This window comes from Syngnathoides biaculeatus, chromosome 19 (genome assembly GCF_019802595.1).
Source record: "Syngnathoides biaculeatus isolate LvHL_M chromosome 19, ASM1980259v1, whole genome shotgun sequence".
Lineage (NCBI taxonomy): Eukaryota > Metazoa > Chordata > Actinopteri > Syngnathiformes > Syngnathidae > Syngnathoides > Syngnathoides biaculeatus.
The window spans coordinates 5,968,601-6,230,000 of record NC_084658.1 but is presented as its reverse complement, the minus strand read 5'-3'; the positions used below and the strand labels follow the sequence as shown (position 1 = coordinate 6,230,000).

The window sequence follows — 261,400 nt, the reverse complement described above, 5'->3', positions numbered from 1 at the left end:
TGTCAATCAATTTACCAGGATGACTGCTTGCAGTCAGCACTCCTATGGTTATGATGCAGTGTATCACTTGCTTAAAGATCAAGTGTCATCCCTATAAACATTCTAAAATAGACAGTGAAATGAAAAGACCGTTGCCAAGGCCGAGCCAGCCACCGGGGTCGGGGTGACTCATTTTCGCCAACGAGGTGGCTTATCACAGTGCTGAGGCGGGCCGCTTTAAGGCGTTGTTGTAGCATGCGGCTGAGTGCGCCATTGCCGGCAGCATTGTTCATAGCCACCACCGTCTGCGAGCCGTCACAGCAGCCTTCGCGGGCGAACCTGACGCGGAAGCCGTCCAATGCGCACATCGACACATTTAGCACGCTTGTCATATGTACGCGGACTTTTTGTTACATTATGAGAGACGGATTATATGGTCCGCCCCAAACTATTATTTTTTTTTAGTAGCTGTACACACACCTACCTGTCATTTGGAACCCACGAAGCTCTCGTCCTTTCCACCCGTGCAATCTATTTTTCACGATGAACCAGGACTCTTGCAAACTTATGAAGGGTAAATTCATCATCCCGAGTGTTCAAGCAATGTCCAGCAATGCAACGAGCTGGCATTTTGGCTAACACGAAGGAACAACAAGGTACCTTCCCAGAGGTTAAACGAATAGAAACAAATGAGTCCACTTGAGGGCGGTCCTGCCACGTACGTCACTTCCTGCTTCTTCTCGAAAACAAATCTTTCAAGAAGATTTTCATGGCGGGAGTTACAAAAAGCTGTATATGTCAAAATCATGTTTTGTGGTGGAAAAAAAATGCACGGCTCTATGTCGGCTGCCGTTTTTGCATTAATTACATTCTAAAAATCATGCATTTTGTGACAGAGGCCCTTTAAATAAATACTTTTTTCTCTCTCTCTCCCTATATATAAATTATATTCAAAGAAATTATACTGTTCGGTTAAAAATATTCTGGGAGAGAAATGAAAACGAAACAGTCGAGTTTGTGTGTACCAATAAAAATTTGCATTATTTGCTTTTTGGGTCTTGGCTGTGCTGCTCTGTACAGTTCACATCTGTGGAGAGTCATCGGACTGCATGGCCACAGATAGAATATCCAGTTTACGACTTGAATTTTAATTGACTCGGTCACAGAGAAGAGAAAAGCCAGCTCACATTAGCATGCAATAGCTACTTTAAACGGGAGCAGACTCTCTCACCTTTCTCCTCAATTTAACCTCCTTCCTAATGCTGACAATAAATGAATATATAGATATTCATACGTGCACTCAACAGCTGTAATGTTTCTTACACTTGTCCACCCTAATGAAAAGGCTGACAAAGAGCATTCCAAAACTGCAAATGAAAAATTAAACAATCAAAATTTTGTTAACTCAAACTTTCTGAGTTAAATATTAATTTCCTCACTGACATGCAACATTCATCATAGATAATAAATGTCCATATTGGATTAATATGACTGAAATCATTTCATTAAATGTGAGCTGTTGCCCAATTTAACGTGGATTCTTAAAATATTATAACTATGGTAAGATAAAAGGTTGATATGCCCAAAAAAAGGATCCAGGAAATTAGACAAAGCACCTAGAACAAATCACCCCAAGCAAATGTATAAATTCTGTTTTTTATCTATGAATTTAATGTGAGTTGGGTTTTTTTTTTCAATATTTTGTCAGTGTTACACTGCCAAATGAAAAGAAAACCCTAAAGTACAACCATAATAATAAAATCTTAGTTAAATAAATCCTTCACAAATCTGGGTATTATTACTTTTGCAAAGTTTGTAAAAAAAAAAATTGATAACGACTGTGTGTTAAGCCAAAGGGGGCGTAAGCAGCGGCCTCAAAAGACATGTTTAAACTCTGTGGCATTCTCCATGCCTCACCCAGCTAGTTCCGTCTGTCACAGGCAGCCAATCTCCGTTGTCCTGAAGCTAACTCTTATTTCGCAAAGGAGAGAACTTTATCAACAACAGTTGTCCAAGAGGTCACTTCAAAATTAAGTGGTAAAAATTTCAACAGGCTGGTGTTTTCGTAGCTTTTTAAACCCTCCCAGCCCTTATTCTGCTATTCTCGGTCTCATGTAAATGACCTCCTGCTACTTGTGTGTTTTGCATCGAAAGACTTTATTTTTTATAACACCCCTCCCCAGGAAATAAATCATATTGGCATTCTGTTGTGTGCCCGCGAGCGCTTCTTGAGGCATCTGCTTGTTGGCATGCACTTTAATTGGATTTTGTGTCTTTATTTAAGTTGTCCACATGCGGGGCTGCGGATGGTGAGGATGTAATGACAAATTCTTTCACTGCTAGCCTTTGCTTTTTCACGGCGAGATTGGCACTGTCGGCGGCGCATCAAACTCACATGTGTAGGTTTTCCCTTTTTTGTGTAAAAGTGAGTTGTAGCCTTCTTTATTCCCTTTTTTGTGTAACAGTGAGTTGTAGCCTTCTTTAGGCCTCATAATAATAAATATAGCTGGTGGATCTGTTTCATGTGTCGGGCAGTGTTTTGTTGGTGTTATCAGATGCTTTTCTGAGTGCTTCACGCTGACATCATTTTTTTCCCCACTCCTTGATGTCTGCTAACTGACAATAGTTTACTGGGAGTCTGATCATACCTTTCTTTCTCCCTGCAGGAGGCTGAATGGCACTGTGATGAGTTCACCAAGGGAGCCTGCTTCAGTCGTGGAAAGTCTGAGGTATGTTGTTTTATCTATTTATATATATATATATATATATATATATATATATGCATATATATATGGAGGGAAGTCCAAGCATTTGAAGTGTCACAAAGAAAATATCAAATTAGGAAATATACACTAAATGGTCATTTTTGATCAACTGGTCAGGAAACTGGTCCTGTTCTAAGCATTCATTCTAATGTGATGTGTCTTGCTAGCTGCAAGCTCGCTGCCTCTCTGCCTTATTAACAATATTACATGGTGGCAAGTAAATATTTAATGTTGATAAGAAAAATATCACAAATATCTGGGCCCTGTTTTACATGATCTGTTGTTTGTTTTCCTTTCTTGTTGTTCCCAGTATACATTCGTTGGTCACACGATTACTGTATATCTACAATGGGTGCGGCCTTAATTGTAGCGCCACTGAGTACAGACCTTGAAAAAGGCTTGAATATTTGTCAGCTCTTATTTACACAAAGTAACACAAACATTTGAGGGATTAAAAAAATTCAACTCAATAGAAAGATAGCCATAACAAAAGAAAACATTCATCCATGCTACATACAGTACAGTGCATAAACAAAAGTAGTGAATTATGACAAACCACAGTATCAGCTTTGTTTTGGATATGACTTGTCTCTTCGAAATTGCAATACATTTCCATTCATTGTAAAATATTTGCAATAATGCTGGTACAGTACATGTATACATACGAACACAAACAAAAACACAACCTCCTCCACTGGTAGAGGTAGTAGTAACAAGGTCACCCAAAGTAACGGGTCACCTCTTTGGATGTTGCAGTACAGTTTCACACTTCAACCACAATAACAGAAGTTGTTCAATTCATACCACCGACAGTTTCAAACAATATTACCTTCATAAAGAAAGAATTGTTGATACTCTTAAAACCGATCTTGTCAGGCTCTGTAAGTGTAACAAGTGCTGTGGTTTTGACTTCCTGTTCAATATTATTGTCAAAAGATGAATATGATTCCACACACATAACGATTCCCTCGTCTATACATTTCATTTTTCTTAGCAAAATCACACGATTCTGTGATCTAATCTAAGGAGGTTGCACATTCTTAATTGGCAATCGTCAAACTGCTTCTTGTCTTTGCTTTTTTTTTTCTACTTCCTTCACCAATCTGTGTCACTTCTCTTTGGTTATGGAGAAAGATGGTGGAAGAGTGTCAAGGCAAAGTGGGTGTCAGAGTGAGGTCTGTAAACAAATATTGGGGCAAAGGGACTCTCAGTTTGCCTCTCCTTCAGGTCCATCCTTTATGGAGATTGGTGGTAATGCTGGGAAAGGATTTAGTGAATCGTCCTGCTCCATGTGCTTTTTATGAGAGCGGTTTATCCATCTGGGTAATTGATCTAATGTATCATGTGCACGGTAGTGGTATTGATTGGGGTTAGCTTCGTCTTCTTTGGTCTTTCGCCGTACATACCTGCAGTATTTTTCTGGGATCCCGCAAGCCTTTAGTTCTTTAAGTCTCTCCTCTTTAAATTCCTCCAGCCAGCGACTCTTTTGCTCTATCTTCTCCCTCACATTGCTGACCTCACAGAGCCTCTCTTTGCGCCTGGAGAGGGCCACCTTCTCACGTTCCTTCACCTGCTCCTTGATGCTCTCTAAATGTGCATAAGCATCCCTCAAACGCTTCTTTTCCTTCTCCTCATCTTTGCGTATCGCCTCCTGCGTGCACTTCAGGACCCGGTCAAACTCAGCCTTTTCTCTAGAAATCTCAATAGCTTCACACCGCTTTTTCCACACGAGCTGCTTGTCACGCTCGGTCTGGATTTTACTATTCTTAATCCACCTGTCAAGCTTTTTGATTTGATTGTCCTTTTCTATCACAGCTTTTTCCCTCATTTGCTGATAGCGGTCATAGGCCAGCCTTCTGGACTGCAACTCACTCTCCTCCTCATTCTTGATAGCGAATAGGTCCTTCTCAATTATCTGACGCTTTCTTTCTTCAGCAGCTTTTATGTCCTCTTTCTTTTTTATTGCAGCTTTCCTCAAGACCTCCAACTCCTTGTCAAGAAAACTCGGGCCCTTGGCTTTTGCAAGGATCCGGTCATGTTCGGCATGTGAAAGACAGATTTTTTTTACATGGAGCTCATCACGTGGGACTCTCACATTGTATATGAAGCCTTGGTTGCAGATTACGATTGTCTTTTTTGGATGCATTCGAATCAAAGGAACCCTGTGGTTGGATTCCATCCCAAATAGACCTCGATCAACCTGAGAAAACGGGTCCATCATGCTGTACCGACTTTGTCTCCCTAGAGATGAGGAAGCAACACTCATGATTATTATTTTTTTGCTGTTCGAACTAGACAAAAATATTTTTTTCAGTTTTGCTTTAAAAATACAAATCAATTCCATTCCCATCTATTCATACAAATATGATGTCAATACAAAGACCAACATGTAAAAATTCACCACTTTAAATTAGAGGTGATTGGCGACATCACAATTTGAGGACACACGCAACATCACTGTGACGTCAGAGTAGGCTTTGTAACTGAGCGGCGATATCATGACGTGATTCCCACAAGATCTGTTGTTCTTGCAATTGATTTCTAATATACACTCACGTATTTAAATTTTTGTGATTTGATGCATGCTGTATTCAGGTGATGGCAACAATGCATCAAGAGCTCCACGTGTACAGATGGGAGCAATTTTTACTCAATACTTTGCCAGAAAAACATCATCTTTTCCACTATTTATATCAAGACACATGACAAGAGCTTTCTTTGAGTTGGGTGAATCAAACTACATGATATCAACTTACGGGAACCAAATATCACAGAAAATGGACTTCACATGGTAAGGAAAAAGCAATGATGTTCATGAATATTCTGCTTTACAATTATTCTTCCCTTAATGTGACATGCTCTGTACATTTTCTCATGAGCAATGAAATATTCAGCTGAAAACAAATAAGCAAATGATAACTTTGCTCCAACATTCTTCAAGACATTCTCTTTAGTATAAAATAGTATTTGTTTTTGGTCTTCAGATATTTGGGAGAAATAAGTATAGAGAGTAGAGAAAAAACACTGGCAGGATTATTTTAGTACCACAGATACTTGCATAAGGTTAGGCAGTGTGATGTAATTGTACAAATGCTCTGTTGGCTACATCAGTTGTGGGCCAATCAGATGCGTAGGTAAATGTAAATTATGTACGATCACTACACACCGAGCACCAGCATCAAAAGCAAGTAGGGAAAGGTGTTTTACAATCAATAATTATGTTTACTTTCCTTTAACGAGATGGGAAAATCTCTGGATCTTCTAATTCTGTTTTGATCCCAGTGTCGTATTGCCCGGAATAATGGTGTCCGGAATAGATGTCGTTGAGGTGTCGTGCATGGATTTGGCCTGTGAGTTTCATTTAAAGATTACTCTAGGCTCTATTCTACACACACACTTTAGAATGATCCATCAATTGATGATATTTTAGTAGCACATCCCCCCCAAGGGTCAGCAGAAGAGGAAAACATCAATTGAATGAAGATAATACTGTACTTTAATAGGTTCTTTGGTCTTCTTGTGGTGTCGGAATGCTGTCCAGGTTTGATGCAACTGCCATTTTGACAGCAATTGTTTATAGGCTTGCAGTCATTTGTCAGCATCAAAATCATACTTGTCCACAAACTGGTTCTTGGTGCTGTGTGCAGCCGGCAGTGCACCTCACCTTGATCCTTCAAATGTAAATTGTATCATTGCTCCATCTTGGTTATATATCATTGTGCATGGTACTGGAAATTCTTGGATTTTGCACCATCTTCTGTGGTCTTCCTCTTTGCATAACTGTAGTACTTGTCCGCAATCCCAGAAGCTCTTAGATCACTTAGCCTCTCCTCCTTGAGCTCATCGATGCATTTATTTTCTAACTGAACCTCGTCAGAAACGTGTTTAGCCATGTTTAGCCTCTCTCGAAGCCTGGCATCAGTAGCGTGTTCCTTTTCTCTTATCTGCTCTTTTAGTGCCTGTAAATGGAGGCGTCCCTCCTCCCTACGCTTCTTCTCCTTCTCCTCATGCTTGTTGAGCTTCTCTTGGTGATTCTTGAGCTCCCACTCAAATTCTGCCTTCTTTTTGGAAAACTCAACAGCCTCACAGTGCTTTTTCCACTCAAGTTGGGTGTCAAGCTCAGCCTGGATCTTACAACGCTCAATACATGTGTCCAGCTTTAGAATCTGACTGTCCTTTTCCATCTGGGCTTTGCACCGCATGTGCCGATAACGTTCGAAGCCCTGCTTCTTGGACTGTATGTCAGTTTCTGCCTCCTTTGTAACAAAACAATAGTCCTTCTCAATCATCTGCCGTTTCCTTTCCTCTGCAGCCATAATTTCATCCCTTTTCCTTTGAGAAGCCGCCTCCTCCTTCACCAAGAAACTTGGGTCCCTGGCTCTCGCGAGGATTCTCTCATACTCAGAAGCTGAAAGACTTATTGGATTTTCACGCACCTCTTCACGTTGAAGTCGGACATTATGAAGGAGGCCATGGTTACAGATCACAATTTGTTTTTTTGGCTCGTTTTGACGGGAAGAAACAATGGGTTTATCTGATTTGGAAGGCTTCTGTTTGCTGCTCATCCCAAGTAGACCTCCATCCAGTACCAGCTTTTTCTCCTTGACAATGAGGAGCTGAAAACCACACATAAAAACCTGATAGTGACATTGGTCACTGAGGGACCGCACAAAGACGAATGGATACGGTCAACCATGTTGAAGCAATATCATGAGAACACAAGTTGAAAACTCAGATGGAAAGCATGAAAGTAATTGCTTGACTTGTTTAAATGTGGTTGACATCATAGAGTTGTCATTGTGACATCATCCAGTGGCTCTGATCAACAAATGGACAAAGAAAATAAGGGATAGCAAAATCTTGTAAATGGTACACTCAACTTTAAAGGAAAAATCATTTTGCAGTCAGTTATAGAAAAATGTTCATTGTGAGTAGCATAAGTGATCAGGGCATAAGCGATTAGGGATTTGCTCGTTCCTTTTTGATAGTTATTTTGTAGAGTAGCGGAAAGAACTGTGGCAACCAAGGTAGAAAAGGTTCTTTTCAACTTAGGTGCAACAATCTCTGAAATTCAATTTTATTTTACTTCAGATAACTGAGCATGCCTGTGCAAGAGAGTTTTGCTCCAGCTTTGGTCACTGACGAATGAACACTTTTGTGTTATTTTTGGATCAAACAGCTGGTTTCAAAGTAAACTAAACATAAAGGTAAGGCAAACAGCTTTGATCCACACTTGAGTACGTCAACCTGTATTTAACTTGACACGAAGGCTGGTTAAGATCTTTCACAGCAGGCATAGGCTGTCCAACAAGGGATAGTTTTCCTGAAGTACTGTCCAATGTTATCCCAGTCCTTGAGAGTAAAATTGTTTTCCTCACTTCACCAGTGAGAATAAACTCATGTGGTTTACACTAAGAATAGCAATAAATGGCTTCCTTTTCCTGCTCCTGACAAGCCTTTAGTGGTTTATCTGGCAGACTATTCCTCCGTAAGCTATTGTAAAGATGCAGTGCCTGGGATTTAAGTCAATTTAAACTTACCTCTAATGCACTTATCCACTCTTATCTTGTATATTTGATTCATGTGTGCCATAAGAAAATGTTTTGTATTGAGTTGACAGAACCTGATTGCTTTGTATCCTACAACAAATCTATAATAGCCTCTGATTTACAATACAGTCATGGAACATTAGTCGGGAAGTTTTCATAAACAAGACTAGAAGCTTAATAAAATTAAAATATTAATTACGCCATTATTTATTGTCGGACCAAGCTGTTGGAAAGACTTGCAATTAAGCATAATGTATGTATTTGGCTGTTTTCAAATAGCCCAGCTATATGGTCATAAAAAAACAATAGTGCAACAGTAAAGACAAATACAGACCAAGCACACATATAAGAGCAGTCATTTTAAAAACATACGTTTCCTATTCTGAGCACCAGGAAGTGACAAATTTTATGCGTCAATGTCCATCTTTATTGGAAGGAATTAAAGTCCTGTACTGTGGTGGGCATCTCAAAGTGCCTCAAACAAGAGCAGCTTGACAAGGTTTTAAATGTCTACCAGGGCACTCTCACCAATCCTTCTCAGACGACATGACCCTGAGAGAATTAGTGTATCTGGGGGCAAAAAAGAACAATTGCCACACTCTTGACCTTGTATACCAATAACTGTTGTTCCGGTTTTTGTGGGCTTGTTGATGGAAAACTCCCGACAAAACTTCCTTGAAAGCCTGACGGCAAAGTTCCCACGAGCAATCATTCGTTCAATAAATCAATCACAATGTCACCCAGTTTTATTTCTCACGAGGCTCTTGCTAAGTTGTTTGCTGCAGGCCTGCACCAAAGTCCGAACGGAAGAGTAAGTCAAGAATAGAGTGGTAGTGTGTACTTAACCAGAGAGGGAAGTAGAGCAAAGTGAATTGATTCATGTAGGGGGAAACAAGTTGAGAAGAACCATGACTGAGTGAAGTATACAAGGCTCCACTTTTATTTCACTTTCTGACCAGTCCAGACAATTTTCTAAACTCATCCTGAGTAGTATTCTTCTGCATTTACTGAGTTTTGCCAGTTAGCTACTTGACTCAGATTTGCTTCCTGTTGAGTTGAGAGGCATTAGACTGATTGTACAATGTGAAACTTAACCACGTTTCAGAGTGGCCCTCCTCCTGCTCCAGGTGTTTCATCGCATTTGCAAACACACAGTGTCATTTCGTCCTTGTTCCCAATGCTGCTGCTCTTCAGTAGGTATGTATTGGATCGGCTTCCAGCTGCTAACTTCCACCGCTTTCGGGTGTGTTTTTGTAGGAGGAGTGCCAGAACTACATAAGGGTGCTGCTGGTCAATGGAAACAGGCTGTTTACCTGCGGAACCAACGCCTTCACTCCTATCTGCACCAATCGAACGGTATAAGCAACAACGTAACCTATGTATACATTTACCTTTATCAATGTAACAGCCATTAATGATATGCATGTACATATTTTACAGATTGTAAATATTCACACTCTGTAGAAAATACAAATTACAAGGGACACTGTAACCCAAATCCAAGATCATTTTAGTCTGTTTGGTCCCTGCTATGTTAAAATATTTTTTCATGAATGGTTAATAGCATGTAATATTTAGTGCATTCAGGGGTCTTAAGGTAATACAGACAGACATTAATCCTATTAAGTTCTTTTAGTGAAGAACCCACCTTACCTTTAGATAATTACTCCGAGGGATCATCAATCATTGGGAGTATTTATTAGTTGGTGAGTCTGCCTCATTGATTTTTTTTTTATTAAAATCAATGTTTCAGGTTTACAGTGATGTATTTATTAATTGTAATGTAATCCAGGCAGTCCAATCGTCTCATACATTACAAATCCTCCAAATGTCAAATAAGTTGTTCTTAAAGGGTAATTAGTGAAACATTTCACTTGTATTCCAGTACAGAACAAGGGCAGCACATGCTTATGCTGTGCATTAACCCTGCTTTGTGACTTTTTGTGACCCCTTCAATTGAACTTAAAAAAAAAAAGGTCTACAACACTCAGAACATGTTGCTTTAAAACTAAAGTGGCAGCACATCACAACATTTATTTCAAATCTCAGTGATGATGAGTACAGACCAGTATTTCAAATGCACTGCTATCTTATCAGAGCCGGTATCACAATGGGATACTTTCATAAGTTAATATTATGTTGACATTTCTTGCAGTGAAAAGATATTCAAATGTCAAGACATTATTTTTGCTATACATCATCAAACGTCATGTTTATCACACAGTGGACATTACAGTTTACACATCTGTTCAATGTGATTGGGCTTTAACCTTCCATTTTCTCTGCTATTGCTGGAGCATGGGGGAAAATGGATTTCATAATCCTTGGTTTTGCAGGTCCTTTGTGTACCCCTGCATGAGCTAAATAGTAACAAATGATGGCCTTTCAATGGTTGATTGACACTAAGAGAAGTATGCTATTAACTTGAAAATCGTGTTGTCGCAGTTTTACATTTCAAACCAAAAATCCCCCTGATACGGGCTGTTCGGTCCCAGTATGAACGGTGTCCAGAGTTTGATCCGCATAGCCGGCAATAAGTTGGACTCATTTCCAGTGAGAGTTAGACTCCACCAAGGATGCCCTTTGCAACCAAATTTTGTCCAGAACTTTTATGGACAGAATTTCTCAGAGCAGCTGAGGGGTGGAGGGAATCTGGTTTGGCGGCCTCATGATTGCATCTCTGCTCTTCGCAGATGATGTTGTTCTCTTGACTCCATCAGGCCGTAATCGCCAATGCTCACTGGAGTATGAAGTGGCTTGGATGAGACTTAGCACCTCTAAATCTGAGACCTTGGTCCTCAGTCGGAAAAGGGTGGCGTGGCCTCTTCAAGTGGAGGACTTCAAGTATAATGGGGTCTTGTCCACGAGTGTGCAAAGAATGGAGCAGGAGATCAACAGGTTGATCAGTGCAGCGTCTGCAGTGATGTATCGATCCCTTGTGATAAAGAGGGAGCTATATTGAAAGGCAAAGCTCTCCATTTACCAATTGATATACTTTTCTACCCTCACCTATGGTCACGAGCTTTGGATTATGACTGAAAGATACCAGATGCAAGCGGCCGAAATGAGATTCCTCCCCAGGGGGTCTGAACTCTCCATTAGAGATAGGGTGAGAAGCTTGGTCAAGCCTGGTCCTCCGCATTGAAAGGAGTCAGACGAGCTGGCTGGGGCATGTGATCCAGATGCTTCCCGGACGCCTCGCTGGTAAGGTGTTCCAGGCAAGCCCTACCGGAAAGAGACCCTGGTGAAGACCCAGGACATGCTGGAAAGACTATGTGTCTCGACTGGCCTCTGGATCCCTCCGGAAGAACTTGATGAAGTGGCAGGGGAAAGGGAAGTCTGGTTATCCCTGCTAAAGCAGCTGGCTTGCGACATGGAAAAGCAGTAAAGGATGGATGGATGGATGGATGGATGGATGGATGGATGGATGGATGGATGGATGGATGGATGGATGGATGGATGGGTGGATGGATGGATGGATGGATGGATGGATGGATGGATGGATGGATGGATGGATGGATGGATGGATGGATGGATGGATGGAGGATGGATGGATGGATGGATGATGGATGGATGGATGGATTTTTTTAAGGGACCAAGATCATGCTATGACCTATTGTCGGCATTTCCACCATGGCTTATGTTCCCAGGAACTTTATTCAAAACATATCAGTGTGTCAAGGGCAACCAAAGACAATAACTATGTTTTAAATATTATGGATATTTTGGACAATACTGGCTTCCAGTTCCTTCTAAATTTTGCTGTCTGGCCCATTAAAAGCTTACTTTTCGGGGTCCATGACAATAAATGTTTAAAATCAAAACATTAGAAACATACAGGAATCCGAGGAACTTCTAAACACGGTCATGCCAGCTTGAGCCCTAATGGAGCAAGAACCTTTTCCGTGATTTACCCAGTGATCAGGGTAGTTTTTTGGTAGGTAGATAAAATTGCTCAACAACCAAATCAAACCCCCAATTTCCTTGACAATCAAACGTGTGTCCTACTTGAAACTACATTTAACTTTTGGTCATGGAAACACTGGACAGTGTTGTATTACAAAAAGTGGCAATCAAAATTAGTACTAGTATCATACATCTTTGTCTTTAACAGGTTATTTCTGTTTTTGAACTAAGATTATTTCCAAAAGTGAATACTAGGACCAAATTATCAAAGGAAAATAAAATAATGAAAATCGTCTTCTAACTGATCTCAGTAAGGCTTGTGTTTTGGTTTTCCTGTCACATTGTGTCACTTAAATTCTCAGTAGCCCCAAACATACAGCCCAATCTCTTTAGCCTTTACTATGGGCTTTTAGAGACACTTCAGTCTCCTTGTTGCACAGCTGACGGCTGCACCATAGATGACTTTTATATGAACTTCCTCCTGGTTGCACAGCTGATCTATCATAGCTCTTCCTTTAAATGGCCCAAAACTGTCTCGTCTGTCCCACAGGAGGAGCTGAGTCAATAGCAGGCTTTCATCTCAAGGAACTACTATTTTGTTGTGGTTTGGGTGGAGCACACATGGACAGGGCAAAGGCAAACGCATTTCTACCCAAATCGGAATTTGGCTTGAGAGCTTGCCCTTTCTGCGTGTTGACTGAAGTGCAGGCAACATCTTTAATCAAAATGTGCCAGAGGAAATTCAGCTGTGAATGGGTCAAGGCAATGACTTGAGCTAAAACTGGAGGACTTGTGCCACCCGCACTAAGTCATAGACATGGAAGTCTTGACTGATAGGAAAGAAATTGTATCCAAAGTCACTCCTTTGCTCCGAGGCTAACTTCAATGAATTTCCCCCAAGCTGATGCCTTTGTATTGCATTAATTAATAAACAATGAAAAAATCTCAGAGCTATGTCAGGGAAAGTATAGGTTGTCAAAGTGAAGTCAGGGTTGAACTGTAAATTATTTTTTATTGGGCCTCGAAAAGATGTGGTTGAGTGATTTTTCAAGCAGATAAGGAGTTGCACTATATCGCAAACCAATGAGGGTACATTGACACAAAGAAAGCCTTTTTAGGAGTGTTGGAATTGTCACATTAAATTACGTTGCGTATGTTACTTTATTGTTACGTTATTACATCATTGGATTTGGCAGGTGCTATATTTGCGTAGTTTATGCTTCTAATCATTCCAAAGTTGCACTCTGATTTATCCTTTTCATGCTTTGTATTATTATCTTTTGTGTCTGCTTTGTAAACTAAACATAATCTTAATGATTCTTTTCTTGTTCTGCATCATTTGCATGCCGGAGGCAGACAACAAAAGAATTGCCAAAGCTTGCGAGTTTTAATGTTGCCCTTTGATATGCTGTCCTATATTTTCATGCCAGCTTTCTGAAATGATCCATTATTTACAAATATTGAAGAAATACATCTCATTTACGAGTATATTGCCTCTTTGTTTCTGCTCTCTCAGGACACTTGTCATAAAAATACAAATGGTTTTTTTTGCAATGTCTTGGGAATGTCTGTGTCCCGTCAATGTCAACTTGTTGATTATTTTCCATTCGCTCACCCTAATGTTTTCTTTCTGTGCAGCTGACCAATCTGACCGAAATCCACGATCAAATAAGTGGCATGGCTCGATGTCCTTATAATCCTCTCCACAACTCCACCGCACTCATCACATCGAGCGGCGAGCTTTACGCAGCTACGGCCATGGACTTCTCCGGCCGAGATCCAGCCATCTACCGCAGCCTGGGCGGCCTGCCACCTCTACGCACTGCCCAGTACAACTCCAAGTGGCTTAATGGTAGGCAGGTGTAGCTAATGGAATGAAAACATTTCATTGTTGCTTAAATAGACCTGAAATTATCGACATCATTAAAATTGTGCAAGTTTTTGGATTGTGATATTTATAAAAGTTTCAGTGTTTGATAGATTCAGCAGGTTTTACACAGTATCACACAAAAGAGCTTCATATTTCCATAAAGATGTTAATTTCTGGGTGGCACAGTGGCGCAGCTGGTAAAGTATTGGCCTCACAGGTCTGAGGACCCGAGTTTGATCCTGACCCCGACTGTGGGATTTGCATGTTCTCCCCGTGCCTGTGTGGGTTTTCTCGGGGCACTCCGGTTTCCTCCCACATCCCAAAACATGCAATATTAATTGGACACTCTAAATTACCCCATGGTGTGATTGTGAGTGCGACTGTCTCCATGTGCCCTGCGACTGGCTGGTAACCAGTTTAGGGTGTACCCCGCCTCCTGCCCATTGACACCTGGGATAAGCTCCAGCACTCCCTGCAACCTTTGTGAGGATAAGCGGCAAAAGAATGGATGTTAATTTCTCTTCATGGGAAAATACAGAAGACATGACATTTAACAGTAAATAACTTCAGCTTTTATGTGTAAATCTATTATCTACTCAAAGGAATTCAACAACAGCCATTCATGTCAAATACGTTGGCAACTAAAATGAGTGCAACCTTAAGTGGAAATGTCTGGTCGATGGATGTCCAATTTGGTACTGGCACAATTTGGACATTTTCACTTAAGGGTGTACTCACTTTTGTTTCCAGAAGTTTAGACATTAATTAATAAGGCGTTGAGTTCTTTTGAGGGGACAATCAATTTGCAATAAACAAGCTTTATAGTGGCTAGTTAAAATATAAAAAAATAAATAGTGGCTGGCAACTAGTTCAGGGTGTTGCTGGGATAGGCTCCAGCACTCTGCACGACCTTTGTGAGGATAAGCAGTGAAGAAAATGGATGGATGGATATTATAAAAAAATTACAATAAAACAAAAGCAGTTGCCGTTTGAACTGCTCTTTTGCATAGCAATACAGTTTCTAAACAAGATTACACAAACTAAATTTTAATAGTACATTTAGAATCGTGCTTGTACTTTTCAGTTGTGTAACTAGTGAATAGCATAACTTTAGACATGGTTTTTAACCAACCTAAAAATGTGAGAGGTTGTGATTTATGAAACACTAAAGTGGACAGGTATAATGAATCTTACTTGAAGGATTACTTTTCTCCCCGAATTCGTTGAGTTGGAAACAAGCTTTTTTTTTTTTTTTTACATGTCGGTCACATATCCGGGAGCATAAAGCTATAATTTCTTAGTTTTTCCTTAAAAATGAAAATGCTCATTAAAAGAATGTCACCTTGGTATATATTTTAGAGTTAAGTAGTTTCTAGATGTCTGGCTTCGAGGAATGGAGAGAAGTTTATTTGGTGAGTCAGGGTCTACATTAGACTTTATTTTTATTTTTCAACATCTAAGATAAATTAGAAAAAATCGAAGTTACTATGTGCTACTACAACCCCCGGGAACATGAGTCCTTAATAACTAATTTTACAGTGAGTGGATTCCTCCCCACTCCTGCTCCGCCCTCTAAGGTGCCGTGGATAAGAAGGTTGAAGTAAGGGGGGAGGGTTTGCTATGCTTCCATTTAAGGATGAATTAAATCACTGCCAAGGAGAATAAAGTGTGCGGTTAGAATCTAATAATGTCATACATAAAAGATGAACGCGGTTGCTGGGGCGGTGTTGCTGGGGTCACGTGTTTTTTGACAGGGTGTAAACTATTACGCTTCACCTCTTCTGGCCATTTCTCATCTCAACCTTTAAGAATGAAAAATGAGTTTTGCTATTGGAATGTAAAGCCATTAATAACACAGCCAGTAGTTATTCATCCTGATCACCTGCTGCTATGGTGTGTTGCATTGCAGTTTTCTAAGAGCATTTGTCGCCTCTTGTCCCACAGAACCAAACTTTGTGTCATCCTATGATATCGGCAACTTCACTTACTTCTTCTTTCGGGAGTATGCAGTGGAGCACGACTGCGGTCGCACCGTCTTCTCCCGCGCTGGCCGTGTCTGTAAGAATGACATCGGCGGCCGCTTCCTCCTGGAGGATACGTGGACGACCTTCATGAAGGCCCGGCTCAATTGTTCCCGGCCAGGAGAAATCCCTTTTAACTACAACGAGCTGCAGGGCACCTTCTACCTGCCCGAGCTGGAGCTGCTCTATGGCATCTTTACCACCAACGTGTGAGTTTAATCGTAATATATGTAGAGCATAGACCTCAGCGGAACGACATTTGGGCATGTTGAAAGTGACAGCTGGAAAAGTTGAGCTTGTTATTTCACAGTGGAGATGTGTGCAGTTAATCAGACAAGCCAGTTTAATTGTGCCCTGCCTTGAATTTATGAGCCAATATTGGCCATCATTTACAAAGGGGTCTGACCATCTGAGTGTGTTTTATGTCTATTACTGGCTCACATCCATGCTAAATACACGGTTAAGAAACAAACCCGTTTTTTAGCTTTGGCAGTCTTGTTTTCTTACATACTTATTTATATCTCTCATCCATCATCCCGCTGTCCTCTCACCCCGTCCCATCCTGTATTTTCCTCTTCCTGACTTTCAGAAACAGCATTGCTGCCTCGGCTGTGTGTGCCTTTAATCTCACCGCCATATCACAGGTCTTCAACGGACCCTTCAAGTACCAGGAGAACTCACGCTCAGCCTGGCTGCCCTATCCAAATCCCAGCCCTGACTTTCAGGTAAATGGAGAAAAAAAAAATCAAGTCACAATGATCACCTTGCTCCTCAGTAACCAGGAATATTAAATAATACGGTGGATGCACTTGTCTTATTCAAGTCCGACCAAAGTCTACGTGACATTTAATGAAGTACACCCCACTTATTTGTATTGTCACTTCTCAAATAAACTCACTGGTGCTGTTTACATTTTGCGCCATCATTGATAGAAATGCTTCCTTCTCAATTTATCCTTATGTTGTTCTGCACAAGCGGCACTGAGGCACTTTATCCTCACGACTTATTACACAGACTGGGTGGGGGGGCCGGTGTTGATGGTTTATTAGCAAAGTGCCTCTTACGGGTGGAGGTTTTAACAGATAATCCACACCACTCTCCATGAAGGATTGAAATCCCTCCAGGGCCCAACTGCCAATCAGCGAAAGGAACCCCCAACCCCCTCCTCCCTGCCACACACGATCCACCATGCACACGCGGTCTCCATATTTCCTGCATGCAGAAGCAGTCTCGTGCTGTAATACAAGAAAAAAACACTGAATACAAACTTGAGTCCCATGAAAAGCAAAACAATGCAGACACACTTTCAAATGTGTTTGCAAATACGCTGTTTGAGTGAAAGTCATTTTGCTTCTAGGAAAATGTCCTTCAATTGAAGACTCGCAACAATTCCCCTTTCGCAGCACACTGGATCCATCCCACAGAGGACCTTCGTTGCCATCTCCATCTCCCCTTAAAATTGTCCACAATAGCTGATGCTCACCACTGGGCCAACACAGCAGTTTATCTCCGTCTCGGTGACATCGCCATCAATTTGTCAATGCTGCAGGATTAGATTTATGAGTACTTCATCCCTTTATACACATGAGCAGACATACACATCCTTAAAACCAAGCTTTCTCTATCTTACATAAAAATAGCAGGTGCTTGCTTAGGGGGAACGGACCGACCATTTTGTTCAAATGTTCTACCTGCCGCCGAATCCTGTGCACAGTCGAGATTCTGAAAGTCAAAACCTGAAGGGGAAGCCCGGTCGGCGTCGCAACACTCCCGACGCTGCGCCTTTCTTTTGGCTTTAGGATCCGCCCTGCTGGTTTTGGGTTGGCTCTTTGTGAAGACTTCGTCATCCCAGATTGAAGAACATTCGACTTCGTGATCGTCCGCCGGACGCCGTTGATTCTCTTTCGTGTCCCGATCGAGTGCGGGCTCGTTCTTTTTGGGGTTTTTTTGCGGGCCATCTGTTCTTGGGCCGACTTCCTGCCGGGCAGATCAGTCTCCAGCCCGTTGTCCTCGGAGCCTCCGTCCCGCGAGCTGGGCCTTTTGCTCCTTTCTTGCTTCCTTTTAGTGGGGATGGAAAAGTAGAGAGGCACGTCGTCGTCAAGAATCAGGAAATCATCCTCCAACTCGGGAGGGGCCGGGGGCACCTTCGTCGGTGTCAGGGTCTTCGGTTTGGCCTTGGATTGTCCCGAGTCTCAAGCCTTCCTCAGGAACTTCCAGATGTCTTTGGTCACGCCGGACGACGAGCTCTTTGCTGTGGACTCCCTGCAAGCGGTCTCACAGTCCTTCTCGGGAGGGGGCACACGAGACTGCTGCTGCTGGGCGGACTTCTTGTCAGATGTCGATTTCATTGCCGACATGTTTTCTTCTTCGGTGTCAAAGATGAATGGCAACAGCATTTCACCGTAGTTGCTGCCGGCTGCCTGCGCAGAACTGCCAGCGCAGTTTTCCTTGACGGGGCTGGAGGTCTCCACCGGCCCAACGTGCAGTCCAGAACCTGGCATGCTTGTCGGGCGGCACAACGGATCCGCTTTGGAAGGCTGAGCAACATTTAGTCAAGTCATCAAACGTCCCGTCGCGCGTCACCTTTCTTTGTTAGGTGCACAAATAACAGCTCTCCATGTCATGTATTTCACCAAAGGAAACTGGTGACTAGCTGGCAGGCTAGCAGTAATTAGTAACATAGACTTGCTGCCAGAAAGAGATAGTTAGAAGTCTGTACTAATCACTCAGCGCACACACAACCTGATGGTTAAGTTAGAGCCTCAAAAAATGTCGGTCTGAAGACAAAATCCCCGTAGTGTTTAAATCATCCACATTGATCTTTGGATTTATTTGACTGAGTTATTGTCTGAATAGCATCTGATGGAATTGAATCTCTGGCTCTTTTGTAGTAAAACCACCGATAATAAATGAGTATAAAGTTAGTTGAGCCAAATACTCGTGAATATTAGTACATTGTGTCTTTTTAATGAAAACAACTGATTTTCTATTTGTGATTGAGTCAACATTAACTTTGTTCAAACGTGTGCGTACAGTGAAGAAAATAAATATTTGAACACCCTGCTTTATTGCAAGCTCTCCCACCTAGAAATCACAGAGGGGTCTGAAATTTTCATCGTAGGTGCATGCCCACTGAGAGAGATAATCTAAAAAAATAAATCCAGAAATCACAGTGTATGATTTTTTAACAATTTGTGTAATTTATACTGCAAATAAGTATTTGTTTCCTGTAGTTGTTCACCAGGTTTGCACACACTGCAGGAGGGATTTTGGCCAACTCCTCCACACAGATCCCTTGATGGGAGAGGTTTCTGGGCTGTCGCTGAGAAACACAAGAGTTTCAGCTCCCTCCAAAAATGTTCTATTGGGTTTAGGTCTGGAGACTGGCTGGGCCACACCAGAACCTTGATATGTTTCTTACGGAACCGCTCCTTGGTTTTCCTGGCTGTGTGCTTCGGGTCATTGTCATGTTGAAAGACCCAGCCACGACCCATCTTCAATGCCCTGGCTGAGGGAAAGAGGTCCCCAAAATCTCACAATATGGCCACGGTAATCCTCTCCTTAATGCAATGGAGTCGCCCTGTTCCATGTTCAGAAAAACACCCCCAAAGAAAGATGCTACCACCCCCATCATTCACAATAGGGATGGTGTTCTTGGGATCGAACTCATTCGTTTTCCTCCAAACACGATGAGTGGAATTACGACCAAAAAGTTCAATTTTGGTCTCATCTCACCACAAAACTTTCTCCCATGACTGCTTTGAATCATCCAAATGATCATTGGCAAACTTAAAACCGGCCTTGACGTGTGCTGGTTTAAGCAGGGGAACCTTCCGTGCCATGCATGATTTCAAACCATGACGTCTTAGTTTATTACCAACAATCACCTTGGAAACAGTGGTCCCAGCCCTTTTCAGGTCATTGACCAAGTCCTGTTGTGTAGTTCTCTGCTGATTCCTCATCTTTCCAAGGATCATTGACACCCCATAAGGTGATATCTTGCATGGGGCTCCACTCCGAAATGGAAGAAGCTCTCCTAATTCTAATGATTACTCCAACAGTGGACCCTTTTTCACCAAGCTGCTTGGTAATTTCTCCGTAGCCCTTTCCAGCTGTGTGGAGTTGTACAGTTTTGTCTCTGGTGTCTTTGGACAGCTCTTTGGTCTTGGCCATGTTACAAGTTTGAGTCTTACTGATTGTATGGGATGGACAGGTGTCTTTATGCAGCTAACAACCTCCCACAGGTGCATCTGATTCAGGATAATACATGGAGTGGAGATGGACTTTTAATGGCGGACTAACAGGTCTTTGAGGGTCAGAATTGATAGACAGGTGTTCAAATACTTATTCGCCTCTGTATCACACAAATAAATACATCATACATTGTGATTTCTGGATTTTTCTTTTTAGATTATCTCTCTCACAGTGGATATGCCCCTGCGATGAAAATTTCTGACCCCTCCATGATTTCTCAGCGGGAAAACTTGCAATATAGCACGGTATTCAAATGCTTGTTTTCTTCACTGTAGCTTGGGCATTTAAAATAAAGTATTTTTAATTCTTGAGTATAATGGGGGGTTACATTTATTTACCACATTTTGAATATATGCGATGGAGTATAAAGTTTTTTTTCCCAGTGCATCTGTCATCTTTTTCACTAACCATGTCGCTGTCTAAAAAAAAAAAAAAATAGAGCCTGACATTGCTCTCACTTTTGTTTAAAGAATTATCGTCATTGCAGTTCTGAGTCATGGTGGCTTGTTTACCCTACCCTAGAATTAAAAAAAAAAAGGTACAGTTGTGCCATCTTCAACCTCAATGAGTCCTTGGAGTAAGATAGGGATAGACATAATATTGAGCACTTTGAAAGGGCCTATTCAGTGGGTCTTTATAACAATCAGCCCCAATTTTGACTGTGATTCCAATATTTCATCCTCTGTTTTCAAAGCAAGCCTTTTGTGTAGCGAGCCATTTTTCAAAACATGCACTTCCAATGCCATTTCTCAATGGCACTTGCAATTTTAGCAGAGGACACGAGGTGGGATGGATGCACTCGCGCACACTCAGCCAAATGATGGTTCTGTCCCTCACCTCAACTGGACTGAACTTGCAAACTCACATCCATCTTTGTGTATCCGCTCAAAGGTATCGCGCATGTGCCTTGTCACGATGGCAGATATGTAATCATACAGATCCCGATGCGCACATGGCCAATCTCACCGAGCGATAACATCTATAGGGAGATGCTATAATATGATATGTGTTCATACATTGTCTCTCTATGCTTGGAAGAAAACACAATAAGAGCATGCAGTCATATAAAGGCTGGGTGCTGTCCCTCACGACGCTCATTTCCCGTCTGCTGAAGTGGTGAGGGCGATGATCCATGGCCCATCACTGGAAAACCCTCCACAATGCTCATCAGTCAGTGCATGGAAGGCCGGGAATTAATCCGTATGAAGTGCTGTTGTTACTGTAGCTAGTCACTTGGAACTAATCGCCGCACAGTGTCCAGGCCCAGTTCACTGTAACCTGTCTACGTATGGGTTAGACTGAAGCAAATCACGATTCATTATAGGACTGTCTTACAAGAAATAACAACTATAGCACTGGGTACACTCTATTTAAATGAAATGCATTATTAAAGAATATATTGCTGAAGCATAGTTGTAATAATTAAAATTATATAATAGAGGTGTTCAAATTACAAACAGCTGTCAATATGATGATGTGGAGGTCGACAGCACTGCAAATTGCAAAAATATATTTAACTTTTTACTGATCATGTCAACCACAACATGGAAAATCTTTTCAAATAAAGATTTGAAGTCATCAATTCATATTGAGTTAGGTGTACCTAATATTCCAGTCAGAAGTGTCTTTTGTCTGTACCTCCCTTAAAATGTTCAAACATGTGAATAACCCGCAACAATAGCAACAATGTTCGTTTCCCTGCTTATTAGCAATATCTGCAAAAAAAAAAAAAACACACTTGACTTGGCGTATAGTAGAGGCAAATTTACTTTTAATATTTGGTCTCTATCCACAGTGCGGCACCATCGACTCGGGCTCCTATGTAAACCTGACCGAGCGAAATTTGCAAGATGCCCAGAAGTTCTTGCTGATGCATGAGGTTGTCCAACCTGTGGTTCCCGTGCCCTACTTCATGGAGGATAATGTGCGCTTTAGCCATGTGGCCGTGGATGTGGTCCAGGGCAAAGACATGCTGTTTCATATCATCTATTTAGCCACTGGTAAGTTCACCACTCCACTATTGAGAAGGGTCTTGGGCTTTAAGTTAGGTAAAACCTTCTGTCATGTTTGAACTATTTCAGTACAAACACTTTTGTTCCACCCACGGGTTAACACCTACAGTTTTCCAAATAAAAGGCATCAACAGCCCCATTGTTATTATACAACCCCCTCATTTTCTAGCCCATTTTTATTTAAACAAAAGAGCCAGCTATTATATATATATATATACAGAAGATGAAGTGCTACACCACTGCACACAACAAACATAATGACAAGCGCTGTTAAATTAAAAAAAGAAACAGCTTCCATGTGGCACAATTTGTGTGTTGTATAGTATCACAATATCATGAAAGTGCAGTTAATGATGTCATTATCTGTACATAAGCGCATAATTGATGGAGTCATGCATACATAAAGCCTGTTCTATATCATCACTGCAATAGCACACCATGAAAGCAAGCATTAAAATCATTGTCAAAAAATAAAAATAAAAAGGGGGAGAGTCATAAGTGATAATGAAGACATCTCACAGATTTTTTCAGTCTCATTGTGTGTTGTCACCAGCAATAAGCAGATTGTTTGATCCCTCTACTATGACAATATGCTCTGACAGGCTGAGTATAAGTGTGGAAAAGTGTTATCAGTGGGACACCAAATACTCACAAGGCATCTGCTTTCTGTTCTGGAATAATTTGTTACACATTCTGCAGCATGGGAGAGTTTAAGATGAAGCAAACTCACCCGTGATTATGAAGTCGGGAGCGTTTAATGCTGGAGTGTTTTATTTTAACAAGGTACTGATATATATATATATATATTTTTTTTTTTTTTTTTTGCACATTGGAGGGTGCTGTGATCATTCCTCCTCCTGAGGTGTTTGGTAACTAATGAAAATGTTTGAAACAACACCAAGCCCATTCTCATGCACTCCCAGTCCCTTCCTACCGTCATATACACTTATATTATCTATCCTACTATAACATGGTGTTATTAATTAAGAAAGGCAGAGCCAGGATTTGAACCATTGTGAGGGCTGTGAGGCAGGGATACAAACCACCAGGTCCACCGTGTTGCCATTTCACACAGCACCTTGCACAACCAGAATATGTTAGTTGTATTGCATGGACCATCAACTTATTGTAGAGTAGTTTTGCCATTTTACATATACACACGTTTTTTTCTACCATCTTAACCAATTTATATCTCAGACCTCACACATAGCATGCAACATAATATACAATAGGCTACATGTATGGTAATATTGTTTGGATAGTGTATACTCAGAGAAGAACAACACTTCACACTACACATTTCATTTCTCTCTCCAACAATAGTCAAGACTTTTTTTCCCATTTCTAGCCACATTCAATTGTTCCCTTGTGCCTTGGAGGAGAGTATACAAACACTTCTGAAGTTTGGCAACAGAATGAGATTGCCTCTTGATTGGCTATGGTTCCAATCCTCATCACAGCATAAAGTCCAAGGCTGGGCCTTCCTTGGCGCTGACTGCATAAAATGAGATTTCTGATCAGAAATATTCAAGCACATTTAAAATTAGGGGTTGTCGGCTCCATCTGTTTTCCGAGCGTATCGGGGAATAATAATCACTGCGAACATCTCTCACACTACAGGATAATTACAAAGGATCATCTGTAGCCTCTTCAGATAATCAGGCCTCTGCTGGCTTTGGTCAAAAGGGGGAATCTGATTTAAAACCATTTTCAGATGATAAATAAAAGCTTAAAGCACCATTCTCACTCCAGTTTTATTTTATTATTATATTTTTTAAGTTCTTTCGCCCTTCAATTTCTGAACATACTTGCAATCACAGGTGCTGTAGTACATTAGTTAGGCACTGTACATTCATAATGTAGAATAATTATTATATTGTTTCTATTCAGGAACAAGTTATTTTTTCTGTGACCCAAACTCATGTACTCTGTGCTAGATTACGGCACCATCCGAAAAGTGCTCTCCCCCCTGAATCAGTCCACGGGAAGCTGCCTGTTGGAAGAAATCGAGCTGTTCCCAGCCAGGAAGCGGCAGCCCATCCGGAGCCTGCTGATCTTGCACAGCCGAAGCGAGCTCTACGTGGGCGTACGAGACCAGGTCATCAAGATCCCCCTGAAGAGGTGCAGCTACCACAAGGGCAGAGAGTGAGTACATGCGCAAGCAAAAGCATTTGTCTCAATGGAAAGCAAAGGCCTCACACAAGTTCATCTTCAGTAGGATACTCTCATCTTAGAGGCCCAGATCAATGTTGGTCAGGCCCTTAAACCAAAGCCAAAAAACACCTGCATCAGCTTTCTCCTGTCTTACTGTCTTCCTCTAAAAATCATCACACACATTGGGCTGCTGCGGTCGTGTGGTTATCAGTCATATTAAGTTCCTCTGTCAGACTGGCAGTCCGTCAACTAAAACCTGAGACAGAGGACTCGGTGTAAAGACTCCACACAAGGGTGGGAGCCATCCGTCATCCAATACTGGAGGAATCAGAGCATTCCTTGTTGAGCAGTTTTTCATGAGAATAAGACTTAAGGCCTTGTGTCACAGCTGTGGCTTTGTGATACGTGCTTATGTTGTTTTGTCGTCAGGGGGAAAAGCCATTGCATGCTGTTCAAAAGACTTCCCTGATGAGTGTTAACTCATTTTCTCTTTTTCAACCCCTTCATCCCGAATGATACATTTCATAAATGTCCCTCCTAATTGCTAAATCCACATTCACATATTTGGTTTTCTACTGCATTTTCATGACCCCATTGTTATGAAAACCTACAGACCAACTTGGACTACGTGATGTTTGGGGCTTTCCGTGACTCAGAGCGGTTATTATGTTGTCACACTATGATGCTTGAATCAAGTTCGGACTTTGTATTCTTTCATTCATAGATTCATTGTGGAGCTGATAAGCCTCACCTTATAAAGTTCTGGGGCACATTAAGTTTAATCGATTGACCATCATCAAAACTCATTAGTCTCCCTTGAATCTTGGATATATTGGATATTATTTTTTGCTCCAGCATTGCTGGAGAGGCCCTCTAGCTCAGTGGTTAGAGCACTGGTTTGGTAAACCAGGGGTTGTGGGTTCGTATCCCACTGGGGCCTCCACTCCCTGAGAAGGGTTGTGTCAGGAAGGGCATCCGGCATAAAAATTGTGCCAAACATGTACATGCGCTCATCTGAGATGACACGCTGTGGCGACCCTGAAAGGGACAAGCCGAAAGAAACACAAGCTCCAGCATTGCTGTACCCCAAGGTCAGTAAAGACATGATTGGATGTGAATGGTTTGGAGAACCACATGAAACACTTTCCGGGCGATCAAGAAAGGAGATTGTGAGCTTGGCCTTCCTCTCACATACACGGAAACCTAAAAAAAACTTGACAAGTGCATGCTGCTATAGCTGCAAAAGGTCAAACATTTTTTTCACTCTGGATTTTACTTTGTGTGGCCAAGTGTCCGATACGTTGGTCTGCATAATGCATCATGTCAAAATTTGTGGGTATTCTCGAGTGTTCTTTTTTTTCTCTTTTTAACTGTACCCAACCGTAAAAACCCCGGAATCAATATGTGATTCATCCCAGTGCTTTGTTTAAGGATTACTTGAAAAAGCCCCCACTGTGTTAGTTCAAAGTATTAGACACACTTTTCCTCCATCCATTATGTAACAGATGATTTGGGAAAAAAAGTTAACTTATATTTGATGTTTTCCATTGCAAGAGCATGTGTGGGGGCCAGAGACCCTTATTGTGGTTGGGACCTCCTCCTGAAGAAGTGCACCACCCTCGAGGAAAGCGCCAGAATGAGCCAATGGGAGCAGAGCATTACAAAGTGCCCTGTGAGTACCCATCTAATTATTGTATGCTGCTTTGCTGCGTTGCAAATGAAAATTTTATCTCCACACAAATCAAATCAAGCACATGATCATTTGTTGCTCTGGGTTTATTTGATTTATTCTGAAAATCTAACTTGGCACCATATCCTGCATCTGAAATGCGTCTTGGAAACAAACAAACCAAAGTTTGTTGGAGCGGCACATCTCCTACCGACACTTTCTCAATCATTCAACTCTGGCTGCTCCTTCCTTTCTTCAAACTCACTCTTTTGAGCACTATACTGTATCTGCTCAATATTTACAACGTGGTTCCTCTTCTTGAGAAACATTTGAAAGTACTGAAGGAGGCTGCTCCGTGCTGTGTCGCATGTTCAGAGGCAGGTTGTCAGTCTCAAGCGTATCTTGAGGCAAGAATACATAATCTTTAACGACTGTCATGGCAGACAGCCTTTATTGTATGTACTGACTTGAGCAGTTGTACAACAGCCCAGCCGGGCGGCCCCTTGATACGCTTCCTCATGGGTCCCCACGCATAGAAAATGAGTTCATTTTGCATAAAACCTGTGGCACTTTTTTATTCTGTAACATTGAAATAATTCAATTGAATGAGTGTCTATTCAGTGTATGATGTTTAAATGTATCAGTATTCAGGGGTAGATGGTGGTAATGATAAACGGACTTAATATACATACGTACAGGTTTGGACATGCATAAACAGACATATGTGCATAAACCAAGTAGGATTAATAGGGTGTCATCATGTACATACAAATTTTGTTTGGCATACTGCAGGGAAATTTGTCATAATAAGCAGAAAATGTTTTGCTTACATTTGCAGTCAGATTTAAAATGATGGCACTAATTAAGGACAAGAATAACCTGACACGCTTTGGCAAGCCATTGTTTATGTACCTGGTACTTAATCCGACTTAATCCACCTCTTAATATCATGTTGTAATGATAGAAACCACCAACATTTTATAAAAATGCAGTTTACAGTATGACAGCATACAACTGTGCCATATACCCCATCCAGAGATGGTCAATGTGTGTATTCATGTATCCAGATCGCTACAATTGAGCCTTGCTAGACAAATGTGACTTTCAGGTCACCAGCGATACCACAGAGACTTCAATTTTTCTGATTGAGAATGCACTGTAAAATTTTGTATGCACTATTGCTGCCTCTTACCAAATGTTGTTCACTGTCATATATGTGAAAATGTCTTTTGTGTTGGGTTTGTGTTTCATTGTCCCTTAACACAACATACTGTATGAAAGCTTGAGCTACTATCAACCAATGCGAACAGCACCTGAAGAAGCTTTCAGAACCACAAGTAAAAATCAATCTTTTAGATTGCAGAAGTGTTATGTGCATACTGTATTTGAGAGCCACACGTCAATAGGGCTCACGCCAGCTTTCCTATGAAGCACATAAGTAATTCATAGTTTCTGTAATAAACCAACGTTGGAGTTTATATCAATTTTGTTACTCTTTTCTATTATGCTGGGCACTTGTATTTTCTCACATTTGTGTACTTCCAAGTGTTTCCATGTCCTTGGATTTTGGAACAACAACAATATTTGAAGAACATTTTCATTTTTTGCACAAGCTTTTTGGTTGCTTATATTTGCATGCCAGCACCTGACTAATTCTAAATGTCTTATAGATGGTTTGTATTTATTTTTTGCATCGACGGTACTTTAGGAAAACGGAATTCAAGTTGTCGACTCTTACAGCTTCTGCCTGCATTTTCCTGCCAAGGAAGGCACTTCCAAGACCGGTTTCTATGACAACACGTTTTTTTTATGAAAGCTTTTCTTATTTTATCTGTTTCATTGCTAACAGGTCCGCAATGTGACAGTTGATGGAGGTTTTGGTGCTTGGTCTGGATGGTCTACGTGTAGCCACAATGACGGTGGCAGCGCAGGGTCCTGCCTGTGTCGGATTCGGGCATGTGACAGCCCAGCCCCTCAGTGTGGAGGGCAGAAGTGTCATGGGATCAGCGCTGAGGTCGCCAACTGCTCCAGGTAAGTTTTGTCTGTGATACATTTACTGAAATGTAAAAATACACTTACTGTCTGTAATAGTGTTAGTGCAATGTGACAGGAATTATTTACTAATTAAAGCGGGATTGCTGTCTGTTAAGTAGGATAGCAAATGCCTTTTTTTGTTAGGCAATTATTTGGTGTTGCACACGCAGACAATTTAAAGTTTTCTTCGAAAGCAGCTTGCTGTCTGTTAATATTACAATTTCCATATTTGTGAGCGTCATTGGAATTCCTTTATAAAATTTGAAAAAGAAAAGCATAGCTCATAACATTCCAGTACGTTATAAGCTCTCTAGCTTCCTGAAATTAATTTAAAAATATATTGATTAGAACTGTTCTTCATTCACATTCCACACCACTCACTCTAAGAAAGAAGATACTGATACTTAACAACCTCAGTTGTAGAGTATCTGACAAAAAGAATCCGAGTTTCAGCTGCTACCATCTTTCTTTGTGCGTCTCCATAGAAACGGAGCCTGGACCCCTTGGACTTCTTGGTCTCCTTGCAGTACCAGCTGCGGTATCGGCTTTCAGGTCCGTCAGCGCTCTTGCAGCAACCCTACCCCTCGCCATGGTGGGCGAGTGTGTGTGGGTCAGAACCGCGAGGAGAGGTATTGAAAACTTTGATTTGCATTTTTATAGACATAAAGCACATGTTATGATTTGTTATAAAATGATTGAATGCATCAGACAAATAAGACAAGTTCACATAATAGGGACAAAAGAGGATGGTAAATACATGACACACATGGACAGGTCTATTAATTCATTGCATTAGGGAAATTGAAGAAATGAAACTTAAAGATTCTTTTTATATTTTCGCTTTCCTCTAAACCCCCTGTCCTCTTGTCCCTCCTGGTGGAGCAGTCCTTGAGATTTGCTCTTGTGTTGCAACTGTAGCCTTGAGCAAAACACACACTGTTGCTGACCAAAGCTTGGTAATTCATAACCTGAGAAAGACTGCGGGAGGCCAAAGGCAGGTTCTGCCTTCACCTTAGTTTTTGTTGTCTTCAAGCCTCAATTGTATTTTGTCCCCATTTTTATTTTCCATTCTCAGTACAGTTACACAATTTACAACACATCCAGCCACATGCGTGTGTTTGTGCATGTATATTATGTAAAGCTATCTGTTATGTGTGTGTATGCATATGCCGATACTTTCAGCAAGGCGATGTACCGACGCGAAGAGAAAAAAGGTAGACATTTCATTAAGAGTCCAGACAGCACATCTAGTCCGTTGTAACCTGCACAGACTGCAGAGCACTTCACCCATCTTTCAGCACACAATATTTTTTTTTTTAAATGCTGTGAGAGGCTGCATGAGATGCCAGCAGGTTCGCCCTGAGTATTCGTAGTAGCCAAAGCTCTTTTAAAGATAAAGCAAATGTTTTAAATCCGGGCAACCATGCGTGACTTAACTCTGGCAGGTTAAGGCCCAAATTGATGGACCTTTTGTTAATTCTTACCTTGGCCTACATTGCCTGCTTTAGTAGCTCATTAGCTGCATTGCAGAGAAAACAGGTGGTCAGATGGAACTTGTTTTGGTACCAAAGTGCAATTTGAAGTTCTAAATCCGCTCAAGGTGTTTATACATTGATATAAAAGCGATGTTTTGGTATTAACTTATTTCTGCGTTTGTGTGCGTGCCTGCGTGCGATTTATTGTAAACCTGCTAATCTATGTAGCATGCACACGATTGTGATCCGGGCTCTCTTAATACTTCTTCTCTTCCCGCCCCCAAGTCCCACCATTCTGTCCCACTAAGCACGCAGATTAGTAAACATGAAAAAGGAGGATTATTTTCTTCAATCAGTTCAAGAGTATAGCTTTTGCTTTTCCACAAATAGCCGAGTATTCGGTATACAACAATGGAAAAGATTCCATCAAAATATGGAAAGCTATTCAAGCACTTATGCTTCCCTCAGAAGGCAGTTAAGCCAAAACACATCAAAACAGTCATTAAAACAGTTTTATAGCATCTCTGAAAGTTGTAAACTATATGACTGTAATAAGTCTTGACAATGTATTGTAAAATAGTATTATCTTCTTTGCAAATATTTCCAATGAGAGCAGTTTTTTAATTGTCTGTTGTTGTCTTTTGCAAATAATTGTTTATAGTTTTTGGTCACCATACCTGCAGAATAGGTCATCTTCGAGCCATATGAAAACCAATGCGCTGGCTTTGTTGACTTTGTTAAATTCGTATGCCTTTATGGACATTCCTGCATTCTGCAATGAAGCCTATGTAGCTATTTGAGTTTGGTGCCTTCACATTTCACTAAACACTTGTAACTCAAAGGACACGCATTTTTTTTTTAAGTTGAAGACTTTCATTTGTGCACAAAGTGTCCCTTTGCAGTCTCTGGAGTTATTGCATTAAAAAAAAAAACAAAGGCATCACTTTTCACTTTCACTTCATTCTCGGTATTTCTATTTGTTTTTGAAGCAGTTCAGGAAAACATTTGTTTTGCGCAAAACAGTTTATGTAATTTCTCACGCCATATCTGGAGAGCGGTCACCGAAAACTGGTTGACAATCACTGGTCAAGATTGTTATTGGTGAATGTATAAAAAAGGCTCCCAGGTTCTTGCATTATTTCAGGTGCATTCCAGTGCTTGGATTTCCTATTCTGGAGATACTGCTGCTGTATATAATGTTCACATTTTTTTTCTTTCAGGTGTTTTAAACTAAGAAATAGTATTCTACTTAAAGTGTATGGAATGTCTCATTTCTAACGCAAATTATGTTATCTAGACAAAAATATATGTTCAACTGTTCCATAAAATACATATCCTGTTTGATGTTTTTACTAAAAAATAAGAGTTTATGAATTCAAGTCCGCGAACTTTGACCTAGTTTCTCTTACCTGCAAAACGACTCATTTCGTGGGCGGACCTCTGACTTCACAAATTCTGGGATGGGCTATTTTGGAATGACGATAAACTGGGAGTCTTTTTTATTCACGCCGAAGAAAAATGTATTCATTTCGAGAATTCCTAAAACCAATCTGTAAAATGTATTTATTTATTTATTATTAAATCTGTGCCAAACAAATATGAGCGTTCATCTGAGATGACACGCTGTGGTGACCCCTAACAGGACAAGTTTAAAGAAAGCAGTATTATATTATTATATTACGTATTTGTGAAAATATACCAACTTAGACTACATTTCCGGCTTCTGTGTGTTTTGGTGCAATAATAAGCTTTTTACACGCAAAGTAGTTGTCGCGTACCGCATCACAAAATACACAGTGTTTGCATAATTTCAAAACAAGACCGAAAACGTCGTATGTACATTCACAATATCGAAGTCTTTACTATTTATCAGTTTATGACTAACTAAACCAAACAAGAACTTCACAAACGCTTACCAGTCGATATTTCCTCCACGACTGCTGTCAGCTTCTTCATCGCCTGCTACTTCGTCTGAATTAAAACATGTGTGCTGTCTAACTGGCTCAAATTGATTTTTAACACCTTCATAAAGCTTGTGTTCTTCACCGTCTTCGTGGGACCCTTCAGAATAATGTTCATCACTCGAACTATCGGAAAATTCATCGGCATTCTTACAGTGTATTCCTACGGGATCCATGGTGTTGTCACATCATCCTACGTCACGGCCCTGGTCGGCTTTCTCCACCACGTTGCCATTCTTTTCCGATGGATACAGCAATGTGCGATCATTTGTTGGAAATCATCGAAAAATAAAAATGTTTCCTTCATAACGGATTTAAGATTTGTATTCAGCTATTATTACACCAAAAAGGTGCATTGCGGTCCTTCCGTTCCTTTTAATAGCACTGTGAGACAGTTTGGAAGAAAAAAATCTGTTAAGTTCCATTTTATTCTAGCATAGTAGGAATCCAGAGAATTTGTGCTGGCTTTTCTCTTAACTTTGTAACTATGGGCATATACCGTTGTAAATTCTATGCTGTTTTAAACTTTTGAAGTGATTGAAGTGTTTTTTAAATGAAATGGAGGTGCCGGGTTCGAGTGTTCCTACTAGATCATGATGTCAGTCATACAGTGTATAGAAAATAACATAAGCAGTCACTCTGTTGTTTTTTCTTGGCCAGGTATTGTAATGAACACCTCCCCTGCCCTCCTCACGTTTACTGGTCGGCCTGGTCGGCATGGGAACGCTGCAACGTTCCTTGCGGCGGTGGCATTCAATCGCGGCGGAGGACCTGTGAGAATGGCAATGAGTGTCCTGGGTGTGGCCAGGTAAGTTCCGCCAAAACAAAAACAAAAAGACATTTCTTCAAATGCATTTGCCATCTCATTGTTGGGGTCTCAGTTTGCACAATTGAATGCAGTTAGCGGTCCACTGGCTATGAAAATAGAACATAGCCCCTTCTCCTGGTCATGTTTATATTGTGGAAGCATCGGCGTAGTATATTGCCGGGAGCTGTTTTATACTGCAAACACAATCAGCCCAATTTTAACACGTTGTGCTGGTCGAAAAACAAAGGCATGCCGCTTAGGTCAGGCTGAACGACAAATTCTAGCTATTCTTGCCAGTGTGATGTGATGATCACATCATCTCGGCTGCTGTTATCTATGAAATGAAATTGAGATTTGTCGATGTCCTTCCCTCCTTGTCCTTCAATGTTTATCTCAGTGTTTTGAAGATAGAAGAGGATGAAATGGTATCATATTCGCTTCCTCAGCAGGCTCTATTTGTGAATTTATTAATCACGGATGGGGTTCTACCCCCAATTTTTTTCTGGTATATTGTAATATAATATAATATAATGAAAAAATATAATAAAACAGACTATTGTGAGAAATGTAGGGAATAAGTAAGATCACCATTAATCCTGGGTATGGAACTTGTTTACAGCATGTGGCAAGACTGCATACTAACACATCTGAGTCCATGGTTAGTGCTGCAGTTTTGGGTCACAACAGTTTAGATGGACACCGTTCAAATGAGAGAAAAATAATCTTTATGCAACTGCCTTTTTTCTGATCTGAAAGAAGAAATGTAGTCACTCAATTAACTTCTTCCGGTGTCTGACAGCATTAATCGACAACGCACCCCAACCACAAGAGACACTGTGGTCGGCTAAATTAACATTTGTGGAAAAATTCCACCCTAAGCATTATCTAATGGCCCGTTTGATAAGATGAAGAAAGTTAGCGCTGTATTTTGAAGCCTCCCACGTGGCCTTGCAGCCTCAGCCTTGCATACTGATAATTGACCGTGACGTGTTAGTTAACACACTATTGCACAAATGGAAAAGCCACCTCCCCATTTAGTTGCCATTTAGCAGTCACATCTGATCACCCCCTCACGTTCTTCAAAACGTGACATCCGAAAACAGCCACATCAAGACATCAGCCATTATGTTCTGATGTATGCTGGGAAACGTAATCATACTTTACAGTATACAAATGGACTTTTAAAGAACTTTGAATCATGTATTCTCCACACTTGGGAGGGGCACTTTTCATGCGTTTCATTAAATGCACTAAAATTCCCCAAATTGCAGTGGAAAGATGGACTGAATGACAAAGAATCAAAATTTAGGGGTAACTGAGTGACCTCGTGAGCCAAAGGTGATGGAATTACAGTAAAATCTTAAAATGTCCATCTTACTGCTTTTCTTCATATTTTTAAAGTTCCATTGGTGGTGGGACTTTAAAAAAAATAGAGCTGAGCTTTTGAAGGTTTTGCAATAAATTTACCACAATGAATCACACCATTCTGTTGTATGTCAAGTGCTATGCTCTGGGGAGCCAAGCAGCGGTGCATCGCATGTACTCTTAACATGTATGAATAAGCCCATCACTGCTTAAATAATGAAATAATGACATAAATAGCTCCCATTGGATGAACAGGCCAGTAAATATTTGTCCAAACTAAATGAACGTTTATAATCATGGACAGTTGAAAGCTTCTAATAATAGGATGTGAATGCCAGTCAGTGCTTTCTGTAGTTCAGCCCTGTAATTAGGTTTGCCTTGTGTTGCAAATCATGCATGATTCGATCAAGGCTGATTGCGAAAAGGTTCCACTAATGAAGGTCATCCAAACAGCCAAACAAGCAGGGAGGGATGTCAATTTATGTTTTAATTATTCATGCTGCGGCGACGTCCATCTTGGCTCAACGACAGTTAAGATTGGTTTCTCACAGTTCTTAAATTCACAGCCTGGCTGCCCGACATGCTGTCAAGAGAAGCTGGAGGGGTAAAACTGACATCTTAACATAGTGCAATAACGGCAACAGTGTAGATAGGAGCTTGATAAGACAAGCTATCATTCTATTTCTGGGGTTCTGGATTGTAAGAAAAAAAAATTCCCATTTTAAGTTGTATAAATTTGGGGGGAAAACAAAGGCTTTTTCCATTGATAAGTAAATAACAAGGAACTCATTAAAGACACTGCCCTTTATGACGTGTTTTTCTAGTTTGGCATGGTGTTTGGTCGAATACAATGTTAAAAAAAAAAAAAAAAACACGACATACAAGTTGGGGCCAGCACCCTGGTGACAGATATGGACCAAATCAAAGATTGTCATCATGGAACACAAGAATGTCATATCTCATCTCCTGTTAACACTAGATTAATGAAGAACAGTTAATTACTGGTCATTTTCCATTGAAAGATCATTGTCATGGTCAGTTTAAATCATGTTATTTTCTCCTCCCAAATGTCTTCACTGGTATTTCTGTAGTATTTCCGAACCCATGGAGATGTACGGGACCGTTGATTGGTTATCTTCCAGACAAAAAAATCCAGTTCACCACATCACAAATGCCGCGACCTGAACATTGCCATGTGCTCCACCTCTTCCACACAATCAATGTTTGGAATTCACAATTCGGGTCACCTTTCATGAGATCACGAACACCCACTTCACCATCACCCAAAACTGGACCAGCTTCACACCGGACTCACTGCACGTCATCTCTTGGGCGCTGGAATGCACTCATGTACAGTAAAACTGCAGTGCACACCCTCTGAATGAAGCAACGAGGCTCATGACCTCAAGTCTTTGGGCTCAATCACCCTGTGCCACAGCCCTCTATTCCATCATGCTAAGCGTGTCATGCTTAGTGCAGCTTTTGTCCAGAAGCTATCCATCTCAAAATCCCCCCACCCATTCTGAGATTGCCGATGACCCCAGTGAATGGTGCTGGTAATAGAATGCCACAATCAAAGAGTGGCTGTCATATTGAACAGATCTCGCAAGTGTCAGCCGGACAGCCACTGTGGCTGTAAGCCTGTAAGGGTGCCTGCAAACACCATTAAGCCCCAACTCAGCTCTGGCCTATTGTGCAACTATGAAGGGGAAGCTCTGATAATAATGCATGAAAGTACAATGAAACCTAATTTAACACAAGAACCATTTGTGCGTTTAATGAAATTCATGGCAGCACGGTGGATGACTGGTTAGTGCATCTGCCTCCCAGATTTGAGGACATGCGTTTGAATGACACAAACAGAAATCGATTCCTCACACCAGAAACATGGACAAATTGGTATCGCACATGCTACCAGGAGCTGTGATATGACCATATGTTGTGTAATACTTAATACTTAAACTAAAAATATATGGTATTTACTTATTTGGTTGTATTTTGTACTGGTGAAGGAGGTGCTTTCAAGCTCATTCCACGTGTGTAGTGACAAAAGACATTAAGGCTTGGATTTACATTTTCAGCGTGGGTGGGTAAAATCATAAATACAGCAGCGAAGTGTTTATTTGTTCTTTGTTACATCCCATCCCAGGTGATAAGAAGCAATAAGTTTTGGTGACATCAAAATTGCGCTTTAGTGCCTAGTTGTGACAAGAAACCTGAGTGGCATGATATTTGAGCAGGCCAGCTAATGTGGGTGTTTACTTTTTACATCGTTAATCAAACATCATATCAAGTATTACGAAGCATGTGCAGTAGTGGACGACTGCAGCAGCTTCTATTATGGCATCTGCGGCCGATACTGCTAATTAAATTGATGTGTCATGGAGACATGAGGGAATGCTCTGTCGCCATGGACACGATGTTGGTAAATAAAGCCTCCGAAAAGGATTAGTCACACAAATATTACACATGTGGTTCTGTGTCGTAAAAGTCACAGACCCATTACGTGTATATTATGCACCAACTTCTACATCCAACAACAGAGTTGTACCAATAAAATGCATAATTAGTGTAATCATGCAGGTGGGAGGTTAGAAAAGGAAGATTATTCGTCTCCAACTAGCCCAGCACAATGGAATACTGTACCACAAACACACACTTAATAATAACTAATTCCACTCATCTGTCACAATGTTAGGGACAAAAATAAGCATAGATATAGATACACATATTCTGACTTTTTCTGACTTTTTCTATGCCACAAAGCTTTTTTATGTGGGTTCAGTCAGAGGAATGTCTTTCGTAGGTATACATTGACCATCTAGCTGTAAATAAACTAAATACAAGCACGAGTTAAGCCAGAGTCTCTTGAGTCAGTGAATGTGGTTTAGCTTTAAGCCCAGTAATGATCTCCTAAGGCCTTTGGATGCATTGGCGTCAATCCTTTGAGAGCATCTGGACATCCCTCCATTTTCTGAGCCGCTTATGCTCACGAGGGTCGTGGGAGTTCTAGAGCCAATCCCTGCTGTCATCGGGCAGGAGACAGGGTACACCCTGAACTGGTTGCCAGCCAGTCGCACGGCAGACAATAGAGACAGACAGAGAGAACATGCAAACTCCACACAGGTGGGGGTGGCATTTGGAGCCCGGTCCTCAGAACTGTGAGGGCAATGCTCTCCGGCCACACCACTGTGCCGCCGCATACCAGACAAGTTTAATTAAATATTTACTATGTCTGGCGACTCTTTTAACAACTCACAGATCACTTATTTCTCTCCTTTATGTCCAGATACTGTACTACATTTTTCTTGTTGCTGTGGATGCCAGGAATACATGAATGTTGTCTTTGCCCTGTCTGATGACCACAGCCCATCGGCTCCTTGAGCAGATTGATGTTAAATGTTAATGTGTTGAGGTGATTACAGCACGAGATGGAAAGAGGCAGGAATGTGACACGCTCATTTTTCATGGACACAAACAGAATCTCACTCCCACCAGTGGGTTTTTAACCTTGGCTTTCTACGAAAGTGATGATATGTTTCACATTTGGCAAAGGCAAAAAGATGACAGTTACAAGCGGGGAGACGAGGGACAAGAAGTCGGGAACAAGATAGAACAAATACAAAGATGGATGGAACGAGCTCAAGAGACGTAAAAGCGAAGATGATGAGTGGTGCGAAAACACTGGCCAAAACATTAATGGGCATTTACCACATGCTCCATGTGATAAAATAATGTCTTTAGAATTAACGGAGCAGCATGTGACGAGGTAATTTTGCACGCTTTGTTCCATGTAACTCAAAAACACAATGCAGCTCCTGTTTGGTATACTGTACCAGTGAATGGTACAATATGATCTGGAGCCTGATCAATACAGCCCTCCGACTTTTGCAAGAAGAAAAACAACAACCACTCTTGGTGTTTTGTGGTTGTCTTCAAGAGCGACCAAAGACGACAATATCCAATGTTGAGGCTTTGTCCGTTTTTTCACGCTGTCCATCATATTTGTATAAATACTTGATGTACATTTGCTTAACTTTTGTCCGAAGGCTCCAGGCATAAAGAAAACACAATTGTACCAAGTTTAGGTTCAAACCAATGTTCCATCACTCCATTTTGATAGTGCGGCATACACAGGAAGCCCGAGAACCTTCTGGCATTAACTAGGATTCATGGATGTGGGTCTTCATTCAGAAATTACAGAAAAAAATTGCTTTATAACAATAAAACTCATATATAATATAGGCGGCATGGTGGTGCAGCTGTAGAGCGTTGGCCTCACAGTTCTGAGGACCGGGGTTCAAATCCCGGCCTCCCCCTGTGTGGAGTTCTCATGTGCTTCTTGTGCCTGCGTGGGTTTTCTCTGGGCACTCCAGTTTCCACCCACATCCCCAAAACATACAGCATTGATTGGAGACTCTAAGGTGTCCCTGGTGCAACTGTTGTCTGTCTCCATGTGCCTTGCGATTGGCTAGCAACCAGCTCATGGTGTACCCTGCCTCCTGCCCATTGATAGCTAGGACAGGCTTCAACGTTCCCATGACCCTTGTGAGGATAAGCAGCTTGGAAAATGGATGGATGGATGGATGGATGGATGGATGGATGGATATATAATATAGTCTTGGCTCTTTAATAGTGTTGGAGTAAACCTGCTAATCAGTTTTAACTGACACTTGGCATAGATATATTTGAAAAAAATAACTATGGTTGCATTTTGCATCAGCATAGAAATTAACTGAATCATATTGAGGCTTTTTTGTTTGTTTATAAACTACATGGACTTTTCGAAATGTATTGTGTATATGAGACAGTTCATCGAGATTAACCATTGTTGACTTGACAGATTTTTTTTTTTTTTATGCAAATGTTGGATCTCATTTGATTGTTTAGGTGTATCTAATATTGTGACCGGTCACAGCGCTCTATCTGCCGGGCTCTTATCTTATTTTTCAAGGTCTGGCAGTCACTCAAGACACATTCAGCATAAATAAACAAGCCTGCAAAGGGAAAATGGCAGTCAGTCGTCCCCTTCCTCTGGCACGTAACTGCCTCGATTACCTCCTCACTATAGTTATCATCACATATACCTCCACAAATGTTATTTTCCGACCACTTGTCCTAATGGAAGCTGATGGAGGGAATTTCAGGCCATACATTGTGAGGACGCTCCTGAATGTGACTCACACATGATGAGCTTCAGCGATGTGTTTTTCATATTTATGGCCAGATGCAGACGGGAGAACGCGCCTCATTTCCACCTCTGGCCCCGAGCCAGCTAAGCGGATATTTTGGCGAGGCAGACCGCTACATCAGTGCCGTAAACCAACCAGAACCAGAATTCAGTGGCTTTAAAGGATGAGCAACAGTGAAATATTTGCCAGGGCTGTTTTGTTTCTACTGCAGCAAATAAGATGTTGCATATCACATTTGTCACTGTTGGGAGTTTTTAGGAGCATTTGTCTAGTGTTTTATGAATCTTGAGAAACACAGCAATAATTTCCGTCTGGGCTTTCATTCTTTATTGTCACCATAAGGCCTCGTCACTCTCTTGACCTGCTTACAAATGAATTCACAGCACAAAAATGTTTTGTCCTCTCATCTGCAGGAGTTCCAGTCATGCAATTCTCAGCCTTGTCCTGACCTGAAGAAAACCACTCCGTGGACGCCTTGGACACCGGTGAACATTTCCGACAGCGGCGGTCACTACGAGCAGCGTTTCCGCTACACGTGCAAGGCTCGCATCCCGGACCCCAACCTGCTGGAGGTGGGGAGGCAGAGGATTGAGATGCGCTTCTGCTCCAGCGACGGCTCTACCGGCTGCTCTACCGATGGTGAGATGATGTTGTCTTTCCCTCTGAATGTTTCTGGCTTGGTGCATCTCCACCATCTTTCTGTGGATGTCCACCAAAACGTTCCCTTTTTTTTCAAACTCTTTTACTTCCTCTGTTTGGTCTCATGTTTCAGCTCCTGCCATTTATCAAGAAACCAAAGCATCGGACATGTTAATTAACTTTCAATCCAAAAGCCAATTTTTAGACTATAACTACATCAATCTTTGCCAAGATACACAATATGGGCAAAGGTATTGCGAGCACTTCTTAATTATTCAATTAGAGGTTAGGCTAGGCCTAATAATATTTCCACATACTACTTCAATACTTCCAACTTTTGCGCCGTTGAAAATGATTCTTTTTCCTGCGTCATCATTCCAGATTATCTGTCTCCTCCAATGCTTGCACCTTGAGGGGTTGCAAGGAGCACCACCAGGCACCTAAAAAATAGGCAGTTTTGAACCTTTAAAAGGTGTGATAGTCAGATGCCCAAGATCTTTATTTGTCTGTCTTGTTCCTCATTACCAGGAGCATGTTTCATTTGAAATCGCCACCCGGAACCTGACGTCAGATGACATTTATAATCACACCAAGTGACAAAAGAAGATGACAGGATGTGTCTCACTTGTAGGATGAATGCAGCCTCAGGGCTATGACAGGAGAATTCCCCTGGTTTTTTTTTAAGCAGGAAAAATGTGAATGAATTTATTAGGCGAGGTATTTTAATAAAAACTGACTTAATTGAATCTCTGGATTCTTTGTCAGACATTATCCACTTAAGTGTCCTTTGGACTATAATTTGACTTGGTTATTCCTTATTACTGGCCTTCTCACCACACAATTAGTTAATAAATATCAACACTGTACATCTGCTTAATTTATACTGGAATCATAACTTATGTTAATTTTTAATGGTATAGCATAACCAGTCATTCAACTAATTAGTGCTTTTCTGGTTTTATCACCCTCCTTGAATAGGGTCTTAAAAGATATTATACATAGATGAGTAATTTAAATATATATTCTTTATTGTGTGGTTGTAAACATCTCAATAATAATGTCTGCTTAAATGAACCATAACGGCAACTGATGGCAAAAAAAGACAGCATAAGAGTTTTAAGAATATAAGTATATAATATGTGTCGACTAATAATGTGAGAAGTTACTCGGACAGAAGGCAAAGAAACAAGGTGTGGATCTCTCAGAATTTCAATATTCACGTCTGGTGATATAGTACTGAGTAGAGCCTAAAAAGAAATCATTTCTTTCAGTCCCATCGCGCAAAACCGGAAGGGGAGATAAAATATACGAGCTGGTATGCAAATGAAAATAGATGTTTATGAGCTAATTTCGTTCACGGTCAGTAGTGTTTCAAGTTTATGGCTTTCATTTTCATTCCTCATTCGGAGCCGATTCATTACGAGGTTCCTCCTTAACACACTGGCTGGCCGCTCCACTAATCCCCCATCATACTGTCTCGTTTGGAATCTCCTCATTGTGCTTTTACACGTGCATTTATCACACATGTGATTGTGCTCATCAAGACAAAAAGGGGAAAGTATATAAAGTAACCTTTATTGCGCTTGACTGATGTTTTCATTACTAAAAGCCTATCACGACTTAGAGGGCAATAATAATGGGTTGATGGGGGAGTCACCCCCACCACCCTCGTGAGTATAAGCGACACCGAAAATGGTTGGATTGAAGTTACATTCTCAAGCACAAAAAAGACCTGAAATTTTGAGGTACATTAAAAATTGTGATAATCATAAAATTTAATGAGTCAAGAAATCAGCAGTTTAAAAAAAATGTCAAGAATATGACATCACATGAAGCCAAGACTAAAAAAGTGTATTTTAAGGAGGGAATATTGTTTCTATGAGCCCTGCAATTGGCTGGGATCCTGTTTACCCTGCCTCCTCCCCAATGATGGCTGGGATGGCCTCTAGCACTCCAGTGACCCTTGTAAGGATGAGCAGCTGAGAAAATGGATGAATGGAAATATCAAGATTTCCCACACACTACTAAACACAACAAGTTCAGACCGGCAACCGTTTTTGTTTCCTGCTTCACAGCCTGGAAATAAAATGGCTTGTTTGTTTCCATCATTCAATTTCCAGAACATGCTGACAACTTGGAAGATGTGATTTTGTTTTATTGTAAAGGGAACAACAAAACGGACAGAAGAACAGACATGGCCAATCTCCATAATTCACCCCAGTAAAATGTATCCTTTGTAGAGCCACCTTTTTGTAGCAATCACAACTCCCAAGTCATTTTTCAGAATTTCCTTAGGATCTAGCCATGCCTTGCCAATGGGAAAAGTGCTCCAGCTCCTTCAAGTTTGAATGTATTTGTAAACAGCAAGCAATCTTTACATATGAACAGATTCTTAATTGTATTGCATTTGGGGCTTTGATGACACTATTCCAATATATTTACTGTATCCCCTTACACCACTTGAGCATTGATTTAGTATTGTGTCATCTGACCACAGCCTCTTAGGGTGCCGTGCCTCTTTCTCAGTTTTTGGCAGCATCTGAGGCCTTTCAAACAAAGTTTGTAAATATTGACAGATCGTGTGACACTTAAATTACACAAGTGGACTTCATTTCACTGACTATAACTTCTGGAATTAGTTGGTTGCATCGGAGCTTTTTCAGGGTTTCATCAAGTGGATGCATAGATATGCATGACAGCTTTCAGTTTATTCATCCATCCATTTTCTTCACCGCTTATCCTCACAAGAGTCGCAGTAAATGCCGTAGCCTATCCCAGCTGTCAACGGGCAGGAGGTGGGGTACACCCTGAACTGGTTGCCTGCCAATTCCAGGGCACATTGAGACAAACTGCCACACTCACAATCACACCGAGGGGCAATTTAGAGTTGTCCCATTATGTTGCCTGTTTTTGGGATGTGGGAGGAAACCGGAGTGCCCGGAGGAAACCCATGCAGGCACGGGGAGAACATGCAAACCCCACACAGGCGGGTCCGGGATTGAACCCGGGACCTCAGAACTGTGAGGCCAACTTTATTTAGTTTATTTTTTGAAATTACATTTATATATACACTGCATTTCTTATTTCACTTTAGAACTGAAGGTATTTTGTCCATATCCATCCACTGAAATTCAAATTACAACCCATTTAAATTAGAGCTAAATAAGTGTAAAGCTGATTAGCTAATTAAATTAACGCAATAGGGTTATTTTATGTAACATTCAACCATTTGGACAGTGACTTCATACTAATACTAATAAATTAGATTGGTACAATCCACAAGAGTCATCGTAACTCAGGGTTATTCTCGCAATGTCAGAACTTCATTCTGAACATTACAGCATAACCGTTTACTTTTTTTAATACGATTGATAATACATAGTTGTCATATTACAAGTCATGTGAATGACTGGCTGTGGCGCTCCATGACGTAACAATGATGGCGCACTTTGAATCCAACAACATGTCAGTCCATTTTGGACCTAAAACGAATAAAAGTTTCAGTCATAAGTCATTCTGCGTGACTACAGCCCAACCCACATTATAAAAGATGTCTGTAAAAATTAATGTGCTTGTCTTATTCAATCAATAAAAAGGTCATCAAAAACAGCAATAACGTTGGTCTTAATGTTTTGAGATTTGACCTCAGTATATTTTATGTTCTCAATTGCATTCGCAAAGGCCAACGTGGTCTGAGGAAAAAAGATCCGGCAATCTCCTCAGAAGCTTTGTGACTTTGTTCTGTGGTCGGCTCACTTTTGTGAGCGATGGCTTCATTGTTTTCCCTGAAGAAAGTGTGGGATGTCAGCAGCCTTGATGTGTTTCACTTGAGCTGATGTGCTATCAGGGCCAGGACCCTCTCGTGGGCAACAGATTACTTTTCTACACAGCACAGACTTAGTGGACGCATGCCAGTGCTGACGGATGATAACCACGGCGCCATCCTTATTATTCTTTCTCTCTTGCTCAGCCAGCGCACTTCATTTTATAAGCTTGATTCGCTTTTATCAAGACACAAAAAGGGTTAGCTTACAAGTGTGCATACTTTTAAGTTCTTTATCAAAGGTCTCCAGTGGGACATTTTTTTTTAAAATGAATCGAGTAAGTGTACATTGGGTTTACGGGAATGACCCATATACACGTATTTCAATTATGATGAATTGACTTAATTATATTATGATGGACTGACTTCATTAGGAAATTACAGTGGAGCGTAGAGGCAAGCATTATTCGTTCAGTAATCCTGGCTGACCCCCACTTTTTTTTCTAATTTGTAAATAATCTATTGATATTGAATACAAAATATATTTCCTCATTATGAGTTTCCACGTTCATTAATCATCACACCTTTATTAACAGTAGGGGAGTGTTGCAATTTCACATTGTTATAAGAAATTGAATACTGTATAATTATCTAAAGTAAAATAAAACAAGTCACCTGGAGAAGGAACACAAAGGTGCATTTGACATTTTTCTGCATATGTCAGGGGGCATCTTGAACATATTTGTAGATATGGCAATGCGTTTTTTGTTTGTTACATCCATACGCATGGCATTTGCTGATTTTGTGTAGCGAGTTTTTCCCCATACCTGAATTGTTTCTATCCATCCATCCATTTTCTGAGTCGCTTATCCTCATGAGGGTTCCAGAGTGCCGGAGAATATCCCAGCTGTCTTTGTCACACACACACACACAAACACATTTGACAGCATCCATCTTGGCAGTGTCTTGACTGGTGATGGGGAAAAAAGCAGTTGGGTGAAAAAGAAGGCAAACAACTTAAATATATGGCATGCCAAGGGTCTAAACTGGGGACAGTTTACTGTACCAGTAAGCCAAACGTACACATCGTCAGTTGTTATTACAGAAGAACCACAACTGAATTGACGTCTCCTTAAATGAGTTAAAAAATGCAATTAGTCATCCAATCCTCTCTGATCTGTTTGCAATGAAGTGATGCCTTGGACTTGCAAAAACAACTCTCAGCAGGTTTGGACTGTGCCTTCTAATCAAGTTTGAGTGGGGGGAAAAAAAAGATCTGGTCCTGTGCTTAAAATTTAGGAATAAAGCTGTTATGTTTTGTTCTCACACTTTGTCGCTCTTAAAGACTTGATACCTCCAGTATGAAAAAGTTTGGGAAAGGAAAATTTGGTTTCTCACAATAGTACAAATGTGACTTTTCTTTTTTTATCTTGAATCAAGATAACTTCACCTCTTTTTTTTTTGTTCGAGCACCAACAATGAGAATGGTGTTTGATAATTTTGGGAGAGGTTGTACATAGCCAGTGTGCAATCTTGGAAAATGTTCTGGAAGACACATGCAGTTGATAAAGGTTGAGGTCAAAAGGACCTCGTCATGCTTTGCCACTTTACAGGTATACATTGAAAACCATTAAACTGAGGGCCACATCGGCACAAATCTTTTAACCAGCACTTTTCAAAAGCATACCTTTGGTTTATATAGTTCAGATTTATTCCGTCGAGCATCTGTTTTCAAATGATTTCCATGTACCTTTAGATACCCCAATGTTGTCAACGTTGAGTTACTGTGCAAGTTCCACACACCCGAAGAACTTGATGATGTGTTTAAGGGCCAACCATCTGTCAGAAACTGAGTTCAAGTGATTCCCACTAGACGATCTAATGGGCAACATAAACAAAAATCCAACATATGAAAAGAGTTCTTGTGTTGGCATTGTGATTTAATGTCCTTGATTTCAGACATTGGCTTTGATGGAGCCCATATGTGATGTGAACCTGATGGTCTAAATACAAAAATAGTGAAGAGAGGACCAGGCCTCCAAAGCATCGTAACGTGACCACCACCAGCTTTCATGTTTGACATTTTTTTGTGTGATTTTTTTATATCCTTTGAAGAACAAACTGCTCAGATGTGTTTAGAATGATGCAACCTTTGCATTTTCTTTTTATATATTACACTCACAATTTCGACAAATTCAAGCAGAAACCAATAATTGGATGAAACGGTCAATTCTTATACCACAAAACTAAATGTATGATCCTCTGTGACTGCTTTGGGAGACATTCGTCAATTCAACCATCCAACCATTTTCTCGTTTTCTTTGACTTATCTGGGAAGCACAGCCCAAGATGACAAGCCCAGACTTCTTGGTGATCGTGCCCTAGGGCTACTAGATGGACGTACTCAGGAGGCAACTAGGGAGCAGCATTACTGCAAGTATACAGTATGTACAAGCAGAAGAGTAGTGGCTCTATTGTAGCATTCAACATTTGGGCCTAATGAAACTCAACCCACCTACGAAGGAAATACATTTTAGCTTGGATTTCCAATCTTGTCCTTTCAGTCACCAAAACTGGAGACCATGGGTAAAGATGGGAAGAAAAGTGGCTCAATAAATCTTCACCAAGATAGTCCAATACAGCGGCTGCATTATTTATGCCATTGCATCAGTCCATCTATCAAACTCACCATCAATTTCTCCATAAATTGTGAAAAAACAAGATCGATGAACAACTGAGGTAGGACTTTGCTCAACTGAACAATTCACCCCTTTTCTCATTGAGAACTGTGGTCTAAGACTGGGACGTGCTGTGTACCATTCCGGATGGGTCGTATTTGGCTGCAAATCACTCCAGTAAATATTGAAGGCCAGAGCTTAATTACCACATCTGCAAATAGAGCTGAAATCTTAAGGCTATAAAATTGGAAATCCTTAACACCTTGAACTTCTTCTTTTGCATTCAGCTTGTCCCTTTAGGGGTCACCACAGCGTGTCATCTTTGTCCATCTAAGCCTATCTCGTGCATCTTCCTCAACACCCACTGTCCTCATGTCCTCCCTCACAGAATCCATCAACCTTTTCTTTGGTCTTCCTCTCGCTCTCTTGTCTGGCAGCTCCATCCTCAGCACCCTTCTACCGATATACTTACTCTCGCCTCTGGACATGTCTAAACCATCGAAGTCTTTCTCGAACCTTGTCTCCAAAACATCCGACTTTGCCCGTACCTCTAATTAGCTCATTTATAATCCTATCCAACCTGCTCACTCGAGCGAGAACCTCAACATCTTCATTTCTGCTACCTCAAGATGTGCTTCCTGTTGTTTCTTCAGTTTAAGAGTTAAATGATCAAAATAATTTGTTACTATGGTTAAAAGTACCGGTAGTACTTTTTATAATACGGTCTTAGTATGCATATGCTTTATTTGCCCTTGTAAACAAATACATACAAGCCGTAGATCATGACCCAAAGAACAAGATCCCAGATTCTTCTTTTCCTTTCAGCTTGTCCCGTTATGGGTCACCACAGCGTGTTATTTTTATTTTCATCTAAACCTATCTCCTACATCTTTCTCTCTAACACCAACTGCCCTCATGTCTTCCCTCACAATATTCGTTTTTTTTTTTTTTTTTTTTGGTCTTCCTCTCACTCTTTTGCCTGGCAGCTTCATTGTTAGCATCTTTCTACCAATATACACTCTCTCGCCTCTGAACATGTCCAAACCATCAAAGTCTGCTCTCTCGAACCTTGTCCCAAAAACATCCAACTTTGGCTGTCCCTCTAATGAGCTCATTTCTATTCTTATTCAACTCACTCCGAGCGAGAACCTCAACATCTTCATTTCTGCCACCTCCAGTTCTGCTTCCTGTTGTTTCTTCAGTGCCACCGTCTTTAATCCGTACATCATTGCCGGCATCACCACTGTTTTATAAACTTTCCCCTTTATCCCAGCAGAGACTCTTCTGTCACATAACACACCAGACACCTTCCGCCAGCTGTTCCAACCTGCTCGGACCCGTTTCTTCACTTCTTTACCACACTCACCATTGCTCTGTATTGTTGACTCCCAAGTATTTGAAGTCATCCACCCTCGCTATCTCTTCTCCCTGTCGCCTCACACTTCCCCCACCATCCCTCTCATTCATCCACATATATTCTGTTTTACTTCAGCTAATCTTTCCAGTGTATGCCTCAATCTTTCTGAATGTTCCTCCACCTGCTCCCTGCTTTCACTGATTATCACAAGTTTCTTTCGGCTTGTCCCTTTCGGGGTCGCCACACCGTGTCATCTCAGATGAACGCAAATATTTGTCTGGCACAAGTTTTACGCCGGATGCCCTTCCTGACGCAACCCTTCAGGGAGTGGAGGCCCCGGTGGGATACGAACCAATGCTCTAACCACTGAGCTACAGGGCCTCCTCACTGATTATCACAATATCATCTGCAATCATGGTCCAAGGGGATTCCAGTCTAACCTTATCTGTCAGCCTATCTATGACTAAAGCAAACAGGAAGGGGCTCAGAGCTGATCCCTGATGCAGTCCCACCTCCACCTTAAATTCCTCTGTCACACCTAAGGCACACCTCACCACGGTTCTGCTGCCCTCATACATGTCCTGTACTATTCTAACATTTCTCCACCACACCAGACTTATACGCATGCTGTACTACAGTTCCTCTCTTGGTACTCTGTCATAGGCTTTCTCTAGATCCACAAAGACACAGTGGAGCTCCTTCTGACCTTCTCTACACTTTCCAATTAGCATTCTCAAGGCAAATAATGCACCTGTGGTACTCTTTCTAGGCATGAAACCATACTGTTGCTCGCAGATACTGACTTCTGACCTGAATCTACCCTCCACTACTCTTTCCCATAGCTTCATCAACTTCATTCCTCAAATGTTGCCACAGCTCTGCAAGTCCCCTTTGTTCTTAAAAATTGGAACTAGCACAATTTTCCTCCATTCTTCAGGTATCTTCTCGCCCGCTAGTATGCTGTTGAATAAGTTGGTCAAAACCTCCACGGCCACCTCTCCAAATTGCTTCCATACCTCCACCGATATGTCATTAGGACCAACTCCCTTTCCATTTTTCATCCTTTGTAGTGCCTTTCGAACTTCCCCCTTGCTAATCATTGTCACTTCCTGGTCCTTCACACTTGCCTCTTCTACTCTTCCTTCTCTCTCATTTTCTTCATTCATCAACTTCTCAAAGTATTCTTTCCATCTATTCAGCACACTTCTGGCACCAGTCAACACATTTCCATCTGTATCCTTAATCACCCTTCCCTCCTACACATCCTTCCCATCCCTATCCCTCTGTCTGGCTAACCAGTAGAGATCCTTTTCTCCTTTTGTGTCCAACCTGGTGTACATGTATGTCTCTTGTTTATCCTTCGCCTCCTCTACCTTCACCCTATGTCTCATTTCAATGTATTCCTTTTGCCTCTCCTCAGTCTTTTCACTGTCCCACTTCGCTAATCTCTTTCCTTGTATGACTTTCTGTATTTTGGGGTTCCACCACCAGGTCTCCTCCCCTTTCCTAACAGACAACACACCAAATACTCTCCTGCCTCTCTCTCTGATCACCTTGGCTGTAGCAGTTCAGTCTTCCGGGAGCTCCTCTTGTCCATCGAGAGCCTGTCTCACCTCTTTCCGGAAGGTAGCATGGCATTCTTCCTTTCTCACCTTAACACCTTCAACAAAACTAAAAAAAAATCTGTCAACTGTAATTATGAACAGCACTGGTGAGAAAGCCCACCCTTGATGGACTCTAGCTTCTACATGAAAAATTTTGGCTTATTTCTGGCAATGTGAACCATGCCCCTTCAATAATTATGCAAGGACCGAATGTCATGGGTAGTGGACCACTGACCAAGAACGCGATGAGGGGTAATGATTGGCTTTTCTAAGCATACATTCTCATGAGCGCATTATTGATCAATAGACAGTGGTGTGACATGCGTGGGTAACTGACCCTAGTAGAATTGTAGCTTCCTGGATTCTTCCCTAAGTCCATAAACCACATCCAGTTTGTTTGTAGGAGGACAAACTCCATATTTTCTCCCACTCCCTTTTTACAACAAGGTGTCCTATTGCTTTTGTCCACATTGTGTATTTCATAGCTATTTGTATTGTGTGTTTTGTTAATTAAGCCCCTGTGCCCTTTTAAGAGTTCAAATTGCTTTCTCTTTATTTGGCTCTTCCATAAAAAGCTTCCCTTGAGGAGGCTGCAGTCTAGCAGATCTCAGGTCAGCCCATAGATTACTGTTGCACGGTCCCAATGTGGGTAACCACAGCACATTATTTAATAGCATGACACACACATATGAAATGGCTGCGCTGCTCTGAATCTAGGACATTTCCTTCTCACTTGTGGGCAAATAAAATGTGATGTCAATAAAATCTGCTCATACATGAATTTGTTTAAAAACAGCACTATTCGAAAATGTTTGCATTTTGTCTGTGTGGTTCATTACTTCGAAAGCAACAGGAACGGAGGGGACTTAATCTATTCAAGCTTTAAAATATTTTTTTACTGTTTGTCCAGCTCATCAAGGGCACATGGATTCAATCTCTTGGAAATGTATGTTAAGATCAATAGTGGCTGCCAGTTTGAAAGTGAAAGTCACTTTGTTCATTTTGGCATTGGGAAGTAAGAAAAGGCCACATTATTATCGATGTTTTCAGCAGTACCATGGTTTTCTTTAGAAGTAAACATTTAAAACGAACTTCAAGAGCTAGAGTACATCTGCAAAAAACCCTCACGTACTGGGTACATTTTTTACACACTGGAAAATAGCAAATACCAATAGAAGCTGCGGTAAATATGAAATTGCCCTATACTATGTTATACATACAATGGACAAAAGACCTCATGTTTTCATCTTTATGGTTTCATTAGTTGGCAGGATTATAAAAAAACAACAAACCAGGGCTGACTTGAACTATGCACAAGGGTGGCACATACACTGGAATCAGAACCCAGAAACAAAAAAAGGATAGTGTAATTCTCACTTTTCTATTAGTTCACAATCATACGAGGTCAACAAGCAATTCCCTGTATAGGCAGAAGCTGCAAATATTTTACATTTAGATTTTTTTTTCCCCTTACCTTGATGTAGGCCAATGCCATAAGGAGTCCCATTTTGGTTTGTGTTTGTAGTAAAGTAGAACTGTACGACATCATAGTGAAAGCGAGCTAGTTGCTGGGATCTAATGCATTACGGAAGGGAGAAAATCAGTGTTCAATAAATATCAGTAATAAAAATATAAATACAGCTCTCATTATGATGCACACTATACAAAACTTTGATACCACTCTTATATTGGATCTGATTAATTTGTGGGGAAAAATTGTACCCTTTGGCCAGTGATCATCTTGTTATACCATAAGAAGGTTCAAATTTGTTTAAGTAACGACACTCTTTTTGTTACCGTTTGTAACTGTACATGTTTGCATTTTTCCATAGCAATAAGAGGAGAGGTTGCTGTTGTCTAAATGCTTGAAACACAATGAACCTCACCGACAAAATCAGCACAAGCGCCCACTCAATATCCCAACCTTAAAGAAGTCTGGATAAAGAGTATCAGGTCACAGCGGCCGGCGGGTCAGTCTACCATCGGCTGCTTAGAATCATTAAAGAGCACACGTCTCGACGGGCCCTGTCGGTGCTCACGCCAGCTTGTGAGGTGATGAGGCTGTGAGCTGCCAAGGTCAGGCATATGCAGAGGTTGAGGACGAGTGCAAGGTAAACTCTGTGTCTCCCTGAGAATACAAAGCAGTGGAAATGCTGGACAAACAGCCGGGCCAGTAATGGTAATAATGAGTGAAGGAGGCGGACGTAAATGGCAAAAAACAAAGAAGGAGCAAAAATACAAGTCCTCAGCAAATGGAGAGGATGGATTATAAGTAAAGAATCTTCTAAGAACTAGAACTGGATTTTTGTCTGTAAAACTTCAATGTGGCTAAGTGTTGAAGGAAAGACTCATCAGACAATGGCCAAGTCAGTCTCTAATTTCATTGCAGGTGATTATCATTCACTCAAACGGGTGGCTTCTCATTCGGTGAGGGTAGGTGATTCTAACCCGTAGCACTCAAAGCCTCTCACTAGCAGAAACCTTTCCATAGTACTGATTAATGTAGGAGGTAATTATAGTTGAATAAAAATTACACTTTCCACATGAGAGCGTCAATGATGAAAACTGCTGCTGTTTGATGAACATAAGATCCTGCAGTAATCTAACTGAAATCATCTTGGAAATAAAAGTTAGGTCCGTGAGGATAATTAAGACTCCATTGGTGCAGTCCTTAATCCATCATTATTACAAGTGGTTTTAAATTTGATTTAATTAAATTAATCGTCTGCCTTTTCCGTGCTTTAGGTGAGATTCTTCATCTGGGGAAGACTTCTGGACCCCCCATGACTGATGCCTGGTCCTCGAGTTATAAATGTGAACTAAATAAAACTCATCTTCCTTTTTTTCCAGGTGAGGTTCTTCATCTGGGGAAGATTTCTGGACGTACTGTCAATGGCGCCTGGTCCTCGTGGTCTTCCTGGACCCAGTGCAGCAGAGACTGCAGCCGTGGAATCCGCAGCAGAAAACGGGCTTGCAACAACCCAGAGCCCAAGTATGGAGGTCAGACCTGCCAGGGGACTGCACAGGAGTACCAAGAATGCAACACCACCCCTTGTCCTGGTAAGGGATGGACACCAGATATACAAGAAGATGTACCCTACTGGACATACACAAGTACACAATTTTAATGTAGTTAGCTACGGTGAGTATGAGTTGAAAATGTGACAACCGTACTCAAAAATCCTGAAGGATTAGCTTTTACGTCAAAACTGACCCAACTAAAATGTCGCTCAGTAGCATGCAATCATCTCAGACTGAGCTGTTTGTTATTCAGTTTGTTAGCACGCTAGCAACATCCCAGTGCATGTCCTAATTGTTGCTTGTATAGAACTGTAAATTTTGTCCCTCTGTGGGAAGCAATTACTTTCCCTCATTTGCTGTCCTGCACAGATGAATACACACTTCGGCAGATCCAAGCTAAGATATCTTCTTCCCCCTGAGTAAGGGATAAAGCATCACAGTGCCAAATGACTTTCAAATCTTCAGAAATCACAATAGAAATCAGAGACGGATAGAAGCTGTGATGAAAACTTCAATTTACGCCACAGAATCAAAAGAGGCCATCCCTGAGGCACTCCCCTTTGTAATTACATAGCAGATAAATTATGCCACCGGCTATGGTAGACCTTGTTGGGTTGCGAAAAGCCCTGAGACAATCCGCTCTCAACACATAGCAAAAGGATGTGTTCTAATGAACAGAATCCTTTGCTTGAAGAAGGTAATGCGCAGTCTAAATAGAAATGCTGTACGCTCAGCATCAGACGCACGCACAGGTCCTGGGGGTGAAGCAGACAGACACTGTGTTGTACTGGATGATTATTAATCTAAACCCCCCTCAGAAAAGGGTTTAGGTTTCTTGCTAATAGCCTGGCTGTGCGTGTAATCTGCAGCACCCTCAATCTGTCTTCCTAAATGCTGCAATGCTCGGAGTAAGCAAAGGAGACAAGGGCGTGAATAGCCATCAATGCTATTTTTATAGCCTGTTAATTCAGTCTATGGATGACTGCATTTGCAAGCGTATTTTAGGTGCCGGAATACTTTTCCGTCAGATGCTGATACAGAAAATGCAGCACATGTTGAGACAATGTAGATTAATAACACATCATTAGTGTGGCGCTCCCACGTTTAAACAGCAATGAATACTGATACATCTTCTAATAGTGAAGTCTGAAATTTAGACGCGATTTTAGGTACCCCAGCAGATGTTGCATTAGACCACCTGTTATTCTCCGTTGTCAAATCCTATTCTTTTTAATTTAACACTTTGAAAGAGGAAAACAGTTGTCATGCTGACCATCCATGTGGTTAAAAAAAAACACATGTATCTGTGTTTTTGCCTGAGATGAGATGATCTGTCATGGAGGGCCAGGAATTGATTTGTGGATCACTTTGTTGTTGTTTTCCTTTCGGCTTGTCCCTTTCGGGGTCGCCACAGCGTATCATCTCAGATGAACCTGTATATATGTTTGGCACAATTTTTATGCTGGATGCCCTTCCTGATGCAACTCTACTCAGGGAGTGGAGGCCCCAGTGGGATACAAACCCACAACCCCTGGTTTACCAAACCAGTGCTCTAACCACTGAGCTATGGGGCCTCTATTTGTGGATCCCTTTGAGATGGAGAAATTACATATAGATGGCAAAAAGCAATGGTGATTTTAATTACCTGCACACAAGTCCCAAAGCATCAGCAGGTCTTCAAACGTATTTATCTGGTGCTTCTGAAAAGAAGCAAAAGAATGAGGTCAGGATTTATCCGTATGTTTGGCAAACGATAGTGACTCACTTGTAATTCACCAGGCTGCCCTCCTCGTTTTTTTGTTTTTTTTTGCATTTAGCAGGGATCGCTTATTGTCTGCAACATTACACCAACACATTCTAAAGAGCTTTAGAACGATATTAAGGCTCAGTTTTAACATTGTCAAAATTATGTTAAAAATATGTTTGCAATTTTGTACCAAGAGTATGTTTGGGTTACCATGTTAAGCAACTTGAAATATTAAAAGCAGAACTCAATCTGAGGGACAACAACCACAATAAGAAATTATTTTAAATTGTTATTGTTTTCAAAAACTGAGCCTTTGTGCAGGCTGCTTTTGCAGTGGGATCCAGATGTAAATGTTTGTTGTTTTATTGAATGCCAAAAGTAATCTTAGTCATACTTATAAGTGATTTAACACAATAGTTATATCCATTAAGTACTAATAAAGCTGAGGTTGCAAGTAGAATACGCCTCATGGTGGCACAAAAGATCACCAACATGGATGCCAATGTTTCATTCATCTCTATTAAAATAGGGAAAACTGATGATTTCAGGGCTGTCTTGAATTATGTCTCAAAAGCTGGAGGAAGCCTCCTTGCTGTCATGTCAAAATATAAATAAATATACACACATGCACACACACTCAGGACAACTTTTAGTTTCAGCAGCTCCTTTTGAACAGCAAAATTAATCAGAAATGTGTTTGTGTTGCCTAACAATCTTGATTTGGCAGTTCATTCTGTCCTAATGTTCTGGTTTATTGAAATGAAAATTCACTGCCTGGTGCTGGACTATCAGGAAAACCCACGCAAGCAAGGAGAGTTAGCCCTTTTGCAAGCATACTTTGGGAGTGTATACTGTATGAGGAGCTTTTAGTCATTATAGGATTAAGATGAACAAAGTTTTACCACTGTGAAAGGAGTTTATACTGGAGTGAAAGGGTCTCCCCTTTGTCCCTTAGTGGATGGAAGCTGGTCCTGCTGGTCTTCATGGTCCAAGTGCTCTGTGACATGCGGGGGAGGACATTACGTGAGGACTCGAACTTGCAGTAACCCCCCGCCTGCATACGGAGGGGACATCTGCCTTGGGCTGCACACTGAAGAGGCACTATGCAACACTCTAGCCTGTCCAGGTGCACACAAACACCCCCTACAGAAACACACACATATCCATCGCAAATTCCATTGCTTATTCTTTTCACTCTAGGCCATGTGGAGGTTAGTCATGCATAACCAATGCATATCCAAGGACCCACAAAAACAAAAAGACACAGTTCTGGGATTGACTATCATTCTTGTTTGCAGAGAGTTGGTCCAGCTGGTCCCAGTGGTCCCCGTGCGACTCCAGGGGGGCCCAGTTGCGTGTCCGTCATTGTGATGTCCTCTTTCCAACTGGAAATCAGTGCTCCGGAAACAGCAGTGAGAGCAGGTCGTGCGCTCCTGACTCCAACCTTATACCAGGTACGCATTTCACACAGACACAAACAAAATATTAGTACGCTGAGGATCCATCCTTCAGTACCAACGTTTACATCACAATCCTTTAAGTTATGATGTCATACAATAATTGTCTTCCTCTGGGCACTTGAATGATTTCAAACAGGGGTGCCCAATGTGTGATCGCGAAAAGAAAAAAAAGATGTTATCTTATCATCCATCTTGTTGCTTGATTCAGGTGTGGGCAATATGTCGATTGCGCTCATCAATTGACTGATAGTCGCTTTGCCCCACAAACCCCCCCAACAAACCCCCTTCACAGCGACGATACACTCGGCACCCCCACTCCCATTGTTAGATCGTAAGAGGCTGGCTGCTTGAAAAGTAGATTTTGGGGCTAAAAAGTGTGGACACCCATGATGTAAAAGATAAGATTCCACTCGCGATGAGATTAGTCAAGGCATGCAGTGTCGTGTCAAAAAAGTTGAAGAAATGGCAACACAAGCCAAATATAGAATGTCTTTCCTTAGCCAATAATATTATTCGATATTTGTCAAAATAAAATTCCAATAACCGATTGTTTGGAAAACTTAGATAAAATTAAAATGTGAATAATAAAATAAATTATTTAGGTCCCCTAATGCCCACAATATTTTTTTAATTCAACAGAGAGAAAAATCTGCAAGGATTGTCCGTTTTTATTTTTATTTTTTTTCGCTTGTTTGAATCTCATGATATTTTTTTTATTGAAATGTGTTAAAGTTAAAATCCGATGATTTTTGCCAATTTGAAAAGGGCTAAAATTGGCTGATTAATTGGTTGGCCCATAATCGATATCTGCTTAGACAGCCATGTCGTTATTGGCAGAGAAGTAACATGAAATGCGCATCTCCAATGGTTTCTTCCACAGCGAGCTCATTAAAGCAAGATTAAACATATTAGTTACAAACAACAATTTTTTTTTTTTTTATGCAAAAGTCTAACCAAATGTATTACTTTGCACAATTCACGCTCCAGGCTAACAAGCACTTCCATTAATCACAAGAGTAAACAATTAGCTGAATCAAAGCTTTTGAAGCATTCTGTATTAATTAGCGAGGACATAATACTTAGCGCAAGTCTTACGGAATTACCCATTTTGGTTTAGCATCAATCCCCTTTAATGGCAGGCCTTGTCAATTAGGGTTCATTAGAAATGTCTTGTACTTCATTTCCTCTAATGAGGACGTTTACATTTCATCAACCACTCCAGGTGCCACCACAGCCATGATTGTAGCATGCAGATTTTTTTTTTTTTTCGGTAATCTTTATCATATTCAAAGCAGCTTTCATCTTAGCATTCGCCAACGGAGGTACAATTTGTCACACGAGTAGGGGTGTGTTTGTACTGGTTCTGGCCCAGATTCTGATACCTTTTTTTTCCTCTCATTTTTATCAGAAGTCTCCATTGCACGCTCCAGCCAAGAGGAAAGACGATGTGGAGGTAAAATCTACATAAGCAGCATTAATTTCCAATTCTACTCAAATGTATACAAAAAAATCCACTGTAAAATAAGAATTGAAGGAAAATGCTGATCTGATAATATCTCGCCATACTCTGAATTACAAACGCATTCTCCCGCAATGTATACTGCAGTAACACTTCAAATACCGCCTAAAATCTACCATAGCTACACAGTTACAGTTTGAGGGGATCAATAAAATCGCTTTTAACCAAGTTTATTCCGGCAACAGCTGTAGGAATGCTGATGAAAGTGCTTGGAGTTCATAAAAAGCGCACAAACACATGCGCAAGTGTGTTGGCGCGCAACTGGCAGCTGTAGTCAAGGAACGGGAGCTCAGAGCCAAGTACTCAAATTGCGGCTGTCACCTCTGCTGTGGTGATTTAAACAGGAAAGAGGGGGGAAAAAAAGCTCTTGACAATATGACAAGATTTGCTGTTTTTTTTTCCAAATGTACAGTATAAAATGTTTTATAGAATGTAGATGAAATATGAAAACCTTGGCAAGTTAGTATTTCCCATTTTTCCAGGACACCATCTGCAGGTTTAAGCAAATGCCGTAGTCGGAATTCGTCAAAGTAAGCCAAGGTTATACTGGAATAGTTTTAGATTGTGCATTAGATAGTTTTTATTTTGTTGTGGCTTGGCAGCTTTTTTAGTTTTTATTAGATTTTGTTATTTCTAGCAGATGAACAACCATGCACAAATCAAATACAACATAAATCCACAGACTTTGAAGTGTAATAAGTCCAGTGCATGTTTATTTCTGCCTTTAAGGTCACAGTGGAAAGATGAAGAATGCTTGTTTTTTATTTAGTGTGAAAATCAATCCTAAAAGCTCATATATGAAATTGATTGACACAGATGAAAATGAAGACCATTTTTACTGTAGTATGACAGTTATTTTTAATTATGTCATCCTTTTAATAATGTTTGGACGAGTTCTGAAACGTGGCCACTGTCATAGTTCACATGTGCACTGAATTTCATGTCGATCAGTAACACGTGTCCGGAAAATTTGTTTCCAAGTTTCCATGGGGGTGGGGGTGGGGAGGGGGATGGGGTCCCGGTCTATCTCGGGGGGGATCAAAATCTCTAAAATGCTTATATTCTCACCAGGATAAACACGCATGCACTGGTATGTTTTCTGTCACCATCATTCCGCCAAAAAGGCAATTTGTCAAAATAACGACTAATAAAAAGATGGTTATGAGAGGGCCGTCCCATCACCGAGTGCTGGGGCACTTCCAAGGCCATCATTAGCGTGATTTGCAGCTTCTGCCACCAACTCCCTCCCTCTCTTGTCCACCTCCGCTCAGACTTCAACCTCTTCCACATGATTGCTGTGGGGCTCAGCAGCTCCATCCTGGGCTGTCTCGTCACCCTGCTGGTCTACTCGTACTGCCAGCACTACCAGCAGCAGTCACATGACGCCACGGTCATCCACCCCATCTCTGCCGCCCCGCTCAACACCAGCATCACCAACCACATCAACAAACTCGACAGATACGACACCGTGGAGGCCATTAAGGTCCGTACTTGTTCTTTACTTAACATTTGCTGTGATGAAATACACTTCCTGCTGCATGACTCTGACTCTCACTACTCCACCCCCAAACCCTGCAGAGCTCCGACACCCTCTACCCTTGTAACAGATTGACAGATGTTGCGTGCATTTCTTTTCATGTGCCCCGCTGGCGTTTCACTGTGTCACTTTGTTCTATGTTGGCGTCAAACTTCTGCTTTCTCATAATATATTCGTACACCTTGGGACCATCAGGAAACAACTCACACTATATCTTGGAGATCTCCCCCTTATGACCTTTTTGAGTAATATCATTGTATATGTAGTACAAAGCATTCTTCAGTTATAGTTATTTTTAAGACATTCAACACATAGAGGACTTTATTGAGGTAGGACTTTGCTTCAGCCCCTCATGCTTGTATAAAGCACTTTTTCCGCTAAGTTGTTTGGATCATTTGAGCTTGTTGTCGTATTGCTTGAGATCATAAACCGCTATGATTACAGTACTATCTGTCAATGAAATCCAGAAAAGGAAGGAGTTAGTAACCCACGACTTGACTGTTTGGTTGAGCATTTTTGTCCTGGCCCTTAATTTTAACATACATGCTTAAGGTGGCTGACCCTGTTGTGCTCTAAAAACTCGACAGTCTCCACTTTAATGTAGCAGTCTGGTCCCTCGCTGTTCACAATTTCCCCTAGGATAACATTTGTCTCCTCAAGACGTTGTTGACATTCCTTTTCCCCCAATTTCACGCTTTGCTAGTTTGAAGTATAGCCGCGTACACCTAAGCGAAAGCATGTTAAAGAGTTACTTTTGAAGTCAAAGCATGTGCCATACTGCACTGTACTGCTTAGTGGAAACAGGGCAAATAAACATTCTTGTCAGTGGCATTGAGTCGATTACAGCTTATTCATTTTTATTTGGAGGATCTCTTACACGACCCCATTTAAACAAAAATGGTGCAAGCCGATTTGCAGTGATGGTTACATAAATGAATAAGAATCTCTTTTCCAAGGTGTTTCACAGCAAATGTACCCAACCATCTCAATCAGTCTGATTGAGAGACCCTTCCCAAGCGGTCCCCAAAGTTTAGAACGTTGGACATTTGACCATTCTTATTCTTCTATTTTGTGTTACCTTGCTGTCTTGTAATGATGCGGCGATGACCTGGGAAAAAAATGGAGATTATTACATAAGATACATTTAACAAACAAAAAAAAAAGTTAATACCCAGGGGCTCTGTTAGCCAGAACAGATCCTTTGGCTCAGCATAAACCTTTCCAAGTGTAATTTCATCAACGCATGAAGGTGTCAGGGGCGTTCATCTGTCATGCAATTAAGAGTCAGGAGCATAATTGCCTCTGTTCATTTGCAGACAGAGGCTTGTAATAATACAGACAGTCCGCATATTGCAAAAATACAGGGAAAACAATTAAAGAATGGAGACTATTTTTCCCCCAAGCTAATTGTATCTGTCTTCCTAAATAGGTTCATTTATTATATACACAAAGACACAATTGGGCTCATCTTGAGGTTTTGTACAGCCGGTGAGACCCTAATGCTGTATTTTCCAATAAGAGCTTGTATTCCGATGTTAGTTCACAAAGGATGATCATCCTGAGCAAAAGGAGAAACTTCGTGCCGCTGACTTGCTCAAGTGGTCTCCGTGAAATAATAACGAAGCAAAAGCTTTGGTGTTGTTTCCTTCCTCTCCCTGCAGCCAGACGTTTCGGTTCTCTTGCCCCTGGACGAGCCCGCCATGCACCAGCCCGTCTCTGCTAACATGGGGGTGTCAATGCGGGGCCTGGAGATATTCTACTAACCACTGACCTCTCTACAACATCCCGCCTCTCTTCCACCCTGCCCCTTCCCGAAAAATTCTCTGACCAAAACCACTACTTTGCCCTTCCACCTCCACCCCCACCGTGCCCCTTCTACTTCCTGTGGCACTTCCTGTGCGTGACAGGTTGGATTACAGACTCTTGTTCATGTTCCCCACCCTCCACCCGAGCATCATGAACGACTCTCCCGCCCTTGCGCTCCCCTCCACAGCTTGTGAGATTGTATTTCTCTGTTGCGACCGGCTCCATTCGCATGTTTCTTTCCATCTTTGTTGCTCCCGTTTTGTCATTTTGTTGCTCCTCTGTTCATCACTAATGCCAGTAAAGCTTGTAGCAATATTTTAAATAATATCTCATTTTGGGGGGGGGTAATTTTTGTGATTGCGAAATAATAATAATTACATCCCCAAAAAGTGTAACTCCTATTGTTAATAAAAAACAGAATTAAGAAGCTGTACATCTTAATGTATTTTTTTAGAGAGGGGTGTAAAAATGAGATACTAAGATCACCCTCTTGTACCTGTGAATGTGTCTGTGTTCAGAATTAACATTTAAGCGTAAATAGGAGCCAGGACACACCTGCCAAAAATTTTAAGTCCCTGTGATTAACCCCAAATAATCTTCTTGTAGACTTTTCCTGACATTTGTTTTAATTAGTTTAAGCGCAAGCCCAAAGCTTTTGTGCTAACACTGAGTATTATTTGGACCCGTTTATAATTCCCTCCACCTTGTCTAATGCCCCAGTTCCAGCAAAAGAAAAACAGCCCCAAAGCATAATGCTACCACCATCATGGTTCACACAGTCGGAGCAGCGTTGTGTTTACGCCCAAAAATGCCTTTCGGAATTAGAGCTGAACAGTTCACGCTTCTGCAAGAAAGTACAAAAACAAAAAGGCAGGAAATGGTGGGAAATGTTTTTAGATTCTATATCTTGTTCTCGTTTTTTCAGATCACAAAAATCTATTATTTGAATCAAGACAGTATTTACTGTAGTTGATAAATGATTGCATCATTTACACGGTACGTTTTCCATCGTATTACCGCAAATGCTTGATTCCTAGGAATCACGCAATTTTTCAATAGACACTTTCTAGCTGGGACAATTCTCATAATTGCACGAGCACAGCTGGGGAGGAGCCAAGAGCATGCCCCCCGCTCCTCAGTCCCCTCATTCCCTATCAGTGTCGAGAGTCTACCTGCGGTATATGCAATGTCATCAAGTGTTCAATTACACAAACTCCCAGCACATCCTCCACCACAGACTATATAAACACACTAAGTCATTAATATGCTAATGTAGTACTTAGCTTCAAAACTGGTTCCATGTTTACAAAGGTCACTGCCCCGTGACTCGACCTCCTTGTTAACATTTGTTTTATCCTTTGAAAGTGCTTGAAGGCCATAGAAACGGCTCATGCTGGTTGTTAGCGATGACACAGACCAATCCACAGTAAGCGATTCAACCACGTGGTGACTGTGCTTTTTTTTTTTTTTTACCCTGTTCACAATGCCCTGACATTGCTTTTTTTTTTTTTTAATGGATGTTTCACCTCATGATTTTCAATTGCTTGACTTTTTTAGGGCCACACTGAAAAGAAAAAGTTGGCAAATAATGAAAAAATAAGATGATTTTGAAGGAAAAAGTCATAATATTACAATAGTCATAATATTATAATAATGGAGTCATAATTTTAAACTTGTAATATGCTTAAAGTAAACTTTATATTTGACACTATGGGGGAAAATCATTAAAGGAAGAAGTCATAATTTTATAAGAAGTTGACATTACAACGAAAACGTGGTTTTGTGAGAAAAATATATTGTATTATAGGAATGAGAAAAGGAAAACATTTTTCACAAATTTGATCATGGAAACAATTGTAATTGTAAAATATTTAAGATGACATGGCTACAAAGACATTTTTATGAGAATTAATTCATGATCTAAGACTTGTAATTTAATGCAGCCCTATGGGGCCACAAACCAGTGAAATCTGTAGGCCAGTCCCAAGCCCGGATAAATAATGTCAATATAATAATAATAATAATATATAATAATAATAATGATGACAAATTGACAAAAATATTTTGCTGTAATCTCAATTTTACAATTGAAATTGTAATATTACATAATGAAGCTGTAAAATGTGACTTAAGTTGAAATATCATAAGACATATCCTACCTTTTACACCTTTAAAATATTTCATTTGAAAAAAGGGGGGGGAAGTCATATTAAAAGTTCTAGTTTTACCAGATTTTTAGATATTATAATAAGTAAGTAATATAAGACTTGGACCAGGTTAAAAGTAACACTACAATTCTATGAGGAAAAATAAAGTGGGATACATAATTATATATGTGAGAAAATTTGGAATTCCATCACAGTAAAGTTGTAATATTTTATATATAGATATATATTTTTGTAATACTGCTAGAATAAAGTCCTGATAATACACGGGGCGGAAACTATTTTTACAATCGGATTTTTGGGGTACATTTTTTGTTTTGTTTTTCCTATTTTTGTCTTTTCAGTGCACCCCGGTATACCTTCCCATTTTTGAGCTGAATTAATTTTATTTTCAAACAACGCAAAGGCAAACAAGATCACACTAACTTTTGTCTTTCTTGATTTCTTTATGCAGGCCTTCAACAAAAACAATCTGATTCTGGAGGAACGGCAAAAGTACTTCAACCCACAGCTCACCGGGAAGACCTACACTAACGCGTACTTCACCGACCTCAACACCTACGATGATTATTAAACAGGAAGATGCCAAATTCCTGCCCCACCCCCACCTCACCCTCATCCGAACTGAATTTTTCTGTGTTATATATTGAGATTCGCGAAACCAGACATTGGGCAGTTCCGTCCTCTGTGAGACACTGGCAGCAAAAACACATCGTCATGCCAACAGAGGGAGCGGCCCACTCTCTCAGGTGCCTTGCGGTACGCTCGGAAAGCTCAGTTCCCTTTGCGGGAAATGGACGACTGGGTCTCCCCCTGACCAACAACCCGAAGAACACAAAAGGGGAATGGATTTGAACTTTCCTGTGATTCCACGTGAAGAGTGCTGCATTTATAATGAGGCACACAAGTTCTGCTTTGCATGACACATCTGATGTCTTTCAATTTGCATGACAGCATTCCATTTGTTTTTTTCTTTCTTTCTAAGATGACTCGCTAGAATCAGGATGTAGATATTTGAATTTTTTTTTTTTGTCGCAGCCTCATGCCACGCAATGTTGAATTGATCGCCTACAATTTTGTTTTGTTTTCCCTATTGCCATTTGTCTCAAGTGTTAAGACTCATTTTCGTTTGTGTATTCTGAAGAGTAACTGGCAGTATTCAGCCTGCATAAAGTCATTTTGTATTTTTTTGTAAAAAAAAAAAAAAGTTAATGATGACAATGTTTGCTATTTCTTTGTCTTTGTATTTGTGGGCAAAGGATGTTAATGGTATTTACTATACTGATGCAGTGTAGCAAAGACTATCCTTGCCAACTGGAGTGCTACCCGTGTATACTGCAAGATGAAGTTCATTCATCAAGAGACATGTTCATAACCAAATATTAGCTTATTAAGTGGTTGGGTTACAACTAACTTTTTACGTCTGTGTTGCTGTGCATAAATTAAAAGCCGCTTCATACACAATATATACTTTTTCAAAACTCTTACTGTTGTACTTAGTTTTACAGTCACTATGAGTAGTATTACTTACCTTATGGCCCCGTCACACCATGATGATCTGATCAGCATTCTATAGCGTTTCAGGAAACATTGGTAGTCACCCATGGTTGCCGGGATAGCTCCAGAAGAGCGTTGTTTGAACGCTAGTGAACATCAATGATCGCTGGGAATCGCCGGACAACGGTGGTCCGGAAAAAAGTTTTGAACATGCACAAAAGTTCTCACCGAGATAAGCAGTCATCAACGTTTAATTTTAAACACTGCAGAACGTTCAAAACGTTGATGGAACGTTTTACTAAGGTTCGCCGAGCGTTGCACGCGTTTGGCTATCAGTCAGTCGTAACTCGAGCTTTACTTGATTGTTACTTAATTGTTTGCTTTGCAGTGAACGACTCACTGGCGACCTGTCAACGACCACTAAACAATCCCGTAGCGCACAACGTGTAACTAAAGTCAAACGAACGTCGTTTGGAGTACATTGAGCGTCATTCGTGCGTTTCCCGAACATCCATGCATATGGGTATATAAACCGATGCTTTGTAAGCAAGGTCCATTTAATATTAAGCTACAGGAGAGAGCACCTACTATGGATCCAGAAAGCAGCATTTCGTTTTTGCGGAAAAACTCCACCAGACTATCCTCAACAGCCCGGTCCAGGATCCTGCAGTCCTTTCTCTGCTTCTTTTGTCTCTTTGTCGGACCGTCCTCACTGGGGTTTGCAAGGTGTTTAGGGTCCCCAGGGGGTGTCACATGGTGTGTGACTTCGCAGACGTGCTCTTCCTCCTGCAGTTGTTTTCCCTCCAAACACATTGCTCGTGATGAAAGAGGCTTAGCTTTCTTACTAGCAGCGCTAGTTGCTGAAGTCCGCGCCCTAACTTTTTTTCTTCTCGGCGGCTTAATGCTCACTGTTCTAACTCACGACAACAACTGAAGTGAGTATGAACTTTCCAACGTTTTAGTGCCGGTTCCACTGTAAAAGTTACACGCCAGCAAAACGCTTTTCTGTCGTTATTCACCCATTGGTCACGCGCTCAACACGCTCGTCTTACGTTGACAAATCGCTCGTCGCGCCCCAATGAAGCCTTTGCACACGCTAATGGTTTTTAGGGGTATCTTATTTGGTCGCTGTTACACGCTTCTCGTGCGTTAGACACACGTTAATCACACACCAGATGTGTCATCCGCGTTTGAGAACGCTGAAAAATAGAACGATTGAAATGTTCAGAGGACGTTGACCAGAACGTCATGGTGTGACGGAGCCTTTAGCTTACAGTAATAAATCACTATGATATGTACAAATTGGGAAATTAGGAATAGCACCATTGCAAACCTCTGCCCCCTGTAAACTATGTAGAAAACTTTGAAGGAGGCATAATTTTTGGCCTACGCGAATATCTACAGTGCTTTCAACTTGGTTCTACTAATTGTCTCAATAAAAAATTTAGTTTTGATTAGAGATCGCAGACCTATCAAAAGAGTTCAATTCATACTTTAATTGAAACTGGCTGTGTGGAGTTTGTGTTCGTTGTGTGCTTCCCTGCTTGCAAGGTTATAAAATAGATTTACTTCACAAAGAATAAATATTTAATATTTTTTATTCTGGTTTATCACTAACGAAAACCTAAAATTCTAACTCTCAAGGTAATTAGAGTCGGTAATACCTGAAAAACAAAACTGGGTAGGAATTTGCCAACTGCAACATATTTTCCTTTGTCTTTAGGAATTTGAATTATTTTTTTAAATTAAAAAACTAAAAATAATGAAGGATTCTACAATATTCAAATTTAGTGATACGCTTGTATACTGTATTATCACTATTTTGTGTGGGTGTACAAAATTTCTGGTGCCTGAAAACTGAATGAAAGTAAAAGTACAAAATTCAATCAGTGTTATGACAGGAGTAACTCACTCAAAACTTGAGCAATAATATTTATCCCGAGAAGTCTTGTGCAGGCACTGCACCCACAAATCATAGCGGCGGAAGGATGCTTGAAGGATATAAATGGCATGAGGCAACAGGGGGAAAAGGGAGAGGGAGAAAAAGGGCAGCAGGGTACGGTACTTGGTGAGGTCGAAACCCTTAATGTGTATGATGGTGCGTGATACCATACACTGTGATGTTTTCCATCAACCTTCAACCTGACGTCCCATCTATGCGCAGAGGGTAATGGAAGGGGTGTCATTAATCACACTGCGGTGTGGCAGCCTGGTGGTGGGGGGCACAGGGGGGAAGGCGGGGGCGCTGATCCAGGCCGATGTACAACCCATCCCCAGCCGGCTCCACAGAATCAATCTCTTCTTTACCTTGACTTCATTGTGGTGGCCCGAGAAAACAACACAGGCGCCAGTCAGTGTGTGTTGGAGCTTTTTTCTATTAGCGTTACTTCACTAAATGACATTTTCCACTGTTACCTCTACACTGACACATTGATAAATCATTAATGGTAATATGTATCTCGACAGCATTCACTCACACTCCTGCCTGGAAAGAACAAGTGTGTCTTTTTGGCATCTTTCAAAATATTACCAATCAGGAGGCAAACGACTTTCTCCAAGGAGACACATTTGGGACTAGTAAAGATTACCATTAAAGGTCAGACGAGAACATATATCTTTGAAGTTTTCCAGGTAGCTGCCATTCCATGATGGTAAATCACAGCTTTAAAACTGTCTTTCATGCATGCATGCATGCATGCACAAAGTGAGTCCCCCCTACCCCACAGTTTAAACAAAATGTTAGAGAATTAACCATAACCATGCACTTTATTATTCTTGTCATATGGACTGGAGCTAGCGAGTGCTTTGACTTTGGGTTTTACCTGCCACGCCTTCAAAGATAGCCTGCTTGTCGTCAGCAGTGGGTTTGTGCCTAAAATGAGTAATACATAGTAAAAATACTGTGTTTTGGCAGAGGTCTGACTTATTTTCAAATATGTATCCCGTGGGACAAACCCAGCTCTCTAGGAAATTAGCGAGCGTGAAAGTGAAAAAAAATACTAACCCTGTAGGCATGTCTTTGTTCGGAGTTCTATCATTTCTGACTCTCTGTGAGGCTGATTCCTGACTTGCAATTGGATGGGAAAACCAAGGTGAAAGTTCAAGAAGGAAGCTTTGATCAAGGGTGGGTCTCGTTCTAGACCGGGGTCTCAAATTGGCGGCCCATGGGCCGAGACAATATTTAGTTGACCCCAAGTAAAAATGACGTCTGAGAAGATTTTTTTTTTCTAATGTAAATTATACACACATGCCTGTGCACCAAGGCAGCGTGCCTGCTTCGGCCAGACTCTGCCTCCAGTGGCCCAAAGGTAAATGGAGTATGAGACCCCAGCTCTAGACCCTCTGGAAGCCCCAGGAAAAAAGGACGATGGACTCCCAACACCAGCCCCCACCCACTCAAAAAAAGTTACATGGACAAAGATCAGCCAAGATCTCATGGGCCCCCTACTCGTCACCAGACAGCAATAACTCATTAGAGGCCCAAGGTGGGAGATTTCCAACATGTTCCTGCATTTTCTGAAGCAGTGCTGTTTGTCATTGAAATGTGCCAATGTCAGCCATCTCTCGGGGACCTCCTAAGGCAGTTGTTAAAGTTGCCTACCAGGTTGCAACATCTCTGGCCTGAGTGCTTTTCTTTGTTCTTTTAGCTATATTGTTTTAAATAGCTATGTCTTTATGTATGTTTTATGAGTGACTTATTTTAGTTATTAATTATAATAATTTCTGATAATACACATACTTCTGGTTTGCATGGTTTAGGAGTCAATTTAGGTTTCCAGATTTATGATGTACAAAATCTAGTCACTGAGGGTGTAGTGCTTTACTCGTCTGACTTTGGTGCAAACAAATGGTTCTCCATGTCTATATGTGCCCTGCGACTGACTGACGACCAGTTCAGGGTTTAACCCGCCTCCTGCCCGGAGTCAGCTGGGATTACGTTCCACCACTCTACGATCCCAATCATGATTAGGGGTGTTGAGAATGGATAGATGGATGGATAGATGGAGAAAATGTAGTGAAAATTATTCCAAGATCCTCATAAATTCAATTAATTTAAATGTCCAATAATTTACGTTCAAATATGTGTGATTTAAAATTTTGTGCCTTCATAGGGAGTCCTTGTAATGAGGTACAATGCACACATATAGATGACATCTGAAGCCAATTGCATGGTTTTCTTGAGAAATATGAGGTTATTCTTATCCACCCATCCATCCATTTTCTTAGCTGCTTTGTCCTCACAAGGGTCACGGGGGAGTGCTGGAGTCTATCCCAGCTGGCAACGGGCAGGAGGCGGGTTAAACCCTGAACTGGTTGCCAACCAATCGCAGGGCACATGGAGACAGACAACAGTCACACTCATAATTACACCAAGGGGCAATTTAGAGTGTCCAACAAATGCATATTTTTAGGATGTAGGAGGAAACCGAAAGGCCTGGATAAAACCCACGCACGCACGGGGAGAACATGCAAACTCCATATAGGTAGGGCCGGGATTGAACCCAGGTCCTCAGAACTGTGAGACCAATGCTTTCCAGCTGCCCCAACATCTCGTCCAGGTTGTTCTTAATGTTTTGTAAATGGATCGTTCATTCGATATAAAGATTTTCCCAAGTACTTGTATTGCTTTGTAGGCAAAAGGACTTACAGTACTTATGGTAAATTACATTAATCATTCTCAGATTGTATTGATCTGGACCACTTGACATCAAATAAGGCTGCACATGGCCTCTGAACTACAATAAGTTCGACACTCCTGTACGAGTTTGTTGTTTACCTTCACAAGGCTGATCCTAATCAAGTCCAATAAAATTCCAAATTTCAATGATGTTTACAGGGCCACTGACCGGGAATGGACCCATCCGTTTTTTCACCACACAACATGATTTTGACGTATAGGGCTTTTTGTAACTCCTGCCATGAAAATTCTCTCGATGGATTTGTTTTGGAGAAGAAGCAGGAAGTGACATTATTAGCAGACGCCCACTCTGGCAGGCTCGTGTGTTTATACCAGTTTTACCTGCGGGAAGGTAGCTCTTTGTTCCTTCGTGTTAGCCAAAATGTCAGCTTGTTGTATTGCTGGATATTGCTCGAACACTCTTCATACTTTTCCAAAAGACCCGGTTCGTCGTGAAAAATTGATTGCACAGGTGCGAAGGACAAGAGCTTTGAAATGACAAATGACAGGTAGGTGTGGATAGAGCTACTAAAAAAAATAATAGTTGGGTGGGGGGGACGTAATCCTTTCAGAACATAACAAAAGATCTGCGTACATAAATCAGGGGTGCTAAATGGGTCAATCTGCACGTCAGCGCACCACGTCTGCCGATCATGGCTTTGCGCGCCGCGTCCGCCGATCAAGGCTTCGGCCAGGGTGGCTCATTGCACCGCCGAGCCGGGCCGCTTTACAGTGTTGACGTCGCTCATGGCTGAGTACGCTACATACTGTCTGTTGTAATTTAGAAGTGATCTGCTTATCATCTAAATATGGCTCAAAACGATAGGGTAATATTGGCCAATTCTCTTCACTCAATTGTGAAATGTTACTTGGAAAAGAGCTTCCCTGTCAGAAGGGACGTCGGAAAAATACGAAAATCTCACTTTTTCCTCTCTCATAGCAGGCGCCATTACGTGTTTTTGATGGCGAATGTCCCAGTGTGACGAGTGATGGTGACGTTGCAGGCAATACGACTACCATTTGGATGTCGAGTGAGAGTTCTGCAACTTTGAATAAGGATGACACGCTCTCCGCTCATATTTATTTTTTCATCCAGACATTGAAGTGAATAATGTTATACGTATTTTTCATTCCAATATCTATTTTAGAATGTTCATAGGCATGACAGTGGCCCATTAAGAAGGAGAATTATAGATTTACACCTCTTTTCTAGACCATCACATACAATACTATGTACCACACTTGCAGATGCAGTGTTCAAACTAATGGTGGTGTGACTATGTCCATGTCCATTTTCCAAGCTACTTATCCTCACAAGGTTTGGCGTGCTGGAGCCTATCCAAGTTCATTTCCCGTGAAAGGTGGACAGCAGAGAATCGCATCTCAAAATGTCATCCCTTTCTGGTCCTTGAAAACCAGAGTATAGAAAATTTGTATTCACTGAAGCCTATCAATGGCGATTGACCTATTGACCCACCAATGGGTGAGAGCCCAAGTTCAATTTCAAAATCTCCTTTTAGCTGGTACCTAGCTCATGTGATTTGAAAAGTGAAATCGATTCAGTTAAAGGCCTCTCCAAACAGGAGAATGGATTCAATACAAAAACATTTTGTTCACGAGGCATTCAGGAGCTAGGTTAATTAACGGCGTGCATACAAAGGCACTCGGAGACAAACCAAATGAGTGCAACTGTTCCTGTCAGTATGGTAGCAGACCGTGAACGTCACATTAAACGCTGCTTTTTACACTTATTCTCACGGATGGATGCTTTTTAGGCAGTTATTTTTTGTGGCATGACTAATTATTAATTAACTGTACAAAATCTACCCACTGTGGTAATTCTGAGCCTTCTGTTGGTCCAGACAAATGTGGCGATGTGTCGGTCGGGAAACAGTTGAAGTGAAGACTTGGAAGAAACAATTTAAACGTACAATGTTTCATAATTAATCTGGTTGTATTGTCTTAATGTGGATGAGCTGGGATAAGTGAAAGTGGATTAGGGTTCTTTGCCCCGCTTGTGTCAGTTCCTGGAACTCTGGCCTCCCTACTTTCCAAAAAATAAGTGTGAGATCGATTAAAGACTCAAAATAATATCTTAGCGTACGTTGTGCTATTTTTATCTGCAGCTTTAAGCAACCAGCAAATCTAAATATGTAACTCGCAAATATAAAATACATTTGCCTGATTATGTAATATTTGAGTGCATATTAGAAGTGTCTGAAAATTATGTTAGCAACATGAAGAGAGATAGACACCAGCTCTTGCCAATTATAAGCTTTCTCAACCCAGTTTCGTGAGATATTGTGCAATCTGAGGTTTGACTTGCTGTCCAATGAAAAATAAGTGTTTTGCAATTACAATGTAATCTTTCTCTCCAAAAAGAGTCACCTTTGTTTTTGTTGTAACTTTGACAAAGTTCGTTTGTTGGCCTGCCCAAATGTCCCATCTGCCCTTGCTCAGTACCGGCATCCGGGAGAGGTCATTCAGACTGATATATGCAGGTCGATAGGAACCTGGCACGACACTGCTGGCTCTGCCATGCCAGGCTGAAAGAGGATGAATGTCACCGTGAGCCCTAATGTCGCTTGAGAGATGTCATCACTGAGTAGTCCACCCGAGACATCTGGAATCCCAGGTGCTGGTCTGGTCTTCCAGGTCTCAGCTGCAGGAAGCCAAAAGAAGCACTGGCCAAAGCTCGGGGAAGCTTATCAACACCTCCATAATAGTTCATGGGCCTATTCACCCATGTCAAAGCGGCTATTTAGGTGACAAGAAGCCAAAATGGCGGATATCGGCACGCTCCAATTAACCCCCGTGTCTCCGCCAGGTTCCTCACAAGCCTCTTTTCTTCTCATTGGGCCCAGCTGCTCTGGCTGGGCTCTCCCTCCTCGGTATTAGCCCACGGGGAGAACAGAAATGCTCTGTCAACTAGAGGATCGGCCACAAAGAACAGTGAAAACTCATCAAGGCTCGTTCAGGTGCGGTACCACTTTCAAAGTGTGGTTCTGTTCAACGAACGGAGCTGGAATTAGATTTTAACTACTTATTCATGAAAAGGTTGGCTGAAGGGAGTTCTTGGGAACTTGTGCTCCAGAACAGACGTCTAGATCGCCGCCAAGGTAAAGAATCTCCGACACACTAGAAATGGGAAAACTTTGTCATTATCTCAGGAAAGTTGTGTACACTGAAATACGAGGGAAATATTTTGAGATTGATCCACTCTTGGACTTGATTCCAAAAGTCATCCCCATGTGGACTAAACGCCAAAACAATAAGAAAACACTGAAACCCATTTTCGTGTGGATGAGGGCCTAAATCAATGTCAAACGGCAAACCCGCGCTGCATCCAATCCTCTTGCTGGCTGTTTGTGCCCACCGAACTGTTAAAGGCCTTTTCACACGACACCTCGCACAGTTTAGTGTGCTGCACACCAGCCATTCATTGTGTTACACACTGCTGCTGCACCGTACCTTGTGCTCGAGTCCGACTGCGCACAACGTAATTGCGGTCAAAACTGCGTGCTGTGTGTAAGTGAGCACCTTTATTCTTTTACTTAGTGTAAGCTTGGGTCAGCAGATCTATTGCATCACTTGTCTCCATGCCACCAATACACAGACAGCCGGTTACCGTGTCAACTGTTCTGTGTCAACTCTATCAAGTGTGCCAACTAGTTAGTACATCTGCCTCACAGTTCTGAAGACTGATTCTGATATCAATGCATCCTCGCGTGGGTTTTCTCCGGGTACTCTGGTTTCCTCCCACATTTCAAAAACATGCAAGGGACAGAAAATGGATGGGTATATGAATGGATGAAATGGTGTTATCATAAATTTTGAAGATATATTGAAAAAAAAAATTCAGAGGTGAGAACAAAGGGGGAAAAATGCACTCATATCTTCATACCGAGCTCGGAGCAGAATTTTTGTCACATCTGTGAGTGCTCACTTTGAGTGGTGGGAATTTGAGGTAAGTTCAGGAAGCCATTTTCTGATGCGGAAATAAAAGAATGCAGGACTCCAGTGATGGACAGGGTGAACGAAACAGGAAACTACAGCCAAGCAAATCCTCCTCTCAGTTTTATTCAAGGATTTAGTTTGTCAAAATTGATATGACATTTTAGTTATTATTTCATTTATTTTCTATTTTTATTGTTGTTTTGAAAAAAAGGGCATTTTATTTTCAAATGCAACTGTGTCATCCTATGTAACCTGACTGGCATTAATAAATGCAACTTGGACGAGATAAAAAAATATTAGTAATACTCCTATATCTTTGTTTCTTTTTTAAGATTTGTAATTGACTATACTTGATCGAATTTGCCCGTTGGTGTAAACATGAGTGTGAATTTTTTTTTGTGTGTATATAGTATATGCAGGGCGACACGGTGACTCAGCTGGGAAAGCGTTGGCCTCACAGTTCTGAGGTCCCGTGTTCAATCCCGGACCCGCCTCTGTGGAGTTTGCACGTTCTCCCCGTGCCTTACTCCGGTTTCCTCCCATATCCCAAAAACATGCAACAGTAATTGGACATTCTAAATTGCCCCTAGGCGTGATTGTGAGTGCGGCTGTTTGTCTCCATGTGTCCGATGGGCTGGCAACCAGTTCAGGGTGTACCCTGTAGCCTCCTGCCCGTTGACAGCGGGGATAAGCTCCAACACTCCCCGTGACCCTCATGAGGATAAGCGGCAAAGAAAATGGCTGGATGGATGGATAGTATATGCGATTGACTCACAAGAAAGCTACAAATATTAGCAAAGATGTACCCCGCCATGTACCCAAAAGTCAGCCTGTATAGGCTCAAACTCACTGGGGACCCTGATGAGGGCAAATAACTGGATAGATGGATAAATGTTTATATGGTCATACAAATGTGATAGCTTCTATCTACTCTGGATTGATATATCACCACTTGGCTCAATTAGGCAGTGAAATAAATTCCATCTTATTTGGTGGTTCTGCAGATTGGTGGTCTCAAGAGGATAGGCACATTGGAGACCCCCACTCGGCCCTGTCACTAGGAGACTGTCATTTAGTACTTTTAGCAGAAGTCTTACTGTGTGTTTGATGAAATATCACATCATTTGATAGAGAGGTTCATGTTCCCCCTGGATTAATTGTAATTACTCCAATGACCCCTTGATTTTTTTTCCTCCCCCTGTAGCACCACCAACAGGTCACATTTTCAATTTCACCTGTGAAATATCAACATCTACAAGAGTGATTGCTGCGGAATTATATTTTTGTCCCAAGATGATCCCGGATAATGAGTGAGGCGGATGAGCAGTCACCACTGATGTGCAAATTTAAAATAACATTTAGATCGCTGAGTGAAGAGAAATGCCTATAATGTATTATTTTCTTTACAAAATTGCCAATATGCTTTAGAGGAAGTTCTGTTATAGTGTCAACTCTAACCCTTGAAAATGGAATTTAGGTATGCAGGTTTTGTTGTGAATGGTTAACACACACCTCACAGTTCTGAGTTGACAAGCCTTGCCTGTGTGGAGTTTACATGTTCTCCCCGTGTTTGTTTGGGTTTTCCCCGGGTACTCATTGTTTCCCCATCACAAAAACATGCATGGTAAGTTGAATGAAGACTCTAAATTGCCCATAGGTGGAAATGGTTCTTTATGAAATATGTCCCCTGTGATTGGCTGGCGACCAGTCCAGGGTGTACCCTGGGTCTCACCAATAGTTAGCTGAACGAGGTTCCACCAACCCGTGACCCTTGTGAGGATAAGTAGTACAGAAAAAGGATTTGATGTTTGTCATCTTAAACTGTAGCAGTTATCTCCAGTGTGTAAAATACAACAAATCTGGCACTTCAGGATGTCATGTATCATTTTTTTTTAATGGTTTTGACAAATATTTCCTGACTTGGTGAATCCGCATTGGTTCTGTCTCATTAGCGCCAGACTGGAGGTCAGTGTTAATGGTTGTCCTCACCTGCTGGATGACAAAGGACCTTTTCACAATTCACCGCATGACAAAAATGGGAGAGGTTTGGTGCTGGAAAACAAAAGAAGGAACTTGTTTTGGGAATTTTGGTATCTTTCCCTATTTACTTATTTTTTTGTTGTTTTGTTTTTTTATCTCTCTTGCATTGTGAGATGTACAATTGAATATCCCTCTAGGGCGTAGTTTCTGATTAATGGACGCACTTTAGAATACTTTTTCGGTGAACACGGTGGGACTTGAGCTGGTAAGAAAATTGATTATCTTTAACTAGAAAACAATGCGAAATGAGGAAGTGTAATGACTGGATACACGTTTAACCCCACACTCGTTATAGAGGCATATGAAGCAATCAAATTATTGTCTAAAATTCTGCTCTTTTTTAATGAGGATTTTAAAAAAGTCACCAATGAAAATTTCTAAAATCAAAAAAGGGGTGATTATGCTTTTTAATTAGTTTCTGAGTTTTCATTGTGTATTTTGGAGGTGAAGTTGGACCCATTGCTGGAAAGCAGGAGAGGCAAGGCATGCAAGCAGGGACAAAAATATAACATAATAGATCAAAACAATGAAAAGCATATTCACAATGTCAACAAAAATGGAGATCACTGCAATGTTTACTTTATTGTTTAATTTCACACATGACAGGTGGGCCAGTGATCCACAGAATGATTTGGACACAGCCAGTGAGTAAATCCAGACATTATTCACCAGCTATTTTATTTACACCCAGAAATGCATTACTGTCATGATCCTGCCGCTTCAGCACGAGCTGTGCGGCTGCGCTGATTGGGAGGCACACACCTGTGCCTCATGCGGCCTGATCATCACCCGTGTATATATAGGACCCGGTGACGACTGGTCCTCCGCCAGTTCGTTGAGCTTCATGCCCCGTTCCAGCACTCTCGTATCCCTGATTGAACCTGTGTGTACCGACCTTCGTCCGTTCGCCGACCAACCCCGTAAGCCTGACTCCTTCGATAGTTCTGCCTGCGCTGATTGCTTCCCCGTGTACCGACTCCTGCCTGTCCGCTCATCCGTTCTCTTCGCCCGACGTCACAACTACCGCTGCTGCACCGGACTGCCTGTTCGATCCCCGACCTCTGCACACAATAAACGTGTCTCTTCTTGAACTACCTTGCGTTTTCCGAGTTCCTGCATTTGGGTCCTACCTCTCGTTCCGATGGGATGTGACAATTACATGAAATCACTTACTGATGTTTGTCGTTTCTTTTTTTGCCACGGAGGCAATAAACTACATCAATTTCAGCAGCTGATTATTTGCATGAATGTGGACACCAACCCACTCACACTTTGTTAGCTGCATTAAATCTGTTCTAAAAAATAACAATCCTGGTCTACTTTTTTTTTTACAGCTAACAACTTGACTGCCCTGTATTTAAGCAACTCCTCATTTCCTTACATCATTAAATTCATCTTGTCTACTAATGAGTCTTGTGATGAGTTATTGATCTAGGACAAGAAACAAGTAATTAAAAAAAATAAAATATTTACTTAAAAAAAGGTGATGGGAAGTAACCAAGTACTGATACTACATCACTGCACTTCAGTAGATTGTTCTGTCTTGCTCCTTTACTTTTTTCTGATATTTATTTTTACTCTGTACATTAGAAAACAGAAGTCTATACTTTCAACTCCTTAGTCTATAGACTTCTATTATTATTATATACAGTAACAGGCTTAATTTTCTCTGTAAATTAACTAATAATGTAAGATAGTAATAATGGACATCTACATGACAGGATACATTGAGCACGTTTTGTTCGTTCCATTTTGGATGTTAGAAGAGCTGCCATGCATGATCACATTTGATGAGCTATAATTGGGGAAAGGTTTAATAAATGGTCAATTGGTTCTAAAATGTGTTGCACTAAAAATTAGAGCACGTGTATTCACCAGTTGCTTGTCTACTTCGAGGTCACAGTGTGAACACGAGTCTTAATCAGGTATTAATCGAGCTTGGTAAATGCTGGCTAACAAAAATAATTAATTGAAAGACTTCAACCTCTCAAATGAGGAAAATATCAACAAACATCACCAAGAATCAGTCTTACTGAGCAAACCTCTCGTTGGTGCTTTGATTTGTTATTAATGATGACATTTTTCATTTCCAGAAGAGGATGAGATGAATTATGAGGAAGAGTGAGTGATGAAGGTAATTAGAATGGAGGTTGTCCTACGGTAACCTCTGCACTTCCGCTTTCTCTGGCCCTTTAAGGACTTTGTTCTTTGACTTAGGCGAGTGGACAGCAATGAATGAAAGATTAATAACGTCCATCCATAGTTTTGTGATGAAGCAATGATCATTAGCAAAGCTTCCCACTTGGCTGGACTGTCATCCTTTAGGAGACCACAGTTCCTTCTCATTTATTCATATGTCACAATGTGTCGAGAAAGCAAAATGATATAAAACGATGACATTCAACTTGAGCAAGGACAATCAGCTCAAAACTGCAACCATTGTAATGCTGCCATCTAAAATCGGCAGCGTACATTCCACTTTTTGTTTGACATCAATATAATGCAAGATAGAAATATATCCATTGTTTATACCTTCTTCACGGTTACTGGTGAGCTGAGGCCCATCTCAGCTTTATTTTTTCTTTCTTTCTTAACTTACTGTACTTGCACTCACTAATTAATTCATCTTACTTGCAATCTTCATAAACTTACCTAAAAAGAATGTATTCATGTGACTTCACTTGTTTAGTACCTTAATTTGGTTTGGAACTTAAAAAAAAAAAATTGCATTTTCTCATCCCACTTCTGACACAGCCACTGTGCATAAACCTGTAAATTTTTATACAACCACCAACGAGGCGTGACAAAATGTAGTCTGAGGTTGGCTGGAAATCATGGACCATGGTTTATCCTGTAATAATGTGGAACTTTAAATATGAAAACACCTAATGTTGTGGATGTGTAATTATGGAACGTCCGCATTGCGCACCACTCTGTCTATGTCTCTGTTTTTTATTCTTATTCCAGATTCCTGGATACCATCCAGATACCTGACATGTAGGTGCCTAAATGACAAATTTGCGTAGATGGGAGCATGCGTGTAGCCACAAAAATGCACATCTGCACACCTTTCCAGATTTACGCATACAGGAGAATAGAGCTGGAAATGCACGGCCCACGAGTTTACATTTCTTTTTCTAGTTTTAGTTTTCTAGTTATTCGCCCCATCTGTGTACAGTTTGCATGTCCTGCTCGAGCCTGCGTGGGTTTTCTCCGGGCTCTCCGGTTTCCCCCCCAACATCCCAAAAATATGCAACATAAGTTGGTCACTCTAAATTGCCCCTAGGTGGGATTGTGAGTGTGACTGTTGTCTGTCTCCGTGTGCTCTCCGACTGACTGGCAACTAGTTCAGGGTGTACCCTGCCTCCTGCCCAATGACAGCTGGGATTGGCTCCCACACTCCCGAGACCCTCGTGAGGATAAGCAGCTCAGAAAATGGGTGGATAGATGGTAATTCAGTCCGTCGTCTTCTTCCACTCTAAATGGAGAACCTAGAGAAAAGCCATGCAAGCATTGGGTGAACTCCACACAGAAATGGTTGAAAAAAAACTGACGTTGGCAGATGTGCCAACCACATGGTCCATCATTCCCTGCTTAGTTACTGTATCTTATCTTTATTTCACTAATAGTCAGTTCTAGTTGAATATAAGGCATGCTGGGTCCATTATGAACAAAACAATGTTACGCACGCACCATTAACTTAGTAAATGGAAAATTGCAGTTATTATCATTTTTTTCTCATTGGATTGTACAGGGGTGCCTCATTTTGTTTCCGGTGAGTGCATTGAGTGCGTGTCCGAACCTGTGCTGCTCCGTAAGATTTGCAAGGCAGTCCCATTTGATCCCTCCCGGAACAAATTGAGACGGACCACACCTGCCATGCTCAGCAGTCCAGCAGCTCAGTGAGGCCGCGTTGTGCTGACTGGAGTTCTTGCACACACCTACACAACGGACCTTTATTCTCAGGCGATGCAAGGGAGGAATGGCGTTTTAATGTGTTTTCTGCACACTGGGGTGCATCAAAAATAAGGGGCGAAGGTTTGTGCAAGCGTTTTTTTTATTTTTGGACATGCAAAACTTGGCTTTATGTTGGCAAAAAAAAAAGTGTCCAGCTTTGTGAGTGTGAACCGTGCATAGGATGATGCTATATGAGTTTAAGACCCATAAACACCTCTTGGAGCTAGCCAGGGGGCTTTGAATTCATCAGATGGATGGTGCAAATCCCCTTGACACACACACACACGAAAATCGAGTTTTCACCCTCCGTTGCTCTCTCCTTTCCTCCTGCCCTCGCTTCTCACCTTGTTTTATGATTAGCTTGACTTGGATTTGTTTTGGGCAGTGCAGCGCAATGCAAAAGAACCCTATTAAAACGAATTCCCTTAAAGCGGTGATGAACGTCATCTCGGCAGTCAGTGAACATCCGTAGGATATTCTGCTCCACTTTGAATTGACGCTTTATTTGTGCATTCTTTTTTATTTTTTTAATTTTTTGGATGCTTCCTAAAGTCACTTCTTAGCTCTCCTTTTGATACAGCTATGACATTGAGGTGCCATCTAAGGGTTAGGGTTCGGCATCAGCGTAAAGGGCCTCATAATGAGCAAGGGACACACTGACAAAGTCAACACAAGTACTACATCAGCACATTTACTGTATGCATGTAGGCACCTCTACCACTTATTGTCTACCCCTTGACTGTTTTCTGTAGGATTTCTCTCAATTTGTTCTCATTTTGCCTCTTCCTATTTTAGTGCTGTGAAAAAAGAGGGTGAAAAAATGTTTATGTGTGAGAAAGGAAAGGGTGAAAGGTTTCCTTCCAAGTGACAGGAACAAAAGATTGTGGCCAACAAAACGAAAATGCCAACCAAATGAGGACAAATTAGGGGCCTGAGCGTTAGCCACCCTGAGCCGCCATTACAAAGACAGATACGGCTGCTCATCTTGAGAACACGTTCATGAATACACACTCAAGGACATGGTCTCATACATACAATAACATACATGGAGCAGCATGTTAAGGTACTTGTTAGTGAATCTGCCACACAGCCAAGAGGTTCCATCCTCAAAACTTGACTCAGCCCCTCCTATGGGGATTCAAATCCCAAAATGTGAGGTAGATGTGCTGCCCTCCGTGTTAACCACTAGACTGTGTATTATAATATGCTCAAATTCAATGTGTCAATCAAAACTGAGCATCCATGCATGGTATTTTAAGAGTTGAATTTGTAGTGCAGATTGTACATGTGTACCTAATGTAGTGTCCCTTGCATGGACTTTTATTGTACTCTGCACCCAACATGGATCAAACGCGTTCAGTTTTTAGTTGTTCCCATGGCTCGTTGAATCACCACATGTAATTTACTGTGTGTGACTCGAATACATATTCCTATAATGCTTGTGAGTGTTGACTTCCATCCAAAAGAGGGTGAAAGGAGCAGACTCATGCAGCTGAATGATAGATGGAAAGTATAGAGTAACTGGGGCAGAAAGGAATATCACCTTCTATTCAGCAAGTTTACCGTAAATGTCATATTAGAGATGTTGAACGACAGTCATGGTATTACTGGTAAAACAAAGAAGATGTCAATATAGATCCATGCATGTGTGCTGCCCAGATTTCTTGGGACTGTACAAAGGTGTGACAGTCTCCACGGCCATTCTATTCCCAAGAGGTCTGCTCCACATTTCGGTTCATTTCAAATCAAGCTGGGAGCGGCAAATATGATGTGATTTGGCCACCTCACGTGGTGACGCGCTTACCATTTTCATGTCCAAACACCAACTGGAATAGGGCCAAAAAGGACACCAACCCCCTTTTGTTTTTAGAGGTCAGCCTTTTGAGGTGTAAACGCCCAGTGTGACACGCCCTACCAACTGTCATCTCACAAGGGAAAGTGACATTTAACTGTGCTGTAAGGTCATACAGAACACTTGAAATGATAGATTAAATGCCACAGACGATTCTACAAAGTTGCTGGATTTATATAATAGTGTATTCCCACACAACTCTCAGGGAAATAATTTTTTTTTTCAACCATGGAAATGGTGAATGGATTTGTCTTCTTTAATCTTTTGACACTTTCTTCTGTCCTTCCCAACCAGATGGTAATTCAATACATGAAAAAAAGTATATACTTAATTTCAATTTTTGGCTGGAATCAATTTTGGGGAATACATCTATACTGGGGAAACACGGTGGATGTGGTTAGTGCACGTCTGCCTCGCATTTTTTAGGCTGAGTTTTTGAATCTTGGCTTTGGCTTTCCTGTATGGCAGTTGCATGTTCTCCTCTTTTTGCTTGCAATCATGCCAAATGAAAGCATTCTTAGATGAATTGAAGAATGTAAATTTTTTTGGTGTGGATGTTAGTGCGAATGGTTGTTTATATGCCCTGCAATTGGCTAGTGACTAGTCGAGGGTCTATGCCACCCCTTGCCCAAAGTCATCCGGTTTATGTGCCAGTTCAACTGTAACCCTAATGAGGACAAGAAGTATAGAAAATGGATGGCTGAAATAGCCATACAGTTGTTGAGAGTGGAGCCTACTAAAAAAATGATCAATAATATTAATTTAAAAGATGACATTTCCCATTGCTTCAGCTATTGCCATTGCAACATCTCATAAGGGACATTAGTCATTCGCCCTCACAGTGGGACAAGAAAAAACGACATCCCAAGGCCACAACTTCTGCAGCAATAAAGGACAACAAGCAGCTGCAAAGCGCCGGGAGAACACTTTACATCAATCCATTAAGAAGCTGAGACGCAGCGCCGACCAAGAAATGTGCACAGTGTACACAGAAGGGTGGAGCACAAGAAGCAAATTAAGGCAAAATGAAAGAGTCACACGGGAGGGCTAAAGCAATGGAGAACACGAGCCCATGAGGCCAACAGTGGGAAACAGTGGGACTTCATCAGGGGAAGAAAGGAAGGAAAGATTGGGCCTGAAATGTCCTGTTTGAAACAAGTCACATCACATGACCTTCATGTCACATCTGTGCAGCTCACTTTATATCCATACAAGGACAAAGATGGGACGGTCATTGCTCATAAACCAGAAAATATCATTGATCGCGACAGTAACGAGATGGGGCATGAATTGACGAAAACATGGCTACAATGTACAACTGTGATACTGGATATGGGCCACTATATTTTCTATTCACAAAGCACATGTAACTAGACAAAAGGAAATACATGTAGGTGGATTGCCTTTATTTATTTTAAGGCTCTAAATCCCAGGTGTCAAAACACAAGGCTTGGGGGCCAAATCCGGCCCACCATGGGATTTTATGTGGCCCTCAAAGGCAAATCTTATGTCTCAACTTCCATGATTCTTGTGAAACTCTGGACCAAAATTTCAAATTGTCACATTTCACAAACAACATATTAAAACTGGAGGGATTTGCGAGTTTGGACCCTACACGTGTTCACGAGTCGAGGAAGATATGACCAATGATTAGAAAAAGTTAACAGCAAATGGATTTATTACAAAGGAATATGCAGTACAGACGTCCGGGTCTTATCTAGGTATCTGCCAGGATAGCAAAGAAGAAGACAAGAGCTGCCCAGTAACACAAGGTTTTTATATGTATGGGTCCAAGGTAGAAGTGGCTGCACCCCCCCCCCTCCCACCCCTCCGCAGTCAGATCCTGGGCCGGGATGGTAACTTTCCGCTCCTTATCTGGTGTCATTCGTCTCCACGGCAACGCCTGGGAGAGGAAGATGGCACAAGCCGGTTTTCTGCGTACAAAGATCAAGGACAACCACCGGCTCCACAACACATCCTTGTCTGATTAGCAAATGGGCAACACTTTATCCGTTGATTAAATGTATAAGGTCATATTTAAGCAAATAATGAAAGTGCAATAAAAGTAAAATATTCTTCAAAACAATTTTTGTATTACCAAAAAATGGTTGAAAACCCAATTTCCTTTAATTTCTGATTTCCTAAATAGTTCATGAATTTTGTGTGTAAATATGATGAGGTGATTAATTTTTTTTATGGTTTCACAATCATAACGGCCCTCTGACAGAGACTGTAACTACACTCTGGCCCGTGACAAAAATGAGTTTGACACCCCTGCTCTAAATCATTATTGATAATTACATTTGCAATATATATCCAGCCTAATTTTAGTATAATCAGAATAAGAATCAGCTTTATTGGCGAAGTGTGTAAAAACACACAAGGAATTTTTCTCCAGTACAATGGTACTATGCCAATCTGGTGTAGACGTTCCTTGCAATTTTCTTTCATCTTCTCGGAGAGGCTCTTAAAGCTTAATTGGAAGCCTTGTAATTTACTTTTAAAGTAAAGATACGAACAAAAAAAACTGCCATCAAGTTTACTATTTCATGTCAGTTTTTACTTGAAGTGCAACAATCACAGACACCCTGTTTTTTTTCAGCGATCATGTGCATCAAAGTGTGCTCAGGAAAACAAACTCCCATTTCAGCCCACCTGAGTAAAGTGAGCGCCTCATTTATCAAACCCCAGTGGGGGGATAGTGGGTGGGCGTCACAGTCAGAAAGGCCAATTAACAGGAAGCCCATTGTGAGGACAGAAGAAGCTAACCGCTAAAAGAAAAAAAGCGGACACAGCCGCATCAATACAGGAAAAACTCCATGTCTGGAGCTTTAAATTGGTGTTAAGTTTACTTGTGAGCCTGTGAATAAATTCGTTTTTGTTGAGCATTTCAGCAGGAAAACGAGATGTTCAGAGCCACAAATTACTGCAGAAAGGATAAATGTTGAGATGTCCTGTATTGAATGATCAATACAGCACAAAGGTTATTTGCTGGGATGAGGGTGGTCAGGGCTACGCTGGTAATTTAGTGGTAAGACACTTCATTTCTTCTCTTTTCACAAGATCATTTTTGTATGAGCTCAAATAGTGGTTGTGTGAAACTCCCTGCCGAAGAAAACTCTGAATCTCAACTTGATGATTTTTACTTTTTTTTTTAAAGAATGAGACAATCTGAAATTGCTGTTTGAATTTTATGATGCCATGTTTATAATGACCATCTTCATTCAATGACAGAACTGTCCTTCAAAACACGAGACAAAACATCACACCACCCACATTACTTGCACCAAAGATGAGTGTCATTTAGTTTTATGAATCAAATCCCAGCAACCTTGGATAATGAACAAAATGACTGATTGCCATAAAACCATGAATGATGCATTGATGACTTGAGTTTTTTAGAGGTGAGAGGAAAATAACTTTTCTCTTTTTGTAGGAGACCAGATAAAACTGATCCTGCATTCTGACTCCAGGAAAAGATTACTTTAATTCAAACCACAGTAGATAGAACATATTTATCTATGACATACCAAACCAAACTCACCATTTCACATGTGCGAAGTGTATGCCACTCTGTGATGTGTTTGGAATTTGCAACACAGTACTGGGTCCACGAGGTCCATAGATCAGCTTCTACATCTGTTTGCATGTGCAATCAAGTCTGTGCCAGTTCTTACACGTGCAAATTTGTAATAAATCTGTCCAATAGAGATTTACAAGACTTTGGTTAGGGTCCATTTAAAGACACTTTATCATACATTCAAGCACATACTTAAACTTCAAACGTATATTTCTTACAGAACTTTTACAGACTTTTGAAACCAATGTGTGACAAGATTGGTTCTAGGCCTAAATCTGCATTTTTAGGATTTTAACATATTTTTAATAGCTGCTGACTCGAAGGAATTTCTTCATTCTTACGTGAAGCATTGAGTTTTCTCTGGTGTCATAGCAGTCATTGATAAATATTGGAGAATTTTCAACTGCCATCAATAAGCCAGAATGGCAAATGGTTAGTTTGAATCAAAAACTGGTCACACAAATTGTCAAACCATTTCATGTTGTCAAAGGGCTTTTTTAACTTCTCTTTGTAGTTGTGGTTGTTGTTTTTAATCATTATCTGTATTTCTCTCGTAAGTCTACCATGCTGCTTGTCTGAACAATTCTGCTACTAATCTTCTAAGGCATCCTCTCAAAAAAACAAAAAGATACGTCCTTCCCAGCGAATGTCCTTCACTCAACACAAGTGCTTTTGTTCAAGATTTAAAATTTCAATGCATGCGTGTACAGCATGTGCATATGTTGCTATAATCGGGCTTAGGCAGCACTTCATGTTGAGTTTGCATGTAACTCCCAAGACAACGAGTGATTAAGGGACTTTGTAGAGCTTAGTGGTCGTTTTATACAGTGATCCTGCACCATGCTGCTAAGAACATCTTATTACAGTACACTATGTTGACTTGTTTACATTGAACCTCACAAATATAATGCTGCAGGTTGTTGGGAATAATAGGTGCTTTTTTTGTTCCCAATAACACATACCTGTAATTCTTTTTGAGAGAGCCAGAACTGTATCTCACCCTTTGCAGCTATTTGAAATGCTCTTACAATTGTATGAATCCTCTTGCCTATATGAGTACAAATGTGTGCTGTAGACCTTGTGTGTGGTGTGTGTTTAGGCGAGATCAGTGAATTAAAAGTGTGCCAGCAGAAATGACCTTGACACACAACAAGGAACCATCTGAACAGCTCAGAAGTCAAAAGAGGGATAACTGATATAAGACTGGGACAAAATTGCTATGTCACTGCGTATTTCAGCCAATTCAACAAATTGCAGTTTCAATCCATTTTTCAATATCATTACATAGAAAGAGGTTTGAGGTTAATCAACCCCCCCACCCAGCCCCCCACCAACACCACCACCTCTAAAACACATTACATTATTTCCCATGGAGCAGGGCAAGGAGAGATCCCTAAAAAAATAAATTCTAACAACATGGAGAACAACCAAAATCACACAACATATTATATCAAATTTTAGAGGTTCCAATATACGAGAGCAGCAAAGGTATGTGGAAATTAGGTGATTTGGGGTTTATTATCTGCTATGGCCATCCTAATAAAAATAGAAAAGAAAATCTTATTTCCGTTGGGTCAGATTTCTGACATTTGAGGGGAATCAGGATCTTCCTGAATGTGAAAGTAGTGTTCAACAACCTGGAACTGACTGTGATTACACCATTCATAATGAAAGGAAATGTAATGAGATTCATAAAAATAAAATTAAAAAAAACTTTGGAAATCAGAACTTTCTACCTCTACATCTTCACTCAACAAGGTAAATATGTATGATATGAATATCAGTGGAATAGCAGTTATATATGGAATGACCTTCTTGGTATAGGGACGCCGTATTACTCGCTTAAGATTCATTTTAAAGCTGCAGAGGATTGATTTTGCTCGGTTCATCTGTAAATGTTAACTTAACATAAACCTTGTCTCAAACTTATTTTAACTGGATGCCAAGTTATATTTTTACAACTCCCGTTAACCACTTTAAAATAAAATGAAATAAAACAAGTCATCCTTCGAAGGCACCAATTATTGAGGCCAATCATTTAAAAAAAGATTTAAAGAAAGGAAATGGTGTTACCAGTGCCGTTAACTACTTAAAAATAATACTGTAGTGGATAAAAAAAAAGATGATTATATAGGCATAGGCCTCCATTAGATGAACTTTCGATAGTAGTTCAGTAGTAGCAATCTAGATGGAAATTTTCCCGTTACCAAGTACTTCTAAAGCTTCACTACAGTCACTCTCACAGGGCCAAACCAAATGGAGTGGGCATTCCGTCACCAGGCTGATTAGATTCTGAACTTCATCACTACATGTGGTACATTATGCACCAAGAGACTACAGAGTGTCAAGCGGGTCTTGTGCTCTGCATTGAAATGAAGTGCACACCTCCACTTGTCTACTTCAACACTTTCATAATAAGAGTCATTAACGGCAGCACACATCTTTCAGCTTCATTTCGCTGTTCTTAACAAGGGGCATCTATCACTTGGGTCTTACTTACAGCACTCCGATCACACTGACCTCCAACAAGCTCTGATTTATTCTAAACTGTTGCCGTCCTTTTGCAGCGGGACAATATTGACATCGTGAACTTTTTTAAATATGAAGCCAGAGCTTGAAACATACCTGAGTCCTTGGGGGTTGCAGGACAGGGTGACGTGAGCAGCGAGAGGCGCTCTGGCCTCTCAATTTTGAGAGAACACTTGTTGGGATTTCATTTTGATGATTACGTCGATGATCACAATGATCACAGCTGTACAGTGTTTTCTTTTTGCCACATTTGACGATATATTAAACCAATTAGTCACAGTCAGGGGTGGTTTTATGCAACAGTGACAGTTTTGTTTACCCAGCGAGAGAACAAATTAAATGGCGTGTCATCAACTGTGCAGGCAGTGGAAGATTGTAAACATGTTTTCCCCCCACCCTCTGTCCTCCCTTGAAAACGAGAAATAAAACGACGGCTGTTATAAGATTTAATTCTGAGGATGCCTCTCTCTTGCCTCTCTCACCACAAAAAAAAAGACTTCAATTAGTAGACATTTTTATCCTCGGGTGCAAAGGCACCTTGAACTTTAAAGTTATCAAGTTTTTAATTTTCATAAACTACAAATTTCACATTTGCCTCTATTGCTTCTCAAATACAGCTTCATAAAGTTGCACACCAGTGTCATTCAATTTGATCAATCAAACGGGAGGAGAGAACGGAAGACTATTTTCAAATTATTTTATTTCCAGACTACACAATACGGCAGGCAGTGTGTGTGTTCAAGATTGCAGCTGGGTTTGGGCAACATTTGAAGCGGTCTAAAGTGGCATTGTGCATGTGGGTAGGCCCAAACAAACAAAGTCGAATGAATTATTTTCAGACCTCAGGGCTGAGCTTTATGATGGTTGTGTGTGCCCTCGGTATGCTCACTCTGAACTTCTACACTGTATCAGGATCAAAAGAAGAAGCAAGCCTTGGATTGTGTCTGCATTCATAAAAAGTTTTTGTTTTCCTCAAGTCTTATTTTGTTTTGAACTGATAAAGATCCAAAGATAAACCAATACAAAGGTAACAGTATCATGATAAAATATGTAATGCACAATCAAAGTCAGCATCAAACATAACTCAAGTGTTTTAATGTGGAGTTATGGCTGTGAGTCCTTTAGAGATTATTTCCAAATGTGCTGTATTAAGATGGCAGCGGGCTTTGCAAAATAAAAAAACAATATCACAATAGTAAAAACACCCCGCACAATCCTTTCATATTTGTGTGTGTACATTTTTTGTAAATTACTTTGTTTATCTAGGGAGGATCCTTATCCTACTTTCAGTCTCAATGAAATCCCTCCATCAAAAACTGACTTACATGCTTTTCCTGGCAGGACAATCATGGAGGGCTTTTCAACCCATAAAAGCATTTTCACACCACGAGACCCACATGAGCAGCATTATTGGCCTCGCTCAGGTCACTGCTGTTCAACGAGCAAAGCGTAAGATGATGTCAAGATGCCAAATCCTCAGGTCACCACGGTGGACACATTCTCCGAACCAATGCAGTGAACATTCCATTCAGGGCATAGTCAGCCTCCATCTTTTAGCTCAAAAGGATACAGCACGCTATTTGAATCATGTAAAAAAATAAATGTCATCCCCAAATATCCTGTAAGTAGCGTTTCTCCTCCCTCAGGCAAGCCAGCTGCTTCATGGCCTCCAGTTGATCTACCTGGAGCTCGGTCTTGATCATCTCCATCAGGGTGTCGTTCACGTCTTTAGCCATGTTCTTTGCATCTCTGGTGAGTGTTGAATTGATGGGAAGAGAGGAAGAATGACATCATGTAGATGCAGGTGCCAAAGCATGGTGTCAAACAACCAACAGGTGGCACACAGCACAAGAGAAATCCTGGCAGGAATTCATTTTTAGGTCCGAACGGACATACTGTATATACAATATCTGTTTGCCCTGCACAGACACTTTAGTAAGCCTTTGGTCACTATTTATTATTACACAACTAATAAATCTGCTATCTGCTTTTTTGCTCTATATTGCACAATGAATCCATGCACTTTTGCTTGTAGTGTGGTTAGAAAAAATAGATTCTACTTTGTCATCAACATTTCCCCTGAAATTTTTCATTCCCCGTATGTGGTCATATGCAGTGAATGACAAGCTCCGTAAATCTTAAATTCTAACACGGCATATCTTGCAATTGCAGCATTTTGGGAGAGATTCATCATTCTATTGATGTAGCACTGTATTTAATTAATTTAGTCCGGATGTTTCAAAGATCGTTTAGAAGAAGTAGGTAGCCCCGCAGTGATAAAAAGTGAGCCCCTCTCAATAAATTATGAGACTCTCAGCTATAAAACAGTTGGTGTGCCTCATTCTTATGTGTCATTCATTATATTCCAGAAATTACACTGACACAAATAAATAAGTGGGAAGTGTATAAAGGTGACTCAAAATTGCCCATAGATGTGATTGTGAGTGCTACTGCTGTTTGTCTCTTGCGATTGGCTGGCAACCAGTTCAGGGTGTACCCTGCCTCCTGCCCGATGACAGCTGGGATTGGCTCCAGTACTCCTGTGACCCTTGTGAGGATAAGCGGCTAAGAAATGGATGGGTGGATGTTAAGGAGGAGCCCAATCTGATATTATTTTTCTGAATGCTGACATTTAGCGTTGGTCATTCTATCATTATGAAGATTTAAGATACTGGTAGGGGATGTTATACTGACTTTAAAAGACATTTAACATAGACAGAATGTATTGATGGAAACCTCTTAATATAGTCATCAATATGGGTCTGGACTGGAGTTTATTATAGCTCCCTCTGAATCAAAATTTTATTTTATGCCAAGACATTTTGAAGAACACTATGCAGCCAAATTTGTGAAGAGTTTGACTGAATGATTGATTGAGTGAAGTTCATTTTGAGCAGTCTTCTAGGTTGAAGGTTCCACTGGAGTGTCATACAACGTACATCCATCCATCCATTTTCTGAGCCGCTTATCCTCACGAGGGTCACGGGAGTGCTGGAGCATACCCCAGCTGTCATCGGGTAGGAGGCGGAGTACACCCTGAACTGGTTCCCACCCAATTGCATGGCACATGGAGACAGACAACAGTCGCACTCACAATCACACCTAGGAGAAATTTAGAGTCTGTAATTAATACATGTTTTTTGGATGTGGGAGGAAACCAGAGTGCCCGTAGAAAACCCCCGCAGTCACGGGGAGAACATGGAAACTCTGCATAGTCGAGGCGAGGACTTGAAGCCCGGCCCTCAGAACTGTGAGGCTAACTCTCTACAGCTGCACCACCGTGCAGCCTCATACAAAGTCAGAAGGTAAAAAAAATAATGGTAATCGTCAGTCTTACCCACAAACATACAGGCAACCTTTGTGTTTGAGCCAGATGTTGATGATTTTGTGGCTGTGAAGCAGCAAGTTGTGTTGGACGTATCTAGGAGGTCTTCCTGAGACAACAGCGTCGTCCTCCTTTGGTTCATCTCTGGAGAAACACACCTTGAGGTGGTCCAAGGTACCACGAGACACAAAGCCCTCCAGCTCTTCTCTGGAGGTATGGGAAAGAGAGTTAAAAAGAATGAGATGAGGCAAAATCAAGTGCTTTGGTTGAATCAAATGGGTTTCAGGGACCTGCATAGTTACTCAACCTCACATCAAAAAAAGAAACTTTGGTGTTATTAATGGAAAGCCATAAAGGATTGGGAATTTTGTATGGTTGGCTTAATTTTACTGTCATCTCCCCCATTTAAGTGTAGCAAAAACTACAAATTTCATGTGTGGCACTCAAAACATGTCTGTAAGCGCATGTTGTGGACATAACCATTTCTTTGCCTGTGAATACAGTAAAAGGTATAAAATGAGCGTGCTAATTTACGGATAGCAGAGGCACACAAGTGCACTTTGGTCTGCAAGCAGGGTTATTGATGAATCTGGAGTATGTATTTGATGCCTGTAATGTCAGGACTTGTACGCCTTTTCCAAGAGCCTCCTGGCAAAGTATGGAGTATTTCCATCCTCACGAGAGGAGACTAAATCTGGATATGCAGAGTGATGGCCTTGTGATATCAAACACATCCAACAGCCCCTTAAGAGATTCAGTGCAGGCATTCTCACCAAGCAGTTGCAAAGAACAAAAACAACTGTCAGGCTCAATAGAAAAACAACAATGATGAGCAAAAGGTCCCAGAAAAGCTGTGCTCGACAGCTAATTTATTTTGCTTGACATGAAACCCAGAAAGGTCAAGACGCTGCTCAAAACATATTTTTCTAATCTTTCTTGCTGTTGGGTGTACCCTTTGCTTCCTGTTGGGTGAGGTGAGCTTGCCAAATTCTCTCCTCTCCCTCGCTATCTACACGGCCTGAGGAGGAAGAGGGTCTACGAGCAAAAACACTCCAAGGAAACTATGTCTCTCAGAGCCAAGGTTTGTGCCTCAGGTAAATCAATAACTTATTCAATACTCTACAAAACTATAAGGAAAAGATGAAACTCTTAGTTTTGTAATGTGTTTATCACTCTGAACAGGAAGACAGCTTCAACATGAGACAACAGAAATGTGAACAGAAATGCCAGGGAGGTGCGTGATTACTGGTAGACTTTGCTGATTAGACATTGCCATGGTGTTTCCATGGTGTGGCCAAAGTTATTTCCTTCTGAAAAGCTTTTTATTTTTTTTTTTTTATTTTATTTTATCATGATGGGAGGTTTCAACTGGTTTAACTACAATTGTTTGTGCACTTATGCGATCATACTATATAAAGATCTCTGGCCGAAATCTAAATCTTATTCGTTGCCTGTTAATGGGGAAAACTTTTTGGGTGGGGTGAATTCATTTATTCCAGGCTTAACCTTTCACCTCGTAGAAGTCATACAGTATTTTGAAAATAGTGGTCATAAAAGTGTACAGAGACATATTAAATAACACTAACGGACAATAGCAGATGCAGCTATTTATTTTATAAAGAAGGTGTTTGCAGAGCTGTCGCCTGTCGCATAGGTTTGAATTCCTGTGTTGTGTGTGTTTTTATTGGAGGACAGCGTAAGGACACTTGTTGTGCTTTATGGTTGCTTCGCCACTACTACATCCTGTACATGATTCATCCTCAACATTATCAGTGGTAAAACTGAAAAATTGACTTTTTCCAATTTGAGCTCGGTGGTTCAGTTTGGTTGTGCTTAGGTTTGTTGTACCGCCAGTCTACTTTATGACAACGCTCTATTTTTCAATAATGCGTTCAAATAGTGAAGATTTTCTAAAAAAGACTGAGAGGCCAGACAATAGAATGAATAGAAGGCTCAGGATTTTTTTTTTGTATCATTTTCAAGTATTTTTTTGTTTATAATTACAGTAATTTTTCACATCTTAAATACTTAAACAGCATTTGTATGTTCAAACAAAACACTTTTTTCTGGGAATTTCTTCTGCGAATGCATCCCCATCGTGGTTACAACTAAGTTTTTCATTTAAATTAAGTACAACTCATTCAGTGCATCAAACAACACAGAGTAAAACCTTTGGGCAACTTGTGGGTGTTCTTCACTGTGGGCAAATACCACATCAGTGCCAGGTGATATTTAACTAACAGGAAGGAGAACAAAGGGGATCGAACTGCACGCCTGTGATCGATTTTTGTGATAAAGGCCGCTAATCCATGCACATAAATCCTGTTGAACAACTTGATCAGTACATCAGTGCTGAGCAAGTGTTGATGACAGGAGGCCAATCAATTAGGATGCAAACATGAGAGTAAAACAATGACAATAAAGAGCAGAATAATTATGAAAAACTTGGTCTTTTTTTTTCTCCCAACACAACTCACATTCACACCTTTGGACAATTTAATGTCTACAATTACCCTACACTATGTGTTTTTGGAAAGTGTGGGGAAGCTGGAGTACCAGAAAAAAACCCACGCATGCAAGAATATGCTGATTCCACATACAGTTTGAGTTAATAGTCAAAGCCAGCATCTCTTGAATCTGGGGCAGAAATGCAAATAATTAACCCAGTGTTGTGCTGTGTATTTGTGAAATTACTTAAATCCTGTTTGTGGAAAAATAGTAGGATTTCTGAAGCATGATTTTCAATTCATCAATCGATTTCATATGTTTAAGGGCTCTAAATAGAGAACTTTCATGTACTGAATGAGGAATATGTGGTGTAGGCTGGATATAATGGCACAAGAGTCTTAAAGCTAATTTGTCAAAATTATTCATGCCCTATTTTTGATACATTGCTTCCATTCCGATCTATGTTGCAGAAAATGCAAAATATTATTTACAAATACAGAACAGAGACAAACTGCACTTAAACTTTTGTGGAAAGAGTTATTTTCACCAAACCAGTATTTGATGAGAGAAGGACACAATTGCTATCTTAAGAGCCTGTTAGAAAGATGTGTACAAATGTCAAAGTGAAGAATGACATAGATACGTTACCACATTATCTGACTAACAAAGGGTTAAGAAAAGTCTGCAAGGCTATGTGAAAATGACTTATACATGCAATAAAAAAATAGGAAAACAAACTAAATACCGACTCATACCAAGTTTACCTGAACAGGTAGTCTCTGTCTCTGTAGCGACAACCAAAAAACAACCAGGTCTCACCAAAAACTGCATCAGGATTCTGCTGCCTCTGCTTTTCTCTGAAAGTCGAGTAGGGACAGTTATCAGTCAATCTTTATTCACAGAGAGGGGAGCAGATGGATGAGATTGAGGCAATTCTTGCAACAAAGGTTAAAGAAGAGTAGTGACACTGTTAAGCAACATCTGCAGTGACAGCAATTGGCCTATGCACAGAAACGATTGCTGCAAGAACGGTGTGTGCATGACTTACAGAGGGATACATTCCACCACTCTAAACACGGAGATAACATTAGATATCATACTGTGTGTGTCCAACAGTGATGGAGGGCACAAAAAGTGCAACTTTCAAGGATTCTTACTGAGGCTGTGGAGACTGGAAAAGAATTTTGAGCAGGTGACTGGCAAGAGTCTATAGTGGAACACGTTACAAAGAAAGACATTCTGACTATGTCCTACATTTGACACAGAATTCTACAGGGCAGCGTTTTCACAAATTTTGCAATTAGGGCGTTGTCAAATGCACGACTGCGGGAGTACAAAGTGGCCTTAAGTGTAAAGCTGATAGGTCCAATTAACCTTTTTTCAGCAACAAGAAAATACATGCAGTTTCAAAGGTTAATCAAGTGCTGGATTGGAAACAAAACACAATGAAGAAATAGATTTATACCAGTCATTATTATATGTTCAATAATGACTGTATTATAATAAATAAAACTTGCTGACAAGATCATTGATCATTTAGGACAATACTGTGATTCACATCGCATTCAAAATGAATGGACATACACAATTTATTTTTTTTTTTAATATATATATTTGGTGCTTGTGCATCAATACAGTACAGTAGGTGACAACGTACCACTTCATTGGCAAAAGGAGGAAAAAAATATTACTTTCAGAAATATTTATTGGCACTGAAAAGAACCTTTAATATTTTAATAATCAGAATGGTGAGGAAACACAGTTTATCCATCAACTGAATACTGAAGCTCATCATCGTTTTGAATTTTTGATTATGCTGCTTTGTTGTTACTATTACTATACTATTGTTCGTATTCAGTCAACTTAATGACTTGTTTTTCTAAAAGACATTTGTTTTCTTTTAACTGACTCCATATTCAGTCACTGAAGCAACTTGACCATAAATAATGCTTAAAAACTCACATAACAGTATAATAAAAACAGTGTTGCAAAAACACTGAGTGAAATCGATAAGCAAGCCTCCAGTTCCATTTTAAATCAATATGAACACTTTTTTACAATCAAAAATACTGTATTAGTTCTGTTCAGCAGCACACTGATCAACTCATAAGAGTGTTGGTCTCACAGTTCTAAGGACTGGGGTTCAAATCCCGGCCCCGCCTGTGTAGTTTGCAAGTTCTACCCATGCCTGTGTGGGTTTTCTCCAGGCACTCTGGTTTCTTCCCACATCTCAAAAACATGCATTGATTGGAGACTCTAAATTTCCAGTAGTTGTAATTGTGAGTGCGACTGTCTCCTATGTGCCCTGCGATTGGGTGGCCACCAGTTCAGCGAGTACCCCTGCTTCCTGCCCATTGATGGCTGGGATAGGCTCCAGCACTCCCATTACCCTCGTGAGGATTAATGGCTCAGAAAATGGATGGAAGGCGAGTTCTTATCTATTTTATCAAATAAATACATTCCTCTGTCTATCGGGTAATTATTATAACCATTGTGGTTGTGTAATGTCAAATAATTTCACTGGACCAGCAAAGTCAAAAAAGTTTATAGGGGAATAAAGCTAAAAAGCAACGACACCTGCCCTGGGCACGAGGGCATGATGAGAAAAATCAAAATAAGGCCTTAAAAGTTAAACAATAAAATTGAGCTCTTTATATCATCTCTTTGGGGAAATGCTGGCTATCCTTGGGAATTTTTTTTTTAGAATTGAGCAAGACAAGTGAATCGCCCTCTGCATGTATTATACACAGAATTAAGCAGCTGACTCTTAATTGTGGTCTCTAGCATAGTGCATATAAATCAATGCTATAATTTACTTGCTGAAAAAACAATTAGGCGGCATGGAAATTTGAACGACTGAGAATCACATGGAGTAACATTTGGAAAAAAGTATTCAACTTGGATGGAGTGTTTTGCAAAGTAAATTTTAAACATCTGAAGAAGAAAAAAACGAGTATTTGAACTAGCTCTCGCTTGCATGCACATTCATAATCACATCTGACATGTGCTTGTGGGTGTATGAAGCAGTGAACAGCATTCTGATGTCAAACTGCACAATTGCTCAATCTTTAAGTCCACTGTCCACTCTCACTGGACTGTTCAGTGACAAAAAAATAAAAAAATAAAAACAAGTTTTTACTTTCATATTTAACGCATGATTCAGGTGAGTTAATTTGTCTCCAGACAGCATGATGACATGTCCAAAGAGGAGACGGGCAAGAAAAGCGGAGGAACGGTCTATCAACCATGCCAATTTCAGAACCAAAAAATGTCAGAGGCAGAATGCCTCTTCCCATCGGGTTCACTGTCATGTAGAGAGAAACCTCAAAGTATAACTTCCACCACAATATTCATTTCAATAAACTTCATTGTTGCCTAATATGCACTGACTCTCGAACTTCTTGCATCAAGTATAACCTCAAAGGATTCTTAGCTCTCCAAGTACTAGTACTACTATCGTGACCAAAATTGAAATACAATAGTAGAGTAAGCTGAGGCCAAAGTGTTCATCAAAAACGAGGAAAAGGTTTCATTCCAAAAACTAATATTTAAGTGTAACATTATGCAGTTTCAACATTACCAATGCACTTAAATATATGAAAATAAAACCTTTACTTGAATATATATAGAAAGCATATCCAGCCATCCATTTTTTTTGCCGCTTATCCTCACGGGGCTCATGGGGAGTGCTGGAGCCTATCCCAGCTATCAACGGGCAGGAACTGAATTGGTTGCCAGCCAATCGCAGGGCACCTGGAGACAAACAGCCGCACTCACAATCACACCTATGGGCAATATAAAGTGTCCAATTAATGTTGCATGTTTTTGGGATGTGGTAGGAAACCGGAGTGCCTGGAGGAAACCAATGCAGACAGAGAGAACATGCAAACTCCACACAGGTGGGTCCGGGATTGAACCCGGGACCTCAGAACTGTGAGGCCAACGCTTTACCAGCTGATCCACCCTGCCGCCTAGAAAATGTATGTATGTAAATATACATACATGTATAAAAAAAAGAAAAAAAACGTTCTTGCAAATGTCCATCCATTCATCCATTATCTAAGCCACTTATCCTCAAAAGGGTCATGGGAGAGCTGGAGCCTATTCCAGCTAACTTCAGCAGGAGGTACGGTACACCCTGAACTGGTTGCCAACCAATAGCAGGGCACATGGAAACAAACAACAGACGCGTTCACAATCACACATAGGGACAATTTAGAGTCTCCAATTAATGCATGTTTTGGGGATGCGGGAGGAAACTGGAGCGCCCGGGGAAAACCCACGCAGGCACGGGGAGAGCATGCAAACCCCACACGGGCAGGGTGAAGATTTGAACCCCAGTCCTCAGAACTGTGAGGCAGACGCTCTCACCAGTCATATCACTGTGCTGCCTCCTCAAAATCAGAATCAGATTTAATGGCCTGGCATGTAACAAGACACAAGAAATTTGTCTCCGGCAGTCTCTGCACCCTGGTACAACATTCATGTTGAGTACAAAGAACGACAAAGGAACAAGAACGAAGAACAATAGACACCCAATTAATAGGGAACTATTTCTTATAAGAGTCACGGTTGTGCAAAGATGAAGTCTTCCAGCATTAACAGCAGTTAGATTGCGTCAACCTCCCAAATATGTTAAGCTTACACAACGTGCCCTTACCAATTCGCGGTTCACCATTATAGAACACTGCAATGACAATTGTGCAAAGGGAGAGGTTTGAAGTGACAAATTGTGCGATAGTCTACAAAATATATTACTAATACAAATATTGATTGGACCAGCAGGGTGTGAGGCTGCAGGTGAGGTTGCAAATGTGTCTAACTTAAATATAACTGAACTCTATATGAAAAAATGTACTATACAAGAAAAAGAATGCATGCTGTATTTCACTGGATTTTAAAAACTTATTGAACCCACTTTAAGATTATCCACAAAGAATAGAATAAAAATAAAGCACTGGACTTGAAAAATGCTGTTAAATTGCTTTGAAAGAGAGAGCGAAAAGATATTATTCATAATATTGTCACTTGCATCTTTGAACATTTCCCACTTGTAATGTTTTATGTCACATTTCTTCAGTTTAGAATGAATCAAGTAATTTTCAGAAGAAGCATGACCAAATGATAAAAGAGAGAAGCTTTTAATTTTTGTGTTCCACGTGGGATTTGGGAACAAAGCCGTCTGGCTGAAGGTCCAATCCCTTCCATTTGCATCCTGGGCAAGATTGTTCTGATCTGCAAACAGCCTCAAGTATACTCATTTTAGTGCGCTCGTCTCCACTCACCGCCTGCCCTGAAGGGATCAATACCAATATGAAAAAAACCTGGGCTCCATTCTGAGCAGGCCACACCGGCGTCTTTCCCTGAATACAAATTATATCACTGCATCTGCACACTCAACAGCAGTATGGAACACGATCCTCAGAGGAGAGGAGTAACTGGAGCACGCCATTTGCTTGGGAGCAGAAGCGCTCCGTCTAGGGCAAGCCGAGCGTTAAGACTTGGTAAATATCTCAATTATCACATTACATTTCATTAGGTCACTGGTGGTGTTCTGGGTCTCTCGGTTGACTTCCATGCAGGCACCGTGGGTTCCATTCGCATACTTCTACAGTGTGAATGTCTACATTTTTATGTGATCTGTATCTATGTGGCCACCATTTTTAAGGTATACAGTAGGCTACCTTCTGCCCAAAGTTGTCTGGGATGGGTTTGACTTCCTGCTTCCCTGAACAGAATAAGTAGAAAAGGATGGATAATGGAGCAACTGTAGAGTGTTGGCCTCGCAGTTCTGAAAATTGGGTGTATCCTGATTTGCTAAGGGAAACCACACATCGTGTTCTGCATCCCGATTGGCTTAGGGACTGTAGACAATTGTCAGCTGTTCTACGTACCCGGAATGGTGCTGCAGGTGTAGCCGGTGGGCCTCTCGCCATTTCGGTGCGCTCACACAAAGGTGTATTGCCCGCATTGTACCACTGCAGCGGTCCCAGTACTTAGGACGGGTGATCGTGGCAGTGCGCCACTCCTGCGACGGCCCCTGAACCACTATGACGAACGAGCGAACCCAAGCTCAGTCCAGTTCTCTTTAGTTCATCGGTCATGTTTGTCAAGCAATCAAGCGTTAGTACATTCTCTTCCTCAACACTTGTGTGCATTTTTCCTCTTCAGCATTAAAGAGCCACATTGCTAGCATCAAACAAATGTGTAAATTAGGCAAGGCCTTCTGTTGTGTACAGGACATGTGGAATGGAGGAAATTGAATGACCTTCAGCGAACTGTACCGAGTTTAGGGGCATGCGTTCGGCAGGGGTTCCCACAATCGCCCACCCTCAGTGTTGGGGAAGGTCGGTGGGCCCCGGAGCATTTCAGTCTACCCGAACAAAGCGTCACGGCTTCACTTCTTAAACATAATCAAAGGTGGCATGTCTGTTTATAAGGACATTCTCACCCAGAAGAAAAAAAAAAAAGAGCACCAACAATGAATGAGCCATAGATGTTTTTCCACTCGCAACACACCTGCACCAAGGACGCCTAATCGGAGCTGCGCCAACCCCCCAGTGGAACTGTCAAATATCCCTGAGTCGATATTTATAATTTCTTGTGTCAGACCTCATAGAAAATTACAATTTTTATTTCGAAAACCAATTACATTTTTCTTTTCATAGGAAAGGGTTTACACCCAGTCCTGGAAAAAGTGGAAGAAAATGAATGGAGAGACGTTTATAAAATTCTCAAATAAATGCTTTGGCCTCAAACAGGTTTTGATTGTTGGTTTCATGCTACACCACAGTATACAAGTGTATTCTAGCATGAAATACAGTAGTGTACTTTTATTAATCTACAATGTTTTGAACTTTGAGTGTTGAAATGAAAGAAATGTGAGAATCTTGTCTGTCTGAGAAAAGTTTATAAACTGTGTGGTCAGGTGTTTAACAGCAAGGCTGGGGTAACATGGGAGGACTGGGGTTTTGGTTGGGAGAAAATAATCTTTTTTTTTTTAATTGGATGGGACAATCTCAAAACTCATTTCCAACACTACTGATGTATTGAGCAGAAAATTGTTGCGCCGAGAAGTGCTGCGTGAATTTAGCGCAACCCAGAGCTGATATTTGTCTTATTTATCAAGCAAACGAACTGGGACTGAATCAACCACACCTGTAGCGGTTGCAGGCAAGTAGCACACTTCATTTTGTCTCAGTTGCTTCAAACCGACACTATTTCAAAATTAGTTCAGAAATCAAATTAGCTAATGAAATTAACTGATTCGATGCTCATCACAAATGGAAACTTAGATACAAGGGTCAATATTACAGGAGTATCAAGGTGATCCAATCCATTAATTTATCCAAATGTGCAACAACAGTTTATACAGTAATCCCACCTCATACAAAGGGAAAAAAAAAACATGTTTGCATTGTTCCACTAATTTACAAATGAAAAACGAATAAATAAAATACCTTCCTGAGTGTCCTGAGTGTCAAACTTCAGCATTGGCTCGATAAAATCACAAATGAAATTATGTTATAATTTATCTCTTGTAAGGGATTTTATTGAATTGTCCAGGTGAACCGGAAGCTTTGGGTAGTTGTCAAGATTGTCAACTTTAGCCTCTTGACATCAATTCTCTCTTTACGGCCAGGAAGGATTTGACAGATGACATCTCAGTGTTATATTTATTTCACTGCTGTCACTGCTGCGAACAAAACAAGAAGACATCACATTTTGCAAAGAATCTTGTGCTGAGATCAATGCCAGACAGCAGGCTCTGGATCTTGTTTAAAAAAAAAACTGATTTGGCACCACCTAGTGCGCCTGTGACCTTTTAGAGAAGCTTCTTCCCCGAGCAATTTGAATTCAAAGATTTATTTTTGCAAACAAGCATCGATTACCATTATGAGTAGAGATAGAAGGGTCTCAGCATGATTGTACTGCAAACAGGATGTTTTTCAGGCCCAGAGGCAGATACAACACCCCTGTTGACAAACTGGTGATTCTTATCTCAGAGGAGGTGTCAATCGGCGTGGTCGTATTAGGAACAATGCTGCTTCACACCAGGACAGGTTTACGCAACCCGCCTGTACTTCATGTAGACAGCAGGATGAGATGCAAAGGATATGGGAAGGTGTGATTAGACAGAAGGCATGCTTGATTCTGTAAATGTGAATTTTAGCTCCATCAGGAAAGGACAACAAACAAAACCTATAAACTGTAACTAAACAGCTGTGAGAAAGCATTTGCCGAGCAGTTTCAGTGCCTGTATTTATGAATAAAAACCTTGAGTGATCATTTGAATACTGCTGTTGGTCTAACAAACAGATTTGCATGAATAAAATGTTAAAATGGTAATTTTGATATTTCAACTTGTTTTGCAAGGTTGACATATCATGTCTGGTTCCCCTACTCCATATACAGTAGGTAATGAATAAGAAGTTGCTGCCAAATAATGACAGAATAGAGGTTGATTGTTAAGATTATGTGGCATGAAATCAAGCTCAGGTTTGCTCACTTAGTTTTCTTCCTAAACAAGCTCCTCAAGAGGAAGACAAACAGAAGTTTTAAGTTTGCTGAAAACATTACAATGCCAATACTTCATAACCACATCACCTGTGAGTGGTTAGCGGCTGACAAAAGTCAGAAAGCTAATGCATTTGCATTGAAACTGCAGTGGCAGCTGCTGATCTTAACCTGTGCAAAGTAAGCCCCGTTACAAGCCAGATGCAAAGTTAGTTGACTTTTTTTTTTTTATTTCAGTGCCAATAGCAGGGTGCAAAAAACGATTGACAGTTCCTAACTGGTCATACAAATGTCTAATGAAATTCTGGCGTGTCGGAAATTTGGTTACCTGATGGTGATCTTGTACATTTGAAGCTGAGTCATGACTAGATTTGACAATGTCTGAGTCTTATTGCGTTTGTGTACTATAGGTGACCAACCAGCTGAAGTCGTGTTCCAAAAGGAGTGGTGTTGATATGCAAATTTAAAACCAATATTTGAAATTGTGTGTGTATACCCAGTTTTACTGACTGTGAAGTCATGGTGACATAATCATATTTTTCAGCAAGAATTAGCCGGATGTCAGTAGTCTGTCTGTATTGTCGCCCTGCTTTTTTTTTTGTTCTTAGTGGAAACAGCTGTTTTTTTAGTTTATCGTTTGTGTTATTTACTTTTAGAACAGAAAAACTGTACAAAGAAATAGATGTAACTAACATTGGTTAAAAAAACATTTAAAAATAAAAAATGATGGATTAAATTTGACAATTATTGATCAAAGACATTTCTTTATGCGCATCCCTTAAAGGGGAAATCTACTGGTTTGCATTAACAATGTATCCAATAGGTCATGTAATATGTACTCTATTTTGACCATGTGATGTTAAATCCTCTCTCATTTAATAGTTTTGAGAAGATTTTTTATCGACAATTACGAATTTTCAGGGCCACTACCATTTTCGCGAGTCACATGACCTCCGTGCGCGGATGTGACATGTACCGTGCAGCAACAAAGGCTTTACCATTTATGCCCAGCGCTGATTTCTCGGATTTATCCTCATCTGATGAAGAAATAGCAGTATCGGTTGATCGGGAAGATGGAAGGATACTTTGATACACAGCGGTGAGAGGATTTAACATTACATTGTCAAAATAGAGTACATATTACATTACCTATTGGATATATTGTTAATCCAAACCAGTTGATTTCCCCTTTAAAATGACATCAGATTTGTTGATGATGATTTGTTGCAAGCATCAGACCAGAGTCACCTGCACTCACTATCATTGCACCACACCCTCCAAAACAGGTCAGCTGTCCAGGGGGTTTAGAGACAATTGGAGCTGACTGGGGCATAACCTCAATTGCGCAAAGTCACCCACAACTTAAATGTGTCAGTCACACTAAAAAGGTTTGCTCTGCTTCCTGACAAGTCCGGGCAGACATGAGCTTGCTTCAACGCGCAGCTATCCGCCTGGGTAAGAGAACCTTCAGACAGTCACATTAACTCCTTATGACAGGTCATTTTGCAAACGTGGCCTACTCATCATTTCAGAACCTTAGCAAATTTTAGCGTGACTTTCAAATATTCCTGATACCCATATCCATCCATCCATTTTCTGAGCCGCTTATCCTCACGGGGGTCACGGGAGTGCTGGAGCTAATCCCAGCTGTCATTGGAAAGGAGTCACACCTTGGGGCAATTTAAGAGTATCTGTTTTGGGATGTGGGAGGAAACGGAGTGCACAGAGAAAGCCCACACAAGCACAAGGAGAACATGCAACCTCTACACAGGCAGAGCTGGGATTTGAACTCCAGTCCTTAGAATTGTGAGGCTCACGCTCTACAGCTGCACCACCGTGCCGCCTGATACCTACAACTAAAGTTTAAGTAATTTTCAAGAAACCACGGATCACAAACACTCTCACATTAGCAATCATTTACTACATGGCTATCACAATTATATACATATCGATATGCAACTATGTGCTACTGTGACTCCTGGCTGCTTATTACACACAAAATCATGTGCAGTTTGTTAATTTGTACATTGTGCAAAACCATATTTATTTTAAATGAGATGACAAAACCAAATCTCTGGCATGACCACAGCACTAGTTGTTTGTCTTTATTATGACATTATTCAGAAATTATTCTCATCAAATGAAATTACATCCATCTTTTTGAAGCCTCAAAAACGTTTAGGGGTTGATTGGCCAAAAATGTGCAGTGATGACACACCCAAAATATTTCATGGATATTTGTGAATCTCAATTACCAGGACCAGAAAGGTCAGAGCAACAATCTGCACATTACAGCATAAAGTAGCCAAGAATGCATGAATATACATTTCCTCACCTTTGCTGCAGGAAGCCAATGAAGGGTGCAACACCGGTGCCAGGTCCGACCATTATAAGAGGCGCTGACAAGTCAGGTGGATGTCGAAAAAAGCAGTTGGGTCTCAAACTCACATGGATCTGAGATGTGAGGGTCACAGAACATTAGTGTGCATTCTAAATAATGGAAGTAATTAGAACTCTGCTGAGGAGCCACTGTGGGCCTCCCAATCTATTAATTGATCCACTTAACATTCTGAGACAGGCTAATGAGAAAACTTATGCGCTCCAACTAAAATCCACTGGGTGTGATAGCAAGGATTTAGTTGCTTTAATCCAAATTTTATTTGGTTTTAATTGACCCCGCACAACAGGCCCAAACCTAGGTAATGTGTTCTCAAAAAGAAAAAAACCAAATGGGGTATCATTTACATTCAAAAAGCACAGACCTCCGCCAAGGCAAAATATCTATACTGTAATCACTGTTTTTATTCTCTTTAGGCCATATTCTCCCCTTTGCATAAGAGAGCTCGCAGCTGCTTACTTTTCAGGGAACGCAGTCTCACACCGACTTAAGTCTGTCATTTACGCAGCATCATGAGAGATAGACGCTTATGGGTAGACCAATGCTTAAAATGTAGAACTTCCTTTTCAAATATGCCATTGCATATTCAACTAAAGAACATTTCCCCTTATGGACTTCAGAGACTAAAGTAAGACAAGTAACCCTCCAAGGTGAAACGTCATATTGCTCAAGTCAACTCAACCATGTCTGTCAAAAAAAAACAGCTCTGTTGTGGAGAAAAAAAAAGTTGGAGACTACTGATTGAGAGCATGGTATACACCTTTTTATTGATAGCCCTCCTAACAAGCATTGCATTCTGATCAAATTATTTTACTTATTGGGTTTATGTCATACAAATTTTTTAAAAAAAATGCTCTCCATCAATCTGTAGGTGTTGCTGGAGTGATGTGCTTTACCTTTTCCATGCATTTCAATGACAAGAAAGATCCCTGTTTTCATTATTTGAAGGTACCCTCAGTGATCAGTGAATCTTGGCTCACTGTTGTTTCCACATTCATTTCCCCGTTACACATTTCGTCTGTGTCAAAGAGCTGGATGGGAGAATCCGCATTGTTGAAAAGTGCACAAGTCCAGGCACATAAAAATGGATGCACACACAAATGGGAGAATATGGCCTTTTAATTTCTGGATCTAAATGAAACTATTGCTATTTAAGATGTTGACACACTAAGCGTTATGTACAACATTTTTTTACAGTTTGACAGTAACTGTCAATGGCTACAGAAATTCAATGATATTTTTCATTCTCCATTTCACTTTTCCAAGCCACTTATCCTCACAGGGGTCCCGGGACCGCTGGAACATAACTCAACTAACTTTTTACCAAATGTCATGACCCAATTAACTTCAAGCGAAAGGTGGACTTCACCCTGAACTGGTCGCCAGTTTCATGTTAAATGTAAATTACCTCCATACCGAATGTGATTTTTTTTTTTAACATTTTCAGCAAATGTCATGACATATTCTGAAGATTTTGATGTAAACACATTCAGACGACAACATACGGTAATCCCTTCGAATGGAGGTAATAACTCAAAATCTCCAAATGTATAGCACTTGTTTGTTACAAGATTTTTGTTGTTATTAAAGGCTGCACTTCACTCACCTTTGTGCTGCTTCATTTTTTGCTTTTTTTTTTAAGAAAGTGAGGAATCTCTTGAAGATGCATTTTGTAGATTCTCAAGGTTAGAAAAATGCAAACTGTCTGCCTTTATTATGTGTACCCACCCGTGGTAGGGGCATGTGACACTGTGTTTCAGCCGCCCCTGGAAGGACAAGGGCATCGTTGACGAGGTCAAAGAGCCAACCAGTACACAAGCCTCGCCTTCCCACAGGACGACCTGAGCATTCTGGGAACTCCACGACGTTTAGGACAAAATTCAGCTTGCCTGGGTGCTGAAGGCACGAGCTGTGAGTTTGGGAGACAAAAAAAAAAAGTTAAAAGCAAATAGTACTGAGAGCATGTGTACATGCATGGAATACATGCATACAATAATAAGAGGGAGACATACAGAAAAAGACAAGATGAAAAGATGGGGAATAGAATGGTACAGAAAAACATGATGGAAACAGTTAGGACAAAAAACAACACCATTTGGACAGCAGCTGATCAAAGTACCAGAGATGAAAAGGCTTTAAAAGTGAAGAGGAACAAAGATGTGGCAGTGACAATGATGAGCGTGCTACATCTACAGTATGTTTGCTTAAGGTGTCCAAACTTTTTTTCTACCAAAAGCTGCATACAGAAAATTTGAAGTACAGTGTTCCCCCATTATTCGAGGGGGTTACGTTCCTTACACACCCACGAATCACAGATGCATTAATACACACTGATAACACTGTCAGCACGCATATAAGCACGACATGTATGTAACCTACCATCTGATGCTGCTCACGAGGCAGTGAGAAACAATTCTGTTTCACATCTGTGAGCAGAAGAATATTCAATTGCCCCACACACTGCCCGTGTAGGCAGGTAATTACTGACGAAGTTGTACACAAAGAGTAGTCAAAGACTACTGCCTGGATATGGACAAAAGTCAGCCAGGATATAGAAGTTGGATGGAAAAATTACATCTCAATTTTGTGTTCCAGGTGAATAAACAAAGATGTTGACATTAAAAAGTAATTTTTCTCATTCAACATTACAACGTTTTTTTCATGTAAACTTTTACTATTTATTCAAGAAGTCAGGCCCCCAAATAACACCCGTGGTCTAGTCATCCATTTTCTATCATGCTTGTCCTCGTCAGGGTCATCCTTAGCTGAGCTTGAGTTTATCCAAGGTGACTGTGGTCAACTGGACTTGACTGGTCACAGACAATTGCAGGCCACATTTTTACAATGCTTCTGATTTCACAAAAATTGGATGCAAAAGGTGAAAAAAAATTACATCTTCCCTGGGGGCCACTCACACCTATTCATCCTTTCCTTCCTCCTTCCTGTTTGCCGCTGGAAACCTCTATTGAATCCAGCATCAATAATGCAACCCTCTCATGTCTAGAGTCTACACAATCTGATAAACTAGTCACCATCTTTCCCTGAGCAGTCTCTCCATCGCACGTGTTCTTTTCACAATCAAGGAAGCAGCAAGTAGAGTAGGCGAGGAGCTGAGAAGCTGACCTTGTCTTAGATGTTCATGTTCCTTGCAAGCTTTAAAGCAGACCCTAATGGGTACTAGTTTAACAGGAAGTGTGAATCAATGACTGGCTAAGTGGGGCAAAAAGACGGAACACTTTTTTTAAGACTCGCAAAAGTCCATTTGTCTTGCTCCAAGTTTATCATGGAGTTCATTAGGGAATCATATCTATGCACCTAAGTGCACTTAACGTGGACTATAGAGTAGGCGGGTGGGAAAAGGTGACTAAAAGTCTGTTTCCTCTTTCTCTTTTTTCTTTCTTCCTTATTCCTTGCCAGTATAATGTTGGAAAGTCTTTTTTATAATTTAATATTATAAAATACAACATTATTACTGAATGCACAGTTTGATTATTGTAAATGCTTCTTTAAATACTGATACAACATGGAATACGCCACAACTTTGGCTACACAAAACAAAACAACTAAATATGCCAACTTTAACACTGTTAGAAAGATATTCATGTCAGAATACAGTCTCCACTCTTTATTAGTTGTACAAAACTGCATAGCATCTTACTGAGAGGTGTTTGTAGTAGCGCATAACGTAACAACGGCCCACATACAGTAATGGATTTGCTTTTTTAATTTTTTTACAAATTTGGGCCCATATTGTAATGAATGGCCAAAAATAATGATAAAAGTCCTGAACCTATAACACAATATTAATTATTTTTTGTTTTATTTTTTTATTTTAATCATTATTGGCCCAAACTCATTATGTTATTGACTGATTATTAAGTTATCGGCCTGGTAAAGATATAGCCGTCCATCCATTTTCTGAGACGCTTATCCTCACGAGGGTCGCAGGAGAGAGCCAAAATCACCTGTCATCAGGCAGGAGGCGGTCCTCATAACTGTGAGGTCAACACTAACCAGTTGCTCCACCATGCCGCCAGTAAACATATGAATATTTGGAAATAGTAACACAGCCTATAATTTAGCAATATACTAATACCACTTAATTTCACTTTTTCTTTTTGGATTTAACTTTGGATTCTCTTGTTTGTCTCTTTCTCTCTCGCTTTCCCTCTCTCCGTGTATTTGTCTATTCAGTTTGATGGTTAGCATGACCTCTAGTCCTGCCTGCTGTGCTTTAGTATTTCAGACTAACTCCAAATGTAGTGGATGCTTTAGGTTCAGGACTTTTATTACCTTGTAGCCCAGTCATTACTTTATGTACCTATAACTTTTTTAAAAAGGCAATTTTATTAAGTTATAGGTCATCATTGGGCTATCCACTCTTATTATGTTATGGGCTTCCAATCGTTTGTAATATTTTAGTTACCTTGGCAACATGACGTGGCAAAATATCAGTACACTGTTCCGCCGTTATGTTCCTTAGCGCCTCCTCCCACTTACCCGTGAATAACGAAAATCCGCAAATAATGGAAGTGAATATGCAGGGCCGCGAACGGTCAAACGTGAATGGGCAAGGCCACACTGTAACTATCTATCTCAGTTTGATGCAATGTCATCCTACACAATAACAAACACAAAAATGCACGATTGTTTAAATAAAAAGTCTAAAATGCATATTATCTCCTTTAAGTATGGCAGTTCTTTTGCTCTCGTATCAGGATTAGTATCATCATATTTTACAGATTATAATCTAATAAAATCCACCTCACATCACAAACATAATTTGCGAATTGACCCCTACCAATTATCCGCCGATGCGCATTTTTAATTATGTAAGTCAAAATGGATGAATGGAATTTAAAATCATCATTCTCAATAAGAGCAAAGTACTAGGTCTTTCAACCAAATGAGAATAAACATTATTACAAGAATAAAACGGCATTTTTGCAAATTAAGAGATTTGTCAGTGTCTCTGTGTAATTTCTATATTCAAACACTGCTTGTAATGACTGTCAAAACACATTCAGTATTCTCGGTCATTCAATTATCTATTACTGTCATGAAACTATTTTGAGCCATTTTCAGTCGTCGTTGTGCAGAGAGGAAGTATGAGGAATATTAAGGTAGGAATAGGAAGGACATTCATTATTGTGAGGCCGTGTTAATGCTAACAAATGATGCCATAGCTGTGAAAAGCGTGCTCTTTTCAGTCTCTGTACCTGGCAGCAGAATAAGGCCTTGGCTGCAGCTTGGGGAGATGCTCTAAAAAATAAAAAAATAAACAAGCACAGCTGTCAATCATCCTGTTATCTTGCAAATATATTATCAGCTATAATGGATGGATAAAAAGTCATTGTGACCATGGTCTATTTTCAGTCACCCTTACCCAACTTTCTGTCTTTTTCCGAGGATATGCTGCTGCTACATTTGTTAAATTACAAAGTCAGCCAGTTTGAATCCCAAGAGTCCAGATGTGAACCCAGTGGGAAACAGATTGCTTTGTGAACCTTGTTGCAAAGTCAGCCATGAAGGTGCCCTCTTTTTTGTAACAAGCAGTGTACACTGCATTAGGAAGGGTGGGTCGCTGAATTGAGAAAACATAGGAACTGAGTTTCTGCCTGGAGCAACAGGATATGCCACTGCTGCACTGCCACTGATTTGATATGGGAAAAAAAAAAAAAAAGTTGGATCATTTGGACCTTGGATGTGAAAAATGAATTCAAAAGAGTGATTCCAAAGCAGCTAAGGCCCGCATAAATGCATTATTCAGGTAAATCGTTCAGCAAGATCAACATGCATTCACTCATTCATTTACTGTACTATTTTTCCTTACTAGGGTCACTGAAAATGATCGCAGCAAGGATTGAGTCATTAGCATTGTATTCTGATTGAATTGATTTTACTGGATTTATTTCATACAAAATTTTTAAAAATCATGCTCTCCATCAATGTGTAGGTAGAGCTGCAGTGGTGTTCAGGTGAGGCTCCGCAAATACATTATTCAGGTGAATCCCTCAGAAAGATCAACATGCTTTCACCCATTCATTTACCATATTATTTTTCCTCCCTTGGGTCGCTGAAGTTGATCTCAGCTAGCTTCTGGCAGAGGGAGGCTACACTCTGAACTGGTCGCCAGCCAATCGCAGGGCACAAATAAACAAACCAATTGTACTCTCACTCAGACCTATGGGCAATTTAGACCTAATACGTTTAATTCGGTTATATTTATATTGGTTGAAGTACCTTGTGGAGTAGCACTTGTTATCTCATTGTATGCAATATAATGCTTTTGATTTGATTTGAAATTAGAGTTCTCGATTACCCCACAAATATATGTTTTTGAAGGCACAGTGGAGCAGTTGTAGAGCGTCTGCCTCAGTTCTGAGGACCAGGCTTCGAATCTCGGCCCTACCTGTGTGGTTATTTCCACGTTCTCTCCGTGCCTGTGTGGGTTTTCTCTGGGCACTCCGGTTTCCTCCCACATCCTAAAAACATGCATTAATTGGACACTCTAAATTGCCCCTAGGTGTGATTTTGAGTGTTACTGTTGTCTGTCTCCATGTGCCCTGCGATTGGCTGGCAACCAGAGCAGGGTGTACCCTGCCTCCTGCCCGATGACAGCTGGGATTGGTTCCAGCACTCCCGTGACCCTTGTGAGGATAAGCGGCTCAGAAAATGGATGAATGGATGTTTTTGAGGATGTAGGAGGAAACTGTAGTGGCCAGAGAAAATCAACATACGCACGACGATAACATGCCAACTCAACACAGGAGAGGCCGGATTTGAACTTCAGAACTGAGAATCTTGAGAAAATGTGCGTTGACATCTCCTAAACAGCTCAGTGCTGTTAGAGAATCAGCTCACCAGTTTCCATCCATTGATTTTCTTTGCCGCTTATCCTCACGAGGGTCGCGGGGAGTACTGGAGCCTATCTGAGCTGTCAACGGGCAGGAGGCGGGGTACACCCTAAGCTGGTCGCCAGCCAATCGCAGGGCACATAGAGACAAATAGTTGCACTCACAATCACACCTAAGGGCAATTTAGAGTGTCAAATTAATGTTGCATGTTTTGGGGAAACCGGAGTGCCCGGAGAAAACCCACGCAGGCAGAGGGAGAACATGCAAACTCCACACAGGTGGGGCCGGGTTCAAACCCGGTTCATCAGAACTGTGAGGCCAATGTTTACCGGCTGCTCCACTGTGCCATCAGCTCACTACTTTGATATCAAATTCATTTCAACTGAATGGAATGTAAAAAAAAAAAAATGAAAGACAATTCAAAAACATTGCCATGCTCATCAAAACATCACTACAATAGATAACCACCTTCTGCCTATGTCTGATTTTTTTCAAAAAGTTTCATGTATTATTTATTTCCTCTTTAGACAATTCGTGTCAAAAAGGTTTTTCAAAGTTCACAAGTAGTATTTGCATAAACCTGCTCACTAACAATCACAATACAAATGGACCAACCTGGACTTAGAGCTCCACCAGAGCCGAACAATCCTTTTTTGATTATTTGGATTCTGGATCGGCACTCAGGCTCTCTATTGCTCATAGTTATAGCCAAAAATTTTAATGGGGGGATTATCATGTTCTCAGAGTTATTGGAAAATGTTTTTTTTTTTTTTTCATTTTTACAATGCTGAGGCAAATGTTTCAAAATTTGTGCAGGCTACTGTACTCATGTTAGAAATATACATCAATAAAATTTCCACAATAGGATTTATGCTTTATTGCAAAATTTTGGATTTTTTTCTGTATTGACCCCCATTAAGTAGCATTCATTTTATTTAAAAAAAAAAAAAAAGGATTTGAAAAGACAGAAGGTTTTGGTGATATTTAAAAATGCATGTTGTATTTTAGCTTGTAATGTAGTACATTTCTTTACTTTCATTTCGAAGGTCAAGTGTGGTGGTGAGGCTCTGATATTCTTAATTATGTGGTAATTTAATTTTAACAGGTGCACCCAGTTTACAGGCTGCTCTCCCTTTGTTATGATCAATATGATTGTTCTGAAAGATAAAACCCACGGGGACTCGATTATAAATCTGTACAAAAGGCTCGACCTTGGAAAAAAAGAAAAATCACAATTTGTTTGAAAAGCCAGCAATAATCAGCAGACCTTTTCAAACTGATTGTCATACACCTCAATAAGCAGCTTATGAAGACAAACATCTTACTCCTGATTGAGACTTTAAAATTGATATTTAAAAGTTTGAAAAGTCATCTATTTATACAGTATAGGGGAGTGCCAGGTGGCCAGAAATCTTCCATTTTTGTTCCATTATCTGTGAGACACTATCTTTTACCATCTTTCTGTTCAATTTATATGCAAAAAAAAATTTAAATGAGATATAGAAATATGGTCAAATATTGATGTTTGAATAGTTCACTGGCCTCCAGATGAATGGGTAGGTTGTTACACATTTAAAAAATAAATTGTCCTTACTTTTACTACTCACTTTTATGATAACTGCACATGTGCCTTTTAGTTCATTTTGAAAGAAAGGCTTGGCAAGTTCACCCTCAATGACTTTCACATAACAGAATTTTGTCTTTTTTTGTCATAACAAGTAAGCAGTGAGTGGCAGTGAACAAAGAAAAAAATGACATTTGAAATGTTCATGCTTTTGTTACTGAGGAAAAAGTTCAAGCCTGCATGGTTACAGATGGGAAAGAAAAAAAATCCCCTCCAACCTGGTACAACTAGTTGTGAGCCCTGCAGTAAATTATATTGAAAAAGATGCTTACGGACAGTACTCTCCTATGACCTTTTCACATATGGGGGTAAAAAACGGGATCATATAATAAGAGAAAGGAAGAAGTGTATCTGTAGTCACTTGTGCTTTTCGATGCTCTTCTCATTATTTATAGTTACTGTCATACATTTGTGTAAACCCTGATCTTGCAGTCTAATGAACCCCAAGGAGTGCAGTGTCCTTGGCGCGCTGAGTCAGGCTTCGCCATTAACCTCTGCACTTGTGCAAACCCCGGCCACTCTGCTCAAACCACCAACACAACATCTGTTGCTTAGAGAAGCCTCCAAATCCACACATAGTAGCATATTTCTGCATTGGTTGCTAGAGGAGGAAAAAAGGCCACTATGAAGGCCAAAAATAACTGACATCAGTGTAAAAGGGCAGGAGCTGTGACACAGCAGTTTTAAAGGACAACGTGTATGCAAAGCTCTCGCCAAATCAGTGATAAGCACAAGACACCATAAATGGAAGCAACATTTATCCAATCCATTAAAATCAAGGTAAAAAGATAAAAAATACTAACTTGATTTGCAGAGGAAATACTATGACACAACATAAGGAAATGAATGCCTGACTGAGAAGAACTCAATTATATGCCATCTGTGTAAAATTGATATTGTCAAAAAAAAAAAAAAAAAAGCATCTATTAAGCTTGATTTACTGAGGCAATAACACCCCTCTCTGGATGGAAATTGAACTGCTCTTGACATACCGTGAAACTACAACTTTGTCAAAAACGGCTCGTGAAAGTTGAGAACGTACATAAATGGAAATAGTGAAACATTTCTGGGAAATGTCAGCCATATTACTGGATTAATTTTTAGCAGGGAGTTAGGAGAGATGTTTCATTGCTTTGTTTTTTTACTTAAATTAAAAAAAAGCATTTTCATGATTGAGAAAGGCATTACTGCTAACAATAATGAGGTCCAAATGCAGGTGGTGACTATTGAAGTGTATAATTTGTTGGTGATCTCGTCAGACTGTGCAGCATTGGTGAAGTTCTGTGCTCTCTTGAGTTCTCTTACCATTATTCTTGCACTGAAGTGAGTTTCGATCTCAAAACATCATCAATGTGAATGGAGTACAAATCAGTTGAAAAATTGCAATGCCACTAACAGGTTTTGCAGTTATAATTTTTCATAGCAAATACTTGACTTTCAGCAAGTAGTTACAAGGTTACTTTAAACCTACATAATTAATATGAATCTAGAAAAAAAATGACTCAACGAATAAGCCTTTGAAATGATGGTGCCAGATTAACACCAAAAACTCCTGCTTGCTAAAACACAAACAAAAACAAAAATAATCTGACCTACTAAGAGGCTGAGGGGAGGCAGGGAGGATGGGAAGGCGGCAAGAAGCTCCAAAAGACTGAGGCTTGACTCTCTCACATGCAGGTTGTAGTCAGCGGTGCCTTGTTTGCTACAGAGCTCTAGCAGTCTCCTCCTCTGCATGCTGTCTGTTGTATGCTCAGCCAGTGCTCGCAAAAAGGCCTGACAAGGAAGAAAACATCATTCAAAGTTACTGGCATCAACATGATGCTGTTCATTATATCCCTTTTCATGAATGTAAAATTTAAAAGGAGTCAGCGAAATACTAAGATGCAAACTTGTACTATGCATGTACTTTAGTATGCAACATTTATTTTGACAATATGTCTAAGTTTCATTTAGTATTTCAGTATTTCATATAGCAGTTTTTTAAAAAAAACTTGAAAGTATAATGTTAAATTATGACATCTCCAGAGCTCCTTAACAAAAACACAAACTTGAATCCTGCTAAATGGGTATCCTCTTTTTTTTTTTTTTTTTTAACTATGAAGAGTAAAATATACAAGCATGAAAAAGTTTTATTGAAACACCTTCAGACCCTGCTTTACATAGATGGAGATGTAAAAATAAAACATTTATTGCCGCAGATTTACGGTGCAATTGGAGTTTGAATTCAAAAAAAATTTAAGAGAAAGGCCTGCACTTCAACACTGCATTAGTTACGTTTATAGTAAATGTTAAAAGCAGGTATTCCTTACAGCTTTCTGCAAAAAGTTTCAGTTTTTGTAATCATGGTAGAATACATATCACTAAATACTGTATATTCAAACATAAAACCACATGCTGTACTTTCAGACGTAATCCTATTTTTTGAGGAAAGCAGAGAATGCCTCAAAAGCAAAATAATGTACTTTCCATCTGGTCTAAGATGCTTTTCTCTGGGGATGGGATCTTGGGCGAAAATATACTGTACTTATCTACCTGAGTTGGAGACTTTTTAAACTACCTAAATGATCATGTTTGTTCTTACCTTCTTAGGAACACTTCTTATCTCTAGACACCATGTGAGCAGGTACAATAAAGAAATGTTCTGAGGGATATAGGGGGGCACCTGAGCACCTGTAACCCATCAGAAAAAAAAAACGTTATTTATTATTATTAACAAAATGAATGCACAGGAAATGCATGTTTTGTTGCATGATTAACAAAGAAGATACTGTTATTGTCAAAGTGTTTTGCTTGGTCATTTCAAGATAGTGCTGCACAATACATAATAGAAACATGTGTCAAGTGTGTCCTGACCTCTTTTCTTTGTGTTTTTAAGTAAAGAAACGTGGACATGATGATTCTTTTGATCCTCTAGGCCCACTCTTTTGAGTAATTGCTTGACCTCAGATGCTCTATTTGGGCAGAAAACATCAAACGAATCCCCTGGTTGGTAGGCCAACATTGGGTAAGCCTTGAGTGGGACAACACACATGCTGTATTTACATATCAACTATATTTGAAATGAACACAGAAGTCACAGAGAAAATTTAAAAAAGGAGAGAGAACATCATACTGTAAATCTTACCGAAATATCAAGCTCCAGAAAGATGGCTGTCTTGACTGATTCGCCTGTTGTTAAACGAACTGCACGGGATATAGGAACCTCATTGAGAGTTTCACTTTTTAACGGTCCAGAAATCTGAAAAAAAACAGGTGCTCATTTTTCAAAAAAGGCCACAAAATACACACACACACACACACGTGTGTGTGTGTGTGTGTGTGTGTGTGTGTGTGTGTGTGTGTGTGTGTGTGTGTGTGTATACGTATCATTCTAAGAACTTTCAATCTAATTACAGCAGGAAAGGGCTCTTGGACAGATAAATTGTGACGAATAACAAGTATCCTCACCTCATCCACAGTGTCAACTTCCTGAAGAGACACTTCTAAGAAAGGTGGAGGTAGAGCAGGAACATTAAGAGAGGCATCTGACAGCGGAGACACGGAATGTGATAGTGACGTTGCATTAGATGCTCCAAGATGCATGTTTTGTGTCTCTTGTGCTGGTGGGGTTAAACTGACAACACCTCCAGATGGGGATACCGCCTGTGTGGCAGAAGCTGAACACATAGATGCACATTCGGGTTCCAACTCAGGGGACTGATGGTCAGTGAGGCTGAGCAGGTCTATCTGAACATCTGGTATCAATCCATCCGGAAGTGTCCTCTCTGAATCATCTTTAATACTCAAATTAGAAGTCATATTTGTTAACGCTCCTTTGACAGCTTTCCACAGTCCTTCAAGCCAAGGCTCCACAACCAACTCCAACCTTGGGAAAACATAAGTATAATTAAATAATAATTCTTTTGGCGGTATCAGAGGCCTTCAGGGAAGCTGCAGCACCTTCAGAAAAAAAGGGAATTTTTGTAAACTCGCACAGATGACTTCATATCTATCTTATTTGCTAAATGGATTGATTTGCATTTAGTAAGAGACGAGACTCCAGAAAAACAAAAATGTATTTGTTTACGAGGGCAAATAAAGCACATGCATACTAAGACCATATTATAAAAAAGCACTACCAGTACTTTGAACCGTAGTAATAAATTATTTTGATCATTTAACTCTTAAACTTGAAATTTCACAAAGGCCTTGCAATCCACGTTTATATTTTTGGCATTTATTTTAGTAGGAATACTTTTTTAGTTAGTCTTTAAATTTTAAACAAGGTAGCCTATGTGATCAAATGTGAGGTTGAGTACTATAACTACTGTATGATAGAGAGTTCTACAGAGTTTTCAGATTTACCTAAATGCATATTGTAGCAACAACTTCAACTATATTTTAGAGCATTTACTTCATCGTCCCAAACCTGGACGACGGCGGTTTTAAGATGTTTTTTGTATTTGCTTGCATAACTTACCCTACACCATCATCTGCATATCCTGTTGCATAGAATTTTTGGGCTCCGAGTTCCTGTAGACGGCGCTCGATTGTTTTGCCACAGTTGCAGAAGTTTTCATAGTTGGTGTTTCCTAAAGCTGGAGGAGACAGATGGACTAAATCAGAAATCATTACTGAATTTAAAGATTCACACAAAATACTCTCCAGATAAATGTTCATTTACCTAAAAGTGCATAGTGAAGGTGTTTATAATGAATGGGGGAGAGGGTCTTCATCTTAATGTGCCTGACAAATTGCAGGGCATTATCTGGTGGCTCCCCATTTCCAGTAGTAGACACAACAAAGACCACTGGGGACTTCTCATTCTCCAAATTGTCCTGGAACATGAGATTTTAATGAAACAGTGGAGTGCTTCCATCAAGCCAAATTTGATGTGCGGTGTGACAAGTCACCAGCATGATGCAAGAAAATAAATCCATCCATCCATTTTCAGCACCACTTATTCTCACGAGACTCTCGGATTTGCTGGAGGCTATCCCGCCTGACTCTGGGCGAGAAGCAGAGCACACCCTGGTCTGGTCGTTGGCCAATCGCAAGCCACATATGAACAAACAACCATTAGCACTCACGTTCACACCTTTGGGTGATTAAGGGTCTTTAATTAACCTGTAATACAAGTTTTGGGGATGTGGGAAGAAACCAGACTATGCAGAGAAAACCCACGCAGGTACGGGGAGAACATGCAAACGCCACACAGGTGAATTCAGATTTAAACGTGAGTCCTCAGAACTGTGAGGTAAATGTGCTAACCAGTCATCCAACCGTGCAACCCAAGAAAATAAGTCCCATGTGAAAGTGGTACCTTATCTTTTTGATCTAAACAGCTGAGCTCTGCAAGTAGACCATGCTCCTCTGCCTCTGCAGCTATTCCCTCTGCTATGGACTGTGCTTGACCTTTTTGAGACCCATAGAGAACAACAATCCGAGGCTTGGCTTTGCTGGGCATTCTGGGGGACAACACATGGTTGATGGTGAGTACGCCATTAATCCTGATTGAAATGATGCGTCGAGGTAGCCTAGCTTGGGAAAATAGAAAGAGATCATACCAAAGGAAAGCAAGCAAAGCTAATTTATTTGTGTAATGCATTTCACACACAGGTAACTCAATGTGCTTTACATGATTAAAAGCATTCAAATACATAGATAAAAACATTTGGAAAAAGTTCCTTTAAAACAGCTTTTAGTGCAAGAAATATCACTGAAAAGTGGAAGTACTCTAAAACGCATGAGAAAAATAAGAATTTTTAAGCTGGATTTCCATTCACACTTGGGGCTGACATCACCTCTGTTGGCAACTTATTCCATTTTTTGGGAGCATTATAGCTAAATGCTGCTTCACCATGTTTGCTTTGGACTCGGCACCTCATTATTAGACCTGAATCAGTTGATCTCAGAGCCCTACTGGGTTTGTATTTCATTAGCATTTCTTTCATGTATTCAGAACCTAAACCATTGAGTGATTTAAAGTATAGACCAGTAGCAGAACTTTAAAATCTATTCTAAAACTGACTGGAAGCCACCGTAAAGACTTTTGAATTGGAGTTATACGCTCTGACCGCTTTGTTCTGGTCACACAATCTGAGCAGCAGCATTCTGAACAAACTGTTTAATGCTCTTTTTGGGGAGCCCAGTCAGTCAGTCTGGTGAAATCTTAACTAATAAAGTTGCGTATGGTGCATTCCTCAAAATTTAGCTTCAATAAATGACCCTACACACGTAAAGTCCAGCACCCCAGAAATATCTCCTCACCCATTTCGAGACTATTTTGGGGGAGCTGAAGCAATCCTACCATGAAGCCTACCCAAACATTGTCACCGACTCAGCTGGCACATTTCTAACATCAACCACACTACTGATTAAAACATTATTACCATTGTAAGTCCTCATTTTACTGCATTTATTGGAGGCCGCTCTTTTTGTTGATAGGTAGAAGTTAGCTGATGTTTTGTTTTTTTTTACTGTTGGAGAGAAACGAAATACATAGGAAAAAAAACTCCGTTGTTTGAATTGGAATGCGAATAGCTAGCTATTGTATCATGTCTACAATATATCTTTCAGTCCATTCCTCTTTTGCTGTGGATCAAAAGACCCTCTCAAAAGGTGATTTTTTTTTTTTTTTTTTTTTGGGGGGGGGTTGCCTTATAATGTACAGAACAGTTAAATTTATCCAGCCTGGAGGGAGGATCAACACCCCTAATCCTCAAATCAAATTATTTCACGTGGAACTAATTACGCAAGTACAGTTAGTTTCTATCAAGGTTCGAAAACCCAAGACATTCATAAATCGCCAACCGCTAAAATATACTTGAAACAAAAGTGCGTTTACTGTAATGACTAGTTCGATACAAGTAATGTTGGGGAAAAATTTTTACAGCATACCTTTCCCAAAACAGGCAGGGGGACTTGTTCAACCTTGTTGTTATGTTTAACCAAAGAGCGAATCACTTACAAAGGGAGATTCGACACATCCCTTTTGAGATCTATGCTTACTGTGACGCTAATATAGTAGGGTCAAAGTTTCGCATTTCACGTATGTCGACGATAAGAAAACCCAAATGAACGAGGATATACGTATATTAAGCTGAAAATGGATGAAGATAACGCCCTACAATTACAAAAACAAAACTATGAATAACATTACTAGGGTTAGATTGAAAACATATTTATTTTTTTAATGAAGCACGTTTGTGCATAACACACACAAGGCGTTGATCAAAAAAAAGCAAACCTCGTGAAAATCCACTGAAGAGTTAATCACCACAGAATTTCAATGTCCGTGGCCTTTTGTGGAAATGTCAACCCTTCCAACATGGCCTTTAAGTAGGCACGTTGGTCAACCGGACAACCATGGCGTGCTTCCAAATCTGTTGAGTTGTAATACCTATGTTTCATGGGTGTCGCCCGAGACTAATCACGTGAACTGATGTTACACCGCGAGATATAACGTGATTGGAAGAGCCCACCATAAACACCCTTTTGATTTTATTTGTAATTAGTATTTTCTACATTATTTGAAGGGCTATTGATATTTCGGAAAATTGATGTTTATAATATTCATCATTTGTGCTGCCTACCACTGCATAATGATATGTCTATTTGGAAAGGTTGTATATTACGACTTGGTCCCGCCCTTCCCGCCTGTGGAGTCTTCCAGAATTCACCGGCGGATACGTGTGGCTTGAAATTCCGCAGTGTTGTTTAATTCCATCTCTCAAAGTCATTATTTCACCGGTTACTTGTCAAATTGGCATTTCAGTTCCTTAGTCAACATGTCAACGTTAGGCACGCTTGCCTTCGATGAATATGGAAGGCCATTCATCATCATTAAAGACCAAGATAAGAAGACACGGCTAACGGGCATTGATGCATTGAAGGTACAATGGGCTAGCTAGTTGGCACGTTGACTAGCATCTCACCTATTTGCCTGCAGTCAGACGTTCATTAGCTCAATTTAATATTTTGTAGCAATCGGCAAAATCCTCTGATCGTTAAAGATTATAAAAATACCTAAAGCTAGTTCGGTGTTCGTATTTGTAAAAGAGTAAGTGGTCTGTTTGCCACAATGCTAACATGAGGCCCATGTGCTCTAAAGCGGTTGGTGGGTGAAGCTGGGAAGTGGGCCTTGTCTGTATAGATGCGAATGCTTTCCAAATTGCATCGCACAGTGCTAAAAATAAACTTTACCAAACATACTCAAGTTTCAATAAACCTTTTTTCTGGCCATTATGTGTTTGCAGTCTCATATTATGGCAGCCAAGGCAGTTGCGTCGACGCTGAAAACATCATTGGGACCTAATGGTGTGTATAAACCAAGTGTTGCATATATTAAAAAAAAAAAAGAGGCTGATATCTGGGACAGAGTTGATTCGAATTTCCATCTGAAATCTAATTTGTGATTTTCGTGACAAGGCCTGGATAAAATGATGGTTGACCAAGATGGAGAAGTGACTGTCACCAATGATGGAGCCACTATTCTCAGCATGATGGATGTCGACCATCAAATTGCTAAACTAATGGTGGAGCTGTCAAAGTCCCAAGATGATGAGATTGGAGATGGAACCACTGGAGTTGTCGGTAGGTGAAACTCAGATTAACTACATCACTTGTAATGTCTGCATGGGATTAGTACTTATTTTATAGATTACAACAGTGATTCCCAACCACAGTGCTGGAGCACACGGGTATAGAGTAAGAGTTCATCAAGGTGTTGTGGGAAATTATCAAATTTGACATAATTTGGCACAAAAATGTTTATTAATGGTTATTGTATTGATCTATTGGACTTTACCCTGGTCTGATTGGCCTTAACCGTATCAGATGATAAATAGCGGTCTATGCTAATTGTCTTAAATGTCCTAATTCAGCGATCCGATGTACTGTGTATTTTCTCTCCCTACCTGGTCTTCCTTGCTCGGCTTTCAATGACCCATAAATCGTGTTAATATCGCGACATTATTGCAAAAGCAATATATCATTGACCACTGCTAATGAGTGTAGGTGTAATTAAATAGCCACTGTGGCTAGGAGCAATTGTGTAACAAAATTCTTGATTTTAATTGTATATTTTGTTTTCTATTGCTCTTTAAGGTATACCATACTATTATGTGTATCATGTTCATTTTTGTTACGATTGTTATTATGATGTGAACTGTCCTCCACCTTCTTAGCCAGTTCATCCTTGGGATCTTAGTTTTATTTTCTGGTTAAATGGATTGATTGATTGATCGATCGATTGGATTCATTTGATATATACACAAAATAATCTTTTTGCCATTTGACAGATAGTATCAAATGTCTTAATGTTTAAAAAAGTTGTCACATTAGTTTTTGTGCAAGTGTATGAAATATTACCATCATCTTTTTTCCATTAGGAAATGACTTGATAAATTTTGTTGTTACGTAAAGTTTTTGTGCAAGTGTATGAAATACTAGCATCTTTTCGCCATTACGGGTAGCATCTAATGTTGTAGCGTTACATTTTTCACATTAAGGTTTTTGTGCAGGTATACAAAGTATTGCAAGACAAGCATAATAGTATTTGCATAATTTTTTTTAGTCTGTCACACAATTTGTGGTACTTGTTCTTCAGTGCTGGCCGGAGCTTTACTTGAGCAAGCTGAGCAGCTCCTGGACCGTGGAATCCACCCCATCAGGGTTTCTGATGGTTACGATCAGGCCGCACGTATCGCGATCGAGCAGCTCGACAAAATCGCAGAAACTTTCCCCTGCGATCCCAACAACACAGAACCCCTTATTCAGACCGCTATGACAACACTGGGATCTAAAGTGTGAGTCTCACACACAGAAATCACTGTGTTTGTTGTATAAACTTTTTTTTTGGGGGGGTGCTAGTCTGCTGAGCCTTTTTCCCCCTTCATATTTCAGCATCAACCGATGCCACCGGCAGATGGCAGAGATTGCAGTGAATGCTATTCTCACTGTGGCTGATATGGAGCGAAAAGACGTTGACTTTGAACTTATCAAGATGGAGGGTAAGGTTGGAGGCAAGCTGGAGGACACGCAGCTCATCAAGGGTGTCATTGTTGACAAAGAGTTCAGTCATCCTCAAATGCCAAAGGTCAGAATGTCACTATGTATTATGTTTTGGCAAATCTTTTTTTCTGAGACAATAAGTAGGAGAGCATATCGGATCAGTATCTGACGATAATTATCATTTTATGTTTTAGCGGCTTCGTTATAATTCGCCAAACCAAACATTGACGCCATTAATCAGCTCCGCTAAAGAGCTTTACATCACCGGCATGTACAGTATATTCAAATCCAAAAGCATCTTATTTTTAGGCTTCTTGTGAGTCTTTTGATGTACCATAATTCCTGGCCTACAGAGCGCACCTGTTACAAGCCTCACTGAGAACATTTGTAAAGGAAATACCATTTGGTAAATGCATACGCTGCAGCTGTGTAAAATCTGCAAGTGCGCACATTGAAACAGGAGATATTTACAAAGACTGTACACAGAAAGTGTTTAACGCTAGCGCGAACACTAGCGCCACACTAACGCCGCGCTAGCTATAACTCTAACAGGGCTGGTTAAAATAAAACTTAGCGGTAAATATCACTGAGACACTCCGCCAACAGAGCAGCGACACGCTAGCATGGCGCTAGCGCAGCGCTAACAGGGCCGGTTAAAGTCACTTGCTCGGCACATATATTCAACCGGTTTCATTCTTACCTTTTACGCTTGAGTGCCCCCTTGGGGCCAAGAGAAAAAAACGCGCACAAATTAGCCGCACCACCGCATAAATCGCAGATTTGAAAGCGTGTGGAAAAAACTCACAGCTTGTAAATTGGAAATTACGCTAGTACTGTAAATATCTGACCACCAATTAAGTTTTTTTTTTTTTTTTTTTTTTTTAATTGCCAGTCTGGGACAGGCAACATGTAATGCCTGGGTCAGATTACAAGGCAAATTTGGTCTTTCACAATTGTACTATGTCAGACTACTCCAATAAAATCTTATATTCTGATACCACTATCTCGATTTTTATCATCACTGGGATCATCTAGTCAAGTCAACATTAATTACTGAATTACATGAATTACTGTGTGTACTTTTCACAATCTAACATAAGACCATTAATTTGGTCTGTGTCCCTATGCGTTACTGGCAAAAAAATAGATTAACAAAGAGACTATTTATTGTACATGTAATTCAGTACACAAATATATACAGTAAATGAACAAGTCATTTAAATAGACAACATTCCATCTTGTGATCAAAACGGTGATAATTTTTTGAAACTCACTGATCGCCCCCACAAATCCTGATTAAAAAGCCTGATTATTTTGATTATCAGTATGACATATGCACAACAACATGGTTGATTCCAACTTCTCTTTCGCCTTTCAGGTTCTGAAAGATGTTAAAATTGCAATTCTCACCTGCCCGTTTGAGCCCCCTAAGCCCAAGACCAAGCATAAACTGGATGTTACCTCCGTTGAGGACTACAAAGCTCTTCAGAAATATGAAAAGGAAAAGTTTGAGGAGATGATCCAACAGGTTGGCTTCCCAAAAAGAAAACAGTTGATATCCACATGGATTTAGCCCAATTTAAAAACCTCAACGTATTTTAGGTCAAAAGCAACGGTGCTAACTTGGCCATATGCCAGTGGGGCTTTGATGACGAAGCCAACCATCTTCTGCTGCAGAACAAGTTACCTGCTGTCCGCTGGGTCGGAGGGCCGGAGATTGAGGTGAGAGAGAGTGAGAAACGGTGCTTTCTTACTACTTTTTGGTCAAATCACATTACCTGTACTATAAATTTTATCAGTTGTCACATTGGTCACTGTGAGATGCCAATCAGCAGAACTGTCATACAGAATCAATGTTATGATCTGATTGGGGGAATATTTATCAGGTCAAGTCATATTTACAGGGTTTTTGTGGATACTTTATAAATAAATGCATTAATTATAGTATAATATGTTATCTTTCAGTAGGAGCACTTCTCGGGTTGTAAATCATAATAACATGACAGATTTGAAATAAGTGTTTGGTTTAACGGTCAGAATGAATTCTTGTAACACTTCTTAATTCATATTGGGATAGAATAATGTACCTGCACCTTGCTGTCACAAGCAGCATTCACACTGAATTTCCAGCAAATTAGCACATCAAGAGACATTCAACAGTAAAGCTGGGATTCATTTGCCGCCACATAACGGTACACTGTCGAGGTGTGGTGGTGTTGAACCTGATTAAAGGTCAAGTGTCATCCTATAAACATTCTAAAATTGATATTGTAATGAAAAATACATATTAGATTATTCACTTCAATGTCTATACGAAAAAATAAATATGAGTATAGAATGTGTCACCCATGTGCAAAGTTGCGGAAGTGTCATTCGACGACAGCCAAGTGTTCGCCATATTGGCTGCATCCCCTGTCTGTGATGTCACCTCGGACATTCGCCATTGAAAACATGCGGTGGACCCTACTATGGGAGACAAACACGCACCTTCTGACATGGAAGCTCTTTTCGAAGAAGAGAACATCACGCAACCAAATGAAGTTACCGGGGCTATATTACCCTATTGTTTCGAGCCACAGACAGATGATATGCGATCCCCGTCCAATCCACTTCTACGGCAGAGATGACCCATCATGGCCCAGGGCCGCAACAAGTGACCCCGGCCAGCGACCGGCTAATTTTCGGCGCCGAGGAGCCTTATCATGGCGCAGAGCCGGGCCTCTTTACAGCGTTGTCACACGCGGCTGAGTGCAGCATTGTCGGCGGCGTTGTTCAGAGCCGCCACCGTCGGCGAGCTCGAGGCGCAGCCTCGGCTGGGGTGGCTCATTTTCTTGGCCGAGGTGGCTTATCACGGAGCCGAGCTTTAGGACGTTGTCGTCATGCGCAGCTGAGTGCGCCATTGTCAGGACCGTTGTTCATAGCCGCTGCTGTCTGCTTCACCGGCGACCCCAACGCCGTCCGACGTGCACATCGACACATTTAGCATGCCTCTCATACATACACGGATCTTTTGTTACGTTATGAGACACCGATTACATGATCCGCCCCAAACTATTATTTTTTTTTTTTTAGTGGCTGTATACACACTTACCTGTCATTTGGAACCCATGAAGCTCTCGTCCATTGCACCCGGGCAATCCATTTTTCACGACGAACCGGGTCTCTTGTAAACTTATGTCGGGTAAATCCATTCTCCCAAGTGTTCAAGCAATGTCCAGCAATGCAACGAGTCGGCATTTTGGCTAACACGAAGGAACAACGAGCTACCTTCCCAGAGGTAAAACTAATAGAAAGAAACGCATCCACTAGAGGGTGGTCCTGCCATGTACGTCTTTTCCTGCTTCTCAAAAACAAATCCCTCGAGAGGATTTTCATGACAGGAATTACAAAAAGCTGTATACGTCAAAATCATGTTTTGTGGTGGGGAAAAAACGCATCGGTCCATGTCGGCTGCCGTTTTTTCATTAATAACATCCAAAAATCATGCATTTCGTGACAGTGGCCCTTTAAGTAGGAGCACTTCTCGGGTTGTAAATACTTAATGACAACATGACAGATTTGAAATAAGTGTTTAGTTCTTTGGTTTAACTGTCAGAATGAATTCTTGTAATGCTGATTAATTCATATTGGGATTTAATATTGAACCTGCACCTTGCTGTCATAAGCAGCTTTCACACTGAATTTCCAGCAAATTAATACATCGGAGGCATTCAACAGTAAAGCTAGTATTTATTGTCCGCCATGTAATGAGATACTAGAGGTGCAGTGGTGTTGAACCTGATTAAAATGTCCTTAAATCTTTTTCTTTGATTGTATTTGATGCTTATTATTTTTCCTGTTTAGTTGATTGCCATCGCCACAGGGGGCCGCATTGTTCCGAGGTTTTGTGAGCTGACCCCGGAGAAGCTCGGCACTGCCGGCTTGGTGAAGGAGATCTCTTTCGGCACCACCAAGGATCACATGCTGGTGATTCAGGAATGCAAAAACACAAGGGCTGTGACCATTTTCATCCGTGGAGGCAACAAAATGGTAAGCTGCTTGTAATTAATGGTGAAGTCTTACTGTTTGTATATAACTTTTAGGTTATCTCCATCTGTTTCACTAGATTATCGATGAGGCCAAGCGTGCACTCCATGATGCTCTTTGTGTAATTCGTAACTTGGTCAGAGATAATCGTGTTGTCTATGGTGGAGGCGCTTCAGAGATTGCTTGTGCTCTGGCCGTCAACCAAGCTGCTGACAAGGTAGATGTCTAATCACATTTCCTATAGGAAATAATGCAGCATTTGGCCCATAGAAATTCATTTTCTTACTTGCATTCTTAATCCTAACTTTTTGACTTGCCTGACTTCAAGTGCCCATCATTGGAGCAGTATGCAATGAGGTCGTTTGCAGATGCTTTAGAGGTCATCCCAATGGCATTGGCTGAGAACAGCGGCCTAAACCCCATCCAGACCATGACTGAGGTCAGAGCCAGACAGGTCAGAGACAACAACCCTTACTTGGGCATAGACTGCCTCCATAACAACACCAACGGTGAGCCACTACAAGGAATCATGCCTTCATTGCAACACATCTCTTCATACACTCGTTACTTATATAACGGTCATTCTTCTTCAATATAGACATGAAGCAGCAGCATGTGATCGAGACCCTAATTGGCAAAAAGCAGCAAATCTTGCTGGCCACTCAAGTAGTCAAGATGATCCTCAAAATTGACGACATCCGAAGCCCAGGAGAGTCCGAAGACTGAAGGCCCCACCCCAAGAACACCTGCAGGCTCACTTCAGCTCTGCAATATTGTAACACGTCTGGGCGACAGACACTTCCTTAGCACTGCGTCCAAACCGCACTGCCTACGGCTATTTATCATTTGATGCAACTCCCTGTTCTAGTACCACAGTTGACATTAAAATTTTGGTCTGAAGAAATGTCTACATTGTTTTATTTCAAAACACAATTTTACATTGAGAAGGTTAAATATTCAGTATCTTAAAAAAAGTTGTTTCCACCAACATAAGTATTTTTTAATGGGCCTTTTTTTTATCTTTTTTCAGCCTCTAGTCCCACATTGAATGCGGAACAATTTTGGAAAACCTGCAAGAATGGAAAAAACCGACAATATTTTTTACTGACCTTGAGTGTTCCCGATCATTTATTTACCGTATATATGAATGGATATCATTTATTAAGTCTATATAAACTGGTTATAGTATGCATTTTCAGGTTATATTCTTAAGCCTTCTGATTGGCTTTAAAAAATTAAGTGTATGGTTAGTTCCATGTGCTGATTATGCATTTACTGTATATATGAATGTATATTACTAAGTCTATATAAACTGGTTATAGTGTGCATTTTCACATAATGTTCTTTTAAAAAAAAGTGTATGGTTAGTTCCATATGCTGATTGTTCATCCTCTTACATTTGTTTGACTTTTAATTGTGCCTTGTCACAAAAATGACTGGTCTCATAAAGGCACCAATGGTCCTCCTAACATTTTTCCACTTATTTAAATGTACTTGTTGAGCCAATTGATCATATCTGCTCTGGCCTCCCGAATTTGTGGCTGGTCTGCCGGGTTGATGTCCTCTCTCTTTCGGTGGGCGAACCCGTGATTTTGCCCAGGAAAAATCTTCACCTGGTAATCCTTGGTGCATTTCTCCTTTAGGTTTTTTTCAAGACCACTCACCTGAGCAATTACGAATTGTCAATGGTTATGTTGCACTCGATGTTAGGTTATTTGTGTACTTGTCGTAAGAATCAATAATTACCTGATCCAATGGGATGAAGTCGTCATTCTCTCCAAAGATGAAAAGAGTTGGGCTCTTAAGAGCATACCTGTCTTCTCCTTCACGTACGATCCCTGCAGGATATTATGAGGTACTTTACTCTGCAAACCTTTGGAACTTTAAATTTTACAACATGCTCAAAGAATTATTGACAATCACTTAAATGTTAGTGTGGCAGTCATTGTTGCACACCATACCATAAAATGACACTCCAGCTTTCACCTCGGGGTTATTCAGGGCCAGATAATGTGTGGCAATCCCTCCCCAACAGAAGCCTACCACACCGATGCCTTTAGCACCACATTGCTCCTTCAAGAACTTCAACAGTGGTTCCACCTCTCTTGAAGGCAAATGTTAGTGGGTTAAGGTTACAAGCAAGACTTCACACAACCTATGAATTTGTGCTCCGTGATTTGCACACACCATGGTGCTCTTAACATCTTCTTCTACTGTATGTCTGCATGTGGGATTCTGTGATGTGCAATAAAATGTACAAGCTTCCCTATGGCTTATAATCAGTAAAATTAATAATAGAAACAAGTGGCTTTAAGAAATATCACAGATCTGAGTGCTGTGATTTTAATTTTTGTGGCATTTGACTAGGTTTTTCAACTTAAAAGGGAAAACAACATTTGTTTACGGGGTCTGGAGATTTGTTTATAGGGGGCATGTACCGAGCAACACCCCTGATTATTTTCATAATAAAACTGCGATGTTTGTTTTTACTTGTTGACGTTGGTCGGCTTTCTGTCTTCAAGCCATGCCGTAAATGTGGCCCAGTCATGTGCGGGGCTCCACGGCTCCTTTCCGAGGAAGAAATCCGGGCACACAGCCCTGCATAGAGCAAATAATAGCCAAATTTAATCAACACTAGATCAAGATGAACAAAACCTTTCCATTATTGGGAACGATGTGTCATTTAATATGTTACTTTAATTTCCAAACACACATGTATCCATTGGCAGCCAACATATCAGCCATATATCTGGTGTTAGGAAGTTGCCACCCATATATGTCCTGAATGACAATTACGGCCTTGTCAGACGCCGCCTTGGGCTTCACCAAATAAGCTTGAAAGTGCTCGATCTGGACCTCCTGACCGAGACACCCATACTCCATTCGATCCCCAATATCACAGGGACATGGTCTCGCCTCGTTCGCCATCTGTATACACATTCATGCGCACGTACGTAACGGGTCAGATTGGACTGTGACCTGAGAAATGTCAGTGAACAGTCCAGCAATCACAGAATCTTTCTAAAATAACGGGGAAAAATGCAATATGTTATTTGTAGATTTCAAGTCATTGCATGTATCACAAATACAACAATAGAAAAAACAAACTATCGATGATGAAAACAAGTTTTAAACATACCGTGTTATTCCCCTGAAAGGAAAGCAAAGAAAATCTTGCGCAATTTCCACGACTACAGAAGTTTGTAATCGGGTATCGGCAGATATTCCTGTCAGAACTTTCAAAATAAAACCTTTGTTGCCGTAAACGAGGGCAACGACTACTGATACTCCCTCGGTCAAATATTGCACTGTAACACGTGTGCCACAAAGAAGAAATACTATCTAAACTATGTGGATTGTGTACTATAAATATGGTATGAGTCAATACATGGCCATGTATGGGCGACTAATCTTTTAAATATTGAGCACTCTACGTGAGGCACGTGAGGCTTAAAAGGCACCGCTGGGATTCGAACCCAGGATCTCCTGTTTACTAGACAGGCGCTTTAACCATCTAAGCCACGGCGCCTGTATATTAGCGGCTCAGGTGTGCTTAATTCCACCGAACAAGTATACGTCAATGAATTTCAGTGACGCTGGAGGATGGATTATGATTTGTATGTTTAATAGGTACGCGTGAACTCAATAGCAACCGGTTTGAATCAAAGTATTTAACGCTCTTGTTGTACATCTACGCCCCGATACACTAGACGGCAGTATAAAGACGTAGTTCGCTTTAAATGGACTTATATATAAATTAGGAAGAAGACCGAGAGAGGAAAAAAATGTTGTGACACTAAGTCTAGCCCATAGCGCATGCGTTAGGCTATAGCCGTTTGTCTATTGCGTTTTAAATTACTGTCATTACAGCCTTACAGAGGATGCGGTGGTTCTCGTGGTAATTGTCAGGGGGGAATAAGCCAACGTGAAATTATAGAAACGTCAAACGTTTATTTTTTTTACCCCTGTCAATATTGGACACGGCCAAGACACCGCCGGTAGTTTCCGTTTTGTCGAGAAACCATTTTATGATTGCCAATGCATTGTGACCCATAAGGTTAACGTGGGACTCTTCTCGCTAGCTTCACTCGGCTAGCTAAGCTATTTCGTCTGTCGTTGATGGGTTCGCTGAACGAGGGAGACCTGGAAGAAATCGCGACTGTTGCTTTGTGAACAACATGGACACGACTGAAGAAGGTAAACCGAGGTATCTTGTCGTAGTTCGCCTTGTTTAGCTCGAGCTCAGGGTGATTGTAAAGCGCATCATGAAGAACCACACTAAACTGAACTGGCCTGCTAGTGCTTACCGGCTAAAATTCTAGCTTATCAACGTATCATTGCAGTGTAGAGCTAATTCGGGACACTAAGTAAATGCACGGTATCAGACGGATAGTAGCATTATAATATTTTTAGACAAATTATTTTAACTGGAAATGCAGTCTTGTCTGAATGTATGTATACATATTTAGTGGTCCGGTGACTGCATATTCTTCTCGACATTTGTCAATCCCTAAAAATGTACTGTGTAGAATGATGTCTGCATTTTTGAATAACCCCATATGTGTTACACTCATCACGAATTTTTTTAAACCGATATTTACTTCATTGGAACGGAATGATTCATATGAAGGAGTACTAGTTTGATATACACTTATGATTTCTCACAATAATTCTCAACAAGGTAAGACATTAATTTTAATATGGAACATTTTACATGAATGTCTCTATGTGTACATTTTTAAATTATCGCAACAATAATAATAATCCTAGGAATTCACAATGTTCCAGCACGAGTGAGCTATTTTCAGAACAAGTTTAAGGACTACTCACGTGCTCATTGGGAGTGACCTCACACCCCCCCTCCCGGCACTGTGTAAACGACCCCTGGTGTAGGCAAAGACTAAAATTATTACCCATCTGTTTCCCTTTTTCTTGATAATGGGTTTTGACTCTGATATCGAAAGTAAATAATCTGTCTCAATTTGTATATTCTGTGTATATGACGTGTGCACCATCAGCGGATATTTGTCGTGTCTGCCGCTCCGAGGGGACCCCAGACAAGCCCTTGTATCACCCTTGTGTTTGCACCGGCAGCATTAAGTTCATTCACCAAGAATGGTAAGTGACAGAAATCAATACCCAGTACAAACTATGCCAAATCAAAAAGACAGATTGATCAGGGACAGATGCAGATGCACATGTGGAAAAAACAAGACAACGGCAATAACATATGCAGTTACTCATAATAGTTATTATACATTTTTCAATTTACGGTGACTTTTTTTTTTTAATAAATGGGAGGATAGTGTGTTAAGTGATAGAATGTAAAAGAAAAAAAAATACACTTTGACAAATGTTTGTCAAAAATAATTCATACTTTTTCAATACATGCTTCATATACAATGTTCTAACATGCACATGGGTACCTTGACTGAAGAGTGTCCCAATTGCTAAGTCACTGTTTTGTCCTGTAAACCAAAATTTCATTTACAAGCAAAATTCATCGAAGCTTCCGTTCAGTGAAGTTTGGTGGGTGGGGGGAAATTAGAGACAGAGCTGTTAATGCTATTTGAACCATTTATTGAGTGGGACATACAGTCAAACAATAAAAGACAAAATGAAACTACTCACAAGGATCACTGACCAGACACTCACACTGAACTAAGCAAGAGGTCAACAGCCAACCGGACTGTGTGTAGGGGGGGCATATAACATTGCATATTTATCACACTTTAAAAAACATTTTTATTTGATTTAAGTGCTAAAATATGAATTCGCTGCAGCCATACATTTAAATCATCCAGTACATAGTCACCTTTTTATTGTTTAATAAAACCCTTGCTTGTGGTGCCTCTGCATATAACCTGCAAAAAATTGCTTTTTAAAATTAGTATGTTGATGATTAGCAAAACTCCCCCTCATAGAAAATAGCATTTAGATCCATTTAGTCTGCTGTGATGTGCTTCATACTGTGGAAGTTAAAAGAAAAATAATATTCGGGGTAAAAAAAAAATCATCCTCACAGATAAGACTATTAATTGCCCAGGGATTCATCCACACAGACAAATTTCAGGGCCATATTTTGTTCAATTCAGATCTGTACATGTATTGTCATGTTCCTCAGACTCAATGAGTTCCCGAGAAAATCACTTTGAACATTTACACATGTACTGTCGGTACATCATGCTTAAAATACTGCGCATATGTTTTTTTTTTTTTTTTTTTTTTTTTAAACTTGCATCAAAGAAACACTGGGAAAATGCATGTCTCAGTTTGACAACAGTTGAGAACCACTGTTTTAGATAATATTTCACTTGGGCTATTTTTAGTGTCATTAGCCAAGGATTTGTGTTTTCCTTTGATGTTTAAGCCATTAGGTAATGATCAGATCAGGTTTATGGTCAGATTACTACATAACAGTAGAGCATACACTCCAGCAGGATTTGTCCTTTTTTGTAAGGCACTTGGAATTTTGTTATGTCAGATCAATAACAGGAGCTCTCAGAGGAATAGAGTTGAACATTTTTATCGTCATTGGTAACAGCCAACATAACAGACAAATCATCAGATAACAGGTTTTCGCTCCATCTCTTATGGACCAGATTCTTCTTGTTTTACATTAGAAGCAATATATGCAATTAAATAATACACTTAAAGGTGTGGAATAGCCAATGTAAAACCAACCCAAGCGTGTTAAGTCATATGTTAATTGTGTCCTGTCTGTCACTAGCAAAAAGCGGCGGGGTACGCGGGTGGTTATCCCCTGGATAGAGGAAAAGAGCCTTGATGTTTCTGGGCAATTTTTGAATCCCACCACGCATGTTTTTGACTTTAAACCACCTCAATAAAACAACTAACAGTGAAACCGAATTTTTAAATTTATTTTTTCCAGTTTGAATGCAAATAAACTCATCCAGCATTCCTAGTCATGTTTTATGTTTTATATCTATGTTTAATGCCAGTTCTTAATGGCACTAATTCACTGGCAGTTGAAGTTTTTTTTTTTGGACATACAGGAAGATATTGTGTGACATCTGTAATTATTCATTTCTGCCTATGAACAAATATTTAGTGCTTGAATACTAATTTTCACCTTCAAAATGTTGATTTACAGTTTAGTCCAGTGGCTGAAACACAGTAGGAAGGAGTATTGTGAATTATGCAAGCACAGATTTGCATTCACACCAAGTAAGTGCTCATTCTCTTTATAGTTTGTCTACTCTGATGTATGAAACAACCTCATGTTTCTCACAAATGCCGCATAAATGTGGCTATGTGTCTATTTGTTCAGTTTTATCATTCTAACTATATGGAAATAGTTTTTATTTAATGCAGATTTTTAAATGGGTTTCACATGATGGCTAAAATTCATGAAAATGGTTTGGATCATTGCTTTTATAAAAAAAAAAAAGTTATCTAACAGAATAACAGTTGGCTTCTTAGATAACTCCAGTATTCTAATGAATGTCATTTTCCTCAGTTAAAAATTGCTTTTGAAGGTGGGCAGTATTTGAATTTGACAGTCATAAATGTGTATGAAATGTTAATACACTTGCTAACTTTAATTTTTGGATATTTGAGTAGATAATAATTCTGTACCTTCTACAGTCTACTCCCCAGACATGCCGTCACGTCTGCCCATTCAGGACATTTGTGCCGGCCTGCTGACAAGCGTGGGCACGGCCATCCGCTATTGGTTCCATTACACACTGGTGGCTTTTGCTTGGCTTGGCGTGGTTCCTCTCACTGCATGTGAGTATTTAATGTAGAATGTGCATCCATGTTCACTAGGCCCCTTGATATACTGTGGCTAAAAATGAAGAAAGCTACTAAGCCTTTACATATAGAGTCAGAGAATGATCACTTTTAACACCATTATGTAAAAACAACAAATTGAGGAAGAAATGGAAATCCCCTCACTAAACAGTGTTGGCAAGATTTTTAATTCTTATATTATGTGCTTGCTTGCATTGCGGTATTTGGAAACGTAAATGATTATCTTTTTCCACCTGTTTCAGGTCGCATCTACAAGTGTCTTTTTACTGGCTCTGTGAGCTCACTTCTGACACTGCCATTGGACATGCTCTCCACGTGAGTGATGATTGCGATAATGCCACTTTGCAGAAACATATACACACAACCAGTAACACCACGAATAGATCTAACCCTTAATAGATCACGTTTTTTTCATGCCTTTCTAAGGAAAAACAGGATGTAAATGTTTTTCATTTTTTTTCTGCCTTCCTGAAGCGAGAACCTGCTGGCTGACTGTCTACAGGGCTGCTTCGTTGTTACCTGCACTCTGTGTGCATTCATTAGCTTGGTGTGGCTCAGAGAGCAAATAGTCCATGGCGGCGCCCCACAGTGGTTAGAGCAGCACCAGCCAGCACCACCCAATGCAGCTGGGCAAGCCAATGAGGTGCCTATCCTAATTCTTGATTTGATTTATTTTCAAGCTGATGTTCTTCATATGGTAATGCCCTTTCAAATAATTGATAGTATTCTTTGAAAATGAGAAATTTTGTCCCCTCAGGCACAAGCGGCAGGCCCAGGAGCAGCAAATGAGCCCGCTGCTGACCAACCAGCCCCTGCAGAGCCACCAGCCCAGAATGAGGCAGAGCCAGAGCCCCCTGATCCACCAGAGCAGGGAGACGACCCCGAGCTGGAAGAAGAGGAGGCGGTGGCTGCTGAAGATGCCGACCCCAACAACGGAGGTCAAGGTCAGAGTGCAAGTTTATTTCACGAGCCAGTTGATAATATATGAATGTTTGTTTCATGGGTTTCGTGTGGTAGCAATATCACTTGGGGCAAATTCCTTATTTTTACTCTTTACTGGTTTTATTTTGGCTAACTCTGGATTAGTTGGAAGAGTGGGTTGTCCAGTGACCGAAGGGTCGCCGGTTTGAATCCCGCCTCTCACTGTCCGTTGTCGGAGGGTCCTTGGGCAAGACACTGAACCCTAATTTGGTCTCAGTGTTCCTGGCAGCAACTTGCATGGCAACCGCTGCCCATTGGTACATTAGGATGTTGTGAATGGGTCAACCGAGGCTTTGTAAAGTGCTTTGGGCATTGTATGTTGTAGCTAAAGTTTTTTGTAAGTGTAGTCCATTTATCATTTGTTACCAGCTATCCAATGTTATTATGTTAAAGCTTGAAATATATTCTGCAGATGACATGAATTGGAATGCTTTAGAGTGGGACCGAGCGGCCGAAGAGCTCACCTGGGAGAGGGTAACTTTGAATTATATTACACTGCAGAGTTAACTAAATTATATTGTTTAAAAAACTGTTTGCTCGAATTCTGTTCATTTGTAGATGCTTGGTTTGGATGGATCGCTGGTTTTTCTGGTAGGTTTGTAAAATGTAAAATGTGTCTTGGCTAAGTAAAGGTTTGAAATCGCTGCCCTAGTGTGAAGTAGTTTTACATTCAGAATCTTCTGTGTTTGTCCTGTAGGAGCATGTATTTTGGGTGGTGTCGCTCAACACACTCTTTATCTTGGTGTTTGGTAAGTACAACGGTCACTATCACTATTAAGTTCTTTTAATACCCTCTTCACAATCACTTTGTTCCACATACTGCTCTGCTAGCAACAGTGCACGTAATAAAATTAAAAACTGAAACACATTTTTATAGTGTACACAAATTTTAATTTGAACATTTTGGTTTTTTTTTTGTTATATTTTTATAATCATATTGAGCATTTTGCATGTGTCCCTGGAATTCCTGTCCACACTGTCATCATTGGGTAACTTCCCCTTTTGGAATTCCTTTTTGGTGAAATGAGGAAGACTGAAAGTGACTATATGGAAATAGTGATGCATACATTAAACTCTGATGTATATTGCAAATATTACTGTATTAAACTTTATGTAAAGCCTTTGAGTACCCTCTAATCTCTCCTGACAGCATTTTGTCCCTACCACATTGGACATTTCTCTGTTGTGGGTCTTGGCTTTGAGGATTACGTAAGACATTTTTTTCATAACTGAAATTACATTTTTCCCCAGAATTGTTTTGGATATGCATATGTTTTGACTTTTTTTATATTTTGTTTTAGGTTCAAGCGTCGCATTTTGAAGGTCTAATTACAACCATTGTTGGCTACATACTGCTGGCTATGACACTTATACTGTGTCATGTATCCTTCCACTGCACATGCACAATGCATATTAAATATTTTTGTGAGTTTCTGGTGTTGATCCTAAACAAAGATGTTTTAGGGATTGGCTGCTCTGGTTCGGTTTCAGCGATCCCGACGTCTGTTAGGAGTCTGTTACATCGTTGTCAAGGTAACCTGCCTTTGCTTTGTGCACTCCGAGACATGCAGTATTACTTGTCTATGAATCAATGTCTAAATGCACCTCAGGATCCTACAGAGAAAATCTAAACTAATAAGTATTTTTTTGGGAGAATGAGGAGATTATTCTTATTCTGATTAACATTCTTCATTATTGCAGTTCAATGTTGACACTGACTGTTGGTTATAGGTCTCCCTGCTGGTTGTGGTGGAGATTGGTGTTTTTCCACTGATCTGTGGCTGGTGGCTTGACATCTGCTCCCTAGTAAGAATCTCTCGCTCTTTTGTTCGGCACATTCGTCATTGTGTTTAATCACACTGCAAACAAAAATTTAAGTGGCTAATGTGTAGGACCAGTCCCGTTTTTTTTTTTTTTTTTTTGTACATTTTCTTTCCTGTACAATTCACCTGTAAAAATTGTAACCTGGAAGGATGTGTTGCAACATGGAACACCTGCCACTTTTATTCTTTGGCTTTCCAGTTGGATTGTAAATATTGACGTTGTTGTATTCATACAGAAAACTGACTGTCATTTGCCTCATAACTCTGCTCATTCTCCTTTTTCAAAAAGTTAAAGGAAAAAAAAGATCTATCTTTTTAAATTTTGTCCTGTAGTATACTAGACATTTAAAAAAATTACTCATAATGGTACAAAGGTGCCATGTATGTGCGGAATCGGATGCATTTTGTGTTTCGACTATTGGTCATAAATAGAATGTCACTTCTAGCAAAGCAAAACACATTAGCTGGATTGAAGATGTGCAATGTCTAAATTAGACTATTATTAGATATGAATAAACTGGATTCACGTGAGAATAGTGACACCTCTTAATTTTAGGATTTAAAAAAATTGCTGAACACATGTGGCAGTTTACCACTTATTTTACTTTATTTTACTTTCCCAAATTCTGACAAGACCCCACCAAAAATGTATATTTTTAGTAAATACCATGTATAACTGAAATAACCTGATATGAATTTACTCACAGCTTCTATGCTTTTTTTAGTTGCATGGATATTTATTCTCTTGTATTTCTGGCAGCTGGTGGATCTACATGTTAGTTGCAACCTCTGCCATCTAGTGGAAGGGCATTTAAGTTTTCTGCATGTCATCATACTTACTCTTTGTCACTGGCATAGATGGAGGAACTAAACTACACTATTTGCCCTAAATAAACATTTCAACATGATCAACATTTTTAATTTGCAGGAGATGTTTGATGCCTCACTGAAAGATCGCGAGATGAGTTTCAAATCAGCACCCGGTACCACCATGTTCCTGCACTGGCTCGTCGGGATGGTCTACGTCTTTTACTTTGCTTCTTTCATTCTTCTTTTAAGAGAGGTTAGCCCGTTTGCAGGAGGTTAGTCTTGGCTCGTGAAAGTATAGTATTGAACTTTTTTTTTCTTTATCTTTCAGGTGCTGAGGCCTGGAGTGCTGTGGTTTCTGAGAAACCTCAACGACCCAGATTTTAACCCAGTGCAGGAGATGATTCACCTTCCTATCTACAGACACCTGCGGCGGTTCATTTTGTCGGTGGTGGTGTTTGGTTCCATTGTGTTGTTAATGCTGTGGCTGCCCATTAGGTTGATTAAACTACTGATGCCCACCTTCCTGCCATACAACGTCATGCTCTACAGGTAAGCAATAGACTACAACTGCATTGCATTGTTTTTCTTTTATAAAAAGATCTTTTTGTGTTTCTCTCTTAGTGATGCCCCAGTCAGCGAGCTATCTTTGGAGCTATTATTACTTCAGGTCGTGCTGCCAGCTTTATTGGAGCAAGGGCATACCCGCCAGTGGCTCAAAGGCTTAGTTAGGGCCTGGACAGTCAGTGCTGGATATTTATTGTAAGTCTCAAAGCCAGTGTCATACTTTAATGCACTTGGCACCTTTATAATTTGTTCACCTGTGCTACCACAGAGATCTCCACTCTTACCTGCTTGGGGAGCAAGAGGATATTGACGCTAACCAGCCTGTAAACAACAACAACAACCCTCCCCCGGGACATCATAACAATAATAACAATCCACCACCAGCTGTTGGCGAGGGGCTGCATGCGGCCCACCAGGCCATCTTGCAGCAGGGCGGACCAGTGGGCTTCCAGCCATACCACAGACCTCTCCGGTTCCCATTCAGAGTAAGATAACCCCATTTTCCTGTTTGTTTGGGTTTTTGTTTGTTTTTTTTTTCCTTGTGCTGCTACATACCTGTAGTTGTTCAAGTTTAATGAAGAGCATGAAATTCTTTAAAAAGAAATATATCATATTTAACCTTGACTAAAGTTTTATACGCGAGGAAGGCAACTCCTTTGTAATTTTCGTAAAAATTCACAAGTGTGGGGCCCGGAGGAGAAGCTTATTACTTATTTTTTGGTGATTTAAGGAGTGTTGGGAAAGTTATATTTCTTTTCAGTTCACTATTCCAAAATTAAGTACTTTATTGTCGTCCCCCTGCCACCACCCCCCCGGCCCCCAATTTGTTGATTACAGGCAATTACCCAATAAAAAGTTGCATTTTATTGCCCCATTTATGCCACCCATTCAATTGACACACATACCCCGCTGCTGCCTTCAAAAAAACGTTCACAGATGTCAGAATGATCGTACTGGAAAACGGTCATGTTTCTCAAAATATGAACTAGTTCATGAACTTTGGATGACTAAACTTGTTGAGGTACAACACTGGATTTAAATGGGTGCAGTTTGTCTATACTTTAGGCATTTACGGTTAAACATTGCTCCTCTTCCCTCTAGATTGTGCTACTGATAGCATTTATGTGCATCACCCTGCTGGTGGCCAGTCTTGTGTGTCTGACACTACCAGGTGAGAAATATAGCGCAACTTATATTATTTTTATACTGCGCACCCACTGACCTCATTTAAAAGTTCTATTTATAGACAGGTGCGATGTTTTTGGCAGTCCTATCTTTAACTCAAATAGCAATTCACCATTTTCACAGCCGGGCTTCAAGACCAACTTGAATTTTAAATAATTTGGAGATGTATTTTTTTTTGTCCTTTCTTTTGTCAGTGTTCACTGGGCGCTGGTTGATGTCCTTCTGGACTGGAAGCTCCAAAATTCATGAGTTGTACACGGCAGCATGCGGCTTGTACGTATGCTGGTTGTCCATCCGTGGAGTCACTGTACTGCTGGCTTGGATGCCCCAGGGACGCACTGTCATTGTGCACAAAGTTCAGGAGTGGACGTTCATGGTTAGGAAGAAGTGTCTTTCTTTACATCAAACTTAGTCACCTGATGATAATTACTCCTTTCCCAACATTAGATGCTCAAGAGATGGGTTATTCTGCTTTTGTAAAGCTGCAGAAATGTTTGTTTTTTTTCCATCTAAAATCTAGTAACTTGCCTATAATATCCTTGTAATTACTGTCCCAGCCTTCCATTTACTTACCTTGCCTGTAATAGCCATGATTGTCACTGTTATGTTGGCTCATCCAGCTTGAAATGAAATGTTTGTGTAGATCCTTAAAACCCTGGTTGTTGCTCTGCTGGTTGCTGGAGTCATTCCACTGTTGTTGGGTCTGCTGTTTGAGCTGGTCATTGTGGCTCCACTCAGGGTACCGCTGGATCAAACGCCCCTCTTCTACCCCTGGCAGGTAGTTTCCATCACGGGACTAATAATGCATATGTCAGTCATCTCCACAATGTTTTTTTTTGTTCTTTTGGAGCAGAGCATCATGAACATCCTGAGAATCATTCAAGGGGTTTTCTCTTGTCTTTAGGATTGGGCTCTTGGAGTCCTTCATGCCAAAATCATCGCAGCCATTACCTTGATGGGTCCTCAGTGGTGGCTGAAGACTGTTATTGAACAGGTTTTTTTTTTTCTATAGTTAGAGAATCTGTCATATTGTATCACTTATGTTAGCATTTTTACTTTTCTGATATCTTCCAGGTGTACGCCAATGGAATTCGCAACATTGATCTTCATTTCATCATCCGTAAACTTGCAGCACCAGTCATCTCAGTCCTCCTGCTGTCCCTGTGTGTGCCCTACGTGATTGCGGCCGGCGTGGTGCCTGCTGTTGGTGAGTGTCTGAACACTTCCACGTAATTTGGCCACTTAAAACAAAAGTATTCAGCCCGTACTGTATTCTTCCGTTCAAACTATTGCTGCTGTTTCTCATATGATGTTGTTATATGTGAAATAAATGTAGGGGTGACCCCAGAGATGGAAATTCTAATGCAAAGGAGAATCTACCCCTTCCTCTTGATGGTGGTCTCGCTTATTGGCATCCTGTCCTTCCAAATTCGCCAATTCAAACGCCTCTATGAGCACATCAAGAATGACAAGTAAGGATGTTTTTTTATTGTAGTAAGTGGCATGCTTTTTTATTGAAGTGTTCAGTGTTGACATTTGAATAGTAAATCCATTGTAATCATTTTTGTGTGCAGGTACCTGGTTGGCCAAAGGCTTGTCAACTATGAGAGGAAAGCAGGACGAGCAAGCTCGGTCCCCCCCTCAAATCCTATCATAGAATAGATTTTCACCTTTCAGCGCGTAGATGATGACCATCTCCCCGTTTTGATTTGATCAGTTACTCGACTGTAATCTTTTTGCAATTTTCCTTGGATCTTGGTGGATATCATGGATGTTATTGAGTCCCTTGATTTCCCCATGAATGCCCATCACAATTGGGAAAGGAAACGTGTATTATAATCAAGGGACAGCAAAGTCATTCTGACAGAGTGAGTTCGAGAGGGAAGATTTTGATTTTACTTTTTATCTGTCGTTCTCGCCTTGCTTTGTAAAGTGCTGCCTGATAATTGTACATGTGTAAATACTTTGAATGCAGATTTTGTCTTTAAAAAAAGAAGACATGGATTAATGCGATGACCATTGTACATCTTAAAAGTGTATGTATAATTTATTAAATCAAACCAGCATTTTCTTGTTTCTTTTTTTATGACATTTTGTCAGTGAAATTATAATTTCCTGAAAATACGGAGAGGAAACCACACATAGCTGAATTATTTTTCTGGATGTTCAGTGGAATTGTGACGGACAAGTTATCACATCTGTTTTAGAGTAGACCGGGTTTCAAATCCCACCCCGGGCTGTGTGAATTTTGCATGTTATATCCCGTGTCTGTTGGTTTTCACCATTCACTACGGTTTCCTCCCACATCCCATAAACAATTATGGTAGATTAATTGAAGAATCTAAATTGGCTGTAGGTGTGAATGTGATTACGAATGGTTGTTTATATGTGCCACACAATGGGTTGGAGACCAGTTCAGGGTGTACCCCGCCTCTTGCCCAAAGATAGCTGGTATAGACTCCAGCATGCCTACTCACCTCGTGAGGATAAGCCACTCAGAAAATGGATGGATGAATGAGCATTACGCAACATGAGATGGTGGTGGTGGGTTCCTTATGGATAGAGAATCATAAAAATAAATTACATTTCTCTACAGAGAGTACATATATTGGCGGCAGAGTGGATCAGCTGGTAAAGCGTTGGCCTCACTGTTCCGAGGACCGGGGTTCAAATCGCGGCGCTCCCTGTGTGGAGTTTGCATGTTCTCCCCGTGCCTGCGTGTCTTTTTTCCCAGGGACTCCAGTTTCCACCCACATTCTAAAAACATGCAACATTAATTGGACACTCTAAATTTCCCCTAGGTGTGATTGTGAATGCAACTGTTTGTCTCGATGTGCCCTGCGATTGGGTGGCAACCAGTTCAGGGTGTACCCTGCCTCCTGCCCGTTGATAGCTGGGATAGGCTCCAGGAATCCCCGCGACCCTTGTGAGGATATGGGGCCAAGAAAATGGATTGATGAATGGAGTACATATTTCCTTTAGTGTGCCCTTGGCAAAATGGACAAAGGGGAAACTTTGGTTATATTTCATTTGAATTGAGCTGTCCATAAGGAATCATAAGTTCGACCAAATCGACTTGATGGGTTGGAGGAGGGATGGGCAAAAGTATCTCACTATCATTTACATGATCGAGTTGTCATATTTGTTCCATTAATTTAAAGAAGTCCAAATCTATTAGGTAAACAGCATGTAATGTATGTCCACCCATCAATTCATGCACAGAAGATGGAAGATATGCGGTAGAGAGTTTTAATGAGAATGCTCCGAAACAAGCAAACTATTTCCGGGTTGTCCAGCCTCGCCGTGGTTACGTCACACTGACACTCCCTTTCCCCCAACCTCAGTAGAGAGAAAGATGGCGCCCATTCACATATTGAGATGCTGCCAACGGGGATTTGCTTGGATACCTGTGATTTTCATTGCTATGGTCGTCTGCTGGTCCTATTATGCCTATGTGGTGGAGCTTTGCATTTGTAAGTAGACTCATTGCTGCCCTGTTGTGTCCTTTTTGAGCCTTTATTTGTCACCGCTGTTTCCTGTACTCGCCACAAAAACAGGCAGCCGCTTTTGGACAGTAGCCTAGTAGGAGGTAAATGGACGGACTGCAGCCCACTAATAACACCCCCCAGTTTTAGGCTTTTGATTCTGATAATTAATAGACTGGGGGTATTGTATTGAGTCCAGATATTTTTATTCAACATGCTTCGGACGCGAGACAAACTTTCTCTCTGCGTGTTACTGCCTTGCTAACAGTTTTAGGTTGGCGCTCAGTCTGGGGAAGTGGACATTAAAATGTCACATGACAAAGGGTCAATTGCTTCGATTAATTTGTGGAATACTCTATTGTTAGAATATTCAATAGTGATAGTCCTAGACAGATGCCTATATATTTCTCACCATTGTGATTCGTCATAGTTAATGTAATATTACAATGACATATATTTAAATGTACTATTGAGCTCTTCTAAAATGGGCCATTTTGGAATGTGGGCAACAAAAAATTATATCTGCAGTACCCATTAAATTCTTCCATTTACTTGCAGATCCCTGAAAAGGTGAAAGTTGAATTAATCTCTCTCGAAAGCTTCTCTTGTAAAGGTGGGAAATAATTCCACTGTGGACACTCAATCTCTTGAGTATGAGCATCAAAGGCATAAAACAGACGTTGGTTTTAATGTACTCTTACTTCCTCTTGCTCTAAAAATATGCACGATGGAGCACTGAAGCGACACTTCTTAGTCAGATTTACAATCACTGTTTTTTTTTATTTTGTGCGTCACTCACGTTTTGTTGTTGGCTCTTACAGTCACCATCAAGAGTATAGGAATACAGGGTAAGCTTTCTGTTTTTGTGCTTAATTTCTTGTTTGCTTTAAAAATTGAGATAGTAATCAATGTTTCTCAGTCATGGTTTTCATTGAGGCTGATGTTGTTTTTTCACATTTTGTTCCCCACAGTGGTATATCTCATCTTCTTCCACCTCTCCTTCATAATGTTTGTATGGTCTTATTGGAAGACCATCTTCACAAAGCCTGCCAACCCTTCCAAAGAGGTACAGTGTGATCTGGAGTGACCCTGTTGTGCTATTTACCTCAATGGGCTAAAATGATTTCTCTCTCTCTCTCTCTCTCTCTCTCTCTCTCTCTCTCTCTCTCTCTCTCTCTCTCTCTCTTTTTTCTCTCTTTCCCTTTCTCTCTCTCTCTTTCTCTTGTTCCACTGATTCCAGTTCTGCTTGCCCAAGGCGGAGAAGGAGCGCTATGAGAAGGAAGAGCGGCCAGAATCCCAGCAAGACATTCTATGGCGAGCTGCTGCCAGCCTGCCACTTTATACCCGCACCGGAGCAGGAGGTGGGTACACATGCGGTTCCTTGTTGAGGACAGTTGGCATAGAAAATGAGTGCCTTGCTCAATGAATAGCTGATTGTTTTGTTTCAGCAACAATGAGAACCAAATCAATCAAAATCAAAAGCCTTTATTACATGCTGTGCAAACAATGTTACTGCATGGACAATTACAGATTCACATCCCTCAAAAATGTCGCACAACAATACTGATGTCGCTTCTGAATATGATTCTGTTTTAATGTTGCAGCAATTCGTTACTGTGACCGCTGTCAAGTAATCAAGCCGGATCGGTGTCATCACTGCTCTGCGTGCGACATGTACGTTTTTAATCATCAGCTTCTATGTGGGGGGAGGGGGGGGTATTTTTTTTTTCCTTGTTTGTCTGCCTGTCTAATCATTTTCATCATTTCATCCCCCCCTCCATCCTTTGCTTTGTTTCATAGGTGTGTGCTGAAGATGGACCATCATTGTCCCTGGTAGGCAACTGTCAGTGTTTTTTCTGCATGCATTAGACACTCTCTGGCCAAATAAATTAGGTACAACAGCACAATTGGCTTTTTTTTTATGTATGAGCTATTCATTGTAGAATGTAGATTTTATCATTTTTGGTTCAGACACTTTTTCTTCTTACTGTGGATGCTTATGACTCGTTAGTGCTGAGGTCCAATTTGACCATAGCCTGTCCATCTTTCTCCAGGGTGAACAACTGTGTGGGCTTCTCCAACTACAAGTTCTTCATCCTCTTCTTGGCGTACTCTCTGCTTTACTGCTTGTTCATTGCAGCCACAGTGCTACAGTATTTCATCAAGTTCTGGACTGTGAGTAATGATAGGCTTGGACACAATCTGGATCCGTTTAAAACCCAATGTGCACCCTGATGAGTTAAGCATGCTTGGCATTGAGTTGCCCTCCTGACTCTCCTCCTTCACCGCTGTGCCCTTGCGTGTGCTAGACCTGCCATACTGAGAGATTTTTCTAAAATTCTCAATTCTTTCATCGGATCCATTACAACACCCATGCGTCAGCAAAAAGTGCCCCCCCCCCTTTTTTTTTTTTTTTTTTTTTTTTTTTTTTGACATAACACACTGAGCGCTACATTTGCCTGCTAACCAACCTTTCCTTCCTGTTCTTTCCCGGTGTTGCTAACAAGTCTCGTTTCTGTTTGGACTAAAGCTTTGCCGGAGAAAATCGGCTGAGAACTGCCCAAAGGTAACACGGTCATCCTCCCAACCCTTTGCATCACTTCACGAGTCATCGCTGTTGGAATGCGTGCATTTGAGCTTTCTATGTCTTTAGTGGATGGTTAGTTGTTTGTGATTTTTCTTAAGTGTTTATACATGCCCTGCAATGATCTCCCCCCCTTGCCCAGCGAAGGTTCCAGCATGCCTGCGACCCTAGTGAGGATAACCGGTGCGGAAAATGAATGGGTGATTGTTTTGGACCCATTACATTACATAACAATTGCCAGCAGAGCTGATTTTTTATGACGAGAATTTTTAGGAGCATTGATATAGAAATGGCCTGTCATGGGGTGACATTTTTAATGGAAATCTTTTACTGAGCCTCATGATAAAACTATAATGTAAAACTTTTATTTGATAGCATAAAATTATACTTATAGTTTTAGTACCACTGAACTGTCCCTGTCACAGTTTCTTTAAATTACCCAGATAATTTAATTTGTGTTCAAAATATTTTTTTTCAATTATTTTACAAAAAAATATATTTTTTGTTTAAATGTTGATTAAATTATGAACTGCAAATCATGTCATTGTTACAGAGTGAGAAATTCATGAAATTAAATGTATCTTTTCAGAAAGGATTCAGTGTAGTATTTGATTGAATATTTGAATAACACATTTTACTGGTAGGATTCTGCCTATCTGAGACAAATTCGCAAAACACTGTGCTGGGACATGTCACAGAGGGACATTTCATGAAGAGAATATTGTTTCTAAATTCTATAGCAACCTAAAAAAACATTTTTTGGGGGGGGTACGTCTCTGGGAGGGTGAATGTGAAGTATAACATAATTTATGTTCATAAGCATAGGTGTGTGTTGTTTTTATATGTTTGGGACCTGGGAGACTTGTGGCCACTAAAAATATAGAAATCCTCACATGCTGTTTCTGTCTCTTCTGGTCGCTAACTGCCCCTAACCCCCGGGGGAAAAAAAATTAAAATGTCCTCCCTGTAGAGACGTGTTATTGATGCTTCTTCTCCCGTCTCTCTCCCCAGAATGACCTGCCAGAGACCCACCAACACGCCAAATTCCATGTCTTGTTTCTCTTTTTTGTTGCGGCCATGTTCTGCATCAGTATTCTCTCCCTCTTCAGCTACCACCTGTGGCTTGTCGGGAAGAACCGGTCCACTATAGGTAACACCTTCTTCTCAAATCCATCCATTTTTTTGTACTGGTTGTCCTCACTCAGTTGACTTTTGGTCAAGAGAGAGGGTCTACCACAGTTATTTTAAAATACAATGATTAAATATCAGCTGTATATTCTGTTTTAATTGAATATTTCTTTATTACTGGAGAAAAGAAACTTTACTGCTTTACTCGGCACATTTTGACTGCAGGAACGAAGTAAATGCAGTAAGTTCTGCTGCGTCAGCAATGTTCTGTGGACCTCCGGATGCCTTAAAAGTTTTAGACATAATGGGGTAAAGATACCTTTTAGTTCCAGCTACACATGAATATGCTTGCATTTTGATGGTGGTCTGAGGGGTCGTAGGCACAGAATGGGAGCCACTCTACCATCTGGCTGTCCCCTGCAGGGCATCTTTGGGTACACGGGTGACTTACCAAGTGTCATTGATAACTGAATGAATAATGGGTGAATTGTAAAATGTCTTTGAGTGTTTAGAAAAGCGCTCTATCAGGCAAATGCATTATTATTATCATTATTATTATTAATTACATGCACCAACACCGACGCATACCTTGAGTCTGAAATTATGGGTGTCTACAAAGTGTCCATCCATGACTGCAGTTTACAATAGTTCTTTTCACCACTGTGGAAATTGTAAAATAATTTAGTCAAATACCAACATTGTTTTTTTAAAATTGCATCCTGTATTTATTTTGTCTCAGAGGCGTTCAGAGCACCTGTCTTCAGGACTGGGTCCGATAAGAATGGCTTTTCTCTGGGGTTCCGAAAGAATATCGCTCAGGTATTTGGAGACGAGAAGAAGTACTGGCTGCTGCCAGTCTTTACCAGGTATTAAATTAGTCTTGTTGCTATTTCAAATAAAATGTTTGAAAGTTATCTTTTCCATGATATTATCTTTGATGTTTTGCGCCTGGGTGTTGCTTGGGTTGACTATGTCCTCATTTGCGGCAGTCAAGGAGATGGTCTGACATTCCCCACCCGGCTCGTCAATGCAGACATCGAGCAACCGACAATCACCGTGCACCCGGAGCCTAATAAATGGTGATCAATCAGAGCCGGGAAAAGTTCATTTCGTTTGAGTTACAGGGTTCATTTAGTTGTTTTATTTGCAGTGAAGTGACTGTGAGCCCGCTCTCCGAATCACAGAACCGCCTTCTGAGCAACGAGCAGCATACTAACAGCGTTGTACACCATATGGCTAATAATCCCGTCAAATCAGGTGAGTTCCATATGAATACAGAATAAAAGAGGTGGGTCATAATCCAGTAGTTCTGGAATAGCAGTCCACAGCACACAGAAAATACCATACAACTCAGATATGAAGCAGTTCTGAGACGTTTTTGGTATACTAGCTAGATTTTAGTTTTAGATTCACAGGAATGATAAATCACTTCATACAGTAAAAGTGGGAAAAATGTAGACACTGCTGTTTTAGATTTATTTAGTTCCTTTATCTTAACTTTCTTTAAGCAGTATTTTTTCTTTTGTGTGTTATGATTTGGAATAGTGCCGGCATGGTAGATCAGCTGGAAAGTGTTGGCCTCAGTTCTGAGGTCCCAGGTTCAATCCCGGACCCGCCTGTGTGGAGTTTGCATGTTTTCTCCGGGCACTCCGGTTTCCTCCCACATCCCAAAAACATGCAGCATTAATTGGGCACTCCAAATTCCCCCTAGGTGGGATTGTGAGTGCGGCTGTTTCTCGATGTGCCCTGCTGTTGTATATTGTTGTTTGAGCTTCACTCAATTTAATCTTTTTATGTGTTTTTTTTAAACAATACATTTATTGCTTGGGATCAACACACCCCAATGTCTTCCTGTTTAATTTTACAGACCCAAACGACATCACCACAGTCTCCATGAAGTGAATCCTAACCAGGTAATTTCTCGTTTCTGCTCTCTAATTGTCACATGGTGTTTGCGATGCCAGCATAGCAAATAATCTACCCGTTCAATTCCACCTAATTGGCTATTGCGTCCTCCCCTTGCCCGCAGGAGTGACTCCTCAATCATCCAGTCTGATGCCTTAAGCCGTGCGACAATTTCACTCATTGCCATGGTGACGACCCCTCAGTGCAACCGCAGAGTAACTACGGAAATGCATTCCTTTTGCATAGCACAGAGCTGTGTCCACGGCATTGGCTTTTTCTCTGCATGCAGCAGCAGCACCAGCTGTCCTAAACCTTCATTTTTAACGCTACACATATCTGTATTATTGGATGATTATGCTTTCTTTTTCTGGAATATTTATAATGACGCCTGTGGAAATCCTTTGCTGGAGTTATGAGCTGCTTTTTAAATTTTTTTCATTTTTAACTTTGTATTTTTTTTTGGTGCCAAAAGTTACATGGATCCATCCACATTAAGATGGTTTTACAGGCACAAAGCTGGAGCAAAATGTGGGAGATAAGCTGTCTCGTTACCTTTTTGTTTTCTGTGAAGAATCCATTGAAGATGGGGCAATTATTTTTCTTTGAACTGTATTCTTGGAAGATTGTGGGTAGGGGGGGACATCCCAGCACACTTCCCAGATGGATGGGTCAGTGGACCGATTTTGTCAGAGCACAAGATGGTGGATTTGCACTGCAGAGATCGTCGATGTCCATCATTGTGCTGCTTTTTCACAGGTTGGCAAAGCAAATGGAAATGGATCTTTTGTGTGCGCGCGCTTGTGTCTGTGTGTTTATAATGTGCAGCATTATTTCGTGCTTTTATATTGGGGTGGGACTTTAACGCATTAATTGTGATTAATTAACTATATAAAATAGTTTGGGGGGGGTGAACCTATTTTAATCTCATTTTGTGTTGCAAACAAAGTGGAGGTTTCCTGTCATACCGATTAGAAGGCCACCAAAACAGAGGAATTGGATGAAACAACATATCCAAGACTCATGAGAGGCAAATTTCATGAGGAAAGAAGAATAATAAGAAGAAGCCTTGGTAATTGTAATTTTGTGCAAAAAGGAGTTTCCATACCACTTAAGCACTTCAATACTCCAACATGTGATACAACTTTTCAACTTACATGCCGACATTTAGGGATAATGCTGTCTTTAAAAAAAAAAATAAAATGGCACTTTAACTTTAGGTCTTTCATTTTGGCCAGAGATATTTTCTATTAATTTTTGTACTGTTTTGTATAGAAATGCACTTAAATGCATATACCAGAGTTAACAATATTCCTGTCTGTGTCAATTACTTGACGCAATCATACATTAAAATCCATTTGAATTCAACCATTTGCTTTTTGGGACAAATATTGTGACATGATTCAAATGTGATTCATTACAAAGCCTCTAATTGTTTTTTTTTTTTAATTTTTTTTTTTTGAGTCTCACCCCTGGTTTTTATACATTAGCTTGCGGTGTATATAGAATTCCCTTATGTTTTGTTCTGCCCACATTGCTTGAAAAATTCAACTTTTATTGCCAAAGTAAGGGCTGAACCATCAGGAGTTCATATTTCTGAACTACAGTACACTTGTTTACAGCATCCTTAGCTTTACCTTTCAGCTCTGTGGGCCAAACGACATGAAGTCATTGCGCTTTTTTTTTTTTTTTTTTTTCTCAAAACTGGACCTCTTGCTTATCATGTCTCACTCTGACCAGCAGGTGGCAACCGGGCGTTAGTGTTGCTTCCACACTACACAACAATTATCGTATACACGATGTTTATGTGGGTAATTGAGAATTATTATTTTTTTTATTATAAGCAAATTTGCGTTGTAATGGATGTCCGAGCCTCAGCGTATGTTTATGGCTCAACCATCCCGTGTCGGTGGCAAGGCAGGAACATCATCAATCACATAGCGTCTCAAGTGCATCACTATTATTTTTCAGTGCAGGATTTTTATTTTTGGGATGACCAAATAATTTACCAAGGAATTCTGTTCCGTATATGCAACTTTAGCAGCACATTATATTCATGTCTAATGGCATCTTTGTGGTTGTTGCTGGATGAGCCTCTTGGTGTTTGCATCCCATGCTGTACGAGTTTACTACAGCCATTAATATATCGTATAGAGTTACCTGTGGTGTTGTACCTTGTTTTCTATCATACTGTAGCTGTGATACATGTAAACAAAATGGTATTTAATGTGATGAGGGAGAGTTGTTAATGCCTGCTCTCTGGATTTTGTTTACCTGTTGTTGTTCAAACAAGTTGCAAATTAGACATTGGAAGATATGATTAAAAAAGCTCAGTGGGCATCCTAACATGAGGCCCCATCGAAATGTAAGAAATCAAAATTTAGTGAACAAATTTCTTTACAGGCCATTCAAAAAAAGCATGATGAACTAGAACTTCTCCATTGTTACCATCTAATTCCAATATTTGGACCTATCATCATTTTATTTTCTATAAATGGCCTCATCTTTTTCTGGGCTGTTGGACCTCGACGTCAACGAGTGCGTGTGTATTTTTTGCAATGTGTTGTTTTGTAAAATTATTGTCTTGAGAGAAATGCTTCAGTGCAGCAACCTGTTTTCTTATGTACGATGTACGATAGGCGTAATGCCAGAATAAAGCCAAAAGCATGGCGCCTCCCTGTCAAAAAAATTGAATTGTAGCTGTGTGTCGACCTGGTTCCGAAATGAAGGTGCATCATGTTTGAAAACAGCTTTATTCTGGTGTGTCTGAATAAATGAAGCCATAAAACCACAAATAGTAATGTCCATTTGTCATTTGAACATGTTCCATGATGTCACTTCTTTGATTCTTCAACTTTTGTCCTGTTATAGGCAAATAGTCCAGAAATACCAACAAGTCGAGATTCCTTTACCATCACAGTCTCCCTTTATCCTGCAGTTTAAGTAAAAAATGTTTCCCACGAATTGATATGACAGTAGCAGACAGATTTGTGCAGTATTTGGCGCCCTTTTTGGATCTCTTGGGTCTATTAACCCGGTAAAGGTCTGGCTGTTTTAATGTGTACAAATGTACATAATGTGGTTGGTAACCATATGATGATAACATTATTTGAAAGGGGATAACTAGAGTTTAACATTTTGCCATCTTGACACTCAGATCCTTGACTCCAGTCACTGTAAAAGCTATATGTCAACTCCACTGCACTTGGAAAAAAAGAAAAATGATATGTCAAGACATGTATTTCATGCAAGGACGATAAGGGCAAGCTCTCCAACCAAGCCCATCCACTCAGTCGCCGTGATTCTGAATACGTGTGCTTGTTTAACACCCAGCCAATTTGCTCTCTCAAGGCAATGGCCTCCATGTCAGTCGTTCCACTTGTTGAAAAGCAAACACGTCACAAGGCCAAAGTGGCCTCGCTTCCACTGGACAGCTTTGCATGGCTTATCCATTACAGATAACACAAAAAGGCACCATTTAATGGTGATTTTTGACATCTCGGTGTTGAGTGATATTTGGTCCCGATTCAGAACTGAAGCGGGTCAGATCTTCAAGGCACTGAGTTGAACCCTCAAAGTCACCAAACCTGGGGCAATATGGAGTTCAACCAGTATTTTCTCACAGGATAACCCTATTACAGCCTGAGGTTAGCAGATCTCGAGACTTCACCTCATTGATCATGTGGTTTAACTACATTTTTTGCTTCTTATATTTTTAACACTACATAAGCATAGCAATGAAGACAATTGCAAAGGTAACCATAAAACAAAAAGCATACAACAACTTAGAAAAGGCTCTATGAATACATTCAATATACAAATTTACCTTGGTAAACAGATGTTAACATAATTACTAGCATAGGAGTCAAACTTGAGGTTTGTGGGCCACATCTGGGCCTTCACAACATTTTAAGTGGCCCTCGAAAGCAAATCATCTGTGTCAAGGTCCATGATTCTTGCTGTAGTCCGTGTCTTAATTTCAAATTGTTCTCAGTAAAAAAAAAAAATAAATCAGGCTGACATATTTTCAGCATTTTTGGTATTAAAAAAAAACCCCTCACTAAGTCACTTTTACAAAAGTTGAACTAACTACTTTTCTTGACATTTTAGTTCAAAACTGCTTATCACTCATTTTCTTGGGGGAGGGGGCGGCTTCTAATTAGAAAACCAGCTGAAAATGAAATAAGAGATGGAATACTTGAGATAGCGTGTACATTTTACAAATGTTTCGAGCAACAATGAAGGGAGGATTGTGTTCTGGGCGCGTGTTCGCGTGCGTGCTGGAAGGAGGAGGCGTGCCCGGGGGAGCTTGCGTCAAGTGCAAGGGTGCCCTACTGCCCCTCGCGCCCACATGACATCATTGGCAAGTAGCAGCACGGTCTCTCTCTCTCTCTCTTTTTTTTTTTTTTTTTTTTTTTAGGTTGGGGAGGACACACGGCAATCGAGATTTCCAAGTCCCGCGCTTGTCCGTGGATGCGAAGTCGCGAGCAGCACACGACGCCAAAGTTGCTTCTGTGAAAGTCTCGGGAACCCCCACCATGAACGAATCCATCCCTACTATGGACCCGCGGTGCTCGGGCAAACCTCCCCTGGCCATGGACATCATCCTCCGTGAGTAGGCTGTTGTGTCTAATTTCATTTCATTTCATACTTTTGATGACTCTCCTACGGTGGCTGGGAAGTGCAAACACGAAAACAGTTCATTATAATCGTTTTTCACATCCTGTGTTTATTAACGAGGGGCATTTGTTTTTCATTCTTTTCGAGAATTTTTGGAGGGGGAAAAAACTAATCCAAAACACATGTGACATTGAACGGAAAACAAACACGTGCGCGTTGTGGAGCAACTCAACGTGTGAGGTGCAAAACCTTGAGATGTTTAAAGTAAAATCACTTGAGCAAGGACGTTCAAACAAAACCACTCATTACATATTAACCCCAGAATTTCATTGTTTTGCTCAAGTTTCCAGTATTATAGAGATGGGCATTTAAATCCAAATTAGATATAAGATGACTATATTGGAAAATAATGTCATTTTTGATGGCATGGGAAACTTGGGGAACACGGTGAGCTAGTGGTTGGCACATCTGGCTCTGTGCTCTGCTTGTAACTTTCCTCCAGGTACTTCAGCTTCCTCTCACTTTCCACAAACATTCATATAAAGTTAATTGTTAGAATCTCAACTGTTCATGTGAATATGAATGTGAGTGGCGACCAATCATGGGTACCCGATTTACTTGCTCAATGCCAGTTGAAACTGGTGCCAGCTCACCAGCAGCACTGATGAGGACGAGCATTACTGAAAATAAAAAATGTGATACATGATTCTCTCTGCTTGAATTTCTCTGAGTCACACAATACAAAAGTCTGCGTTGTTTATTGTTTGATTTCGTTACACTAAATTGCTGAACACCAGAAACACAACTACTTGCACCCCTGTAAATGAGGCTCAGTTACGGGCAACAGAATAAAAGCAACAACTCAACCTTTCATTTTTTTCCCCCTCAAGTATAAATGTGTGTATGTCGCTTAAATGCACACCAGATGTGTGTTCTTTTACGTGGAAGATGGATACAGCACACTCATGCTGTGTTGAGAAACAAGAAGAAACATGGTTGAAGATTGTGACTTGAAAAAAAAAAAAAAACAGATTTCGCAAAGGTAACTAGCTCCTGGAGATCGTATTGCAATAAAACAGTCTATATACAAACTAGAATATAATACAAAACCTAGAGATGGAAAAAACACTGGCTTGCATGTTTTTGGTACTTTTGATAACAGTTCTGCAGCACGTTGGGTTTAATGGTGAGCACGTATGTCTCTCACCTGCCAGTTTTGAAGTTCGAATCTCACCCCCAGGAACTTCCGTCTTAAGTTTACTTGTTCTCTCAGGGCTTGTGTAGGTGTTCACCCCCAGGAACTTCCGTCTTAAGTTTACTTGTTCTCTCAGGGCTTGTGTAGGTGTTTCTCCTTCCACATACCGAAAGCGTGCATGTCAGGTTAATTGAAGACTGAGTTATCCATTGGCGCCAATGTGATTGCAAATGTTTGTTTGTCTAGCAATTGCTTCCCGACCAGGCTTGGGTTTATAACGCCTCTGGGCCAAGCTCCGAGCTCACCTCTGATCGTTAAGAGGACAAACCCTATAGAAAACTAATGGAGAAAACTGTAAGATCCTGATAATTTAGTTTCAAATGGGATTTTCACCTGAATTTCTGACTAGTTTTGGTTACGGGGCTCCTGTGGAGCAAGCCCTGCAGCTAACTGCTGCTTCGCAGATTCATATTCATATTAATATTGCTCATACTTATCACATAGTAGGGTGAGTTGTTATTAATCTACTGTTGTTTCATAGAAAAAAATTCAGTCCACGCTATCGCACAAACGAGGTATCAAAAAATGTGCCTTGGCCACGTGTGGATTGGAACTAATTTTTTTCACATTTTATTTTGTATGCCAGTATGCCAGTAGTGTGCTAAATACAGTAGATGGAGAGAATACTTCGAGAAGTTGATGAATGAAGAAAATGAGAGAGAGAAGGAAGAGTAGAAGAGGCAAGTGTGAAGGACCAAGAAGTGGCAATGATTAGTAAGGGGGAAGTTAGAAAGGCACTACAAAGGATGAAAAATGGAAAAGGCAGTTGGTCCTGATGAAATACCGGTGGAGGTATGGAAGCAAATTGGAGAGATGGCTGTGGAGTTTTTGACCAACTTATTCAACAGAATACTAACGGGCGAAAAGATGCCTGAAGAATGGAGGAAAAGTGTACTAGTTCCCATTTTTAAGAACAAAGGCGATGTTCAGAGCTGTGGGATTTATAGAGGAATAAAGTTGATGAGCCACACAATGAAGTTATGGGAAAAGAGTAGTTTAGGCTAGACTCAGGACAGAATTAAGTATCAGCAAGCAACAGTATGGTTTCATGCCGAGAAAGAGTACCACAGATGCATTATTTGCCTTGAGGATGCGAGTGCAAAAGTACAGAGAAGATCAGAGGAGCTACATTGTGTGTTTGTGGATCTAGAGAAATCCTATGACCATGAGTACCAAGAGAGGAACTGTGGTACTGCATGTGTAAGTCTGGTGTGGCAGAGAAATATGTTAGAATAGTACAGGACATGTATGAGGGCAGCAGAACAATGGTGAGGTGTGGCATTGGTGTGTCAGAAGAATTTAAGTTGGAGGTGGGACTGCATCAGGGATCAGCTCTGAGCCCTTTCCTGTTTGCAGTTGTAATGGATAGGCTGAGAGACGAGGTTAGACTGGAATCCACTTGGACCATGATGTTCGCAGATGATATTGTGAAATGCAGTGAAAGCAGGGAGCAGGCGGAGGAACAATTAGAAAGATGGAGACATGCACTGGAAAGGAGAGGAATGAAGATTAGCCGAAGTAAAACAGAATATATGTGCCTGAATTAGAGGGGTGAAGGAGGAAGAGTGAAGCTCCAAGTAGAAGAGATAGCGAGGGTGGACAACTTCAAATATTTGGGGTCAACAATACAGTGCAAGCAGTGTGGTAAGGAAGTGAAGAAACTGGTCCAAGCGGGGTGGAACAGTTGGCGGAAGGTGTCTGGTGTTCTATGTGACAGAAGAGTCTCTGCTAGGATGAAGGGAAAAGTTTATAAAACAGTGGTGAGGCCGGGCATGATGTACAGATTAGAGACGGTAGCACTGAAGAAACAACAGAAAGCAGAACTGGAGGTAGCAGAAATGAAGATGTTGAAGTTCTCGCTCAGAGTGAGCAGGTTGGATAGGATTAGGAATGAGCTCATTCGAGAGACAGCCAAAGTCGGATGATTTGGAGACCAGGTTCGAGAGAGCAGACTTTGATGGTTTGGACATGTTCAGAGGCGAGAGAGTGAGCATATTGGTAGAAGGGTGCTGAGGATTGAGCTGCCAGGCAAAACAGCGAGAGGAAGACCAAAGAGAAGGTTGATGGATGTGGTGAGGGAAGACATAATGGCAGTTGGGGTTAGAGAGGAAAATGCAGGAGATAGGCTACGATGGAAAAAGATCACACGCTGTGGCAACCCCTTACGGGACCAGCCGAAAGGAAAAGAAGAAGAAGAAGAATTTTGTATTACTATGATGACTCAATTCCAAAGACTACACAAACTCCTATTGAAAATCAATTGGTCGCTGACAAAATTAATTCCATTTTCTAATGCATGCTAATCTGGCATATACAGTTATTGAGAGATGCGTTTCATGTCTCATTTGTCTTGACAAACTTCCCTTTTTTCCTGAAACACTTGCCCTTCTATGTCAGTTGAAAGAGGGAGAGAAAACACACTTTTCCATGTGTTTTTGAGATTCTGTTATGGTCCGATAAAAGCAAGTTTTATCTTTTTGGCCGTAACTCCAAAAGGTATTTCTGCTGCACATGTAAGGCGAAGGTAGTGGTGTGAAAGACCAAACAAGAGCCTGTATACTCTAGAAAGATCTAGAGTATACAGGTTGGCAAGACTGAGGGATATAGATGGGAAGGGATGTGGGTTAGGGTATGTGGCAGTAGTGTGCTGGATAGATGGAAAAAAATACTTTGAACACTGGATGAATGAGAAAAATGAGACGAAAGGAAGAGTAGAAGAGGCAAGTTTGGTATTCCAGGAAGTACCAGTGATTAGTATGACATAGTTTAGTTGTGGAAGTATGGAAGAATCTAGAAGATGTGGCTGTGGAGTTTTTGACCAGGTTGTTTAACAGAATTCTAGCAGGTGAGAAGTTACCAAAGGAATGGAGAAAGTGGCCATTTTTAAGAACAAGAATGAAATGTAGAGTTGTGGAAAACATCAAGTAATAAAGTTGATGGTCACAAAAGTACATTTTGGATTGCTAGCTGTACTCGTAAATATCTGGAGTCAGTCTCTTTAAAAAAAAAAAAAAATCAAAGACCAACCCGAAACCCTGGTGTTCCAATAGGTTCCGACCTGACTTTTGTCATTTAGAATCAATTACTAAAACTGCCTTCTACCAACTGAAGAAAATCTACAGAGTGAAGGCTTACATTTGCCAAACAGACCAGGAAAAGCTCATCCATGCATTTATCTCAAGTAGACCTGATGACTATAATGGTCTTCTGACTGGATTCCCCCAAAAAAACCATGAAACAGCTGCATCTGATGTTCTGACCAGAACAAAGAGGTCAGAACACATTACTTCAATTCTAAAATCTCTACACTTCCAGTCATCTTTAGAATTGATGTTAAAGTTCTGCCAGTTGTCTATAAATCACTAAATGGCTTAAATCCTCAATAGATGGAAGACATTCTAATGGAATATAAAAACAGTAGCGCTCTGAGGTCGACAGACTCGGGTCAGATAATGGAAAACACAGTCCTAAGCAAAAATGGTGAATCAGCGTTTAGCTATTATGCAGCAATGGAATAAGTTGCCAACAGAAGTGACGTCAGCCCCAAGTGTGAATATTTTGAAGTCCAGGTTAAAAGCACTTCTTTTTTTATCAATCTACAGTATTTTTAATTTTATTTTTATTTTCTCATTTGTTTTAAATGTTTTTAAGCTGTTTTTACTTCAGTTTTTAACGACGTAAAGCACATTTAGTTACTTTGTGTATAAAATGGATGATCTCAATAGTGTTGCTTAGCTTTGCATTATTTGGCTCGATGATGTTGATGGAGAAGTACAAAGATGGTCAGAAGGAGCTACTGTACATTGTGTCTTTGTAGAAGTAGAGAAAGCTTAGGACAGAGTACCCAGAAGGGAACTGTAGAACTGCATGCAGCAGTCTAGCGGGCAGAGAACTATGTGAGACTAATACAAGATGTGGATGAGGGCAGAAGGTGTGCTGTCGGTGCGACTGAGGAGACTGAGGTGGGACTGCATAAGGGATCAGCCCTGAGCCCCTTCCTGTTCACATTGCCTTACAGATGAGGTTAGATTGAAATCCCCATGGAAAGGTGGAGGCATACTTTGTGGAGGGGAAGAGTAACGACTGGGCAAAGTAAAACAATATGCAGTATGTGTATGAATGAGAGAGGGGAAAGAGGAAGAGTGATGCAACTGTGAGAAAAGAAATATCCTGGTTGGATGACTTTACATATTTAGGATTAACAATCCAGAGCAAAGGTGATTGTAGAAAAGTGAAGAAACAGATCCAAGCAGGTTGGAACGGGTGGAGATGAAGGGCAAAGTTTATATAACAGTGGTGAGGCCAGCCATGATGGATGGATTAGAGACAACAGGGAGCAGATATGGAAGTGGCAGAAATGAAGATGTTGAGGTTCTCACTCGGAGTTAGCGAGTTGGATATGATTAGAAATTAACTCATTAGAAGGACAAGGTTGGATGTTTTTGGGGACAAAGTGAGAGAACCCAGACTTCAATGGTTTGGACACCTCCAGAGAAGAGATACTAGCTGTTGGTAGAAGGATGATGAGGATGGAGCTGCCAGCCAACAGAGCGAGAGGAAAAGTTCAGAGAAGGATGAGGACAATTGATGTTTGAGAGAAGGATGAAGAAGATGGAAAAGGATGACTCACTCTTGAGCAGGGAAAACAAGATGTTTGATGGAAATACAAAACTGCTTATCAACAAAAAACACTATGTACAGGGAAACGTGATAAAGGCAGCCTCATGCTGTAGCCCCGTTTTTTTTTTCTTTTTTTTTTCACATTTTTGTATTCTCATTTTATGTCCCAATTTCATTAGAACAAGGGTTGGGATTGGGTTTCTGTTGTAAAGAGAGTTAACGAGTGGTCTTCTTTTTTTCCACAGAGTTTGACCTCTTCTCCATCATCTTGTACTCTATCCTCACCTTTATGGCAGCCACATCCATGCTGATCTTCCTTGAGGAGTGTGTTTATATTTATAAGAAAGTGCCAGGCAATAAGAAGAGCACGATCATATGGGTGAATGGAGCAGCACCGGTAAGAATTATTGTATTGCTCATAGTTTGCATGTAGTCCAGGAACTCTAGGTTCCTCCTACATCCCCAAATCATGCTTCTTAGGTTAATTAAATACTGTTTTCCTATAGGTATGAATATAAAAGCACATGTGAACTTGGCTTTGGATATCCTTAATCATCCAGCATCTGTCACTCTCAGGGTATTGAATTTATCGCACCACTTCTCTTCAGGCTTTCTTAAAAGACTTTTTGCCTGTTATCTGAACAGTTTTCAAATCAATTCATGCAACAAGGCTTCGTTAGGATGGACGAGCCTGAGTTGGTATGGACAAACACAACTATTTATGCTCCAAGTTGGAGGCACATGCCAAAACGACAGATGGTTTCACTCTTGCAAAAAGAACAGCCATTAGGACGGCTGGCAGAGAGGCCATTGTCTGTCTGTCGTTAGATGGAAACTCCCTCGTTAATATTCCATTTAGTTGGTTAGTGATAGTGGAGCAGGTCATTTTGTGTTTTTCTTTTATTTGTTGGAGTAGGAATTATTAAATTTTCTTTTTTTTTATTCAAGCATGTCTTGGACTCCTCAATGTAAGCATATGTGCATTCTTCACTTTTCTGGGTATGGAGTGTCTGGTCTTTTGGCCCGTACCAGCCTTTGTCTCAAGGTATTACGTGTTTTGAAGTGTACCGAAATGCATTCGTTGAAAATTCTTCTGAGTTTCTCAGATATAGTTGAGGCCTATGGAATTACACTATTTTTGCATCTGTCACTTTTTTCTTTCTCATCCACCTTGCTCTTGTCCCTTTTGCAATTAGATACAGTTTTCACAAAAGACCAGCTGGCGTGACCACAGGTTTTGAGTGCAATTCTCACCTGTCTATGCTTTTTCTTTTTGGCCTGTTGACTGGTTGGGACATGACCAGCTCTGTGTTGTGGTTACAGATAAAGCTCAGTTTGTGTTCCAGAGGATGATATTAGTCAAAAAGTAAGCATTGGCTACTGTCTATGGGTTTTCCGTCATCCCCAACAAGGAGCCCCCTGTCATCTCCAATGTGGATATCATAGTCCAAAAAAGACTACAGTACTTACTGTCTTTGACATCCTTGATGTTGTCTTTGAAGGCTTGTACTTCTTGGATTTTGATATTTAAGATGTGTCTTCCACATGCTATATCTGTGCCTGTAAAATGGAGTTGTTCACTTAAAGGTGTTCAGAGCTTGTCTTTCCATGTCCACCATGTACAGGTTTGCTATATTGGGGGATACTGGGGATCCCAGAGAACAACCATAATTTTGCCTGTAAAATATTCCCATAAATTGAAAATGCACGATGTTAAGACAAAGTTCCTTTAAGTGATATATATGTTCAAGAATAAGTGTGGATCTGTCCTGGAGGGTGCGATCAAGCAGTGACCGTAGCCTCACAGTTTCCATTGTACCCTATTCCAACACAGAACGTAGTATTTGTTCTCTCTGTGCTTTTGTGGGTTTTCGCCAGGGTCCCTGGGTTCCTCCCACATACCAAGAACGTGCATGTTCTGTTAATTTTAAGACTCTAACCTTTCTATATTTGTGAATGTGAGCAAGAATAGTTGTCAGTCTATCAGTCTCACTGTGATTGACTTGCGACCACTCCAAGGAGTAGCCTATCTCTTGCTCAGTCACCTTGGATCGGCTCCAATTCACCAGTGACCTTAGCTTGACTTTAACACCTGCCAAACTACCAAATGCAGGTCAGCTTCAGCAGTGGCGGGTAGCACCGCCACTCCCACTGGCCAAAGTTGATTTAGAAATTAGTTATAATGTGCTGCCAATTTTGCACATTGCTGTTGAGACACGTCTACATTATTCAAAGACTCACTGTTTTGGATTACTACTGGCAACTAATGTTTGCTAACTCTTTGCACCATTTGCACATTTCTTACAGTACCAGATTACGGCACTGTTAATCACTTTAAAGCTTGAGGGCTGCATTATTTACAAAATGCCATTATATAAGCATCATTGCACTAGTGATACAGTTTCATTGCTAAATGACACTTCGTACTTGTGTTTTTTATTTCCTAAATGTACAACCCTAATTCCACTGAAGTTGGGAAATTGTGTTAAACAAATAAAAACGGAACACAATGATTTTCAAATCATGTTCAACCTATATTTATTATAAAGACAAAATATTTAATGTTAAAACATGAACTTTATTGCTTTTAGCAAATAATCATTAATTTAGAAATTTATGCTTGCAACACGTTCCAAAAAAGTTGGGAATAGAGCCACGTTTGCCACTGAATTACATCACCTTTTCTTTTAACATTGAATAAATGTTTGGGAGCTGAGGACACGAATTGTTAAAGCTTTGTAGGTGGAATTCTTTCCCATTCTTGCTTGATTTAAAACTTCAGCTGTTCGGGGTCATTGTCAATGAATTTTACGCATCATAGTTTACCACTGGAAACTACAGAGGAATAAAGTTGATGAGCCACACAATGAAGTTATGGGAAAGAGTAGTGGAGGCGAGACTCAGGTCAGAAGTAAGTATATGCGAGTAACAGTATGGTTTCATGCCTAGAAAGAGTACCACAGATTCATTATTTGCCCTGAGGATGCTACATTGTGTCTTTGTAGACCTAGAGAAAGCCTATGACAGAGTACCAAGAGAGGAACTGTGGTACAGCATGCGCGAGTCCGGTGTGGCAGAGAAATATGTTAGAATAGAACAGGACATTTATGAGGACAGCAGAACAGCGGTGAGATGTGCTGGAAGGTTGTCAGAAGAATTTAAATTGGAGGTGGGACTGCATCAGGGATCTGCCCTGAGCCCCTTCCTGTTTGCGGAAGTAATGGATACGCTGACAGATGAGGTTAGACAGGATTCCCCTTGGACCTTGATGTTCACAGATGATATTGTGAAAGCAGGGAGCAGGTGGAGGAACAATAGAAAGATGGAGGCACACACTGGAAAGGAGAGGAGTGAAGATTAGCCGAAGTAAAACAGAATATATGTGCATGAATGAGAGGGATGGTGGGGGAACAGTGAAGCTCCAGGGAGAAGAGATAGCAAGGGTGGATGACTTCAAATACTTGGGGTCAACAATACAGAGCAATGGAGAGTCTGGTAAGGAAGTGAAGAAACGGGTCCAAGCGGGGTGGAACAGTTGACGGAACGTGGCTGGTGTTCTACGTGGCAGAAGAGTCTCCGCTAGGATAAAGGGCGAAGTCTGCAAAACAGTGGTGAACTCGGCCATGATGTATAGATTTGTGACAGTGACACTGAAGAAACAACAGGTTGAGGTAGCAGAAATGAAGATGTTGAGGTTCTCGCTCGGAGTGAGCAGGTTGGATAGGATTAGAAATGAGCTCATTTGAGGGACGGCCAAAGTTGGATGTTTTGGAGACAAGGTTCGAGAGAGCAGACCTAGATGGTTTGGACATGTCCAGTGGCAAGAGAGTGAGTATAGTGATGCTGAGGATGGAACTGCCACGCAAAAGAGAGAGAGGGAGACTAAAGAAAAGGTTGGTGAATGTGGTGAGGGAAGACATGAAGACTCCGAGTGTTAGTGAGGAACATGCACAAGATAGGCTTAGATGGAAAAAGATGACACGCCGTGACGACCCCTAATATTGGTTTTCAGCTTTGTCGCTTACATGCAATAATTTCTCCAGATTCTCTGACCCTTTTGAGGACATTAAGGACCGTAGATGATGAAAGCCCTAAATTCCTTGCAACTCTATGTTGAGGAACATTGTCCTGAAACTGTTTGACTGTGAATAACTGAGCAATTCAGTGAAGCTCCCTTTATATACCCAATCATAGCACCCTCCTTTTCCCAATTAGCCCGTTCACCTGTAGGATGTTCCAAACAGTGTTTGATGAGTGTCCCTCGTTTTTTTTTTGTTTTTGTTTTTTTTTAATGGCAGCTGTCCCAGGTTTTTTGGAATGTGTTGCAGCTCTGAAATTACAAGTTAATGATTATTTTTTAAAAACAATAAAGATTAGCAGTTTGAACATGAAATATATTGTCTTTGTAGTGTCTTCTTCTTCTTTTCCTGTCCCACTACAATGAGTCATCTCAGATGAACGCACATTTGTTTGGCACAGTTTTACGCCGGATGCCCTTCCTGACGCAACCCCTCTGCATTTTAGCCCGGGAGAGAAGCTTAGAACACCTGGTATTCCCAGGTGGTCTCCCATCCAAGTACTAACCAAGGCCAAACCCGCTTACCTTCCGAGATCTGACGAGATCAGGTGTTCTCAGGGTAGCATGGCCGTAAGCTGTCTTTGTAGTGTATTCAATTAAATATAGGTTGAACATGATTTATGAATCATTGTATTCTGTTTATATAAATGTTTAACACAATGGGCCAACCTCATCGGCATTAGGCTTTATATTTTGTCATTGTTTGTTGTCATACTAGAGTGACTCCAACTACCCGAGGCAAATTCTGTGTATCTCTTGTAAAGCTGATTCTGATTTGGTGGATTGTATTTTGATCGGGAAAAATGTGTCATAGCAACGGCACCTATTAACTCATGTTTGACCTTGTCCCGACCACCCCACTTCCCCATGGTGATGAATCGATGATGATTGATTAGAAAAAAACAACAACTTACCTGAGCATCCCACCACCATTGCCAATTGTATTTCGAGCAAGAAAAAACGTTCTCAGCCCCCATCACATTGCAGTTGGTCCTGATTGAACAAAAGTAACAATTTTGCTTTCTTCCTGTGTGTGTTTTTAAGGTGATTGGCACCATGTCTTGTCTGGGAATGTGGATCCCCCGAGCCACCATGTTTACCGATATGACTTCAGCATGGTGAGTGTGCCTTCCTCTGCTTCCTTTTAATCACTTTCAGCTTTTTCCCCTCCACACCCCTCCATCACCCTTTCATTGCAGCTACTTTGCCATCGTGGTATTCAAGTTCCTCATCCTGATGCTAGAGGAGGTGGGCGGCGACGAGGCGTTCCTGCGGCGAGGGACGAGGCACAAATTGAAGATCAGCACAGGGCCGTGCTGCTGCTGCTGCCTCTGTCTGCCATATGCAGCCATCACACGGTAAACGCTCCACTGACTGATGCTCTATGGACAGCGATCGAGTGGTTAGCATGGACTGTCTCGCATTTCAGAAGTTTGGTGCTCAAATTGCAGCAATGAAGTTTTTCCTGTGCTTTTGTGGGTTTTCTCTGGGTATTCCGGCTTCCTCCTCCATTCCAAAAACATACTCCACATGTTGGGTTTACTGATGACTATATTTTTCAAAGGAGTGAATGTGAGTGTGAATGATGGTTGTCTATCTGTGCCCTGCAAATGACTGGCGACCAGTCCAGGCTGTGCCCACCTATTTGTCCAAAATGATATGGGATCTCATCGGGCTACATCTCACCCGTGACCCTAAGAGTGACGTAGAGAGTTATAAATAAAAAAGATAGCTGGATGGTCAACCAGTGCTCAGAGGCAAGTGTCATTGTGTGGATGTGTGCGTGAATTACTTTTGTAGAATCCCTTTATCATAAATGGCGGTAGTGGAAAGGTCATAAGGATAAGCAGACCCAGACAACCTCCACATGTCCACATGTGAGATTCTATTGGGGGGATTGAATGTTACATAAAAAGGGGAGATGCTCTGCACATACTGTACTTGGAAGTTTAAGGTTTAAGGTTAAACACACTCCTGGCCATTCAACTCTCCCGAGTGCAGGCGTCTCTCTCACTCATGAAGTCAAAAGTCCACATCCCATTTTTTTCACATCCTGACATGGCGGCAATGGCAAAGACAAATAACTCCTGATGCAACTTGTTTGGATACACTGAAAGCAATGTTAATAGTGGGAGGCAGAGAAAGGAAACATTACACACAGATTGTTTTAATATTGTGTTCAACACTGGGGGAAAGAATTAAAGAAGTTTCCTCTGTTGCAGGCGTTCTCTTTTCCTGCTCAAACTTGGCTCTTTTCAATTTGCTGTGCTCAAGGTGGTCTTCACCATCCTCTCCATCGTCCTGTGGACCAACGGAACCTTTGATCTGGCGGATGTGAGTCCATCGCTTTGATGCCTGTACTGATTACTGACTAGAAACAAACATGGCAAACGAGAAAAGATGGGACCACTCCTTGTACAGTTTCACATTACATTTTCACCCACCCTGTTACTCACATTAGCCCTTGGAACAACATTACAGCTGCTTGACTTGCAGTTGTGTAAATATGTTCTCTTGATTCGAATTGCTCTCAAATAAATTCCACGTTATTAGTTATATGCACAGTCTAATACAATATAATCTACTCTTGTGTTTCTCCCAATCAAATACTGCTAATAACGATAATAATGATAGATTGTACACAGTTTGGGTTGCTGCATTGTTCCCATTTTAAAATTCTAAACGCAAACGATATCTGGAATAGTCTAAGGGCTTTGAAACAATTGCAACTGGACTGTTCTAGTTGTCTTAGAAAACAACAACAATTCTGCCTCCAACAAATAAAACTCACACAAACAAACAAAAACACAGCCTGTTGGCAGTCATGCAGCTGCACTGCTACTTTACAACTAAGTGGAATATAAACGAGGTGCTTTTGTTGACGGACAACAGCATCTTCATGACTGTCCTTTGTTGCATTCAGAGGCAATGGTACCATATGCGGTTTGGGGCGTACCCTGGACTTGGAGAATAAATAGTTGAGTTTTTCAACACTAACTCAGGGTAGTCTGTCCTTGTTGCGTGAACTGATTAACCCTGCTTGGATGAGAAGCAAAATGTCTTATAAAACAATCACAAGAGTGCTGTTGCGATTGAGTCAATGCCCCGAGAATGAAATGACGTTGGTAAATGTGAATATAAATAATAGAATATAAACAATCTCAATTCGTATTAATGACTGAAAATCTTTTTTCCCTTATTTTAAGAGCAACATTATCTGGTTATCCAATCACTAATAACCATTCACTACTTAATCCACTGTTAGTTAACTAATGTTACTATGCAAAACTGTTTACCTCAAACTTGTTTCCAAGTGATTCTGACTCACACTTGCCTGCCGCACATACACTCTCTCACTCCACTTACTAAATGATCCAAAAGTGGCTTTGTTTGGAAATGTTTCAGTGGAATTTTTTTTTGTTGTTGCTCATTTGTTCTCTATGTTTTGTCCCGTCTTGTTCTTGCTGACTCTCCCGACCCGCGACTGATTAAGTTGAACATCACAGGATCAGCAATATGGATCAACCCCTTTGTGGGCATCTTGACTATCATCGCCCTGTGGCCCGTGGCCATCACGTTCATGCACCTCCGGACCACCTTGCGCACCTTAAAGATCATCCCTAAATACGCCATGTACCAGGTACGACCCGGGGAGAGGCTCCACAGCTCATAAGATCACAATGCGTTTGTCGGGTCCTACAAGCATTTACATGTTTGCAGCTCGTGCTGATCCTTAGCCAGCTTCAGTCTGCCATCATCAACATTTTGGCTTTGAATGGAACAATCGCCTGCGCTCCGCCATTCTCTTCTGCAGCCAGAGGATACAGTGAGTCACCATCAATCATCCCTCTATCCTTACGTTTAATTTGCTCAATCAACATTTTTTTTTTGTCATGTCAAACCCACCTTGATTTGAATCATTTAATCACTAAAACGTTGACGTTTATGTACGTCTCCACAGTGATGAGTCAGCAACTCCTGATCCTGGAGATGTTCATCATCACGCTAGTAACACGTCTGCTGTATCGCCGACTTTACGACCCTCTGCCCGAGGAAGAGTATGACGACAACGAGAACACCAAAATGGTTACGTTGGAGAACGCCGGATGAGTCAGTCTTCATTGCTTGTGTGTTTTAGCCTCTTTGTGTGTGCATTTCAAAAGGAGATTATGGGATGTTGAATTGACTGAGCAGACTCCTTGGTTGCACAAACTTTATGGAGTGTAATAACTTTTGCTGCCAATTCTTCACTGGTTCTTACTGTCATAAAACCTTGAGATGTTATGCAAGAGCACAGCAACTATGTATTTGAAATGTAAGAGACAATTCCTTCTTTAATTTACACGCTTGAAAAGGGAGTGAATAGCTAAAGATTTTTTTATTATTATAAATGATTTTTTTAAACGGATCGATTTGTACCTCATGTTCCCTACAATAATATGACATGATTTTCAGTATTTCTTTCACGTTAGCATCGTCATGGAAATGTACAGGAAACAGATTTTATTTACAGTACACAGTAAATACTTGTCTTTTGTGGGACGCTATTGCATCACCAACGATGAACATTTTTAATATATATTTTAGTTTGTTGATTTACCGGCATTCTTGACATGCACAATACGAAGTACATGACATTCCAAAGACAATCTGCTTCCCTTTTTTTCCAATGCTTGACTGCTGTTTTTCCACGAGATGGCAGTAAAAAGCAAATTCTGACGGTTGACAATGAGTACTGTATAACCGCAATAAAGTAAACATAAATTAATCTACATGTGATTATTATGAATGAAACAAGGCAACAAACAAACATATTTACGTTTTGCTATTCTGAAAGTAGTCGTAGGCGAGAAAACAATCTTCATTTACGCGATTAATATTAAATGATATTGTTCTTGTCCAGTCGGATTGCGACTAATTCCTTACGTCATTTCCGTAAAGCAATGGTTTAACCGTACAGGCAGGAAGTACCAAGTGAGGTTGACTCGTGACTTCCCAACGTACGTGACAGATGTGCTTTCCGAGCGCTTGACTAGACCGGAAACATAAATGCGTATTTCAAAATCTAAATTCAACTGTTGCTTGTTGAATATTTAAAAAAGATAGCAAGTAATTACCAATAGCTTTAAAGCAGGATTTTTAAAACCACCATGTTGTTTGTGTAGCCCAATCATATTTATTTGGTTGCATTTTCCTTTTGAGATTAAATGTTTTTGTTTAAAATGACATATATAATGTATTTTCGCTGTATATCCACGGTTAGGTTTTAATTAGGAATCCTTGCGTCCTAACTAAAACAATCAACGATCAATTTCTATCAGACGAGCACGTCTATACTTGGGATTTATTTTGAAAAACGCGATGACAACTCGCAGTGGGAGACTCAAACTTGACACTTATTTGACAGAACTGAATTTATGAACAACATTGTCGACACAGGAATACCAATTGCATAATTATTGCTCCACGATAAGCCATAAACCCGCATGGACAAGACGCCTTCGCCTCGCTCCATGTCCTCCGGCCCGAGACCGATGTCTGCTCCGCCGAGACGGAACCGTCGACCCCGAGCGTCCGATTGTCAACATTACCGGGGATGAATGGTGGTGGTGCGTCACGTCAACATTAACGCGTCAAAATGAGGCTTTTCATGTCTCTGTTGAAGAACACCAACCCCAAAGTGGAGTATTATTCCAGGTTCTCGCCGTCTCCACTGTCCATCAAGCAGTTTTTGGATTTCGGTAAGTGGTATCAGGTGGTAATTGTGTCTCTGCTTATTATTTCAATTGTGTTGTTGTTGCGATGCTGATGTGTTAGCTGTGTGAAAGTTCTCACGGTGCTGCAGTTTAGGAGAAGCTCCACTCAATGTTACTGTCCAATGTGTTCGTCATAGTGTGGGAGACTACATGTTGTGCTTGCATTTTCCTGGTTCTGCAGGTCAGGTCTGTGTTTCTTATGTAAACATGCAGAAATATGACGAGACGTCAAGACTTAAACTCTTATAATCTTTCAATTGGACCAATATTCTAAAATCTGGAGCCACTGTTGACAAAGTAGTAGCCATGTAAAAGTAGGTACCTAAGTTTTCAAAATAGGAATGCAAAGTCGGTATTAATTATTAATGCAATTTTGTAAAAACATCTAAAACACTTGATATTTTTGTGACCAATATTTATTCATGTATTTGAATATTTATTCGTTATTCTTATTTTACTGTACATTCAGGAACCATGGCAGTTTAAATGTGAAAATGTAAGTAATATGGGAAAAAGTAAACTGCAGATTACTCAGTATAATGAAACGCAATATCATTTTATTTTGTGTCAAGGCAGTCCATTTCTACAAAAGCATATTGAATTCTCTTGCATACAAAACCCTCTTGTTTCTCCGAGTAAGTTTTTTGATGGCTTTGTTTTTAGGATTTTTTTCAGTTTTCTGAGTATTTTTTTTCAGTTTTCTGAGTATTTTTTTTTCTGTATTTCTGACCATTTGTCACAATTTTTCTGTCTGTTCCCCCGATTTTTCTGAGTAGTTTTTTTCCATTTTTACTGACAAATTTTTTTCTGTTCTTCCAACTATTTTTTTCCACTTGTTTTCTGACTCATTTTTTTCTTTTTCGCCATTAGTGAGTCGGCAAACAATCACTTGCAGTTTGCAGGTTGTCGCGTGAGTTCAATGTGTTCCGATAACTCCAAGAAAATTTGTCAGAAAAACTGGTGGGGAAAAAATGTCAGAAAAACAGAACAGAATAGTCAGAAAAAAGGGGTGTGGTAAATACTCTGAAAAACTGTGAAAAATAATTTGTGATTATTTCCCATATTACTAGAGTGAACCCACATACCACTAGTGGTACTAGTACCAATCTTTTAAAGTCACTGTATTTTGAAAGCATATTCTATTGCATTTTGTGTATTGACGCTATATACATCTATTACAATATTATTTTTATGCTAACCAAAGCATTGGGTCTTATTAGAGGTGCATGTGTACCTAATGATGTGTTTGACCTATATTTTGAAACCATACTGTGTATATCCAGATGTAATGTAAAGATGGCTCAATACCATAGCAGATTGTTTTGAAAAATAATTGTTATATTAATAATTTTACAAAAATATCCAAATCATTCACAAGGATTATGTTTTTGCTGAGTTTGTTAGTAATATTTATATATATTTGATTCCTTTTTTTAAAATACTCACACCTTATAATTGGGAACTTTTCATTTTATTTAACCTTATATTTGACCGAATTTTTCATCCAGGCTTTGTGTTGGATCTCACAAGATCTGCTGGTGTGTTTGGTGACTTAGTATTATATTTTAAAGCTTGACGATGTGTATCCTGATATGAATGAATACAAACACCAACACAGATTGCTTCTTCAATATTGATGATTTTTTTTTTTTTTTTGCATTCTGTCTCAAATGAGTTGAGGCTTGAAAATTTGGAAAAAGCAGTTTGTATGAACAGCACCATGCAAGCAGTTCGCTGAGCTTTCACTTAATCCACGTGTGATTAAAAGCGGTCATTTGCGTTATGTCATTTCTTCTCGCGGCTTTATGTGAAGGACGCTGTGCTGCATTTGTGCATCAATCTTCTCTGTTGCTCAGCGGGACTGCATTTGTTTTGTTATCAACAAGCAACATCCTCTCTGTCATTCTGCTGAATTAGAGGAAGCTGAGTAGAAGAAACTTTTGTTCCACGATATAATCCTCTTTCTCACATATTTCCTGTGCTTCTTAAGTTGCACACATTTCACACTGCATTACCAGGACCAGTTTACAACACATCCTTTTAAAAGTGAGACATTTGCAGAGATTGCGCGCTTCCTGCTTTTTCCAAAAGCAAATAACCTACACATGACCATCTCACCCCCCACCACCACACGCAGAGAGTGGGCTAACAAGTCCTCAGAGGCTCCAAAAAATGCATTCAAATCTGATTGGTCTTGGCTTCTGCTCCTAAAAAGCCCCCTCTGTGACTTATTGTTTTGCTTTTGATCTGGCAAATAATTGATGGTGGTTTAAAGACAAAACACACGCAAGTGGAAATTTGCTCTCGTCAAAACAAGGTTTGAAAACAACTGTTATTAATCTGTCCCTCATTGACAGGTAAATCTAGAATCTGAGTTTTTGTTGTGCCCTGCCCTTACTCAGAACGTCTGGCATACAGTATCATTGCAATTAACAAAAACAAAAAAACATAGGCTAGGTCAAAGTGGGGGGGGGGGGTTGTGCTGGTGGTGGTGTGGGGGGGGCGCTCTAGGTAGGAACGTTCATGTTTTCTAGGAGCGTTCATGTTTTCATTGATTCCCAAGGAAAGAAGTGGGGGGGGGTAAAAGATGAAGCTTTGGAAGCACGGAGGCGTGGAAAATTTCTTCTCCATAAAGGGGGGTGCTGCAAAAAAGGTTTTGGAACCACTGGGATGGGCCCAGAACTTAGTAAGGACAAGCGCTGTGAAGAAATGAATGGATGGATGGATAGATGAATGAATGAAAGTCTTTCTTTATGAAATCTTTTCGGTAAAATGAACTTGAAACCACAAAACGTATTTGAAGAAAATAATCCAGCTCGCAAGTGTACTGTAATCCTTTTCACCCACAGTTCATTTCTAAATTGACCCAAATAGTCAGCTGGTCTGTTGTAGGTACAGTATTTGCTGTCACAAATTGTTATTTACTGATGTGTAGTTAAAATAGACATTCGATTACTGCCGAGTAAATCGTATGTTCAACTTTTACTATGGAGTGCTTTGCCAAATGTCTTTTGTGCCATAAAGTCCAACAAACAGGGAGGCCTTATAATTTAGATTACTTGTTAACTTGGGCTTCAAACATCTACACTGACTTGTGATATTGGAACAAGTAAATGTATTGACAATAGCTGAACCAATTTGGTGAGACAATGCCAGCTATTAAAGTTCATTCTGGGACTGATACGCTCTATATCCAGCCAGTTCAAGAAAGGTATTCGAACATATTTCGCGGTCCAAAGAAAATTGAGCTGTCCCTAAAAAGTGTCCAGTAATTCCAATCCTTCCTACAGGACAAGCCGAAGGACATATATACCCTCCTACTTATGAGATGTGTTATAATCAACCTTACAAAACATCTAAGATGTTTACAGTTTCCTTGCAAGTGTTTTAAATGTAAAATACTATTAAGTGTTTGATTAAGTTGTCTGCTTGGGCTGAAAATGGTAAAATAAACATCCACGCTAATGTTACCTTCCCCTGTTGCTGTGCATTTCCACAGTTTAATAAAACTAAGACAAAGTAAAACAACTCACCTTTTGAAAAACGCTCATATTTGACCAAATAGCCATATCTCGTACAACATCATACAATAAGTTACATTTCTGGGTCGGTGGTTATCATTACAAGTCCTTTTTTGCCATCATTGGTCTCTAACGATGTCAGGTGAATGCATTTTTAATTGGATTTCAGTATAAAGGCCAACAGATTGATTCTGAACATCCCAATAATGTTTGAATCCAGATCAAGCCCATTCCCTTATGTCCACCGCGTTGATTGATTCCTTTTGTTACAGGCAGTCAGAATGCATGTGAGAAAACGTCGTACATGTTCCTGCGTAAGGAGCTGCCAGTGCGCCTGGCCAACACCATGCGAGAGGTCAACCTGCTGCCCGATAAGCTACTCAGCCAGCCGTCCATCCGTCTTGTTCAAAAATGGTGAAATGATAATGACAAGGAATAAAATCACATGTATATTGCGACAGGTGGATAAGGTGTCTGATAACAGTTGCCCTTTGCCTTTTGTGTCTTTTTATCAGGTACATGCAGAGTTTTGTGGAGCTGCTGGATTATGAGAACCGTAAACCAGAGGATCCTCATGCTCTGAATGAGTGAGTGATGCATATGAAAAATGCTAAGTTCATTGAACAAAATTGGCGTGAATGGTTGTCTATATGTGCCTTGCACGCAATTAGCTCCTGTAGGTTGTATCCAAGGGCTCCTACAAAGTCAGTCGCAGTAGGCTCGCTCCAGCTCAGCTGTGACCCTGTGAACAGGATAAGCGATAGAAAATGAATGGATGAATGAATGAATGGATGGCTGGATGGAGGTGTTTCCCAAGGCTTTAGTCCATACAGTGTCGACACACCAGCTGCGCAAGTATTGTGTATTTATAGAATAACAATGGCAATGTGATAAACAGCCGTCTATGGCTAAAAGCACGTAGAAATTTGGATAAGGGAGCAGTTTCAAGTTTTCAACTTTCAAAAATTTCTCCTTGTTTGGAGGCTTTCCAATTTTATAGCCTTCCTTTTAACACCCCCTCAATTCTCTTGTGCATTGCACCTAAGCTTCCTGGAGCTGTTGATCGAGATCAGGAACCGTCACAACGACGTGGTTCCGACAATGGCGCAGGGCGTCATCGAGTACAAGGACAAGTTTGGTTTCAACCCCTCCGTTAGCAGCAACGTCCAGTATTTCCTCGACCGCTTTTACACCAACCGCATCTCCTTCCGCATGCTCATCAATCAACATAGTGAGTCTTAATGGATTTGTATGGATCTTATTGGCTTGTTCGTGTCATGGCTTACTTGTATCCCCGTCCAGCTCTCCTGTTCGGCAACGACACCAACCCGGCTCATCCCAAGCACATCGGCAGCATCGATCCGACCTGCTGTGTGGCTGAAGTTGTCAGTGGTGAGTTTATTTAAGGTGTTAAAATGCTCTCCTTTGTATTGTATTTAATGGTTTGTTAACTTCCTGTTAATCCAAGATGATGGACAGTCACACTTGTTAACCACTGGAAGAACCTCCCAATACTTCTATTGGAGGAGAACCCCCTAAAAATGTCAATATGCATGGACATCCAAACAACAATATTCTTTTTGTTTTGAACAAAAAAAAACAATTTCAAATAACTAGTAAATTGAGATTACACAACATCCAATACAGTGGAAGTTGTCATTCATTAGTATACAATCACAGTTGAACGCTTTTGGCCATAACTGTCATGTCGATTTGTAGAAATCATTTTAATAATCCTAATTAACGTGTGTTTTTATGCAGTAATGGCTAAAAAAACAAAAATGACTCCGTAATTTATAATTCATGCACCAGAGGGTTAGGATATACACAGTATTTACGTCCCCTTAAATTTTTCGCTTAGTATATTGCAGCCATTTGCAAAAATAATTGAATTAATTTGCAAGTTAAATTTTTGTTTTTTTTGTCATTATAGGGTGCTGTATGCATGTTAATGAGCAAAAGCATTGAATATAAATGACTTTAGCCAATGGCTAAAATATGGCAAAGACTGAAAAATTTCAGGGGCAGCCAGGACACACATTGCAGAAGTGGAAATATTTTTCTCATCCAGAATATTTGCTCCCATTGATCTCTTTGTGTATATATAATACAAATCCATTTGTAGACATCCTGCAGCGACAATACAGAGTCAAGTGATGCAAGTTGAAGGCAAACACGTTTTGTTTAATTTACTGAGTCATGTTGTCTGTGCTTCATCCATCAGATGCATATGACACGGCCAAAATGCTGTGTGAAAAGTACTACTTGGCTGCTCCTGAGCTCCGCATTGAAGAGTTTAATAGTAAGTCATTAATGAGCCCAATTTCGCTTAAACCTATTCTAATTGGTTTTTTTTTCTTCTTTCTTTTTTTTGCAGTTTGTAGATGAGATACTTGTTACGTTGGGGTTTTTGTTGTTTTATTTTTTTAAAGATTTGTTTAAGCATGTCCTCTGTTTGTCTATTTTGGAAAAACCATAATTGTTGGCTGCCCGTCAAAAGCAGACAGCTGTGATTGAATTTCTTGGTTTGGAAATGGAACCACAACTAGACTATTTTCAAAATCATGCAAAATGTGTATGGTGGAGCTGCAATAAGCTACAGCACTGTCAAAAAGTGGGTGTGCAGGATCAAAGGGGAAGAAGAAGAACCTGCTCTAATGCCCTCCATGAGCAGGAAAGGAGTTTTTGAAGTCATCAGTTCCTTTGGAGGGACGACCATATCCCATCCGCCATACTCACCTGATTTGGCACCATCAGGTTTTCACCTTTTTGGAACTTTAAAAGAAGGGGCAAAGGGTCAGCTCTCTGATGATGAACGAGTTAAGCAAGCAGTCCCCTTTTTTTTTTTTTTAAGTAAATGAGCAACCGACTACATTTTACGAGACTAACATAATTGCCCTTGTTCATCAATCGACAGTTGATGTTGAGTAAAAGGGAAATTATATTGAAAGGTGGTGATGAAATCCTCGCTTTTTGGGCTTTGTGTGTGCCTATACATTGTTTTTCTTGCAATAAAATAAAGCTAAAAAAAATCATGCAATTACATTTGATTGCAACCCCTAATAATACCATTGCAGGGGCAACTTATTGATTACATAACAGACAAGAAGAGCTGCCTTGTACTCTGGCCGCAACACCTCGTGTTGATAAGAAAACAATAGTGACAACAGTAAAAGGTCTTTGGTGGCATTAACCATTATTTCTGTGTGCGTGTGTGCCTGTGTGCGTGTGTGCGTGTGTGCGTGTGTGTGTGTGTGTGTGTGTGAACACCCTCCGTTGTGTTCTAGTGAAGACCCCCAAAAAGTCCATCCAGGCTGTGTACGTACCATCTCATCTATTTCACATGCTGTTTGAGCTCTTTAAGGTCAGTGACCTCATAGCTGGAAAATCCACTTGCGCTGCATGTGACATTAATTCTGCAAGGACATATTTAATTAACCATTTTTTTCTTTTTTTTTTTTTTTTATCCCAGAACTCAATGAGAGCCACAGTGGAACTTCATGAGAACAGCACTGAAGGTTTACCACCTGTGAAAGCAAAAGTCACTCTTGGTAAAGAGGATCTTTCCATAAAGGTGAAACTCTCCCCCCCTTCCCCCCATGTTGTTCTTATCTCTGTTGTAAAACATCATTTTGTGTGTCTCCCAGATCAGCGACAGAGGAGGAGGCGTTCCTCTGAGGAAGATCGACCGGCTTTTCTACTACATGTACTCCACTGCCCCGACGCCCAGCCTGGAGCCAGGCGCAGTCCCGCTGGTACTGTCACACACTTAAAATTGTATTAGCATTGACGTTTTCTTAACTTTTGTTTCCTGAGCTTTGTGGCTAAAGAAATAACCTTTTTTCCGCTCTACTTTCAGGCTGGTTTTGGCTACGGTCTACCCATTTCTAGGCTCTATGCCCGCTACTTCCAGGGGGATCTGAAGCTCTACTCTATGGAGGGTGTGGGCACTGATGCTGTTATCTATCTGAAGGTAAACAATGAAGTGTAAGGCTGGATTTACGCTGCAGGTCTAAGTTCCCTGTTCTAATTTTTCTGAGGGTCATTTAGTCCTCCATTTGTAAGTAACACATATCCAATGTCACTGTGTTACTGAACACCTCCAACAACTCACTTGTGTCCATGCCCACAACGCACACAAACAACTACAAATGTGTCACCTTCAGGCAGTGACAACACAAAAGTACATGAATACTAATTTATAACACAACTATGAACATGTTATTAAATTAGCTTGTACTGACTGCAACAGTCCCATTGGTTGCTACCTCTGCATTACTTAACAATTATTTGCTGTGCTTAATGATCGTTGTATCATGTCACCCGTGTTTTTGTGAGCACTAGATTATTTATTTTGTTCATATTCATGTCACCAATTGCCACACAGTGCTCCTCCACATGGTAGCGATAATTTTTTGGAAATTATCCTTCCTTGCGCTCAGGCCAAAGGAATTGCAGTACAGTGAAGAAAATAAGAATTTGAACACCCTGCTATATTGCAAGTTCTCCCACTTAGAAATCATGGAAGGGTCTGAAATTTTCATCGTAGGTGCATGTCCGTCGTGAGAGAGAGAATCTAAAAAGGAAAATCCAGAAATCACAATGTATGATTTTTTTAACTATTTATTTGTGTGAAACAGCTGCAAATAAGTATTTGAACACCTGTCTATCAGCTAGAATTCTGACCCTCAAAGACCTGTTAGTCCGCCATTAAAAGTCCATCTCCACTCCATGTATTATCCTGAATCTGATGCACCTGTATGAGGTCGTTAGCTGCATAAAGACACCTGCCCACCCCATACAATCAGTAAGACCCAAACTTGCATCATGGCCAAGGCCAAAGAGCTGTCCAAAGACACCAGTGACAGAATTGTACAACTCCACACAGCTGGAAAGGGCTACAGAGAAATTGCCAACCAGTTTGGTGAAAAAAGGTCCACTGTTGGACCAATCATTAGAAAATGGAACACGCTAAACATAACTGTCAATCCCAAACTGATTGGACCCCCATGCAAGATATCACCTCGTGGGGCCTCAATCATCCTGAGAAAGGTGAGTAATCAGCCCAGGACTACACGACAGGACTTGGACAATGACCAGAAAAGAGCTGGCATCACTGTTTCCAAGGTGACTTTTGGTAATACACTAAGATGTCATGGTTTGAAATCATGGATGGCACAGAAGGTTTCCCTGCTTAAACCAGCACATGTCAAGGCTCGTCTTAATTTTGGTAATGACCATTTGGATGATACAGAGGAGTCATGGGAGAAGGTTTTGTGGTCCAAAAGTAATTCCACTAACCGTGAATGGAGGAAGATGAATAATGAGTTCATCCCAAGAACACCATCCCTATTGTGAAGCATGGGGGTGGCAGCATCATGCTTTGGGGTGTTTTTCTGCACATGGGAGGAGAGGATGAATGCGGCCATGTATTGTGAGATTTTGGGGAACAACTTCTTTCCCTCAGTCAGAGCATTGAAGATGGGTCTTTCAACATGACAATGACCCAAAGCACACAGCATGGAAAACCAAGGAGTGGCTCCGTAAGAAGCATATCAAGGTTCTGTTGTGGCCTAGCCAGTCTCCAGACCTAAACCCAGTAGAAAATCTTTGGAGGGAGCTGAAACTCTGTGTTTCTCAGTGACAGCCCAGAAACCTGTCTGATCTAGAGAAGATCTGTGTGGAGGAGTGGGCCAAAATCCCTCCTGCAGTGTGTCCAAACCCAGTGAACAACTACAGGAAACGTTTGACCTCTGTAATTGTAAACAAAGGCTACTGTACCAAATATTAACATTGGTTTTCTCACGTGTTGAAATGCCTTTTTGTAGCTGTATCACACAAACACATCGTTTAAAAAAAAATCATACATTGTGATTTCTGGATTTTTCTTTTTAGATTATCTCTCTCACAGTGGACATGCACCGATGATGAAAATTTCAGACCCCTCCATGATTTCTATGTGGGAGAACTTGCAATATAGCAGAGTGTTCAAATACTTATTTTCTTCACTGTATGTTGTAGTGAAGGGTGAAGCTTCATTTATCCACAGAATTGGGTAATATAAAAGTATTTCTATGGGACCATCTAGTGGCATCTGCTAGCATTTATAAACCTTTTTCAGTGGGCATCAATTTGCCGCAGAGTTTTAATACTCGGGGCAAGGCTCCCTAGTGTCTTTTGCAATAACACATTGTATTTGATATGCCTCTTCATGAAGTAGTTGTTTTGACCGATAACAGATTCATATCTGATTTATTATTCCCATTTGGAAGAGGCCTGATCCCAATCTGAGGATATCTGATTTTATGAACTTGTTTCTCTTGATGCTTTCATGAGGCTGCCATGTGAAACGGAAAAAAAATCTGAATTGTGTCACTGGAACTCTGTACACTGTAGTGTAGGGGTTACAAACATGGTGCCAGTGGGCATTAGGTAGACCCCATGGACCACATGAAGTGCCTTGTTGTCTGTCTCCATATCCCCTGCAATTGCCTGGCAACCAGCTCAGCGTGTACCCTGCCTGATGACAGAAGGGATTGGCTCCAATCATTTTTATTTGTCTTTCAAAAATCTCACCGCTTTTCCTCCTTTACAATACGTGACAACAACAATCATAGTCCTTCGGTGAACATGTTGCATGGTTGTGAACCTTCATTCACTGAATGAGGAAGCGCTTGAATGATTTTGTGAAAAAGGACTGAACGATTTGTTGAATGAATCTTTTGAACAAATCTGCCATTGAAATGCGTTTATGACGCTTTAAAATGATTAGTAATACAGCAAGCGATTGGTCGCTACATTTCAGATTTCATCTGTTTCTTGGGTTTTCTGAAACGTAACACCCCCGTAATAATAAAAAGGAATTGCTGTATTTCTCCAATGTCACAATGTGTTCTCGTCTGTATGAAGGCCCTGTCAAGCGAGTCCTTTGAACGGCTTCCCGTCTTCAACAAGTCAGCATGGCGACACTACACCACCAGCCCCGAAGCGGACGACTGGAGCAACCCCAGCAAGGAGCCGCGTGATGCCAGCAAGTCCAAATACAAGACCAGCAGATAACTCGCCACACTCCTTCACAAATGAACCAGTTTAGCATCAGACTGTCTTATATCGTGGTGGCAAATGTAGACCACATCCTGCAAAGTCTCTTTTTCTATAACTCCATTTCTTAATAACTGGTGACGCCTGGTCAAATGTTCTTATGTTTCATGTGCTGCTTAGCCTACCTCAGCTTCGCACATGGCTCCCTGTGCCTCAGTGTGTCAGTGTGTATCTCTTCATCGTTCAAAAGGGCGTTTTTACTTCTCCCCGCACACCCCGGCTTCGAGTTTCAGTGGCGTCGTCCTTTCTTTGAGAGATACGTTTGGCTGGACACACAAGAAGGTCAGTGAGACGGGAGTAGTAGTCTTGTTTCAACCTGGGAGCAAAGTCATAAATGAGCAGAGAGGATTCTGCTTCCCCAATACACAAAGTTAAGCCTTACTACTTAATTTTTAGGGTGGATGTTTTGGTCTGGGGTCCCTCAACGTCCTTTTGCAATGTTGGTAGGTTGGTCATGTGCCAATTTTGCTCTGTATGGCCATTTAGCCAATATGAAAGACCAAAAGGTGAAATAGCAGGTGGATTTGGAGGAATCTTAAATTGAAGGCAATGTGCTTTTTATTTTTATTGTTGGGAGTGAAAATGACAAGGTGCAGAAAAAGCATCGTCAAACTGGTTTTATGGTCTATGTTGTAACAGCAAACACACCACCAGTAAACATTTGTTTCCAGCTTTGTGCTGCTGTATAGCTTTTCCTTTAATTGTTTTTATTCAAAAGAAACAAATTTCTCTTAATCAGGCAGCACACCAAGCCTGAAGGCTTTGAAGGCAGCAGAGACAAATGCAGCATCTACTGAATCAAACAGTACAAAAGAGTGCACTTTACTAACCTTACACCTGCGGTAATTCTACTTGAATAAGAGTTTAATCGACCATGAAGATTTCTAATGCAAGGTTTTTGGAATTTCTGTAATAATGGAAGATTGAAAATGGTTAAAAGAACAAATGTCGAGTTTGTGATATGAAGGCCAGTTTAAGCCTTACTTCCAATTGTTATTCAGCCTGTTCCATGGATGTTTAAAATGAAATCCAGTGTATATATACACCTATGAATAATGTATTTGTTGCTGATGTATGCCGGTGAGGTTTGTATTTTCCATCTCGCGTTGTGTATTTCTGTGCATGAAATGGGATGGTGCAGACATGGAATCACAAACCAAAAAGAATGACTGAGCAGAGATGTGATTCAGCGTAAGATTAATTCACATTTTGTCAGACATGACAATAAAATTATAGATGTGTGTGATTTGTTTTGGTTTTTTTTTTTCAAATGACAAAAAAGTTATTTACTCACAAAGCAATTTGGACATTATCATAAAAAAGATAAAGAAGACATACATTCCCAAAACATATACTTTGCATCTCACAGGTTTCACAATGACTGTTTACATCCACAAGTGAGTTTTGATTGAAAGTATCATCATTCTTCTCAGTAAAGGCCCAAATCAGCCTTGAAAGATTTGTATTGCTGGAACATTTTGAGAAATGTCAAGATTTATGGCTTTTCTACAGAACAAATCAAGCTAAGATGGATGAGAATGCGACAGGGTAGCTCTTTTTACGTTCAAGAAATTCAAACTAAGTGGTTCCACCGACGCATTACAGTATTGCTTGTATTATTCATTAATTATGGTCTGTTTAAAATAACACATATCAAAGTCAGATATTAATTGGAGAAGAGATTCAATGACTTAAATGTGTCATTTTAAGAAGGTAGTTTTGTGAAATGAAACAATCATGAAGTGCTTTATGAAGATCACGTACGAGTGCGTAATTTACTAACATATTCCCCACCTTCCTCTTCTCCCTTATAGTTCCTGTTTGTCGCTTTCAAACTCTTTTAAAATACTTTCAATGTCTAGGCCTGACTTGTACATACGTTACTTTTTTCATACATGTGTTTTTACAGTGTTTCAAAAAAATTGACCATGAGTTTAGTAAAAATGATTAGTGATGATTAGCGGCCGAAATGAGTTTCCTCCTCAGGGTGTCCGGGCTCTCCCTTAGAGAAAGGGTGAGAAGCTTGGTCATCCAAGAGGGGCTCATTGTTGAGCCGCTGCTGCTCCGCATTGAGAGGAACCAGATGAGGTGGCTGGGGCATCTGATTCAGATGCCTCTGGACGCCTCCCTGGTGAGGTGTTCCGAGCTTGTCCCACCTGAAAGAAACTCCGAGGATGACCCAGGATACGCTGGAGGGACTATGTCTCTTGGCTGGCTTGGGAACGCCTCAGGATCTCTCCGGAAGTGCTGGAAGAAGTGGCTGGGGAAAGGGAAGTCTGGGTATCCCTGCTGAAGCTACTTCCCCCGTGACCCGACACGGAATAGCTGTAGATTATGGATGGATGGATTAGCGATGAAAAAGCAATGTGTGTTAGAATCTACTCAAACATGAGTGGCTAGTGTGCATTTTCAAGCCAAAACACCAATTATAAAGCAGATTTGGACATTGAGGAAAGCGGTTTCTGCAGGGTTGCACTTGTTTGGCTGCTGCTGGAGTACTGCACAGTACTGCCCTAACATGTCACACATGGATTTGGAATATTGGAAATTTCTAAAACTTTGTGAAATCAGTTACAACATCCAGCTCAGTGGTTCTTAACGGTTGTCACCCTGGGACCCACGTTTTCCGACTTGCAAAATTTTGATCCACTTTTATCCATGTCGCCAACAATAAAGCACTCTTTGTTGAAAAAAATCATCTCTGAAAACATTTACAGTGACTTATCTTTTTTAAGCACCGTTTCAAATGAGTATGACATACCGCCAAAAGCGTATTGCTAGCCATGACGCCTGCTAGTCAGAGGCTGAGCTACACTATTTGTTTACAGAGTAAACTATTGAATCGACTAAAGAGTACAAACGAGAACATTTCCTGTTCCTTAGCATATCTTCCATGCGGGAACTTGGTACCCCTCTGTACTGTACTGACAGAAATATTTCTGAATACATGGAATTGTTTTCTAGACTTCCACGGCTCACTTTTACGTCCTGAACCACCAGTTGAGAATCACAGCTTATACCCTTTAGGCTTTTTGATGAGTTATGCAAATTTTTCTAACGTGAAAACAATCTAATTTCATTCCTTTACTCATTTCAAATGCTACACCTGTTTTTGCCAAATGCCAAATTTGTGGTTGTTATTCAGCAAGAGTGACGTATTGTGAGTGATTAACTGAAATGGATCTTCTGCAGACTTGAATTTTTCCTGGGAATTTAGCGGTTCTAGTCAGTTCACATGTAGTAGTACACTGTGGGGTTCAAGCCCTGAATATCATACATGAACTTTTCTCTTGTGAACAAATGGCTGTACTAAAAAGAAAAAAGGGGACAAAAACAAGTTGGTGGCTTCACAAAGCTGTGGAAGTTCCATGATTACAATTTTTTTCTTTGAAATATGTGATACTGGAATCATGAACAGTCATCTTCCACCCTGTAATGGCTTTTCTACTCAGCAAAACAAACCTCCCATGCACAGAAATCCCACCGCCTCAGTATGCTTTGCTGTTTTCCTTGAGGTAAAATGTTTTTGGTATCCATCCAGTGTTTGTGTGGGAACTGTTCGTGGGCACACGTGATGAGTTCTCAGGCAGTGATCTGTGAATCGCGTGTGCACGTGGGAGAGCCTCTGCCGCCCGTCTACTTCTCATCCTCGTCGCCTTCACTCATGCTGCTGATGGAGGCGGATGCTCCTTTGGGGGAGGTTGGCGGCGAAGGCCGCGCGCTGTGCCAGCGGGCGGGCGGGGATGGCGGCGAAGGCGAGCGCAGGGGAGACAGTTCACGTGGAGGGCTATTGCAGGGAGACTCTCGGGGAGACAGAGCATACGAGAGCATTCGTCCACTGCGCTCCTGAAAAACCTGCTTCTGCTCAATCACACAGAGGGAAATGTGGAGTCAAAGGAGTCATGTCGTAGAACCCCCCCCCCCCCCCCCTCCGAAAAGCATTCTTGCAATACTTACCCAAGTACCATCAGGTCCGAAAAGTTCCAGAAAGTTGCCGATAAACTCTCTGGATTTTTCTTCCCACTTCTGAATGAGGTCGTGACTCTTTTCCTCCACACGGTAAACAAAATGTTTGCTCTTCTCCTCAACGTTGCGAACCTTCTCTTTCATCCGGTCCACTTGATTCTGCAGCCGGTACTTCTTTTCCTGCAGAAATCACGGCCCAGATAGTTAATAAGTTATGATATTACAATCAAAAATGTTACAAATGAATACAGTTAGTAATTAAGGTCAATAAAGTTGTCAAGGGCGGCCATGCTGGATCAGCTGGAAAGCGTTTGCCTCACAGTTCTGAGGTCCCGGGTTCAATCCCGAACTCGCCTGTGTGGAGTTTGCATGTTCTCCCTGTGGATGCGTGGGTTTTCTCTGGGCACTCCAGTTTCCTCCCACATCCCAAAAAACATGTAACATTAGTTGGACACTCTAAATTGCCGCTAAGTGTGATTGTGAGTGCGGCTGTTTGTCCGAAGTGCCCTGCGATTGGCTGGCAACCAGTTCAGGGTGTACCTGGCCTCCTGCCAATTGACAACTGGGATAGGCTCCAGCACTCCCATGACCCTTGTGTGGATAAGCGGCTAAGAAGATGGATGGATGGATGGATAGAAGTTGTGAAGTTACAAGGATAAAGCTGTAAAATTATGAATACAAGGTACGAATTATAATGAAGTTGAACGTTAAACATTTATTTGAGAAAAAGTCAGATTTTTATTATTGCGAGTCAATGTCAACATTTACACAACGCAACAGTCTGACACAAACCTAAGTTATAGAAATTTGGACCATCTGTTTTGGACTCTTTAGCTTTTCCAAAGTGTACCGCTGGAGCCTATTCCAGCGAAGCACTGTGGCCTCCCATCATTCACAAAAGGAAGAAGTTCAGAACCACCGGGGACTGGCGTCTTTACTGAGAGATTGTGGAAGGGCCTCAGTAAGAACCCTGAAGAAATCTCCAACCATGAAATACAAAATTCTCTGGTACGACGAGAGCAAGACTGAACTCAAGCACCACTCTTTACCTGGCCAATACCCTTCCTACAGTGAATCAAGCAATGTCTTTCACCATCTGGAAGATTTATCAGAACTGACGGAAAGATGAATGCAGCAACGTAGCGAGACATCCTGGTTGACAACGCAGTCCTAACCTCACACTGGTTTCATATGTCTGTAGGATAACCAACCAAAGAATACAAAATTTCCAACGATTGGCTTTTGGACACCTCTATGAATGTTGAGTCTTCATTGAACTTAACACAATGTCTTTTTGGATGGGTGGACAAAAGATAGAATACCTGGAGTGCATTGCCATGCTCCAGGTCCAAAGTAAGATACAAACGTACAACCAGCACGCCGGTGTCACAAGCTCACATTGATGTAGCTGACATTGAGCTCCTTGGCCGTGTAGCCACGTTGGAGGTTACGGCGGGCGTAGACGTCGTAGTCCCGGACAATTCTGGTGATAATGTCTGACGTGGAAATTCCCTCGGTGCGTTGAGTAGGCACAAACATTCCTGGTTGTGCAAAAGACAAATATATTCCTTTAATCCAATAGAAGCTGCAATGATGGGTCTTTTTGGGGCTTCGGCACACCAACCTGCCTCCTTGATGTGTTTGTAGACGTCCTCACTCCCTGCCGAGGAGTACGGGATATCATCGTGAGCCACAAAATCGATCTGAGAAACAATTAGATGACATTGTACCGCATGGAAGGACACACACACAGCCTGCACATTAGTGTTTGAACACACTAGGCCTCGCTTGCACCTTGTGTTGCTCCAGAAATTTGGGCGTGAGCGTCCAGGGAGCATCCCTGAGCACCTCATCGACGTAGCGGCAGTGTCGGAGCGCTTCGTATCGTTCTGCCTCAGTCATGACGGTGAAGCCCTTGTACTTATGGGTCAGCTCATCGCTGCACACTGTGTCACACAAAGAACTCATCTACGTGGTTCGGCCAGATTGTCGGGTACTGTAGATGCGACTTTTCGGATTGTCTCCTACCTCCCACAATGAGGTAGGTGTTGGGGAAAAGATTTTTGGCCTGCATGAGAGCACGAGCGTGGCCCGAGTGAAACAGGTCGAAGATGCCATCAGCGTACACTCTCACTGGACGGTCCACTGAAAACACATTTGAATGCTAGCTTTTGCAAAATTCAGGCTCTGTGAAGAAATGCATTTACTGTAAAAATAGCGTTATATGTTACAGCTACAGTGAAGAAAATAAGTATTTGAACACCCTACTATATTGCAAGTTCTCCCACTTAGAAATCATGGAAGGGTCTGAAATTTTCATCGTAGGTGCATGTCCGTCGTGAGAGAGAGAATCTAAAAAGGAAAATCCAGAAATCACAATGTATGATTTTTTTCAACTATTTGTGTGGTACAGCTGCAAATGTGTATTTGAACACCTGAGAAAACCAATGTTAGCATTTGTTTGCAATTACAGAGGTCAAACATTTCCTGTAGTTGTACACCAGGTATGCACACACTGCAGGAGGGATTTTGGCCCACTCCTCCACACAGATCTTCTCTTGATCAGACAGCTTTCTGGGCTATCGCTGAGAAACACAGAGTTTCAGCTCCCTCCAAAGATTTTCTTTTGGGTTTAGGTCTGGAGACTGGCTAGGCCACGCCAGAACCGTGACAAGCTTCTTACGGAGCCACTCTTTGGTTTTCCTGGCTGCATGCTTTAGGTCATTGTCATGTTGAAAGACCCAGCCACGACCCATCTTCAATGCTCTGACTGATGGAAAGGGGTTGTTCCCCAAAATCTCACAATACATTGCAGTGATCATCCTCCCCTTATTACAGTGCAGTCATACTGTCCCATGTGAAGAAAAACACCCCAAAAGCTTGATGCTACCACCCCCACGCGTCACAGTAGGGATGGTGTACTTGGGATGGAACTCATCATTCGTCTTCCTCCAAACACGGCAAGTGGAATTATGACCAAAAAGTTCAATTTTAGTCTCATCTGACCTCAAAACATTCTCCCACGACTCCTCTGTATCATCCAAATGGTCATTGGCAAACTTAAGACGCGCCTTGACATGTGCTGTTTTAAGCAAGGGAACCTTCCGTGCCATGCAATGATTTCAAACCATGACGTCGTAGTGTGTTACCAACAGTCACCTTGGAAACGGTGGTCCCAGCTCTTTTCAGGTCATTGACCAAAGCCTGTTGTGTAGTCCTGGGCTGATTCCTCACCTTTCTAAGGATCATTGAGGCCCCACGAGGTGATATCTTGCATGGGGCTCCACTCCGAATGAGATTGACCGTCATGTTTAGCTTCTTCCCTTTTCTAATGATTGGTCCAACAGTGGACCTTTTTCACCAAGCTGCTTGGCAATTTCTCGGTAGCCCTTTCCAGCAATTTTGTCTCTGGTGTCTTTGGACAGCTCTTTGGTCTTGGCCATCTTACAAGTTTGAGTCTTGCTGATTGTATGGGATGGACAGGTGTCTTTATGCAGCTAACAACCTCACACAGGTGCATCTGATGCAGGATAATACGTACGTGGAGTGGAGGTGGACTTTAAAAGGTGGACTAACAGGTCTTTGAGGGTCAGAATTCTAGCTGATAGACAAGTGTTCAAATACTTATTTGCAGCTGTATCACACAAATAAATAGTTAAAAAAATCATACATTGTGATTTCTGGATTTTCCTTTTTAGATTCTCTCTCTAACCGTGGAGATGCATCTATGATGAAAATTTCAGACCCCTCCATGATTTCCAAGTGGGAGAGCTTGAGATATAGCAGGGTGTTCAAATACATACAGTATTTTTTTCACTGTACATGTAGAGTTTATATACAACAATGTTTCAAATGCCATTTTAACATTATTAAATGTCATGTAAATATAAAGAGAAATTGTGAGGTGCTTAATTAAACTAAAATACGTATAATAATCACTGAAAGACTTTTAAGGGAGAAGCAACACAAAGCATTTTATAGATGCTACTAGAAATGTTGCTTACTGTATAATAAGTATTTTTTGTTTGGTAATGCTGATATTGTTCTCACTTGCCCGTGGTGCAGGAAGTTCAATTTCCTGGTCTGCGGTTATAATCACGCTTTTGCTCTTGTGGAGTTGGATACTCACTGAAGTGAAGTCTTAGAACATTTGCAGATGTCTCACATGACATCATTCCGTAGTCATACTGTGTTCTCAAGATGTAGGAACAACACTTAAACACGTTTAGGTTGTGCCAAGATTTCTAAATGTAGTATTTTTGAATCATGATATATAATTCTTACAAAATAATGGTCATCTAAACATTTGTTGTCAGAGTAATGCCGTAAATTGTCCTTGCAGCCCAGCACCAAGGTCACCCCTTCTCCCCAGTCTGGTTAAACTAGAGTTGTTGGGTTTTTTTTTTTTACCTGGGGTGCCTCTGCGGGCCTGAGCGATGGTGAGCTTCTCGTGAGGGGCGCGGCAATCGCAGCTGGTCTCTCTGGCAAAGATGGCAGGCTCTGTCAGCATCTGAGATAAACACAGCAATAGATGGGCCATTACTGTAATGCGTTGGGATGTCTGCTTCACGGTAAAAGCTCGGCTCCGGTCACAGGTGGACCTGCTCTCAACGTGGACTGATTTCTCTGTGTAGCACACTCGCGCATAAACAAATCTTGTTCTCAGTCCTTGCATGTTTTCAGCACTTCAAACACATTTAATGTATTTAGAATCAAATCACAAGGGGGTTTGGCTTCTATACAAGTTGGTTGCGACTTTACAGCGACAGGAAACTACAAGTCTCCTGGTGACAACAGTTGAGAACGACCAATCTAAACATCTAAAATTGCATTTTTTTAAATTCCGCAAAAACATCATGAATAAACAGAATGGATTATAATAACAGTTTAACGCCAAATTTCAGTGTCACTTGTGTGTTCAAATGGCCGTCGCGGGGGCAGTGTTTAAACCACAAAAATACCCATAATACCCATAATTCCTGTGACCAAATGACAGCTCAAGAGAGTGGCAGAGGGCGGTAGCTGAGAAACGTCCAACACAAGACAGATGGTGACGCTTAAGACAAACTGTCCATGAGCACAGCGGCCTTTCAGGATGAACAACATTCAGTCAGGCGTACACTGGCATAAGTGAAGAATATCTGTAATAAAAAGGATTAAAGCCGATGCAAGACATGAGCGACAGGGGAGGAAAGACTGTCAAATGAAGACAGAAAGTACATCGGCATAGGTAAGGGAGGACAGTGCCCCTATTTGTCCTCACTGCGGTTAATACCCTCTTTGGCTCATCATCCTTCCCACTCAGTGTCCACTCAACATCTCCTACAGGCACATGCGATACGGGGATCTGTTTCATAACCAATCCAGGAGCCTTTTGTCTGCCTTTCACTCACACCCACACGCACTGGACGAAAACAGAGACGCCCTACCGTCCGAGGATGGGGGCAAGTGTGTTCAAGCTCCTCCATTATTCCCAAAGACTCATGGGATGCGGCCGTGGTCCCTCCGTGAAGTGACTCAGCATCAATGTGATGATGCCTCTCTCCTCACCACTTTGTTCCTCTTCCTTCTTGCCCTGCTCCTACTCTCACATCCCTCCTCCAATCATCCATCATCCAGTCTCTGGCGCTCTTGACTTTGCCCTCCCCATCCGCTCCCACCTCATGGCCGCATAGAGCAACTATCTGCGAAGAGGACCAACTACACCACATGTCTTCAAAACTGCCCGTGCACCACACACCTTACAACCACAAGTTACAAAGATGATGCTCAGCAGACAGTTACATATCATGGTTCTGGAGAGGCCCACTTGTTGGTGAGAAACAGGAAATTCACCCCAAATCAACCGAAAATGACAATGTTTGTGTTTGTGACTTGTGAGTTGCTCCTGTGGTTAAATAGAGGATCTTTTAATGTTCGCTGATCCTCGGCAGAGATCGCTCGACCAATCAGAGCGGCGTAAAACCCAACGGAGATCTCACTCTTTGGAAACAGATTTTAATGCATTTCTGATTTTCGTTTCTATCCATTCTATGCCTTCATATCCAACTTGTAGTCGTTACAAACAACTTAGGGTTTCAGACAACGTTACCTTGGAAGTTCCTCTTCTTTGCCGACGACGTGTTGCATATGCACAACATCGTGCAGGGGTGCGTCGTTCTTTCACCATAGCGTCCAAAAAGCCTGCCAAAGTCCAAATTTGGCCAGTACTGTATCTTGGAAACAGATGTTTAGCCTTTAACTACGTTTGCTTTAATGGGGCTATGCACAAGCTTGCTGTTTTGTGTTCGAGTAAATGCACGCATCTGTTGCATCATAAACATTATGAGATAGTGCGGTGACTTTATTGTCCTTAGACAGCGCCCGTATGGATTAATTCGGTTGGCTGCATTATAATTTTAAAAATATATTCATCATAATAATAACAAAAGCAGAGCAAAGCAGCAACATGAAGTGGAAATGTGGTAAGCCAAAGTGAACTCAGATACAAAATAGCCTTTGTGTTTTTACAGTAGACACTGTAGTGTCTCTGTGGCCCCAATCTGGGGCACAAGTCTATTGTAGCCTCCTGAATTCCGCCTCATTACCATAGAAACGAATTCACACAGTGGAAGAGAATAATACAGAGAACAATGACCCGAATCCTACTATTATAAATTTATTCCGACAGATGGTATTTCTTGCAGATTTATAGGTTCACAAATGTAGTTACGACCTATTTTCAGTGTCTAATATGAAACGACATCTGCTTCTAAGCACAAAAAAACTTGCGATGCTGCTCCCATTTCAGTGTCTTTAATCTTATTTGATTTTTATTTGAGCCATTTTTTTTACTCATGACACCTGGCATGTCTGCATTTTCTTTCGGTGTATTTGTCCGTTGCAATATTTGTTCATGGAATGTTTTGTTGTTTGTAGCTACAGTGGAGGTGAGGTTAGGTCAAGTTGACAGATGTTCAAGTTCTGAGTTTACGGTGAGAAGTATAATTTATGGACCACACTGGCATCTTGTGGACATTTATACAACAGCATTTCGTCTCCATTAGTTGGGATATGATGTCACTTCCTATACGAATTCCCGTTGTTGTGATCTCACTTCCGCCACAATACTTTCACCGGGAAAAAGATTTGGCGCGGACTTTTCTGTAGTTGTGTTCACTTGGTGTCGCTGAACAAGCCTCATGGCTCCAGTTTCAAACCCTGACAAAGACATGGATACACCGGACAAAGGTGATCTTATTTTTAGTACATGTTCTTTTTTAAACTCAAGTTATTGCAGCTGAAGTGAGGTAATTCGGTAGGTGACTTAAGATGCATGCTACCGTATCTGCGTATGCTAGCCCGACGCTTCGTGTTAAGAGTTGAGTTTAAGCAATAGTTCAGATTATTTCCCGTTATTAAATTTCGTGTGCGAAAAGTAGGAGAAGGTAATGGGGGCTCGCGGCGTTGACACAAAATTTTGTACGCTTACGTATTACACCTAGCCAAGAATATCATAATTTTCTGTCTTATCTCATAAACTACTAATCGTTTCTAAATGTAAGAATAACCTATCCGACATAAATAAATGTGTGTTTAATCCTTAATGTTTCAGAACAAAACAAGTGTATTTTTGTTAGGCGCTTGTTTTAGTAGATGCAGAGCGACGCCCATGTCACGTATCAAATTTGACCCCGAACAGCCTCCGTGTACGCAATCTTTGTACCCCCTGTACAAAATAATGACACATGGTTCATACCAGGTCCGCTGGGAGCAGTTTACGATTCAGTGTCTTACCCAAAGGCACTAAAACAGCTGACAGTCAGAACAGGGATTCAAATGATAGACAATTTGGTCACTGGACGATACTCTCTACCAGGGGTGGCCAATTTACTGAGGTTGTTGCCACAATACCCGTAATAAACTCAAGCGAAACGCCATGCAAATCCCATAATAAACGTTACTAAAAAAATACTTTCATCTTTTCCCTGTCAGGGGTCAACAGAGTGAGAGCCATGATATGTTTGTTTGGCATAGTTTATAATCTGGATGATTTTATTGATGCAACCTACCCATTTTTATCCAGACTTGGGGCAGGCACTCCCAGTGTCAAACCCACACCATGCAGCATGTACCACCACATGTCAACACGGGTCAAATTGGACGGGGAAAGTGTTTTCAATTTAATTTGTGTCTGTCACGTTGACAAATGATGTAGATGCCTGTGGTCTGGCCAAGTCTCGCTCCAGACGAGAGAAGAGGGAGAAGGTTGGGAGGAAGTCTGCTCTGGAGCAACTGAAAAAGGCCAAGCGAGGGGAGAAGATCAAATACAAGGTCAGTCATGCATGAAGTGTTATCGCTCATAAAATCCTGATTATGAGAAAGCATGTAAAAATGTTCAGTGCATGTTTGAATTCATGTCATAGTTTGAGTAATAATTGTTCTATTTTGCAGGTAGAGGAGTTGAGCAGTGTGTATGAGGAGGTGGATGAGGCACAGTACTCCAAGATTGTCCAGGACAGACAAGAGGATGACTGGATTGTTGATGATGGTGTGTTGTAAATACCATAATAATCAATGTTTTCAATACTAACATGTTTTTTTCCTCTCTCAGATGGAGTAGGCTACGTGGAGGATGGCAGAGAGATTTTTGATGATGATTTGGATGATGACGTAGTTGAAAATAAACGCGGTATTAGTATTATTACGTCATACATACCATTTTCATTCATATCAGTCCAATTTATCAACCCTTTGTTGTTATTTGGTGTGGCAGGAAATGCTAGCACCAAAGGAGCTGCCTCAGTGAAACAAACGAAAAAAGCAACGGTGGCAAAGCCCAACACCATTAAGAGCCTCTTCATGAACAGTAACATCAAGAAGCCATCAGAGGTGCGTTCTCATTTGCTATATAATGTTTGAAAAGCTTAATAATGGTGCTTCAAAAAGTTTTAATATGTATACAGCATACTGCTCACAAAAAGTTGGGGAAAATGAGCTTCTGGATGAAATTACAGTAAAAACCTGAAAATGTACTATAACATTTACAATACATTTAATATGATCTCTAAAATTTTGAATTTAAATATCACTGTTGAGCGTTTCAGTACTTTTTGCATAACTCGATTTTCTCCAACAAGGAGCTGACTGGCAAAACGCTCAATAGGTGTTTAGGACATTAACCTTTTAAAACCTTTAAAGATAGCATCAAATTTGATTCCTGGCACAAATGTTCCACAACTTGACTTAAGCCAAAAACAAATGTTTCTTTCATGCTTGCGTGTATTTTGCTTGTCCACTAATTGAATTTGTGATTTCTTGCAGAAAGATGTGGACTTGTCCAAGGATGAACTGTTGGGAGACCTCTTACAAGAACTGCACTCAGAGGTTGCTAGAGACATAAACATGCTTTCACGTCAGCAAATGCTTTTGACTTCCTGTTTTATAAGTTGGTAGCTGCACCTCAAATTTCCCATGTAAATCTGGCTCGCTCTTGCTTCCACAGAAAAGCACCATCCTGGCTCCTTCGCCTGTAACACTGAAGAAAAAAAAATTCCTTGGATCCACAATGAATCCGTTCTCTATCAAACCTCAGATGACCAAAGTAAAATTTTTAATTGGTTAAGTTATGGCTCTGAATCATTGGGATGAGGTATGTCATTTTTTGTCAATACTTTGACATCAGCAGTCCACTCCAGCTAAGGCCAAAGTGATCCGACCTCCACCACCACTTGACACCCAGAGGCCTTCAGTCACTCAGTCTCCTCCCTCAAAAACGGCTCCAGCAGTGGAGAAAGAAACAAAAACTCCCAAGAAGAAAGAGCAAGATGTTCAAGGCATAAAAGTTATTTACATTTGCTTTTGCTCTGACCCCAGGACTAACTTCAGTGTTCATGTGACCCTGCAGTAGCTGAAGAAATGCCGTTTGACATTATGGACTTTGATGTGCCAATGGAGGTTGAACCTGAGGTACCGCCAGAGTCTGCAGTCAGAGAAGAGTCCCCGTTTGAATGTAAAGCAGCTGTTGTGGCTCCAGTCAAAGTGGACCCTAAGGACACCTTCCCCCTGTGAGTCCTTTTATCGTTGCAAGAGTGGGTTTAAGGCTGAGTCTACACTATTTCCCGGTTCCCAAAGCAATCCTATGAGCCCTAAATGTATCATGCTATCGTGCTGTGGGATTTTGGTTAATTTTTTCCTCTGCATTCAAGTCTTGCTAAGTTTTCTCTGTGGGAGCACAGGGCTGCTGAGTCCTGCAGGCTTATGGGTGCAGTATGGGTCACCTGCCATTTTACCACAGATGCCAGTATTTTCCCTCTCGATCCGTGATATTTTGATCTGCCTCAATATGAATAGCTTTTGTGCAAGTTTATGGCCCAGGCAGAATCGAATAAAGGTCCCCTGCTATACCATGGCTCCAGAGTTGGAGCAGATATTCAAATCCCCGCCCCGCCTGTGTGGGGTTTGCATATTATCCTGGTGCCTTCATGGGTTTTCTGTGAGCACTCCAGTTTCTTCCCACATCCCAAAAACATGCATTAATTGGAGACTAAATTGCTCTGTGGTGTGATTGTGCATGTGGATGGATGGTTGTTTCTATGTGACCTGTGATGGGCTAATCAGTTCAGGATGTACCCCGCCACCTGCCTGAAGGTAGTTGGGAAAGACTTCAGCACTCCCGCAACCTTTGTGAGGATAAGCGAAAAATGGATGGGGTCATGATAATTTGGGTGAATTCAGCAAAGTTTTGTTTTATTTAAATTACCCTAAGTGCAATGAAAACCCACAGTCCATATGGGAATATTCTACCAAGCATAGCGTTCCATCCTTCATATGAGTGGATACCATTTGGAGAGCCAAAATGTCAAACGAATATGTGGGCCCCTTTATTTGTGAGTTTTCGATTTTGGAGATCCCAGGGACGACCTGGGGCTAACTGGAGAGTCTGTCTCAGATCTTGTTCCCTATGCAGATCTTAAGAGATTACGATATTATGTGATTAACCAATGTTCTAATTCTGTTTCCGGATGCAGCATGACAGGAGGCTCATGGGGGTTGGAGGATGAGGAAGGCGCAGTCAGCGAGGCTCCTGCTGAGGTGCAAGTGGACTCCAGCAAGCTGCCGCTTGTAGCGGGTCCAGACGGTGAAAATGTTTTCAGATTCTATTGGTTGGATGCTTTTGAAGACTCTTACAGTCAACCAGGTATGGCAGAATGTATCCTCTGACATCTGTTGTATATTCTTTTACAATTTCCCCTTATTTTTCTCACACAGGCGTGGTGTACCTTTTTGGAAAGGTGTGGATAGAGTCGGCCCAGTTTTATACAAGCTGCTGCGTTTCTGTCAGGAACATAGAGCGCACCATGTATATCCTGCCACGTGAATACGTATGTTGCACATGACAACCATAAACACATCACTGCATTAATAATTGTCACTTGTTAGTGAATTACTTGAAAACATCTTTAAATCTTAGTCTTTGTGTTTTTACTCAATAGAAGGTAAACCCCAAGACAGGGGAGGTATCTGATACGCCCGTTGGAATGATGGACATCTACCAGGAGTTCAGTGAGCTTTCTGACAAGTTTAAGATCATGAAGTTCAAGTCCAAGGTACTCCCTCGCCTCTGCAATTACCTACAGTGAGGCATGTATATTTTTCTGTCAAGCCTCACACTTATTTTGGCTTCAGAAAATAGAGAAGAACTATGCCTTTGAAGTTCCTGATGTGCCCACGCAAAGCGAGTACCTGGAAGTCCGCTATTCAGTGAGTAAATGCACATGTAGTAAGATTTCTTTCCCTTTTTGATGAAAAGGATCTTACTTGTTTTTGAAGGCAGAGTTCCCTGCTCTGCCGCTTGACCTCAAGGGGGCAACATTTTCCCACATCTTTGGAACTAACACTTCCAGCTTGGAACATTTCCTCCTTAGTAGGAAGATTAAAGGGCCATGTTGGCTGGACATCAAGACACCACGTAAGAACAGATTTCTTTTTCAGTTTTTTTTTTTTAAATAAAGTAATGTACGACAATCTATTTCGAATGAAAAGATAACATACATAGAAATACAAATATTGCTTTGTTTTGTGTTATAGAGCTGCTCAGTCAGGCGGTGAGCTGGTGCAAAGTCGAAGCTCTGGCCCAGAGGAGTGATCTGGTCACCGTGGTCAAAGACTTGGTACCTCCGCCTGTCACAGTCATGTCTATCAGCCTCAAGACGGTCCAGAATCCGAAGACCCATCACAATGAGGTCAGAGCTGATGTATCGGCTTTTAATTGATTGGTTTTACTTTGAAGGAAAAAATTAAGCTGTTATACGTCATATTTTTTTTTCTTACAATGGATGACTGTATGATTGTTTCTTTTCCCTTTGTGCAGATAGTGTCTCTAGCAGCACTTGTCCACCATAGTTTCCATATGGACAAAGCTCCACCTCAACCGCCCTATCAAACTCATTTTTGTGGTGAGCTCCTGCTATGATTTTTTTTTTGTCACACAGATGTGAGCGAGGCTCATCAAATGTATATTATGTTGCAGTGGTGACCAAACCTACCGACTGTATCTTCCCGTATGATTTTACTGATGCAATAAGAAAGAAGGTGAGCTGGCACAGAAGCTATCATTGACATTCCTGAGGAAAATTAGTAGATTAGATCAGAGAAAAGTAGGGTTTTATAGTGCCATGTAAAAGAAGGCGTGATAACGTTAGGTTATGAGTTTGGTAGGAAATTAGAGCGATTCCTTGCACTTATGACATTATTAGGTACACTTCAACAGTCCATCCATTTGAATTCACCTTTGCATTTGTACTGCTTATGCTGTTCAGGATCGTAGGTGAGCCAGAATCTATCGCAGCTGACTTTTGGAGAGAGTAGGTTTACATTTAGGACAGGTTGGCAGTCAGTAACAGGACACACACACACACACACACACAACCATTCGCACGTACTTACATTCATGCGTCTGGGTAATTAAAATGTTCAGTTAACCAAACATGCACCATTTTGTGAATGTGGGGGGAAGCCAGAGTACCCTCAGAAAACCTTCAGTAGCACTTGGAGGTCATTTAGAATGTTCCAAACTTTGATTCAAACCCGGAACCTTTGATTGTGAGGCATATGAGGCAACCCTGTATTACTGAAATGAGATTTTGTACAAGAACGGTGCCAAATAAATCAACTTTGACAGAGATAATAACGTTCTGTTTTGACAAATGGATGTGACTTTAGTTATATGATGCCCTTCCATGATGTTTTGGACCATCACACTGAAGATCCACTACTCTCTTAGAATGTGAAAGTTGAGATAGCCACTACAGAGAGAACGCTACTTGGGTTTTTCCTTGCCAAGCTTCACAAAATTGATCCTGATGTTCTTGTGGTAGGTGATTCATTGAGCTTTTTTTTCTTTTTCTTTTTTTGCGCTTCACGTTCACAGTATGTTTAATCGTTGGGTGATAATATAAGACTTTCTGCTTGTTCCTTTAAGGGTCACGACATTTTTGGCTTTGACCTTGAAGTGCTACTGCAGCGAATCAATTACCTTAAAGTTCCGCACTGGTCCAAGATCGGGCGCCTCAGGAGGGCCAACATGCCAAAGCTAGGGGTGAGGAGGAAATGATGAAATGGATAAAGTGTCATTTTTACTACAACTAGTGGCCGTTTGCTTGCAGGGCCGAAGCGCCTTTGCAGAGAAGAATGCCACCTGTGGGCGCCTTGTGTGCGACACAGAAATTTCTGCCAAGGAGCTGATCCGCTGCAAGAGTTACCATCTGACCGACTTGGTTGCGCAGTTGCTGAAGACTGAGCGAGTCACCATCCCAGAAGAGAGCATCCGAAATTTTTACAGGTGTCTTTCATCACTTTAAGACCACGTCCACACGTTTTTTTTTTTTTTTCCTTTTTGACTTATTTATTTTTTTTAAATATCTATGTATCCATTTTGGAACCACAAACTACAATTTAGGGAAAATTTTGTCTTGATGATGTCAGTGTGTGTGAAGAATAGTATTGCTACTTTTTCAGTTCCATTATTGTTATTACACCTCCCAGACATTAATTCGTCATCACTCTGATGGCTGCGACTACACTACTAGCCAGAGTTATTGTTTTTTTTTTACCTTGCAATTGACAGTTCCCAAAATTGTTTTCAAATGAAATGGGATACTTTTTTAATACAGTTGATTTGGAAGCAGGTGTTTTTTCTTTTAATTCCAATATGCTAGCATAGTCTATTTTGTGGACGTAGACTTGTTTGCAGAATATGTGCGGCACTTTAAAATGAACTGTCTCCATGCCAGTGATTCTCCTCATCTGCTTTACCTTTTGGAGCTGACCTGGACCGATGCCAAGCTGGTCCTCCAAATGATGTGTGAGCTCAATGTGCTGCCACTGGCGCTACAGATCACCAACATTGCCGGCAACATCATGGTATCGCCCATGTCCTCAGCACATTCGCATTGAAAATTGTTCTGATGATCAAGCTTCATTATCTAATGATCTTCCTTACAGTCTCGTACTCTAATGGGCGGTCGGTCTGAAAGAAATGAGTTCCTGTTGCTTCACGCCTTCCACGACAAGAATTACATCGTCCCAGACAAACCTTCCTTTAAGAAAATGCAGGTGGACATGGTAACATCTCAAACTCACCAGCAATATTCTCTGTCATTCTCTTGTATAGTTTTTAGTTATAAAAGTTACTCCACTTTTTCACACATCCTAGAATGAAGGAGAAGACGACGTTGAGACCGGGAAAGGGAAGCGTAAGAAGAAGGCCGCCTATGCTGGAGGGCTGGTGCTGGATCCTAAAGTTGGTGGGTGTGGTTCAGATTATCATGTGATCATTTTACTTTGTATGTTGAGTTAATTTGAAATCCTTGCATCTATCCATAGGTTTCTATGACAAGTTTGTGCTGCTGCTCGACTTTAATAGCTTGTATCCGTCCATCATACAAGAGTTTAACATTTGCTTCACCACCGTGCAGCGGGAGGCTTCTCGAAAGCAAAAAATAAGTCAGGTCTGTGTTTCGGAAACCCACAAATGTCACTGTGGTTTTTAAGTTTAAAGTCATTCTTCTGTTGTTGAAGCAGTTCCAGTATGTATAAGATGACGTTTTGTTTCTTTAGCAACAGGAGGATGAGCCGGAAGAGATCCCTGAGATTCCAGATTGTGACCTGGAAATGGGAATCTTGCCCAAGGAGATCAGAAAGCTGGTGGAACGGCGCAAACAAGTTAAACAACTGATGAAACAACATGACATCAACCCGGACCTTTACTTGCAGGTACACACACAAATCTTTTTCACAGATGACCAAATGTTTATCAAAATTAAACCTCATTTGTGTTTCTCTCCCAGTACGACATCCGCCAGAAGGCGTTGAAGCTAACAGCCAACAGCATGTACGGCTGCTTGGGATTTAGTTACAGTCGTTTCTATGCCAAACCACTGGCTGCCCTGGTCACACACAAGGGTAGGGAGGTAAGTTGAGCACGCACATGAAAAAAAAAATACATTCGACTTCAAGTAGCATAGATAAGATTAAGCCTATATTATTGGCTACATTTTTCCCCAACATGGGCATTTTGTATTGTCATGTTAAACACTTGAAACTATTTAGCTACAAACTTGATTTTCAGTGCTGCTGTGCCACTATTGCACACTTCATCAGGTACACATTACTGTATTTAATACATGAGCTGTTTAAAAAAAATACATAGCCATCAATTTGAACTGAATATTAGGTTTTTAAAAGCAGGATTTTTGGGTCAGTACTTGTTTTACATTAGACTTGCAGGTTTAGTAGTTGACGAGTCCACAAGAGGGCACTACTGTATCGTATTCCATGTTGACGTTGGATGCCCTCCTTAATACTTTTTCCATTAACACCCCTTTTACGTTTGTTTCTAATTTAATTTGACGAATAAATATTTATCTTCTCTCGCGTAAATATTGTCAGACACCCATGGTACTACACGCAAAAGTCTCCATGTTAAATATGATGCAGTGACTTCTTTCAACACTCTCTAATGGAACAACATGAGTGAGCACATGCTCAGTAAGTAGGTGCGAAGAGATGTCTTGTGTCACATACACAGCTAAATGTGGTATAGTAATTGAACACCACACACACACGCACACACACACCTACACTTGCCACGACAGTGGTAGCAGTCATGTTCACCATCCTTCGTGGAGGCGTTGGGCTCTGCCTCAAGGGAGTCATTCATTAACATGTTGTTACACCCACATTGTGTTCCCAAATGGAGGGCAGGGAATTAACTGTGTCTTGTTGTTACTTTGGCAGCCCATTTGTCCCACAGCAACATTGTAAAATTTGTGTGTCTGATTGGTCCGTACAGGTGACTTGCTCTGAGTTTATAGGCAGCGGACAGTAGCGTTTTTCACAATTAATCTTTTCTTGCTACATTTATTGAGGAAGCTTTGCTGCTGCTTTCATTTTAATTTATACATTTTTTATTTTGTACATGTAATGAGGGTAAATGTATTTTGTCCTCTGTATTAAGTGTTGCTAAGATTTTCCTTATTGGCCTGCTCTGTCTGTCAGCCCAGTCCAATTTCATTTTATTTTGTATGCTTTTGGCGAGAGGTGGGATCCACCCTCAACTGGTTGCTTGCCATATGCAGGGAACATATGGAAAAACACCTAGCACACATTCACACCTGTGGACAATTTGACTCTGAAGTGAACCTGACATGCATGTTTTTGGTATGTGAGAGCAGCCCTTGAGAAAACCCATGTGAGCAGGGGCAGAAGATGCAGTCTCTACACAGACACTTTGAACCTCCAACCTAGAACTGAGGGGGGAATGTGCGAACCAAGTTCCACCGTGGATAAGTAATAATTTGTCTTGCATAACTGATGCAACTTGTAAATGTAGAAGCAGCGTATATGTTCTATGCCTTTGTGCAAAGTTTCATTAGCTTAAATATTAACGTAGATTTTAATACAAGGACTGAGGGAGTCGAAGGTCCAAATGACTTGATCCTTCCAAATATATATTGTTAGACTGCCAACATCACAAACCAGAACCATAACCTACTGAGAATACCATTGATCATGAGCCGAAAGAAACTTACTTTTATGCAAGCATGCCACAAATGACGCAAGAGTTCAAATGCTAGTGTAACATGGAGTTTATAGCAACTAGCTCATTTCTTTAACATTTTGGCAGCATGTATTGGGGAGTGATTTTCAGTGTTACTCGACATTTAATGAATTATGTGAGACATAAAAATAAAACAGTCCACTTGAACCATGGATTTTGAGAAAAGGTGTCACTCGATGTTTATTTATTGCAAATATGGAAAATGTTTTAAGTATTGGTAACAGGTGGTTACATAGTCTGTCCAGCATGTTTTGGGTCGTCCCGGGGGGGTCTCCTCCCGGTGGGACGTGCCTGGAACACCTCATCAGGGAGGCATCCAGGGGGCCACCTCATCTGGCTCGTCTCATTGCGGGGGAGCAACGACTCTACTCTTGAGCCGCTCCCGGATGACCGAGCTTCCCACAAAATCGCTAACGTAGAGCTCAGACACCCTGCAGAGGAAACTAATTTCGGCCGCTTGTATCCACGATCTTATTCTTTCAGTCACGGCCCACAGCTCGTGACCATAGGTGAGAGGAGGAACATAGATTGACCGATAAATAGGGAGCTTTGCCTTTTGGCTTAGCTCCTTCTTCACTACAACAGATACAAAGTCCACATTACTGCAAACACTGCAGCGATCTGCCTGTCGATCCCGGTTCCATTCTCCCCTCACTCGTGATCAAGACCCCAAGATATTTGAACTTCTGCACTTGGAGAAGGATCTCATCTGTAGAGTGCTTTCCACTCTGTACCGACTGAAGGCCGTGGTCTCAGATTTAGAGGTGCTGATTCCCAATCCACCCGCTTCACACTCATTTACGAACTGGTCCAGCGAGGGTTGGAGATCATGGAATAATGGAGCCAACAGAACCACATTATCTGCAAAAAGCAGAGATGCAACTTTGAGGCCACCAAACTGGACCCTCTCTATGCCTTTGCTGCGCCTAGAAATTCTGTCCATAAAAGTTCTGAACAGAATTAGTGATAAAGGTCAACCTCGGTGAAGTCCCAATTATCACTGGAACCCTTACTGCCGGCAATGTGGACAAACTCTGACACCCCACCGTTGTACAGGGACAGAACAGGCCATGTCAGGGTGTTGGGTACCCCATACTCCCGGAGCACCCCCCACAGGACTCCCCAGGGACATGGTCGAACGCTTTCTCCAAGTCCACAAAACAGATCTTGACTTGTTGGGCGAATTCCCATGCACCCTAAAGGATTCTGCCAATATGAAGAGCTGGTCCATTGTTCCACGGCCAGGACAAAAACCATACTGCTCCTCCTGAATCTGAGATATGGCTTCCTGGCAGACCTTCCTCTCCAACACCCTTGAAAAGACCTTACCAGGGAGGCTGAGAAGTCTTACCCTCCGATCCCCTGAAATAGGGGACCACCTCCCCAGTCTGCCAATCCAGAGGCACTGTCCCTGATGTCCATGCGATGCTGTAGAGGTGTGTAAACCAGGACAACCCCAAAACATCCAAAGCGTATAGAATCTCATCCACGCCTGGGACCTTGCCACTGAGGAGCTTTTTAACCACCTTGGTGACCTCAACCCCAGAAATAGCAGAGCTCGCCTCAGAGACCTCAAACTCTGCTTCTTCATGGGAAGGCGTGTCGGAGGAATTGAGGAGGTCGTCGAAGTTTTCCTATTCGAAATGTCGCCAGTCAAGGTCAGCAGCGCCCCATCACAACTATACACAGTATTTATGGTGGACTGCTTCCCCCTCCTGAAATGCCAGATGGTGGACCAGAATTTCCTCGAAGCCTTCTGGAAGTCGTTCTTCAGGGCCTCACCACACTCCTCCCACACCCAAGTTTTTGCCTCAGGGACCATTAAAGCTGCATTTCGCATGGCCAGCAATTACCCATCAGCTGCCTCAAGGGTCTCACAGGCCAAAAAGCTTGACAACCCCTCTTTAGAGGACTGGTGGCAGAGCCCAAGCAGTGTGTGGAGGGGAGCCTGAATATATCTAACTGGAACTTCTCAACCTCACATACCAGGTCGAGATCCTTCTCTCTGAGAGGTGACGTTTCACGTCCCTAAAGACAGTTTCTGTAATCAGGGATCAAATCGCCAAGGTCCCTGCCTTTGGCCACCAGCCTACTCAGAGTGCAGCCGACCCCTACGGCCCCTCCCACATGTGGTGAGCTCATGCGAAGGGGGACCACATTTTCAGGTAGTGCCTGGGTGGACCCCATGGGTGCAGGCCTAGGCACCTGGTGCTTGCCTTTAAGCCCCACCTCCGAGGGGGGCTCCTGTGACCCAATCCTTAGAAACGGAATCCTACATTCAATTATTTTGTTTGTCATAGGCGTCTTAAAGCCATGCTTTGTTTGATCCTTCACCTAGTATCTGTTTGCCATTGGTGACCCTGTCAGAAGCATGAAGCCCCAGACAATTTAGCTCCTAAGATCATTGTGACACACAAATCCCCCCCCCCATCATGATAAGGTGACAACTCAAGGAGAGGGAAAAGCTCACCTGTTTACGGTTTTTGTGCTATTTCTGAGACAAAATGCCATAAAATGGCTCTGAATTCCTTGTGTCCAATAGAATAGTAGGGCTTTGTTGCAATCTTGAAGCATCTTAGTGCCAAGAAACTATGTTGTAGTGACATTGTGACTGAGACACAGCCATTGTATTGTTAGGGAGAAAGTAGTTTTGAAGTTACGATACCGTTGTCACAGCATGTAGATTTGCACATGCAGTTCGGATACAATTTTTCCAGTCCAATCATCTTGTGAGCCTTAGGTGTCAAGCTCAACATTTAATTGGCTTGCGAAAGCATGCACATGAGCGTCCATGATTCTTGCTAAAATCTGGATCAAAATGTCAAGTTCTCATATGCAACAAATAGTGTTAAAATACTGCAAGCATTTTTAGTCACCAATCCTTTGTTTGTTTCTGCGAGCAATAGTATGGTTTCATGCCTTGAAAGAGTACCACACATGCATTATTTGCCTTGAGGGTGCTTGTGAAAAAGTACAGAGAAGGTCAGAAGGAGCTACATTGTATCTTTGTAGACATAGCCTATGACACAGTACCAAGAAAGGAACTGTGGTACTGCATGCGCAAGTGTGATGTGGCAGAGAAATATGTTAGAATACTACAGGACATGTATGAGGGGAGCAGAACAGCAGTAACAGGTTCCATAGGTGCGTCAGAAGGATTTAAGGTGGAGGTGGGACTGCACCAGGGGTCCGCGCTGAGCCCCTTCCTGTTTGCAGTAGCAATGGATAGGCTAACAGACGAGGTTAGACTGGAATCCACTTGGACCATGATGTTCGCAGATGATATTGTGATCTGCAGTGAAAGCAGGGAGCAGGCGGAGGAACAATTAGAAAGATGCAGGTACGCACTGGAAAGGAGAGGAATGAAGATTAGCCCAAGTAAAACAGAATATGTGTGTGAATGAGAGGGGTGGGGGAGGAAGAGTGAAGCTCCAGGGAGGAGAGATAGCGAGGGTGGACGTCTTCAAATACTTGGGGTCAACAATACAGAGCAATGGTGACTGTGGTAAGGAAGTGAAGAAACAGGTCCAAGAGGGATGGAACAGTTGGCAGAAAGTGTCTTGTGATCTGTGTGACAGAAGAGTATCCGTTAGGATGAAGGGCAAAGTTTATAAAACAGTGGTGAGGCCGGCCACAATGTATGGATTAGAGATGGTGGCTCTGAAGAAACAACAGGAAGCAGAACTGGAGGTAGCAGAAATGAAGAAGCTGAGGTTCTCGCTTGGTGTGAACAGGGTGGATAGGATTAGAAATTAGTTCATTATAAGGACAGCCAAAGTTGGATGTGTTGGAGACAAGGCTAGAGAGAGCAGATTTAGATGGTTTGGACATGTTCAGAGACGAGAGAGTGAGTATATTGGCAGAAGGGTGCTGAGGATGGAGCTGCCAGGCAAAAAAGCAAAAGGAAGACCAAAGAAAAGGTTGATGGATGTTGTGAGGGAGGACATGATGACAGTGGGTGTGAGAGGAAGATGCACAAGACAAGTTTAGATGGAAAAAGATAACATGCTGTGGCAACGCCGAGCAGGACAAGCCGAAAGAAAAAAGACTCCTTTGTTTACAGTATCCTTGTTATCCTTCATCGCAAAATTCGTTAACCATCAATTTATGGATTTCCAATGAGACAATTAACCATTTAGGTTTCTCTCATAACGGCCCTTTGAGGGAAATCATAACTATAACGTGACCCACGACCAAAATGAGTTTTACTTGAGAGTAATGATGTAAAATGAGTTTGAACTTAGGGCTGTCTCAATTAAATCTGTCGAATCAATTATTCTTTTGTTAACCCCCCCCTGCCCCCTTCTCCCACGCACACTTTTTTTTTAACTACTATTCTGCATTTTATTCTACACATGTTGCATGTATACGTTTGTACTTAGTCTATGGTACGGCATTAATCAAGAAGGTTAAACTTTGTTAAGCCAATAGAATTTCGGCTGGGCCTTTGTTTCACCAAATTGAAGTTGTTTTCATTGAGTTTTTCTGGAGCGCTGACATCAACTAGCCATCAGCCAAGTACTTCTCAGTAGTTTCCGACTCCAGCGATACAGAAATGCCAGCTGGCATTCAGAAGCGGCATCCTGATGTATTTGTGGCTATTGGCTTTTGCACCTCCGCCCCCGTTTTAATCGTCACATTTGCACTCTACTTTGGTGTCGTGATTTAGGAGGCTTTTTATTTTTGTAATTCTAACATGCACGCATCTCTGTCTAAGTGCAAATCCAAACCATGCACCCTCCTCTCCCCTGAGGTACGTTCTGGTGGGGAATGCCTCCATTGATTGGCTCTCGTCTTTCTCGCTCTTGTTTTAAATTGAAGTCTAATGTGGCGGGAAGAGTCAGGTCGAAGGTTACAGGAGTTTCAGAGACCGGGGGGGTTATGGAAATGGGATGTCGTGCCTGCCTACTGCCCCCCCCACACACACACCTTTTTTTCCCTTGAATTTCTCATTTGTTTGATCTTATCGTATGTGTCTAAATGTTTGTGCGAGTTTAGTTTATTTCGTGTGTGTATGCACAAGTGCTACTGGCTGAACTCTGCCCTTTGTTGGTGAACCATTTGTTGTGGGCCAACTCTGTCCTGGTATGTGTGGGTATTAAGGCGTGAGAGGAGGTGGGGGGTGATGGTATTAAAAGGAAGGTGAAGGTTTAGGGTTACACGGCCGTGGGTCTACCACAGATTGATGTCCCGCTCAACCCCTCGGCGTTATTTTGGGTCCTTTTGTATGTTCGCCAGAGAAGTGTCGGGCACACAGAATGAGTTATATGAACCACGGACAACAAGCGGTTATAATTGGCTGCTAAATGCATTTGTCACAGCAGGAAGACATTTATTGTCTAGTGAGCTCTGGCCAGCCGATCCATGATCTCATGCTGGATACATGTAGAAGTCAAAATTAGATATAAAATAGAGAGAGGATCAGATCCAGACATGAGATTTACAGAAGACTCCACGATCTATCAGCTTACTGGTGTTAATTTTCTGTTGTGGTGTTAATGTTGCTACTTGCTGCAAATTGAGTGTCTGAGAGCAGTTAAGGGAGCCACAAAAGTAAGCACTTCAATGGCTTTTATTTTGCTGTTCATTAGTCTTTTTTTGGATTATCGTTCAGCTACCGATGATAAAAAGTAGCTGTCGTCCTAATCAAGTGATGTAAACAATGCAGCCCGCTGGAAGCCACTGATTGTTTTGGAATGCATATTGATTTGACCTTTGACATTGTGCCAGCAAATCTGACAACCGTTAGCAGGTGTGTCTGTGTGTCGGGTGTGCGATCACTCCCTAAAAGCTGTGTAATTGAGTCTCTGTCCTTGTGTTTAAAAACAGACTGACAGGAGCTCGTAGTTGACATTATTGGATGGCATGCAGAGGGAGGGAGGAATAGACGCAAGCTAGGGTAACAGGCGAGGGTGTCGAGAGGTCAGAGTGCCGTGAAGGTTAAATCCACTCCGTGTGAATGTGCGTGCTTGTAATCAAGTCAGGGTAAATATTTTTGCCCCCATTGTCCTTCCTTCAGGTTTTGGATCATTCTTTGTGTCTCACGACTCACAAATCATTTCCCCGAATTAGACACAGGATTCCCACAACCATCCGATCATGTGTCATCTGTGTGTGTGTGTGTCGGTCGGTCAGTGTGTGACTCAACAGTGTCGGCCTCATTCCTATAGCTGCTCCTGTCCTGGACTCAAAGGGGCCATTTTTACCTTTCCTTGTATTAGAAATGTCCATTGTAGGTGTGTGTGTGTGTGTTTCTGTGTGTCTCTGAATGTTTGTGTGTTGGTGTGGAAACGAGGGCTGGATGTTTCCATGGTCTTCTTGTCCGTCTGTCCCCCCATAAAGAGGTGGCTTTACTCCGGACTTAACAAATAGTCACATGGGAGCAGCGCTGCTATTTTGGCTCCATTAGCTTGTGGTGGTGGCAGTGGATGGGATTACAGCATCTGAACTGTCTCTTCAGTTACGTTTGCTAATGAGGCCATGTGAGGAGAGCCTGGGATTGTGTGTAGCTCAGTGTATTGATCTAATCTCTGGTCTTTCAGTCTTGGGAGCTCATACTGCTGAAAGAATAATAAGGAAATTGTTTTGTATTGCTCGACAAAAGATTTACTTGGTCAAATGTGAGCAAAATTGTCATTTATAAATTGTGTCGTCTGAAAAAATAACTGGGAGTAACTGCCTGTGGATTACAGACAAAACAGTGTGAAAATGTTCATAATTTTAGCTACCAACATTTTCAGGGTATTAAAATGTTTATCTGGTATAAAACTTGTGATCTTCAAACAGTCTTTGTATCCTGGTTTGGTTAATGGTCAAATGGTAAGGAGTCATGGCGTAAAGATGAAAGATGTCATATTGCTAACTGCTAGCATACATGTCAATGGTCTAAAATCTCATTTGTTGTTACTTCTCCATAAGGATGAGCTAGTAATCATTTTCCTTAAGGTTAATTCATATTTTACACATTTTCCTTCCGGATGTAGATGATTGACGTCTCTGCACGTTCCATATATTAACATTACATAACATTAACATTTTCAGGGTATTTAAATATTTATCTGGTATAAAACTTGTGATCTTTAAACAGTCTTTGTATCCTGGTTTGGTTAATGGTCAAATGGTAAGGAGTCATGGCGTAAAGATGAAAGATGTCATATTGCTAACGGCTAGCATACAAGTCAATGGTCTAAAATCTCATTTGTTGTTACTTCCCCATAAGGATGAGCTAGTAATCATTTTCCTTAACGTTAATTCATATTTTAGACATTTTCCTTCCGGATGTAGATGGTTCACGTCTCTGCACGTTCCATACGAGCACATTAGGTCATGCAGTTCCCTTTCAGGGTTGCACCTTTATTAAAAATGGTGACTTTGCAAAAGGGAAAAAATAACAAAGCATCTGTGTCTTTCAAGCGACAGTAAAACAATATTTCAGATCCCATTGCTTGCTGATGAGCACTATTTACACGAACGCCATGGCAGCGAACAGGGTCGAGCTGTTTTACTAAGAGGAATCATTTTGTCAGTCATTTGGATTTGGTTCAGGTTTGCAGTGTCAATGAATTAGCAGCAAACAGTCTGCTGAATGGTATCTAGACAAGTGAAACGAAAAGATGGGGAAACTCTTGCAAAGAAAAAGACAGCATGTAGGATTATTTTACAGATTTACATATGACAAAGGAGCCCGATAGAAGGCAATCACATAGATCACATGTGTCAAACTCAAGACCCAGGGGCCAGATCCAGGCTGCCACATGACTTTATGTAGCTCGGAAAGGCAAATGTAGTCTCTCAGCTTCCATCATTCTTGGGAAAATCTCTACCAAAATTTAAAAGAATCCTATACCATAAATGATAACGGTGCGATATTTCAAGCATTCTTGTGTTACCAAACATGAACAATAGTTGAAAAACCCATTACTGTTGATTTCTGGTTCCCAAACTAGTTCTAGTGATGAAATATTTTTATGGTTTCACAGTTGTAACGACCCTCTGTGGGAAACCGTAACTACAATGTGGCCCTTGACAAAAATTATTTTGACTCCCCTGACATAGATGATTACACTTCAAATTGTCAGTCGTATAAATGGGCATCGTTTATGTGCTGCAAAAATAAAAAATTTATCCACACAGTGCTCGTTTTCAACAATGGTAGACAATTGTTGAAATAAACTATATACAATCTGTACTATTGTACAACTTATCTAAATGTGATATTTACCGCGTGGGGGCCTCGGTGGGGTGGGGCAGGGGGGAATCTTTCACTTTTTATCTGACTACCCACTGTGGTGTGACTTGACAATGAACATCCAAAAGTTCGTCGCACATTACAGCAATGTAAAATAAACTTTCTACAGCTGAAGAATATTCATTTCCATCCATGTTTTACACTGCTTATCCTCACTGCTGTGCCAGGTATCCTGGAGTCTGTCCCAGCTAACTGCGGGCAGGAGGCGGGATACATCCTGAACTGGTTGCCAGGCAATTACAGGGCACATATACACAAACAACCATTCACACTCATATTCATACCAACAGGTAATTTAGTCTTCATTTAACCTACCATGCATGCGTTGGGGATGTGGGAGAAAACCGGAGTACTGTACCTGGAGCAAACCCATGCAGGCACGGGGAGAACATGCAAACTCCACACAGACAAGGCTGGATTTGAACCCAGGTCCTCAAAACGACGAGGCAGATGTGCTAAACACTCCTGACCTCTGTATCCTCCAGTGCTCCATCAGAGCACTGAGGAGTGACTTTGTAACACGTAACCAGGCATGCCGAAACCCTCAAATTATAAACAGGTTTTTTCTTCCTGATGAGGTTACCTATCTGGTATTTACCTGGAGTCTTATCTACTTTTTTTATATTTTGTTTATATTTTCTGGGGTAAAAGTCAATTATGTTTGGAAGCCGCATTTTTTTATTTATTGTATGTTCAGTGACAGTTTTGTTGCGATGTTTGTCTGAAAGGGATTTTTTTTTTGTTTAATTTATTGATGTCAATTTCTTGAAAATTTAAAATGCTTTATTGATATGTATTGTTTTGTTTAAAGGGCCATTTTGCCAAAGTTTTCTATAACATATTTGACATTTGCGTTTTCTCTATATTTAAGGCGGAAAATCAATTGAAGTTGCAAATCTGATTTTTGGGAAGAAAATAGGAGTGATTTCATTTTAGGATCAGTTCGCCGAACCCGGAATCCTCATTGGGATTTTTGACCATGGTGGAAGCATGTCGATAACTCCTCCTTTCATCCTGTTAACTGCTCTATTATTGGTAATGTTCTTGCATTACAAACAAGAGGTGGCAACAAATGCATTTATACAACAAATACTCTTAAAAATGCTCAATATGGTATTAACAATAATTGGATTTTGAAACAGTAATACTAACCAGTAGAATTTTTTTCATGGATTAGCCCTAAACCATTTTATCAATATTCTCCATCCTTAGCCTGATAAAGACTTGCATTTGTTTCTCCAATATTAAGTCCTTACTGATGACAAATTGTCCTATAATAACCTTTACCAACCCCCCCCGTTTTTCTTACTTCCCTGTAAACATGCTTGTTATAGCGGTTGTGGTGGTGATACAGTAGTTGTATTATTACAAATACAAAATTGGCATTAGTTTTCCATAATGGATTCATAAAAATATGTATACCAATATGTGAAAATCACGTCACACAGTATTTATGTGTTGGAGAAATTTTATCTTTTAATAGAGAAGCCTATGATTTGTTCCCCCCCCCCCCTTTTCTCTCACCTGACTTCAATTAAAATAAGCTTTTATGCTTTGTGATGGTGCTTGACTGCCTTTTTTTTCTGGCTGGGGGGAGCGGGGAATCGCCAAATAAATCACAACAAAAAACAACGACAAGTGAAGCAAATCATGACTAACATAAACCCAGTTCTTTAGATCGTTTTACGTGACAAAGGCTATTTAATCGTTTCTGTCAGAAGCCACTTAACTGCCACAAGTAAATTAGTAGTTTGGACATGAAACATCGCTTATTTGCTCAACGTCATCCAGTTGACTTTGCCCGTGTCAGAGGCAACGCAGCGACATTGGAATGTGTCCTTTCCATCTGGTTGCGCGGTGTATATTCTAATTGAGTGGACCGCGGGCGCATTGTTGTCATTGTGAAGTTATTTACAATGAACACCAGTATTTGTGATCTCAGCCAGTGGTACTAAATCAGACATGCTGTTGCGACAGACAGCCCCATCAAGCAGTAGACATTAGAACACAACTATGACATCTTCTTGGACAGGTGTGTGTTTTGGGAGCGAAGCCTCTGGTACTTTTGTGTGCATAACACCTCACATTAGCAATAAATCTTATTAGTTAAGCTTACTTTATTTCCCCAGTCTTTGTGTGTTTTTACACATACCTCCTGCATGTTACTTGTGGACCCCCCCCAACCCTGAACTCTTACAGTGCTGTGTTCCTCTACAGTTGCTATTTCAGTCAGCCTGCAGTCATCCCAAAATGCTTTTAATCAGAGTGCTATTCAAAACACATGAAAATAACAATAACCAAACAAAGGCATTTGTGTAGGACTGAGGAGTAACTTTCCTTCACTGTTCACCCTAATTGATTGATATTGTCAGAGATACTAGTTATTTGACATCTTTTATATCGTGTCTGCAGTTACGTATTACAGCACTATAATTGTTGGATGTGGTTTTAATACGTCAATCAATGTAGACTGTGTACTTTATGTGTATATAAGTTTTTTTGGTCAATTGTATCGATTTCTGACAGGAATAAAGTTTTCCCTGGGTGGATTCAGATCTGGTATCATTGTATCATTTTGCTGAATTGAGCTGATACTTAACCTGATGGATTGTATTTTTTCACTAAAATACTAGCCAAACTCATTGCATTTATCAGTGTTACAGGTTCTGGGGCGATTTGATTTGGGGACTGGGGGGGGGGGAGCTTGTCAACCACAGCAAAAAGGGTGCGAATATTGTGAATATAGTGTTTACTTCCGTCACTGTGCTTTCTTTTAGTTAGGTTTTTTTTTTGTTTTTTTTTTTGTTTTTTTTTTTTGCACACTGCTCTCATACAAATGGAGGTGTCACAATCAAACTGTCTCTTTCACTTCTCCAAGAGGTTAATGGAGAAAATGCAATGTCATGGCTTTCCAGTCCTGGAGTGGCACAAATGCTTTAGGAGCAATTGTGATGAAGTGGAGTTACTACAAGTCAGGATGGACAAGTTTAAGATAGTTGGTTCATCCCATTCGCAACATCACCAGGAATTAAAATGGATTCTTTTCTTCATCTTTGTGCCACCCTTAGTTGTGTGACAAAGGTTCTAAAGAGTGTGCCACACTTGGGACTAAAAAAGAGTCACAAGTGACAGGAATGATCTGAAAGCAGGATAGTGGTGAGATTATATAAATCTTGGGTATTTTACCATGTTTTTTAATGTTTGGTCTGCAAAACTCCTTCTACCACAAGTGTGTTTGTTAAGACCTTGACCTTGTTGTGCAGCCTCTAATGGAGGAGACTGTTCTGTGAATGACTCAAACACCCGCCTCGGTCCAGTGGCATGTATCACCCCATAAAACATGCTCAAGTCCCACTCTGGTTTCAGGGAGTGAATGTGCCCCTCCCAGCCCTTTTCTTACTCTGAAATAGCCCGCGGCCTTGTCCCCACAGCCACTCACTTTGTTGTGTTGTGCATGCGTATGACGCCGCAGTTGATGCAGGGGCAGATTGGCGGCGACAGTTCACGCCAAGTTCTGTCGGGCCGATTGACCCCTCCCCCTCTCAAATTAAAGACCGAGCTCACACCTGTTCGGATCACTTTGGTTCACACACACACACACACACACGCACACACGCACACACACACACACACGCACTCACACGCCGGACAGCCACTGTTAACAGTCTTTGTCCATCAGTCACTTCTTGGGTGATTAAGGCCATTACGAGTCATTAAGAAGAATTGTGTGTGGGTTGAAAAGATGGCTGTCACAGCACGCTCTCATAATTAGCCAATTATCCCCCGTTTAAAAGAAAATCACCTGCTCTGCTTTTGTGTCCACACACGTAGTCACGGTAACACAGGAAATAATATTTTAGTCATTAGACTGTATGTCCCTAGTGTTTTAATTTTGTGGCATTGCCAATTTTGATCTAATCCATGTTTTTTTTCCTGTATTTTCTCTCATTCAGATTCTGATGCACACCAGAGACATGGTTCAAAAGGTTGGTATACTGCACTCCATTCCGTTTCATGGCACTCTAGCATTTGAATAATTCAACAATAATTTGGTTGATAAGTCTTGGACCAGACGACAACATCTTTGGGATGTAAAACTGAAGGGAATTGAAACTTTTCACATGTATCACAATAACTTTACCAACTTTTAAGACTTTAAAAAAAATGTTATAGTGGGTTTATTTGTATTTAATCCATTATAGGATAACTAATATTTTATATTTTGGCATCCTTTATTGGGCTGCATGAGAGGAGCAACTTTCAAGATTGTATTAAAATTTTGGGCAGTGGGTGTGTATTATGATTCCCCCCCCCCCCCTCCATTTTAATTTTTGTTCTGCACAGATGAACCTAGAGGTCATCTATGGAGACACTGACTCCATTATGATAAACACCAACAGCCAGTCTATGGAAGAAGTCATCAAGCTGGGGAACAAGGTGGTTTTAGATCATAAAAATCACACTTGGCCAATAATATGGGTTCTTTTTTTTTTTTTAATACGTCGGTTGCATCTTTGTTTTTTGTTCTTTTTTCTTCTCAGGTGAAAGCAGAAGTAAACAAGCTGTACAAATTGCTAGAGATTGACATTGATGGAGTGTTTAAGTCACTTCTGCTGTTGAAGAAAAAGAAATATGCTGCCCTGGTGGTGGAGCAGCATGCCGAGGGGCGTTACAGCCTCAAGCAGGAGCTTAAAGGCCTGGACATAGTTCGGCGAGATTGGTGTGATCTGGCCAAGAAATGTGGCAAGTATGTTCAAATCAATTTAAAAAACAAAACAAAACTGCATTTTAGTTAGTCATTCATGTCTCATGTTGCAGCTATGTTATTGGTCAGATCCTGTCAGACCAGAGTCGCGACATAATTGTGGAGAACATACAGAAACATCTTGTGGAAGTGGGAGAGAATGTAGCATGTGGGGCGATACCTTTACAGCAGTATGAGATAAACAAGGTAATGAACATTTTCATACATAGCCAAGTTCTATTTGTCACTCAATCAAACTTTATTTGTATGGCGCTTTTCATGCATAAACTGCTATTCAAAGTGATACATGGATTGAAATCAAACCCTCCCACCACTTGTCTGTAAGGACACAGACACATTCACACATACAGCATAAGGATGTAACGACCGACGGACTTGAGACTGGGTCCAGAGTATCCAGGTCAGGAAATACCAACTCAAGGAGCCATCTGCACCAGGACATGATCATAGGCTGCGGCCATACGTCGCCGACACGGAGTCCCGAGTGGATTGGATGGAGTCCCGAGTCCAGTGGTACAGCGAATGCCACACTGCAACTGAGGACCCCATGAGACAAGGCCCCGGCCCGTTACTGCTCCCAGTGCAGACTTCTCCTGTCTGAGGAAACTCTGAAGATCGTGAACTAGTACTGGTATTGATATTACTGGTACTAAAAAGATATTAAACAGTAAAATCAATGTAAACTAAAAGCATTTAAAACATTAGTAACATCCTTAAAACTATATAGATTTAAATAATATAAAAACAAGTAATTGACCAAAAAATGTAATAGCACCACAAAGTTAAAATGTAAGAAATACTAATGGAAGATTGGAAATACAATTAAAGCCAAGTAGTAATAAATAGAATATTAGTTTAAAGGATAACTAAAAATGTTGGTCTTGAACCTGTTCTTAAGACCAAGAACATTCTCTGTTCCACAAATAGGGGCTGGAAAACTGAAATTATTCCTCTCAGTGAGTGTGTGTCCTGAATTTTGGGATGAAACAAAGCAAGAACCAGAGGATTTTAGAGCTTGCTTCCATTCATATAATAATAGAAGTTCTGAAAGTTAGGAAGCCCCAAGATCATTTAGGGACTTAAAAAAACTAAAAAAAAGAACATTAGAGTCAATCTTGAAATATTTTGGGGAGCCAATGCAATGATTTTAAAATCTATGTAATGTAGGGCTGCGCAGTATTTGAAAACAAAGACATTGCAATTGTTTATGATGTTTATAAATGTTTATTTTATTAATCTGCATGTATTGCGTTGTGAAATAATGCAAGATCAGTGTTGGGAAAGTTTCTTTTCTAGGCGGAGTAATACAAATTCAGTTCACCATTCCAAAATGAGTTACTTCAGTTCATTGTTCATGATTCAAAATTTTGGAGTAATTTCACTGTTTAATAAATGGACTTGTTCATAGTTTTTTTTGTAATACTGCAGGGCACATAGTAACAAATAACCCTTTGCAGTCACAATCACACCTAAAGGCAATTTAGAGTCTCCAACCTTGTTTACATGTAAAAAGCTCTTCTACTTATGAAAACAAATCATGTTGCGAAACAACTTCCAGAAGGAATTAATTTTATAAGTCGAGGTACCACTGTAATGCACGTTGTGCACTCATGCAGCTGCGACGTGCCTAGCTTAGTAGTTTCATGCTGAAGGGCTAAATAGGAAATTTACCTGTGGTACATTGTACAGATATCTATAGCTGTGTATTTTCAGCGTAATTATGGAAGTTCACTCTGGCTCTTGACGACACCTCCACAGTTCTCACGACGATGCCGGCCCCCGCCCAACGATCTTCGAAACCTCCAAGCAATCGCTACTGGTTAGCCATTTTTGGGCCAGTGGAGCGACCTAACCCGGCTGGGCTGCTCCATATGATCCTCCTAATGGCCGGCGATATCCACCCAAATCCGGGGCCATGGACCTGCCCAGTGTGCCACCGCCCTGTCACCAGGGCCCACACCTCTGTCCAATGTGTTTTCTGCAACGAATGACTCCACCTCAAATGGTCAACCTTGAAATCTATTAAGGACTACTCCGATGACTTTCAAGGTCCATGCTGCGCCAACCCACCACCGGCTGCAGCCACATTGGTGCAACTCAATCGCACCCCTGCCTTGCTTCGGATGATCCAACTCAACTGCAACAGTATCACCAACAAACTCCACGACATTGTTCATTTCGCCCAAAAACACAACGTCGTCATCATCGCCCTGCAGGAAACAAAACTCGGACTGATCGAAACTGGCTCGATACGACAACTTCACCATCGAACGTTGTGATCGCCCACGAGATAGCGGAGGCGGCTTCGTTTTTCTCATTCATAAGTCAATCCAATTCAAAGTTCTGGACACCCCGGGCAACGATCCGTATCTCGAGACACTTCGGACCGCCGTGCTCGTCGGACTGGAAGACATCTACCTGATCAACACGTATGTTCCTCCCACCTCCTCGTGTCGACCTGGATAGGTTACCAACATCAGCCAACTCCTGCTCAGGGACGACATGCTGGTCATGGGTGATTTAAATGCCCATAGCGATGCATGGCACTCCATCATTGGTAACGACGCCTGCGGTGAATCCGTGCTCAAGTCAATCGGACTTCGGGATCCTAAGTGAGCCCTATGCAACCCGCGTAATTGCCACCTGCCAGAGCTCGGCCGATGTCACCCTTGCCAGTCCCACCCATCCTGCTCACTGTCGACTGTGAATACGTCAAATTTCCCACTGAAGGGCGCACGTTCATCAACTTCAAAAAGGCCAGGTGGGCAGACCTTACCATCTACGTCGAAGACAAGGTAGCCAAGCTTCCACCACCCACCTCTGTCATCAAGGCTGAGAGAAACTTCTGAGCCAACATCAACACGGTGTCGAAACGTTACGTGCCCTGTGGAAGGATCATAAACATCAGACCTGCCTTTCCAATGTCGGCCCCCCTCCTTGCTGATGAACGTGACGAGCTGAGGCGAACCAATCCTGCCAGACCACAGCTGCCTGAAATGAGTCGCTCCTGACTTGGCAGAACGGTGACCTCAGAGTCACCACCGGCTGCCTGGCCATGACTAACAAGGACCACCTGCATCATGAGACCAAAATCCTACAGGTAAAGCAACACAACGAACTACTCGCCCTGCTGTATCTGCTATGCTGCCAGCTATCCGCGCACCCGTGCTATCAGATGTCAAACGAACCACCTCTACCGCGCTTCGCCATGACGTCCATAAATACCGTCAAGACAGCAACAAAGACATCCCCACCGACACGGTGTTCAATGAACAACCCTACCGAGATGGGCTACGTAGGCTCCATCGAACGGCGGTTGAAGACGCGGTGGATGGCTACAAACCGGTAGTCCTCCTTGGTGGCTAACCTGCCCCTGAGATGGACAAAACTAAAATCGATCTTCCGCGGGCCACAAGATCAAAACTACCACAACTCTGCTCCAGACGAAGCTGCATGCTTAATGACTATATGGCTCGTGTCGACAATACTATCGTCAACCTCTGACCGAAATGCGGACGGGGCCCTCACGACACGAAGCACATCTTTAACTGTGCGGCGGCTCCCACTTCGCTGACCGTAATGGACCTGTAGAAATGCCCAAAGGAAGTGGCTGCCTTCCTGGAACTAGAAGTCGACTGAACGATGCGATTGCCTGGCTACAACAACAACAACGGCACCTCCACGAGGCACCATATACAAATTAAACAATTCAAGGCCTAATATTTTTACCTTGAGCACAACACATTTCTTCATACAATTTTACAGACTTTACGGATGTGCTGTGTCTAAACTTACCATGAAAATAAATTCCACCACCCCAGGCACTGACCAAAGATCCTCAGGACTACCCCGATAAGAAGAGTCTTCCCCATGTGCACGTTGCTCTCTGGATTAACTCCCAAGGTGGACGCAAGGTCAAAGCTGGCGACACAGTGTCTTATATCATCTGCAAGGTGAGTTCATTCTCAAGAGACATTAAGTACTCATGTTAGGTGAACAGTATACAGTCTTTAAAATACTAAATTGTAAGTGTAGAGTTTATTTCCCTTCCGTTCTCACGCTTCCACTTGATTTTTTTCACCATTCTTCAAGAATTGCATGCTCACAATCTCCTTTCTTGTTCACCCTAAATTGGTTTGATTTGGTGGACATCAGGGCTCGGTGTGGCCCACTTTTATTCTACCACTCCAAACCCATCAAATCAGACTTAATGGCACTTGCTCCGGCTTGCCCGAATAGAAAATAGCCTCTTTTAAACGCTATCCAAAATGGGCAGTAAAAGGTCTAGTCTACCCCTGATTGATTAGTTAAAGATTAAGAGGTGTGGCCTAACACTTTTCCATCATATCTAATGATTATTCATGAGTTTTAAGTGTTAAACTCAGGGTTTTAATCAACAGTTCTGCAAATGTACAGTCATCCTGGATGAGTGCAGGGAGCAATAGCAAGTGGAGTGCAATTATTCTTACACCACTGTATGACTTTCACCCATAGGATGGCTCCACATTGGCAGCCAGTCAAAGAGCGTACGCTTTAGAGCAACTCCAGAAGCAAGATGGTCTCAGTCTGGACACTCAGTACTATCTGGCCCAGCAGATCCATCCTGTGGTGTCCCGCATTTGCGAACCTATTGAGGGCATCGACGGTGTGCTCATAGCCACGTGGCTGGGTAAAACATATGTGAAAAATATTTTGATGATTCTGCTGTGCGTGTGTGTGTGTTTAAGAACATTTTAGTAGAGTTTTTTTTTTTTTTTTTAATTGACCTGCTAATGAATTCAGGTCTGGACCCCAGTCAGTTCCGGTCTCATCAGCTACACCAGAGAGAGGAGGAGGGCGACAGCACTCTGGGAGGGCCAATCCAACTGACCGATGAGGAGCGCTACAAAGACTGCGAGAGGTTCACTTTCACCTGTCCTCAGTGTGGGAAGGAGAACATTTATGAGAGTGTATTTGAAGGAGCTGTGAGTTGTCTTCCCTCACCTTGTTACCGTTCCCCTCATCATAGAAAACGATTACATTACTTCTAGTGACGCCAATTGGCTGCGTCCAAAATATTTTAATGAATTGTCATTTGGTTGTTCACCGACACAGGGGTATGCAAAATTTTGTAAACAAGTTAAGCTTAGTCTTGAAGGACATTTTAAGTGAGCTATTAATGGAACAATATGTTTATTAATGATTGCAGTGTAGAATGCCCTAGCATGGTACTGAGAGTTGTCTGATAGTTTGGTAACCTCATAAATGGGGTATGTGAAGATCTCCCAACAGGTAAGACACTTTAAAAAGTAAAAAAATGGTGCATAAGGAAGCAAATAAAAAATACTAATATTCCATTCAATATAATGATAAACATAATCTGGATAAAAACCAAGTCACAAGAGCTGTGTGACATTCTTTTAGCATTACATGCAGTTCCTTTGAGGAGAGGTCTAAGTGGCTAAAGGCTGCTTCGTTGTGATACGTGGATCAGGCACTTGGATTGGCCAACACCTGAAGGATGTGAAGGATGCATTCTATCAATAAATCTCAAGCAGATGGTCAAGACTATCCAGAGAATTCCGGCTAATAAAAACAAAACTCTTGAAATCAATTCTGAAAATAACCTGTGTCCATTGCGGACTGTCTGAGGATTTCTTTACTCTGTGCTCCGACACACTGCAGCATTTAACCTGCTGATTTGCCTGCTGTGCAGTATGTTGAACTGTGAATGCAGGTTTGGCATAAAAAAAGTGATAGATTGAAATGTTGAACACGTGATTGTTTTTAATCATTAGTGAGGAGTTTGACTGTTGAAATTGACACTGAAGCAGATGAGCCGAAGAATGTTGATTCATGGTGCAGTCATGCTCTATATTGTGTCTCTGGCTGTATTTTTAGACAGCTGCCTGGCTCCAATACGGACTATGTTTTCATTGGCATAGTTTGGACACCACAACTTGAAAAGCCTCTCCTTAACCCCTGCCACTCTGTAGACACAAACACACACACATATGCGCTGATATTCTGCCATTTGTCAGGCCAAGGTTATGTATGCGCTATCAGCTTGTAATGAGGAGTAGGGCGCACAGCCTTTTCATGTCTTAAAGGCTTAATAAACCTGACATCCCCTTTATCCTCTGCTGGCTTAAACAACTTGTATTAAATTAAGGCTTTGTCACCATATTTGGAATTTGCACTAGTGTGTCATCAGCTCTCAGGAAAACAAAACATCAAACTTGCAGTCTTGCAGATTCAAAATAAACTTGATATGCAAGTTAATTAGTTAAGACTACAAGAATTAATCATCCACAATGTGTTATTGCTTGTGTTTGGACGACTGTTTGAGTCACTGATAAGATGGTAAGTTAATTAGGGTGGAGAAAATGGCCTAACAGCTCTGTGAGGGGAGGACAGATGGGCCTTGACACAGAGCCAGGGATGCTAGGAGGAGGCGGTGACAGATGATGGAGGACAGGCAGCGGAGGAGAGTTGTTTGATGAGGGTAGCGGCAGAGCCAGGGCGAAGACTGGATCGGGTCGTAGGGATTTCCCCCGAGTTCACTTTTAGCAGTGCGGCCAGTTAAATCAACATGCACATTATCATGCCGCGGATGTATAACAGTCAACTGACATTGTAAACTGTTTAAAAATGTTGAAGGGCGCAAATGTGTGCTTCTAAAGGCAGAAGGAGGGTTGGATGTCAAAGATATGTTCTTTGGGTCACGTTGTCAGCCCCACACTCAAAATTAATTGCAACTCCTCTGCAAGCCTGACACCAAGACGAGTGTTTCATAGTTTTATTTAATTGCTCGGTCATTAAAAAGATGGCAAGTAAAGTAAGGAGGTGCATAATTTTGTTTGGGGGTGGATGTCTGTTATCGGAACGAAGCAGGAGAGTTGAAAAAGTAGCAGGGGAGGAGGTCATGTAGAGAAGAAAAGGAATGAAACAATGACGGAGAGACTTAATTCATGGAACTGCGTGTAGAGGAGTCAGGCATTTGATACAAAGGCATAAAAAGTCTTTGTTTTTCCTAGTAAAACTGATGGAGGCCGAGTGGGGGGGTGTCACCTGCAATCACGTGTCTTTGAAAGCTGTTCTTTGCTCCCATCAGTCTGAAAGTTAAATGGAGTTTGAATTTTAAATATTTTTTTTAAAGCAGTAATATATCACCCAATTGTTATGGACCATGATTTTCCTCACATCCCCCACCCATTGGACGTTGGTTTATACATTGTGAGGATAAGCAGCTTGGAAAATAGATGGATGCATCTTTACGCAATGCGCATTTCTGTGAAATATGAAATGCTCATGACTCATCACAACATTGGTCTTTACAATCTGATGAAATACATAAATTTCAACAATTCTAACTTTTAGAGGGATAATTTTAAGACACGAAGAATTGAATTGCAAATGTCGAAACGATCACAATAGGAAACTGTTCTTATATGTCAAATGAATAATCTGTGTTTTAGCAGATAGAATACAAGAAGAGCGATTGATCGTCCCTGAATGGGCACATTAATGCTGATGCACCCACACTTCTGCAAGGAGTCTTCCAAAAAATTTAAAATAGAAATAAGCCACACACTTACTATTCCTTCAATTTTAATTGGTGGATAATACTAGACAGATGTATTTTTCTTCTTGGAGGAAGAGTGGTGATTGATTTCAGTGAAGCCGGCGATTCACTGAGGAGTGCACAGCGCTATTGAGGAGAGCAGTAGATGACACTGCGAGAGTCAACGTCATTCATTTTCCTTTCGACATGCTCAGTTGGTCGGGTCATCGCTGTTAACAAACAATTGTCTGAGTAAATATAGTCCAGATGACATTGACATATGATTAATAAAATGAAAATAAGGGTCTGTTTGTTGTTTTGTCAGTCAGGTAATAGTTCTTGTGATTCTTATTTTGCACCGTAACACAGGTGCATTTATCCACATTGACAGTCCTTCCAATATTTACTATAATTGCATCTGAATGCTGCATTTTGTTGTTCAGAATGTGTTGCAAAAATAGTACAGAGAACCTTCTTCAACCCATATATATATATTTTTTACATAGACTTTGTCGTTTTCTTCTTTGTCATTTTTTAATTTTACTTAATTGAAGACATTCCTGATTTCTTTCAGGGGTCAAAGTTGGAACCCAGCTTTTTGCGATGCTGTCACACGCCCTGTGGCGGCCGCCCCCTCGACTACGCTTTCAACATCAGTAACAAACTGGTTCTTGACATCCGACGCCACATCAAGAAATACTACACTGTGAGTATTTCTGTTTGGAGTCCAATACACTCGTGTGCCATTTCCTTGGACAAATCGCTGCAATGCTTCAACTACTGCCTGCGGGGGCCTCTAATCCATTTATGTTTCAACTTACTTGACTTGCGCATCACTGCAAGCCACTTTTATCTCCAAATATGATGCTAATTTGCAACATAATTTTCAATGGCCTTCATTTGTTTGAAAAGAATTAAATGCATTTTTTAAAAGATGTATTAAAATTAGGGATGTCCCAATCACATTTTTTGGGGTGATTTGATATAAAATAAATAAATAATAATGTTAAAAAAAACAATTAAACACAAATGTTTAGCTCTTAGCAAATACAGTGAAGAAATTGAGTATTTAAACTCCCTGCTGTATTGCAGGTTCTCCCGCTTAGAAATCATGGAAGGGTCTGAAATTTTCATCGTAGATGCATGTCAACTGTGAGAGAGATAATCTAAAAAGAAAAGTCCAGAAATCACAATGTATGATTATTTAATTATTTATTTGTGTGATACAGCTGCAAATAAGTATTTGAACACCCTTCAGCTAGAATTCTGACCCTCAAAGACCTGTTAGTCCGCCTTTTAAAGTCCACCTTTACTCCGTGTATTATCCTGAATCAGATGCACCTGTGTGAGCTTAGCTGCATAAAGACACCTGTCCACCCCATACAATCAGTAAGACTCAAACTTGTAACACGGCCAAGACTAAAGAGCTCTCCAAAGACACCAGAGACAAAACTGTACAACTCCACACAGCTGGAAAGGGCTACGAAGAAATTGCCAAGCAGCTTGGTGAAAAAAGGTCCACTGTTGGAGCAATCATTAGAAAATGGAAGAAGCTAAACATGACGGTCAATCTCAATCGTAGTGGAGCCCCATACAAGATATCACCTCATGGGGTCTCTATGATCCTTAGAAAGGTGAGGAAACATCCCAGGACTACACAACAGGACTTGGTCAATGATCTGAAAAGAGCTGGGACCACCGTTTCCAAGGCATCGTGGTTTGAAGTTATGCATGGCACAGAAGGTTCCCCTGCTTAAACCAGCACATGTCAAGGCCCATTTTAAGTTTGCCAATGACCATTTGGATGATACAGAGGAGTCATGGGAGAAAGTTTTGTGGTCAGATGAGACCAAAATGCAACTTTTGGTCATAATTCCACTAACAGTGTTTGGAGGAAGACGAATGATGAGTTCCATCCCAAGAACACCATCACTACTGTGAAGCATGGGGCTGGTCGCATCATGCTTTGGGGGTGTTTTTCTGCAAATGGGACAGGACGACTGCACTGTATTAAGGAGAGGATGACTGCGGTCATGTATTGTGAGATTTTGGGGAACAGCCTCTTTCCCTTAGTCAGAAGATGGGTCGTGGCTGGGTCTTTCAACATGACAGTAACCCGAAGCACCCAGCCAGGAAAATCAGGGAGTCGCTCCATAACAAGCATATCAAGGTTCTGGTGTGGCCTAGCCTGTCTCCAGACCTATAGAAAATCTTTGGAGAGAGCTGAATCTCTGTGTTTCTCAGTGACAGCTCAGAAACATGTCTGATCTAGAGAAGATCTGTGTGGAGGAGTGGGCCAAAATCCCTCCTGCAGTGAGTGCAAACCGGGTGAACAAGTACAGGAAACGCTTGACCTCTGTAATTGCAAACAAAGGCTACTGTAGCAAATATTGACATTGATTTTCTCAGGTGTTCAAATACTTATTTGTAGCTGGATCACACAAACACATTGTTAAAAAAAAATCATACATTGTGATTTCTGGATTTTTCTTTTTAGATTATCTCTCTCACAGTGGACATGCACCGACGATGAAAATTTCAGACCCCTCCATGATTTGTAAGTGGGAGAACTTCCAGTATAGCAGGGTGTTCAAATACTTGTTTTCTTCACTGTGTAACTAATCCTATGGGACCTAAAACATTTTTTTCCTGATGTCATGGGAAAATCTGCTGTTCCTGATGCATGTAGGAAGTTTGCAGTAAGACCCCCCCCCCCACCCACCCACAAAAAAAGAATAGATGGACAATGTCGTTATAACATTAAGACATTTTTCACAGATTAGGAAGAATATGTGCCTGATTATGGTCATATTACTTGTCTGCATGTGTTACTATGGAGTTTGTGTATAAACATTTATTTCAAGGTAACCCCAGGTAAACTGAAGCTAATTTTAGGTAGCCTGTCTATGGGGTTTTCTGTTGACTGTTCCCATTAAGATGGCAATTTCTAAAACAATGGCATCTTCCATTCAAATGTACAATTTGTGTAATTCCTTTTGTTGTGTATTTAGTTTTACAGTAAACTGCACTTGGGGTGTCATTAAACAGTTTAAAGCATGCTCAGTGAGGACAGAGACTGCGTGTATGGCTGTATGCGTTTCACACACACACAGTCTGTCTTTTTCAGCCTTTTATATTATGCCAGGACTAAAAATACCTCTCATAGTTATATTGTTTAAAATAACGTGATGATATAAAGATATTTGTACCCATGAATTACTTTGTCAGTTTGTGACATTTGAAATAATCCTAAAATAAATATAACGGATCTTTTTCAACTGATTTCGACACGGTGGCAATCACACGATCAACCCCGGTTTTTAATTTCATGAGAACGAGACATCCCTAATTAAATATTCCTCACATGAAAATTGAGGCAACCGTAAGTAAGGTAAGGTAACCAATCAAAAATGTATTGAACAAAAAATGAACTAAATCCCAGCGGGGAAACTGCGCTGACATTTTCCAACAAAGAGCACATTATGCTTGCAAAAATAAGAGAGGGCCAGGCACATTTGTTTGGATCACGATCTATGAAAATATTCAAATGCCAATTTTAACTTTTGAATACCAACTTTGTATCTTTCCCTTACAGTGTGTAATTTTAACAGTATATCTGTTGGGATTGTTTAACAGAGAATCAGCAATGACCAAATCTAATGCAATTTTACAATGATGTGGCAAAGCTTGAGTAAATGTGGATCTGTGACGGACTCACCAGTGATGGTCTACATCACCCAGGTACTGAGTAGACCATTATTGAAGGCTTAGAAAACTACATGACAGTTGTTACTGACCAGATCATACCCATATCCTTATGACCACAAACTATTTGCATGAGCAGTGACCATTCACAAAGTTAGTCTGTCTTAGAATTCCATTTTTTCCCTTAGAGGCAAAAGTGAATCCCAAATTCCGTCCAGATTGTAACTGAATTCTTTTTGAAAACCAGAGTTTAACCAAATTCTTCATAGTAACAAAATATTGTTCATATGAATACAACTAAACACACTTGGTACACAAAAGACACTTCAGAAGAAGAGCAAGTCTTTCCATTGAGGTTGTGTTGGCGCCAATGTTGCCTGTGACCGTGACTTTGTCACTTGTTGATTTGCATTTATTATGGTGGCTGAAAAGAGTTACACTTCACAACCTTATTGGGGGAGTCAAGTTGATCAAAAGACCCAAAATTTCCCTTCCAGGTTTAAGGCTGGTCCAATTTGTCCACATTGAAACTCCGTTTATAATGCAAAAGTGTTGCTGACAAGTCGTCCAATCCATGTGTTGTGTTTGTAGTGCTTTATTTGGTGCGCGCACACACACGCACACACCTCCTCTTTCTCTCTCACTGTCTCTCAGGAATCTCTGGCAACTTCTTAGATGTTGGACCTGAGAGAGTGGAATGTTGTCTGTAAAAGTGTGTGTGTGTGTGTGTGTGTGTGTGTGTGTGTGGTTGTCACTCTCCCACAGTGCTAAACAGAAATCAATTATTGGAGTGAATGTGGGGGGAATGAGTCCCTCTCAACTCCTTTGTCACAAAGTGTGACACAGCTGCTACCACTGAATACTTACACCTCACACAGCAACACACACAGTCTTCCCCCTCTCGCTCGTTCACGCACTGACACACACAAATGCACACACACATCAGTGGTGGTTAAACTGCAGTGGACACACCACACACAGTGAGGCAATGAAGAGGGGTAATATTGTGGAATTAAGGATTCCTTTCAGGCTGAGGGAGAGTTCAAATAGAGCTGTTTGTCTGGCCAGAGAGGCAAAGATTTGCACTTGTTTGTGGGGAGAGGGTGTGGGGTGTTGGGGGTTTGGGCAGTAGTAACTCGTCTGCGTTTGAGTTGGCGTCCTCAACCACTGGGACATTAGTCATTAGTGAATTTATCTCTTTGCCCCCCCATCCTTATTAATAAACCTGCACCCTGAGAATAGGCAAACTGGTTTTCTTTTTGCCGTCTTTGGCAAAATGAGAGATTCATTCAACCACCCAGTTCTTCTTTAACCCCTCCCATGGAAGCAACGTTGCCATGGCATTTAACAAATTATTGCAATTACCCCAAATGTACGGGTCGCCCCTAGAAACCGACTGAGGGGCAAGACAAGAAGTGGGGAAGGGAGAGAAAGGAGAATGGATGAATAAAGACAGAAGAAGGTGATAATCCTGTTTCGAACAAAAGGTCAAAGTGTTGAATTGAGAAGCTTTGATTAAGCAGAGGAGGTACAAAGTGGAACCATTTGAGCTCTATTCAGTGTGTGTGTGTGTGTGTGTGTGAGATTAAGCATGTGTGAGGTTGCATGTTTTTGTTGGGTAGATCGATTTTAGGTCTTCTGTGGCTTAAAAGCTATGGATGTTGGCAGCCAAAGTGTGTTTGTGTCTGTGTACTCGCAGGTGGAATCCACTGTTAGAGGAAACCATCTGGCTCCATGTTAATATTAAAAAAAAAAAGCTCAAACAGTTATTACATCAGAGGAACATCAAATAGCATCTATTATTTGTAATGCTTTTTATCATTTCTGTGCATCTACTCACACTGTACGGGGCAAAAAATGCATTGAACAGCTGCAGACTATAGTCGGAATCACAGCGTAACACAGCACTATTTTGACAATGATTATATCACGGTACACTGTGAGATATAATTTGAATAATTAATAGGATTAGAAGTATCTTGGCGGCACGATGGCGCAGCTGTAGAGCATTGGCCTAACAGTTCTGAGGACCTGGGTTCAAATCCCGTCCCCCCCGGTGTGAAGTTTGGCTGTTCTCCTCGTGCCTGTGCGGGTTTTCTCCAGGCACTCCAGTTTCCTCCCACATCCCACAAACATGCATTAATTGGAATTTCCCTTAGGTGTGATTTTGGGTACGACTGTTGTCTGTCTCCATGTGCCCTGTGATTGGCGTGCAACTAGTTCAGGGTGTACCCTGCCTCCTGCCCGTTGACAGCTTGGATAGGCTCCAGCACTCCTGTGACACTTGTGAGGAAAAGCGACTCAGTGAATGGATGGATGGATGGATGGATGGATAGAAGTAGCTGAAGGAAAATGTTACCATGCCAAAGAAATGAAGTACACTGAACTCCACTTATATTTTCTGTAAACAAATTCACCTATTCTCATTAATTCACTGAAAAACTCACCTATTTGCAACTATGTGCTATTTTGTGCTCTTTCTGTAATGCCCTAAGATGTAACAATAAGGCTCGAATTAAGTGGTCTCACATCACATTTTACCAGATAAAATTCCCTTTTTTTTTCTCCCCCCCAAAAAAATATTGAAAGGCAAAACTGCGGGTCACAGTTTTACCGCAAAGACTGAAGCACGCAGGTGTGTACGTTATGTCACCAATGGGTTGAAAGTACAAAGTGGAAGTGAAATGTGAAGGAGTGGCGAGATGCGATGCTGAAATGAGAAGAGGAAAAAAAAGACAGAAAAATTGTAAATATGTGGGAGCTTTTAATAGTAAAATGCAAGTCAGGCACCCTTTTTTGCAACATGGACTGTTCTCTCCGCTGAAAACCCTGCATCATGGGACCCGAGTGAAAAATATGAAATTAACATTGGTCGGCAAACAGTGAGTGTTCAGCCAGTGTTTGCCCTGCCTGGAATTTGTTATAAATACCCTCTAACGGAAGTTCATGAACTCGTTCATGTTTTGTTTTATATAGCTGAACTTAGTGTATTTTTGCCTGATGAACGTTAGTGAAAATGCGTGCATTCCGCCGTCTGTGAGCGGTTTTCCAACAAAAGTTCATTTTCATTCAAGAGTGTCATGTTTTGTTTGGGACCTCTAGGACAAAAACCCATCTTTTCAGGACTACTGGAGTACTAAAATATGAATTAGCTGCAGTCTTACATTAAACTCTCCTGTTATATTGTCATATTCATGTTTAATTAAAACTTTGCTTTTAATCCTTGTCCGATTAACCTGCGAATTATTCCTTTTTGAAATTTGAAAATTGCCCCTCAAAAGATAGAATGATAAGCAAAAGTGGTTCTCAAAAAAAAAATTCAATTCAAGCATAGCAAATGATACTGTCAAAGCCCTTACTGAAAGGAAATTTATGTTATGTTGAAGGAAACTTAAGTTGAAGTGAGACCACTTGACTGAGAGACTTTCTGTCAGTGTGGAACTATGTTTACCCAGACTTAGTAGCAGATGTTATGTCTGTTTTTGCTCTGCTACGTGGCTATTAAAAAGCTTGAGCTAAGAAACGGGACGTGTCCTGACTGTCCTGTTATTGCTTGGCAATTGGTATTTTTACAAGTTGTGTAGGCGATATACCGTAAATGTGCACTTTTGGTCCATTTTTTCAAATTGTCCATATTTTTTTCAGGGTAATTTTCTGAGATTTGAAAATGATATTCGTCTTTTGTGGATCATAATTTCTGGCATATTCATGTTTTAACATGACATTAACATAAATTTGACAGGAATAATGTTTTTCATGTTTTATTAATATAGACACCTGTACTTAAAGCATTTTTCATTGCTCAATTATTTTTTTTTATCCTCTGAAGGGTTCAGTCCCAAACACTTTCCACTTTGAAACGCTATGTTCAGATGTGTGTTTTCAGAAGAAAGAATAAAACATTAAAATGGTTGTCCAAAGAGTTAAAGATGGCGGAAGCTGAAGAATGCTTAAGTCATCCAGCATCACTGCTGAATGCATAAATGAGGAAAGAGGTTAAGTAGACATGAAGGTTTTTGGTGAACAGTTGGATTTCCGAGTAGATTTGTCATGGTCTGTCTTACCTTCTTTAGTTAAATGATATGCCACTCATTTTTCACGTCTGCATGCAGTATGCCATTTATACACTGATATGCTGTAAATTGTGCTATTATTGGATTTTATGCCACTCACGTGAGGCTGTACACCTCCAGTCCCAACTGTGGGAAAATACCCTGATTAGATGGCACCCCATGCACCTTCTTGCTTTTCATGAGTTCCTTGTTTCAGATTTGTCTGTCTCTTTGTCTATCTCATCAATGGATTTAATCATAATTTACTGTAAAAAATTTAGTTCAGTGCCTTCATCAAATTAATTTGCATAATTGAATCACTCATTTTAACTGTTCAGTCCTTTGGAATCACTACTTTGGGGGAGTGTTGAGGTTGCAGGTGCTGGGGGGTTTATTTGGAGTTAGTGAATAGAAGGAAGGAAGTCCGGGCATTGATGACTGTGGTTCTTACACTCTGTCATTAGTTGGGCATTAACCCCCAACCTGCCCTCCTCCTCCCCCTATTTCATAATGACAGGGCATAAGAAGCTAATGGGGGTGGGTGGGCTGCTTGCAAGAGTACAGACCTATTGAAATAGGACACAGCACCTGTCCACTGTCACAAACTCAACCCGGGTGGTGTTCCTAACTGTGGCTGCCCATGGTTCTGCCTGTCTGACAAGTGCACAAGGAAAGAAGCATTCTGTCCATCCACCCATTTTCTGTAAAGCTTGTCCTGGTTAGGGTCATGAGTGAGCTAAGTAGCAATAATAAGTAACTAATTTTCTTCCTGTCTTCAAGTAATTGAGGCAATTGCTGTGCACTGCTGTACTTGGTTGCAACCAACATAGGTGTTGTCAATTCAGTCTCTGCTTGTTTGCTATCTGAACAACTTGAGAATTTGAGGGGTTTCTTGTTAACTTCAAAATCATATTTTAAAATTATTTCAATGTCACGTGATTTAGAAAATGACTGGTATATGAAACCACATAAAATTTCCCTGTGACACTCTTTAATCCATTTGATTCTAAATGAACCATGGGCTCAAAATCATTAACTTTAATGCAATCATATTGTGTATAATTTGTTTTAATCCAGTAAAGTGTGTTGCGTTATATACAGTATAATATTAGAAGAAGAAAAAACAAAATTTTCACTGTTTTATTTTGTGTGGGACATAGAAACCTGTATACAGTAGATACATATCAAAAAATAAATCAAGGGCATTTATTGTCATTGTATGAGAGATAATGTTTACAAATACTTTCAAGTGTAGATCTTGGATCTTCTTTGCTTTTCTTCCAGGCGTCTTGCACCAGCAACCACAGCTTGTTCTGAGCCTCCCTTTCCTCCTTGGCAAGTCTTTAAGCAGTTGTACAGCTCGCTCCAGACTCTTACATCCTTTGTGTCTCCCCCCCAAAGAGAATTCTGAATTGTTGTCATTCAAAACTAAGTTATGATTGCCCCTAGATCAGCGGTCGGCAACCTTTGACACCGAAAGAGCCATTTGAACCCGGTTTCCACGGAAAAGAAAACACTGGGAGCCGCACATCTAAAATGAAGAAAAAAAAAACTTTTACTACTTTACCGCAGCATGTTTCTCCATTGGCTTTGCCGGGCTTGAAAGTCGCTCAAAATAGACGGCGTTTCAGCGGGTATACCCCCTTCCGCAGTGTGACGTCTATTTTGAGCGACGAAAAAATAATATCAAATAATTTAATTAATATTTTAATATTTCAAGATCACAATCTTCAAATTTAGAACTAAAATAATATAAAAACTAACACAAATAAAACGCACTTCAATTAAATACAAAAAAAATTTTTTAGTAATTTATTTTCCCAAGCCAATCAGAGCCGCATTATAAGGATGAAAGAGCCGCATGAGGCTCCGGAGCCGCGGGTTGCCAACTGCTGCCCTAGATGATGTATTTGAGGTAGCGGGACTTTTCAACCCCAAACAATGGCTGGTGTCTACTGTCGGCAGCAATTACATATACAGGTAGACGATTGTCTAGAGAATTTTAATCATCACTTCTCTTGCATCTTTTCTTTCTCGTTTTTTTTCCCCAAGAAACATGTATGATCCTTGTTTTCTTTTTTGTGGGGGGTTCAAACTTGTTTTTGTAACCAAACTGTAGTGTATCATCCTTGTTGTCTTCAATAGGTCTTATATTTTGTTTCATATGTCGATGAAAACTTTTCACTTGACGGGATTGCCTCTTCATCCTTTTGGTCAACAGTTAAATTCTCTAGATATACTGGCATATTCTTAATCTTTGTCACTCTTGCCTATTTTTTTCCTAGGGTGGAGAGATTTTTATTTTATTCTATGTCTTTTACTTTTATTTATACTAACGTTCAGACATCCTACCAATGGTAGAGAATATTAAGTCCACTTTTTAAATGAGAAAATGTCTGCGCAAAATCAATATATATCCTTCTTCGGAAAAAATGTTCACACTGTTGGACAATAAATAGTCTCTTCATCGATAAATGAACCTGCTAAAGTGCTGCCTCTCACGCCAGCATTTTGGATCCTTCCTGACACTACCAAAAAAAGAACAACATACCGTATGGAAATTATACAGACATCCACTTTGGCAAGAAAAGTAACAACACAATTGTAGAATTTATCAGCCTGAAAGTCAGATACTTTATAAGTATAAGACTCTATAGATGAAGAGCTTTTTTAAAAAATGCAGCACACACTTTTGAAAAACATTTAACTATTGTAGACATGAACGTTTGATAATTAGCATATTAAAACAAGGTGGCACAGAAGGCGACTGGTTAGCACAACTGCCTCACAGTCCTGAGGAATCTGTTTGTGTGGTGTTTGCATGTTCTGCTTGTTTTCTGTGGGTACTCTGGTATCCTCCCACATCCCAAAAACATGAGTGGTAGGTTGACTAAAGACTCTAAATTGCCCGTAGGACAATGTGTGTGTAAATGAATTTGAAAAATGTACGGGTGTGGTCCGTCTTGCCCGCAGATATAAAGTTACGGGTGTGGTCCACCAGTCATGCCTGCAGATATAAAGTTGTGGGTGTGTGTTCTGTTTGTAATTATGAGTATACCCCTTTAAGAGCAAAGGGGGCGGTGTCAGGTAAACTAGGAAGTAGAAGTAGCCTGAGCATCACCTCGTTAGAGACCGTGTGCTTCCATGTTTAAAAAAAAAAAAAAAAAGACATCAATCTGTGGTTCACTGCGCTGGATCAGTTTTCATGTGTGCTGAGTGTGCGTGCAGTGGTACAGCCTAGAGGGAACATTGATCAAGACTACACAAAATAAGCGACGTCTTTCATTATCTATGTATGTCTACTTGGCGTGTGATTTTTTTTTTTTTTTTTTTTTTTTGTGCTCGACTGTGCAGATTTGCGAGTGCGATGCCCCGCAGGCACATACATGCCCGTCAAATCACACTGACTGCAAATGGTTGTTTATATGTGCCCTGGATTGGCTGGTGACCAATTTAGGATGTAGCCCGCCTCTCACCAGAAGCTACATAGGATAGCCTCTAATACCCCCATGACCCTAGAGAGAAAAAAACAGTACAGAAAATGGATAGATGGATGGTAAAACAATGGATTGATACACCAATGTTTAGCAAATCCTCCAGCAGGATTTTTGATTATCTTTTTCTTTTCCTTCTGGCTTGTCCCGTTAGGGGTCGCCACAGCGTGTCATCTTTTTCCATATAAGCCTATCTCATGCATCTTCTTCTCTTAACACCCACTGCCCTCATGTCCTCCCTCACATCATCGATCAACCTTTTCTTTGGTCTTCCTCGTTCTTTTGCCTGCCAGCTCCATCCTCAGCACCGTTCTACTAACATACTCACTCTCTCACCTCTGAACATGTCCAAACCATCTGTCTGCTCTCTCACCTTGTCTCCAAAACATCCAACTTTGGCTGTTCTTCTAATGAGCTCATTTATAATCCTATCCAACCTCTTTACTCCAAGCGAGAACCTCAGGATCTTCATTTCTGCTACCTCGAGTTCTGGTTTCTGTTGTTTCTTCAGTGCCACCGTCTCTAATCCGTACATCATGGCTGGCCTCACCACTGTTTTATAAATTTTGCCTTTCATCCTTGCGGAGACTCTTCTGTCGCATAGAACACCAGACACCTTCCTCCAACTGTTCTAACCCGCTTGGAGCCGTTTCCTCACTTCTTTGTTCGCAGATGATATTGTGATCTGCTGTGAAAAGCAGGGAGCAGGCACGCACTGGAAAGGAGAGGAATGAAGATTAGCTGAAATAAAACAGAACATATGTGCATGAGTGTGAGGGGCACAGGAGGAGGAGTGAAGCTCCAGGGAGAAGAGATAGCGAGGGTGGATGACTTCAAATACTTATTCTAGTCTAACCTCACCTGTCAGCCTATCCATTACTACCGCAAACAGGAAGGGGCTCAGCGCAGATCCCTGATGCAGTCCCACCTCCACCTTAAATTCTTCTGACACACCTCACCGCTGTTCTCCTGCCCTCATACATGACCTGAACTATTCTAACGTATTTCTCCGCCTCACCAGACTTGTGCATGCAGTACCACAGTTCCTCTCTTGGTACTCTGTCAGGCTTTCTCTCGGTCTACAAAGATACACTAAAGCTCCTTCTGACCTTCTCTGTACTTTTACACAAGGATCCTCAAGGCAAATAATGCATCTGTGGTACTCTTTCTAGGCATGAAACCATCCTGTTGCTCGCAGATACTTACTTCAACCCCAATTCCAATGACGATGGGACGTTGTCAAACAAAACCGTTTAAAAAAGAGAAATGAAACTTGCCTCAGTTATTCAGAGCTCTGCCACGTTGGCTTGTTTAGAAAGCTCTTGGAACGTCGATTGCTCAAAATCTGACGTATTCAGGCCCCAAAAAATGGGCCTTTGCAGTGAATGCAAGGAAGGAAGCCTGGACATTTATGATGGTAGTTCCATTCTCTGTCATTAGTTCCGCATTGTACCTTCAAAAGCTAAGAACAACCTCGGGGCTTGTCTTTGGGATGGTAATGGGACTGCTTGCTGGAGACCAGTCAAGTCAGTCAATTCTGAGGAGCCACTGAGCAACAGATCAAAAGACCAATTGTTCACTGGTGTGACACAGTCTCACAATCCTCTACCTTCATGGATGCCATGAAGTCGATTTGTCTATCACTGTGTCTACCTGTATAAGTGAGAAAATCTTAATTGAAAACCAAATGTCCCAATTGGTGTGACAGTTGCAGATTATTAATATTTAAAGATTGTGTGTGTGCATGCAGATCAATTTATTTATTTGTTTGTTTATTTAAGGGCTGGTTAGTGTGTGAGGACCAGGCTTGTCAGAACAGGATCAGGCGCTTGCCCATTGCCTTCTCTCGTCATGGACCCATCTGCCCAGCCTGCAGCAGAGCGACTCTCAGGCCTGAGGTAACACACAAGCACCTCATTGCTGTTTGGGGTTGAGTTTGCCATGAATCCATGCACAAACACACTCTAATTATTGAAGGATTTGTCCAGGTGATGGTGCTGTGGAGCTGAAAAGTCTTTATATGCAGGCTAAACACACCTATGGATCAATGGAACGTTTCACTTCTGTACACACCCCATTAAGAAAATCAACACAATATAATAAGATGGAATACAAAAGCTATATCAAACATTATACCATTACAAGGATAATATTCAATTTTCACTGACATGGTCAGAGTTGTATTATTGTATTGTTACAATATATTTGTTGTAGGACACACTGTTGCTAATTATTAGGGGTGTTGTTTTTTTGTTCATTTTCCTAAATAGTCTTTGATTTACAGTAAAAATGTTTTGATATTCAACAATGCTGTTGGATTGTATAATATTTCAGGGTTTTATTCATCCATCCATTTTCTCAGCCTCTTATCCAGCTATCTTCGGGCAGGAGACGGTACATCATGAGCTGGTTCCCACCCAATTGCAGGGCACATAAAAACAACCATTCACACCCACGTTCACACCTAGGGGGAATTTAGAGTCCTCAAATAACCAACCATGTCAATTGAAAATAATTAATTATTATAAATGGGCATCCAAGTACTCTAAAATTGTATGTTTTGTTTTATGTGGACATCTCTTTTTATAATATAAAACAACCAATGCCATCTTTAATCAAGAGACATTTAGAGATCAAGTCATATGTTAACAAGGGATCCCCTCTTTGATAGCACTCTTTTGCATCTATCTCAACATTGCTGTTTGGTGACATTCTGGCACCCCCCTCGAATTGATCTTTCTTTAAGTATGTTCTGAACGTCCTCAACAAAGTTTTAAGTTAGGGGATGATTGTGGCCACACCATGAGCTTTTCCCCTTTTGTTTTACCTCAAGCAGTGAAAGCATCATTGACACTTTTTGCAGCATTGGACGGTGCTTTTTTTTTTTACATTAATTAGAAGGTACGGTTCTTTTCCTGCAGTGGCATGAAATAATCCACGAACAGTAGCATGTATGTTACAGATGTAATTTTGACACATTTAGGCACCCAAAAGGGTGCTACTACCTCACTCCCAGTTGTTTGTTGTTGTTTTCCTTTCGGCTTGTCCCTTTCGGGGTCGCCACAGCGTATCATCTCAGATGAACGCATATATATGTTTGGCACAATTTTTACGCCGGATGCCCTTCCTGACGCAACCCTTCTCGGGAAGTGGAGGCCCCAGTGGGATACGAACCCACATCCCCTGGTTTACCAAACCAGTGCTCTAACCACTGAGCTACGGGGCCTCACCTCACTCCCAGTTATTCTGGCCAATATAAATTACTCTGCCATCTCCGTACTGGGCCAATGTGGTGGTCATCCACTAACAATCCAGAAATCGATCCATATGTGAACACCTAATGAAACATGGCATAGGCATACATCAGTGTATATTTTCAACATACAATCGTCTTCTTTTCCTTTCAGCTTGTCCCGTTAAGGCTCACCACAACATGTCATCTCAGATGAATGCATATTTGTTTGGCACAGTTTTACGCCAGATGCCCTTTCTGACGCAACTCCTCTGCATTTTACCCGGGAAGAGAAGCTTACAGCACCTGGCATTCCCAGGCAGTCTTCCATCCAAGTACTAACCAGGGCAAAACCCCCTTAGCTTCCGAGATATGACTAAACCGGGTGGTTTCAGGGTAGCATGGCCGTAAGCCTGAATATTCAATATATTTTCAAAGTATTTCAAAAGCGTGCACATTCGTGCGCACATTCACACGAAAAATTAGACGTGGGGTCCCTTCCCATGACCATCTCTCCTTGGCTTAGAGACCATGATGGGTTTCATGTGTGCTTTCATGTCGCATGTTTCAGAATCGCCTGCCCTATGTACTGCGACTGCTGCTGCAGCGTAAGGCGTCGCGGCTTCGGAGAAACAGATTTTCACATATCCTGTATTTGCGTTACATCAAGTTTGATATGAGAAGGGTACACTGTAGTGGGGGGTGTCACAGTAACTAAATTCGAGGGTACTGTCCATGACACCACCACTATGTAAAAGTACACTGGATCATACTTAGAACTGTTTCTAATATTTTGCCAGTCTAAATAAGGGCTGAAGGTGAGTGTGAAAGCATTGGAGCAGACCTATCAAGGCCTTTATGCTACATGATTTTTTTTGGGGGGGGGACTGGTAGGCACCTTTTGAACACTTCGTTAGCTTGACCACTGGATTTAACAGCACTCTACCCTTTTAACTTGAGTGTGACTGTCCAGTCTGTCTTTCCTCAGTCCCATCCCTTTTTAACCATTGCCTTAACTCTCCTGTCATGTTTTTTTTATAATCCGCTGCGCTCAATGCTTTGCTGTCCGTGACTCTGTGGCGACAGATTGTAACCCAGAAGTCCAATTTCTGCTGTCACTGTAGCCACTTAGGATGCTGTTGGTTTGCCTGAGGGCTGTGGCACTTTAAACTGCATGCTGAATAAAAACTCTCCCGCGCTCACTCATCCATCCTTTCTCAACCGTAAGCATGGGAACCTCTCTACGTTTTACCTTCTCTGGAGTATAATGTTTAGCGCCACACTTTGTCATTACATATTATTCAAACAGCCAAAGATAATGAACACATCCACATGCAGTACTTTTGAAGCTGAATCCACTGTTGACAGTGACCACATTTTTTAAGGCAAGAAAAATGGTTTTATGTAGTGCATTTCATACCAAAGGTAACTTAATGTGCCTTAATGATTTAAAGCATTACATAACAAAGAACAAAAACACAAAGTACAGAAATTAAAATACAACTTACTAAAATTACTAAAAATGCACTGGCAGAAAGATTGTTTAAAAAATGAAAATGCTCTAAAAGGCTAAATCATAAGCATGAAGGGAAAAAAGTTTACAACCTTGAAAACATTCACACTTGGGGATGATTTCACTTGTGTTGGGAACTTATTCATTTTGTGTACTGCAGGGGTGCCCAAACTTTGTTGCCCAAAGATCTACTTTTCACTACTACTACTACTACTACTACAACTTTCCTCTTGCGATTTACTTTTTTTTGTCACAACTGTCTTCGGCTTGAGAGCGCAGAGAACTACCAGTGAAGTCAAATATAACATAATTAATTTTTTTGCCATTACCTGAGTTTACGCCAATTACTTCCACTGAAGTGAATCACTGTGTTACATAATCCGGACAGTAGGTACTGATAGCCAGCCTCAATCACATTTCCAAATGATCATCAGTCCTGTTCGTGTGGTACATTGTCTTGATGATTTTCATGTGGGGGAAAAGGTTGACTTATAGATATGATGAGCCAAATAATCAAGTCAAGGATGTTGCACATTTCCTCAGGTTGAGGTTCTTTTCCCCTTTGAGTGAGCTCTTATAAATATTTGCAGGACTTTGGCTCAGCTAAGCCCTCTGACATCAGTGTGCAACAATAACTCAGTGGTCACGCTCAACATTATCAGATGTGCACGGAATAGGCGCCTTAGAACAGATCTCATGTGAATAGAGCAAGTGATCTTTTTTGCCACATCCATTAACTCTTTCCGTTTAGCATTTTTGCGCATAACGCTTGTTGGTGTATAATGCAGTGGTAATTGAGGAAGTCCAGGAATGCATTGTCCTCCCTGCACTTGGCAATAAACTCATTCAAGCGGCCAACCATTGCAGGTGTTCCATCCGTGATGATGGACATAAATTTGCACACTGGGAGCTGAGTTTTTTTCAATTGAGCTTTTAAAAGATGTTTTAAAAGATTTAAAATATGTCCTATCCTCGTGTGTGTTCATTCATAGGCATGACTGTTAACTGGTGCTCTTTTGCGATCGTGTCAATAAGCACCTTTTTAATAAAAATGTATAACTGGACTGTGTCACTCCTGTAGACTCATCCAGCTACAGTGAGAGCCACTCACAGTCTCAGATGTCCTTCCAAAGTTGCTTGGTAAAATCCTCGGCCATGGCCTCAGTGCACCCTGCAGTGGCAGTTCTTGATAGCTGGAGAGCTCTAATCGAAGATAATATTTCTGCTTTGTTTTTAAAGTCTTGGAACAACGAGTCAGCTGCTTCAATGAAGGCCTCTTTTACCATCTCTCTGTCTTGGAAGGTTTTCTTGTTCTTACAAGAAGAAGAATCATTATTGTCATGAACATGCAGCCATGCATACAAAATATGTTCTCTGCATTTTACCTATTACAGTGAACACACACTTGTTAGTGAAACACACTGGCGCAGGGGGCAGCTGAAGTGCCCGGGGAGCAGTTCGGGGTATCAGTGTCTTGCTTAAAGTGCCACTGTTATTAAATATATGATTTTTAGTATGTTATTAATGAAAAAACAGCAGGCGACATGGACCCATTCATTTTTTTCACCACAAAACATGTTTTTGACGTATACAGCTTTTTGTAACTCCCACCATAAAAATCCTCTCAAAGGATTTGTTTTCGAGAAGAAGCAGGAAGTGACTTAAAGGACAGACCCACTCTCAAGTGGACTCGTTTGTTTCCATTAGTTTTACCTCCAGGAAGGTAGCTCGTTGTTCCTTTGTGTTAGCCAAAATGCCGGCTCGTTGCATTGCTGGACATTGCTTGAACACTCGGGAGGATGGATTTACCCTTCATAAGTTTGCAAGAGACCAGGTTCGTCGCGAAAAATGGATTGCACGGGTGCAGAGGACGAGAGCTTCGTGGGTTCCAAATGACAGGTAGGTGTGTATACAGCTACTAAAAAAAATAATAGTTTGGGGCGGACCGTGTAATCCGTCTCTCGTAACGTAACAAAAGATCAGTGCGCATCGGACGGCGTCGGAATGCTGCGTCGCTTCGCCAGCGAAGCGCTCAGGCTCCTGGACGGCGGTGGCTCTGAAGAACGGTGCCACAACTGCGTGAGACGACAACGCAGTAAAGCGCCCTGGCTCAACAGTGTTGTTCATCGCGTAATGTGGCGTCTATGAACAACCCCCTAAAGCAGCACGGCTCGGCTTTGCCTCACTCAGCCGCGTTCGGCGACAACGCAGTAAAGCGCCCCGGCTCGACGGTGTTGTTCATCACGTACTGCAGCGGCTATGAACAACCCCCTAAAGGAGCACGGCTCGGCTCCGTGATGAGCCTGCTCGGCGCCGAAAATGAGCCACACCGGTTGGCTGCCATGAGCCGCGATAACTCATCTCCGCCGCGGAAGTAGATCGGACGAGAGGCGGTTTGGCCGTGATCGCATATCATCTGAATATGGCTCGAAACAATTGTGTAATATTCCCCTGGTAACTTCACTCGGTTGTGTGATGTTCTACTTTTCGAAAAGAACTTCCGTGTCAGATGGGGCGTGTTCGTCTCCCATAGTTAGGTTGCACCGCGTGTTTTCATTGGCGAATGTCCGGGTGACATGTACAGAGGATGCAGCCAATATGGCGTCCACGTGCATATCGTAGAATGACACTGATGCAACTTTGTGCATGGATGACCCGCTCTCCGCTCAAATTTATTTTTTCGTATAGACATTGAAGTAAATGATGTTATATGTATTTTTCATTACAATATCTATTTTCGAATGTTTCTAGGGATGACACTTGGCCTTTAAGGACACTACAGCCCCGAGTCCCACAAATGGTCCAGTTGTATTTTTTATTACCAGTACGAAAATGTTGCTCCACATTTCCCTTTTTCGGTAAAGCGACTGCAGACTGGCAGATGAGGCAAACACACATTGAAAATTATAAAGGAGGAAAAAAGTGGTACATCCAGCTCCCCCACTCATTTTTATATCCTCAAGTTTAGAACACATAAGTTTGAGGCCAAATGCTAGCTTACTAGAATGCGCCATTATGTGCACACGTCAGGAAAGGTCAGATTGGTCAAACTGACTGGCGCTCAAGTGACAAATTTCATCGTGAGAATGAGAGGCTGATGTCTACGTTTTAATGCCATACCCACCCGACCTTTCCGATCGACCAGAATATCGCGATCGACCAGTAGATCGGGTTCGACGTATAGGGCACACCTGAATCAAATGAATGCATAACAGACCGTCTGTCGTCTTCAAATTCCCCCCCCCCCCCCCCATCCCCATCTACTGTATCAAATACAACACTGACGTCCAACAAAACGAACTGACACCCTTCCTAAGTTAGTGTTCAACCTTATATCATTTAGCACTTTGATAAGGACTGATTCTATTCTGTGAGGAGGTTTGAAACCTGATTGGAATTTAATTTCAATATGTCGCTTAGTTTATTAATAATCACTTTCTCACCTATCTTGGCTATAAACTGGAGATTTGAACTGGGTCTATAGTTTTCTAACAGGGAAGCATTCAGCGTTTTCTTTTAAAAGTGCCTTAAAGATCTAGGAAACTCACCTGACAGAGGTTGGCAATTATTTGGTGCAAATCAGCTGATACAGGGTGTCAAATATCTAGTACCCATTGAAAATTATGTGACCTAAAATCTGGTCTGGCAATGCATTCCCTGGTTCCTCAGTTTTCCATCGCTTCAATATGGGATGTATGCTTTTTGTTTAGTTAAGTGGGGCATCCAAATCGAAATGTCGCCCAACCTCCCCACGTTTCAGGTACTACCCCCGGTGAATGCTTGGTCAACACAATATTACGCTGCTTGCGGCTACCGAATCTGTCTTTGCGTCCAGTATCAACACATTATATGTCACTAATCATCGCATCCATGGCACCGTGTCATTATCACCAAGTGAGGACAGGGAGGAACATCATTGACTTGTGCTGTAGCCAACTGTCCTTGAACCCCAACATCCATGTCCCTTGCTTCCTGTCCACATGTCCAATTACCTTCACAACCCACCGAGGAATCTGAAAACACAAACTCATGAAGCCGGTGCTTTACAGTAGCTTTGCTGCTTTTCCGTATTCTCTATAAATAACATTAATTGACTCAGAATGTGAGTGTGAGTAATAATTTCATTAAACTGTTGGTCTGTAACCGTGTTTAAAATTACAAAGCCTTTGCCTTTAGATGTCACAGTAAATATGTATTTTATGTTTTCTCCACTTATGCTGTGATACACTTTGATTTATTTAAACACCTTTACCATCATATGTGATCCGCCGTGGTGTTTGAATTCCTCTCAAGATTACCAACAGCATCTATGATGTTTGCAATTTTTCCAGGTGAATTTTCTTCCAAAAGTACTGTTTCTGCATTTATAGTTGGTGATTCATCTATGGTCTCCATAAACTTAGTGCTTGTTTTGGGAGAATCTGAAATTCAAATCGAAAAATAATCAGAAATGGCCAATTCCTCAATGTAAAAAAAGATAAAATGTCAATATTCTTAGAGATTGTCTGTTCAAGATGTGACCTTTTGTCGATGGGATGCTGTTTTCTTGAGAGAGTTCAAATATGTGTAGTATATATACAAATTATTTTTTTTGTATTTTTTTTTCCCCATGTTATTGTCGACTTGAATGTTAAAGTCAGTACAGATAGCAGTTCTGAAAATACCGCCATAACATTTCCATTATGTCTTGGAGGTCTATAAATTCTTGTAATAACCGTTGGGCAAGCTTTTGTTATTAGAAGAGATTCAAAAGGGCTCAAATTAATGAATGTAATTTCTTTACACTGGAATAAAAGTAAAAAAAAATAAGTTAAAAGTGGCAGCAGGTCCACCTAATTTTTCCCCCAATTGTACACTTGTTGATGAAAGAACATGAAGTCAAGGATACCACCATTGGTATGTGTTTTGCTTTAATGTGTTTCATCTTTGACCCAATTTAGTTTGTCATTGCAAGTCAGAATCAGCTTTATTGGCCAAGTATGTCATAAACACACAAGGATTTGTCTCCGGTAGTTAGTGCCGCCCTATTATGACATACATGTTGAGTACGTTGTGTACATATGCCTGCCAAAATTGACCTTTTTCTTTTTTTTCCTTTTTGGCATAAAGGTTAGATACCACCCCCCCTTCCTCAATGTGTCTTCTAAACACAAACATGGTCACTGAATCCAGGAAAAAAAGTCTGAAAACAAGTTAAAATGTGTGAATTGACTTTTGATTACTGTGGCACTCGTTCATGGAGGAATCTTATTTGTCCCCGCAAATTAATTAGTACTAAATTGGATACTCTATAGGGGTTTAAGTTTGGAGATTGACTTGATTAGTGACTCTGCCTTGACTTCTCTTGGTAGATAAAGAACTTTTGCACTCTTTTATCTACTTATTCCTTTTGTCAAAAACAATTCAATGATTTATGTATGTGTTTTATGGTTTGTTTGGACTTTTGGTATTTTTTGTGACAGTGGAATCCTCTGTACATTTATTCCACGTATGAGGACTGGCGTTTAATGCTACCATATCAAATATGTGGTCAAATACTTAAAGAGGCCAATGTCGGTAATGTAGTCTCTATTGGTCGCCGGAATCAGAGGCTGATGATTTTCTTGCCACATTGTCACCATTTCAATGTTTTTGTTAGAGTAACCTACATAAGTGTGGATAATATCTTTAATATGATTCATTATTGATGAGGCAGAAATACAATCAGGTTTTCTTGTTGCTGCATCCGCCACTGGAATGTAAATACACTTGTTGTTTGGTCCTTTTTCCTGTTAAGCATCATGGTACATTTACCATCACAGTGGGGGCTGCCTCTGCTTGCTTCTCTTCCATCCCTCCATCCATCTCGCCATCCTTCTCACTCTGCCTTTTTACTCCTCCCCCCTCTGACTGGACACAGATTCAGAGCTTGATCTGATCTCCATGTAATGGGAGCATAATAGGCACTCTGCCTTGATTGGTTGGTAATTTAGGGGAGTTATGCACAGGTGCAATTTGTAATATTTTCAGTAAATTAAATTTCTTTCTTTTCCCCTCTCCCTTGCTTTTCCTTTCTATCACTCTCACTGACACCCACCCACATACTCAGCGCTTTACTCAAATAGCCCTTTTTTTCCACAGCGTTTCAAATCTCTCTCGTGACTTTCCCTTTCTTTTCTCCTTTATTCGCCACTTTCTTGCCCATGCTTTTTTCTTTTTACTTTTTCTCTTCCCTCCCTTGTTAGCTCTCGCACTTATTCTCTCACCCTCTCTCCACAACTCCCCCTTTTCCCCCTCGCTTTATTGATGTACGCTCAGACTCCCATTAGAGCTCCCTTTTTCCCTCTAGTGGAAATTGCTCCGTGTTAATTTTCACACAAATTACGGCAATAGCAGGTATCTCTATTTGATACATTATAGCTGGAGCAATCAGAGATAATTGAGTGCTTTTCAGAGGGAGACGGCTGCATTCACTGCCGCCTCAAAGCTGCCCCATTATCGCCTAATCGCTCTTTAAACACTGAATTTTGCCGAACAAAAATTCTCGTTATAATTTTGCTTAAGTGTATTTGGAAATCACAGTCCTTTGAGCGAGGATAATTGAAATCAAATCCCTTTCACTGGAGCTGACATTTCTACATTTCTCCCCAATTGAAATTAATTTCAAAAATTGGGCATGAATATCTTCAAATAGCAGGCAATTATGCTTTTCAATATAGAGAAATTACCGGTACTGAATGGTTGGAGGCTTTTGGCGAGAGCACCAGTTAAATGCCTTTGTTTCCCGTCTTGTTTGCCGAGTAAAGATTTACATATATTGACTCATTATGGTGTCTTGTGAAGCTGATCAGTGCGACTAACTAGAGCAGCAGTAAATGCTCATTGCATCTTTAAAAAAAAAAAAAAAGTTTTAAAGCCCACTGGAGTTACAGCTGAGCGTAAATGTACTGTATGTTTGTCTCTCGCCATTACCCAGGCGCCCCTTTGCTTCTCGCAGCTGCACTCGTGAGACGGCTGGATGTTGTAGGCATCATGGTCGTCATCAAGCCTTGAATACAAGGGTCACTGGAGAACTTGATATACCAAAAAAGCTTTGTGTGTCACTGGTGCTGCGCCTTTCATGGAATCTGTCACTCCTCACTTTGACTCTTTGGGTTTTTGTCCCCATTATCACGTTTTTAAACTGACTTCCTTTTCATTAACCACGTGATTTACTTGGTTTCAGGTGCCAAAATTTTAGGATTGTATGTGTTCGTTTGAATAGTGGCATTTTTTTTAAAAGAGCATGACCAAGTCTTGAGTGCAATTTTTTTCCTCCATGAACAACTAGAGATGAGGGTTGAGTGATTCGAAAATCTATTTGTATATTTTTTAATGATATTTTTTATGATGAATTTCTTTATTCTTGACTGTTTGCATATGTTTGTGGAGGGAGGGGGGAGTGTGAGTCAGTGGGGAATGAAGACAAGCAAGGGGGTATGACATAGCGGGGAAGGGGGGCGTCCTGCGCTCCCAGGAGAGAGGCAATTTCACAGCTGGTTTGTCCTTAGGCAGTCAGCCTGAAAATGTCTCATATTTGTGGAGCAGATTGAAATGGTGTCAGTGCGGGAACAAAGCGCTGAGCTGAATGACGAGGCAGTCATATGAACGTGTATGCCAAAGAAAGGTGGGGTTGAGGTGCTACAAATTCAATAACAACCCTGTAATATTTTAGCCACGCCTTTCTGACATCTGTCAGTCAATCAGAAAGCAACAATTGGCTCACCTATAATCAGCATTGTATCAATAGAATTTTTGTATGTGTGATCATTTTTCCTGTTTGTTGTGCGTGTTTTCTTTTCAAGATGTGACTGCGCTTGTACAACCTTGGCAACCAAAAGCGAGACTCCATTATCGGTCCGACATGGTTCAGTTGTTGGCTAGGCAGCGCATCAGCGGTCAACAGCTGTGCGTTCTATGCGTGCACCCGTTGACTGCCATTAAACACCTCCCTTACATGCACTCACTCACTCATCATATTTGGCACAGAGCTACATTAGGCACACTTGCCACTTGATTATGCTGCTGCTGTAAAAACTGAAATTACAATTATGTCGGTGGTCGATTGGCAGGTATAATGGATACACACTCGCTCCAGCGGTGACACGCGGGAATTGTCGGGGGATTCTTCCTCGCGGTGGTAATAATAAAGCACTCTGCAAACACCTGATGTCGGTGTGGGGTCGGGGCTTAGCGTGCCCTCTCCATCGTAGTGGGGAAATGACGATCCAATAACTGCAATTAAACATGCAGTATAATGGCTAATCAAATTGACAGCCTCGGCGATTCGCATTCTTCTCTCAGAAAGGCTTATCACAACAAACTATTATGAGGGAGGGTATTTCAGGCCTAGTCGCCTCTTTTATGTCTCTCTCTCTCTCTTATTGTTCATTCTGTCTCCATTTTTTCCCTCTTTACCTTTATTTCTTCTCCTCCATTTCCATGGCTGTGTTGTTCCTTGTATCCCACCAAAAGCAGTTAAAAAAAAAAAAGCAAACTAGTTTTTTTGCTTCACACAAAAGAAGATGTATCTTATTTTTCTTCAACATTTTCTCATGAACATGACAAATTTCAATTTTTTGGTATCTTTTTGCAGTATTCAGAGAAGGCCCTGTACAACCAGGTCTGCTTCTACAGGTTCATCTTCGACTGGGACCATGCGGTGGCCAAAATATTGCAGGGGGAAGAAAAAAGTAAGCACATGCACACACACACTAGCATTGTCTTGGAATGTATTGTTGCTCATTCAAGATTTGAAAGAAGACAAAAAAAGGGGTAACGCGTTTTTGAGAACTTTAATTATTCACACAACTCGACCTTAAACTGATGAATTTCTCGTCTCTCTTTCCATGTTCAAATTTGACCTTGGGTGTTCAAATGTTGGACCTGTTGTTGCCCGGTGTCTGTTTTTCACTAGCCCAGAGCATTGTACTAAATTTAACATTTGATACAGACTGTGTGGCTTGTCAGTTTGAGTCTGATGCCCCTGACTACGACTACTACTGATGATAACAATATATTTTTTTCTTTTTCATTTTAAACCATAATCTCTCATTAGTCACGCTGGCCTGGCTGCAGACAGCAGCGTAAAAGAACATAAATGCATATCAGATTGTATGTATTGTGTGTATGTACAGTGGGGCAAAAAGGTATTTAGTCAGCCACCAATTGTTCCTCACTTCAAAAGATGAGGGAAGTGTATAATTTTCATCATAGATATACCTCACCTATGGCTGTCACAATGAGAAAAAAACTCCAGAAAATCAGTCTTGTTTGTAAAGAATGTAATAATAAATTATGGTGGAAATGGGTATTTGCTCACCTACAAACATGCAAGCTGTAACTTCTTAAACAAGCTCCTCTGTCCTCCACTCATTACATGTATTTATGGCACCTGTTTGAACAGTATAAAACCCACCTGTCCATAATCTCAGTCACACTCCAAACTCTGCTATAGCCAAGACCAAGGACACCAGAAACAAAATTATAGCTCTGCACCAGACTGGGAAGACCTAATCTGCAATAGGTAAGAAGCTTTGTGTGAAGAAATCAACTGTGGGAGCAAGTATTAGAAAATTGAAGACATGCAAGACCACTGATAATCTCCCTCGCTCTGAGGCTCCACCCAAGATATCACCCTTTGGGGTGAAAATGATCAGAAAAGCAAAAATTCAAGAACCGCACCGGGGTCAATGACCTCCAGAGAAGTGTCACCATGCTGCCAGGGACTTAGATTCTGCAGTGCCAGGCACTGTTAACCTTGCTTAAGTCAGTGCATGTTCATCTTAATTTTGCTAGAGAGCATTTGGATGATCGAGAAGAGGATTGGAAAAATGTCATGGGGTCAGATGAAACCAAACTAGACCTTTTATGGTAGAAACTTAACTTGTCATGTTTGGAGGTGAAAGAATGCAGAGTTTCATCCAAAGAATGTCCTACCTACTGTGAAGCTAATGGTGGAAACATCATGCTTTGAGGCTATTTTTCTGCAAACAGACCAGGACCACTGATCCATATAAAGGAAAGAATCAATGGGGCCATGTATGGTGAGATTTTGAGTGAAAAACCTCCTTCCATCAGCAAGGGACACTAAAGATTAAACGTGGCTGGGTCTTTTAACATGAAAATGATCCCAAGCACACCGCCTGGGCAATGAGCGAGTGGCTTCATTTGAAGCATTTCAAGGTCCTGAAGTGGCCTAAACAGTCTCCAGATCTCAACCCCAGAGAAAATCCTTCCGAGGAGTTGAAAGTCTCTGTTGCCCAGCGACAGCCCCAAAACATCACTGCTCTAGAGGAGATCTGCGTGAAGGACTCAGCCAGAATATCAGTAACAGTGTGAGGAAAATCTAGTGAAGACAACGTAAACTCTTCTAGGAATGTTTCCCACGATGTTTAGGAGTGTGTTTAAGGGAATTTATGACCATTTTTCCAGATGCATATTTGTGAGGTTACACACTGCTATCCGCTCCAGTTCATTGACAAGCGTTCATTCGGCTTCAGGGCAGGATTGTGCGGTCCAGTCAGGTTGATCCACATAAAACTCTCTCATCTTTGTCTTTACAAACTTTGATTTGTGTACAGATATTGACAGAATGGGGCCATCTCCAATCTGTTCCAAGAAAGTTTGAAATCTCTGGAATATTAGCCCCTGAGCTTCAGTGAAATGAGCTCTGAATATTTCAGCATACCAAGGGATTTCAGACCCACAAACAGTTTGAGGATTACCTCTTCCTGTTTCAACACGTCTCTGCATCACGACAAAGAACAAAGCAAGGTCCATAAAGAAATCGATGAGGAAATTTGGCTCACCTTTAATCAGCATTGAATCAGTAGAATCAAATTTGTACAGTACAATACAATATGAACTTGATAGCCCTGCACAGAGTCCTCCCTCCAATCTGTAAGAACACATTTGGAAGAAAAGGTTTGGAATCCTCAGTCTACACCCCACTGCAGTTATATTTCATCTAATAAATTTCAATAGCTTTAAATTTATACACTGCATTAAAATTGTGTATTTATAATTAAACGTAGCTATTGTACAAGCAAGCCCCATACGTTATGTAGCTGATTTTTAAGTTTGTTTCTTAAGTTTTGTGAAATTGTGGTTTGTGGAAAGCCATTGGGGTTTTTAAATGCCGTAATTTTTTTTTTTTTTTTTTTTTTTTTTTTTTTTTTTGGGTGTTTGTGTGATAACTCTGCAGTACTGTCTTGAGAATTGAAATCAAGGCAGTGAAAGTGCGGTTTGAATTTAGATGTATCCATCAATGTTTCTTCACAAATACTATAAATGTAACATGGCATTAACAATCAATGGCTCAAAGTAAGCCTGTTACTCAGGCTGCTCTTAAAATATTCATCAGTGCTGCCCTATGCACACACACAGGGACAGACACCAAAGTATGGGCATTGTACATGGGAGAGAGGGGGTTAAGGGCATTCATCTCCTCGAGTCAACAGCCCCAATTTAGGAGACGGATTCAATCACACACACGTACAGAATGCAAAATGCTCCAATCACCGGGAGAACGGCAAAAAGAGCCCTCCATCGCTCTCCCCCAGCCCTTCCCTCACTGTCCACCTTTACCACTCTCTCCTCATTCGCTCTCTCTCTCTTAGACAGGCACTCGTTTGGCTGTGTTGATTGAAAACAGGTTTTAGATTTGGAGAAATGATAGGGGAAGTAATGGGCGCGCTGAAGAAAGGATAGCCCTTCTCCTGTAATGGGACATGGAGCGTATATTTCCCCCCTTGGACTCAAATAGATGCTACTCCAGTCTCTGGGTGCGCTCGGTAGGCGGAAGCCACAAGGCCTCTTTACCCATAGTTCTCCCTGATTGATGTCACTTGATTAGAAAGTGCCGCTCGACTGAGTGATTTATTTATTTGATTAAATATTTATGTATGTATGCCTGAATGCCAGGACTGTGTAGCAGTCAGGAGTGAGACAGCAGAGGTAAATATAACTTGTAATCAGTGGATGACCACTCAGGCAATGGAAGGCGCTAAAATAAAGGGATGGGACCAGTGCAGGGCTACTAACATGATTATAGCCCCCCACTTCTGCTTTCTTATTATATTTTTGCCCCAGCCTAGATGCAAAAAAGAAAAAGCATTGCCAATCACCTCTTGACTTGCCTCACTTTATTTTTCCAAGCTTTGTAGCCACTTACTCTTCCTATGTTCACGCTTGTTTTGTAAGTCACGATACAATATAATGCAACACATTATGTAAATTTTGAATTGCGAAACATCTTGGCCTTCAGGCTAGCGAGTCCTAAACATTGTTGCATGAACTGTGAAAGCTTGCTCAGTTGACAGGCCAAATATTGTACAATACAATGAAAACTATCCTGTTGTAATCGATTACGATGTCCTGAGAACTCAATTTTGTTCTTTTGTGATTTAGCTGAACAGTTTGTACTGTTGTAATGGTATTAAATCAGAATTGTATTGCCTTTTCTCAACACCCTCTTTGTGTGTAGCAATGTTTAGACCATTAGGGTGTTGTGAAAGGCATAGTACAAATTTTCTGGCTCCCTGTAACCATGCCAAACTTATAAAATATCAGATGCTTTAGTGAATCATTATCCACTAAAGGTACGAGTCATGTCTTGGTGGCAGCCAATCAGAGGCACAGTAGAGCGGGTTATTGTTCCATATTTATAAATTATACAAAGCTTTTTTTTCCAGACTTGATTCATTTTAATTGTTTTCGTAATGCCGCCTACAATGCTGGCTCTGTAGACGCAGACAACTATGACACTAAAGGAAAAGTCAATTATTTATTACATTCGCTAGCCTGTGAGCTAACTACCCTGCCTAGTGAACCAAAGAGTTAAACCACACGCTTGATCGCTATGCTATGTTTTGGGGTTGGACAGGTCTAAGTGCTTTACCATTCATTTCAATGGGGCACATTACCTCAATTTGCAAACACTCTTTTTCCTCCAGCATCCCAAACAGCAACAGGCTTGTGCCCAATTTGTCAAAGTTTTTGCTACGTGTATTGTCCTGATTTGCTGTTGAACTGCAGCCTTCTTGGAAAAGCACCATTAAGACAGAAGTGTTCCTAGTCTGTCAATTAATCATCAGGAGTTAGTCTTGACCCTCTATTATAGAATGTTTATAGGCCTGTCACTTGGGCTTTAAACTCACCATAGTTTGATTAGAGCAGGTATCTCTTATTTGCGACCAGAACTGTCCTTAAAGGAAGACTTTGGTGAAAGTAATAGCAATGCGAGCACACATTAAAAGTTAGTTGATGAGGGTACAGTGTTTCTTTTAATACCAGAGTTATGCACAGATTTCACCAAGAATCATCTCTTAATTGGAAAGGTATTATCGAAATTCCTCTCTCGTTCAGACATTCCAATGAGCCCGGCTGGAAAACTGACAGCCAATCAGCGTTTGACACGCTTGCAATGCTTCTTGTTCTGATGCGTTTCTGAAGAGTTGGTTTAGATGTAGAGAATATACATATCACATATTGTGTGGTGAATAGTATTCAAAAAAATGGTCCCTAGAGAAGATGGTGTTTACGAAGAATATCACTACGTCATATGTTGCGGGCTTGGTGCAGGTCCGCATGTGTGTTGTGTGGGTAAGATGGAATGCGCTTTATAGCTGCGCCACTGTGCTGCCTCATAAAGTATGTTGTTGCTTACACAGTACCAGAACGAGAGGCTTTAGCTAAGCGGCTAATTAATTGTAATGGTTAGATGCGTGCAAATTTCCCCGGCTGCTGAACGAGCCTCAACAATGACAGCCACATCTTTATCCTGTCAGGTTGACCCCACAGGAGGTTAAAGAAGGAAAAATTTGGGTGCGTTTTCTCAGTTTTGTTGCAGTTTGGTGCACAACACCTTAGCATCTTGGCCTAGTTAGAACGAATGTTCTGTAATGCTAACTACCAGTGGCGTCAGGGGCTTTTCTTCCAAGTCTGGCTGTGAAAGCTGGCACATATCCAGATTTTGCTTGGATTTCAAAAATGTTCTTTATTTTCAATTTTTTTTCAATTAATCTCCAAAATATATGTAATAATAGTATTACTTCACATTGGTGGGTTTATTGTACATGGGAATTTTGGGCAAAGTCTTTCTTTAAAAACAACTTCAACTTTAAACCACACCTCCTTCACTCACTTTGTACTGGAAAAGAGTGATGACAAACAACACAGTTAAGAGGATAACATTGACCTTCACTGTGTCTCTGTCATAACACTTCCTGTTCCGATGATTTTTGTCATACAAAGAGTAGATGCTATTCTCATTTTCTCTCATGTTGATTTTCCAGTTATGGCTGTGTTCCACCAACAACAGTTGACAGAATCAGCCAAAGTACTATGACAACCGTGCATGCACATCTTCATGCTGTTAGAAAGTATAGGTTTAAGGTGTTATCCTCTGTCCTGTGGCAGTAATACCACATATTACTGTATTACACACCCAGGGGACACATTGCTGCAATTACAGGGATGAGACATGCAATTCTATTCTTTGTGTAGAATGCTGTTGGTGTGAGAATGTGTGCATCCACTATAGAATACTTTGTTTTTTCCTCATGCAACATTTAATTGTATCTATAAAAGTGCTAGGGGTAGTGCTGGTAAATTCTATAATTGTATTGAAAACACTAAAAAGACCTTGGCAGAGGAAAGAAAGGCTTTTCCTAAACTGTTCTGAACAATCCTGAATGTCATATCTCTATGTTGTGACAAATTTCAGTTCGTTCATAATATGTAAAAAGTCCCATCAGTGAATTTGAAGCCCCTGATTTCTTAATCAAAGCCTTATTTTATACCACTTCCTGATCACGAACATTTTAGTCAATAGTATACACTGAATTATGTATGAAATTTCCCATAAGCTAGAAACAATTTCTTTAAAATCACAAGTGCCAACAATATCATATTCTTGGTGATTTTACAGACAACAATAAACTATATCAAACTGCTTTATTACAATTGAACAGACAGACAATAGGCGAATGGCGTTCTCATTCAGTGGCCACTTTTATATTCTTGGATTTGCAGATTCTGAATGCATTCAAATATGTGTCGATATTTTTTATTTGTACTCAGGGAGCACAGCACAATAGACCACATTGACGTACAATGACTGCCGATTGAACATGATCTTGGAACGAGCGTCTTATCTACATGTGCATGGCGTTTTTGTGTCTGATTGCTGCAGTTGAGTAAAACATGGAGGTAATTTTTGCCGCGGCAGGAGAGCTCCTAATAGATTATGCACACACCACCGGCGCTCGCTCGTGAAAACACGCCGCCCATCCCTTGGCATCTCATATTGACGTGTTCCAATCATTTCTTGTCACTTTTCGTCTTTGCATCTGTTGCTTTTTCTACTCCCTCCACATCTTTGAGAATGGGCAGCATGATTGCATGTGAGCCATAATGTAATTTTGACGCATTGATAAAACTAAAATTGTCTTTGAGCTGCACTATTCTAATGGTCCCTTTTACCGGCTTCTGGATTCGGTCCTCCCACTCTCCCTCAGCCCCTCTTGATCTTCCTTTCCCTCTTTCGCGTCCTCATTCTCTCCACCTTCTTCCCTCTCCTCATCCTCTCTTTCCTTTCTGCAGCATGGCAAAGTCCGTGGGTGCGATTGTCAAATCAATTATTCATTCTGTGCAATTACACTCACACAAAGAAGTTTCCCCCGTGCTCCGAGTGGTGATTAAATTAACTGCTATTCCAGCTGCCCGCCACCACCAGCCTAATAGAATATTCATGTAGGCGGCCAACATGATGGCCGATCTCCATTAACTTCATCATGCTCACTTAATTACAGGCTTGTTATTGTATTTACACCTAGTTAGAGCGTGCAGAGCCCTGACATCCTCGTGCCCAGTGCCGCTAGAGTGTGCATGGCTGTACGGCAACACCTTAGTGAATATAACCCCGATATGCTTACTTTGTGTGTGTGTGTGTGTGTGTGTTGTGTGTGTGTGTGTGTGTGTGTGTGTGTGTGTGTGTGTGTGTGTGTGTGTGTGTGTGTGTGTGTGTGCGCGCGCATGTATTTCTGTGCCGAATTTTGTAAGGACGGTTCAATGTTTTTGAATGAGGATAATTGTCAATTGAATCATGACGCAATGCATGGGAAAATGGAATGCAGGCATCAGTTATGGGAATTTTTGTTACAACCTTGCTGACCTCCACCAAGGCACAATATTATTAAAGCACTTACATGGGAACAGAAATTCTGCAATCCAATTAAAAAAGTGGGATTAATTCTTTCATTTTCTCTATAGGTAAAAAAGAAAATGTTAAAGGTTTCTCAATAATTATTATTATTATTATTATTATGTTCTCAAATGTTTGCCTTAGCTCTAAATGAGGAGGTGTCTAAATTAATGCATCACCCAGTTAAACAAATCAACGCCTTGGTGTTTGTTTTTTTTTTTTTTTTTTTTTTTTTACTGCAGGCTACATTTGCAGCAAGTACAGTTTGTTTCTGCTGTGGAGGCGAGAGGCGGATAGTTACATGAGCTCTGAAAATTGAGTGAAATCATTGCAACAAGATTGTATGTAACTTGCTAGTGAATTCACCAAACAAAATTGTTAACGCAGTGGAGTGTTTTCTGTGGGGACTGTCGGTACAGGGGGTTCTTGTTTTTTAAATATTTAGGTTGAAAAACTCAGTAGTCACCAAGTCAGAAATGAAGTAAATATTTGTCCCAATTACAGGCCAACAAAATAAAACAATCAGATGACAACTGGTAAAAACAGAGCTAACTGAACATGCCTTAATGTGGTGGATAACGACGTAGTCTTACGCTGCTGCGCAAACTGAGTACACATTGTGCTTCGTTTCTTACTTGGAGATGTTAGGCTGTACTAGGGATGACTGGTTTGAAAAGAAACAAGTCCATCCATCCATCCATTTTCTACAGTTTATTCGGGGTCGGATCATAGGGGCAGTAGAGACGCCCAGACTTCCCTCTCCTTCACGTCATCCAGTTCTTCCAGGGTGATCCCGAGGTGTTCCCAGGCCTGTCGAGGGAAATAGTCTCTTCAGTGTGTCCTGGGTCTTCCACGGGGTCTCCTCACGGTGGGATGTTCCTGGAGGAGGTCTTCAAAGTATTCTCCACACCGACTCACAACGTCCCGTCTAAAGGTCTGCAGCGCCCCATCGCCACTATACAAAGTGTTGGTGGTGCACTGCCTCCCCATTCTGAGACACGGAATGGTGGACCAAAATTTCCTCGAAGCCATCCGGAAGTTTTTCTCCAATGGCTTCACCGAGCTCTTCCCATGTCAGAGTTTTTGCTTCAGTGACCACCAAAGCTGTATTGTGCTTGGCCTGGCCACCCGGTACCCATCAGCTGCTTCAAGAATCCCACAGGCCATAAAAGTCCGATAGGTCTCCTACAGCTTGACGGGATACCTCACCTTTGGTGTTCACCAACAGGTTCGGCGATTGCTGCCACGACAGGCAAAGACCTCACAGCAACAGTCTGGTCACCCACCTCAACAATGGTGTATGCGGAACATAATCCACTCAAACTCACTGTCCCCCGTCTCCCCGAAACATGAGCAAACTTCTGTTGGAGGTGGGAGTTGACACTCCTTCTGACGAGATTTTGCCAGATGTTCCCAGCAGACCCTCACAATACATGGTGGCCTTCCACATGGAACCGGAAATCCCCCCACCGTCGAAGCCAACTCACCACCAAGTGGGGATGAGTTGACTCCTCTGCCCTTCTATTCTCCCAAATGTCGAAGACATGTGGTTGCAAGTCCAGTGACACACCAGAAAGGCAATAAGTGAACTGCGACCTAGGCTGTCCTGGTGCCAAGTTCACATTTGTTTACCCCTTATGCCTGAACATGGTGTTTATGGACTCGTCCTGACAAGGTGGAAATCAACCTCACTCACCTTGGACCTTTCTGCCATGAAAGACCCTACCAGGGGCATGAAGCCCCTTACAATTTAGCTACTAGGATCATTAAGACACACAAACAACTCCACCACAATAAGATGCTGACTCAAAATGGGGGCAACTACAGATATTTTAGGAAAGTTCATCTCGGCCTTCCCAAAATTTTTCCTTGCCGGAGGTTATTTGTATGGACTCTTCTACACGTCTTCTATAACTTGGTCTCAATTGTATTTTTTTTTTTTTTTTATCTTTTCACCAATCTTGATTGAGTCAGCGGCAGGGAAGAAGTGAGGGGAGGAAGAGCAATGGTGTGACAGAGAGATGATTTACCACCTTTTTAAAAATGATGACATGATTGCTTTCGCTTGATCATGCATCATCACACCCACCCCCTTCTATTAAAATAAATACTCGTGTGTCTTCCTCCCCCTTTCATGTCCGTTTGTGGGTGCGGGGGTCGTAACAGTTGCAGATGCCATTGAAGTCAACTACGTTGTGTTTGCAGGTGTGTGTGATTCTGTGTATCTTACTTTGGTTCTCATGGCCACATATTAGGCTTCTATTTATACAGCAGTCACTAATGTAGTAGGTAGGAAGAACAAGCCATAAGATAGGGACAATTTGGACAGGCATTTACAGCACATCTGTACTACTTCCTCAAGGGTCTCATTTTTACGGTACCTTTCTTTCTCAATGTGTTTTATGAACATTCTGCTACATTGGAAAAAGGATCACAGTTCTTAAAGTAGGCCTTGTTTTGATTGATTTCTTCATCTTTCTCAAAGTATCCTGGATACATAAACATAACTGCTGGTGGTGAAGGTGTCAAAGTGGTGCAGATTGCTGCATTTAGAAGAGGGTTTTGCATTTTAGGATGCTCTGATACTTTTCGCCATGGAAAATTTAGGAGCGCACCACAAAATGAAGGTTAAGGTAATTGAATTGGAACTGTTATTGGAAGAGGCAACCGCATAGAAAATATATTAATCATTCAGATAATGCCAGCGAACCATGTAAAAACTATGCTTTGGTTTGTTCGACTCGCCCCAAGTGTGTGGCAATTGGATAAACACTGAAATGCACGTCCATCATAATATTGCATTGAAACTTGGGACAGCGCACCCAGAACATTGGTAGAGGTCACCACCAATTGACCCCTCCGTGGATATTGCGCAATCCGCGTCACTGACCAATCAGAGTCCAGAGATCTGCATAAACCAAAGCCCCTTTTTGCTCCCGCCATTTTCTCAGACAACATTGCATGGTCCAGTATAGGTTTTGTTAGCGTTTTATCGCGTATTTGGGTTATTTAACAAAAAATATGGTTAAGAGGTGTAGCCACGGACTTTGTAATAATGACGACAGGTATCCTGAAAGGCTAGTTGGTGGAGTTCGATTCGTACCCTTTCCAAAACCGAAGACCCAGTACGAAAAATGCCTTCGATGGATCAAACTTTGTGGAAGACCGCATCATCAACTAAATCCATCTAATATCAACCGGAACACATATGTTTGCACAAAGGTATGCCCCATATTTGATTTTCAATACATGTCTCGTATAAATAAATGTTCTTCGCTAGCATAACACTGCTACGTGTGAACGATTGACACACTTATTCTTTGTTGAGCGATATTTAGCGATGATCGGACTGCACAAACATATTGATTTCTTGCTGGCTCGCGGCCGAAAGTTAACCAGACTGTTTGCACGAAGATATGCCCTAAATTTGATTTTGAATACATGTCTCGTATAAATGAATGAGACGTTCTCCGCTAGCATAACACCGCTACGTGTGAACGATTGACACACTTATTCTTTGTTGAGACATATTTAGTGATGATCCGACTGCACAAACATGTCGCTTTCTTGCCGGCTCGCGGCCGAAGCTTAACCAGACAGTGTTTGCACGAAGATATGCCCTATATTTGATTTTTAATACACGTCTCGTATAAATGAATGAGACGTTCTTCGCTAGCATAAAATTGCTACGTGTGAATGATTGAATGAAATCAGAAGCATGGCGTCTCTCTCAGTTAAGAATGTATTGTATTTAGAATCTATAATATATCGTTGATTTGAATGAAATCAGAAGCATGGAGTCCGTCTCGGTTAAGAATGTATTGTATTGTATTGTATTGTATTGTATTGTATTTGCCATTTTTACTGTTTGTCTTACGTCAGCGCACGTGGCGTGACGTCACTTCAGGAGGCGTGGTTAAGTGCCCTGTACGAATGGGTCAATTGTCTGTGTGTGCTGAAATAAACCGGACCAAAGTAATTCAGAGTTAAAAGGAGTTTTGTCGTCTGTGATATGGCATGACTCCTTCTTGTGACTGGATGCATGTCAGCACATAGATAATTCAGTAGATTTTACATTGCTGAATATATGTCACTATCATTTTTGTTGGTATTTTTAAAATGTTCACAGGGACAGAAACATTCAACCGTGGCCTCTCATTTTGTCTGAGCTACAGTGGCACTGCTGTGTACACACCTTTTTAGAGGTGCTATTGAAAAGACTAAAAGTTATAATTGTAAGACGACAGTAAAAATTGTTGTTTTACTGGCATTCTTTAGAGAGAGGAAAAATGTTTGGTAACTTAAGCGGATGCCACATAAGGCAATAGGAGTGTGAATTTGATTTCTCCCAGCAAATCAAACACAGGGTGGTCACGGCTATAAAGTTATTAAGTATACAGCAAGAGAAAAAATTGTGATGTCACGTAACACCATGCGTTCATCTGCAATTATTTCCATGCAATCAGAAAAGAATGGAGCAACATGAGAACCTAACGGTGTAATCAGATGAACGCTGGACCGAACATGTTCTTAATTGCGTTGTCTTCAGCTCCTTCAGCTGCGCTATTATACCGCTTTGGTCCAATAGTGTTATTACTGGGTTTTATGACACTTGATGCACACTCCTCACTTGCCGTATCGTTGGGAGGATTTGGCAAATGGCAGCTATCCCATCAGAGATGGTATCAATCATCTCACAGTGGCCCACCTGAGGGGATAACACACAAGGTATCGAGTTAACTCTCTCACTGTACTTCTGTATCGATTCACTTGTTCCTGTGTGCTTGCGCCGCCATCGAACGTTCAGTCCAAGTCTTTGATCTCTATCCTGACCCTAAAAGCCTTATGAGGAGATAGCAAAGCATCTCCTGGTAAATACTCATTCAGGAGATGTAATATTTACTATGTGCTGTCACTGAGTTGCAATTTTTTTTCTTAAAAAATGTTGAGAGTTGGCTATTCAACTTATTTTTGGAATCTTTTGCATCACAGAATTGAATAGGGGAAATTATTGTTATGGTACGGTTATTTTTTTTCCATCTGATTTTCTTAATCAATTATATATTTGTAACATTTGTTTATTTTTATTTCTCATCTGTACAAAAACACAAACATTAAAAAGATGTGGCCACAGTTCAAAATGTTGACATGATTGAGAAAAAAAATCAATGTGCCATTTCGATTCATCACATAAAAAAATGTCACATCTTAAAATAAATCTTGTGCAATAAAATTGTTGTTGGCCGGTGTAATTGATGTTTGCAAATGCATTTCCATCTTTTTTTTTTTTTTTTTTTTTCCCTCTTTTAGCTCGTGCTGGCTGGTGGAACAAAGAGAAGGAGGTGTACCGGAAGCTGAAGGAAGTCCCGGAGAAAGTGCTCACCACCAGTGGCTACTCTGAAATTAACCTAGCCAAACTCTTCCAAGCCTTCTCCTCCCTCAAGTAAAAATGCCATCTGGGATTATCTTTCTTTGTGCATCTAATGGTTCTGGTAGACATTTTTAAAGCCCAATCAATCGCACCTCTCATGGTATTGACACCCCACCCCCCACCCCAACTCCCCATCATCCAGACGAAACAGGCGAGTAATCACATCAGAATGACAGGCTACGGACTTACCTCCCCTTGTGTGTGCGTGCAAAAAAATGAGTTACCTCCAGAGAAGCTCAGTATAGTCCAAAAGCCTCTAATTAAATAATGATGGCGACCTCAGCCACTCGTAGTACTGGATGCCTGAAACCAATGAACACTTGTTCTGATTACCTCCATTCATCGTCCATGTGTGTCTGTGTCAGGATGACAAAGGACGCAGGAGTTGACTTGTATGAGGGGAGGCCACATATGTAGCCGTCCCCTCACTCTTTTGTCTCGCTATCGAACAGCAATTCTTCTCCTCCGCCGCCGCTGTTTAACCATTTTCATCCCGTTTCACTCTTCCTCCTCACTCCGCCCCAACTTGTCAGACTGTCACCTCACATTCTGTTTTTAACGCTCGTCATTTTCTCTTAGTATTGTAATTACTAGACTCGTCGGTGTTGTCGTTTTTCTATTGTTGATAAACTGTTTGATACTGAAATAATAAAAAGATAAGTAAATGTGGTGTTTACCTTGTCATTTGGGTTGTTGTGGCGTCTTTCAAAATGGACTCATTGGTCACAATATTGGGTAAACAATGCTGCTACAGCATGAAATACTTTTGATTGAAACTGTGAAGGAAATGAAATCTTTTTCTGTGTACACCTCTTCGTGATATGTTGACCTGTGCAACAAAAATCATAGCTCTAAATTTTGCTACGTTAATACCTCAACTTTCACCTGTCAATCAAATATCACTAGTACAACCTGGAAAAATGGATGCTATATTGTCTAGCATCTTTTTTATGCCTTACTCCTCCGTCTCTGTGTGTGAGTTGCGCGCACTCAGTTGACAACGAGGCTCTCTAAAAGTGGCCACACTTGATGGCTATCCGAATGGAAAAGGCATAGGTAGCTAACTAATTGCTCTAATCTCTTTTCTCGGCCTAATGATCTAAATGTGTCCTGTGGTCCAGTGGTCGAGAATCAGTGCATTAGAAGCAGCTCTCATTTTGATGCAGTGCTTTTGTACACAACTCCACTGCATCTACACTAATACCTACAACTTTGTCACTCACTGAGCATTGTTTTCTTCGATACACCTTTTGTATTGGATGTCATTAGACTGAGTGTGTACCTAATGGTACAGTACTGCATATTGTGGGTATTCCCCACAATCAGGTTGAATTTCCTGTTTTCTGGTTAAAGTTCAGTCCAAGTGTTCTGGCATTTCCCAGCAAGAATTCTTTAATACAGTCAATTGATTTTCTGTTCCAACTCCATCCTGCTGTTTGCATTCCTATAAATACTGCCTGCCTCGCAAATCACTTGAAGCCATTGTGACCTGCAAAGGCAGCTTTAAGTGGCGCGAGTACTTAAACTGCGTTGCACAATGACTCGAACATGCTCCATGCGAGTGAAAGGAAACTTTCGATATTTATGTGAGTCTGCATTCTCCTCCAGCTGTTCAGCCTGCTTCAATTTTTTTTTTTTTTTTTTTTTTTTTTTTTTTTTTGGTCACTGGTTTTAATCAGTCACATCTCTCAGCCGAGACCTGCTATTCTCACTAGCAGCGAGGGCCTTGTTTTGTACCGGTCTGCCGTAAACCAGTCGAATGGAGTCCCTCGCATTAATTCGACCTCGCTAAGCTAATAAGGTCGAACAAGTCTCTTTGTATTGTGGCGTTAAGCTTTATTGCTTGTCGTTATGACCAGCGATGGACAAGGTAGGCTTTGATGAGGGAATTAGTCCTCCATTCTCTGGCTGTTATTCATAGCGCACTGGAACTACAAGCAGCCGAGAGGGTGTCAAAAGGAGAGCTGGTCCTATTGCAAAGTGTCTCCCTTGTTAGAACTGAAAGAGCGGTTATGAGACGATAAACCGCTTAATACACTGAGCTAATTGGATGAGAGCAAGGGAGACGAGGAATTAAGGGGCAACCCGAGAGGGGAGCGGAGTGCCGTGGCCCCCGCTATTCAACTCTTTCACGGGGCCTGGGGAGGGGAGGCAACGTAGGGGAACGTGGGCTGTTCATCAAAGCGCATTGGAGCTTCTCTCCCAGCAACTGACTGAGTGAGGACTGATCCGACTGAGGCTGTGGAGTGATTGGGCCTATTCTCCTATGCTTGGGACGTGGTGTGATAAATGAGGGCCGGAGAATCCAAATCAGGGGCCAAATCAAGTCCGCAAGTAGCTGAGGGAGGGGAGGGCATGGGTTGAGGTAAGCGAGGCATCCAATTGGAGGGACACCTACACAATTCTGTGTAGCAAGGGAGTAGGGGGCAAGGAGGGTGGTCGACCCGGGAGCATTATTTGTTTGGTGGCAGGATTTTTAATGTTTTTTTAAAATAGTTTATTTTTATATAATTTGGTCAATAATGGTAAAAACATAACACAACAACACAAATTTAATTTTGAAAATCTGTTTTTACTCCGATTGGGCCACTTATCATTGAAAAATATATTTTTATTACATTTAATACCAAAATGGCTTTACCGTTGTTTGTCTCAAATGAAATTTCACGTTTCAAACCATGTTTTCTGGATATGCTTAATCAATTATGGGATACATGGGATTATTCTCGAATTGCTAAATTGGCCTTTTCCATAGAAACTAATGAATCTCAATGTCTTTGGAGTTCCTTTTATTTTTTTATTTATAGAAATGGTCCTTTGTCACCCAAGCAGTCCTTACTGTTAATGCCACTAGAGAAAGCGTCACTGTTGCTGCAGTACGCCAGCGGGGCTTGTGATCTGAATGGCCTGGATGCGGCCGACATTTTGCTTTCAAGCAATAGCACACAGGTATGTTATTTCTGAGGTTTGTATTAATTTGTGAAAGTGTTGGAACAATTGCATGTTTTTACTATTATTAGTACTATATAAGGAAAAGAATGGAATTGGCTTTATGCCTCGTTAGGATCCTTTACCCACTTGTATCTGGTGAGTTTCAAGGACAACACATCAGTGGCTACGAACTTGTTTTTACACATACACTTGAATTATCTGTTATGCAAGAAGTCTGTCACTGGAAAATTGATTACTTGAAAATAGGATTAATAAGCACCGCATCTCAAGTAGATGCATTTTTTTATTTTTTACTTCTCAGGGGGAAAAACTGGAGGTTGTGATTACATTTCCCACCATGCGTCGTGATCATTAACACAAACACTCTCCACCTGCTGAGCAGACCTGGCATCTGTA

The 261,400-nt window shown here is 41.0% G+C and overlaps 12 protein-coding genes, 1 long non-coding RNA gene, 1 other non-coding gene and 2 pseudogenes across 49 annotated transcripts in view; 7 read left to right on the top strand and 9 right to left on the bottom strand.

Annotated features, from left to right (window-relative positions):
• Positions 1-62,919, top strand: part of sema5a (sema domain, seven thrombospondin repeats (type 1 and type 1-like), transmembrane domain (TM) and short cytoplasmic domain, (semaphorin) 5A) — a 127,234-nt gene extending 64,315 nt beyond the window's left edge. For 2 of the 3 annotated variants that reach the window (XM_061804894.1, XM_061804896.1), the window contains 18 exons: positions 2,646-2,708; positions 9,551-9,649; positions 13,838-14,051; positions 16,014-16,299; positions 16,680-16,815; positions 22,140-22,344; positions 24,294-24,501; positions 26,065-26,182; positions 28,029-28,210; positions 28,699-28,842; positions 32,310-32,457; positions 39,428-39,653; positions 51,906-52,115; positions 54,779-54,949; positions 55,122-55,277; positions 56,692-56,736; positions 58,074-58,285; positions 62,765-62,919. In XM_061804894.1, coding sequence (XP_061660878.1) covers positions 2,646-2,708; positions 9,551-9,649; positions 13,838-14,051; positions 16,014-16,299; positions 16,680-16,815; positions 22,140-22,344; positions 24,294-24,501; positions 26,065-26,182; positions 28,029-28,210; positions 28,699-28,842; positions 32,310-32,457; positions 39,428-39,653; positions 51,906-52,115; positions 54,779-54,949; positions 55,122-55,277; positions 56,692-56,736; positions 58,074-58,285; positions 62,765-62,884 — 2,943 coding nt within the window. In that variant the 3' untranslated portion in view covers positions 62,885-62,919. Of the gene's footprint in view, positions 1-2,645; positions 2,709-9,550; positions 9,650-13,837; positions 14,052-16,013; positions 16,300-16,679; positions 16,816-22,139; positions 22,345-24,293; positions 24,502-26,064; positions 26,183-28,028; positions 28,211-28,698; positions 28,843-32,309; positions 32,458-39,427; positions 39,654-51,905; positions 52,116-54,778; positions 54,950-55,121; positions 55,278-56,691; positions 56,737-58,073; positions 58,286-60,000; positions 60,140-62,764 lie in introns of those variants that run through there. The other variant, XM_061804895.1, reaches the window with a different exon arrangement.
• LOC133492733 (cilia- and flagella-associated protein 45-like) lies at positions 2,888-6,378 on the bottom strand. The gene is made up of 2 exons (XM_061805333.1): positions 6,240-6,378; positions 2,888-4,985 (listed from the first exon to the last, which is right to left on the bottom strand). Exon 2 carries the CDS (start codon positions 4,963-4,965, stop codon positions 3,952-3,954), a length of 1,014 nt encoding a protein of 337 aa, XP_061661317.1. The 5' UTR covers positions 4,966-4,985; positions 6,240-6,378; the 3' UTR covers positions 2,888-3,951.
• Positions 6,444-7,471, bottom strand: LOC133492734 (uncharacterized). The gene has a single exon (XM_061805335.1). The coding sequence runs from the start codon at positions 7,373-7,375 to the stop codon at positions 6,458-6,460; it is 918 nt and encodes a 305-aa protein (XP_061661319.1). The 5' UTR covers positions 7,376-7,471; the 3' UTR covers positions 6,444-6,457.
• LOC133492551 (uncharacterized) lies at positions 39,453-61,048 on the bottom strand. Of its 17 annotated transcripts, none has more exons than XR_009792688.1 (14): positions 59,511-60,047; positions 59,418-59,447; positions 55,073-55,267; positions 54,726-54,966; positions 53,722-53,776; positions 51,943-52,112; positions 50,530-51,183; positions 49,005-49,122; positions 44,244-45,294; positions 40,279-40,322; positions 40,179-40,214; positions 39,971-40,093; positions 39,649-39,789; positions 39,453-39,580 (listed from the first exon to the last, which is right to left on the bottom strand). It is a non-coding gene; the product is annotated as an uncharacterized LOC133492551 (long non-coding RNA). The 17 variants fall into 17 exon arrangements; XR_009792691.1 differs by having other exon boundaries at positions 40,179-40,322; positions 44,244-44,327; positions 45,167-45,294; XR_009792692.1 differs by lacking the exons at positions 40,179-40,214; positions 40,279-40,322 and adding an exon at positions 60,908-61,048 and having other exon boundaries at positions 59,511-59,605.
• Positions 62,920-87,083: 24,164 nt separating the features above from the next.
• mtrr (5-methyltetrahydrofolate-homocysteine methyltransferase reductase) lies at positions 87,084-118,955 on the bottom strand. Of its 7 annotated transcripts, none has more exons than XM_061804820.1 (16): positions 118,449-118,707; positions 116,872-117,016; positions 116,462-116,584; positions 116,233-116,386; positions 116,029-116,146; positions 115,017-115,434; positions 114,694-114,807; positions 114,423-114,579; positions 114,151-114,239; positions 113,162-113,342; positions 108,308-108,350; positions 104,817-104,997; positions 103,026-103,144; positions 92,938-93,030; positions 89,738-89,932; positions 87,084-88,149 (listed from the first exon to the last, which is right to left on the bottom strand). In XM_061804820.1, the coding sequence occupies exons 2-16, from the start codon at positions 117,013-117,015 to the stop codon at positions 88,005-88,007; spliced, it is 2,274 nt and encodes a 757-aa protein (XP_061660804.1). In that variant the 5' UTR covers position 117,016; positions 118,449-118,707; the 3' UTR covers positions 87,084-88,004. The 7 variants fall into 7 exon arrangements, with proteins under 7 accessions (XP_061660804.1, XP_061660806.1, XP_061660802.1 ...); XM_061804818.1 differs by lacking the exons at positions 87,084-88,149; positions 118,449-118,707 and adding exons at positions 89,017-89,502; positions 118,798-118,955; XM_061804817.1 differs by lacking the exon at positions 87,084-88,149 and adding an exon at positions 89,017-89,502 and having other exon boundaries at positions 118,449-118,728.
• On the top strand, positions 116,951-126,492 carry cct5 (chaperonin containing TCP1, subunit 5 (epsilon)). 2 transcript variants are annotated; one of them, XM_061804825.1, is made up of 11 exons: positions 116,951-117,040; positions 119,807-119,867; positions 119,979-120,143; positions 121,159-121,357; positions 121,455-121,647; positions 122,941-123,090; positions 123,165-123,284; positions 125,406-125,591; positions 125,668-125,805; positions 125,917-126,097; positions 126,187-126,492. In XM_061804825.1, exons 1-11 carry the CDS (start codon positions 117,038-117,040, stop codon positions 126,312-126,314), a joined length of 1,524 nt encoding a protein of 507 aa, XP_061660809.1. In that variant the 5' UTR covers positions 116,951-117,037; the 3' UTR covers positions 126,315-126,492. The 2 variants fall into 2 exon arrangements, with proteins under 2 accessions (XP_061660809.1, XP_061660808.1); XM_061804824.1 differs by lacking the exon at positions 116,951-117,040 and adding an exon at positions 119,105-119,443.
• Positions 126,493-126,685: 193 nt separating this feature from the next.
• On the bottom strand, positions 126,686-128,843 carry cmbl (carboxymethylenebutenolidase homolog (Pseudomonas)). 2 transcript variants are annotated; one of them, XM_061804826.1, is made up of 6 exons: positions 128,728-128,843; positions 128,284-128,516; positions 128,079-128,186; positions 127,550-127,692; positions 127,335-127,426; positions 126,686-127,252 (listed from the first exon to the last, which is right to left on the bottom strand). In XM_061804826.1, the coding sequence occupies exons 2-6, from the start codon at positions 128,514-128,516 to the stop codon at positions 127,073-127,075; spliced, it is 756 nt and encodes a 251-aa protein (XP_061660810.1). In that variant the 5' UTR covers positions 128,728-128,843; the 3' UTR covers positions 126,686-127,072. The 2 variants fall into 2 exon arrangements, with proteins under 2 accessions (XP_061660810.1, XP_061660811.1); XM_061804827.1 differs by having other exon boundaries at positions 128,302-128,516.
• Positions 128,844-129,043: 200 nt separating this feature from the next.
• On the bottom strand, positions 129,044-129,117 carry trnat-agu (transfer RNA threonine (anticodon AGU)). Its single transcript has one exon. It is a non-coding gene; the product is annotated as a tRNA-Thr (tRNA).
• A 214-nt stretch (positions 129,118-129,331) lies between these two features.
• On the top strand, positions 129,332-140,793 carry marchf6 (membrane-associated ring finger (C3HC4) 6). 3 transcript variants are annotated; one of them, XM_061805653.1, is made up of 26 exons: positions 129,334-129,586; positions 129,671-129,785; positions 130,607-130,706; positions 132,703-132,776; positions 133,197-133,340; positions 133,607-133,679; positions 133,839-134,007; positions 134,122-134,308; positions 134,758-134,819; positions 134,904-134,936; positions 135,043-135,094; positions 135,496-135,554; positions 135,647-135,727; positions 135,810-135,878; positions 136,077-136,151; positions 137,097-137,231; positions 137,307-137,527; positions 137,600-137,737; positions 137,811-138,027; positions 138,644-138,713; positions 138,922-139,103; positions 139,371-139,505; positions 139,632-139,721; positions 139,802-139,934; positions 140,064-140,199; positions 140,302-140,793. In XM_061805653.1, exons 2-26 carry the CDS (start codon positions 129,767-129,769, stop codon positions 140,387-140,389), a joined length of 2,742 nt encoding a protein of 913 aa, XP_061661637.1. In that variant the 5' UTR covers positions 129,334-129,586; positions 129,671-129,766; the 3' UTR covers positions 140,390-140,793. The 3 variants fall into 3 exon arrangements, with proteins under 3 accessions (XP_061661638.1, XP_061661637.1, XP_061661636.1); XM_061805654.1 differs by having other exon boundaries at positions 129,332-129,785; positions 134,122-134,302; XM_061805652.1 differs by having other exon boundaries at positions 129,334-129,785.
• A 1,249-nt stretch (positions 140,794-142,042) lies between these two features.
• Positions 142,043-150,612, top strand: LOC133492897 (palmitoyltransferase ZDHHC20-B-like). Of its 2 annotated transcripts, XM_061805711.1 has the most exons (14): positions 142,043-142,200; positions 143,034-143,060; positions 143,184-143,278; positions 143,453-143,573; positions 143,817-143,886; positions 144,013-144,045; positions 144,267-144,387; positions 144,743-144,778; positions 145,808-145,946; positions 146,664-146,790; positions 146,914-147,003; positions 147,075-147,181; positions 147,792-147,837; positions 147,954-150,612. In XM_061805711.1, exons 1-13 carry the CDS (start codon positions 142,083-142,085, stop codon positions 147,824-147,826), a joined length of 1,119 nt encoding a protein of 372 aa, XP_061661695.1. In that variant the 5' UTR covers positions 142,043-142,082; the 3' UTR covers positions 147,827-147,837; positions 147,954-150,612. The 2 variants fall into 2 exon arrangements, with proteins under 2 accessions (XP_061661695.1, XP_061661696.1); XM_061805712.1 differs by lacking the exon at positions 144,743-144,778.
• Positions 150,613-152,086: 1,474 nt separating this feature from the next.
• On the top strand, positions 152,087-166,683 carry slc51a (solute carrier family 51 member A). The gene is made up of 9 exons (XM_061805292.1): positions 152,087-152,152; positions 152,247-152,437; positions 158,567-158,718; positions 163,444-163,517; positions 163,599-163,757; positions 164,622-164,733; positions 165,893-166,039; positions 166,120-166,225; positions 166,361-166,683. Exons 2-9 carry the CDS (start codon positions 152,365-152,367, stop codon positions 166,507-166,509), a joined length of 972 nt encoding a protein of 323 aa, XP_061661276.1. The 5' UTR covers positions 152,087-152,152; positions 152,247-152,364; the 3' UTR covers positions 166,510-166,683.
• Positions 162,857-162,975, bottom strand: LOC133493100 (5S ribosomal RNA; annotated as a pseudogene).
• Positions 166,684-167,370: 687 nt separating the features above from the next.
• Positions 167,371-180,023, top strand: pdk3a (pyruvate dehydrogenase kinase, isozyme 3a). 3 transcript variants are annotated; one of them, XM_061804943.1, is made up of 11 exons: positions 167,371-168,140; positions 171,949-172,090; positions 172,192-172,263; positions 172,723-172,907; positions 172,979-173,068; positions 173,901-173,978; positions 174,964-175,040; positions 175,149-175,250; positions 175,324-175,431; positions 175,536-175,649; positions 178,586-180,023. In XM_061804943.1, exons 1-11 carry the CDS (start codon positions 168,038-168,040, stop codon positions 178,733-178,735), a joined length of 1,221 nt encoding a protein of 406 aa, XP_061660927.1. In that variant the 5' UTR covers positions 167,371-168,037; the 3' UTR covers positions 178,736-180,023. The 3 variants fall into 3 exon arrangements, with proteins under 3 accessions (XP_061660927.1, XP_061660928.1, XP_061660929.1); XM_061804944.1 differs by lacking the exon at positions 167,371-168,140 and adding an exon at positions 168,204-168,336; XM_061804945.1 differs by lacking the exon at positions 167,371-168,140 and adding an exon at positions 168,216-168,341.
• Positions 180,024-180,086: 63 nt separating this feature from the next.
• pcyt1ba (phosphate cytidylyltransferase 1B, choline a) lies at positions 180,087-189,069 on the bottom strand. 2 transcript variants are annotated; one of them, XM_061804946.1, is made up of 8 exons: positions 188,835-189,069; positions 187,154-187,253; positions 184,772-184,888; positions 184,538-184,689; positions 184,368-184,446; positions 184,142-184,284; positions 182,735-182,923; positions 180,087-182,638 (listed from the first exon to the last, which is right to left on the bottom strand). In XM_061804946.1, exons 1-8 carry the CDS (start codon positions 188,910-188,912, stop codon positions 182,414-182,416), a joined length of 1,083 nt encoding a protein of 360 aa, XP_061660930.1. In that variant the 5' UTR covers positions 188,913-189,069; the 3' UTR covers positions 180,087-182,413. The 2 variants fall into 2 exon arrangements, with proteins under 2 accessions (XP_061660930.1, XP_061660931.1); XM_061804947.1 differs by lacking the exon at positions 188,835-189,069 and adding an exon at positions 188,173-188,350 and having other exon boundaries at positions 180,088-182,638.
• Positions 189,046-258,695, top strand: pola1 (polymerase (DNA directed), alpha 1). 4 transcript variants are annotated; one of them, XM_061804942.1, is made up of 37 exons: positions 189,046-189,207; positions 190,941-191,056; positions 191,177-191,273; positions 191,337-191,414; positions 191,499-191,614; positions 192,047-192,109; positions 192,228-192,326; positions 192,408-192,558; positions 192,630-192,789; positions 193,753-193,922; positions 193,994-194,106; positions 194,218-194,331; positions 194,411-194,485; positions 194,555-194,693; positions 194,813-194,967; positions 195,096-195,180; positions 195,255-195,316; positions 196,008-196,097; positions 196,206-196,322; positions 196,390-196,565; positions 197,017-197,146; positions 197,228-197,347; positions 197,439-197,529; positions 197,609-197,733; positions 197,843-197,998; positions 198,073-198,195; positions 212,046-212,078; positions 212,437-212,529; positions 212,634-212,839; positions 212,911-213,043; positions 216,679-216,810; positions 217,352-217,526; positions 217,640-217,821; positions 220,975-221,106; positions 233,433-233,549; positions 245,011-245,107; positions 257,932-258,694. In XM_061804942.1, exons 1-37 carry the CDS (start codon positions 189,192-189,194, stop codon positions 258,066-258,068), a joined length of 4,374 nt encoding a protein of 1,457 aa, XP_061660926.1. In that variant the 5' UTR covers positions 189,046-189,191; the 3' UTR covers positions 258,069-258,694. The 4 variants fall into 4 exon arrangements, with proteins under 4 accessions (XP_061660926.1, XP_061660925.1, XP_061660924.1 ...); XM_061804941.1 differs by lacking the exon at positions 189,046-189,207 and adding an exon at positions 189,792-189,973 and having other exon boundaries at positions 197,849-197,998; positions 257,932-258,695; XM_061804940.1 differs by lacking the exon at positions 189,046-189,207 and adding an exon at positions 189,795-189,973 and having other exon boundaries at positions 192,411-192,558.
• Positions 235,178-235,296, bottom strand: LOC133493099 (5S ribosomal RNA; annotated as a pseudogene).
• Positions 258,696-261,400: the final 2,705 nt, after the last annotated feature.

Coding starts and splice junctions, on each gene's coding strand:
- LOC133492733 (XM_061805333.1), bottom strand. CDS start 4,965: ATGATGGACCCGTTTTCTCAGGTTGATCGAGGTCTATTTGGGATGGAA.
- LOC133492734 (XM_061805335.1), bottom strand. CDS start 7,375: ATGTGTGGTTTTCAGCTCCTCATTGTCAAGGAGAAAAAGCTGGTACTG.
- mtrr (XM_061804818.1), bottom strand. CDS start 117,015: ATGCCCAGCAAAGCCAAGCCTCGGATTGTTGTTCTCTATGGGTCTCAA. Junction 115,435..116,028: donor TATGCAGATGATGGTGTAGG/GTAAGTTATGCA, acceptor TGTTTTCCCAAG/GTTGGAGTTGGTTGTGGAGC. Junction 89,933..92,937: donor GACAGAGACTACCTGTTCAG/GTAAACTTGGTA, acceptor CCATACCTCCAG/AGAAGAGCTGGAGGGCTTTG.
- cct5 (XM_061804824.1), top strand. CDS start 119,339: ATGTCAACGTTAGGCACGCTTGCCTTCGATGAATATGGAAGGCCATTC. Junction 123,285..125,405: donor TCGGAGGGCCGGAGATTGAG/GTGAGAGAGAGT, acceptor TTTCCTGTTTAG/TTGATTGCCATCGCCACAGG. Junction 125,806..125,916: donor TCAACCAAGCTGCTGACAAG/GTAGATGTCTAA, acceptor CCTGACTTCAAG/TGCCCATCATTGGAGCAGTA.
- cmbl (XM_061804826.1), bottom strand. CDS start 128,516: ATGGCGAACGAGGCGAGACCATGTCCCTGTGATATTGGGGATCGAATG. Junction 128,187..128,283: donor ATGTGTGTTTGGAAATTAAA/GTAACATATTAA, acceptor TGCTCTATGCAG/GGCTGTGTGCCCGGATTTCT. Junction 127,427..127,549: donor AGCTGGAGTGTCATTTTATG/GTATGGTGTGCA, acceptor AATATCCTGCAG/GGATCGTACGTGAAGGAGAA.
- marchf6 (XM_061805653.1), top strand. Junction 134,008..134,121: donor CAGCTGGGCAAGCCAATGAG/GTGCCTATCCTA, acceptor TTGTCCCCTCAG/GCACAAGCGGCAGGCCCAGG. Junction 135,095..135,495: donor ACTCTTTATCTTGGTGTTTG/GTAAGTACAACG, acceptor CTCTCCTGACAG/CATTTTGTCCCTACCACATT.
- LOC133492897 (XM_061805711.1), top strand. CDS start 142,083: ATGGCGCCCATTCACATATTGAGATGCTGCCAACGGGGATTTGCTTGG. Junction 143,061..143,183: donor CAAGAGTATAGGAATACAGG/GTAAGCTTTCTG, acceptor TGTTCCCCACAG/TGGTATATCTCATCTTCTTC. Junction 147,182..147,791: donor TAATAATCCCGTCAAATCAG/GTGAGTTCCATA, acceptor TTAATTTTACAG/ACCCAAACGACATCACCACA.
- slc51a (XM_061805292.1), top strand. CDS start 152,365: ATGAACGAATCCATCCCTACTATGGACCCGCGGTGCTCGGGCAAACCT. Junction 152,438..158,566: donor GGCCATGGACATCATCCTCC/GTGAGTAGGCTG, acceptor TTTTTTCCACAG/AGTTTGACCTCTTCTCCATC. Junction 166,226..166,360: donor TTCTGCAGCCAGAGGATACA/GTGAGTCACCAT, acceptor ACGTCTCCACAG/TGATGAGTCAGCAACTCCTG.
- pdk3a (XM_061804943.1), top strand. CDS start 168,038: ATGAGGCTTTTCATGTCTCTGTTGAAGAACACCAACCCCAAAGTGGAG. Junction 172,264..172,722: donor GATCCTCATGCTCTGAATGA/GTGAGTGATGCA, acceptor ATTGCACCTAAG/CTTCCTGGAGCTGTTGATCG. Junction 175,650..178,585: donor ATGCTGTTATCTATCTGAAG/GTAAACAATGAA, acceptor GTCTGTATGAAG/GCCCTGTCAAGCGAGTCCTT.
- pcyt1ba (XM_061804946.1), bottom strand. CDS start 188,912: ATGGTGAAAGAACGACGCACCCCTGCACGATGTTGTGCATATGCAACA. Junction 187,254..188,834: donor AAAGAAGAGGAACTTCCAAG/GTAACGTTGTCT, acceptor TGTTTATCTCAG/ATGCTGACAGAGCCTGCCAT. Junction 182,924..184,141: donor TCAATGTCAGCTACATCAAT/GTGAGCTTGTGA, acceptor TGATTTCTGCAG/GAAAAGAAGTACCGGCTGCA.
- pola1 (XM_061804939.1), top strand. CDS start 189,925: ATGGCTCCAGTTTCAAACCCTGACAAAGACATGGATACACCGGACAAA. Junction 195,317..196,007: donor CTGATGCAATAAGAAAGAAG/GTGAGCTGGCAC, acceptor CTACTCTCTTAG/AATGTGAAAGTTGAGATAGC. Junction 196,098..196,205: donor TTGATCCTGATGTTCTTGTG/GTAGGTGATTCA, acceptor TGTTCCTTTAAG/GGTCACGACATTTTTGGCTT.